A 243793-nucleotide genomic window follows, 5' to 3' on the forward strand; every position below is an offset into this window, starting at 1 on the left:
GAGACACCTTGTCTGAGAAATCTAGGTAGTTACCTTGTGGCTGCAATGTGACTCTCTTGTTAGCACCCTAAAATTAGAAATTTAATCTCAGATTGGCACCCCATTCTCTGTCACTCATTTCTTGCTAAGCAGTGATCTGATTATGGCCACTTATGTAGTATTTGTTTTCATATAATCCTTTTAGCACCATAAATGCTAAATATACTCTGCAGTTTAAATATAATGTTAACACCCAAGTGACTCTTGTTAACTGTGTTGGAATAGTCATAATAAATCATTTAAGAAAACCACAATTGATTTCCAGACTTTTTATTTGGAAAAATGGCATTTATATTGTATAGTTTAATGAATAAACAGGCAGTGCTGAATATTTTAACAACTTTATGGCCCCCTAGGACTTCCGAGCTGTTGTTATGTGGCACACGATAGAGACCTGGATCTTCTTGTGATAATGGGGAGAGAAATCAAAGCTTCCTACTCAAAAAGGACTAGCCCCCACCATTTTAGCTATGATCAAAGTCTCCATTATATGTTAGTAATATGGGGCCCATGACACACAGATAAACTTGATGATTCCATTCAGTGGAAGGTATTGGGGCACACACCAGCAAATCCATTACAATATTCTCACTGTAAAATAACCTTAACAGAATGTCACCCACCTGGTTTAATGGGTGGAAGATCTGCTTGGATCAGATTAAGAATAAAAGAGTGAGCGTATGCAGAGTTAAGACCCTTCTCCCTTTGGGCACTTTGTTGCCCACTAGTCAGCCAGGGAGAAATGGGAACTAATTGACTCTTTGCTCCCCATCGGCATTAATGTAAACCTTTGCCTGGGGTTTTTTGACCTTCTTGCCCCATTTCAGCTGAACCCTCCCTCCCCCTAGTTATACAGTATAGAAACTTTGTTTTTAGGGGTGCTGTGGGCCTGACCAATCACCTGGTTTAGAGATCTTTCCCCTAGGGGCCAAACTGGCGGCAGCCTGATAGTTTTTTTCACCTTCCTCAAAGCATCATGGAGACACAGTTAGGTTAAATAGGAATAGGACTTAGACATTTAATATTTGGTATTTGTGTAAATGTTAGTGCATTACAACTTGTGGCCAGCATCCAGTGGTCCAAAGGGGCCTGCACCCAGAAATAAAAGAGATTTGGGATTTTGCTGGTGGACCTCAAGATAGGGGGGGAAAAGGCACATCTGCAGACTGCAGTCCCTCTTTGGTATCTTCTGTCCCCTTCACACAGGGGAGGGTAAGAGGATTCAGCAGAGCAAGCTGAATTTTAGGGTAGACAATGGAAAGTCTACCCTGAGTTATGGGCTATATGCTGAGAGCCCTATAAACCCCACAGTGGACCCATTTAAATGCCTGGTATGGTGCAGTGCAGATAACACTGGGGTGCTCCATTGCATAAAGTTGTGGCCTGCTGCTTAAATCCATTCCCATGTCTGTCCTCATTCACTTGCATATCCTGATCAAAGGGCTGTAACAAACTGGGATTGGTCATCCTGTTTCTTTATATTTTCTGCACTAGTAAATTAATACAAAATTGAACGTATAACACATATCAAAGTCTTTGTATGAATTGAACTCCCACTAGCTTATACAGGACAGCTCTTCATATGTTCCTTGATTCTTTCATAAGGAAGGCTGACACACCAGTGGTTCTCAACCAGGGATACACACACCTCTCGGGATACGCAGAGTTCTTCCAGGGGGTACATCAACTCATCTAGATATTTGCCTAGTTTTACAACAGGCTACATAAAAAGCACGAGTGAAGTCAGTACAAACTAAAATTTCATACAGACAAGAACTTGTTTATACAGCTCTATATACTATATCTGTGTTTCTCACTCTGGGGGGTCATGATTTATTTTATAATTATATGGTAACACTGAGAAGGTAAGCAATTTTTTTGTAAAATAGTGGGCTATGACACTTCTGTATTTTTATGTCTGATTTTGTAAGCAAGTAGTTAAGTGAGGTGAAACTTGGGGTACGCAAGACACATCAGCTTCCTGAAAGGAGTACAGTAGTCTGAAAAGGTTGAGAACCATTGACAAACTACAGAAATAACATCACTAGGTCATGAAGAGTCACTACACTGCAGAGACAAAGGAGCTTTGAAACACAGAAATTACTTCAGTGAAGAAACTGAAATTAAATACCGTACTTGACTATCGCTTCAAGGGAAACATATGGTTCCAACATTAAAATACTAGTGTCATGGAAGGATTGTCTGAGCACAAAGATAGTTATGAATTAGCAAATCAGTGTTAAAACTCAGTCCTTGAGCTGAGCAGAGCATAACTATACTCAGGTTATGAATCTTGAATCATGAATCTTGCCCCATTTCTCCAAAATCCATGGTATTCAGAGTCAGATTTGCAACTGAGGATGCATTCCAGTGATATTAAGTCTGTGTGTTTCAACACACACCCCAATCCATGTGCACTCTTTCCTGTATTCTCTGCTGCTGCACCAACAGCTGTGCGGTCAATTATCCAGACATCCTGACCAACTGGAATATGAGTTTTCAGCATTTTTGTGCCTGTTCTGAGGGGACAACAACAAAGGGACTCAAAGAATTTGGCTCACAATTATGTAAATAAAAATCAGGAGCAAGATTCACGAAATGTAAAGGTTTGTCTTGAATGCTGAGTACTGAACTTACAAGGCTGCAAGTTCGGCTGCATCTTATTTTGCTCTTTGTAGGCACTGTGTAGACATAAAGTAAGCTACCCTTGACAATCCTGGCTTTCATACCCCACAGAAAGGATTACCTCCAAACAGTTGCCGAGAAATGGGAAGAGAAAGGAGCTTGTGCAAAGACTGCAAGTTAAAGTACATTTGATTGTGTTTGCCTGCCCATTTTATTTCAGCTTGTTGGAAACAATTCAACTGCTGTCTAAGGCTGGGCAAAAAATGAGTAACAAATCCGAAAATTGTCAGTTCACTGATGACTATCTTCTCAAATGTATTAATTATTCAAACAAAACCATTTGCTAACTAATTTCTGATAGTAATTCTTAGCGTGTCACTCAGTCACAAGGAGTTTCTTCCAATACTGGGAATTTGACCCATTTTCATTAGACACACAAGTTACCGTATCTGTTTGTTCCCTGATTGGCTGAGCGCAACTGTTAAAATTGGATGACCCATGTAAATAAGAATTTGAAATTCACCTACAATAATTGCTTTAAAACTTACTGTTTCCACAAACATTTTTGCCAGTAAACTAATTCACTCGAAAATTAGTGGAACACAAATACAAGAAGGCAAATGTAGCACTTGTTTCAAAATTCAAACAAATATTCATAGACAGATGTTTGCAGGATTCGTTTAATTCTCATGCTGCTGGCTTTACTAATCAAAGGAAATTATCATTTGTAATGGATAACTCTTCACTATGGCCTTGATGCATGTAAATAATCCCATTTATTTCAAGGTCTTGGTGCCCTATGCTCCTGTTTGCCTTCTTCTGTATTTAATTCCAAGTCCTTCAGGGAGCAAATGAAGCAGATACTCCAGCTATATCTGTTTTCCTCCACCCTGTTTTGGTCTTGTCTATTTAGACTGTAAACTCTTTGAGGCAGGGATTGTCTTTTATTTTGTTTTGCCAATGGCTAGCACAATGGGACCCTGTTCTCAGTTAGCCTCTAGGCACTACCATAATAAAACAAAAGAAAAGAAAACAAAGAAGCTACTAAGTGGGTTTTTGTCACAGCAAACTAGATTTTACTTACACTGGTATGAATTGGGAGTAACCCCACTGGCTTCACTAGAATGAACACTGCCCAACAACTCAAACTGGAACATATCTTTGTGTCACCTCTTTGCTTAATGATATATTTCCCAAGTGCTGATTTATGAGGAACTTTAAATTCAGCTCATTTTAAACCAGGTTTATAGCACATCTTAAAGTATATTTTGATCCATTGTGATAGACAGTGAAAAAACACCATGTTCAATGGGGAATGTATTCCAGTGCTATCATTTATAAATGGTCAGAATCACCTGCATTACTACAATTTTCTGTTCACAGTGTGGTATTTCTTGAAAGCAAATGACTGGACATTGTTCCCTGAAATAGAATCATAGAAGATTAGGGTTGGAAGGGACCTCAGGAGGTCATCTAGTCCAACCCCCTGCTCAAAGCAGGACCAACACCAACTAAATCATCCCAACCAGGGTTTTGCCAAGCCAGGCCTTAAAAAACTCTAAGGATGGAGATTCCGCCACCATCTCCCTAGGTAACCCATTCCAGTGCTTCACCACCCTCCTCATGGAAAAGTTTTTCCTAATATCCAACCTAGACCTCCCGCACCGCAACTTGAGACCATTACTCCTTGTTCTGTCATCTACTTGTCTTGTTGCTCAAAAACACTGGAGCATCAGCTGTCTCATACTAAATCTCTTATAAGTAGCAAACAATGTTAAAACAGGCATTTTATAAAATGTAATAGTCTAGGTTTCATTCAGTGTATTCCAGAGACACCTGGTTCTTATAGGTTTCAGAGTAACAGCCGTGTTAGTCTGTATTCGCAAAAAGAAAAGGAGGACTTGTGGCACCTTAGAGACTAACCAATTTATTTGAGCATGAGCTTTCGTGAGCTACAGCTCACTTCATCGGATGCATCCGATGAAGTGAGCTGTAGCTCACGAAAGCTCACGCTCAAATAAATTGGTTAGTCTCTAAGGTGCCACAAGTCCTCCTTTTCTTTCTGGTTCTTATATTTACTTTCATTCTGTAGAATTTCTTAATATTTTTACACCATGTTTACTGATGCTTTTCAAGAGATTAGCCAGTTAAGCAGTTATCTATGCTCTAATTTCCTCAGGAAATACAGGTTAGTTTAATCTTCTTATACTCTTCAGTGATGCTATAGAGTCTGGCTACAGTTTTAAATACCACTGATTCTAAACAGGTTCAAGAAGTTCAGAAATTTTGCTCTAAATTTTTGAAGACTGACTTCTTGTGTATTTTGATCCTGAAGTTTCTATAAGTTGCATCCATGACATCAGGGGACACTTCCATTAAGACAAGGGGGAAAAAAAAGAAAAAAACCTTGGACTAATCCCAGGAAATAGCTTAAGTTTATTATGTGCTTAGGGACACTCTCAATAATGCTAACAGTCTTTCAGCTGCTGTGAGACCTTTATAAACCTGCAAAGTTCATGCTGGGTGTTATGTGCATTATATATATAATACACACACACACATGCTCTCTATATATTACAATTATAGGCTGTGCTTACCGTGTGCATCTCTAAATAAAGAAATAAAGAGTAATGTGTAGTACCTTTCTGAGTTTCCACCACCAAAAAAAATGTATGTTACTTAATTTCCTTTTCAATAATTTACTGGGATTTTAGCTAATGTTCTTTGTTTCCCTCCAGTCTGGCCAGGTCTTCTCTCTTCTTGCATTTCTGCAAAAGCTGCTGTCTTCTTCTGCATTAAGTTCAGATTTCTCCATGACTCTTAACCCAGCCTATATCTCTGGCCTTCTCTCCTTTTACACTCTTTAGCTATGGTCTGACCAAGGTTCATTTCTGAGAACTTCTTTGTTCTCCTTTGCCCATTCCCAACTTTACATTCCTTTCTGCCAATGTTCCTACTGGTATTGTCTATACTTGGAACACCCACCCAAATAATGTACATTAAACTGCTTCCCTCTCCACTTTTAAAAACATCTAGAAGCCTTCCTATTCCATGAAGTTCTAATAGCACAATTCACTCTGTATTTGCATTGTATTATATTCCCTGATGCCTATAAATTGAAAACTTTGGGGGAAAAGGAATTGTTATTGGTTTTGCATAGTTCACCTATCACCACAAATACTTAAGGAGCAATATAAATAGTCCAAACTAATAAATTGTGTGCAATTAAAAGCTTTTCTCCCTTACAACCCAAATTCTCCTTCTGCTTGGTCCCGCAGAGAATCACAATAGCCAGCCAGTTGCACAAACATGGCTATATCAAATCACAAATTCAGACCATAGCTTCACTGAAGAGACAAAAAGGAGGAAAGTGGCCTGGGAAAGTGAATCCCTTGTGTCAAAAAACCACACACTACCTCCAGACTTTTATACACATGAATTGCAAAACTCCACAGATAGCATGTATCTGATATAGTAGCAATGACCTCTGCCATCAACTAAGGAGTAGCCTTTATGGGCCTTAAAAGAATTCTCACCCAGTCTTCTTTAGCTGGAAGGATTGAACTGCCATGTGAAGATCTAAAGGCCTGAAGATTTACACCCTTCCTGTTTCAAAATTCTAAGCCTCTCCCTCCCTCAAGCCAATGACACAAGCATTTCCCGCTGACAAAACTAATATTCTCATTTCCCTAAGTGAAGCAAAGGTGTGCTGTGTCTTGAGTCTCATATACGGGAGACCTGGAAATATCTGGAGAAAGATAATCCCAGCTGCTTCTTTTAAAACTGAAAATTTATATGAGAAGCAATTTTTTCACCAGCTTTCTCCCATCCCTTCCCAACCACGAAAGAGGGACTGAAATGAAATCACATATTGGGTTTTTTAACAAAAATATTTAAAAACAAACAATTGTTCTTAAGTGTTAAAGGAAAACATAATTGACAAAAGAATTTCTCTCTATCTAGAAACTGAGCCCACTGGAGGGCCTAAGCATTCTACCTTGCGCTTCACCTCAGCCCCTGTCAACTAGAGGTCAGGCCTAGGCATTGGACCCAGATCTGGTTGGGCTGAACACTACAACCAGACCAGCAGCAACACCGTGCTTTGAAATGCAGGTCCCACCATTTCCTCTCCTTCACTCTCTCCTTCCCAAAAAGCACCACAGCCCAGATTCCTTCCCTTTGGCCAGAGAACATCAGCCTCGTACACTAGAAGGAACTGTCTGAAGAGCAATGTGGAGTGTTCCCATCCTTCCTAATCAGGGAAGAAAGTGCATGTTTTAACACAATGCTCTGTGTGAATAACAAATGACATGACTGACTCCAACCTATTCATGAAGAGTGAAATTCACCCCTGAATAAAGGGCCCACACCAAGACCTTTTCTATGTTATTAGATTAGAATAGGGTGCAGATTCTAATGATTAATGCAGAGGTCTGGGAGTTGGATCCAGGCCTGTTGCCAGCTATGCATTGTCTTGGTGTGTGATTTTGAGGAAATAATGGAACTTTTCTGTGCTTCATTTTCCCCATCTGGAAACAGCTGCACAACACCATTACCTCTCACATGTGTTATGAGGTTTAACACAATATTTGTAAAGCATCTGAGACCCATTTATGTAAGGTACCACAGAAATATTATTATATGCTCCTCCATAGGAAGTGCATGGCACATGTTTCCACATTCTACTTCCACTGCTGTCATCATTTTATTAAGCACAATTTGCTGAGCACCGTTAACCGCATGTGCCAAAGGAACGAGAACCCTTTACCCTCACCACTGTGCCAAAAATTGGAGCTGCTGATGGGGAGCTGCGATCAGCTTTTTTTTATTGCTGTTGTTTCTAAAGGTTGCTCCTGATTCCAGCAGATAAATTCACTCATTGATTTAAACTAAAGAAAGGAAGTCACACGTGCAGACACACAAGTTCCCTCAGCACTTATTTAATTCTCTGGAAAGCAATCACTAGAAGACTGTTGTATCAGTCTTCACAACTCTAATCTACTACCCCACACTGGAATACATACAGGGAATCATTCAACAATTACAACCCATACTCAGTGCGGACCACAAATAACTCCCCAACCTTCCTTAGCTCATCATCAGAAGCAAGCTCCCAGCAAATCAGGACACACGAACTCAAAGTGGCACCAGAAACTGCCATAACAACAGAACTGCAGACATAACTCCACTGCTATGACGATCAATACCCCTCCACCACACGTTTCAAGATCAACGGGTCCTACACATGCCAATCACAATATGTGGTGTACCTCATCCAGTGCACTAAATGCCCTAATAGCAACTATGTGGGTAAGACCAGATAGACAATCACTACACTCTCGAATAAACTCTCACACACACAAAAATGATAAAAGACAAAAACACCATATCACCCATGACCAAATACTTTTCACAAAATGATCACTCCATATCTGACCTCTCAGTCCTCATCCTTAAAGGAAACCTGCACAACACCTTCAAGCGACAACCCAAGGAGCTTAAATTCGTAACTTTGTTAAACACTAAAAATCATGGATTTAATGAAAAATACTAGATTTGTGGCTTATTACAACAATCTATAACTCACTAACCTCCCTCAATTTTTTGTTCCTATGACTGAAGAAGTGTCAACGGGCCACTTCACCTTGAAGTGTCTCTTAGAATGTATTAACTACTTATGCTAAACAATCTGTTCCACCTTGATTTTAGTTGTGCCATTCTGAAATAAGGCCTGGTCTACACTGGGTCAGGGGGTAAACTAAGTCCGTATAAATTATGCAACTTCAGCTATGAAAATAGCGTAGCTGAAGTCGACGTACTTAGAGCTACTTACCATGGTGTCTTCACTGTGGTAGGTCGACTGCTGATGCTCCCCCGTCGACTCCGCATATGCTTCTCACTCCGGTGGAGTATCGGAGTCGACAGGAGAGCACTCGGCGGTTGATTTATCGCGTCTTCACTGGACGCGATAAATCCACCTGGCTGGATCGATTGCTCCGGAGGTAAGTGTAGACATGCCCTAAGTTTCCCAGACCTGAAACAGAGCTCTGTGTAGCTCAAAAGCTTGTCTCTTGCCCCAGCAGAAGTTGGTCCAATAAACGATATTAACTTGTCTCACTAATATCCGAGGACCAACACAACTACAACACTCCAGTCACCTGTAACAATCAGAGGAAATCATCCAGCACTGGAGTTTTATCTAACCACACCCAACCCTGAGAAAACAAGTCCTTGCAACAGCCCTTCTGTCTCGAGTTGTCTAAAATGTTCATTTATATGTACAAAATCCCCTAGGATTTTCCCCTTCTTTTCCATCAGGAGTGAAGTCATTTCTCCCTATTCCTTGGGCTCTTTCATCTGCAAAATTCTGGCGAGCAAATGCTGAGCAGTGTTGTGAGAAGGGTCATTAAATTCCTTGCTGACAGGACAGAACTCCTTTGTCCTGACCATTCATAGCTCCATCTAACAGACAGCTGCCTCTCTCCATTTACTGAATTTGTTTTGGGATATGAATGTTTAATCTACACTGTGTATTAAAACCAATGTCCACTACAGCATCTTATGTGATTTTAAATCTAGCTTTAGTTTGTGGAAAGACCATTCTGAAGAAAATTATACAATGAACTGTGGCAAAAACTCCAGAGAAAGGGAATGCAAACTGTGTGTCCTCGCCACAATACGTAAAAGTGTCTGTAGTGACAGCTGGATTCCTGGCACATCCATTACTGTTTAAATGCTGCACAAACAATTGACCTTTTCTACAGGTCACCTGAATAGCAGTGTACACATGCTTTGACATCTCAGACAACTCCTGAATGGTTAGCATTTTATAAAATTAGTTTGACTGATTGAACCAGAAAATACAGGTCCTCAGATGAATTTTCCAACTGACCTCTGTTCATGGGGGAGAAAGGAACATGTATAATTACAGGAAAACACAGCAATATAGCGAATTCCCCCATGACCTTTGTATAGTGGTATGATCACAGTGAACTAGAATAAAGCTAGGCAGGTGGGGTCTGGACACTGAAAAACAGTTTCCAAAGCCCATCCAAAAATGCTAAGGTTGGCTCTAATCATAAATTACTGGATAGCCTCACTGCTTTTATATTCTCTCTAATTACATAGCAGAGCTCCCTTTGTGCCTCAGTTTCCTCATCTGTAAAATGCGGATAACAATGCTTACCTTCTTTGTAAAGCACTTTGATATCTATTGATTCTTACAGTTAAATAGTAGAATGAGTAGTATATATACATATACACATATTAACATGTATTCCCTTTCTGAGGGCCATATCATACTTCTCCAGCATGGAAGGCTCTGAGACGTCACTGTGACGCAGCAGGGAGGGGGAGTGTTGACCTGGGAATGTGGCAGGAGAGTTTCACTGGGAATGGGAGACCTGAGAGCCTGTAACCTGAGCCAGGAGGGGGAGGTAACACCTCTGCCCGGGAATGTGGACAGAGGCTGCAGGAGAGAGCCGGCTGGGGGGGTTAGTTTCAGTTGGGTGCTGGGTGGTGGAACGCGGGGAACCCCAGGGCTGGGGTCTAAGCTCCCTGTTCCCCCAGAAGGACTTGACTGAGGGGTCCTGGTTGTACCCACAAGCTCTGTTTTAGACTGTGTTCCTGTTGTCCAATAAATCTTCTGTTTTACTGGCTGGCTGAGAGTCACAATGAATCCCAGGAAGAGGTGTGCAGGCCCCGGACTCCCCCACACTCCGTGACAGTCACACGAAGAAAGGTAGCAAGCTACAGTATCACCCCCTGACATATTCACATAGCCCACAGGTGTGCTAGAGCATTCCCAAAAAACTAAGTGAAAAGGCAAAAGATATGAAAATCCTAACAGTAGCCACTGGACTTAGTGGATATTAACCGATGCATTTACAGTATTAACGTTCTAATGGATTTCCTAGACCCTTTTGGCCAAAACCTGCATCTCTGCTTTTCCTCCATCCAATGAAAAAGAAGGGAATATATGATCCTATGTATCAACAATACATACCTCATGGTTCATCCATGATCCCTATTTTGGGCATTGTTATTGATTTTAAAATATAATCAATAAAATATGTGAATACCATTAAAATTAGTATTCTCCAAGCAGTCAATTAGTGACCAAAAAAATAAATACATAAAAATAGCACAGGATGGAATAAATTAAAATTAAAATTAACTACTTTGTTCCTAATAATAGTTTGCCTTTCGTTTTTGTAGAAAGACACACAGTTGGTATGACTCCAAGTGAAATGTCAACTGCCATCATCCTGTCACAGCAGCGTAAAAACAAACCAACTTTGGATAATGTCATCCTGGAAATAATCATTTTAGCTCAGCCTGACAGACAAAATCAATCTGAGGAGAAGAAGGAAATGGATTGCTCATGATGGGGGAGGTTTGACTCTTTATGAAAGCTGGACTAACCCATCAGAGGCCACAACTAGTCCCAAAGCAGGAGCATACCATCCCTTAAAACATCAGTGTCATTCTCAGCGTTTTGAAATGCACCATTCTGATGGCATGCCAGAACCTGACCACATATTTGCAACTTTCAAAATGAGAAAAGAAAATGGTGTGATCCATTTAAACACTTTGACATAAAACAGGCAGTGGACTTCTGGGTGATTATCACACACCTCAGAGATACCAAGAAATAAACACCTGAGAAGTGCAATAATCTCTCAGCAATGCATGACCTATCATGGCATATCACTGTTATGAATGTCATTGATACGTAAGTACAGACTTGTACCTTCAAAGGGCATTTAAACATAGATATGACATGGACTGACAGTACTCACTGAAGGAAGCAAGCCTCACCAGGTTGCATCCAGTAGTCTGCCCTTGGCCAGTAATGCCCAAATAGCACTTGCAAATGCTTTCCCTTTATTTTCCCAACTTTGCAACTGGTGGCCCTAGGACACACAATCCAAAAACTATCATTACAAAGTCCTAGCAAAGAATCAACTACTAGAAGATTGTAAATGAACATGTGACATTGAAGTGTTATTTAGGCCCAGTCCAGCTGTCCAACAATAGCATGATGGGGGAGGAAGAACTTGGATGTAGGCCTTCGATCCTTGGCTGGCAGATAGTGCCGAGAAGGCAGAATGCTTAGCCACTTGGGAGGAGGGAGCATTTTATGTATCTTTGTATTAACCATTCTCTCCATCTCAAGATTGCTCTGGAGCCACCTCCAAGCGATCTGTGACTGCAGGGTTTCCCTTTTGGTTTATTTATTTTATTTTTCCTCCTGGATCTTGAGTTACAAGAAAGTATACTGGACAGTTCCAGAAGTCCTTATTTAGCATGCTCTCAGTTCTTATACAAAGTGAGATTTGACTAAGAGAACACCGAGAAAGGACTTCAGGATTTATCCAGAGGGTCCTTGACGTTTAAGGTGTGACCTGGAGGACTCACATCCACAGAAAATGTTCATTGTCAAAAGGCCAGAGGTAGCTAGTTTTCTGAGACTGGTCAGAGGACAATTAAAATGGTTAAAAATTAATTAATTATCAATATCTTTTCTTTTAATGGACCATGTTAGGAGTGTTAGTGATGATAATGTAGGATTCAGGCCTGTATATTCCTAGACCCTTTCACCTGAGATAGAATTTTGGGTATTGTTTGCCCGTTTGATTTTTGATACACTTATATCCTTACTAATGTGTGTGAACGAAGAACAAAGACATTATGTGTGGCTTCTGCCTAGCCAGATGGGTTTGTTAGTATAATAGAAACAAATAAGAACAGCTAAACTGTCACTGGGTATGGTGGGAGTATAATATACAAGCGCACACTTAAAGACTGCTTTGACTCTATCTCAAGGCAAGGTCAAGCAACCATGGAGGCCAAGCAGGTGGTGCTGGGGGGAGGTATAAGAAACACTAAGGCCAAAGAAATGCCTGTCCCTGACTGAAATACAACCTCACTCCTTACCCCTCACATGGGATACAAAAGCGGTGGGATGAAGCCCCCAGACTCACGACCTCCCAAAATGGAACATGACCATAAATTATAAGAGACCAAGGGTGTGCACTACAGGTATATCTATGCCTGCTAAGGGATACTGGGAAACAAGGCTCTGCGGCATAAGAGTTATGGATATGCTTGCTTGAAACTAACCCAAACAAACATCGCATTGCCTGCACTTCAGACTTCTGGTCTTCTGCTTTCTGTCTGCGTGACAAGAACCAGGTGAGGAGTTGAAGGGAAAGCCCCCAACAGACCATTTCATTCAACAGTTTCTGACTCTCTGCTTTTTCAGCAATCTAGCCACACCTCAGTTTCTACCTTCTTTTAGGCTTTGTGGACATAGTTATGTATAATCAAGTCCAAGGTTCAATGCCCTGTCACTGGAGGCTGATTTACATAGTCAGCATTACAGCAAGACACCTGACTGCATCTTAATCTACTCTAAGCAGACGAGGCAGAGCAGATGTTGTTTGTTTTGTGTTCTTGTATAAATACCAAGGATTTCATTGAGGACCTAAGTACTGGCTAGTCTACTGACAAGTTGGCAGCAAATAAAGGTAACTACTGATGATATCCATACAACACTCTGACCACACATCAAGACCATGCTTGCTCTTAATAGAAACAAACAGTGTTAATGAAGAATTTACAAATATATCTCACTAAAGATCTTTAATTAGTTTAAACCTCACGTAGTGTTTATAGTATATTTTAATCATGTTAAACAAGTTCATCTGCAATAAAGTCATAATGCTGAATCTGTGACATCACAACAGACAAAATGATAATACTTCATGACATCATAAACACATGATTATGTCTTCACTAAAGGATTGAGTAGAGGGTGATCCTGTCCTAGGAGGGAGGAAACCTTTATGAAAAAGATATTTTCAATGATAGCAATGGGAATACAGAAAAATACTGCCCACATGCAACCCTGCAGTCCTTTCTCTGGCAGAATGTAATTCCTATAATGAGAAAAAATTACAGGATTGAACCTAATGTTTTAATCAAATGAAATACACAAAAATACCAGAATTTCAAAAGGAATTTATTTTTGTCATTTAAAAAATGTTGCTCCATTTTTTTTAGTTTCAAATGATTTTACGCTACAATTTATCATTACCATAGCATCTAGTGAGAATGCTTAACATTATAGAAATAACTAATTGGTGCAACCATACAACTCCCACCACAATCACAAGTCTTAGAGGGGTTGAGTTAGTTCTATGGTTTAGTCCAGAGCTTTATGTCAGGATAGATCAGGTGAGGAAAATATCTACAAACCAAGAGCATGTATCATACCAGCAGTGTCACTAATGGCGAGGAACATGAACTGCAAAATATGCATTCAAATATCAAACACCCAAAAAATTCAGGGGTACCCAGAGGGGTTTTGGTTTATTCAATAACAGAAGTAGAGCCAACTGTGAAATTAGGAACTCACCCAGCCACAAACATAGGGTGTGGCATTGGATCTGAGATTTTGGTCCAGGGCCATTGCCTTTCAATACATGTAAATGTCCAAATTATATCAATCAGAAAGGCAATCTATCTTTCCCATGTGTCACAATAATCAAATTCCTACTTACTTCAGCAAAGACATTTCTATGGGGACTCTAAAAGGTGGCATCAAATAGTTTATGCCAGTGAAAAGAAACCAGCATCTCTTCAGCAATCCAAATCAAAGAAATAAAATATACCTTCACTACAAAACACTTATTTACCTTCAACTCATTTACTTCAATTACAATAAAATGGGCTTGTAGTCAACAGAAGCAGCCGGATTCTCCACTGCCTTGAACCTTCTATAGTAAGTGCAAAGTGAGCTTGAAATACTATCAAATCAGAATACTCCATTCACTTACACCAGTGGTAGCAATTTATAATCACAATGCACTCATTTTACACTCACGTAAATGACTACACCACATGTAAGGCAGTAGAGAATCAAACTCAGGATGTTCAGAAGAAAAACAGTAGGATTTTCCCCCCAAATGAGTAATACATTTGCACCCCCTGCTGGGGGAAAACTCATGAGCAAAACCCAAGAGGATCCTAGCCACACCTAATGCTTCTTTTCTTTCTAACCTGTACATCTAACTATCAGATTTGTATTTTATTTCAAACGTTCAGACTAAAAGATATCATTTTAAATAAATCAGTTCTAACTAAACTTGCAATTGCCCTTAGTTTCTATTGAGGAACAGTTTATTCAGTAGATTAACACATAATGAAGAGAAACAATATCTAAAGTCCCTATTTTCTGAAATTATCACGTTCTTGGAAGCTCAACAAAACTGTATTCTTGCTCTTTACTATGGGTGCTTAAGCTATTTTAACATGCAAAGTGAGCATAAAATTTACTAAACTAAATTTTAATACACAGTTAAAATCGTGAACTTAGGAACAAGTAGCACTGATCCATTGGGCTGCACCTACTTAACAGAGCCAATTCACTTTGACAGCTTTCGGTAAGAGGGGTCCAAAGCTTAATTCCATAAACTTTACTCTTTCCTTTCTGAGCAAGAGCAAATCACTGAATGCTGATTTTTTTATTATTTTATTTTAAAAGATAATATACAGTAGCAGATGAATTGGTTGTGTTGTGGAGAATACGTTAAAAAGAAACCTATTAATGGAAGCAGATTACTGATGCGAGCAGCTCTATATTTGATTGATCCTGTTTAGTTAGTAAAAGGTATCAAAAAATCATTAAAAGAGTAGCTCTGTTATATTTTCTAACCAGAAGGTGGCATTAAATTACCACAAATCAGTTATATACTCTCTTTAATGGGCTGTCCATAGTCACTGGTGCTTTCAACAGTGTGAGATCTGGCAATTAGACTGTCATCTGAAAAGGAGCAATAAAATTAGCTAATGACTGATGTTGGGCTGAAAAAAAATAAGATGTCTGCATCTTCCCTCAAGTCTACCTCCCTTTCATAGATGCCTCCAGCCACAGAATCATAGGACTGCATTCAAAGCAGAACCGTCCCTGACAGGTGTTTGTCTAACCTGCTCTTAAAATCTCCAGTGATGGAGATTCCACAACCTCCCTAGGCAATTTATTCCAGTGCTTAATCACCCCTGACAGTTAGGAAGTTTTTCCTAATGCCCAATCTAAACCACCCTTGCTGCAATTTAACCCCATGTTTGTCTTGACATTCCAGGGGCGATGTCTGAATTTACTGCACGCTCAGACCCATTCCATATCACAATTTAGAAGTTAAGTACCTGACGGTGGGTATTGCTTTCATCTTCAGCTATAGATCTGCTTTCTGCACACTTCACACCCCTTCAGTACAGTGAGAAACCACTGGGCACCTTGTAAACTCACTGCAGCCTGCATCTGGGTCCAGCAAACAGAGCCATGTCAGCAGCAGCAGATGCTACACCACAGTAGGATACACCCAAAAGAAACCAGTTATTTGGAAATGCTGAATGCCAAGCAGAGGCAGCAACTGTCGGGCATGCAGGATTACATACGTAGCAGATGTAAAGGTTTTCCAATAATGCATGTGTACATTATCTAAAGCCTCTGTGAATATTTTTAAAGGTGTTTTAAGTTTTGTACAATTTTTTTAAAAATAGGACGAAATCCTGGCCACATTGAAGTCAGTGGCAAAAATCCCTGCGACTTCCACGAGGCCAAGATTTCACCCTTAGCTTCTGCACCATTATATTGCAGTTAGATGTGGATCAGCAACATGGCGTCCAGGTGACTCAGGGTAGTTTCAGTGGGATATTTCATCCTAACATACATAGCCCTGAATTATACTGTCCAGGATCATGCATTGGGAGGGTACAGTGTAGGAAACTTTGCATTTCTGCTGGCTGTTCTGGTGATCAAGACAGGACTTTGCAGGGCTGTCATTCTGGCACCTCTCACCAGTATTAGTTCAATTTAAAAGAGAAAGATTATTTGTGTCAGATTTTCTCTTCTAACCCCCTTTAACCAGGGAATGTATAATTTGGCCATTAATTATTGCTTCTGAATGGCTCTACAATCTGCCAAACATTCTGCAACTCATCATTGTTAAAGATGTACATTGCACTACAGAAGATTGTTAAATAACATTTAATGCTAACTTTTAAAATTATTTAACCCCTTTTAGGTTTATAAGGAAAAGAAATATATCAGCAATGCATGTTTTCCCAGTCAGCACTTAGGGATGACTTTTTAAATAAAGTTTTACACAGATGAGCTCTCCTAAGAACTATGAAATAAGTTTTGTTTTTTAATGCCAATTGGGTGGTTTAGAGACCACACACATGGGATATCAGGATCTGGGTGTAAACCTTTGGTGCATGGGTGGTGCAATGGCAGTTTGGAGTAGTGGCAAGCGTAGATCCAGGAGTCAGGTACTGAGCTCAGGGCAAAGCCAAAGTCAAGGTCTAGAAGCCAAACCAATGGTCGGGACCAGAGTCAGGATCGGAAGCAGGGCAGGGAGGCAAAGACTAGAATGGAGCGGACAGGGGTGAAAAGTGGAACAAGAGCTGGAGGCAGGACCAGGGCAAACACAGCTGCAGGGGTGGTACATATTGAGCAGCCACAGTACTGCTGCCACTCTAAGGCTCACGTAGCAGGCTGCAGGCTCTCTGCTCAATCAGGAAGCACAGCCATTGGAGAAGGCTCACTGGGCCACCTAGAAACCAGGCTGAGAGCCAGTTGTGCTCCTAACATTGCGCTCTGAGGTTAGCAGGCTCTGAGACCAACCAACCACCATTTCCCGTCAGGCCCTGGTGACCATCTCTGGCCAATTTAGGGTTTATTTGGTTTCAGTGTGGTTGTACCCATATTGATCATATGACACTAGCAAGATAAGGTGGAGGAGGTAATTTTTTTTTTTTTTGGACTAACTTCTGTTGGTGAATGAGACAAGCTTTCAAGCTACAGAGAGCTCTTCTTCAATATAGCTTGAAAGCTTGTCTCTTTCACCAACAGAAGCTGGTCCAATAAAAGGTTTATTTGGTGACAGTTTGTGGCCCTGTTTTAATTCAAGTTAATTATTTGCCAATTAACTAAGACTTGATCTAAAGTAACCCACCATTTGTGTTCCAAACATCTGTAGAGTGTCTATGCTAGCATTTACTATCAGGTGAGTGTTACTAGCTGGCAATCTACCTCAAGTTCAGTCAAGACCCCAAACTTTAGTTAGACACACCCTTAAAGACAAGCTACACAGGCTTCGGCATCACAGGAAGGGGCACTACAGCAGGGACCCTTTGAGGGATATGAGACTAAAAAGGAAAATGAGTTCCCTAAAAGTCTGCAAAGGGCAAAGTGCCAGGAGACTGGGCCATAGGCAGTCAGGCCTAATGTTAAGAGTAAGAGTCAGGCCTGGAGGTCAGCATCCAAACACCAGCGCCAAGGGTCGAGATAGAGTCAGAACCAAGAATCAGAGCTAAAGGTCAGGAATTACCTGGAGTCAGGGAAGGCAAAAGCAGGGCTGGGTGTCAGAACAGGATTGAAACGAGGCCCAGTGCAGGACAGGGGCTAGGCTAGAACAAGGCTGTGGGGGGGGCAAAAGCAGGGTTTGGTGACAGAGAACCTGTGGACATGTGCAATGAGCAGCTGCTAAGCCTCTGCAGCTGTGGAGCTTAAGAGCAGGACACCTGACTGCCTCAGATGGTTCTGCCTTGGCTGCCTGATGACTGGGCAGGCGCAGCTGCAAGCCCTCGTTTCTGACACTAAATCAGCTGGGGAAAGAAAGGAAGACATTAGCTTCTTTGCACAAACACTGGCTTCTCTTTTAATTTTTTTCATTACATATTTCATAAAGCTATCAGTCATATTTGTGCACTAGAGTCATTATAGGCTGCTGAAGGCCCTATGTTCCCTTTTTGCAGGAAAAAATCCCAGGAGAAGTGGAAATGCATGGGAAAAAAAATCTGCAAAACAGAAGCATGGTAAGTTAATGTGTAGCATGCCATCTGTGCTGCATGTTGTAACAAATTAGAGATGGGGGATGTCCAAAAAAATTGGACCAAAATCTTCCCTCAGGTATATCCACACAACCATACTACAGTCAATGGTCTAGCTAGGAAATGTGGAGCAGATTCTCCGCAGACTTCAATGGAGTCACGTCAGCAAGGAATTTGGCTCCAGGTGCTTTGACAAATGTCCAAATGTGGAAAAAAGCATTGTATTTATTTGAGCAATAACTTCCTCCAGACCCCTTAATGAGTTGTCAGGTATTTTATTATTACCTTACCTAACTGATGTTTCAAACATGCTTGCATTGAACTTTAGAGCTGCAGTCACATTTGGAAAATGTATATTCGCTGTCTGATTGTTACTGAGAGTGGAATTTGATCTAATATAAAGGCATAAAACCCACAGACACCATCTTGTGTATAATGTATAGTATTGTGGCCTTACACATATGCCACAATGGTAACCCAGGATGTACTTACTTATGCAGAGAGCAGTTCCAAGCTGCTTGACATCTCAGATTTAAACACACACATACACTTTAACCTGCCCCTGAGTTCTTGGAAATCCACTGACTTCTTTATATAATACATGGACAAGGAGCCTGATTCACTGCTAAATTACTCCGGTGTTACACCATCGTAACTCCATTGAGATCAGTGGAATTGCTATATGTTTTCCAGAATATAGGCTTATGTTGGTAAATTGTAGATACTTCGCATTTTTAAGTGGCTCAACTTTCCCTTTATCCCCATCGATGGGCAAAATGGGCCCTGGACACAGCAGAACAGTAGTTCAACTGCATGAGGAGAAAAGGAACGAATAGGATGCTGGGAGTTCATACACAGGGTGTGGATCTCCCATGTAGAACAGAGCCCATCTCGGCATTTGCTTCTTCCACGTTTCCTCAGAAGTGGGGCCAGAGTAAGCACAGCTAACTAGCTCCCCTAATCATTCCCTCCACATGAGGGTGGGTTAAATCCACATAGAAGCTACATAAATCCTAGGCTACAATAGCAGTTGTGGAGCAGAATGAGAGAGAGGATTGCTTCCCCTTCGTCCTCTGTAGATCTTTCCCCAGGACATAGCCATTCAGTTTGGGCCGCAAAATATGATCATAAAGTGTACAATACATATATAATTACACACACACACAGTTGGTTCAGCTCCAAAAAGCCATTCTGACCTTTGAGACAAGTGTCTACATAACTACCACCATTTTTGTTCCTTCTTCTTTAATGCTACCTGAAAAAGGAAAGTTATATGAATCAAATTACATTTGAATGTCTGGCTTTTCCTGTATCATCTCACAACCTTAATATTATTCAGAGTTAGGAATGACAGTCCGTGTTTATTTCATACCATTGCAGGGGTACAAGAATGATTACAATTCTCTCTCTCTCTCTCGTCCCTTTCTGTCCAACTTGTTAGTTTCCTTCTAGATATACAACTGCATATCACAAAGACCTGGAGCAGTGTGGGCTACCTGAGTGTGGAAACATAATCATGGACTTGAGTAGCTGCAGATGAAGACAGAGGAGTTACTCCATCTCTACAGTAGTGTAAATGAGCGCATACGTTGTCCCAATAACTATCATTGTGTACAAAAAGATCATTTTGATAGGGTGCCTTGCTTAGAGGGAAACATATAGCTAAAATGTAGTAAAATTCTTCCCTTCCTGTTTTTTTAAGGAACACCATTATAAAATAAAGTTGATTTTTTTGTAACTTTGTTACCCAAAGAAGAGTAGAAAATGGCTCCAGTGATGTGCATATACAATTATGGAAACAGGCAGCAAACCAACCATTAGCATTGCCAACGTCCACAAAGGAGCCCACAAAAACTAAGCCTGGGGGTAGGAATCAGATTTTAAATCCTAACCTCCTGCTCCTTGGGAGTAGCAGGGCCTGGCAGTGCTGCAGAGTCAGTATGTCTAGCCCGAGGGAAAGGAAATGCCTCACACTGCTCCACAATGACCCTTTGTGGCAGGGAGAGGTTTTGATAGTCTGAGAGGGAAATGCCATGTCACCCTCATTCGAAATGATGGGGACCTTTAGGACAGAGCATGTGAAGTAGGTGAAGAATGGCACAGGTCTATGACCGTGACACAGACACAGAAGAATGCCCTGTGGGAAAGCATCCTTCAGCAGGTGTTGAGCAAGCCAATAAATTATCCCAGCTTGTTTTATAACACAAGCTGCAGTGGTAAACATACACTACACTAGTTAGGGGAAGTGTGAGTCTAAAGGTCAATGAATATAGATCTTTCCTAGAGGTATCACACTAACAGAATCATCTGCACCAGATAACCAGTATTCTTATAGAAATCCAGAACCAAAGCATTGAATGGCCTTCGTAACTTCCCTATGTTTGGAAGGATTTACCAGCCAGTGTGCATTACCCAGCAGTAAATGGCATGCAAGAGTGCAGGGTTAAGTCTGTTAAATTATTCTCTCCTGCCTGCAAGTGTTGTTGTTCCTTATTAATATAATATTTCTTTGTTTCCAGATATGTAGCTAGCACTTTAAAAAGGGGGACACAAAACAGATCTTAAAATCAAGCAGAAAGGAACAAAGCCACAAAACTTACTCTGAATTAAGGAACTTCCTGCAGTACAAGCAAACGTTTTCCAACTACTTACCACTACAGGGGAGTGTAAAGTTGCGGATTGAAGTGGTGGGTCATTGTTCATGTTCTCATCCCAGGTTTTTGTTTTCCTGCACCAATGGATGCCTTCCTCTGTTCAAATATCTCTTGAGCACATATTGTGAAAATATATCTAAATGCAGAACACACAAAAATTAATTACAGTCTGTATGTATTTATATGCAATAGATTCCATTGTTTGCAGTGTTGTAACCATGGTGACCCCAGGATATTAGAGAGACAAGGTGGGTGAGGTAATATATTTTACTGGACCAACTTCTGTTGGTGAAAGAGACAAGGTTTCAAGCTACACGGAGCTCTTCTTCAGGTTTGAGACCTACAGTCCCAGACCCTGTTACTGATCTAGGACAGAAGTCAAAAACTTCACTCTGAGACCTGAAGAAGAGCTCTATGTAGCTCAAAAGCGTGTCTCTTTCACCAGCAGAAGTTTGTCCAATGAAAGATATTACCTCACCCACCTTGTCTCTCTTATACAATAGATGTAAGTTACTAAATCTTGTCTACTGTCAATCTATTTTCTATATGTGGCTTAAAGTGGAGTTTGTTAATATGAACTTTTGTTCTGGTGCTAAATATCTAACTAAACATAAGGAAGATGAAATATTGGTTTCTTTGGTTGGGACGGAATATTGTCCAGTGGTTATAGCAAAGGCGATAGCAATGTTCTCCTTGCCCAGAAGTCAAGCTGGTCAGAAACTTACTCAGAAAGCAGACCATGGCAGGGTTTCCATGGAACCCTATCTGTGAATCAACAAAAGTTTGTCAAACCCGATTTGCTTTCACAAGCCATTTGGGGTTTGACAAACCAGCATTTTCTGATGAATATTTCTGACCAGCTCGACTAGCACCTTTTCTTTTGACATCTCAGTCTCCAGTGGTGCATCATCCTGCTTATCTGAGGTCCCCACCCAGCATTCTCTCTGGTGAATGAAACTAATGCAAGTGACTCATTCAGCTTCTCAGCAATGTTCAGATCCTATTTAACTGCACCCTTTATGTTCTGGTAGTCAGGTTCACCCACAACACACCCTGTCACTCATTTTTCTACCCCTTCCTTTTTTGTCCTGTGGAGTTCCAATTCCTTTGCCCTCTGTGAGGTTTCCCCTTACATTTCTAATCCATCACCCATGGTGGCGCTTCCTATCTGCCTCCTCCAAATGAACTGAGCTGAAGCTCATTCTGCTAGTGACCACTTCCCTGTCTGAAGAAGCTGCCAGGGTTAGATGGGAAGAAAACCAGTGGCCACACCCCAGCAGCAGCAGTAGCCTCTAGTAACAGAGGAAAGAACTGAAACCATTTTTTTCAGTCTTAGCTGGTGTTATTGACCTGCGACAGAGGTCAATAACCTCAGACTGTCTTGGACAAAATGGGATTATCGGCAATCATGCAGTCCTGGGTTGGATCAGTTCTCCAAAGCCCAAAACTTTCTTGTGCAGCAACATGGGAGAGAAAACACCTTCTGAGAGCCAAGTATATATCCACAGTGATAGGAGTGCCCACTGACACAAGCTGTCAATCCCATGGGTTATTATTAGGGATGTCAATTAATCACAGTTAACTCAGTCGATTAATTTAAAAAAATTAATCATGATTAAAAAAAATTAATCAATAGAATACCAATTGAAATTTATTAAATATATTTGGATGTTTTTCTACATTTTCAGTATTGATTTCAATTACAACACAGAATGCAAAGTGCACAGAGCTCACTTTATAGTATTATTTTTATTACAAATATATGCACTGTAAAAATGATAAACAAAAGAAATAGTATTTTTCAGTTCACCTCCAACAAGTACTGAAGTCCAATCTCTTTCTCCTGAAAGTGTAACTTACAAATGTAGATTTTTTTTTGTTACATAAATGCACTCAAAAACAAAACAGTGTAAAACTTCAGAGCCTACAAGTCCACTCAATCCTACTTCTTATTCTGCCAATCACTAAGACAAACAAGTTTGTTTACATTGACGGGAGATACTGCTGCCTGCTTCTTATTTATAATGTCACCTGAAAGTGAGAACAGGCGTTCACATGGCACTTTTGTAGCCGGCGTTGCAAGGTATTAACATGCCAGATATGCTAAGCTTTTGTATGCCCCTTCCATGCTTCAGCCGCATTCTGCATATATTTCATGTTATAGGAGTCTCAGATGATGACCCAGCACCTTTTCATTTTAAGAACACTTTCACAGCAGAGTTGACAAAATGCAAAGAAGGTATCGATGTGAGATTTCCAAAAATATCTACAGCACTAGACCCAAGCTTTAAGAATCTGAAGTGCCATCCAAAATCTGAGAGGGATGAGGTGTGGAGCATGCTCTTTTAGAAGTCTTAAAAGATCAACACTCAAACCACCAAAAAAGAAAATCAACCTTTTGCTCATGGCATCTGACTCAGATGATGAAAATGAACATGCGTCAGTCCACATGGATCGTTATCAAGCATGTGTCAGTCTGCTTTGGATCGTTATCAAGCAGAACCCATCATCAGCATGGAAGCATGTCCTCTGAAATGATGGTTGAAGCATGAAGAGACATATGAATCTTTAGCGCATCTGGCACGTAAATATCTTGCAACGCCGGCTACAACAATGCCATGCAAATGCCCATTCTCACTTTCAGGTGATATTGTAAACAAGAAGCAGGCAGCATTATCTCCTGCAAATTATAACCAACCTTTTTTGTCTGAGTGACTGGCTGACCAAGAAGTAGGACTGAGTGGACTTGTAGGCTCTAAAGTTTTACATTGATTTATTTTTGAATGCAGTCTCTTTTTTTTGTACATAATTCTACATTTGTAAGTTCAACTTTCATGATAAAGACATTGCACTACAGTACTTGTATGAGGTGAATTGAAAAATACAATTTTTTTGTTTTTACAGTGCAAATATTTGTAATAAAAATAAATATAAAATGAGCACTGTACACTTTGCATTCTGTGTTGTAATTGAAATTAATATATTTGAAAATGTAGAAAACATCCAAAATATTTAAAATAAATGGTATTCTATTGTTGTTTAACAGCGCAACTAATTGAGATTAATTGTTTTAATTGCTTGACAGCCCTAGTTATTATGCATTCATTTAGAGCACACAGGGTCAAATAAAAGGGTTTCAGAGACAGCTTAATTTCTGATTTATCAGAAAATTTCAGTGCAGAGTCTGATTTTCTTTTGGTTTCTCTTAGCATGCTACAATTAATTGTATCAGGGCGAGCAAAGGGGGTTAATATTGTATCTAATGCTATTGCTTTTGTTACACTGCTTTTCCAACAGTGAGAGAGCCTCCCTGAGGATATTTTGGTACCTTCCAGGGAAAGCTGAAGCGTACCCAAGGGAAATGGAAAGGACCAATATTTTTTTTCTTTCTTCCATAGGACTTAGCTAAACCAGAACCAGGTAATAATTACTGGATGCTGAAGGAGTAATTCATCTCTCAGATGCGCAGCTCTCTGATTTCACCGGGAGACCCTGGTACACATATCGAGGCCATAAATATTCAACAGACACATCTTCATTTTGACCCTAACGTGCCAAAGGGAATGATGCTGTGACAAAATTGAGGAAACCTTCCTCTAGTATCATTGGAACCTCATCTTTTGATAGAATTTTCAAAGCTATCTGGCTTTCTAAATCTTACCATAATTTGTCCTACAATATAACTCTAATATGAAGTCTTCCAAATGATACTTTCTATTGGTAACAGTCCCACATGGTTAGATTTAGGCAACCCATTAAAGCATATAATCAATATTGCAACTCAACCTTCTTGTGTCAGTGATTAAGAAAAACTGCATAGCTATAAAGTATTAAATCATTAGCGTAGTTCAGTCCTACTGCCTCTGCTCTGATTTTATTGGAAGAGATGCATAGTATTAGACAGAAAGATCTACACATATACCCAGGTGAATGCATTCACACACACGGATGATTTCCACCTTGGAGCAATACAAATTAATAACAAAAATAATTAAACCTTTGCAGCCTCCAAGCACTTGGAAGCCTCAGAGTCCCAGTGTCAGATGCTGTTGGAAATGCAGCTTCCTCATGAGAGAGATTTGGGTTTGGCTATTCAACTGCACTGATCACAACACTAAGTGATAGATTATACAATGGTATCGACCTCCAATTCCCTGGGTTAATTCTTTTAATTGTCTCTGCACATCTTTTCCCATTAGGCTGATATAACTTGTTTAAGGATACAAGAATTGATTTATGACAGCACTGGGGATGGCAATCAGAATCCTGGCATCCAATTAATGCACCCTCTGTAAGAGATAATTAGGACAAAAGTCTCTGGCACAAAAGTACTAAATTTTGGTATTGAAGTCAAAGGGAGCTCTGCACAGGAAAAGCAGAAACCAAGACTGTGCACAGGAGAATTTTACCCTAGCAATAGATGGTGGAAAGGCAAAATCACTGCCTCCTCTTCTTAATTCTCAAGTGCCATCTTCAGAAAGTGGTAGAGACATTTTTAAATAGAGCAGAGAAAGGAAGAAGCCTCATTAAAAGTTCACTGCTAGGAAGAGATGAAAACCTACTGGATCTCATTACGGTCCTTCATCTCACCAGGGTGCAAAGGTGTTCATTAGCAGTGATCTCCATTTGTCTCTATGTAAAAGGAGGCATCCATTACACCATATGTTCAATGTCAATTTTATGCTCCCTGAAGTTCTGTTGTAATCTATATACTACAATGATGAGCATGGCAGGAATGTTCACTGAAACAGCACATTTTAAGAAAACATTAAGAGACTGTTCACAAATAGTGAATTTTTAATTTGTAAACACAAGTCAGAAATATAACAGTAAAAAAATGCTCTTTCAGACAGGGAACAGAAACAATATAAGGCCTGTGTCCAATCAAACCTAGCCAATGCAGCACACAATTCCCATTTCAGGTATTGAATATTTGCAGCAAACTGTTTGTGAACAAGCTACAGACCAAGAATGATTCACAAAATTCTCAAATAACGAATAAATGTGAGGCAATTGCAAAGCAACCTCAGATAATTCCTGAGCAGAGAATGAAGACAAATTCGTCTAATGTATTATTAATTATGAATTATTCACTCAACACTATTCAACGATATCAAAGGCTGCTTTGATAGATCTAAGAGAACCAGCATGAACACCTGACCTTTGTACATCACTAGGAAGGGTGCATCAGCCAATGAGAACTGCACATTCTCTGTACCATATGCCAGTCTGAAGCTGGATTGACAGTTAGAAAAGACTTAACCAAGACACTTGAAATTACAGAGGGCAGAGTGAAAAATGCTCATCTCACTCTTTTTACCTTATCCAAAGGTATATGAAAAAGGGAGTTATTTAAGCAAATAAATGGGAAGTTAAATTATGAACAAATAAAAGGAAATACTTTTGCCCATACCATATAGTCAACCTGTGGATTTCTTGGCTATAGTAGGTCATGGAGTCAAATACTATGCCTAAATTTAAAAAAAAAAATGCTAGAAGGGTGGATTGATTTAAATAAAAGTCATGAAATCAGTTATTTAAATCAAGGTTTCTGCTTGATCAAATGGTTTAAATTAAACCATGATTAAAACTGGTGATTTAAATCTTGTTTTCCATTTGTACTTTTTAGTTCCTTTCCTAAAGAAAAGTTGATTCCCACTGGTTGGTAACCTTTAAAACATGTAGATTTGCAACTAAATATAGCCTTTATACTAAATTTGATACTGTTTTTTGCTAATCAGGAGGATACACATTTATTTAAGCAATCAAATAACTTAGACATTTATTCAGATTCTTAATTTCTACATTTTTGACTGTGTTAGAAAATGGTGAATGATGCATTTCTTATTTATTAGATAATGGGTAACTTTTTACTTGTGATTTGTGTCCCACCCTGTTTGTTTTGCAAAATTGGAATTCAATTAAAAATGTGCAAAACCAGCATTTTACTTTTTTATTAGTTAAATAAAACTACCTTAAATGTACAGAATATATAAGGAAAATAAAAGTTTATGAAAACATATTTTGTATTTATAACTAACTGATTTATTAAACAAATTAATATTATCTGTAGCTAGTGAATCAAAGCGATTGTTTCTGGTCGCCATGTCCTTCAAGATTTTAGAACAGTAGATCTCATCCTCCCACATCTAGTTTTTACTCATGGATTGGACAAGGCAAGCAAGCTTTTTCAACCCCCAATCAGTTTCATAGCTTCGAATGAACTAGTCATTGAACTGAACTAGTTGAATAAACTAAAATGAAGATGATATTCTCTCTGCAACTGGAGAAGAAGCTACTACTGTCAAAACCTGGTTTAGCACTACCAGTTTATCTTAGCCAATGACTTCCGTCTGTTCAGTGGTTTAGCTTTCTTTAAAACTTTGGCAACAAACATGGATTGATTCATATGTTTTTTATTTAATTAAATCATTTTTATAGATTATAATAAGTTTAGGCCATAGCACAGGCAGTCATATTTCAAATTTAATTTTAAATAAGTTCACTTTTAAAAGAAAAATGTGTTGAATTTAAATTTAAAAACTCCAATCTACATAAAAGAAGTTGCGTTTTTTTTTAAATCATTGATTTTTTATCTACCCTGAATGCTAGTACCATTTGTATGTAGTGCAAGCTAAAATGAGGGACAATAAATCTCATGCTTAGGGGCATAACATGATCACCTAAAAAGTCAGGAAGTAATGCACAATACATCTGCCCCTGTGCTCTTACTTGCTGCATTCTATTCTGTCATGTCATATTGATAGAGCAAGGGAAGAAACTGAAGAAAAATGGTATTACCCCATAGACTGAGAATCTTTTATCTGCCCTTTTGTTATTCAAGTTTACAACCTTACACTCAGTTCAATTTTTAGATTCTTAAACAGTGCAGATAGCAGCAGTGATGAAGAGAGCTATTTTCCACTTACCCTAAGCTACAAAAAGAAAAGGAGTACTTGTGGCACCTTAGAGACTAACCAATTTATTTGAGCATAAGCTTTCGTGAGCTACAGCTCACTTCATCGGATGCTCAAATAAATTGGTTAGTCTCTAAGGTGTCACAAGTACTCCTTTTCTTTTTGTGAATACAGACTAACACGGCTGTTACTCTGAAACCTAAGCTACAAGTTTGTGACCATTCTTTTTGGATGCTGTCTTCATCACAGTAACCAATGCCTTTGCCATCTCCAAATGAGACTACTTCAATGTGCTCTACTTGGTGCAATATTTGATGAACACCCACAAATACCAGCTTATGCAAAATGCAACAGCCTAGTCACTTAGAGGAACTTTTCACAGGGAGCAGTGCTGGGGGCTATTAGGCTGGGAATGTTCAATGAGGAGCAAACAACTCTGAGATTCAATCATCTGTTTTTCCAGCAGAGTCTGAGTTTTCTAATCTTCTGGTCATACTGCAAGGCACCATACCAGGCTCTTACTGGAGGGATGGTTTAAAAAGGTTTGTGTGGTTTTGATGAGGTAGATAACACATTGTATTAATTAATACAATCATTTAGATGTCATTCAAAGATATTTGTTTATACAGTAAAAATCCCTACAGGCTGTTCAACAGGCTTATTTAATGCATAGAAAAAGAAACAAATTGCACATTACTTGATCAATACTTTAATGGCTTGAACATAGTGTAAAGCAGAAATATTTGGTTTGCATCCAAGATAAAGCACCCCATGTGACGCTAGACAAGATTCTCACACTTTCCCAATGCTTATCCTAACCCAAGCCCAAGATCCTTACTAAACCTAAACCTGGCGTGGATCCAGTAACTGTCCCCAATCCCTGGCCTAAAACAGCCCCAAACTGACCTTAGTCTGTCCCAAACTGAGTAAACATTATATTTGGCCTAATGCCAGACCCCACCATAAGTTTAGGCTAGGCCCACAATCTAGCCCTGATCTTCTACCCAGCCCAAAGTCTTGAAAAGGACCCCAGCCCATATCTACCGTTTAATCCCTAAACTGGCACAAGCCTGAATCCTAGTTTGTGCCCATGAACAGGCCCCAAGCGCAAATGAGCTGGTTTTATTCACAGTGGGACAAGGGGCCTTTTTCCCCACTCTCCACATTTTTGAGTGTTTTATTCAAACTTGTCATACACAGAATAATTATTCTGAAGTAGAGACCAGCTATGGAAAATTTCAGCTCAAAGGTGAATATTTCGGAATTATGAGTTACTGTAAATAGGGAATTATAATGAAAATGTATAGGCAACATTAGCTATAGATCCTGTGACAGCATTAGCTACATATAGCATATGCATATATTATCATACACATACATACAATGCATGCACGCAAGTATGCATACATGTTTGTGGACTTGTATAATTATTTCTTAATGATCTAGTTTTACCTTGCATTTTCTGACCAATGAGTGGCACCATACCAGGCTCTTACTGGAGGGATGGTTGTTCTGTTTATCCCAGGGACATCAGGACCCATCTATTTATGTTTTATTCATAATCGTGTTTTTAATTGTAATTTTGTGTTAAAGCATTACAAAAATCAGTGTGTGTGAAGATTTCTTGGCAAAAAATGATCTGGACAAACTGGAGAAATGGTCTGAAGTAAATAGGATGAAATTCAATAAGGACAAATGTGAAGTACTCCACTTAGGAAGGAACTATTAGATGCACACATACAAAATGGGAAATGACTGCCTAGGAAGGAATACTAAAAAACGGGATCTGGGGGTCATAGTGGATCACAAGCTAAATATGAGTCGACAGTGTAACACTATTGCAAAAAAAAGCAGGCATCATTCTGGGATGTATTACCAGGGGTGTTGTAAGTAAGACACAAGATATAATTCTTATGTTCTACTCCGTGCTGATTAGGCTTCAACTGGAGTACAGTGTCCACAGTTCAGGAAACCACAGTTCAGGAAAGATGTGGACAAATTGGAGACAGTCTCGAGAAGAGCAACAAAAATGATTAAAGGTCTAGAAAACATGACGTATGAGGGAAGATTGAAAAAATTGGGTTTGTTTAGTCTGGAGAAGAGAAGATTGAGAGGGGACGTGTGACATTATGTGATTAAAATATGATCATGTAGATCGTTGTTACTACCACTGTTATATAACTGCAACAAATCTTGTACAAAGTGTGTCGTAAGATGTCTATGGAAGAGTTATGATTTGCTGAATATGATTATGCTGTTTGTATACAGTATCATTTTTGTGTCTGAAGTTATGAATATTAATTACGTATCTGTATTTCAAATGTTTGCTCATGTGGTAACACCCACAAGATATTTAGCCCGCACATCCTGAAGGAACTATTCATGTTAAATAGCCCATCAAGGAAGACTTAACTCATAACGGCCCATGGGAAACGCCTATCTACACCTGATGGACTTTCATGTGAACGTTCAAACTACATTATGGCTAATGGCCTCTACTATGACTAAGCTAAGCAGTCACGGACATGTGACTTGGCCATGTGACTCCAAACACTATCTTGTTACCTGTAATTTTCCACAAAATAGAACAATGGGTTTCCCTTCCCTTGGCAGAAGCTATAAAAGCCCTTGGAAACAGCTCCATTTTGCCTCTTTCCTGCTCAAACCTCTGGACTATGAACTTATACTACAGGGAGCATTCTAACAAAGGGACTGAGGACCTTCCAATGATTTGGAAGCAACCAGAGACTTAGCAAGCCAGCAGTTTATTCCATCACTGCTATGAGCCTGATTCAAGAACTTTGCAATTGTTGTATGTATTTAATTCCTTTACCCAATTTTAACTCTCACTTTTCTTTCTTTCGTTTATAGATAAACCTTTAGATTTTAGATACTAAAGGATTAGCAACAGCATGATTATTGGGTAAGTTCTGAGTTATATATTGACCTGGGTATGTGGCTGGTTCTTTGGTTTGATGAAATTGGTTTTAAATAACTACTCATCATTAAGTCTGGTGTCTGGCTGTTCAATCCAGGACTGGAATACCTAAGGAGACTACACTTCTGACTCCTTGTTAGCCAGTGTGGTGAGACAGAAGTTTACTTTTGGTGCTGGCTTGGTATATCTCATGGAAGAATAACCACCAGTTTGGGGTGTGTCTGCCCTATTTCTCAGCAGTTTGTCCTGAATTTGGTATTCTCAGTTGTGACCCATGGAGGCACGGTGACAACATGATAACAGTTTTCAAGTACATAAAAGGTTGTTACGTGGAGGAAGGAGAAAAAATGTTCTCCTTAACCTCTGAGGATAGGACAAGAAGCAATAGGCTTAAATTGCAGTAAGGGAGGTTTAGGTTGGACTTTAGGAAAAACTTTCTAGCTGTCAGGGCAGTTAAGCACTGGAATAAATTGCCTAGAGAGGTTGTAGAATCTCCATCATTGAAGATTTTTAAGAGCAGGTTAGACAAACACCTGTCAGGTAATACTTAGTCCCACCACGAGTGCAGGGGACTGATCTAGATGACCTCTCAAAGTCCCTGCCAGTCCTACGATTCTATGAAAAGAAAGCTTCAATTTAACAACTTGAACAGAAGCTGATTGGTGCCATGCACACTGGAATACATTGCATGCAGTATGTTCTGCAAGCACTGGAATGCTCTTCATTTTCCTTTCCAGGACATTTGCCTTTCAATTTGGGAGGACAAGCAAGTCATATGAGAATTGTTCTCCATAAGACAATGTTGATCACTTCACAGATTACCTAATGTGACATTCTGGATAGCTTTGTCTAGATACTCTTCTTATGCAGAAAGCATGGTGAGAATACCTAGCATATTGAAAAATTTCAGGTAAAATGCCAGCAAAGCTGGTTGTCAAGATGCTAAATACAATTTGTAAAACAAAAACACTCCTGACATTTCATGTGTGTGTGTGTGTTCTTTGAGAAGCCAAGTGAACTGAGAAAAGCACTGAAGGAGGAAGAAAGAGTCCTAATAAGAAGGAATTTAATCTGAGTGGGAGTATGGTACTAAGAGGTGAACAAAGCTGAGCATTCAGCAGAGATGAGAGTTAGAAACAATGTCATCAAAGCATTTGCAGTCTTCCCATTCACACAATTTTTCCAATAAAAATCTGTCAGATCTGGTCACGCTCTTCCTCCTGGGTACTCAACAGATTGCTGTGAGGGGATCCAAATGTTGAATCCCATGTGCCCTTCCCTTGCAAGGACTGGGCAGAGTTTAGATGTTGTCTGTCTGCTTTTGGGCTGCTAGGGATGCACTCCAAATGCAGGCCTCGTGTCTGACACCCTTCTTAGCGGGGGGACCCCTCAAGTCCAATTGCCTAGGCCCAAAACCAATGCAGTCTCCACTAAGCCTCCACGGCAGTTCTTGGATGCTCCCCAGAATGTACACCCAGCCCCACCCCACACCCTGTGTCCCCGATACCTCATTGCACCCCTGGGGGGGTACCCCACAGTTTGAAAACCAGTGATGTAGAAACCACCCCCACATTCCTCCCTTGAGAGTCACCCTTCCCTTGAGAGTCCATCTGTGTTCAGGTAGGAAGGTTTTCCCTGCCTCATCATCATGGTCTTGCAGCAGCTTTCCTCTGCTTGAGCTGGTGAAAATGGCCAAAGACCCAAAAGCAGAGCAGCTTCTGCCCTTTTATAACCTTCCAATCTCCTCTGTTATGGGACTTCCTGATCAGCCTCAACAGGTGACCTCAGACCCCTACTTCAACAGGTGACTTCCCTGCCAGGCAACCTCTCCCAGTTCCTGGGCAGGAGCTGGTCTTTTGTCTATGGTGCTTTTATTTGAATAGAGGACCATCCTGATTTAATAACACTCTAGTGTTAGCCCTGTGCCACTGCCCCTTGGAATTCCAGTCCAACATGGAGAGCTCTCAAAGGCAAACAAACCCCATGTTCAAAATGGAGTCTGCAGTCTGACACAGATACACATAAAAAGCACCCAACATCTAACAGAATTAATAAGCTATGCGTAGACAGGGTCCCCAAATCATCAGACCATCAAAACATTTGCAGTCTTCCTGCTCACTCAACTCCTGTTTACTTCGCTCTGTTCAGCTGCTGGCCTCTTACCCCTACTCCAGATTAAATTCCTTCTTATTAGAACTCTGTTTCTTCCTCATTCTGTGGCTTTTTCGGTTCACTTGGCCTCTCAAAGCTAAAGAACTTAGATATGTATCTTCTACACAAACACGCACACATATGTATTCTTGAAATGTCAGGAGGGTTTTCTGTTATCTTTATCAGATGACAGGTGAGTTCTTGCACAAATTATTCTTGTGAATAGAATCTGTATTTTTAGCATTGAATGGCTGAGAAAAGAGGACTTGGTGAGGTTGATGTTTTTAGAGCTGATTGGGGAATCTCTTTAACAAGTTTTGTCAGTGAAGTGAAGGGAGATTTGATAGAATAAGGGTGACAGTGGTGCCTAGAAAGAGACCTGATGGCGGGAATGTGCAGATGATCTCCTTGAGATCTTGCTGATGTCATGTTTAGCTCAAGGAAGAGAAGACTGATACAGGAGATCAATCAATGGGTATGCCAGTGATGTAAAAGGCATGGTTTGTGATTGACAGAATAAGTATTTGAACGATGTAAAAACCCAGGAAGGGAAGGAGATTGTTTAATGTGATCCAAGGGAATAGAACTAGGATTAATGAGATAAAACTGAGCAAAGGAAGTTTAAGGTTGAATATCAGGAGAATACTCAAGCAGTGAGCCCTATTAGACTCTAAGTTTTCTCCCAAGAAGTGGTGCAAGCCCAGTAGCTTGAGCTGTTTAAACTAATGTGAATAAAAATACTCAAGAATATATCGTAGAGAATAACTCTACCGTTGCAGGGGGTGAATCACAATCTAATCGCTCTCTTCCAATTTCAACTCTGTGATGATATTACCACAAGTATTAACAAGAACATCAACAGTCACTAAACTAACACAAACTTATACCATAATTTATAAACCTGGAGTTTCTGATTGCCTGTTGTCTCCTATCTGTCACCTGTTTTACTCTCTCTCAAAACAGTATTTGCAAAAAATTCAGGAAGTATGACAGCAGTTTTCAAACTATATGAAGTACGCAGTATAAACAAATTGATGATTTACTACTGTCAACAACTAAGCAGTAATAATATTTCCAGAGAGAAATGATACAATTTAAACACTGGTTTTATGCAAATAGTAAATATGCTATAGTGTAAAGCCTACCTCTCTGATTTCCGCTATATTTTTCCTGAAAATTATCAGGGAATTAAAGTTAACAGTCCCAGAATGCATTCCAAAAGATGGGTGTGAAATGATTACTCTGATTAAGGCAATGGCAAAACTCCTATTGACTTGAATGGGATCAGGATGACTCCTTAGGTATATCAATGATACAAGGGAAAAAATATCATTGGCTGATGCAAAATATTTGCATTTACTCTTAAATTCTGCATACAAAAATAATATACATCCTTCTATTTTTACTTCCATTGTTTACCATATAAAGGGATACTTGAAACTGAGTTTACTGAAAAATGAACTTCAACTCTCCTCCCTTTTCTCCCTGCCCTGTCTAGACAAATAATACAGTATTTGTCTAAATAGGTGATGGTTTTTCTGTTTGCAAGAAATAGACACACAGATCTTGGTGAAAAATTATCTAGAAAAGGAAACATAATTTTCTCTGTGATGGGTGCCAAAATGTATTGTCAGTCCTTAAGAGGATGAGCTCTTTATTACAAACATTAAGAACTAGGGCTATTAAGGGGATTAGTATTTTGAAGATATGAAGTGGTCCAAGCTTCTGAGTATTGTATTTAGTCTCCTTATACCAAGAAGTTTTTCTGTTGCGCAGATTTCTAAACACCTTATAACTATCTCAAATCCATTCTTTACAATACTGTCTTATCATTTCTCTATTTATAAAATTGCACTAATTTTACCTTTAAAGCAATTCTTAATCCAAAGCACAAGTGTTTTCTTTGAGTCACCAGTAATTCAGTGAGGTGAGTGCAGATTTTGCAAGGTCATTGCCTTTGTTTTCCTATTAGAACATGTAAGTTGAAATTTTTCATTTTCAGAATTTCCTAAGGATTTTCACTTCTTACTTTTACTGAAGTGAGTGTTACAAACCTGTGGGTTCTGCTACAAGTCACTCCCACTCATAATCAAATCCAACTTTTATTCTAGCCTTTTGTGTGTTTATTTATATGAATGTGTTAAATTCTCTCCTCTCTGGAAATCTGATTATCCGAAACATCACTTCCACTAATTGTTTCAATTTTAAAAAAATCACAACATTTTGTCTTAACAGGTTTTGGATTGGACTATCCTAAAAAGAGCATCAGTGAGGTAGATACAATGTTCTAATTATGACTATCTGGAAACTGAAAAACCCAGGAGATCTGAAGCCTATGAGGGCTGGAAAGATCATTAGACATAAAAAATATAGGTGATGAAAGGTCAGGTGTTTTCCTGATTCTTACCACTTATGTAAGTGCCAAGCTGGATGGCAATGAATGAAATTATGATAAAACGAATATAAAGACTCGTCAACAAAAGCAGTCTCTTTACAAGTTCCTTCAATGTCAGTTTGCCATTAAACTCATAAGTAGGACAGAGTGCTCATCACAGGCTTCCCTTCCCTTTATCTACAACCTTTAGAACAAAGGAGGTAACTAATCCTAGCCCATACGATTTCATTCCCTTTATGGATATAGAATCTTCTTACTGATCTTGATATCCATGGTAGTTTTCCAAAGAGCTAATGTACTGCAATGTAGGACAAGTGAAGGACATCTGCTCCTTAGCATTTTCGCCTTCAACCCAAAGTGAGTGTGTGCACTAGTGTCTTTTGGGCTGTGGGAAGAACAGAACCTAGGGACAAAGTGCTTTCACCTAACCTTAGAGTTCTATTTATAGTGTATTATTAGTTTCTAAACTGACCTTGTGGCACTGCTTCTTACTTCATTTCACTGTAGCTCCATAAATTTCGACCACGTTTGAAGGTACATACTCTGCCTATTAGTTCTGTCTAGTCAATGAAGTTCACGTAGCTATGACGCATCTGTCGTAGATAAATGAATCAACTGATTTGATTTACTAAGAAGGCTAAATTTATTATGCGACATTTTACAAGTATAATTCAGCTTACCCTTGGTAATAAATGAGATATCAGCTCCCCTGAGACAAGAGAACCAGTCCCTGTATTTTCCAGGCATGGCCCCAGCCAGATTCCATTTTAGAGACGGGAAATGGCCATATCTTTGATTAAAAGGGAACCTTTAATCAAATAAAGTGCATCATCAAGCAAGAGCCAAGATTCCAATACTCTTGACTACAGCACAGCAATAATCCAAAATCAAATCCCCACCACACACACAACCCATTACCACTTGGTGTAAACGTGATATCCATCACAAGTAGGGAGAATGTCCTTCAGCATTTTTATTCTTATCCTTAGATTCATTTCTCTTCTCTCCCTCCCCAACCCCAGGTATGCTTTTATACGTTCTTAAAATCTCCTCCTCAGCCTGATCCCCTTGGGTATTTCTGTGGACGCTCCAGTCTAAATTCTTTGTCCAAAGAGCAGTGTTTCCAAGGGAAACAACTGACATGGACTGTGCATCCAGGAGTAACTGCAATGGCCTTTAAGTACCTTAGGAGCAACTAGTTTTCCTCCTGGCTGCTTTCTTTTCATTCTGTGAAAATAGTCATTTTGACTAATGTTACATCATTCTCAGGGTCTCTGTTTGGGATCTTTGTCCCTAATGTGAGTGTTATTGGATAAAATAAAATAAATAAATAACAGCAACAGTGAAAGTGTATAATTTTACATTGCTTTTGCTTCTCCATTTCTGTATATGCACAATTACATCTGTATACCTCTGTCTCCATACAGACACTCATCTTAAGAGTCTTTCTGGTCATCTAGACTGTTTTGTTTCAATAGTGCAAGACACAGCAACTGACAGAATGAATGACTTTCTCTTATGGCCTCTGAAGCCCAGCAGAGTGCAATGCAAGCAAATGAAGGAGTCTTGCATTCCATATCAATGAAGAAACCATTTTTCATTCAATTGAGAGGTCTGATTATTTTAAACAGCATTTGCAGAACTATCTCCTTGGATTAGTCTACACATAATTCTGCTATATGGAATGTTTATTTATTTACTGTATGCTCCCAACTCCACAGGGCACAATGGGGAGCAAGGGCTCTGCTACAAGGAGTATATAGTTGAAGTCATAATTCTGATTGTATTTGTTTTAAAACCTAATCTAAAATGTCTGAAATCCATATATTTGAATATATTTCATTTTTCTGGGTATTTATCAAACTGGTAATGTGTTATACACAGCATTCAAAAAAGACTTTGCAGCCTTAGTATCTCCACTTCACTGATTAAAAATTCAGGAAATGTACACATCTAATATATTTTTCCTAATTTATTCTGTTGTTTTAGTTTTTGCATTTCTTTCATTTTAGGGGGTGAAAACAGACTAGTCAGTTTCATATTGCTCCTGGGTTAATTTCACTTCCCTGGTCTTCTAAATTAGCACAAGGCTGTACTGTTTATGCTGTACACACTGCAGGAGAATGTTTAAAATCCAAACAAACTTTTCTGAATTTTAAAAGAGTCATGAAATTGTTTCTCTTGGCTTTAATTTTCCAAAGGTCTTGTTCTTAATATCTAAACTCAAACTATCCCTGACAGTGTCCCTTTCATGGACGGGCAACCCAGAAAGTTACCTGTTTTAGGGGCTCCAGGGTCAAGCGCCATTTCAGTTATTTTCTCCTACTATTCAGGCTAGACTTAATGCCATCTGAAACAGACTTTTAATGTAGAAAGTTAATCCTCTTTTAGTTGTTATTTGAATGTAGAGTATTTCTATGTTTTCCATTTCAGCAAAACTAAATTGCTCAAAGGATAATCTAATAAGAACTAGGGGCGAGGGGATTTACAAAGCGTGACACAAATTGTTCAGAAAGTGCCTCCCAAATGTCCTTCTGTACCTAACTCAGGGGTGGGGACGTACCGCGTATGGTTAATTTATAACCCTTTTAGCCATTCTCGCTTATACTAAAAGGAGTATCAAGAGAAGGCAGAGCCTGCATGAAGCATTGCCAGGGGTATCATTCGCTCCTATTTGAAAAGGCAGAGTGTCAAGACAAGCTCCTTAGGTATGTTGTTGTGGGTGTGAGGGAGTAGAAACTGTGTGTGAATGTGCCAATTCTCAATCGCAATGCCCTCTCCTGTCGTAAGTTACACCAACATGTGGCGCCTAAGAGATCAAGTTAATTCTTCCGGCAAAATGACAACAAAAGTCACGGCGATCTAACAGGCGGCACAAAGCTGAGGGGGACATCGTTTTACAGACGAAACAGCACAGGGTCCAAAGAGTTAATCCCCTGCTCCCTAGCACCGTGTCTGAAAACCGAACGGAATCAGCGCTGCTGGAGACTGGACTGAGCCTAAGAGCATCTCTCCTAAGCAAAGGCAGTTTCAGTCTGGCCATCTGAGCATTTCACCTGCTGCCCCTCGGGGGAAGCAGCACTAATGAAAACTCCATGAACAAACGCAAGCCCTGTTTGGAGAAAGACTGCTGACATTTTAGGGACAGGATCAGTGGGATCTTAGGTTCTGCTTCTTCCTTCTCCTGTACCTCAGGCACAGAGGACCCTGTCAAAGAAATGATTCAGAAATGGGCTTATTTAGATGACGAAATGCCATACTCCTCAAGCAAAGGGAACGTGGCATCCCCCCAGCCCTCCCGCTCCGCCCAAATGTTCGCGATTGGGGTTGGGGATTTTAGCGTGTGCGGTTTGAAAGTCTCCGCTGGTCTCTACGGGGACGGATAAAACGGGAGATAAAACAGAGTCTATTCTTCTCCACAGGGTCTGTGCCCTGTTTGTTGCTCTCCTGTGGGGATCTGAACCCACCTCCCCTCTTTCTTCCTTTGGGTTTGGAATAAACTAAAGGAATCCTTCATTTAAATTGCCCAAGAAGTGCCCCCGAGGCAGGTCTAGCTCGCGGAGTGCAGTGAACGATCAGATTTAGCCACACTCGCTTACACTTTACACGGCCCTGCTGCTAGATCTGGTTCGCCTTACAACTGGGCTAGTGCTGCGTCTTGCACGGTCCCGTCCCAAAAACTTCCTTGCGGATTCTGTGGCTTCAGGGCGTAGCAGCGCCGCGCCGCCTCCCTCTCTCGTGGGCGCTGTGCTGGTCCCCGAGCCGGGGGGGGACTCCATGCGGAGGGGCTGCGCTCGGGGCACGGCTCTCTCCTCGGTAATTGGCTACGGCTCCTCCATGTGTCACATTAGCATACCGAGACGCAGCTGGCAAAGTAACCACTTGGGGGCCAACGCGGACTGTGCGTCAGAGCCCTGGCTGGGGAGGGGAAACGGGATTATTTGGGGGGAAGAAAAAAAAAATAAGAGTAAGCCTCGAGAAGCATGCAACTCGATTTGCGCCGATGGCCCCCAAAGCCGGCATGCCTGCGCGGGGCTGAGGGCACAGCTTCCACGGGCTGGCTCGCGAGCGATGGGACTGAGCCCTGGGGGCACCCGGCTCTCCGCCGCCTTCTGAGCTGGGGAGCGGGGGCGCTGGGGGCGCTCTTGCGGCTGGCCAGCCCTTCCCGTCCGCCTCGCAGCCTTGGCAGAGACGGTCGCTGCGGACTGGGAGTGAGCTCCGGCCAAAGCCAAGCGAAGTAAGCGGGCGCGTTGGCAGCCCGTCCGTCAAGGAGAGGCGAGGCAAAGGGGAAGCAGCTGCCAACGCGCGTCTGGAGCCCGCGCCACAGCGTGAGCCGCCCTGCCGGCTTCCCTGAAGAGTGAAAGGCGGCCGGGCATGTGAGGAGCAGACGAGCAACAGCGCAGGGCAAAGCAGAGCCAGGGGCAGAGGAAGCAGGGCAGGACTGGAGGAGGTGTGTCTGGAGGGAGCCGTATCGCCCAGGAAGAAGGCGGCAAGAGGGAAAGGCCGGAGGAGGGGTGTGTGGAGAAGAAGACCGGAGCTTCAGCCTTCTCTGTCCTCAGAGTGATTCTCCCCCCGCGGCCCCCCATGCACAGATAGCGAAGCACCCGCGCAGCGGAGAAGCTGAAGTTTGAGGAGGGCAGCGGCTGTGTTGCCGGGCGCAGGACGGGGTGTCCCCCGGATCGGAGGATGGCGACCGAGGGGGGAGCCGGGCTGGCCAAGTCCGCCGTGGAGAAGCTGTCCTATGCCATGGGCGAGAAGACCAAGCAGCTGGGCACGGCCATGCAGGACGTGCACCGGCAGCGGCGGCTGATCCTGGTCATCGTGTGCGTGGCCCTCTTCCTGGATAACATGCTCTACATGGTGATCGTGCCCATCATGCCGAGCTACCTCACCAAGTGGGAGGCCCGGGAGAGCAACGCCAGCGGGGCCAACGCCAGCTGGGCCAAGTCCGTGCTGGGGCCCGGGTACCCCCCGGAGAACGAGGACATCAAGATCGGGCTGCTGTTCGCCTCCAAGGCCATCCTGCAGCTGCTGGTGAACCCGCTGAGCGGCACCTTCATCGACCGCGTGGGCTACGACATCCCGCTGCTGATCGGCCTCACCGTCATGTTCCTCTCCACCATCATCTTCGCCCTGGCCGAGAACTACGCCACCCTCTTCGCCGCCCGCAGCCTGCAGGGGCTGGGCTCGGCCTTCGCCGACACCTCCGGCATCGCCATGATCGCCGACAAGTACACCGAGGAGTCGGAGCGCAGCCGGGCCCTGGGCATCGCCCTGGCCTTCATCTCCTTCGGCAGCCTGGTGGCGCCCCCTTTCGGCGGCATCCTCCACCAGTTCGCCGGCAGGCGGGTGCCCTTCCTGGTGCTGGCCTGCGTCTGCCTGCTGGACTGCCTGCTGCTGCTCACCGTCATCAAGCCCTTCGGCAGCCGGGCTCGGGAGAACATGCCCGTGGGCACCCCCATCCAGAGGCTCATGATCGACCCCTACATCGCCGTGGTGGCCGGCGCACTCACCACGTGCAACATCCCCCTGGCCTTCCTCGAACCCACCATCGCCACGTGGATGAAAAAGACCATGGGCGCCTCGGAGTGGGAGATGGGGGTCACGTGGCTCCCCGCCTTCTTCCCCCATGTGCTGGGCGTCTACATCACCGTCAAACTGGCCGCCAAGTACCCGCACCTGCAGTGGTTCTATGGGGCCCTGGGCATGGTCATCATCGGCGCCAGCTCGTGCACAGTGCCCGCCTGCCGGAACTTCGGGCAGCTCATCGTCCCGCTCTGCGGCATTTGCTTCGGGATCGCCCTGGTGGACACGGCCCTGCTGCCCACGCTTGCCTTCCTCGTGGACGTGCGCCACGTCTCCGTCTACGGCAGCGTCTATGCCATAGCGGATATCTCCTACTCCCTGGCGTATGCCCTGGGGCCCATCGTCGCCAGCCAGATCGTGCACTCGCTAGGTTTCGTGCAGCTGAACCTGGGCATGGGGCTTGCCAACGTGCTTTACGCCCCGGTCCTCCTGTTCCTCAGAAACGTCTGCCAAATGAAAGCCTCTCACTCCGAGAGGAACATCCTGCTGGAGGAAGGACCCAAAGGACTCTATGACACCATCAAAATGGAGGAGCGCAAAGGCAAGGGGAAAACCCCCCATCCAACAGGGGGGATGCAAGGAAACAGCGTGGACTCTTACCACAGAGACCTGACAGGGTCCTTGGAGGAGGACTCTTCAGACTATGAATACAGTTAGACTACACGGAGCTGGCAGAACAAGGGTTAAAATGGGGGGGGGGGGTGAAAGCATTATTGCCATCTGTTTATGTACCAATGTGCACTATATACAATTTAACCTTTATCATGCTGTAATGTCTTCTCGACTTGTTTTAAGTTGGTATTTCCTTAGACACTGGCAAGGGAAAAGCACGAAGAAGACTAATCTAATGATGCATTTACATAAATCTGTGGTGGTCCTTCCAAAAACTTTTAGCTGAGGTCTCTTGTACAAAAGTTTTCTCGAGTTGAAACGCTGTGTGTGACATACTGTATATCTCTGTAAAAATACATTAAAAGGGAGGGAAGTCTGTAATAAAATTCAGATTGCATATTCAGGGACTTAAATTTACTAACTCTTGTATATATGTACTGACACTTTCACTTGGTTTCATATTTAACAACAGCAACAAAAATCACATCGTATTATTTCTTCTTTGGGAACCAGCTGAAGCGCTGTAATCATTTTTTCTGTTGTGCTGCTACTTGGTAAATGCAATATACTGTATCATGTGTAAGTCCAAATCTACAAGGATAATATGATCTGAATAAATGAAGTTTGAGGGGTCCATGGTCTTTCTTTCATTGTTTTTGAACGCAAGGATATTACTCTAACAAATGTCAAGAAGTTCCCTATAACATCAGCCTCGTTTATTTCTTAAGACCTATTCAATAAATTCAAATAAATTCCCTGGGGTGGAATCTCAGAATTCAAAGATTGACAATGTAAAAATGTTCCGACAGAAAATGTGTACTGAATTGCAAACAGGGCATCAAACTCCGCTGGTACACTGTCTTGGTATTAAGGTATTGGTTTATTTTTTAAACACAGCACTTTTTCAATAAAGACTTTACATAATCAAATGCTTCCGAATTTTGCATTTACCCCACGTAGATTTACGGTAAGGAAAATGTAATACTTTGCCCAGAATGTAGTCCCGTCTATATCACATAATTATAATCTATGGGGATTAAAATAATAATACCTAGCTCGTATACCTAGCGCTTCCCATAGATCTCAGAGCACTTCACAAAGGATGTCAGTATCACGGGCTAAAAAGGGCGAAGGTGATTTATTCAAACGTATCCAAATGATGGAACCTGTGGTCCAAACGCAAATATAAAACCGAAGCTCACATTTTTTTCCCTGTAGATTCCCCCCTTCCTTATAGGTCGCTATAATACATCGTTTATTTAAACGTCCAACCATCTATTAGACAAAACAAACGGCTTCTTTTCTAAAAAATAAAGAGTCCCCTCCTGCTAGGTTCCTAGAAAAATGAAGAAGAAACACAGCAAATCAGTCATCAATTTCACTTGGTCATCAAGGTCTCTGATTGACATAGGGCGTTATGATAGCAGCTTTCAGGGCCTCGGAGTCCCCTCTCAGAGGAACAAATAACAATGAAAAAGCTGCTTTGTAGTGGCATTTTGGTTTCGGTAACAAAGAATCAGTAATGACCGTAGGACCAAGCTGAGTCCCACATTTCTAAAATAAAGCTCAACTTGCAACTGCCAAAAAGAAGATTTAAGGATGTAACAAATTTTTTCGCTGGGAGTCAGATAACTGGGATTTCCCTGGCATCCTTCCATAGTGCTATTGGTAATAGGATAAATCTGTTATGACTTTAGTTAATGTCTGAAAGCTTACTTTCTTTTCAGTGTGACTAGATTCGAATGATCATTTGCTTTTGTGTGTGCTGGTAAGGAGGCTCAGCCAGGGTAGCAATATTTACAAACCCAGGGACTGCACACTAATTAAACACCCACATTCTGATTTCATTTTAAACCAGCGGAAAAAGAGAGAGTGCTTACCTTTTTCAGGACAGACAATTTGTATCAAAAAAAAAAAAAAAAAAAAAAAAGAGAGAGAGAGAGCGAGACCGCTGCCTCGTCCAGCTGTGACTCAAGGGGAACAAATAATTTCTCTACAGAACTCCGATTCTTATTATTCAAAACCCTTTGGTTAACCATCTTCGCCAATAGACTAGTACTACTTTAAAGACCGGGTGCAGAGGGTATTTAATAAGCTCTTTCGAAATGCACTGCCAATTGCTCCTTAAAATGAAACCCGCACCCCCGAAGCTAGCGGGCTAGAGATTTAGAAATAAGATATGACTCCATTCTAACGAACACGGGGAATAAAGACCTGACTTGGTCAAAGGAGAAGCTGTTATTGTTTAAAGGGAGGGGGGAGAGGAGAGAATTTGCATTACAACTGAATTAAAGGCAGCAAAAATGGGGAATTGAATTTTTCCTTGGAGTCAGAGCTGTTTATTTCCCTCCCACTCCCTTACCCCCAGTAACACCGTTAATCATCTAATGAACGCCAAGGAAAAGAACTTTAATTCAAGCTTGGAAGCATCGCTCAATACACAGGAGAGGCCCTGTCCTTCAGCCTGCTCCTTTAAGGGCTGGAGAGTATTAAGGATTCCCAACGGGGCCGGGGAAGCAGATCGGGAATCGGGAGAGGTCAGAGCACATGTATATTGCGTACCCATTGCGTGTCTGCCCTTTTCCCTTCGTCAGACTGTCGCACGTGGCAGGTTAACCTGCGAGTCAAGCAACGAAAGACCGAAAGAAAATGTGGCTTTATCGAAGTCAACGCAGAAGGGGGACCCTGCCTTCCCTGCACCAGCTTTCCACTCGGAAAAAAAAGGCGCCTTCAGTTTGAAATACACGCCATGGGGCGATGCCCAGTAACTTCGGACAACCCGCTCCCGGGCACTCGTCGCTGAGAGAGGCTAGTGCCATGCTGCTTTTAAACGCACAGTCTGCTGCTGGGATAGGGACCGCGAACCACGCAAAACCCCTGCCGCTGGCCCCGGAGAGGAGGACGCTCTCCGCGTGTCCAGCCTGTAGGAAAGCTGAACTCTAGCGGGAGGATGGTTTGAGGTTGGGCTGGGTTGCCTTATGGGAGGCCGCTCAGGCTGCACGAATAGGAAGGGAGGGAGGGAGGAGTTAGACAGCCAGACCTGGGGGAGGCTGAACGAAGAGGTTCTCCCAACGCCAGTGTATGTGTCCAGAAGGAAAGGGAGACATGAAAGTACCTTGGACAGAGCAAAAGCAGGCTCCAAAGCCTCCACATTGCCCAGAGCGCTTCTGAGCCCTCAAGAAGCGCTTTGAAGCCTGAAATATCCACCCCCACGTTTCCCTCTGCTCCTGACATTTGCGTTTGAAACTTTGACTTCAATCAACTCGCTGGAACAGGTAAGGGGTGTTCAGCCGCTGGCTGGCACTGATGCACTCAAGAGCACGTCAGGGGTGCGTGTCAGATGTTCTTTAGCTTGTGCCTTTTCCCACCTTTGCTCCAGACAGATGTGCCTTTCTCACCCCTGTGTGTGCGCGCGTTATAACCACTTTGCAGCAGACATTGTTCTGTAGAATGACACCCCCGAACAAACCAAATCGCCAGTCTCTGCAGAATGTCCGGGGAATCAGCTAAAGACATTCAAACAGTACCTTCATTTAGCCGGGAGGCGACTAAAACCAGAAGAGTGGGAGGAGGGGGAATATTTACATCCGTTTTTACAAGTTGTAGACGCCTCCAGTTTATAATCAATTTAACACCCGGAGCGCAGAGCAACGGTAAGGGGAAGATTTGACTTTTATTGCTGTTATTAATTTGCTCTGCTGCTAACCATTTATTATGTTGATGTAGTTGGCAAGTTCCATTAATCCCTGTCTAGGACTATTCCAACGCGTTAAATCATTTCCTCAAAGGGGCTGGCTGCAGACAGCATCTTTGCTGTCCCTTTAAATATTTGTATAGGCTGCCTCCTCCCATCAGGGCTCAAGAGCTTGGAAGATCGGGAAGATTGTCAAGGGATCCGAACCAGGGCTGGGTCTATAACTCAGCGCTCCACCCTTTGGGGACACCTGTGTCTTTGGGGATGGGTTTGTAACAGACGAATCCGCCTCCAAGTGGTGGCAGCCCCAGAGGTGGCTGCACTAACCCCACCGGGGCGAAGAGGAAAGGCTGGCACCAGGGGCGGGTTCTGGACTCAAGTGGAAGATCCAGTCTCGATGGCAAACTCTTTCCCAAGGACTCGGGGCATGCGGGAGTTTGCCCTCTCCTGAGCAATTCCAGGCTTTCCGCGCGCAGCGGACACTGCCATTCACCGCAGCTGGTACCTAAGTCCAGTTACTTTCAGCACAGCTGGAGCGTAAGAACTTTTTATTCACAGCAGAAACTCAACTAGGGTGTTCCCCCCAGCAGCAGCGCAAAGCCTACGGTTTATCTCCTGCTTTCCGCGGTTACCCATTGCTATTGCGATAGCCTCCCTCGGGATCACCTAGAAAGAAACTGAGGCAGGAGGGTGAGAACCGAGAGGGGATGGCCGCAGAAGCCTATGGATGGAAAGGGGATTAGCCAGGGGCATGGCCAGAAAGGCTCCAGCTGCCCAGCCAGGCAGGGCGGGGAGGGGGACGGAGATGGGAAGGGGCAGAGGAAGAAGGAAACAGGATAATGCCGGCTGCGAGCAAAGCGAAAGCTAAAGGTAACCGCTGGCTTGGGAGAGCAGCGAGAGATCCGGGCTCCAGGGGCTCCGCTCCGCGCCGCGCAGAGAGAACGGGCTGATCAGCGGGAGCTGCCCGCCGGCCTGTAACCCGGAGCGGTCACCCGCTCCCCCTTCCAATGCCCCCTGCGGGAGCCCGCACCCCTCATCCGCACCGCCCCTGCCCGGGAGCCCAGCCCAGCACGCAGCCCGGGGCACCGAGCTCTCAGCCCTGCGCTGTCCAAGGGATTGAAGCGTTGGTGAGGAGACCTCCCAATGCCTCCTCTGCGGGAGTAGGACAGGACCTGCCCCGCCGCGCCTACCCCCGGCCAATATTCCCGCTATCGCTCGCTCCCCAGCCCAGCGGCGGCTGCACCCCAGTAGCGCTGGGCAGTTTGTCGTGATCCCACTCAACACTGCCCGAGGGGAAGGTTAGATGCTGGGTTCACACTATAGCTCTGATTCCGTCTGGGGTAGGTATTCCACCCACGCGCTATAGCCCTCCAAGTCTTCTTTCCCCTCCTCAGCTGACTTCGCGGATCCTTGAGTTGTTCATCTGGCATACCCTGGGCCTGGTTAGCACGCTAGAAAACAGGCCCGGGGGTGCTGAGGGTCTCTCACAAAGTGCTGAAAGCCCGCAATCCCCACTGATGTCATTGGGAGTTGAAGGGGATCAGAACCTTGTAGGAGGCACTTGGCATATTGAGGGATCAGGCCCATTGCTCACGAAGACACACTGCAAAAGACCTACTGGGTCAACTTGATCTGTCTCAGAGCGAATCCAGGATTGTTCCCTGCCTTGTCTACTATTTCTTGCAATGTAGCTTTAAATGTCTCAAGGGATGAAATCTGAATGACTTCACTCTCCCACTTCTCCTAACATGCTGCCTAAATGTTCCCCTTCATACTTTCATCCCAGTACTTATATACCCTTCCACCACATCAAATAGTTAAAGAAGTCTGAATATGAAAAGGAAGAGCAAAAGATTTAATTGTGATTTTGCACTAGACACCATATATCAAGCAATGGCCATGTGACTGGCTGAGACTTAAATTAGTCATTAAATAGCCCTGACTTTAGCGTTTTCAAACATTTAACAAGCCATAGTAACGCACAGCTCAAAGTGCATACTCTTGATACCAAAGAGAATAAGCATGATCGGTTGTGAGCTGTTCATGTAAAACTACCATTACACTATAAATTGCAAGAAGTAATTTTAACTGATAGGATTTAGCTATCGACTCCAATAATGAGTTGGAAACAAACCCAAATAAGTGGATTAGATGGGTCACTCTTTCTCTGTTATCTGCTAAAGAAGAGGTCAGTCTTCTCTGTTGTGGATTTTTGCTGCTGCTTTGAAATATGATGAACATTACATGATTCCTGCAAAGGCCTGCATCCTGCTGAAAAACATGGAGTTAACTGAAGGAACAGTGGGAGTGTGCTTGAGCCACTCATAATTAAAGACATGAAAATTAATTTTTGGCCTCAAAATTTTGACAATGTTCCTTTCAATCAGAGCGAGTAACTATAAAGTCATCTTGCTTTTCTCTGGGATTTTCCATCATTGGGGCAACATTCGTCTTCTTTGTACAACATTTAAGTGAATTTAAGATTTGTGAGAGATGCTAGATTGATAGGTTTCAGAGTAGCAGCCGTGTTAGTCTGTATCCGCAAAAAGAAAAGGAGTACTTGTGGCACCTTAGAGGCTAACCAATTTATTTGAGCATAAGCTTTCGTGAGCTACAGCTCACTTCATCGGATGTATTTGAGACTAAAAGTGAGACTCTATCCACAGAAGAGACAAAACAAAAGTAACTACAGTGTCAGCTTTCCCATATTTCTCCAAGTCCTTGTACATAATACATATTGTTTCTTTATATTGTTCTCCATGTCCACTGAAGGAAGGACAAGAAGTAATGGGCTTAATCTGCAGCAAGAGAGTTTTAGTTTAAATATTAGGAAAAACTTTCTAACTCTAAGGATAGGTAAGCTCTGGAACAGGCTTCCAAGGAAGGTTGTGGAATCCCCATCACAGGAGGTTTTTAAGAACAGGTTGGACAAACAACTGTCATGGATGATCTACATTTACTTAGTCCTCCCCAGTGTAGGGGACTGGACTTGGTGACCTGAGGTCCCTTTGAGCCCTACATTTCTATGATTCTATTAACCCCAGGGGCTTTGCCTTTGCTAGATTTTTCCACAGACCAAGAACAAACACGTACTTTGAGATTGCATGACATTTATTTCAAATTAAAGGAAACAATAAGGAAAGAAAGTAAAGTCTGCCTGCGAGAGCACCACGTGTGTGCTTCCTCAGCACAGGCTGCGTCAGTGCCAAAGACAAACTGGCTGCTCTGTCTTTCAACGTAGGTTTTTACTAATTTGAAGGCAGTACACAGAGAACTAAGGGATCACAGGTTCACAGCTACATACGCCATAGCCTTCAGTGAGCATTACGGAAAGTTTAAATTCTTTTGTTAAATTCTTTGTTAAATTCTTTTTGAGTTTATGTTGTTCGCTTAATGGTTCATAAATACTTAGCAAGATTTTTGTAGTACTATATAGGGAGCTGAGTGGTACTGTGGGTTAATGCAGCCTTTCACCTCATATCTATGATAAAGCACATCACAGATCAAAAAGAGTTTGGTATGTTTCATTCCAGTGCCCTGTGGACATCCACCAGTGTTTTAAAGCTATCTCACAATATGGTACAAGTGTCAGTTTGTCCAGCAAAGGCTCTGGACTGGAATCACAGAAGGGGATTCAAATGACACTTTTTTGGCAGAGCTGTACAGACGCCAAAAGACTGGAATAGCAAAGATGACATAGAACCATAGGGATCTTAACAGCTCATCAGGTCCAGCCCCTTGTGCTAAGGCAGGACCAAGTAAACCTAGACCATCCCTGACAGGTGTTTGTCTAACCTGCTCTTAAAAACCTCCAGTGATGGGGATTCCACAACCTCCCTTGGAAGTCCATTCCAGAGCTTAACTACCCTTAGAGCCAGAAAGTTTTCCCTGCCATCTAACCTAAATTTCCCTTGCATACAGCTGTGTGAGGGAAATAACCCACAGTGCCTTCCACAGCATGCCCAGTTATTCACCCCTCACTTTCATACACAAAAATTCTCCTACCAATTCTTTTAAAACCCCATTGTAGCAATCATACCACTACCTTGCATTTGTACAGTCACAAGTATTTTATAAACATTGAAGCTCTCTATCTACTTGATCAACATCTGTTTATTTTACTTGTGGGGGTGGCATCAGTGCTTAGGCAGCTTTGCAAATGCTGGCTGGCAGATATTTAGGTATCCAAGAGACTTAGGTGCCTACAAGGTTTGGCAGCTGCTGAGCAGCAGCTTTGAAAATGTCAGTGACACCTGAATTGAGAGGCAGAGAGGTGTCTAAGTACCTTTAAGCATCTGGGCTTGTCTGCTCACAAAAGTTGGACTACCTTAACGATACCACTATAGCTAAAGCAGCCCAATCCCCTGATGTGGATGCAGCTATATCAATATATCTGCTTATACTAGCATAGTTTATCCCTGAATGGGAAGGAGAACAAGCTATATCAGTATAAGGCAGTGCCACAGGTAAAAGAAAGGATGGTCCAATGGTTAGGGCACTCACCTGGGGCTCAGGAGGTTCAATTTCCCGCTCTGCCACAGACTTCCTCTGTAACCTTAGGCAAGTCACTTGACACTTCCTTACCTCACAGGTTTGTTGTGAGGAAAAAAACACATTAAAAGAGTGTGAGGTGCTCTGATATTGTGGTAACAGGGGCCCTGGAAGTACCTTGGATAGAATATACTGGTACAACTGCATCCACAGTAGGGGTTGTACTGGTATAACTATGTCAGCAAAAAGTCACACCCCTGACTGACATAGTTATACTAGTACAAAAGCTGTCTGCAGACCAGGCCTTACTCTGAAATGGTGTGACATACTGTGAAGTAAATTAGACTGACAAATTAAAGTGAATCAAAACTGGCAAAAGAGAACCTGTTAAGTGCCTGGGATCTTTCTATAGAAATGAATTTATAGAGAAATGCAACAAATTGAATGACAAAGTAATATTCAAAGGATTCAATTCAGTTTACTTTAGATATTGTAGTTCTGTTTCTCTTCAGTTTTGCATTCTTAAGCTTCAGTGTATGTTTGCACAGGGAACACTATATATTGTGCATATTTTGGTAATAAATAACTGTCACTGACTTGGCTTTAAATCTTTTCTATTTCCAGAACTGAGGTGTGCTGCTCTGTAAGTGCCCCCAAGTGGCTTCAATTTCTGGCCTCAGTAAAAGATCTCAAAAGAAATGCAAGGATGCCTGTGCTAGAGAAGCCCACACAGAAGGAGAAAGATGCATGCAGCAAAGATGAGACAGTAGGTGGCTGTTTTTGGACAAAAACAAAACAGAGTTGGATTAAAGAAAGATGATTTTTAGTTATTATCAATAGGAGCAGTGTTATCAATGAAACTCAGTGGTAAATACAAACACTATTCCTGACCTCATTTCTTTATTTTTGGAAAACAATGGTCACTTGCAACAGTCTAGTATCAAGACCTTAAACTAGTCTTAGCACTTTTCGTATTCAAAGTACAAATAATTCATCCTCACCCAGCCCCTGTTGCATTTGCATTACTAGGTAGTGATGTATTATTATCCACATCTCAAACAGAGACTAACAACAAAAAAATAGAGCAGATTATTTACAACAAAGTCTGAAATGGCCAGTATTCATTTCATTCTACCACAAGGTAGTACAGGCTGCCTATCAGTTTCTCACATACAACTCATCTGTGAGACAGCTGGGTAAAAATATTAAAAAGTTAATACATTGATTTAGGGAGCTTAGGCCAGAAATTCAGATGAGTATGCCCAAAATTAATTACCTAAATCCATCAAGTGTGAAACTTTGGGCCTTAATAAAGACGTGGAACTAACAGCAATGTTACTTGGACAAAACATGGTGGAACCAGAATATCTGACATCACCAGGACATACAAATTTCCATGCCCATTACCACTGAACTGCTCAAATAAATTCCAGAGGAGGTTGTATGCCTGTATTGTGCACCAAATGGACAAAAATCACTTAATTACTTTTTCACTTATGATGTATATAGATGCATTACAGGCTAAACTGGCCCTTCATCTTCATCAATTAATTCATCCCATCACATGTTTCACGGGTAACTAAATATTATCCCCATTTTACAGATGGGGAAATGGAGGCAAAGTGGTGCCTTTCCCTGCAGCATTGAGTGGCAGTGGTAGAGCTGGGATTTGAACTCAGAGTTCCCTGGTTCCCAGTTCTTGGCTCAGAGCACAGCTCTCTCTCACTCACATACTTTCTCTGATAAAGGAACAAACCTGTTAAAAATGAATTTCTAGTACATCAACTAGGGAAAAGCAACCTGAAGACTGCCTGTTTATGAAACAGACAAAAGCCAAAAAAAAAAAAGAATGAATATCTATTAAAAGAACTGATCCACACAAACATCCCATTGTATGCGAAATACTAATGGGTGGGTATGGATGGCTTCACTAGGTGAAAATCAATTTCAGGACTCTGAGGCCGCCGTACACCTCTCTGGGGACTACACTTGTGATTTCCAATAGACTCAAAATTCCTCATATTTTTCCATTCTTCCATGGATCCCTGCTTTGTTTGCCCCATCCACCAGACTTCTCTGCTCTTTTTATTTTTAATGAAAGCTCATATTTGTTTGGCTTAATTCCAATTTATAAAACAAAGTGATAATGTCCCAAAGTAATGCATGGGAACACTAAGGAATGCTGTTTGAGAGCCACCATTGATTCATTATTTTATAGACAACTAACTATGCTCTTCATCAGAGATCTTAAACCCAAGTTATCTTGGGTCAACATCATCACTGATCCAACTCCACTGAAGTGACACAATTACACTCACAATGTTCAAAACCCCAACTGCTACGAGACACTACAAATGTAAAATATACAAGGATCCCATTGGAATTCATTGATACTGCACATGGCATGCAGATTTATTTGAAAGACATAGACAGTAGTTACTAAAGGAATCTCCCCAGGAGAATTAAAGGTGTCCAAAAGGGAAGTTTTCTTAAGATGGCTGAAACCTTTTCTAGAGAAAGAGGTCATGTGGTCCTCCATATTTCCCCTTTTAGTCACTGTAGGGAGCCAGAGTGGTTTGCCTGCGAACCAGAGAGTAAAGAGCCACTCTCTCAGCCTGAGTGGGCAGGGCCAGACCAAGCTTACTCCAACCCCCGGAAGGGGAGGAGTGGGACAGGAAGTACAAAGGGCGGGGCCCTTAGCCCAGTCAGGGCACACCAAGGAGGGAGGGAGACACAGGCTGCTGGCTGTTCCCTCCAGACCCTGCTGCTGAGCCAGGGGAGGCCCTGGGCCAGGAGAAACCTAACCTGGAGCTACCAGGACTGCCAGCTGCCTAGTACGTGGAGGAGCCAGGCAGTAACCCGGGCCAGCATGAGCCTGATGCGGAGGGGGAGTGGGAGCTGGAGCTGCCAGCAGCGGAATACCCTGATGAGCTGGGGGGACCAGAGGAACCCGCTCGAGAGACCGGGTAGGAAGTAGTCCAGGGGCAGAACTGTACAGTGCAGCGGGTCTATTTGGTCAGCATGTTGCAGATGGCTCCCCGCTGACCCAGTGGCGGGACCCTATCCTCCCGCCACTGTCAGGGCCCTGGGCTGGAACGCAGTGGAGTTGCGTGGGCCTCTGTTCCCCTACCCCGGCCAACCCGCCTCGGGTAGCAGAATCCCGACAACGCTACATATTCTTGCCTGCGCTCCCCCTGCCTGAGGGGCACGCTACAGACTTGCCGGCGCTCTCCCTGCCTGAGGGGTGTGCCACTGACTCGGGCCGGCACACCTCCCTCCGCTAATTCCCTAGAGACAGAAAGGTGTGATCAAGGCCGGCTGGTGAGGCAGTAGCTCCCCACCGCCCCCCAGCGGCTTGGTGGACCAACTGAAACCTGTCACAGTCACCCTCAAAAAAGCTCTGTGCATCTATCCCTGAAAATCAATCTGCATGTTGAGAGCAGCACCAACTAATTCCAAAGGAATCTCTGCATATTTTCAGTTAAACTTGGTAAGATTCCAGCATCATCAGGAAGGCTTCCCTTAAGGAGAACTTTAACTCTTCCTGGGAGATTTCTTTAAGCGTTGCCTTCATCTGGCTCATCTTTCTAATACAAAGAAGAAAAAACATTTTCATGCTATTTCTGTAGCAGTTAATGCAAAAAAATGTGTGATAGAAATGACATTTGGGCAAAGCTAGGAGTATGGGCTTGGTCTCAGATAATAACATCTCAAAACCAAGATCCAATCTGAACCTATATATTCCTCTAAAATATTCACATCCTCTGTTGTAACTCACCCAAAACTAAAGAAATACTACGAATGCATAACATTATTTACCGCTCCATCTTTTTATGATTAGACACTGCCCAAGCTTCCAGTGCCTCCCCTGCAACAGACCTTGCACATGTACCTACAATGCGTGAAACACTTGATTCCAGATGAGCAATTTAGGAAGACCAAGGCCATAGTAGAACAATTTGGAGTTGCAGGAGGCCTAGGAGAATCCTTACAGCAAAAACTTCTAGATAGAAGGGAGAAGACTGGAAACTGGGTAAGTAAATGCACATTAGAAAAAGAATGGCTTGTGTGAGAGGCTGCTCATTTATAAGTTATTCGTGATTACCTACATGAGTTATATGAAAAACCTTTATATAAGGTTGCTATAAATCACGTCACCTTTTTGGATCAAGTCCAGGAGTCAGACTAGATTAAAACGTGCTGATGCTTTTACTCAGTTTCTACTCACATTCCCAGAAGGGTAGACTGGAATGTTTCTAAAATGACTAGCCACTGATATTGTTAAAAATGTAGATATTTACAATGCCATCATTAGACTTCAGGGTCAACAACTCAGTAGTATGGATAAGGGCAGTTCACATCTCTCAGAGCCATTGTTTTAAGCTATTTGCACACTCAGGCAGAGAGCGCTACCTCACATCCCTTTTGGAAGGCTTTCTGGGGAGCCTTGGGCGCTAGAAATTTTTTATTTTAAAAAAAAAGTTTGAATTCTGCACAAACTGATGGGGCTACAAGGAATGTGGGCATGGTGTACTATTGGGTACCAATTCCATCTGATCTCTGATCGAATCGAATTATTCTGGGCGGTATACATGGGGAACATGGTTTTAAAGAAGACTATTATTTTTCTTTCTGTATAGTATGTCAAAAGATTTGCCTAAAATCCCTCTTTGCAGAAAAAAAAAAATGTATGCACCATGCTGAAGACCTCAATCTTTAAACAATCTAGGTTTCTGCTCCCTAAAGCAAGAAAAGTTCAATATGTTATGGATAAATTGTGTTTGATATTTGCAGACAGTTACAGGCCATCCATTCTGAAGCTGTCTCTACTGGCCAATCTGAAAAATGGCAATAGTGACAGCATATTGGATAATGAATGAGTGACAGAAATTGTAACTAAACTAGAAAAATCGTATGTATTCAGGTTTATCCATCTCATCTAGGAAGAGGTTGAAAACCTGGCCCCACTAAAGTCAATGGAAGTTTTGCCCTTGACTTCAGTGAGGCCAGAATTTCCCCCCAGCTTTAGTGATATGATCCACAAGAACCTTTGAACAATTAAAGTGTTCCTATATTCACACCTAGATTGTAATGATGACATGACAGCTGGATTTTAAAAGCCAAAGCATTCCAAGTAAATAATTCTCTCCCTGCTATACAGACTACACACAGATATCATCTGCAAGCTGCACTGAATGGTCAAATCTCCTTTTGTTATTCTGATCCTAAAACAATAATTCATCTTCTTGGTTGGAGAAAAAAATACATTTATTAAATAAAAATGTGTTTCTAATAACTATTTAAGGAGAGAGCTGATCATTCAAATAAGAAATGTGACCCGCCTAAAGGGTACAAGAATGATAGATGAGCCACATATAAGGCTTTTCTGAAATATCACAACATCCAGTCTGGCTAGTAAAAGTAATCATTCAATTGTTAAGACAAACTAGAGTTATTTTAATTTGGAATTTAACTTCCCAGGAATAAAGCTTTGGCCTCTTCTCCTGAAGACTCCAGGGAATGTGGGGGAAGGAGTTATTTTCAACATCTGTTCCAATAACGTTGAAAAAACCTCAAAGGAAATCTTTTTCAGCAGATGCATAAATTCATAATTAGTTTTGCATAATTTCTCTGTTTATATTTACTGTACTCAAAGTGTGTCTGCTAAATTCAGACAGACAACTTGATTTTCCAAGCAACTCTCTGTCTTCCAAAACGTGGTGATCAGCAACAGCGTGAAACAGTGGCTGAGGATATGAGAATGTCTTTGTTGTACTTTCAACTTCTGTACACAAATGCTTAGGAGGTCATTACTTGTGCTTGTATGGGCCAAGTACTGATAACTATCACACTCTGACATGCCAGCAGTTGATGTGCTTCTCTCCCCATCTCTCAGTGGCATAATCCACCTGCAAATTTGTTAAATTAAAAAACAAGCAAACACCCCATGCTGGAACTGCTTTGAAATTTTGACCTTCATATGGTCACATGGACCTAAATTTTCAAATGACTGGTGTTTTAGATGACCCAATTTTGGAGTTCCCCACTTCAAATAGTCCTGATGATCAGATAATGCTAAGTACCATCCCCCTCTTAAAATCAGTCCCTTTGAGGTTTCTCACGTTGGGCATCCAAAAACTCAGGCACTCAGAATCACTAGTCACTTTTGAAAATTTAGGTCCTGATGTTGTTTGTTTTTTTAACTACAGTATATTGCCTGTCTAATTTGGGCCCTGATCTTGGAACTGATGGCATGTAAGTGGACTGCTGCATATGCATGAAGCCCCATTGACTATCATAGGGTTCTGTGCAGGCTAAGGATTCCACCCATCCACTATTATCTGCAGGATCAGGGCCTTAGATTATTAAGTTCGCTGGGGCTATGTATACCTCTACATACTGCACAGCAGTAAGTATGCTGAAGGTGTTTGAAAGATAATAAAATTAGCATCTAGGCAATATCAACTGACATTTGCAGCAATCTCCACAAGGAAAGCCTACACTGGTTAAATTCTACCCATCCTTGAAAATACAGTTGGTGCCATTAAGAAATAAACACTTACCATTGGTTCTTAAATCTACTTTGTTGTGAACAAATATATAGGTAATAATACAATAAACTTGTTTTTTTTTTATGGTGCACACTGTAAATTACCATAGATTGAATGATAGGATAATGGATTTGTGGCTGATTTAGAGTGAGCTGAGCCCACTGAGCCCAGACTGAAAATGATCAATGGCCCCATTAATCAAAGCCCACATTTAATGCATAGTGCCACCACACACACACACACACTTTTATTGGTTGTAAGATGTTTCCTCCCCTTCCCTTAGGTGTTTAACTACTGGTTGGATGACATGTACCTCAGCAACCGGTCGGCTCTTCCAGTCAATTCCAGCCCTGCAATTATCTTTGCTCGTCAACATTTCAAGGATGTGAATGACCAGCTGAGGTAACGTATTAAAGACCACAGCTTTTGCCTCTGAAAAAAACCCTTTAAATATGCTACTCTGGCAAACAGGCAAGTAGCTTGTTTGAACAAATGAGGGTGCCAGTCATTAAACCATTCCCTACCGTACATACTGGCTAGAGGCAGCTTCTAGTTTCACTCACGCAGAAACCTTAAGTTAAGAATTATACTTTTTAATAGAAAATTTTGCCATCACATTTATCATTTTAGACAAAATATACTAGTGGAAATTTTAAAACTAGGGATCTTTGTGAAGCATCTTAAACTGCTCATCAGATACTTTTCCAAATCAGAGCTCTTTGCTGGGAAAAGAAATCCTGACTCCATGCGTGCTGTTTAGACTGGAACAGTCTCCAATATGCTACAGTAACAACTCAGCAAGCTGTAGCAGAGCCCTACATGTCAGCCACCATAATCGGAGGTCTTTGTGCCATGCAGGAAAAACATTTGTGCTCAGTTGAGCATCTCCTGGGGACTGACGAGTAGGGAAAAATATAAGCCCAAAAGTTAGTATACTGCCCCATCTCCTACCATGTACCCCAAGGGTGCGCAAGTGCTGGAAAGTGGGCACTAACTTTGCTAGTGTCAAAACAACCTGAAAGTGCAATGGAAACAACTGGGATACCAAGAACTAGTATCAAGAAATCAACACCCTCCGACAATACGATAAAATCCATTCTAAAACAACAGTGAGTGCTTTGTTGTCATTGATCAGATAACAGATTAATGGAAAAGACTGCTGCAGAGCCCAAAGAAAAGAACGTGGCGATACAATATTAAAACATGAGCTAGAAGAAAATCATTTCCGGGACTCATGAAGAATTAGGCTATGTACAACAGAGCTGACTGAAGGATAAGAAAACAGGTTTGGGGGAGAAGGGTCCCTTTAACAGACAGTGTTTTCAAAAATTACTTTATATCAAAAAGTAATTGCATTACTCCTGATTATACCTGCTGCTGCACGTAAAACCAACGAATTCTGGAGCCCTGTTCCTTCTAAAATCACCAGCATCCAAAGAACATTTTTGGTGTTGACCATTTCCCTATATGGATATACGGGTGGCTAAATTTATTTTAAAAAGTGAAAACATAAAGAATAAACAAAGTTTATACAAGCCAAGTACACAATAAACATCCCCAGATGCTATTAAAAAAGTAAGCTTCCAATTCTCAACCTTTGCCAAATCATTTCCCCCTTTTTAAACAGCAATACAAAGCAAAGCTACTTTCAGATATTGCAGATTTCCTCTTTGCTTTTAGTACTTTCCGGCTGCACATTACTGAAACACTAAATTGCATATGAATTTATGCTATTATAATTTTGAAAAACAGCCAGAACCTTGAAGCTGATCTGTATTATATTAAAATTTTGCATAGACAGAGCACCATGTCTTTTTTTAAACCTACTCTAAACATTAGAATAAATGTGCTTCCTCTTGTTACTGAATAGATTCACTGTGCACATTCTTTTCTATGAAACTGTTTTGCATTTCTCTAATGCATATGATGTGTAACATGCAAACACTTTTAACATAGAAGATCCCATTCAGAAACACAGCAAATGGGCGGTCTGAGGAAATAATGTTCCTGCCCTACAGCCATGGAGCAAGAGTATATATTTCAGGACAGCAAGTACTTCAATACACCAGGTAGTATTTAAGCGTTTATATTGCTGAGACTCCTATCAAGGATGCAGCCCCCATCCCGTTCTGTAAACAACTACTTCCAAGTATCCTCTTGTGGTATCCAGTCTAATTTTGTTTAATTGTTAAGTAAGGATCATCATTACATGATTGTAAATTCTGTGGGGCAGGGACTGTCATTTTGTTCTGTGTTTGTATAGCACCTAGTACAATGGGGTCCTGGTCCATGATTAGGCACTATGCTCATAAAAATACATAACACTAATTATATACACTAGTCAACTAATTCTTCCTCTGCATGTGTATTTTAAAATTAATCATAGCTGTTGTTTTTTTTTGTTCTTGCCAAGAGACAGACTCTGTTATGCTGTAGAGCAGAGGTTCTCAAACTGTGGTCCGTGGACCACCAGTGGTCCGTGAGCTCCATTCAGGTGGTCCGTGAAAAGTTCTCTCTGAAATGCATGCCTGGATGGCCACACACGAGAGAATGAAGGGCTATCCACTTAATTAATGGAGTTGCGCAGGCAGGGCTCCACTAATTAGGTGCCTGGACCCTGGAGAAGACACACATGTAAGGAGAGGTGGTGGACTTGGGGGGAATAAGGGGTAGGTGGGAGGAGGCAGTGGGGTGAGAAGAGGGGATGGGGGGAATTTGGGACATGCAGGGCTATGGCGGCCAGAGAAAGAGGCAACTTTTCCCAGCTCCAGGGCTGCAGCTGCTGGGGAGAGACGGCCCTCCTTCCCAGCCTAAACTCTGTGGCTGCTGTGGCAGGGGAGAGATACCCACCCTTCCCAGCCACAGATCAGGGGCTTCTGTGGTTTGGGAGGGAGGGAGAGACCCCCGCTCCTTCCCAGCCCCAGCTCGGGGGCTGCCATGGCGGGGGGGAGAGAGAGCACATCCATCGCATTAGAAAGATGAGACTACTGATATTAAAATATGAGTTGTGTGCTTTTATCTGTAGAACCAAAAAAAATTAATAATTATTTTTTTTTATATAGCGCTTTTATCTAAAGCACTTTACAATAGTTAGCTAACGGTACAAAATAACATTTGGAAAGATCATTAAGTGGTCCGCCAAGACCCTCAGCAATTTTCAAGTGATCTGCGGAAAAAAAAGTTTGCGAACCACTGCTGTAGAGTATAATTGATCTTTATGGGCCTTCTTGGGCTCAGGCTGAACTCCCAGAAATGGCACCAAGTTGCTGCATGGCAAAAGAGTGAGGTTATTTCTATTTTTTACTTACAGGTTTGCTGCTAATCTCGTTTCCGGAGTGCTGGATTATAAAGCTTTACTGGATGCGTAAGTATTTTGGAAATAGAATCACTGACTGACTACAAATATAAAGAGCTCTGATTAGGAATGCTTGGAGGTGTCCAAAGTCAGGCTACATTAGGCCATAATTCGTTGGACCAGTCTAATGTTAGGAACTGAAATGGTTCAGGTATGGTAGCTTTGGCAACACCATGGTAGCTTTACATGCTTCTCCTTTATGACTAAAATATGAGGTGCCAGTTGAGGATTCTTCATAAGTCATGTCAGTCATCTGTCAGATACACAGTTCAACCTACAGTACAACATAAAAATCTGACTAATGTGACTGTTTCAGATGTACCTAAGGAGTCCATCCTCTCCAACCACAGATCAATGAGTGGCAGTGTCCATAGCAAAAATAATGAGGAATCCTTGTGGCACATTAGAGACTAACAAATTTTTTGGGGCATAAGCTTTCGTGAGCTATTATCCACTTCATTAAATGCATGGAGTGAAAAATACACTAGGTAGGTATAAATATACACCACATGAAAAGATGGGAGTTGCCTTACCAAGTGGGGGTCAGTGCTAACAAGGCCAATTCAATTAGGGTGGATGTGGCCCATTCCCAACAGTTGACAAGAAGGTGTGAGTATCAACAGAAGGAACCAGCCACTCCCAGTCTTTATTCAGGCCTAATTTGATGATGTCAAGTTTGCAAATTAATTCCAGTTCTGAAGTTTTTTTGTTGAAGAATGGCCACTTTTAAGTCTGTTATTGAGAGTCCAGGAAGATGGAAGTGCTCTCCTACCAGTTTTTGAATGTTACAATTCTTGATGTCCAATTTGTGTCCATTTATTCTTTTGCATAGAGACTGTCCAGTTTGGCCAATGTACATGGCAGAGGGGCGTTGCGGGCACATGATGGCATATATCACATTGGTAGATGTGCAGGTCAACGAGCCCCGATGGTGTGGCTGATGTGGTTAGGTCCTATGATGGTGTCCCTTGAATAGATATGCGGACAGAGTTGGCAACGGGGTTTGTTGCAGGGATTGGTTCCTGGGTTAATGTTTCTATTGTGTGGTGTGTCATAGCAAAGTTTGCTAACAGCCCTATGTATTACTTGAGAACCACCAGTTTGGTAAACTCCCTCACAAGTATCTCTACAATTTTCCATATTTCTGATATTCACCTCTCCACCATGGTTAATTTGTTAATAGACATCCCCTATCCCATCCCAAAATAATAAACCCCACAAGAGGAAGCGTAATCACACCCAGGTTCTACTGCTGGTATTTAACAAAAAAAGTTGTAATCCATTTTTCCTGTTGTAAATGTAGGAAAATATCTCCAGCAGTCCTTGAGAACTATTAATAACAGTATTTTACATATATAGCACCATTCATCCAAAAGAATTTTACAAACTACATTCCAGCAGTACCACTGAAATGCATCCACCCAAAGAGTGGAATGTGGCAGACAACCAAGGCACAGTACACTGCACCATAATGGAGGAAGGGAACATTTTCAATCATGGGATAATGAGAGCCCCCTTGTCACGAATCCTGACCAGCATTCATTTGGGCCAGGGAAAGACAAAGTCGATATTTAGCCATCTGAGGTCTCACCTAGGGTGACCAGATAGAAAGTGTGAAAAATCGGGGGGGGGGGGGGGGGGGAATAGGTGCCTATATAAGAAAAAGCCCCAAATATGGGGACTGTCCCTATAAAATCGGGATATATGGTCACCCTAGTCTCATCACCTGTGAATTGACTATAAGAAAAGAAATTGGAAGGAGTTGTTGGATTTTTTTACTTCAAAATCTAAGACTATTCAAAAACTTATCACACTTGATTGCTCAGGAACATGTGCTTTTGTCTAAGATAAACTATAGAACTGTATGCCATATCTGCATATCTAAAAATACAAATGTTGATATGTTATAAACTATTTTGTCGCTACATCTTTACATGACAGTACGGTATGCATCTTTGAAGAGCTAGGAATACATATTGCTTAGCAAAGATGTAAAATTTTATCTTTAATATTTTGACCTGGGTTCCTTGATCTAAAGAAGACTTGTCACAGTATTCCTTGCCTCTCTTTAATAATTCTTTACTCCTTTGTCTATGAAGTTCTACTGTTGTTGCTTACCTTTGGGTACCAACACTAATATTTCCTCATTATAACTATTAATATTCCAATATCTATTGTTGCCCTTTTACAGCCATAGGATAATCAATGTAATCCTAGCATCTTTTGAATCACTACATAGGCAAACACAATAGGCACAAAACTAGTATGCAAAAGCAGTTCATAACTTTCCGAAGTACAGTAAAAACTTTATTATCCGGCATGTTGGTGGAATGGTGGTGCCGGTTAGTCAAAAATTCCAGTTAAGTAAGAGTTATACTTACCAATGGAATACCAATTTTCAAAGAAATAGAATACAAAAAATGAATAAAATATAAAATAGTATACAGGTACTGTACTCACCAATCCAGTAGTAGTGCACTGCAGAGTGGTTGGTTTCTTGAAGCACTTAGATGTATACAGGTAAAGTTTTCTATACAGTAGGTTATCTTATGACACTACATATCACTATGGGCTGCACATGGCAGACACCCAGATCACTAAAAATAAACTTAACACTAAAACTATACTGAACATAATTTAATCTTTGATGATTCAGAAGGCACTTCAGGATCTTGCAGTGCCTTGGCGTCATCATTATAAACATCAGTTATCATTGTAGATGTAGAAGGTGTAGGAGATTGCGTTGAATCTTTAATGACCCTCTGACATACCCTTGAAGCTGGTGTTTTGAATAAATCCCTGGTATCGGCTTGCTTACTTGTCTTCCACTTCTTTTGCATAAAAGTAGAGTGTAGAATATGCAGTTGCATAACCTCCTGGGCAGTATACTAGTCCCAGTTACTAGCTTGAAGATTTGTATTGGGAAATATCAGAAATGCTGGTTAATAGAGCTTTCTGGTTGATAAAGTGCCGGATAACACAGCTTTTACTTGTATGTAGTTTTAGATATGTAGATAGCCCAGTTGCCTGGGTAAAGTATTTCAAACAAAGCCTAACTTAGACAGACACAAATATTATAACACAAGAACATAGCTTAAGGTATTAAATCAGTGCAAGTTTTGTTGTCAGAACAATATAGTATAATGACCCTTCCTAAAATCATTATAATCACAGGCTTTCTTATCATCATTGTTATTATATACTATTCTTGTAAAAATAGGCCCAAAATGAGATTGGGAATCCATTGGGCTTTGCACTACATCAGAATATAAGAGACTGTCTCTGGCCCAAAGAGCTGACAATCTAAATAGACAAGACAAAGGTGGAGGGTGGAAATAAATGAAGTATTATTATCCCCATTTTACAGATGAGGACCTGAGACACAGAGAGATTAAGTGACTTTTCCAAGGAAGTAAGTCATACAGGAAGTCTATGGCAGACCTGGGAATTAGACAACTTTCTCCTGGTCTAGTATCTTAACCACAAGACCAGCAATTTCCCTGTGGCCCCTGCCTACAATGACAACTACTTTAGTTTCTACTGCATTGACAGTATAGTGTCCTACAATCTGTAATCAGAAAAGAAAATATTCCACAGAAAAGTAACCAGATTTTGTTCTGGTCACTAAAGAGGCACTTTAGTGTGTATTGTTGCCAGACTCCTAGCAATTAAAAAGGATCCAGCTGCTAAATTTCAGCCTTTACTTCCCCCATGTGTCACACTAAGGACCAAAGTTGTTTGGTAGTGTTAAATTAACTCCTCACAGTCAAGATGACTCCCCTCCATCCTGCACATTCTACCAGAGATGGAGATGTTTCCCTTAAACATTCTAAGCAACTCTAGCCTGGACTTCCAGTACAAACCAAACATGGCTTTCTAGGGCAGAGATGGGCAAACTACGGCCCACAGGCCACATCCGGCCCGTGGGCCCGTCCTGCCCGGCCCCTGAGCTCCTGGCCCGGGAGGCTAGCCCCCAGTCCCTCCTCTGCTGTTCCTCCTCCCCCGCAGCCTCAGCTCACTGCGCCACTGGCACAATGCTCTGGGCGGCGGGGCTGCAAGCTCCTGGGGCAGGGCAGCGCAGCTGCAGAGCCCGGCCTGACCCGGTGCTCTGTGCTGCGCAGTGTGTGGCTGGCTCCAGCCGGGCAGTACAGCTGTAGCGCCGCCAGCCACAGGTACTCCAGGCAGCATGGTAAGGGGGCAGGGAGCAGGGCGGGTTGGATAGAGGGCAAGGGCGCTCAGGGTGGTGGTCAGGGGGCGGGGGTGTGGATGGGGTCGGGCCGGCCAGAGGACGGGGAACAGGGGGGTTGAATGGGGGCAAGGGTCCTGGGGGGGGCAGTCAGGAAGAAGAGGGGGTTGGATGAGGCAGTGGGGAGCAGTCAGAGGCAGGGGTACTGGGAGCGGTCAAGGGACAGGGAGTGGATGGGGCAGGGGTGCATCAGGGGGCAAGAAGCAGGGAGGGGCATATGGGGGGGGGGAGCCGGGCCACAACTGGCTGTTTGCCTCCCCTAACCGGCCCTCCATACAATTTCCGAAACCCAATGAAGCCCTCAGGCCAAAAAGTTTGCCCGTCCGTGTTCTAGGGTGCATGTCAACTTCAGATGTTCAACTGACTTTCATTTATTCTACAGAGTTTTGAGGGTCCCTTCTAAGCAAGCTCCCTACTCCTATCACAGGACTCTTGGGGGTCCTTCTTTTTGTTTTGTTTTTGGATGGGCAGGGGCTACATATGTGAAAGATTTTATACTGGATGAGGAAAAGTGCAAGTGTACTGTATATTCACAGATGATGAATATATGTTGCAGTCACTGATTTGCATGCCCTGCTATTGTCTGAGTCCCCAACACATATTCATTGAATGCAAATACAATTGCTTAATGAATATGCATGAATCTGCCAGGAATGATGTATTTAACTTTGGTATGGGAATTCATCTATTTCCTTACACTGTAATCTTGTTTTTATTATTCCATTTGTATTGTACCTAATCTAATTGTAACAGAACAAAGGACAGATTAGATTTCTTTTCCTTTCTTTGTCTCTCTCTTTCTACTTTTCTCTGGCTTTGTTTCTCTCCCCTCTCTCCAGCAATGCTATACCTGTTGATTTTGCTCGTGGACAGCTGTCTGGTCATCCTCTCTGTATGAAGCAATACTATGGACTCTTTTCTTCCTATCGTCTTCCAGGCCATACCAAAGATACTCTTGTGGCCCAGAAAAGCAGCATAATGCCAGAACCAGAGCACATCATTGTTGCTTGTAACAATCAGGTGAGTAGATATTATGTTTTTAAACCTTTTCCTCTTTCCTTCAGAAATCGGGTATGCATAAATTTGCTTGATAACAATGTAATACGATCATTGGTCCAGGATCCCATTGAATATACAATAGATGATGGCACTGGACTCAGGCCTGAAGCCCATACTCAGTTCTTATCAGTGATGTGGTGCCAGCAGTTTAACAAGAAGCTCCCCTCGTTTTGTTCCCTTCCTAGCCCAGCTTACATTGTGAGTACACTGCTGCAGCGAGGATGGATTTGGGACTGGGGAAAATACTAATTTAGTTTCCACTCAAATAAAAACACTTCTCAAGCAGGGAAGCAACACCACTGGCGAACAAATTTATACAACGTGCATTTGCTGAAATGTTTATATTTTAACCTGAAAACTCTATTGGGTATATTGGCGTACCGCATAGTGTTCAGCCTGTATAATTTAGAGTGAGGGTGGGAGGAGAAGAGACCTTCTACAGTACCCCTCCCATACAGCATTTGTTTGCAAATTCCTGACATTTAGTACAATATGGTGTATTTCAAAGGCAAAGATTTTGCTTTTTTAAATGTATTATAAGGAGCAGAGCTGGTCACAAAACAGGATTTCTTTTCCACAGAAAATTCTGACATTTTGAATTGTGTTTTCTTTCTAAATCAAGATGAAAAGCCAAAGTTTCAGAATCATTGGCAATGTCATGAGAAATCCTGTACTCATGAAATTTTCTGGATAGCTTAAGGCAGAATCCTTGGAATCCCTGCCTGCCAGCCTGTGTGGGCCTAACAGAACAACAATCCAATTGAGAGTAATAATGGGAGGGCAGAAGATTAAGGAACCTATGGGTGGTGTGAAGAGTGAGGAGTGACATGTCTATGGGGAAGGAACTGGCAGTGAAAGTCTATTTGTGGGGGCTGAAGATGGATAATCAGAGGGAAAGAATCTGGTCATCTTTTTTGTGGTGTGGGTTTTTGTTTTGTTTTTGGCAGGAGGGGAAGTTCTGGTAGATCTAGGTCCCAGCTGGTCTTAATCTGACCCTGTCAGTTTCTCCATCAAGATGGTTTGGATTAATCTGGAAAAGCATCCAGACACTTGGTTGTTTATCCATCCACAATAGATCATTTAATCTTCTACAGTTTACTTATTGCTAATGGTCAGCTTTTGAATGCTGGCAAAACTTTAGAGAGCAAGCAGCGTAATTTAGCACATAATAAATGGGTTATAAAAAGCTCTGTGGGTTCCACATGTAACAGTATTGCATATCCCTATGCTATTTTTAAAAGAGCTGGGACTATGGAAATTATTAACATGCTTCCTGGTTTTAATGGCTTAGGTGTTTTTAAACTTATTCAAACAATGTAAGCCTTATTCTGCTCTCACTCCATTGTAAATCAGGAGCCACTCAACTGAAGTCAGTGGAGTTACACTGGTATCAAACCCAAACACAGGTGAGAGCACAGTATCAGGCCCCAGCATGTTAGCACACCACTTCTCTCAGCCACGTAATTCTCATTGTGCAGAGCTGCAGGACCTCCAGGCCATCCCACATTGAGCGAGAATTTTTCTTACAGAGCTCAGTATAATCTGTCTGTGATCCTTCTGACTTTTATCATTTCCCTGCAGTTCTTTGTTTTGGATGTTGTAATTAATTTCCGCCGTCTCAGCGAAGGGGATCTATTCACTCAGTTAAGAAAGATAGTCAAAATGGCAGAGAATGAAGAAGAGAGGCTGCCTCCAATTGGTCTACTGACATCTGATGGAAGAACCGAGTGGGCAGATGCCAGGACAATCCTCATGAAAGGTTAGCAGCGGCAATCCCAACCTTCTCTTCTTCATCCTCCTCATCATCATCACTTGTCCTTGATGGGAGGTGATCCTTAAGGCAAACAGATGGCTAAAATCTCAGTCATATTGTTGAATTCCTTTAGTATGAGGACATTCAATTCTTGTATGATTTTGAGCCTTCAGCTGTGTAACTCCAAGGGCAATACCATGTTGCGAGATTTCATCCCATGCTCTTTGTCTTTCATCTGATAAATTCTGAACATACCATCAGAGTTTGTGATTTGTCTATTTCTTCATGGTCAAACTGTGATAATGAGTACAATGCATCCGTAGGCTTTAGAAAGTGTTGGATAGTCTAGCACTTTATGTTTTACACTGTGTTCAGACTGAAGCAAGGTAAGGGAAATTTTCCTATTTATCTTTCTCTCTGGACAATGTTGGAGTTCATCTTCCTCTCTGAAAAATGCTAAATCATCCCTTTATCTCTGGCTCAGAGATACTAAGAAGAATACTATTTGTGCTATTACAATTAGAAATGCACCAGACCAAACAGCTTGTCATTTCAAAATATTTCCCCAGAGGAGGATACCCATTTCCCTTTCAGATTACTGATAATGGCTTTTCACACAATCCACCCACCCTCAGCCCTCATTACAACTAAACAAGAAAAATGGAATTTAAGCATTAACTTTTCTATAAAAATGCATAGTATAGAAATGATTTTCTGGAGACCTTCTGCCTATAAATTACAGTGTTAAGTATAGATTGGAAAATTCTCTATCTTTTTTAAAATCAACATTATTGAAGAATAATTAGGCTCATTTCTTGTATTGTTTTCTTCATATTCAACCTGATCGTCAACTGGTGTGATCAGTTAACTCCATTGACTTCAAAGGAAGTTAAGCCCATTTTAATCAGCTAAGGGTCTGGCTCATTGTGTTTTCATCCGCTCAGGATCCCCAGGAACATTGCCTTTGTAAGAGGGCTGACTCTGCAGCTCCCTGCAGCTTACCCTCTGTTACAGCAGTAGTATCTGTTCTGTGGATAGAGAATATCTTATCAAGGAAGTGCCAATCTGATACCATTGTCCTGCACTAAAATTGACTTGTGTTTAGGAATGTCATCTTCTGCAATGTGCCAGCTTGTTGGAATGCCTAAAGAGTTAATGTTCTTGGCTCTTGTCAGGGTTCCCTCCCCACTCTGAACTCTAGGATACAGATGTGGGGACCCGCAGAAAAGATCCCCTAAGCTTATTTCTACCAGCTTAGGGTAAAACTTCCCCAAGGCACAAACTTTTTGCCCTTGGGGGGGTACGCTGCCACCAACGAGTGATTTAACAAAGAATCAGGGAAAGGACCACTTGGAGTTCCTATTCCTCCAAAATATTCCCCCAAGCCTTACACCCCATTTCCTGGGGAGGCTTGAAAATAATATCCTTACCAATTGGTTACAAAGTGATCACAGACCCAAACCTCTGGGTCTTAGGATCATAGAGAAATCAGTCAGACTCTTAAAAGAAACTGAACTTTATTAGAAAGAAAAATGGTAAAAGAAGCACCTCTATGAAATTAGAATGGAAGATAATCTCACAGGCAGTCAGATTCAAAACATAGAGAATCCCTCTAGGCAAAACCTTAAGTTACAAAAATACACAAAAACAGGAATACACATTCCCTCCAGCACAGCGAATTTCACAAGTCAAAAACAAAAGCAAAATCTAATGCATTTTCTAGCTAGATTACTTTCTAACTTTATAGGAGTTGAATTGCTTGCTTTCTTGATCTGTCCCCGGGCAGAGGCATCACACAGACGGACAAAACCTTTTTCCCCCCACCCAGATTTGAAAGTCTCTTGTCTCCTTATTGGTCATTTTGGTCAGGTGCCAGCCAGGTTACTTGAGCTTCTTAACCCTTTACAGGTAAGAGGATTTTATAGTACTGTATCAGAGCATTTTAACCCCTTCCCTTTAAATTCTGACAGCTCTGATTTGATTCTTCAATATTCTGATTTTCCTTTCGAGTCAGTTAACTTTGGTTACTCAATGGCTCAATACTTTTGGCTAAGTATTCAGTTGCTTTCATTGTTGGGTCTTGTATTTGCAGCACCCTTTCACTCTCTGAGTTCCATTCCTCCAAATTCCTGAGCAGTGAGCAACATTTCTCTTGATGTGGTTTGTAAATAATCACTATGTAAACACAGAACTTCCAGTGAATTTCTGAGAGAATTCTCTGGTCTAGATACCAGCAAAGAAAGAGAGGCCACCTAAGATGACAAATAGGATATCTAGATGGAAAAAGAGTTATTTGAAAGACCAGATTCTGAAAGAAGGCTTCAAACCTCAGAGGTTTCATGCTAATGTTCATCATAACTGAGTGCTGGAAACTATATGAGCAAAACCAGACTCTGTTTCTGTGTGTGCAATTTTATGCATGCAAACACTTTTCAAGTATTGACACCTACTTGTTCAGGTGAAAGATTGGAGCATCTGTATGTGGAGGCACAGGAAAGGATGTATAAAACCCAAGACAGACAGATTTTGCACAAGTAAATGTCATGTAGATGTTAGTGCATGTCAAGGCTATGAAAGTTTGGTCCCAAAAATCAAACCTACCTCCTTTATTTTTCCCTATTGGAGTGGTAGTAAATTAAGACTATCCTTGGGGAAAAAATGGTTTTCCTAATTAAGTTTACCCCAGCATTTGTAGTATTTCCCATTCTACATGCAGGAAATTCTGTAAATACTATGGTGAAATAAATGTTAATTCTTTTTGTCACTAATTGTAACCTGCATCAGCCACCAAAACACAAAGTGCAGGAGTCATTTCAGAATTATTATTAAAAGAGCCCCTCTGCTGAGACAAAATTTCACCAAGCTGCTAAGCTCTTTTTAGATGGAAAAATAGTAATTAAGGACCTGATCCACAGCCCATTGAAATCAACAGAAAGATTCTCATTGGCTTCAATGGGCTTTTGTTCAGGCCTTTATCAAAATATCACAACATTTGGGGGTACAAGTTTACATACAGCAAAATGGTGGCCATTTCTGTATGAACTTGTAGGAAGAGAACATTTTCTTTAAAACATTGCTATTTTTTTTCTGTGTTCCATAGTTCCTTTAAATCCACTTTTCATTCTGCTTTGCAAGTGGTCTGCTCCTTGGATTTCTACTTGCCATACATTTTGAGCCTATGCTAGAAGGAAATACACATTTTACTTCTGCATGTATGCAAGGGATAAGTGTACCCATTTCATGCCCTCTTATTGTTCCCCTCTCATAGCAAATAGCTTATCCTTTGATCAGAGTGTGCTTCTAATGATAAAAAAAAAGTCTGTCTTGTGTTTACAAAGGATACCAGATTCACAGCACTGGAAACTGAAGTCAACAGATCAGAGACAGCATAAAATGTGTCAATATCTTTCTCAAATCCCCAAGCTATCAACCCACGCCACATTCATACCAGTAACCTTGACATAAAAAGTTTCCTATCCCAATACCAATTCTCTGAGTCTGTCGGTCTCATAGATCTCAATGTTCTAAAAACAAATAAAATATCAACATGGCCATGGCACTCTCATGCTGTTGGAGTTTGGCTAGACTTTCAGGAAACACCTTCATCCAGGTGAGTTAAAGCAGATGGTGAGACATAATAGCATTAAAATATGCTTAGGGGTTGACTTTGGACACCTAGCAGTTTTATTGCCACTAATGGATGGAGATCTGTCGCCAAACTGATGTCACAGGAAAAAAGAATTGAAGGGACATAAAGAGTAATAGTTGGATATAAAAAAATCATAGCTACTGAATTAGTGAATTTCAGCAAAAGAGGAAAGACAAACCTGTCCGCTGAGTTGCTCCAAACATTTGCAGAAAGAGCTAGTATAGCTTATCCTGATTTTGTTATTTTAAAAGCAATTATTCCCATTTTCTGGCAGATAACAGAAACACAGTATTGCCAATCCCAAGCATTAAAAAAAACATGCCAGACCTCAAAAAAAGTCATGAGATTAGCTTAAAAAACATGAGGTTTTTTTTTAAAAAATCTTTGTCTTCTGGTTGCTAAGCCTGTAGGGTACCCTTGTACCACTTTCAGGCTTTTCTCTGCAACCATGAGGGCAGAAACTTTTTTTTTAAATGAAGCTGAGAGTTTTCAGCTAATCATCTGTTTCCAGGAGCTGTTGCTCTAAGTGATAGTATAATAATACCTGACAGATAGAGCTTTGCATCTCAAAGCATTGACCATCATTAATGCATTTATCCTCACAACACCCCTGTGAAGTAGGGAAGGGCTACTAATATGGTAAGTCATTGCTACAGATGGAGAACTGAGGCATCGGGAACATTTTTACAGTTGTGGATCGGAGGCATAGAGAGGCTAAATGACTTGCCCAAGGCCACAGAGGAAGTGATGGAGCAGGGAATTGAACCCAGGTCTCTCAAGTCCTAGCCTAGTACCCTAACCATATTACAAAGCTTGCAATAAAAACACAAGAGTTGGCAACAAACTCATCTCGGCGCAGGTGGTCTACAGTGGGAGCTGGGGCAGACTGAGAGTTAGCCAGTGGCAGTTCTTCAGTGGAGGGAGCAAGGGAGCGAAGCAGCAGGAATGGGTTTTCTACACTGGAAAGGGGTATTGTGAGAACAAACATATTAGAGATTGTGAGGCATTCAGATATAATGGGGGCCATACAAATATGATTCGACAGATAGATAGACAAGAAAGAATGGGTATTTAAGAGGGTGAGGGTGCAGAGGAGCTATAGGGTGTCATACTTGGACACTGGTCACCATTATACACACACAGTCATTAACTGTGAGTTCATATCGCAAAGCTAATAAGATTCAGAGGTCTAAATTCAGATTTGGTGTAAGCAAGTGAAAATCTACTAAAGTCATTAGAGTTGCAGTCTCACCTACAGTGTCTAAATTAGGCCCATGACTCCCTTCTCTTCTTTTCCTATTAAAAAAAATAGTTCCTCCAGAAAGATTGATTTACCATATTAAATGCAATTCTGTATGTTAGGTAAGGGGGTAAAAGGAACAAATTGTTCATGCAGTTTTTGTTCTCTGCTAGCCCCTTGTTTTCATTCCTTCTAGAATTTTTTCCCCATCCCAAATCACGGTACATGAGTTCTTGTTCAGTTCATTTTCTGCTTACATGATAAACTTGTCAGTGTTTGACTGATTGGTTCTCTGGACATGTTCTGGTTCACTGGTAAGGGCAGTTTCCCATTGCTTTGCTGTTTCTAGCATGCGAGTCTCATTTTATTCACCTTAAAAACCTAGGTTATTGCAGCCCTGACTCCATCTGTCAGAGTGAGGATTGCTGGTTTGTAGGCAGCTGCTGTAATAAAACGCATAAGCCTGTGAGGTAACATAAGCGAAACATTGAACACAGAGTAAGCAAACAGGGACGGCCGTTCTGTAATTCGCTATCCAACCAGTTTTTGTTTCCATAGTATTAGGAAGCTTCTGTATACAAATAACAACATTAATCATTTATATAGCATCTTCCACCTTTAAAGAATGCTAATGGATGTAACAATAATGCACACATAGCACCAGTGACATACAGCCATCCCGGGACACGTCAGAATGGCACGCACTAGGGAAAGAAGAGATGTATGGGTAAGGACACTGGGACAAGACCTACTCTTATCAAAAGTGCCGTGGTAGCTTTAAAGCCAATGCCCAGCAGCAAAGCGCTCTGTATTTATGACAGGTTTCAGAGTAACAGCCGTGTTAGTCTGTATTCGCAAAAAGAAAAGGAGTACTTGTGGCACCTTAGAGACTAACCAATTTATTTGAGCATAAGCTTTCGTGAGCTACAGCTCACTTCATCGGATGCATACTGTGGAAAGTGTAGAAGATCTTTTTATACACACAAAGCATGAAAAAATACCTCCTCCCACCCCACTCTCCTGCTGGTAATAGCTTATCTAAAGTGATCACTCTCCTTACAATGTGTATGATAATCAAGTTGGGCCATTTCCAGCACAAATCCAGGTTTTCTCACACACAGCCCCCCCCACACACACACACAAACCCACTCTGCTGCTGGTAATAGCTTATCTAAAGTGACCACTCTCCTTACAATGTGTATGATAATCAAGATGGGCCATTTCCAGCACAAATCCAGGGTTTAACAAGAACGTCTGGGGAGGGGGTAGGAAAAAACAAGGGGAAATAGGTTACCTTGCATAATGACTTAGCCACTCCCAGTCTCTATTCAAGCCTAAGTTAATTGTATCCAATTTGCAAATGAATTCCAAGTCAACAGTTTCTCGCTGGAGTCTGGATCTGAAGTTTTTTTGTTGTAATATCGCAACTTTCATGTCTGTAATTGCGTGACCAGAGAGATTGAAGTGTTCTCTGACTGGTTTATGAATGTTATAATTCTTGACATCTGATTTGTGTCCATTTATTCTTTTACGTAGAGACTGTCCAGTTTGACCAATATACATGGCAGAGGGGCATTGCTGGCACATGATGGCATATATCACATTGGTGGATGTGCAGGTGAACGAGCCTCTGATAGTGTGGTTGATGTTATTAGGCCCTGTGATGGTGTCCCCTGAATAGATATGTGGGCACAGTTGGCAACGGGATTTGTTGCAAGGATAGGTTCCTGGGTTAGTGGTTCTGTTGTGTGGTATGTGGTTGCTGGTGAGTATTTGCTTCAGGTTGGGGGGCTGTCTGTAGGCAAGAACTGGCCTGTCTCCCAAGATTTGTGAGAGTGTTGGGTCATCCTTCAGGATAGGTTGTAAATCCTTAATAATGCGTTGGAGGGGTTTTAGTTGGGGGCTGAAGGTGACGGCTAGTGGCGTTCTGTTATTTTCTTTGTTAGGCCTGTCCTGTAGTCGGTGACTTCTGGGAACTCTTCTGGCTCTATCAATCTGTTTCTTCACTTCCGCAGGTGGGTATTGTAGTTGTAAGAATGCTTGATAGAGATCTTATAGGTGTTTGTCTCTGTCTGAGGGGTTGGAGCAAATGCAGTTTCCTCCCGCCCCCCCTCAGACGTTCTTGTTAAACCCTGGATTTGTGCTGGAAATGGCCCACCTTGATTATCATACACATTGTAAGGAGAGTGGTCACTTTAGATAAGCTATTACCAGCAGGAGAGTGGGTTTGTGTGTGGGGGGCGGGGGGTGAGAAAACCTGGATTTGTGCTGGAAATGGCCCAACTTGATTATCATACACATTGTAAGGAGAGTGATCACTTTAGATAAGCTATTACCAGCAGGAGAGTGGGGTGGGAGGAGGTATTTTTTCATGCTTTGTGTGTATAAAAAGATCTTCTACACTTTCCACAGTATGCATCCGATGAAGTGAGCTGTAGCTCACGAAAGCTCATGCTCAAATAAATTGGTTAGTCTCTAAGGTGCCACAAGTACTCCTTTTCTTTCTGTATTTATGGCGTATCATGCATGCTGCAAGGGAACCATTTAAATTAACAGAAGCCATGGCTTGAAATGAGTTCTTCAAGATCATCTTATCTGTTCATTTACAATTTTGAGGTTAAAGTCTACGTGTAGAACCACACAGGAATTCTATGAGCCAGACTATGAGCCCTTTACTTGTCCTGGTGAGCAATAGGTCTGCTCCTGTGGGTAAACTGAGGTCAATGAGACTACTCCTGTAACTGTTCACCACAGCAAGCAAGGGGCTCACAACCTGGACCTGTTCATCACTTTAAACCAGTGGATCCCAACTATTTCTTGCTGGAGCTGCCCTTAGATTGAGCTAGTGGAGGAGTGAACCTCTTCACCCAAACTCCCAGAATAGTTCTTCGCTTCCATTTTCTCTCATGTCCTTTTCTGTTTGTTTTCTTTTCTGTCTCTTGTGTAGCCTTTTCTTCTCTGTGCATTTTCTTCCTCTTTTTCACTGCACGGTGACTGAAGAGATAGTGTAAATGACAACATCACATGAAGCAAGAGAGGGGAAGCTAAGCTGTTCAGAGGGATTTTAAGTCAGTGTATGAAATTGTTTTTTGTTTGATTTTGATAACAACCATTTAATGTCAATCACTGACTAATATACCTTGGAATACAAGCACAGACTTTGTGAAAGATGCCACACTTTTACCTTTTACCTTAAGGGATTAAGAGCTAACAATAAACATTTCTGACACTTCCTACTGGCCTTCCCAGGGAAGACTAGACTTTACATTCTTATGTTTGGGAGTTAAAAGCCACACAGAAAATAAAATAAACAAACAAACCATTCATGCCTTTATCCATCACAAAGAAGAAAAAGGGAGCACAAGCCCAACTGTTAAAAAATCCTATGCAAATCATCTTTGAATGTGAGACAGACAGAGACAGACACAGAATGGGGGAGAGAAGCATAGACTGAAAACCAAAATAAGTGCATTTAGTTCAAAGTGTGTCAGAGACAGAAAGGGATGGAGGAGAAGCGGAGCATAGATTACACAATAAAGTGTTCATGAAACAAACCCCACAACCTTAACTTCATATTTTTCCATTTTCAAATTATAATCATAGAATCATAGAATATCTATATTATTAATCATAGAATATTCTATCTAGTCCAACCCCCTGCTCAAAGCAGGACCAATCCCCAATTAAATCATCCCAGCCAGGGCTTTGTCAAGCCTGACCTTAAAAACTTCTAAGGAAGGAGATTCTACCACCTCCCTAGGTAACGCATTCCAGTGTTTCACCACCCTCCTAGTGAAAAAGTTTTTCCTAATATCCAACCTAAACTTCCCCCACTGCAACTTGACACCATTACTCCTTGTCCTGTCCTCTTCTACCACTGAGAATAGTCTAGAACCATCCTCTCTGGAACCACCTCTCAGGTAGTTGAAAGCAGCTATCAAATCCCCCCTCATTCTTCTCTTCTGCAGACTAAACAATCCCAGTTCCCTCAGCCTCTCCTCATAAGTCATGTGTTCCAGACCCCTAATCATTTTTGTTGCCCTTCGCTGGACTCTCTCCAATTTATCCACATCCTTCTTGCAGTGTGGGGCCCAAAACTGGACACAGTACTCCAGATGAGGCCTCACCAATGTTGAATAGAGGGGAACGATCACGTCCCTCGATCTGCTGGCTATGCCCCTACTTATACATCCCAAAATGCCATTGGCCTTCTTGGCAACAAGAGCACACTGCTGACTCATATCCAGCTTCTCGTCCACTGTCACCCCTAGGTCCTTTTCCGCAGAACTGCTGCCTAGCCATTCGGTCCCTAGTCTGTAGCTGTGCATTGGGTTCTTCCATCCTAAGTGCAGGACCCTGCACTTATCCTTACTGAACCTCATCAGATTTCTTTTGGCCCAATCCTCCAATTTGTCTAGGTCCCTCTGTATCCTATCTCTGCCCTCCAGCGTATCTACCACTTCTCCCAGTTTAGTATCATCCGCAAATTTGCTGAGAGTGCAATCCACACCATCCTCCAGATCATTTATGAAGATATTGAACAAAACCGGCCCCAGGACCGACCCCTGGGGCACTCCACTTGACACCGGCTGCCAACTAGACATGGAGCCATTGATCACTACCTGTTGAGCCCGACAATCTAGCCAACTTTCTACCCACCTTATAGTGCATTCATCCAGCCCATACTTCTTTAACTTGCTGACAAGAATACTGTGGGAGACCGTGTCAAAAGCTATAATAATAATACCTAGCTCTTATCTGGCATTTTTTTTCAGTAAATCTCAAAGTGGTTTACAAAAAGGGATAAGTATAATTATCCCTATTTTATAGACGGGGAAGGTGAGGCCCCGGGCAGTGACGTGACTTGCCTAAGGTCCCCAAGCATGCCAGAATTGGGACCAAAACCCAGGTCTCCCATTTGCCAGTCCAGGGCTCTGTCCTCTAGACAGTGATTTGAGACCAGCTTAGCATTCAGCTGTAGAGTTATCTTCTTTATTGACATGAAACTGGCAAAGTTGGAGACTCTTTTTGTTTTTGTTTTTTTACAAGAAACTTTGAGTTTACGGACTAGGCAGATTTTCTTCAGTGCTCCCAAGTTGAGAATTTTCAGGCTAAATGAGAGAACAAATAAATGTTTCTTTGTTCCAAAAGGATTTTTACTGTGAAAACTACTTAATGAAAGGGGGTGACGCTGAAGAGATCCAGTTATTTCATCGTGGAATGTTTGTCAAGCCACATTTCAGGGGTCACATCTGCTTTGATAAAATCTAGTTGCATATGTCCCCCCTGGAACTTTTGTCAAGCAAAAGCCCAGTGTTTTATTACATACGAGACTTGGAGTGAAGAAGCCCAAAATTGAAATTCTCACAATATGGGCCTAAATATTTCTTATGAAAAGCAATGTGATGGGAATAAAGCTAACAGATGTCATTTTACTGCCCAAATATGATGTGATGAAAAAGTCCATCGTGAAGTGAAGTGGACCTGAATTCCTACATGGTTACTTGAGGAAAACCAAAGGCCTGACTTGCCCCATGAGCTATGGTAAGGTGTGTAATTTTTGGAGACTGATACTATTGAACTACTGTAAAAGAAAGACAGTTATACTGCAAAATTAACACGAAAGACTGAATTCTTTGGAGTAGGAATTGTCCTCCTGCTCTATACCTCTGATCCGTCAATGAGCTCTGATGGCAATAGGGCTGTGCAGGACAGAGGAGCCCTTCTGCCTGGAGCTCATTGCTGGATTATGGTCTATAGTTGCACACCACTTCGTTCTATGGGGCCCTCTAGGTGCTATTGTAATGCAAATAATAAGATGCAGTTGTAAATGTGTCAATGTTTTATCCGCAGACTCTACTAACCGAGACTCCCTGGATATGATTGAACGGTGTATATGCCTGGTGTGTCTGGATGGCCCAAGTGGGGTGGAACTCAACGATACAAATATGGCTTTGCAACTTCTGCATGGGGGAGGCTATGATAAAAATGGTGCCAATCGCTGGTATGACAAACCCATGCAGGTAAAATCTTACTGTACTCTGACATGTAATTGTGCTCTGATACACACTAACCATGGCATACTCAAGTCTCATGTGTCAGGACTGATCACCGCAGGGGTCTGGATGGATACCCATCTGCATGCCATAGTAGGCCAAGTACATCACAGAGGGTTTTCATTTCCTTTGGAGTATCAGGCATAGACCACGAGCAAAGGCAGGATAGTCAGATGGGGAATCAGCAGAGTCGGGGGGGTGGGTGGGTGAGGGGGGTCCTAGCAGCGTGTCAAGCAAGAGGCTGGGAAGCACTGGCACTGAGACCAGAATGGCTTCCTGTCCATGAGCGATGGCAGACAGGGGAAACAAGTCCTACTTGGGGAACAGGAAGTGTTGAGGTGTATAGTTTGTCCTTTTTAACACTTAATCACTTGCAGAATTCATAATGCTACTCTTTACCCATGCAGCTGAGACGATATCTGTCTCGTCTACATTCCAGAAATGTCTTTACCCCAGACTAAAAGAAAGAAAAAAGGTTGAATTAGGAAATCTAGAACAAGAAAAAGGATGAGAGCAGCTGATATTTCCTCTTCTTTCCAAGTCCTTCACTTTAACCTCAAGCTCTCCCAACTCTGGCCCTAGTGGCCCTCTGAAGGGAGCAGGTTCCAGACGTGTGCAAATAACACAGCGGAGAAATAACAATGCCCTCCACTATGTTGCTGCCATCAGCATACTTGCTGTTTCTTATCCAAAGCACAGTGCATTCAGTTCATTATCCTATGCTTATTATTTATGCTATGGCATTTCCCTTGCTAGTTTGTTGTGGGAAGAGATGGAGTCTGTGGCACTGTGTGTGAACACTCCCCTTTCGATGGCATCGTCCTGGTACAGTGCACCGAACATTTGCTCAAGCACATGTGAGTCCTCTTTCATTATTAACATAACAGGACAGCATCCTGGGTTTTTTTGCTCAAACGCATTAATTGGGCCTCTTAAGTGTTAAAAGAAATGAATGTGCCTGAAAACAAAAAATGCGGTATCTGCTCTAAACATACTGGGATCCTCTTTCAGAAATTCACCCCTATGGCTTTAGCCCCACTTGAACTCTATTTTGAAACCCACAGTGAAGTCACGTTTCCCTCCCCTCCCCCCCCCCGCCCCGAACAACTTCACACTCTTGATTATGGTTCTTTATAACTGGAATCGCAGTTTGCGCATAAGAAAGGATTGAAACAATTTAGGACTTTCATTTTCCTCCACTTTTGTTTAATGGACCAAATCCTAGTTGCCTTTTTTCAGTGGGAGTTTCACCCTTGGCTTTGCCCCAACAAGCGGAAACAGACCCAAATAAAAACCATGTATCTAAAGACAACTCGAACTGATCAGCTCTTTGGATTTACTCTTGCTTTACACTGGTATAAGTGACATCAAAATTAGGCCCATTGCATTTGTGTGTTTTTCCCAGCAAAACAGAACATCCGTAATATAAGAGCTTACTCTGGTTTCTCTACGTCAGGAACTAATGATTTACCAAGAAAACGGTTATCACACCATTCGTAAGAAATAGGTTATTACCATGTCCCGTTTGTATTTTCTCTGACATGTTTACAGGAAGGAAAGCTCTAAGAAATTAGTCAGAGCTGATTCAGTGAGTGAGCTTCCTACTCCAAGGAGATTGAGATGGAAATGCTCTCCAGAAATTCAGGGACATTTAGCATCATCAGCAGAAAAACTTCAAAGGTACGGCAGATTCCTGGACTTTTCTGAACTGCTTCAAGTTGTGAGCCACTTAACAAACAACTGATTTATTATACAGCTCGATCCCACCCAGTGCTGATCATCCTCAATTCCCATGAAAGCAAAAGGTCTCAGTGCCTCACAGGATCAGGCTGTATGGTTAATACAATGCACTAGGAACTGCACTAACATTCCATTCCATTCATCTAAATATAGGACAAGTTAATGAAACTACAAATACCACTGGAAATAAATTTGATTCAGCATTCATTATTTACATAAAATGCGAACAATGGCCTCTATTTGTACAGGTATATGATTTGATCTGACCCATACATAGCCAAGCCTGTGGGGGAAATGTATTTAGGGGAGTTGTAAACAACTGGTTTGAATAGACAAGCATTTAATTTGCTTGTATCTACACTGTTACTACAAAGGCCAGTTCTTTGGAGCTGGATTTTCTAGATCACAGTGGATATGCGCGGAATTTTTCACGGTGACCTTGAATGACAAAAATGTTTTTTGAGAGATTTAAGCTTATTGTCTAAGTTTCATCAGAAAATTAACAATGTACACATGACCAATTTTAAATCTTCGCTTATTGTGATCCCGTTATATAAGGCAGCACTGGTAACAAAGTGTTTAAAATCTAAGATCTAATACGAGAGGCATTAGCTCATTCCAGATACCAAAAATAAAATAAAAATTGTCTTGTTTCTAAATAAACAAAAGGTGACATTTCTTTGAAATGGGAGTTCATAATAAAATCAGGGCCTGCATTAGACTTTTAATCTCTCCATTATTTAAATATAAGTGCTTCACTGATATTTAATCGAGAACAAAAAAGAGCATGTGTATCCTTCAGGAGCAGAATTGCTGGGGGGGAAAGTGTTTAACTCAAATGAGCACAACTACATGAGTGTCACAGCTCATAAGCAGTGCTGAAGATTAAAGTTGCATGTAGACTAGTGCATGATTAGAGATTGTTAGTTGAGAACAATTTACTGGTTGCCAAGTGCCAGACATTAGACTGAAAATGTCTATAGATGCTAGCTGAGATATGTGGTAAACAGTACGTGGGGAAAATGTTTTCTAAATATTGCTTGCAAACCACATTATATGGGAATCTTGCATTTTCCTCTACAACAAACGCCCCTGCTTGTTTTCTAGGATAGTAAACAATCTAGATTTTATTGCTTATACATTTGAAAACTATGGAAAAGAGTTTATCAAGAAACAAAAGACTAGCCCAGATGCCTACATTCAAGTAGCACTTCAGCTGGCATTTTACAGGTATGTTTATCAAATCATGGGAATAATATATTGTGAGCACAGATTTACAATTAATCAGGAAAACAAAGGGCCTAGTCCTGCACCCAGACAAACTCTCATTGGCATAAAAGGTTAGGCCTGCTGGATGGGGCCCTTAAAAAACAGGATGGAAACCCATAATAGTAGTCACTTTGTTCTGACATATAGCACCCTCTCATAGGGTATATGTTTGTTTTACAATTCTAATGGAACTATTTAAATCAGCTAGAAAAGTAAGCAAAACTTCCACAGTTACTGCAAAGTTACAGGGCCTATAGCTTAAAAAGCTGAAGGGAAGCAAATTGTCATTTGCCGATAAATCAGAGAAGGGTTACAGCCTCTTGTCTGTCTATTATAATCCAAGTTGTAGCTCAGATTCAGCATATAAAATATAATGAAAACATACCCAGTTCTGGATTTCTCTAATAATGGTGTGTAATTACAGGACACAATCACATCACCCAAAAGCTTGAAATGAGTAAACACATGACTGAGTAGACTATTTAGCATAAAGGAAGTCCTGGGGAAAAGAGTACAACCTGTCTAAATAGGCATAGGCAGGCTGCAGCTACTAATATATAAACAAATGATACAGACCCTGGCAGGAATAGTAGACCCAGGTGCCACCCCCTTTCCTATATGGGATTTGGGCCCAGAGGTTCTGTGCAGTGCACACCAACATCACTTCTATTTTATTTTTCTGTGCAAGGAATCAATGACTGACTGAGCCATAGTTAAAACCCATGAGCACAATCTATTCCCCTTCCATCACCTTGCCTCTCCACTCTACCGCTCCCTCTCTCCTTATTCATCCCATACCCCACATTCATTATCACCTCGTCTCCACCACTTAACAGTCCCTATTCACTCTCTGTCTCTCTCACCCTCACTCTCTGTTTCACTTTGCCTGCCCTCTCTCCCACCCCTTCCTCTCCCGTCCCATACAACCTCCCCTCCACTTTCACTGGGGGGGGAGGAGGGGGCAGCTTGGCGGATAGGCATTGAATGTGGTGGGAGCTGCCAAGTGGCCAAGGGAAAGAGAAGCCCTAGACCTCTGTTGGAAACCAACTCCCCTGTGCAGTAAGCACCTACCTGTGCGTTGCATCTGCCAGTAGGGGGTGCAGCTTGAAGCACACTGCACAACCTGCCATAATGCCGTCAGTTCCCCATCCACAGGGAAAAACAGAGACCTTCTGAAGATATCTCAGCAGCATATAGGATTCAAGCTCCACTGCAGGGTAGTAGTTACTGTTTATTTCCCCCTGGATAGCTGACATAAGCTGTTGTTGGGCTTGCCCCAGGCAAAATGGGCACCCCAGGGTTTGACCTTGCTTGCTCTTTTTACTATACTAATCTCCATGGCATTTCCATTGTCACAGGCTCTCTTATGGACTGTCAGGACAATGAATGTCCCAGGGTAGTGACCACTTGTGGGGTTTCTTACAGTAGACCCATTACACCAACAATCCCTAAACTTATCAAATTAAAATCTAAAATGGTCTTTCACGTGACCAGATGCCAAGCTTGTTTCACCCACTTTGTTAGCTGAAATCCAATAATGCCAACAAAGGACTGTCCATAGCCTGGTTATGAGAGCATGGTAGGTCCCAACTATAATACAGATTTCAACTCTGCTGCATAGACTGGGGGACAACTGAGCTATAACAGGTCCCCTGATTCAACTGTAGTGTAGACAAGCCAAAGTAATTTGTAAGTTATTTTCAGTGGGGATACCAATAAGTCCACTGGTTGCAAAAGCAGGGGACAAAGGACTGTAAACGGATGGTAATGTGCTAATTTCCATGTACAGTTCTGCTTGTAACCTGGGTTTTCACCTTTGGCTCTAAATCTGAAATGGCATACATTTCCTCTTCTAATTTTCTGTGACATGCACACACACAGAAAACATGCAATGCATTTTTTTCTTGTTTTAAATAAAACATGTTCCAGTCTTGTACGTAAATGATTGATCACACAATTATTTTATCGTGTGGCACTAATAAAACAGTCCTTGGGATCTTTCAGTAAATTCTAGTTTTATTAGCCTTGTTTTTACATACCAAATAATATTTTCCTAGCGCTCCATAAATAAAATATATTCAACTGTACACAGCTCTTTGTATTGAAAGGGCCATAGTATCCATCTTTTGGCAATTTCTTATATAATTCTATTAACATTAAAATGAAATACTACACAAAAATAAAATCAACCGTATAAAAATAAAATCTACTGAGCCTATTTTTCTTTTTGCCGTTATGATTCCCTAAAACAATTACTCTCTGATTTTCCTATTTCATTCTCTCAGATGCCACAGGAGACTTGTTCCTACCTATGAAAGTGCTTCCATACGCCGATTTGAAGAGGGAAGAGTCGACAATATTAGGTCTGCAACCCCAGAAGTTTTAGCTTTTGTAAAAGCAATGATTGATGACAAGTCATCTCTACCGGTGCGTTAAGCCCTCTCTTTTGCTTTTATTTAAAACAGAACAAAAAAAAAATCATGCTTCTCAATCTACTATCTATAGATAGGGTGACAAAAATGCCTCATAGACTTTAGTGAGGTAGGAACTCATTTCTGTGAGAACCAGAGCTTCATGCTAAATATGAATATTCATTTTATTATTTGACCACTCAAAATCATGATACAGATAATTACACCATGAGAAACAGAATCTGTGTCTAAACTTACTTAACAGAATCTTTTGTAATTTACACCCACAGAGCCAAATTCTGCTCTTTGGAGAATTTCACACTGAACTTGAAAGTTCAGGGTCATATACTGCACACTAGATGTTAGTTGGTTTGTTTGTTTCTATAGCCACGCTTCTGCCAAACATAGATAGTGTTTATCTAATATGCCCAGTCAGGCTAAAACTTCTGAGATTAGATGTTTAAATCTTGGTCAAGCTTAGGAAACAGTTTTCCATAATGCACTGACAGACACTTTCTGGAACTGCACTATTCAGCTGCCCCATGTGCAGATTCCTCCTGCACACACTCCATCAGCCTACCAGGAATATGAATAATTTGCACTGGTGGGAGGGTGTGTGGCGAAATGCAATTGCCAGGTCAGGGAGTGCACATGCACAAACAGGCTTACCCTAATTTTTGTCCTAGGCTCTCCCCTTTGCAGTCTGCAGGAAAGCCCCTCTGTACATCTCTGCAGGTTTTGTAGGGGAGTATTCCACCTCTGTTGTGCACAGATTTTCTGGTGGGTGCCTGTATGTGTCACCCTGCCAGAATTTGGACATATTTGTACAGAGCCACTTCTAGCAGGGGGTAGTCAGGGTAGCTGCTTCCAAGTATCAGAACTTTAACAGAAACATTGCAATGCAATGAGGTGTGGTGATTTAAGAAATCTTAGGCTTTGGCTACACTTGCATGTTATACCGCAATAAAGCCTCCCAGAGCGCTCTACCTCACTCCCCGTCCACACTGGCAAGGCACGTAGAGCGCTCTGACTCCCTGGCTGGAGCGCTCCTGGTACTCCACCTCCCCGAGAGGATTAACAGCTGTTGCGCATTGGCTGAGACGCTCCAGCGTAAACGAGGAGTAATGTTATTATGCACTGATTGACCTCCGGAAACTCCCCATAATCCTTTTAACTGAAGCGTCCTCTCTTGTTTTGTTGTGAACTCCGGACGGACGCGGAAGTGCCGTTTCAAAGCTCCCTTTCGGGGGCTGCTTATCAAAAAACCAAACACAGCTACTGTTTGCTTTGAATGAGTGAGAGGTAGGCAGGGGGGCTCCGTTGGGAGTGCCGACAGCTAATGTTTGCTTGAAGACAGAGACGGCGCGGGGGGAGTGAAGGGGGGACTGGGGTCCGGTTCGGTGAGCGGCTGCTTATCTTGTCTATGAGAAAAAAGAAACAGCTGCCCTTTGCTTTCAGTGAGTGAGAGAGAGGCGGGGGAGGGAGTGGGGTCTGTACTTACAAGACAGCACACTGACACACTCTCAGCACCCCAAAAACCCACTCTCTCTCCCCCCCCCCACGCTCCCTGTCACACTCCACACCCACCCCCCATTTGAAAAGTAGGTTGCAGCCACTTGAATGCTGGGATAGCTGCCCATAATGCACCGCTCTCAATGCAGCCGCAAATGTGGCCACAACAGTGCGCTGGCAGCTGTCAGTGTGGACAGACTGCAGCGTTTTCCCTACTCAGCTGTATGAAGGTGGGTTTAACTCACAGCACTGTACATCTGTAAGTGTAAGTGTAGTACAGACCTGTGTACAAAATTCCAGAGGTTGCTGGAGAACTGTATAAGGAGGTGACAGTTTCCATTCCACCACCACATCTTCCACCGCTGTATGCTGTCCAGTTCAAAACCCATCTTGTTCTGAACAGGGCTCTCAGAAACTCCATGTTAAAAATCCACTGACAACATGAAGGCTGAGGTGGTTCCTGAACAGGACATGACTTTTTAATGGTAATCACTATACTTTGGCCAGAGCTCCTCCAGTCTGGCCAACCCATCCTACATAGGATTCACTATCATGCTGAAAATGGCTTCTGCCTGCCGGTAACCTCTCTGGTGATACAGTGCTACTGTCAACAATGCAGCTTGCCTGGGAAGATGAAGTTTGTCCAGAGTGGGCAAGCCCTGAGGTACTTCCCCAGAACAGTCCCTTCTCCATGCATCAGTCCCTGCCCCTGGACAGCACGCAGTGCCTGGGTGCCACACCAGTGCATGCTCTCATACTTTCAGAACCTCTAGCAGAAGACAGATTCCCCAGTCAGTTCCCACCCCCACGTTTTCCTGCCAAATTTTTTATCTGATTTCTCTTGCCCCTTTGAACCATTGCTGGTGGCTCTTATCCCTTCCTTTGTCCACTCATATTCAACTATCTGGCTTCTCCAGCACTTGCAAAGCTTCATCATCTCCCACTACGTTACTGCCTCAACTCTGAGACAGTGTACCCACCAGTGATATCCTAAATGTGTTGAATCATGTGAGTGAGCAAGGGAATGTCACAGGTGACCGCATAGTCCTCATTTCTCTAGAACCACCTCTGCCAGCCCGTGCCTCATTTTGTGTGCTCCAACCTTCCAAATGTTTATCTCACCCCTTGGCAATAATAAATATGGAGGAGAATGATGTCATTATTCCATCTAAAGAATCCTGTAAACATCATACAGTTCTGCCCAATGGAATTATGGTTTTCCTGGTGATTATAAAGTATGCATATTTTGTTAGAATATCCCTTTGGAAAGGTGCAGGCATCTGAATTACTCTGTGGATATTTCACCCATAATTTTTTGGAACACAAACATTTGTTCATATATGACCATTCTTTTCCAGTCTTAGATCCATATATACTATAGTTAAAAAAAGAATGAGAAACAGGATTCCCTTAGCTGACCTACACTCCACCAATGGAAGTGAAACGGGGTTGGTTTTTTTTGTTGGACTAAAAGACCTGTCTTTTGATTTAAGGAGCCTTGAACTCTCTGAAGTATTTTTTGCTAGTAGCCATTAGTCCAAATCAAATCAGAAAATATTTTGCTTCTGATACCAAAGAAAGTGATTTTCAAATGACAGTTTGAACAATCACCAAAGATTGAGTCTGAGTCAGATTGATTATCTAACACAGGAGATATATATCATACACTAGACACCATCTTTACAGGAAGGAACCTCTGACATTGCAGAGAGTGCTTGAGAAACTGTAAATCAGATTTAAAGACTGCATTTTCTAATGTAATCTATCTAAAGGACCTGGGACCTGGCTCTAGTCTCATGGAGAGATATCAGATTCTGTGCTGTGAAGGTCTCTGATGATGCCCTTGGATTGCTTCTAAAATGAATTCTTTATTCAAAAGATCATTCATTGTTGATGCAAGCTGAAGCTTCCCTGTTCATTTAGAATTACACAAAAGAAGGCAGTAACTTTTGCCTGTTTCACGATCTCCCTAATCTGGAACATCTCACTTGATATACACTAGCAGCTATGCCTAAAATTGATCCCATGTCCTAAAGTCTGTTACTTGGCAGGAGCCAAAATTTACAGTTCTGTAACCAGAGATGTGTAGTAACTGCAAAGGTTAAAGCAGCCCTGGAAAATTCTAGTTGCCCATTCACTCAGGGGAGTGATTTTCTTGACCAGCTGGTAAAATATCAATACTTTTTTTCATTAACATCACTGTCTCTGTCATCATGATAAAGGACGCTCAACAGATTTAGTGCCTGGTCTGGTAAATTTCTATGATGGTTTTGCAAGGCAAGGATTAAACTATGCAATTATTGTACCTTTTAAATTTTAAAATTTAATAAGTCATACTTCATCTGTTGCAAACTTTACTGACTGCCCACAGTGACCTACATTGACTGAGAATTTTCTTCACCAGTTCATCTCATCTCTACTGATCATGTTTTAGTTTCAGTAAACTGGTTCTGTTCACTAATACAATACATGTAATGGCACAGTTCATTCTGCTTTTAATTTATTGATACCTGCTGCCAATCAGATAAGAGTATGATTAAAAAATATATTAGGCATTATGTTGACTATGGACCTTATACGAACTCTATTAAGTCAATTGAAAGTCTCTCCATGACTTCCATTGGCTTTAGATTAGGTCCTATGACCTATTTGACCCTCAAAAAATAAGGCAATAATAGTGAGCATAACTTTGAACCATAATGGCCTTCCATTCATTCAGAATGCCCACAACAAAGTAGGTATTTTGGGGTAACCGGGGGCATTTGGGTGTACTATTGGTTGTTGGCTCGTTGCCAGTAGAAGTTACTTCCTGGAGAGATTTTCAGTAATAGTTATGTTTCTATTCCACAACAGGAATCTGAGAAGATGCAACGATTTAAAGATGCAATCACGGCACAGACTAATTATACTATTTTGGTGAGTAAACTGTTGTTCTGCCTGGATGAAAACCAGCCAGTTTTATGTTTACAAAAACATGAAGACATAATCACTAAGTACATGAATTTCAAAAACTTTAGGTGCCTCTGAATACGGAGGACCCCAGTGCCTCACACTATCTTGTTGACTATCAGACCTACCATCCAAACAGCCATATGGCTCCATCTTCTATGATCTCACTTCAAGAAACGCTTCCCAGAAGCTGATATTGCAAGGTTAAACATCTGCATGAGACAGTGCTCGTTAGCTTACATGATAATCTTTGGACATAACACTCTTGGGCACAACCTTTCTAGATATGATAGTTCTTATATAGTTGTCACAGAAGATGGCCTTGTGTAGTTGATGTCTCTACATGGACACTGGGCATTTGTGTGACAGTTATTAATTATTAACATTATTATTAATTATTTGTATTGCAGTAGCATCTAAGAGCCCCAGTCCTGGACCCTATTGTGCTAGGCAGTGTATGCACACAGAACAAAAAGACATTCTGTGACCCAAGGAGCTTACAATATAAGTATACAAAAAGACGCAATAAGTAGATACAGACAGGCAGGCAGATGCAGGAGCTCAATGAGACACCCACCTATATTTCCTTTATTCAGCACAGTATTTATTCTAGTGTCCAAAAACTCCATTCTCATAGGGAATAGAAGCAAGCATGCACATCTCTCCCAGAGTTTACAGGGATTTAGATCCAAGGCTTTTGTTCAAGAAGGTCTCTACTATACCGGGGGTTACTTTTCTAAAGCTGGCTAGTGATGTATTTTTATATTACCCTTCCGGGGAAGCAGCTATGCCTTTAGAGCCCAGTCCTCCACTGAGGTAAACGAGCATAGCTCTAGTGACATCAATGTAGCTGCATTCATACACTCCAGCTGAGAATTTGGTCCTTAGATTCCAAACATTGACTTAGAACTTGCATGGTTATTAATAGCAAATGAATAATTGTACAATACTCCCTTTAAAAGACTATTGAACATGCTCTACAATAAAACAAGGGGATACCCCAGTGAAGAAATCACTTTACTAGTAAAACGACCCATTTTCTGTTGATTAAAAGTAAAGCAGCTCAGTCTTGGTAACACTTCACAACCTGCTGCGTCAAGACAAAGTGCTGACTTACAATACTAATAACTTACTCAAGTCACTCATGATGCTAATAATTGTTAATAACCAGTTTTGTTGTAAAATTTACCACCTTTACTTTTGCCTCAGTCCAATGCCTAACAAATTCACTGTAAGCTGCTGGGCATAATCATTGCTGATTACTGCTTAAATAGTAGTAATAGACAAGAAAGCATCCTCCACTAGTCCTTATCCCAAAGCACGTGCAGAGTGAGAGGGGGAAGACATGTCCAAGGAGTCATTCTTCAGACTGTGGAATGAAGAAAGGGATGAGGAACGACGGTTTGTGGTGAAAGCACTGCACTAGGACATTGGAGGATCAGATCCTGGTTCTGCCACAGATTTTTTTTCCTGATCCTTAGTTCTACATCTCTAAAAAGGGCATATTAACACTTCTTTTCTCACATTCTGAGTCTGTCTTTGTTTATGTAGATTTTAAGCTCCTCAGGACAGGGACTGATTTTCACTGTATGTACAGTCCCTAGCACAAAAGGGCCCCAATCTCAGTGAGATCCTGGGCACTCCCTTAACACAACTAAGAGTGCCTCCTTTCCCTAAAATTGCCAAAAATATGCAGTAGTTCATTTTCAGTCTAATGCAATGTTACAAACATTAGACCTTTGTGTAACTCATGGGGCAGAGCTAAAATTGCTTTGGGAACTTTAATTCTGGCTTTCCTAATTTATAAGGAATTTAAAATCTCAACCTTAATATTTCATTAGCTCCTCCTCCCCCCCCCCCCCACTTTTTTTGAGGACAGGTTAATATTAGCATGCACTTGAAGAGACAATGAAATTCAATTTTAGATGTAAAAGTACTCCACCCACTTTTGATCATTGGGCATTCCCTCATTCTCATAAAAACATAATTTAACTGGAGTGCCTTAAAACTATGGGAAAATTCAAGTGAAGGTTTACACAATCTGACTAAACTGTATATGTTACAGACTGAAATATATCAGCCATGAAGAAAATAAAACATCCACCTCATAACACAAACAGCAGTTTAGGGTGATTTTATTTTCCCTTGTTAGGGCTTACCAGCAACATTGCTATCTTAAACTTGGAGCCCTAAAATTCAATTTAGCACAATTTTTTCCTATGTGTTGACTCACAGTTTATTTCGTTAGCCTGTCTCGGTCTCTCTTCAGACATGGCATCGATCTATGTTGCAAAAATGTCATTGCTAAGAGCCTTATAAATCTTGTATGATAGCAAAATATGTCCTTTGATCATCAAGTCAATTTCCCTCGATAGGAAAAACCAAGGTAACCACTGTTACGTTGCACAATCCTTTCTCCAGTGTTTCTGAACCATGTGTGCTGACAGGCGTACAGACCACTGACCAAAGGGTGTGTTCTCCTTCATGAGCCAGACAAGGTTATTTACTCCCTTCCCCTTGCATCATTCATCTTAGACATTGGGACAATTCTTTCCTTGAGAGAAAAAACAAATTGCTGCCTTCTTACTCTTCTCCTTCCCTTTTAGAGCATTCTTGTCTTCCCTGTCCTTGAAGGTTCTGTGCCCCTTTAGCTATCAGTTCTACTTTAATTGCCATTTGAACTTTCTTGTTCTACGTCTAAATGATCTGTCCTTCCCAAATGATTTCATCAGTGAGGAACTATATCTTTCTGTCCCAGATAAAGTCTACACATTCACCAAGAACTTGAATACGTATCAAAAGGGTTTTTGACAGCATCCATGGCTGGCAGTTGTGGTGAATAAACTGAAGGAAAAATTAGATTTAAATGTGTCTTTTAATCTGGAGTGACTTTCCACCCACTTCAGACCAGCCAAAACCTAGGCTGCTGTGGCCAAGACTTTTTTAAATAATTTTAATTTCTCAGTTAATTCAATTATAGTCTCCTAAAGCACAGGAAGATTGGAACAAGTGGTTATGGTATCTTAGGGTTCTCTCTTCCACATTCTAGATAAGGACTTTAGAGCAATCAGAGGACAGCTGGCCCTAAGAGAATTCATCCCAGGCCAATGCATGGCAGGATCGGACTTTGGAAGTTAAGTCAGTTGTAGCTTCAGACACTAAGGAGCAGAGAGCATCCCCACCGCCTGGCCCCATTCTTCTCCAGTGACTGGGAACCCTAGATAACTCTGTGGATATAAATTCTATTGGACCCTAAGCCCCTTATCAGCCCAGACCCAGATCCACAAGCAGTGAAATTTCTGAGAATAATCTGCTGCCGTTTGGAGAGGTTTTGGAGCTTCCTAAGAAAATTTCCTTGAAACCAGTACATGTACTGTGAAGTAAGATTTTCACAAGTGCCTAAAGGAGTTTCATTGGAAATTGGATATCTAACTTCCTTCGTCTCTTTTAAAAATCCCGCCCATAATACTTACAGGACCTGATTTTCAGAGATAATGAGCACCCATAACCCCAGATGACCTCAGTAGGAGTTGTGGGTGCTCAACACTTCTCAGGATCAGGCTCGTACATAGCACTTAAAAGTACCATATGAACTTTTATTATTGATTATCCACAATGAATATACGCTGAGTAATTTTAAAATACATTTAGGGCATTATTCCACACAAAGTCCCCCAAGTCTAACCAAGGGAAATGACAGCAGCGGCTGGGAGTTCTGTAGTTCTGCATGCTGTCAGTAAAACCGTCTGTTTTCAATTATATTTTGATAGGCCATTACTGGAATGGCAATAGACAATCACTTGCTAGGGCTCAGAGAGACAGCACGGGAGCACTTCAAGGAACTGCCAGAGATATTTACAGAGGAAACATATTTGACAAGCAGTCGATTTATCCTCTCAACCAGCCAGGTGAGTGTTTCAAATTCATGGGTCTTGTTGTAGCAAGATTCCCTGTTACAGAACTAATTCATTCCTAATCAGCTGAGTCTATAGTTCACAATGAGAATGGTGGCTTTGAAATATTGTGACAGTAACACTAACAGCCATGCAAAATTCCTGATTTTTCATTCCACAGTATTTTTCTATAGTCAAAATGCACATAACAAAAATTGGCTGAAGCCATAACTTCCCTTTTCTATCCCAAAGCTGTACCCCAACTGACAGACAAACTTTGTGACGCCTAGTCTTGAACACAAAAAAACCCAACAAAACTTGTATGAGAGCCTTGTGCTTCCTTCCCTTCCACTTTAGGTCTCCCTTCTTCCCTTGCCCTTTTTGAAGCACCAACTCCTGTAGTAATTCTGTTTTCCAAAGACAGCACAGCCACCAAGCCAGACGTCCTGCCATTGTGGCTAGAGAGGGCCAAGAAGCATGAACAAATATTTCTCTTTCTAAAAGCAGCTGTGTCTGAAATTTCAGGCTAGTCCTAGCCTAGGTTTTGCAAGGATCTATGCATGTTACTAAAAGCTACAAGGCCTTGCGCAGCCTTTCCTCACCTGTGAATATCCCCACCTTTTCACACTTAAAACAATACTGACTGGCTGTTACATGACTGTGACACACTGCCCGCATACCTGGTTGCAAGGCTTTCGCCTACAGTCTCTGGAATAGACCAGATGGGAAATTCCACTGAACAGTAAATTAGGAGGAAGGCAGCAGCAGGGAAACACATTCAAGAGCTTTAACCAGAAGATGAGATGAAAACTGTGCAACACAACAACTAGAAATGAAGGTGTGCTATTCGGATCCTGTGACTGGTGGATTGGATATGTGTGGAGCCCCAAAGGCAAACCTCATAGTTGGCACAGGCCTAAGACCATCACTGGCTCTGCCTGTCCAACACATACAGGGAATAACAACATGAACAGATTAGGGCATGTAGAGTGTAAATATCGTAACTACAGGCTTAGTCGTCCTTCAGATATTCACAAAAATTGTCAGAGTTGCAATTCCTGATGTGCAAATGAGCTTTTACATTTACAGATAGTATATGCTGGTAACAAGATGATTAGCCACACCAATATTTCCTAGATTCAACATTTTGAACGATAATACTGGGGTCATCAAAACTTACAAATTAAATGTTTCTCTACATACAGTAGCAGGTTTAGTGAAAAAAGACATCTACATAGTAATTCAGTTACTGAAACTCTACCTCAACTATACAGGACTGGGAGTGTGCAATAAAACGGACTGATAATATGGTGCTGAAGCATAAAAACCTTAATAAGTAATTTGATCTTGTCATAATGTTTGTGGGCTTTCAGACATGAGGATTGTAGCCAGAATACCACTACATAAATTCTCCAAGAAGCCATCCATGAGCAAAAAAGTGCTTCTGATTAGCTTTATGGCCTTCGGCTGTTGCACAGCAAATTTATCCGACAATTCTGTGACTCTATTAGCAGGACTAATGGCTTGTTCTATGCCATTAAAAAGCCAAATGTCACTTTTGAAGGCTCATGTATACAAAGTCTGAAACATATAGATTTCTAACAAATCTTAAATTTCCTTCAGTAGGAAGTGTTTTATCCAGCATTATGTCACAATTAAATTCGAATTGTAACAGAAAAATTGTTTCAACTAATAGCTGAATGAATTAAAACATACTGTTTTTTCCCGGCTTCCGGATTATAAATGTTAAAGAGCTGAAAAAGTATTACATTCTATAACTAATTAAACTTTGCGCATTACAAGTTTAAATTAACCTTGAGATAAGCGGAGTGAAATCTTAGGGAAATTTTAGGCAGTATAATTGTTTATATGCATTCTGTAGAAATTATTGATAGTTATTCTGTAGAAATCAATATGCAAAGGTCTATTTAAAATGATAGAATAAGTGAAATATATGCATTTCAGTCTCAGACAATGAGCCCAGTTTTCAAATATAGCAACTGAACAGAACATCCAAAATCTGCATTTGGACACTCAGATCAGTGTTTAGAGCCATACATAGCCGTTTTATCTGCCAACGTGCTGATTTTGGTGTCCAGCTCTGTGCTCCAGACTTCCTATTAAGGCAACCATATTTGGTAAGGGAATCCTCTATGTTTAAAATGTCTGGGGCTTTTAAAAAAATAATTATTTAATGTTAACTAGATTATTTCACTGCTTAAACTTGAAATCACTCTTTCCCTACCATCAGGTTCCAACCACCATGGAAATGTTCTGCTGTTATGGGCCTGTGGTCCCCAATGGTTATGGTGCATGTTACAACCCACAGCCAGAGCATATATTATTCTGCATCTCAAGCTTTAAAGACTGTAAAGAGACCTCCTCAGTTATGTTTGCTAAAGCTGTAGAAGAAAGTCTCATGGAAATGAGAGATTTGTGCAGCAAACGCAACGCTACTACGACAAAATCACTGGCTAAACAAGAAACGGCTGCAAAATCTCAAAATGGACGCAAGCTCTAACGGTCTGTGACTTATTTTCCTGCACCCTTTCCTTTCTCCCACTCTGCAGATCCTTATGAAGAAACAATGATACAACTGTTCAAAGGCAAGGTATAATGAGAAACATTTTATTGTAGAACAAAAATGCAGCTTGTTTTAGGTATGATTATCATTTATCAAGATGAAAGCTGGAATACTATAACTCTGAAGTTTAAGTTTTTTGCTCTAGAGTCAGCAATAATGATTGGTCTGTTTAGTTGAACTGAAGATGGCAATAATATGGAACCATACTGCACCACCACTCCTATCAATATGCAAAAGTAGTTTTAACATCCATCTTTATTCTGACCTTGACTAGCCCCAAGCACACATCTGTTCCTAGTAAAATCAAGAATAATCTACATGGGGTCTTTTCATAAGAGGAGTTCCATGTGCATACCAGTACATCAGAGTCAAGTGAAGCAGAGAGAATTTTGCCCTAAATTAATTCACGTACTTACTTCCTCCTCTTACTGGGTGAAATACATCCCTTTACAGAGGCCCAGCACAAGGCCGAGGCACTTGTCCCACTTAAATCCCTTTGTCAGCTCTCTGCAGAGGAATGAATTTTAATCACATGACTAACAGTAGAGCTGTATGCAACCATAAGAAATCAAAGAGTTACAAATACGTGGAGTAGAGAGGCAGGCACTCAAATGTGCTCTGCAAGCTGCAGAAGTCCCCACTATAGAAGTTACAGACATGATCCGTTTTTAAGAATACTTTTCACTTGTTCTAACCTCTGATCATCCCGTTTGGTTTGTTTTTGTTTTTAGATACAGATGTAGTGATTCATACACAGTATATAGAGCATTTTAGTCTTGCATTGAGTATGTGTCTTTAAATAAACCATTTGCTTCAATGTTATTTAATATAGTTAACTAAGTGGTAAGAACAATATACCACCGGTACAACTTTTGGAACAATTTATTTTGGGAGTGGGGAAACCCTTCTACTCCCCACCTCTGTTTCAGTGACTTTCTCTCTGACTGAAAGACACAGCTAGTTCAGTCTGGAGATTTTCAATCCTGATTCCTGTCCAACTCTCATGGTAATCAATAGAAAGACTCTTATTGATTGAATTAGGAGCAGGAGGAGACCCCCAGTTAGCCAGAAGGGTCACTCTCAGAAGTTTAGCTAGGGTTGTAGTTGGACAGGAGGGAGTAGGGATCTGTGCTTTCTCCTCCCATTGAACTGAATGCCTGTCCTCATCATTCATAGCCCTAAGAGCATGGGACCAGATATGATCCAGTACACAAAACTAGCTGGATAGCTGTAAGGATAATTGTAATTTATTTAATCAAGTTTAGGAACCAACCCAGTAAAGCGCATATGCACATGCTTAGCTTTAAACACGAGCAGTCTCATTAACTTTATTGGGACGATTCATGTACTTCCAGTTAAGTACATGCTGAGGTACTCTGCTGGAGGAGGGCTATATAGGGCTCTGTTACATTTAAGCACCATGGGCCTATTCCTCAACTTGTGTAAATCAGCTACATTAATTTTACACAGGCTGAGGATGTGGTCCCATATTTTAATGCGGGTTTGCTGCTTAAAAAAAAAAAGCAGTTTCATTACAGCACAGAACTGCATTCAGTGAATAGTAAAAAGAGAGACTATTTTTAAAGTATTAAATAATGCTACAGCATGATTTTGCTCCAAAATTAATATAACAAAAAATTACATTAACTATGTAGCGGGTATGTTGTCTAGCAAGTAACCATTTTTATTTTTTTAATTTGCTGTTTAAAATGTGACTTTACATTTTGTTTTCATACTGCTGCTAAGAGAATTACCTTTCAACATTCTCAATATGATCTTGCTTTGTTCTATGTCACTGTGAAGGCAGTCTTCACTTTTAATACAAGCTTGACACCAAAATATTTTGATTTTTTGATCACAAAATTGTGTCTGAGCTTTTTGAAACGATGAGCAAGTTCCAAGTTTGCTAATTTATAGAAAATGTGGTTATGATTATTTCTAATTAGATATATTTAAGATTGGAAAAATATTTTACATTTTGACAGATTTCAATGTGTATTTCAGAGTATTACTTGCACACCTTTTTTGGCACAAGCAAATGGCAGAAAATAGCTGACTAATTATTATGTACTCTGCATACAACTGTATGCATTGAAATTGAGATTGGATAAAAAATCATTGTATTTTATAATATTCAGTTACTATTAATTGACAGGCAGAAAAAACTGACCACAAAAGAATACATCACTCATCTCCAGATGCTTTTATTTTCCTCACTGCAAATTGATTAACAATAGAAGGTTTTGTCATCATCCTTTCATTTGAATAAGAAATCAACAACCACCAATACTTACTGATTGCTGATTACCACCAATTACTTAATGATTCCAGGCTTAGATATATTGACCTGTTTTTCCTGTTCATCTGCTTTTCACATCACTAAATCTTTCTGAATCAGGATCTCTGTGCACAAGAAATGCAGTCAGTCCAAATGTGGCTGAATTTTACAGTTTGTACTTAATGTATGCAAGTTGGATAAAACTTCATAGCAACTGTGATGCCAGAAAGTGTTCTCAATTTCTCAGTTACGGTCCAGCCTCTCGGTTAACTAAATCACATATCACCATGTTGTATGAAACTGTGTTGCAGTGGAATATTTTGTGGCTTTCAGGAAGTGGTTAGTTTTGGTTAATGTATTTAAAATTAGTTGTTTTAGACCAGTAGAATAAAATTTTGTTCTGCAGCTTTAAAACACGTAATCTCAGCATATGCAACTATGCAAAGCTAACTGAAAACTATTACATATTATTCAACTACAAAACTGTGAATAGATCACTCATACTAAGTGTTTTGAGAATGTTGTTTGGCAGGATGAATTCAATATAATTACATTAATATAGCAAGTGGCAATGATTTATTATAAACATGTTAATGACACTTGAAATCCACCTGTTAACTGCAAAATGGTTTAGGATGGTAAGGTTTCATGCAATATATACGAACATATACTGTATATAGGCTTGGCAAAATTATTTTTTAAATAATTTTGACTGATATCTGCTTATTTTAAGCATTTTTTCAGTTTTTATTGATTTAAATTTTCACAGTCGCACAAAATTATGGGCTTTAAGCACTTTTAATTTTTATCTATTTAAATTTTCAGAGTTGCAGTAAAATGGTGGGGGGGTCAGACAATTATTTAATGATAGAGAGATTCAAAAAGTTAAAGCTATATAACCATTAAAAATAAACTATCAGCATCAAATGTCAACATATACAAAGTAAATATCCATAAATCAAACTTAACAAGTTCTCAGCAACATTTTTCTTCCTTTGCCTATATGTAAATTTTGATTCTGATCATCAGTGGAAATATTTTTCATCAGTTTGTGTGTGTAAGGTGAAATCAAGGTTTACTGATATTTACTAATAAAAATCTAATCCTCCCAAGCCTATACACACTTTCACCCACCCACTCACCCAGTGCTAGACTGTGCTCAAAGATACTTATGGACTGATATCTCACTTAAAAAGAGGATTCTCATGAATATCAAAATTCACAATGAACAGACAGAAGTGGGAGAAATCTTAATAGTGATGCACATTAAGGGATAAAATACTGCTGGCATTACCCCTGTGAGTAGTCTCAGTGACACTATGCATGTAAGTTCAGTAGGAAATGGCTATAACAATGTATCTGAACCTTTTATGGTATGTGAATTACCATACAAAATTAATATTTTAGTGACATTGTTATTTTTATAACATAGTATAGATTTATGGCAAATGTAAATGTGTATTTATAGCATCTTAATTTTGTTTCTGTTCTAAGTTTTATGCTTTAAGGAAACAAATATCTATATCTAGAGAGATATAAAATTGAAGTAAACTGTATATTGGTACTATGAACTCAGAATATTTAAACAGTAAAAATCTGTGTCCAATAAAAAGTATTGCAAGAAAAGACCTGATTGAGTTTATTAAATCATATAGACAGCAGTTATTTTAGCCTCATTTCTTACTTAAGCAAATATGTTAAAACGATGTGCTATGATATCTTCATCTGTTCCATCTGACGTACTTTCAATGCTGCCAAGGTATGTGAAATATCAGACCTCTTCTATGTTAGTCCCAGAAAGTGTAATTGGTGTTTCTTCTTGTGTGTTGATGGCCTGGTTCTGGTTTTCTCGGTGTTGATTTTCAACCCTACTAATTGTGCACAGGCCTGGAAAGCATTTGTTTTGGCTTGCACGTCTCTATGGAAATGGAATAGCAAATTGATGTAATGTGCAAAGTCAAGGTTGTCAGGAATCAGGGATTGCAGCCATGCCTGGGACCAGCTAAACACTCTGATTGACCAGACTCCCTGACTGGCTGAGAGGCCACGCCTGCTCTTAAGCCCAGAAGCAGCACCAGGCCAGCGGCTCTTCAACGTTTATGCCTGCCACTGCGATTGCTCTGATACATGCCTTGCTCCTGTTCTGCTCTGTTCCTCACACAGATCTGACCCTTGGCTCTGACTCCTGATTCCTGACTGCAGCTCTGATCCTTAGTACTGTTTCTGGCCTCTGCCTCTAATTCCGACCACTAGTCCTGGCCACCCAAACCCCAGTCTGCAGGGCCGTCCCTACCCATACGTAGGGTGACCAGACGTCCCGATAAAATTGGGACTGTCCTGATTTTTAGTTCTTTGTCCCACGTCCCGACCGATGCACGGTTGGGATGCCATTTATCCCGATATTGAGGATTTGGCTGCTCCGGCGGGGGATTTTTTGTTTTGTTTTTTTGCTTCGGCAACCCGGCTACGGCCGCTTTTTTTTTTTTTTTTTTTTTTTGTTGCTTCCCCCATGTGTCCCGATATTTTGTCCGTTTCATCTGGTCACCCTAGCCATACGCAAAGTACGCAGCTGCAGAGGGCACCAGGAAATTTGGTGCCCCAAATTCCTGGTGCCCTACCCAGCTGGGTGCTGCTCCAGCCCCTGCTCCACTTCTTCTCCATGGCCCCCGCCCCCACCCCGCCCCTTCCTGCCCCAGCCCCACCCCCACTCCACCCCTTACCCTGAGGGCTGCAGCAGGGGTCGAGTGCCCTGAACTCACCGGGCGGCGGTAAGTGCAGCGACCCAGCCCCAGCCTGCGCCATGCCGCCAGCTCCCAGCTGCGCCACCGGTGAGTGCTGGGGGTCAGTTCCCCCCGCCCCCAAAGTCCGGGAACCAGGGGAGCAGAGTGGAGTGGGCTGGGTCAATTCACTTCCCACCACCCCTTAAGCGCGGGGTCGGGCCCATCCTGCACTCACTGGGCAACATGAAGTGCAGCGACCTAGCCCCAACCCGCTCCACTGGCTCATGCTGGGGGGCGGTTTCCCTGCTGGCCCCAAGCCTGCTCCTGCCCCACCCCTGCCCTGCGGAGGCCTGGGGCCATACACACACACCCTGCGGGGGTTGGGGGGGAACTGCGCAGGGCACCAAAATGGCTAGGGATGGCCCTGCCTGTCTGTGACAAAGGTCTTCTAATTTCTGTGTAAAAGTACATTGTATGCCCCTTGGTTATTCATAGAGTCAAAAGTTAAAAGGGATTGCAAGGATCATCTAGTCTACCCCCCTGCCAATTAGCATTCTATGGTCTCTCTCATTACCTACTTACCTACTTTTTACCTACAGTAAAAAGATCATGGGTTACATAAGACATCCTTGTCTGATGACAGATGACTTAGTCAGTTAACTGTTCTGTATTACTTGGCATGTCATGTTTTCATAGAAGCTCTGAATGATGTTTACAAATTTCTGATGGATTCCATAGTGGCTTAGCAACTTCCATAAATCTGTTCTTTCCACTGTATCAAAGGTTTTTGGAAATCTATAAAATTCATGTAAAGTGGTGACTGCTATTTGATTGGCAGTTCTGTGATGATACATAGGGTTACTATTTGATCTATACATACATGAAAATATTAAAGCCAGAATAGCGAAAGCCAGACATGCCTTTGTAACTTGAAAGTGGATCTGGAGAAACAGATTAACTCTCCAAATGAAACTTTGATTAATACCATTCGAGAGTTGGTCTTACTATACAGCATTGAAACTTGGAGACTTATTAAGACCTTATTATCTAAGCTCCAAGTTTCCATAAACAACTGCTTTAGACAAATTTTCAACATTAGATAGCCAAAAAAAGTCACAAATGAAGAATTATGGAGAAGCAAAACCTATGAGACAGGAAATTACAGAACAAAAATAGAGATACCTATACGGAGGAAAGAGCTGCATAACATAACACAGGCATTGGACTGGAATCTCCAGGGCAAGAGGCGAGGAGGTAGACCAAGGATAACATGGGAAAGCACAACTGAAGCAGAACTGAAAGCTATCAAATTGACATGGGAAGAAGCTGAGACTGCATCAAGAGACTGTCAAAAATGGAAGGCAGTGAAGGCCCTATGTTGTGTATTGAATGAAGAGACCTAAATCAGTCAGGTTAAGTGACTTGCCCACGGTCACCTCCCCATATAAGTAGCAGAGCCAAAAACAAAACTTGGAAGTGCACATTCTAACCACTACATGGTACTCCTTCCCTTATAGGTTTCAATCCTGCTCCTACATTCCAACAATACCAGTTTAAAATACCTAAAATATTTGAGGTATGGTAGAGAACCTTATTTTCCTGTCCAGGAAGCTTGAGGCAGAGAATTCAACTGCTATCCCAGACTCTTCTTTCCTTAAATAACGTCTCAAAACAAAATAACCTTTATAGTCAACATGACATTATTCAGTAATGAGGACTGCCTATTGCTCTGTGTTTTGCCAGTGCCTAGCACACTGGGTCCATTCTTGGTCAGCCCTTATGCTCTCCCATAACAAACATGAGAAAAGTGTGTTTCAGAAATAACATTTTAGCCTATGCCATCAGGACGGCAGTGCTTTATACAGACGCACGTTTCATTTATTCAGTAACTGTATTTTCAGAGTGTGCTTCCATGTGGTTATTAACATAAACACTCAAGTTTATTTGTTATAAAAGGGGAACTGGCTGCAAATTACACAAGGTTATGAAACCCCTTTTTGAAATGAAAGTGAAACCTGGTCAGACATGCCAAACCCGCAAAAAAACCTGAGCTTATTTTTGGCTGAATTGGCTTGTGAGTTGCTTGTTGGATAGTAGCTCGTTGCTTGTTTGGCTTGTAGTTTGTTGGGTTGTTTTTTGTTTTGTTTTTTATCAGCTCCGGGCAAGCAGGGGCAAGGAGCAAAAAGGGGGAAAGAGTGGGGAGATAGTGAGGGGTGCAGTGCAGGCTCACCAAAGTCCCAGACTGCATGGGGGAGGGGGGGAAATCTAGTCACATGGAGTGTTGGGGTTCTTAGGGATTGGCTTGTTTTGAAATGGGATTAGCTTGATTTCTGGCTTAATTTGAAAGTCGGGTGCTTGTTTACCATGTGAGAGCTGGCAACTGTGAACCTGGGGGTTGGGGTGTCCCACAAACAGTGCCAGGCTCTGTCTTGGTCGCAGACTGCGCGTGCGGGACCCACAGGCTGTGTGTGTGTGTGACACACAGACCCTGCCAGGCTGCGTGTGTGTGTCTGTGTGGGCTTGCGTAGGCCCCGCGCACAGCCCGTGCCAGCCAGGCTGTGTGCCACTCGCAAACCGAGCCCGACGCCCAGCCAGCCCTTGCTCCATGCCAGAAACCCGGCTGCAGCGGCGCCCGCCCTCGGTGCGGCAAATTACGGTCCCCGCCGTTCTCCACACACGCCGCCGCTGGGGAGACCAGAGCCCGGGCGCCGCACCCAGCAGGGCGGCAGCACGCCCGTGACCCGCAGTCCCCTGCCTTAGCAACCGCCGGGCGCGGCTGTTGTCGCTGGGGCCGGGGTTCTGCGCCCGCCATGCCCCCGCGCGCGCTGGTGACGCTCCGGTTCGGCCCCTACCGGAGCTGCGGGGTGTTGGAGCACAGGCCGTTCCGCCTGCAGGGCCTGCAAGGTGCGTGGGCAGCTCCCCCCGACCCACCAGCCGGCGGGAGGGCAGAGACCCAAGTCCGGCTGGGGGAGGGGATGTCAGCTCTTCCCCTTCCCCCCCAGGTGTCTCCTCAGCTCTTGCACCAGTGTGGGGAGCTTGGGGGGCCGCGGCCTCCCCTGCCTACGCCTCGTGCAGCAGCTTTCACACGGAGCCCGCTTTAGGTGTTTACCTCAGGTACAAATGTGGCGGGAGATCCCCGCCGGCAGTGCGGCAGTGCCAGCCCTGGGCGCCCATTTAAAGCTGTGCGGGGCCTTCCCGTCACGTCAGTCGCTTCTCCGCCCACCCCTGAAGGGCTCGGTCCCGAGTTGGGTTCAGATCTTTGCAGCTGCTCACCCCCATCTGTCCCGTGTAGGGGCACCGGCCGCACTGCCCCTGAGGAAACGGGATAAGGACAGAGGACAAGCAGCGGCAGCCAAACGTTGCCGTTGGGGCGAGAGGAGGAAATGAAATCCCCTGCTGGAAGGCAGCTTGAAATCCAGTTAGTTTAAAAGAAGTTGGACTAGGTTCATGCATTAGGCGGGGGTGAGGCCGGGGGCCTGTTTCTGGGGTTTTACATCAGCTTTTCCTGTTTCTGTAAAAATGGTTTGTCAGGGCTTTAACTATGGGAGTCTCACACAAGCAACAGAAGAAACTGACTTACAGCCTTGATCCTGTAAACCAAAGGTGGCCCCAGAGTCGGTGCCTCTGAAGAGCCACATGTAGCTCGGGAGCCACAGGTTGACCACCCCTGCTGTAAACACTCTCTCTCAACTAACTCTTAACACACTACCTACACTCATGCATAAAGTTACCTAAGTTGTATAAGTGGTTGCAGGATTGGGGCCAAGTTGTCTATCCACAAGGGACTGTCAACGTACAAGAGAAGTTATACAAATATTTTTCAGGGTTTTCAAAGCTTTCAGTTATATTTAACTTGCATGTTCTATATAACACTAGATAAACAGTCTTCACATACAAATGTGACTTAAGTTGATCATGCTTCAGTAAATATTCCTCAATTTTAAATATACACCTTCCACATCTCATCTCCACTAAACTTGAAAGCGATGATGGATATTACAGTTATTTGGTCACTCGAATACAAATGCCTGCAAATTACAAGTATACATATATAAATCAGATTTAGAGTGAATATTCCTCTCATCCCTATTAATAAAATACAGCAGCAGCATTTACATTTTCAGTTCACTGCTTGTAAACACTGAGGATAGTCTATGTTTCTATATATGCCAGGGAAAAAAATTTCTTTCTGCTTTAATCGTGCAGTTCTTTACACAGTGCAAATGGCTTACAAACTATCACTCCAATCATCAGATTTTGTTTTTTGGGGAAGTTTGAATAATGGCTCAGTAAGATTATAACATCTCATAACATCTATGTAATTAATGACAACTGGCTGTCAAGAATAACTTTAATTATTCTCTCCTGTGCTTTATACAGTGATTTATCAGTTGATCTACCAAATACATGTATTTGACATTTAAACTGGCCCTCAAAAATATAACACCTTAATTCAACTAATACACATATTAGACCCAGTTCAACCCTCATGTAACTCTGTTGAAATCAGTGCAATTAGGCATGCAGTTTCCATTAACAGAAGTTAAATAGTGGTTCTCAACCTTTCCAGACTGCTGTACCCCTTTCAGGAGTCTGATTTGTCTTGGGTACCCCAAGTTTCACCTCAGTTAAAAACTACTTGCTTACAAAATCAGACATAAAAATACAAAAGTGCCACAGCACCCTATTACTGAAAAATGGATTACTTTCTCATTTTGTCTGTATGAAATCTTAGTTCGTACCGACTTCGCTAGTGCTTTTTATGTAGCCTGTTGTAAAACTAGGCAAATATCTAGATGAGTTGATGTACCCCCTGGAAGACCTCTGTGTACCCCTGGTTGAGAACCACTGTGTTGGAGAACAGAGCAGATCTTTAAGTCTGACTTAGTAAGAATGAGTACTTAAAATCCTTTCTAGCTCATAAAGTAAGCTGATATTTAAGTTATGTTTATTTCCATGTTTTTTTTTCCTTTTAGTTTTCCAGTTACACAAAAATCCATTAAAAGCATAAGCTTTGCCGAGCGTGAAATAAACGTAAATTCTATGTATTTTCATAGTTTACATAAATTCATGATAAGATAGCTGTAAAATAAAGTACTTGGAAACCAGCAAAGTAATCTTATTCAGTCTTCCTTTTAACAGATCATTGATAACTCACAACAACTAATAGAAAGTAGACAGAAGGATACCTTGAGGCTAAGGGTGAAATTTTGGCTCCACTGAAGTCAATGGCAAAACTCCCATTGATTTTAGTGGAGCCAGGATTTCACCCTCAGTAAGTAGCTGAGACATCTGAATTGGGAACTGAGCTGGCCTGGAGGTGCTCAGTATATTATGCTTGAGGTTTAAATAGTATAAAGGTAGCAAAAGAAGCTTTTAACCCTTTAGTGCAGTGCTGAGAAAAGTAGAGTAGAGCTGTCTGTGGCTAGAAGAATTTAATGGTGATATACATAGCTGTGGGAAAATATATTCATTTCAGTGTCCCAAACGAGAGAAGAATTGTAATTAAAATGATTTATATTAATATAGCTGCAAAACTCTTTTCTGATGTACACGAATGAAGAACTTCTGTAGTCTAATTTCCATTTATTAGGGAATAAGTAATATTTTCCCACTTTAATTGTATTGTTTATTTCCATTTACAATAGCTTATAAACAAAAAAACCCTCTGCCTATCCAAACCTGGAAATGCACCTAAAATGAGTTGTCATATAATAAATTGTATATCTTTTTGTTCTAATGGAATATCTTTATTAAAACAAAAGAAAAAATTAACATTAAGGGTCTGATTCAGCAAACTTTTACTTGTGTATGTTGTGTTTACTAATGTAAAGACATCCACTGAAATCAATGGAATATGTAAGAAACATGGGTAAGGATTTTGCAGAATCAGATCCTAAACTAATGAAATTGTTTGACTAAGTCCCTCATTGAGCTATCTCTTTCAGAAATTAATTCAGAGGACATTAGATAAATGGTGGAGTGGACAGTAAAGAAGTGGAATACCACCTACTGCAAGTAGTTTATATTTGGTAAATATGAACTTTACAGAGCTAATTATCAAAGATGACCATTAAAACTCTCCAGAAAGCATTCTAATGAAGTAGCTAATGAAGCCTCTCCCAAACTGTCAGGCTGCTGGAAACTCAAGGGGCACTACCTTATTAAGTGGACTCCTTGCTGAGCCACTATCTGCAGTTTCTCAAGAAGTTAAATTAAAATTCTATAATCATATTTTTCACAGTTGTCTCTAGTTATGCTAAACTGATTAAACAATGAAGTGGACACATAAAAGTCATAACTGTAATAGTAATTAGATGCAAAAAGTTGATACTTCTGTTTACTTTTCTGAAAGAAACATTGACTGGAACACTGAGCTGAAAAGGACTGTTTTGCATTGGTGGTAATCTTAATATTAGCTCAAACTCTTTTAGTTTTCTATTGATAAGTAATTAACGGTACACTGCTTCATGATTTTGCTTAGACTGCCAAAACACATGCACACACAGCATAAGATGCCATTTACAAAGCATATGAAGGTCCAAATCAGAACAATACACTAATTAGGAATTGCTAGAACTGTATTAATAACCAACCCTCCTATTTCCTCAGTTTTGCTGAATTTAAGTCAGCACTGTACAGTGTGCTGCAACAAACTAGTTCCCTCCTAGTTTGTGAAAGCAGGTGGCCAACATGGATCAGTCTGTTCAGAATCCAGAGTAGGAGCCATGTTAGTCTGTATTCGCAAAAAGAAAAGGAGTACTACTGGCACCTTAAAGACTAACAAATGCATCCGATGAAGTGAGCTGTAGCTCACGTAAGCTTATGCTCAAATAAATTTGTTAGTCTCTAAGGTGCTACTAGTACTCCTTTACGTTCTGTTCAGAATGGATCTCCAATCGAGTTTTGGAAAAACAAACAGAGGACGTGTTTGATCAGATTCTCCAACTACTTTAGAAAATCTCAGAAATATTAAATTATATTCAGAAATAATTCTCTAAGCACTCTTTCAGAAACAAGATGAATTATATGTGCCAGTCAACCGTACAGTTAAAGGTTGATTGTCTGCTGTTCCAGTTGCGCAATAACACTGTTTTAACGTTTTATTGGAGATTTCTTTTGAAATTACCTACAAATTAATTGTGTTCCTCATGGCTGTTATGACCATTAATAGCATATTTAAGTGCATAGCAAGCTTCTTGCCTTTCTTTTAATGCAAGACTATAATTGAGAAAGTGGAGTTTTTCCATCGAAGCAGGCCCATTACTGTAATAATAGTGAAGCTACAAATTAGAATTGGTAGAATTTTGTGGGTAATCTTGCACTGTGCTTGCCTGCACTGTGCCTTATTATCAGATCCTTGCTCTTATGAATACCAGAATTTAGAAATACTAAAAGTTCATGGAAAACCAAGCAAATGACAGTTACCACATGCTGTTTTTCTGCTCTTTTTGTAGCTGTGTTGCTAGCGGAGGGTCACCAACTTATTCTAGAAAAGATACCAGATTGGAATAATGTAGAACTCATAGTGAATGGAGAGACTGTTTTCCAGTGCAACATTAATGACCTGGACTTTGGTAAGTATAGGAGTTTCTTCACTGTAACTCCTCTTTAAAAGCTATTTAATTTTGAAATAATAGCACTTCCTAAGGCATAGTCAAATTTCTGTCAATTTTAATATTAATATTTAGAAGTTCTAAAATGCCTTATACGTGAGGCATCTTAAAGTGCACAGTAAGAAAAAGGATGGCTCAGTGGTTAGGGCAGTAGCTTGGAGCTTGATGACCCAGATTCATATCTCTGCTCCATCACAGGCTTGCTGTTTGACCTTGGGTAAGTCACTTAATCTCTCTGTATGTTTGTTCCCCATCTGTGAAATTAGGAAATAGTACTTCTCTATCTCACAAGGGTATTGTGAAGAAGAACTCTGTGTTAGCTCGAGGCTTGTTTCTCTCATCAACAGAAGAATGGTCCAATAAAAGATATTACTTCACCCACCTTGTCTCTCTACATTAAAGATTGTGAGGCTCTCAGAATCAACAGTAATAAGGCCATATAAGTATGATGCATAGTTAATTTATCCTCACAGTTATGTGAGGTAGGTAAGATATATAACAGGGTCATTTCAGACTAAAGCTGCATTTGGTGCGGGGCACAGCAGCTTAGGACAAAAGGTGAAGAGTGTTTCAACTAAAAAGGCAGGTGAAATTTAGTATACCCGCATCTAATAACCTATACTGGAGTTTGGCCAGAACACTAATTAATATTATTGCTGGTTGGGAGTTTTCAGCACAATGATTTTCTAACAGAAACTGCCCTTTTTGCAAAATTGAAATTTTCCCTAGGAAATTTTCCCCATCCAGTTTTGTCAAAATGACACCTCCCTGGTTGCTCACCTGGAAGGTTCTTGCTAATTTCATTTTCTGCCTGCAGGGAGAAAGTGAAATTGGTGAGAGCCTTCCTGGCAGTCTGACTTTTCATCTCGATTTGGAACTTTTTTTTCCCAAAAGCATGAAATTTTTGCCATAAGGAATTTCCATTTTCCAGCCAGCTCAAATTAACCTCTATCAGTTCAAAAATGTCATAGAATCACTATCGATTACATGCGGCAAAGACTTCAGTTTTGTTACCTGAAAGATGTCACTGCCAACAACACTTAATTCCATGCTGGTGCACTGATTAAATACTGGCTTATGGAGAGGAGTGCTATCCATCTACTGAATCACCAGCAGTGTACATCCATTGCCTGCAACATATCTGTATTCTCTGAAGTTCTCCACTCCAAGTGCTGAATCCAGTGTCATCAAATTATTCAGCTAACCAAGATCAGTCCTGGTTGTTACTTGTATAGGGTCCCAGGAAAACCCAGATACTACCATAATTCCAAGACATCAGGATTTACAGTGGGCTGAAGATTTAACCAATTTTTTAGGAATCCTGTCAGATATCACACAAGAGGCAGGGTTGAGTTGGGTTCCAATACTTGAATGAGAGACCTTAAAGGAATGTATGAATGCTATGACAAGGAGGAGGAGTATGAGATGAAAATCTGTTTACTCTGCATATTCTTTGTAAGTGTTATCTTTCTCCTTTAGGAGGTGATGGCAAATTGGATCCACTATGTGAAGAAGCCAGAATAGCAGTGCTAAATGCCTACTGATTATCAGGCACATGTTCTCTCACACTGGTTTACTGTAGACCAAGGAATTATATTACAATGGCATCAGAAATGCCAGGATAAAGGTCGTTCTGTACATTTTCACATTGCTTAGTATTTCTCTGCACAATTAAATAAAATATGGTCATGTCAAATAAACAAGTATGTATTACCTTCTTACAGAATCAACTATATATTCATTTAATCTTAAATATATTTCAGATTCATATGTAGTTTCTATATCGTTTTAATAAATTCTTTTAAATTACAACATGGGTATTCTAGAGTTTAGGTTTAAGACAGCTCTTCATGCAACATATCATCACTGTGTGTAACTATTTCTGCCATGAAGAAAATTTAGGGAGAAGCTTTTCAAGTTAAGACCATCAGTTCAGAGTTAAGGTTAATTTTAAAAGAAACAAAAACATTGACAGTATGGAAATGTGGTTAAGACACCTAAATAATAAAATCTCTGAGCCATAATGCTCTCCTAAGAAAAATCAGAATCTCTTATACAACTTTAACCATCCATACTAAATGGTTAGTTTTATCAGTGACCACAAAACTAGGATCTCATACTCACTCATACAGAAGTTGTGCTGATTCTGGGCTCCTTTGTGAAGTACCGGTAGTACTTCCCTTGTTTTGTTTTAAATCTGATGCCTGTTAATTTCTTTGGGTGACCCCTGGATCTAGTGTTCTGTGAAGTAGTAAATAATACTTCCTTATTCACTTTCTCCACACCATTTTATAGACTGCTACCATATCCTCCCTTAGTCATCTTTTTTTCCAAGCTGAACAGTCCTAGGCTCTTTTACTCTCTCCTCATATGGAAGCTTTTCCATACTCCTAATCATTTTTGTTGCCCTTTTCTGTAACTATACACAAGCTAGAGTATTTAGCAAACATCCTAAGGGAAGGAAGATGAGAGAATGTTGTTATCATGAGGTCAGGGTTAATGTTGTTTGGGTAACCTTAACTGCTTATTAGCATACTTTTAAAATGTTTGTGTTTCTTAAAACTTTAATTCTGAATTTGCTGTCTCTAATGCTCTAACTCCAGGGGTTTTTTTTATCCTTAAGTTATTGATACATACTGTCAGCCTTAAGGGAGACAGGGTAGGTGAAGTAATATCTTTTATTGGACCAATTTATGTCCAAAGGTGAAGTGGCCTTAAAATGTGTTGACTATTTATGCTCAAAAATCTATTCCACCTTGTATTTAGATATGACATTCTGAGTACCTTTCCCAGAAGTGAAGAAGAGCTCTGTGTATCTTGAAAATTAGTCTATTTCACCATCAGAGGTTGGTCCAATAAAAGACATTACTTCACCCACCTTTGTCTCTCTAATATGTTGAGACCAACATGGCTACAACAACACTGCAAGCAACTGTCAACCTTAAGTCCATCTTAATAATTTTGCCCAAGTTAATGCAATAGTTTGAAAATGATCATTTTGCTGGCATTTTTGAAAGCTTATTCAGTTCAGGTCCTGGATACATTTTAAAAAAATTATAAACTGATTACTTCCTTCCTGTGAAACAGGAAGACTCCTTGGGTCAATCTTTGCACCCTAGTGCCACTATTTGAACAAAGGAGCATCGTGGTAGTTGCCCTAAAGTAGTTTTAGGTGGTACAACCACAGTTTCTAATAACATGTCTACAGGAAGACAGAAGCTCACCCTTATAGAGCAAGAGATAATCAAACACTACCCCGTACAACATCTCCTATCAACCATAACCTGCAGGGAGATTGTTTCAATTACAAATGACCAAACTGCATTTACTGCAGCATGGATCTGAAGCAAAGTAATGAAACATTGTCAAAATAATACCATCAGTATGCCCTGCTATGGTCCCTTACTAATAAGACAAGAATGCCAGAGGCATTTAAGAACCCATCTTCAATAAGTGGGAAGAACTAAGCATACCAGTAGCTAAAATTGTGTGAAGCAGGAACTTTATTGTCCCTTCAGAGGACTAAAACAAAACAATAACTTTTTTGCCTTCTTCAAATGGGATACTTCCTGACTTACTCTCAGAGTAAAAGAGGGAGTAGAAATAGCCTTCTCTGTATCATTTTATTTGAGTATTAAAATTAACATTTACACCAATGACAAAGGTGTGTTCTACACTTAGAAACGATCACTATTGAATATAAAAGACAAGGACTGAGATTCTCACCCCCTACTCTGGTCTATATATGCTGGGTAAAGGGACCAGAACAGCATAAAGGGCTCTGAAAACCCCAGATAATTCCCCCAGCACAGGAACTGAGGAAGACAGCCACAGGTTGTCTTCAGAGGACTGTTTCCAAGCCCCAGCATAGGGATGTGTCAGTGTGGATTAACAGCACATAGCACTGCAGGGATGCTAGGCAGCACAGCTGCTCTTGAGGGCTGTCTATGAGCTGTATTAAGTTACACCAGAGACCATTCCAGCCCCTGGAACAACCCAGAATCAGGAGAGCTCAGTGGTGGTTTAAAAGGACTTGGCAGCAAGTTCTGTGTTGCACATCTTAGATTAATTAATTTTGGCTTAAATAACTAATTTAGATCAATCTTAATTTTGGGAACATTTTATACACAGGAGTGGAAGACTAGGGGTCCATTAAGCTCTCTGTAAATGGAATGCCCATTGAAGTAAATGGAAGAGATATGCAGAGAGCTTGAAGGAGTGAGCCCTATTTCTAAACAAGTTTAAAAGTTTTTAGTTTATACATTACACAAGGACGTGGCCTCTTTTTAATTTCTTACAAAGAACCTCTCATATTTGAATGAATATATAAAAGAATTCAAAATATTGTACTAAATTCAAAGTTGAAATAGAGTCCCTCTGATCGATATACTATGAACCTTCAGGAACATGCAGATGTGAATTTTACTTTTAAGAATCTACAGGAACCCCAAAGTTGTTTACTGAACAGTTGGTCAGGAGCTACATTTTTTAGACAAAAACTCATAGTGGGTGGCCTCACCAATAACCTACTGAGGGTCTCATTCTGCATTCTTTGCACACCCAAATCTCCCATTGATGCCATGTGGCCAGATTCATCTCTGCTATTAGCAGCCACAGCTCTCATTGACATTAGTGGCAGCTGAGGCTGCTTTTGCCAGGATAGAGTTTTGGGTGTGGAAGGAATGTGGGATAAGAGTCTGAATTTTGAATTCAGGTAGAGGTAAATCTTCCTTTGGGTTAGAGCTGTGGTTCTCAACCTGCGGTCTGTGGGCTGCTTGTGGCCCAGTCAGCAGAGAGCTGTGGCCATGTGACATCCTCAGGGCCATACAGGTAGTATTGGAGGCGGCCCATATAACACATTCTGTGCCGCATATGTGGCCCACAGTGGTAAATAGGTTGAGAACCACTGGGTTAGAGTAACATCATCACTGCTCTGCAATACCTCAAACCAAGAAAAGATTCACTACTATCAGAACGGGTAAGACAAAAACTAAATCCATTAAACTCTTAGGCAGCCTTGTTAGAACTTGTTAGTCAGATCTTAGGCCCGGTTTGCTTAATTTTGCCCCAGCATGTGTGATGTCTCCACCACTGTTTTATTGTTGCAAAAGGAAAAAATAATTTTTAAAATACAAATTTAAGTACTACTTTGAGGGTTTCAACCCCTCCACCCAAAGGTTAGTGGGAATTAGTTGCCATGGTGTCTCTAGATGGCTGGATATCCTATTGCACTGTACTTTAGCAAAGAGATTTAATGTTTAAAAAAGTTTTAAAGTGACTACTGTACTTTCAAATCTTCGTGTTTAGCATGTCCTACAGTTAGAGCTACATGGGAATGACTGAACAAGGAAATTTTACCTGTAGATTCTCTCTCCATACCATATATTGTGAAAGTCAAATCATGAGGAACACAGAAACACTAAATTGTACCAGTAGGAGCCCAAACTAAATTGCTATGCGGCCTTTATGTCTTGACTAATTGTCTCATTAAGACACATTTCTGATCATTGAAATGGATCTCAAGTATTCTTAATCACTGAAGAAATTGTGCCATTAAGTGCCTTTCTCCCTTCTGTCCTCAATACTATTTACAATGGAAAACACACAAAAATCCTTGTTGATTGCAGCCCCGCTGCTGCACAGTTGACAGTCAAGTGGTACTAATGGCAGAATAACACAATATAACTAAAATAGTTTGCCTATTAGAGTAATAATCTTGTATAAGATGATTATGCTGTATTGCATGATTTTCTTTATGTTTTATGCATGCTTCCAAAAATCTGACTATTTTCCAGTAATTTTTTAACAAGTGGAGAGGAGGGAACAACCAAACTGTCAGTTTCCACATATTTGTAGTTTTGAAAGAACTTAAAGACATTTCATAAATTCTTAACATTTGGTAAATAAAGGATTAAAACAACTGCAGCAAGCATAGGTCACAATAGGGCTATGGTTATGTGGTACTCATGCCATTCCTTTTGCAGAATGGACACTAGGAGAGCAAATAATCTGAGTCTTTTCTGTCTCTGATGGGTGTGTGATGTTTTATCTATAAAGCATTACACAGAATGTGCATCTGAGCTTCCATTTAAAAAAGTGTAATCTAGCATCACATAATATGCTGGGGACACACCATTTGCACTGGTAGGTCAAAGTCCTGGCCATTATTTCCCGTGGCTGCATGAACCATGCCTTGAAACAACACATTTTCTTTGTGAGATCTAAGAACCGCCATGAGCAGTTTTAGTGCACATATGACAGGATGAAAAAGAGAGTGATGCTCTGCAGGAAGAGTAGCCAAATGGATAAAGCACTGGTCTGGTATGAAGGAGACCTGGATTCTACTCCTGGCTCCGCGACTAGCTTGCTGTGAGACTTTGGACAGGACACTTCACCTCCCCGTGCCTCAGTTTCACAGTCTGTAGAACAGGGATAATGTCACTGCCCTCCTTTGTAAAGTGCTTTGAGGTCTACTGATGGAAAGTGTTATATAAAAGCTAAGTATCATTATTGTTATTTCACTTCATTTTTTTCAGGCTGTAAATTCTCAGGAGCCTATCATAGCCATGGCAAGAATAATCACTGGTAAAAGAGTGTAATTTAATGGAATTCAGTGAAATGGAGAGGACTAGCAACATGCATGTGCACCATTTCATTGAGATTTAAACGATGCACAGGCATTGTGAAAAGCAGTAAATATCTCCCCACATGGATAAGCAACATATATCTTGTTTGCTCACAAGCCTCTTCTTATTTTATACATTAAAGTTACAGTTTCCCCCATGATAATCACTCATTTCCTATAGCTGCCACAGTCAATTATTTACTTGGAAGAATTTTAAAAAAAGGCTGATGCCAGCACAGATCTGGGAATACTCTTTAATCAATAAGAGGTCCATCAATGCTCCGAGTGTCCCTAGCCTCTGTTTGCCAGAAGCTGGGAGTGGAAGACAGGATGAATCACTTGATGATTGCCTATTCTGTTCACTCCCTCTGAAGCACCTGGCATTGGCCGCTGTTGGAAGACAAGATACTGGGTTAGATGGACCATTGGTCTGATCCAGTATGGCCATTCTTATGTTCTTATAGGGTCACTGTCAGGATGTTGTATTTTTAAATGGTCTATTACCTGTTACTAACAGCACCTAACATTATTAAAATCCAAAACAGTAAGAAGTCTCATTTACTTTTCACCATGTATGTTGATTCAATATTTATTTTTTGTGCGGCACTTATCTCGGCAGTGAAACTAGAAAAGGCTGAATGTCAGTTTTAATCTTTTGTTCCTCATGCACCAGCAATATTCCTGGCTCTGCTACATATTTCTTGTATGATTTTGAGCAAGTCACTAAACCTCTCTCTCTTTCCCCCGCCCCATCTGAAATGGAGATAATCCTCACCTATAGGACTGTTGTGAGGCTTAATTCTTTAACTTTGTGAAGTGTTTTGAGATTCTCTGATCAAAAGTGCCATATAAACACATACTACAGTACTGCAATAATCTGGGTGCAAATACTGCAGGGGAATGTTTAAAGAGAAAAAAATACAATTTAGTTTCACAGGTTTTAGCCAATGAACAAATGTAAGATTTTTGTGCTTTAACTAATGTATTTGAAGTATCTCTGTAATTGCTAATAATGGTTTAGGGTTATTCTGAGATGCTATATTTAGAATCTTGAGAGCATTCCCTACCAATTTATCTCTTTTTTTTGTTTTACTGGAAAATAACTTAACATAATATACAAATGAGATTTTTCTGTTCTGGCAAGGAATATATGATTCAAGCTAGCAAATTACTCCAAATAGGCTCATGCAAGAAATGGTGAGCTGCATTACTAAACTGCCAACTGAATGAAAAAATGTTTAACTTTGTTACATCTTGCGCAGTATGTTAAAGATAAGGAACTATTCCTCATTCACACATACATGTATGCACAGAAGCACTAAACAAATACAATGTTATATACATATGCATGTTACTGGCAAGGAAATTTGAAGTATAGTTTGAAGTGTCATGAATTTGTAAGGTTGGTTGTGTGTTTACTGATTAATGATAGGGCATAGAACATACAGGAGAAACTCAGTTTGCTGTCTCTTGGGTTTCATAACAAAGACAGATACCATAAAATTACTGCAGTTCTCTGCATAAATATATCTACTGAGCTCATGAACTTTCTAGTAGTGGGTTCACTATAACAAATAGTATTCTATTAGTATGTCTAATAAGGGAATTGAATGGTCTTTGAAATAAGACCTAAAAATAACCACCTATAGTCTGGAATTTCCATCTCTTTTCTTCTCATACAAATGAAGATCACAATAGTGGCACCCAAGAGACAGGGAAATATCAGAAGAATTTGATGACAGTCTCTGCAGGAGCAATTTTATTTATATGGGACCATATCCTGATATCCATACTCAGGTAGCTCTTTCACTGAAGCCAGTGGAAGTTTTGCCTGAGCAAGAGTTTCAGAATTTGGCCCATGTATAACAAAAGAAATCTCTTGCCATTATAAAAATCTCAGTATATTGTAGTGTAAGGATTCTGGGTTACCGTTAAATAAGGATCGATGGTCAGAAATGAGCAAAGATATTTTTCAAATAGCAGTATTCACATTGTAAGAGAAGTTAGTTACGCAAACACTGCATAGGAGTCTGTCTAGCTACCATTTGGAACCACTGGAACAGCATTAAACAGCTTTAAAATGCCACTTCCTCTATTTGAGTCAGTACACTATTATCAGAGAAAAAAAGAATCTGATTTAAAAGCATCAGAAGGCAACACACAGCTTCAGCTCTGAATTATCTCAAACCAGAATTAGAATTGTGTCAACAATAATTTGAGATTTTGACAATCCAATACATTTTCTCAGAGTAATTTAACAGTATATGTCATGCAAAAATTCCTATGAAAGGCTACTTGATGAGTAAAGCTGTAAAATATTTGACTCCTTTGGTACCTGAAGGTGGAAAATAAAGAAATAGCCTTACACCATTTTTGTATTTCACATATATGTATTTGTCAGGTATATTGCACTAAAAAAACCAGACAAACTCACACAAAGACTGCTTTACAATTGATTGTTAGAATCAGAGAATATCCCAGGAGTCATATGCAACTCAGCCATATTAATAAGATATTTCATGCTTTGAAAAGCTATTCTGCTTCCGTCCAGATGCCAAATTGCTGATCTGATGCCAGCATCTGTGCCATAAAACTCAAGAGCAACTGTCAACTGTTCACAGTGCAACGCCACAGACTCAACATTGTAAATATTGTTTAATTAAAAGAGGACTGAATGAAATTTACGTTATTTTAGCACCAAGAACCACTGACACAAGAAGGTTTAACTGCACAAAAATCCCAAAGGGACCAGCCTTGCTTGCCCCTCCCTTTTAAAAAATTATTCAAGCACTGCTGTAAAGCCTTAATTAATGTATAGTAATAAATATTGCATCTCTAAAATGCCTATTGGGAACAGTTTGTTAAACATTTCTTTCCATTCATTGGGGGTTATGTACCACCATTTTATCCAGTTGTATTCATTATATTGTTTCAAGAAAACATGTTATTTTATTTCAGCCTTCAGAATAATAGTATCTACAAATATGAAGCTACTCATCTGAGGAATAAGCATAACATAGACTAGAAATTAATGTTAAAAATAACTGGGTTACTAATCGAGTTTCCTTGCAAAGATCTGGCTGAGCTACAATAAAATTATACATGTACTTAACTGTGAATGAATGTAGTGAAATGACTTACCGTAGGTAAAGTATCTGAGATAAAATTGCAAATACAGTGGAAATTACCTTTGCAGTGACATACAATATAATCTTCCAAATCCTGATGGTATAAGAGTTTGTATCTGATTATTCATGCAGAATCCTCAAGTTACAGATGAGTGATCAATATTTATCTATTGACACTATATAATCAACAGAAATAGGCCCCAGACTACCATTCTTTCCCCATGCATAGTTATCACAACTTGTATGCAAGATGAAGAACTTCTTATGTTGTGTTGAAGGGGGGCTTAATAAGGACTTTGTGGATTTCAGATGTCCACAGTCTCCTCTGTATTGCTGTGGAGATGAGCAATGTGGAAGTAAATGGTGAGGGTGTTGCACATAGTATCTATGATAAATCCTTGCCTTGCACTACAACACACAACAGCTTACTGCGCTGTTGAGGAGGCAGCTTAAAATGCAGAGTTACAAAATGAAAAAGTTGAGGTTCCTACAGAAATGGTAACTTAGCCACATTGCATACATATAGTATTAGTGCATTTAATATTGCTATTATTCCTGGTGTTTAGTTAACTGTGTATCATATACGATAACATACATAGGACATGGGTGCTAAATCAGGAATATCCCCAACTTATTGACAACATGGAACATAAAAGCCCTGTGCTTACCTCAAAGTCCTGTTGCTCTGCTGAACCTGAGGAAAACTAGGCCTCTGTTGGAGTGTAGTTTGCATTTTCCACTGGAGGCGGGTGTCTTGTCACTTCCTGTTTACAGAGAGGCACGTCTGGACTGGAACTAGCGGTATTACTCTACCTAAATACAGCTTCTACTTGGGATAAAAGGCCAGTTCCTAAAAAAAATAGCTTCGTCTTTTGGTGTGGGTCTCTGGAAAGAGCAGACCTATGAAGACTAAGTCTTCAGTATGGAGAGAGGTTGAAGATAACGAACATTTCCTTTCCTCCACAGCAGGATGAAAGGCTTTGCTATCAGCATGTTGCTATTTTTGGTTTCAGTAACCAGGAGGAGACATTTAAAAATAAGTACGTGGGAGTTATAGGTTATAATTCTGGACTCAAACAATCTTGTCCCTCAAACCCCACAAAGGAAGATCCCAGTCCAGGATACAAATTGCTGTAGGAATTTTATTATTTGCACTTTCTTTTTTATTTTGACTGTACAACCTTAATGTTTTATGAAGTGAAGCTTTTCCAGTTAATACATATTTCATTCCTGTATATAATTCACAGGTCTAATTATAATGTAACTTATTGAAGATGGAGCCAGGGATGGTGCATGGCCCTTACTTCCAAATCTATGTACTATGTATGCAGTAACATTTGGAGTGTGTATATTGTGCCTCATAATATTAAATGGGCTTTAATGACCTTTTAATTAATGTTTTTCTCTCTCTGTTCACTCACGAAATAATTCAGTTGAAAGAATGAGAGTACTCAGGAGGAGTGAAATCAAGATTAAATTTAGGAACCGATTATATATTTACTTAAAACTTTTTACAGCTACCCAATCAACTTTAATTGCCCAAATGTATCACCCTGATAAGGTTAACGAGGGCCCAAGAGCAAGGGCACTAATGTGTGTGTGGGGGGGGGGGGGGGGAGAAATAGGGGAGGGCAAAAACCCTGAGTTTCATACAGGTGTGCAAGCTTTCAGGTGGAGTTCTTAACTACAGCACAGCATTAATATGAAATGTAAGTTCTGCAGAGGAGAGGTGCCCTTGGGGCAGGGAGTCAGTATTTTGTTTACAAACAGAGGCAGGGTGATTAAGATAAGAAAGGGCTGGTGATTTAATTAAGGATATAGCCTCTAAAAGAGGAATCCCTCTGTAGGGAGAAGGGGTTGTTTTAGAGAGAACACAGAGGTCTCAGAAAAAATACAGCAAAGCACTGAGCCTAGGTTACATTCAGAAAAGGAGGACATTTGGGGGAGTAGGTGAAAAGAAGGGGTCAAACTCAGGGAAGGGCTAGCAGTGTACAGAGAAGTTCCCACTCTACCTATGTGGCCCCCTCACCACAGTATCTGAGGCTGTGCCTCACAGTGTCTAACCGATTTCTCCTCCCAGCCCCTCGGTGAGGTAGAGCAATGCTCTTATCTCCATTGTACATACGGGGCACTGAGGCACATACAGACTAAAGGCCAGATTTTCAAAGGTATTTAGGCACCTAGTGAGATTTTCAAATGCACTTAGAAGGTTTGGTGCTTTGTAAACCCTACTAGATATCTAGCTGCATCTTTGGGTGCCTAAAAACCTTTGAAATTTTGTCCTTTAAGCACTGGCCTGGGGTCAGACAGGAAGTCCCTGGGGGGAGCAGAACTCAAGTTTTTGAGGGCTAGCTCCCTATCCAGCAGACCGGCCACTCTCTCTCTGCTGCATGCTGCAAAAAAAGAGGACTCTGATAGATGGGAGCAAAACCAAGGAGCCCAGTTCTCCGAGATTACAGCATATGGTTCCAGGATGGATGTCATGGCTGACAGCATGAAAAGCAACACAGAGGTTAGGAAGGATGGAGAATAAGCATCAGATGAGAGGGGATCACTTAACTCCCAAGGGGTGGCAGGTCCTGCCCCATGCTGGGTTGTAGAGCAATGGCTGCTGTGCAATTTTACATTTTAACGGAAAACCCTTTTGTTCGGTCATTTTTTGTTCTGAGTTCGAGAAGAGAAAGGAATGAGAAAGTGTCATATAAGTATCAGACGTGTTTATGCCTCAAATTCTTAGGGTTTCAGCTGTATTCAGGCCAATTCTAGAACAAAGAAAAGAAACTGCATCCACAGAGTCCATAAAGTTGACTATTATTGCCATGATTTGCATTATTCACTGGGCACCATATGTGTGCTCAGCACTGTTCAGAATATGCCAGAAAATCCAGTCCCTGAACCAATGCATATAATAAGATGTGTAATTCTGGGTAAGATGATTCAGATATTTAACTATGAAATGTATAGTTATTGATCACACGTTATCACATGTTCACTGTGATGTTTATATCTACGAGTGGAGGCACTGATGGCAATAGACGTTTTAGTTGATTAAGGACTAGAAGATTTTATCCTCCAACTTTCTTTCTAAAGGAAGAGCTGCCCAGAGCTCCTGTGCCCGTTTATTTGCCTTTCCTGCCTGCAGTGCCCCGATATACCTCAGAAGTCTCAGGTTTTTTTCCCTCAACTTTAAAATATAGAATTTTCTTGGTGTTTGATTTAAAATATTCTCCTGTGAGAACTGCAACTCAATCGCTGTAGCGTTGTGTTTAACAGCCCTCTGGAAAGTAACTAGCCTTTAAACAGAAGTGAAAGCAGTGTTGCCAACTCTCATGATTTTGTCATGAGTCTCATGATAATTATCGTTTTCCTTAAAGCCTCAGCTCCTGGAGTCAAGTGGATTTGTGATGATTTCAGCCTTCGTTCTTAAAGAAAAATGAAGTTTCTAGTCCTCGTGGCTGCGGAGAAAGCTTCAAAATTTGACCCCAGTGCACCCCAAAGGCTCAAAAAGCAGAAGGCAAATCAAAAGAACCCCAAATCTGGTATTTTTACATAATTTCATGATTTTAAAGCCAATCTCATGATTTTTGGTGAGCCTGATCCATGATTTTTGAAAGTTTGGGATTGGCAATACTGTGAAAATGACTTGAAAATGTCAGTTTCACTCCTGTTTAAGGTCAGTTTCTGTCTATTATTTGTAGTGAGGTGACACCTCTAGAGCCCCAGGCAGGTGCAGTATAAACTCATGGGGCCTTGTCCTAGTTACAGTAGGATGTTCCAAAGTTAAATGATCTGTTCCAAGCTTGGTGAACTGCAAAAAAGTGATAGAAAGTCATCTAGATTTTTCTACAGTTGTTTCAATTGTTGTATTCAAGAGTTAGTAACAAATATACATTAAAATTTTAAACCTAACCAGTGGTACTTAAGTGACTTGACACAAGATGTGAGAACATGTTAGTATTAGAGCTGAGTGGGTCTAATATTTATTAAATCCTCTTTTTTTATACAGGAGTTAAGTACAGTGCTCCTATCAGCTAATTTCTAAATTATCTGTAAAAAAAACCCTAGAGTTTTCAGGTGCCTAAGTAGTCCTTGGAATCACAAAGTTGCCCCTCCCCGCCCCCACCAAAATCTGAAATGGTGCTCCTGCCTAAGAGGCCAGTTAGGTCACCTGGCATCACCTGAGAGAGGGAGGGCCAAGATTAATTGAAAGTGAAGCCCAGCTGGGGAAGGGCTGGAACAGCACTGCAAAGATAGGAAGCTAAAAGCAGGAAGGGGGGCGCAGGGGAAAGTCTGTAGTTGCTCCCTGTGGGGCAGGAACAAGGGGAAGTCGGTCCTGAGAACCTGACCTGGAGTAAGGAGTCTGGCAAAAGAAGCTAGAAGTGGGTGAAGTAGCCACAGGGAGTAGAGTAGGTGCCCATGGTAAAACCAGAACCAGGCAAGAGACGATAGCGAGGCTTGGTAGGAAGGAGCCCAGGGAAACAAGGATAGGGGGCCTGGATTTCTAGTTATAGGGTCCCTGGTCTGGAACCCAGTATGCCAGGTGGGCCTAGGTTCCACTGGCAGCCCCTGGTAGGGTGGCATAGAACCCCCAGCTGGGGTTAAACACTGTCTGGAAACAGTATTTGGACAGTTGTCCTGCTGGACTTTGTAACCCTGGAAGAGGTGGACTAAATGGTGACCTGACCAGCGGGCCACATTATCAGAAGAAAGACTATTGCAGAGCAAGTAATGAGCAGCAAGGGGGTACCCGATGCAGCGAACGCTACATTACCAGAGCAAGATGCATGGAGGTGGGCTAGCAGTGAGGGGTAACTTCATCACAAAGACTAAGCAATTTTGCACCTAACATTTGCCAAACTGCATTCTTCCCTTTTTACAAATAAGTTAAGAGGTATGACCATGTAGATCATTGTTGCTACCACTGTTATAGAACTGCAACAAATCTTATACAAAATGTGTCAAGTAACATGTCTATGGAAAGGTTATGATTTTCTGAATCATATTTGCTGTATGCTATTTGTATGCATGTATCTTTTTGTATTTCAAGTTATGAGTATTGGCTCTATACCTGCGTTTCAAACGTTTGCTCCTGGGCAACCCACAAGTTATTTAGCCAACACACTGTGAAGGAACTATTCAACTGGAATGGCCGATTAAATAACACTTAGCTCACAATGGAAAACACTCATCAACACTTAATGGACTTTCCTGCTATGACTAAGCGAAATCATGCATGAATGTGTGATTTGCCCATGTGACTCCAAGCACCATCTTGTTCCCTGTAATTTTCCACAGTGAGAACAATGGGCTTCTCTTCACTTGGCAGAAGCTATAAAAGGCCCTGGAAACAGCTCCATTTTGCCTCATTCCTGCTCAAACCTCTGGACTATGGACTTACCCTAATGGGAGCATTCTAACCAATGGACTGAGGACCTTCCAATGATTTGGAAGCAACCAGAGACTTGACTTAAGCAACAAGCCTGAACTAAGAACTTTGCAATTATTGTATGTATTTGATTCCTTTAACCAATTTTAATTCTCACCTTTCTTTCTTTCTATAAATAAACCTTTAGATTTTAGACACTAAAGGATTGTCAACAGCGTGACTTTTGGGTAAGATCTGAGTTATATATTGCGGCTTGTGCTTTGGGATCAGAAGAACCTTTTATTTGATGAAATTGGTTTTAAAGAACCACTCATCTTTAAGGCCAGTGTTTTTGGTGGTGATACAAGGACTGGAATACCTAAGGAACCTGCTTTTCTGACTTATTAGCCAGTGTGGTGAAACAGAAGTTTACTTTTGGTGCTGGTTTGGTATATCTTATGGGAGAATAACCACCAGTTTTGGGGTGTCTACCCTATTTCTCAGCCATTTGTCCTGAATTTGGTATTCTCAGTTGTGACCCATGAAGGCACGGTTATAGCTCACCTCTTTCACTCTGACTACTGTTTAGTTGTGATGCACTTCACAAGCCAGGCTCTAAGAATGTCCTCATATCTCTACCTTAGGAGGGAGGCAAGCTGCATTCTTCCCATTTTACAAATAAGAGGTTGCACAAGCTTACTTCTGGCAGAACTCAGGTGTCTACCATGGTACATCCAAGTTTCACCCAGAGTGCCTCTCAGTGTGCGCCAAATGTATGTACTTAATAATTGTTCTAAGCACTAGCCCACACTTCCCTCGGGGCCAGGAACAGAACCCAGGAATACTGTTCTTCAGTCTATCACGGTTTAGCAAACAGTTGTATAACCAACTGGCAAAACCTGTGTCACATCCCCGGTAGCGGCCAATCCACTCCCCAGTAGACGGAGTGAAAGAGGCTGACACTGTGAAGAGGAGGGTCTGAATACTACTGGTGACCTGGGGTGGGAGCGTATGTTTGCAAGTGATGGGATTTCTGGTTTTTCCCTTTTTAAACAACTGATTTATTTAATTCACAAAGTAAAGAAAACAAAGTTAAAACTCCTTAATCTGTCAGGTGTTGCACAAATCAGTCATTTGACAATAGATTTCGATTGCTTCCATCACAGAGGGGCAGGTTCAAAGGTTGAGAGGTAAGAAAGCAATTCCTATAGGTTCTGCTGGTTATTCCTACATTCACAGGAGTCTTTCTGTGGAGGAAGAGAATACCAATCTGCTAGGAGCAAAGTTAATGGAACACAAATTTCTCTTACTCCTGAACATGGGTAAAGGGAATCAAGATATTTATGGGCCTCCTAATAGGATGCAGAACCAACAGGAACCCTGCAATAGAAATTCTGTTTGTGTTTCATTTGAGAAGGCATCTTCAATTATTATTAAAATTAGTCCGGTCTCCCCAACCCACCACCAAAGAGGCTAGATCTTAATTTACCTTTAATGACTACATTACTTTTAAATCGCTCACGAAGCAACTGGCTGATGAACTTTATCAATAATTAAATAGCTTTTGAGAAATTCTGCAAAGCAACAAACCCAAAGACGTTTTCCTTTCCTGTATAAATCCCCTCTGCCCCCCAGTTTTTTCATCCTCTCTTTTAGGTAATTAACCACATTTTAAAATAATGGAATAACAAGAATGAAAGCTACATCTGAACTAAGTGTCAGGAAGTGTTTAAAATCTGAAAAGGTTAAAATAAGAAACGGGAAACGAATGTAGAGAAGTGTCAATATGCGAAAAAAACCTGCTCTTTGCTCATTGCAGCCAAAAATGTTCATTTTGTATTTCAGGGTGCAAGGGATTTCCGATCTTGTTTTTTTTCTGAAGACTAAGGAAAGTTAACTGAATCTGTGTCCTTGGTCTTTAATGTTACCCTGTTTCTTAGCCAGAGAATCAGCCTTACATAATCCGTGGGCTCCATCACATCAATATTCCTGTTGCAGTGCAACACCTTACATGCTGAAATACAAAAATGGCTGAGGGTGGATAAAACAACCCATTAAGACCTTTGATTAAAGTGGGTAGAGATCAGGCATTGAGATTTAAAGCATTGTAAGACATGTAATTTCGCTCCTGAATTGGCCTTTGCTACCACGGAACCTAAAGAAGTGGCAGAGCAACAGGAAACAACATACCCAAGGCACAGACTCAGCTGCAGCTATTTCATTAGTCTACATGGTTTTCTGGTTTTGGAATGAAATTGGTGTTCGTGAAAAGTGCTGAATCAAGAGTCCAGGACCTGAAACCTTTTGTCTACAGAAAATAGGCAGCACAGAAAGCAACAGCGTAATCTTCCCTTGCTTGGCCTGCTGCCATGTCTCATATCCCTTAGGGACCACTTCAAGGGCCAGGAAAGACTGGTCATTCTTAGCCAACAAAGGTGCCACTGGGGATAGAGGAGTTTGAATAGGTTTTATGGAAGCGCAAAATTCTTTCATCTAAGGATCTCAAAACACTCTACAAAGGAACCTCAGCACGCTTACATGAGGTAGTTAGGTAGCACTATTTTACAGATGGGAAAACCAAAACACAGATGTCTTCTGCATGGCCATGCAACAAGCAGGTAAAAAAGTGATACATAAAACCTGATTACATCAATTGAGCTCCATGTGGGTGCAGTGATTTGAGCTACAGCTCTGATTGCAGGATTGAGGCCCAAATATTACTATTAGATTTGTGTGGAACGGGCCCCTTGCATTAGTACTATTGGTACTAATATATCCAATAATAAAAGCACCGCCTTCTAAATACTTGAGGCTAAATTCAGTCCTGGCATAAATAGGTGTAACCCCATTAATTTTGCTGCTTGAATGCCAGGACTGAGTTTGGCCCTTAGACTTGCTTTCTACTGTCTCTAAAGCAGTGGTTCTCAATCAGAGGTATGTGTACCCTTGGGGTATGCAGAGGTCTTCCAGGGGGTACATCACCTCATCTAGACATTTGCCTAGTTTTACAACAGGCTACATAAAAAGCACCAGCAAAGTCAGTACAAACTAAAATGTCATACAGACAATGACTTGTTTATACTGCTCTATATACTAGATCAGTGTTTCTCTAGCTGGGGGTCATGATTTATTTTATAATCATATTGTAAAAATGAGAGAGTTAGCAATTTTTCAGTATCAGGGTACTGTGACACTTTTATTTTTATGTCTGATTTTGTAAACAAGTAGTTTTAAAGTGAGGTGCAACTTACAAGTCAGACTCCTGAAAGGGGTACAGTAGTCTGGAAAGGCTGCGAGACACTGCTCTAAAGAGCTGGTTTCCATCCCTCTCCCAGAAACAAAGTGAAAGGAGTAGAAATAATCTGAAGGCTATGTTAAGTCAGGACTAAATGTGACTTTGACATTCACAATGAACTTTATTAATGATGTAGGACTGACATTTTGGAAATGTATTTTAAGGAAATACCACAAAAATGGTCTCAGCTATAGGCAATGAGGATAACTTTGACTAAAATATGCAGGGTTGGCCTGTCCATTTGCCAGTGAAGTACTACAAGGTCACGGCCACTAATTGGTCAGCTTCCCTAGGATCCACTCATTTGGGATTATAGGCTCCGAGCCTATAAAGTGTTGCGTGACCTGTTCCCCTATTGAAGTCAATGTGTGCTGAGAGTCCAGGAGTGCCCAGAATTGCACTCACAGTAACAAACATGTCAGATTTTAAAAGGTATCTACTGTACTTAGATGGTTGCTGTGTAGTGTCTACAGCCACGTTGTTTCACATTGTATATACTTCATGAGCAAAGCGCATTCAGAACAGGAATAAATGAACTATTTAAGCATGGGTAATAAAGACAAGATCAATAACTAGACAGTTTGTGATTCACAGCGGGATGGATGCCTACCACACTTTATGAACTACTGAGTCCTAGTTTTCCTCTTCTCCCCTCACGCTTTAAAATCAGTGCATGGTCATTCCTGCCCTATCCAAAGACAAAGCGAAGCAGCCATCTTTGTTTAACAGCATTTGTGAAGGCTACAGTGCCTGTTAGAATCAACCTTTTCCCCCCTGACTGCTGAGTTTTGTGCCTTATTTTGGTCTTCTGTTGAAATCCAAGCACAGGTTTGTGTTAACACACCAAATTCGCAGCCTTTAATGTCATAACGAATCACAGCATGTTGAGCTGTGTGAATAATTGATTTTCCAACTCAGCAACTGAGCCCCAAAAAGAAGATAGTTTCACGTTACCCAAAATGAAATTTGTAAAAAGTTTTCATTGAGGCAAAAAGTGAAAAAAAATTCCATCCGAGTGAAATTAAATGTTTGGGTTAGGGATATTTTTACCTTTAAAAAATAAAATTGAAATAAGAATCAATAGGCCAAATCATTTTGCACTGAAACATTTACATGTTTCCAAAAGGACAAAACAAAATGTTTTAGACTTTTTCAGCCCCCCCGCCCAAATGAAACGATTCAGTGAATTGACACAAATTCACAGAATGTTTCAGTTAACTTCTGCTTCTCCCTTACCCTAGCCAAATACATCACCCAGCTGTGTGTGTAGTGCCAAAACATGGTGCTGTTCTAGTGAAGATTATCACCGTTTGCAATATCACTCAAGTAAATAAAGTTTACAGCACACAAGTCTAAAGACAGGTTTCAGAGGAGCAGCTGTGTTAGGCTGTATTCGCAAAAAGAAAAGAAATAAATAACTGGAGGAAGAAAGGGCTTCCTTTAGACTTGTAAAGGAGGAGAAAAGGAGGACTTGTGGCACCTTCGAGACGAACAAATTTATTTGAGCATAAACTTTCGTGAGCTACAGTTCTCTTCATGCATCCGATGAAGTGAGCTGTAGCTCACAAAAGCTTATGCTCAAATAAATTTGTTCATCTCGAAGATGCCACAAGTCCTCCTTTTCTTTTTACAAGTCTAAAGGAAGTCCTTTCTTCCTCCAGTTATTTCAGAGACAAGGTGGATAAAGTAATATCTTTTAAAGAGCTCAAAAGTTTATGTCTCTCACCAGCAGAAATTGGTCCAATAAAAGATATTACCTCACCCACCTTGTGTCTCCTGGGACTGACACAATACAACATCCTAGCTGTTTGAACAGACCTGCTACTACAATGGTTTGTGTCCTCTTTTCAGGATTAATATATAGAATTCAGGATACCTTAGGATTTCATGTGCATACATAGTCTCACACTAGGTTCGCTACGTAACTACATTCTAGTCAAGTGTGCCAACAAGAAGTTTCAAAAATCAGGGGCTTTTAGTTTACTGAATGACACTTGGAAAACATTAGTTTCAAAGAAAGGAAGGTAAAAGTTGTTGGGTTTTGTCTAGAGTCTCTTCTCCGGATAGTTCTTGAAGGTTTTTAGAGGGGTGTGGTTTTTCTGTTTGTTTTTTGGGTTTGTTGTTAAAAATCGATGATCAATGAACAGGCTCTGCCATTTCTTTTCCAGTCATAGATGTTACCTCGCATTGCCTTAGGATGAGTACAAACAAAGTTTGAATGGTCCCATCATTTTAAGAAAGTGATTTCCCTTTGTTATGGCAGATTGGTGATGCAGACAACAGACAGCAAAGCGGAAAGGACCCATTCAGCTAATAATGTTAAAAATCATCAAACTCTTAACTTTCTTTATTACAGACTGGAAACAAAAAATTCATATCACAGGCTGTTCACCCAAGCAATCTACTGTGGATACACATGGTAAGAGATCGCACTGGCAAATACGACACAATGGATACGTTCTTATGCTGTGGTGGTTTGCATTTTTCCTCTTGAGTGAAGAAACACCTTGATATGTCACTTAATAATGACTCAGGTTTCAAATGCAGAAGATTTGCAGGATGGGGCCTATAATACTTGACCTCTTTCCAAGCACTATACAAATATTAACCACTTCTGTTTTACATAAGATACACTAGCCCAAATATTGCACATGTTAACAGCCTTCTGTTTCAAAGCGTTCAGGGAGACATCTAGCTTATTTCATTTGTTTAAAAAGGACTGGGAAATGCCAAGCCTCTGGCTCTCCGTGGAAACTTGAGTTTGGAATTAATACACAAGCACTCATTTTTAGGAGCCTTCATTCAAGGTCCACAAATGTTCTTTTATTCAGAAGTCATGTTCCGGCACAGCAGCAGGATCATACATTAATGAAACTAAAACAGAGCTTGGGCATTACTGGCAGGATTTTGGCTATTCATTGTCATGCTTTATTGCTAACGGTGACTCTCAACTGAGAGTTTTGAAAGTTTACTGTCTAGTGAGTGGAGCCAATAGCAAAAGCCTAAGCAGTAGAAACTTGCTAAGTAAATAACCTTTTTGAACCAAAATGTTACTCCCAAGAGGCCTCTAACAGCTGTTTAAAATAAGGCTCTGATCGTTTATAAATATGCTTTGATTTGGCACAAAGTAATGTACTCATTACACTGCTCTAATTTTTTATTAGGTAAATATTTTATTTTAACCTCAGTGTCATGCAATTATTTTTAATCAGATTGTTCAAAACCATCTACTGCTTTAATTTTTTCTGCCCTATCAAATAGCTCAATTCCATCCCTTTTACTAAAGTGAAATGACCTCCACTAAGGTAGAAAACAGACAGAGAAAGCAGACAAAATGAGAGATGCCAGCACTTTTATGAATGGGATGCTAATACCAATCCTCAAAGGAGAAACTGTCAAAAAACAGCCATAAGAGAATTTATACATATATTTTTTTACATACTTGGATGGATTCTTTTTTAAAAAAACAGAATGCCCAACCTAAAACACAATGAAAATGGAAACCTGTCATTCACTACTTTTATTTCTATGTTAATTTTGTTTTCTACTTTTGTGAATACAGAGCCATGCGTGCATCTATCACAGAAATGAAGACTGAAATATTTCATGTTGTACTGAGATGGCACACAGAGTACAATAAATAGTCCCACCATTATTTAGCTGCACCCACTTGCCACTGAAATATGCATTTATAACAGCATTGAAATAACAGTCAGTGGCCACAATCCAATGCAAGACTAATCATGTTCTCAGCTATAGGAATGAATAGGAGACAAATTTGACTGGTCTAAACTTGCAGTAATTTCCCAGCATCTATAAAGATTGTTAAACTTCAAAGACTGAATCAACTATTACGTTTCAGAGGTGAGAGAAGAACCAAGATATGCAGCCCAATTTAAAAAGGGACACCATTAAGGCTCTTGAATGTACTAAGCTTGGTTTTGGATGCCAGGGATAGGTGAGCACCTCATCACTTTGTACGTCTACTCTGGCAGATGGATCATTCCAATAACCTGCTATCTCGCAGGCAGAGGGGACAGATCGGAGGAGGTGTACACCTGTTTGTGATGCTGAAGAAAGCTCGTGTCCTGGTTGTGTTCTTGGCTGAAACTCTCAGCTGCAAAGTTCAGTTTTAACGGGCTACTGCTCACTTCGAGGAGAGGATGGACTTTGAGATCTGAAGGACAGTTAAACATCAATCAACTATTTAAGAAAACACAGTAGGATAAAGTCTGGCCCATCAATCCTGGTGACATCACAGGCCAAATGGCAGCAGCAGCAACACAGGGGCAGACGTTATTGCCCACAGACCAAGCATACCCCAGCACCGCAGTACAAAGGCTGAGTAAGCATAGTTTGGGCAGGGAATCCAAGATGGGTTGAGGGAAGAATTCCTTCAACTTGCTTCCCAGTGGCTTGACATGATGTTACTGAATCACTGCTTAGCTGCTACCACTGCAGCCCCTGGACTGTAGCAGCAACAGGGAGGTATAGTCATGTGGTGGAATCACTGGCCACGCTTCCTCCCCAATATATAGCAGCTGTGAAATACCCCATACAGCCTGTGGCCTCCTACCCTGCACAGCTTACTGTGATGATCCTGCAGCCGTCTGTACCTGCAGGAGGAGAGGACTGCACGTGGCCCAAGGAAGGGAAGATTCACTGCCACTGCAAGACCTTCAGGGCTGGAAGATAACAGCTAGAGTCCAGCAGAGGGACAAGCCAGCCGTAGTTGCCAGAGAAGAGGAGGAGTTGTGGTGTTCCTAGGGAGATCAGCAGCTCTCATTAAAAAATCCTGCATGTGAAACTAGCTCACCTGAGGTTAGTCTGCCTGTTCCAGATAACCCACTCAGAGCTGCTGGCCCAGGGCAGGAAATAAAAGTAGAGGAAGCCAGGCTTCTGATACCACTAAATCCTATGCTCTAGGACAGTGGTCTCCAAACATTTTTAACCACGCACCCCTATCAATAAAATTTTTTTGAGCACCCCCTATATATGCATAAATTAAATACTGTACTAATATATTATGTAAATTATAAAACATACACAAAAAATAGAAATTAAAAAACAATGATAAAGATGAAAAACTATTTTTAAAATATTTTTTTATTTTATTTTTGAAAATCTTGGTTTTACACTTTGATACAGCTGATGCTCAGGGTGGGGTGCAGGGTCTGGGAGGGAGTTAGGGTGCGGGAGGAGGCTCAGGGTGGGGGTGTGGGAGGACACTCAGGGCTGGGGCAGGCAGGAGGTGCAGAGCACTTACCTGGGGCAGCTCCTGTTTGGTGCAGCACACCACCACCCCCAGGGCCACGATTCTGGGAGCGGCCCCCCCCCCCCGCACAGGCAAGGCCACCCGGAATGCCGGGGCTTTAGGGCTCTGGGCTAAGGGGGCACCGGGGCCCCGGCCTGCAGCTCTAAAGCCCCTCTCAGAATGCGGCCCTGCGAGCACGGGCCGGAGGACTCAGGAGGAGCAGAGGCAGCCACGCAGCCAGCGGACGGAGAGAAGCGGCGCTTTCCCGTTCAAAGCGCCGCTTCTCTCCGGCCGGCTTTGAAGGGCAAAATGCCGCTTCTTTACGGGCCCGAGGACTCAGGGCTGCTCCTCCATGGGCCGGAGGACTCGGGGCCGCCCGCCCGGCGGTGCTCCTCCTGCCGTGCTGCACTTTTGCTCCAGCGGCCCTCCTCCTGCTGCGCCCCCGAATCGATCGTCTTGCGCATCCCCTGCGGTGCGCGCACCCCACTTTGGAGACCAAAGGAGAGAACAGGAGAAGGGGCAAGACGTGACAAAGCGGGGATCAAATGTCTTTTCAGTAGCACTCTGGCAGACGGTTTAACAAGCAGGGTCTCTGTGGTAAAATTAGCCACTATTTCCCAGAGGTGCTCCCCAGGGTTTGACCCTGGCCTGCCAGGCTGGCTTTATCAACAAGTGGTTGGTCCCCTGGCCCTAACAAGGTCTTCTAAAGACAGCATGTTTTCCTTTCTTTGGCACAAGAGGTGCCTATGACAGCAGAAGCAGCAGGGGCTTATTACTACCAGGAGAATGAGAAAACAGAGGGATCAAATATCTAAAATTAATGTACATTGTTTTTCCTTCTGAGCTATCTATATTGCACTAATGAGTGCCTTACAGGTTAATTAAGTGTTCAGAAGAATCTTCTCTCTCACCTATAGCTTCTGCCCCACACCTCCTCCCTGCTCGGATTCCGCCCTCCCTTCACCTCTTCAATGCCCTCTTTCATTCATCCAGCTTTAAAAGAGGGGTCAGGAAAGAGTCAGTCCAGCTTGAAATGCAAAAGTGAAACTCTGAAGCATAGGAAGTAAAATGAGGATGGGTAACATTCTTTGCAACTATCTAATTAGAGCCGCATGCAATTATTTTGCCAAGTTGCTGGTCAACATTTTTGTGATTTCACTGCATGTGATTTTGCGCCTTCAAAATGTTTTTTTTTCCCCACAAGGCTCTAAGAATTTTTTTTTTTTTTGCAATGTCATGTTGGGATATGAAGTGCGTCTTCATCTGAATACTATTTTGAATTTCAAAACTGGATTATTTATCAGAAAAAGGGACTATTTTTTGTATGAACATGAGCTCCTGCTTAAACTGCATAATGTGCTAACATTAGCATGTAACTCCATTTGCAAGTTGAATCAAGTTAAAAATGTTGTCTACAAGGAAAAAAAAGATCCTGTTTTCAAGGTAACAATGAAATTTTTGAAGGTTTTGACTAATTGGACCGTTTCCACAATCAAACTGTCACCACTGTTTTCAAACTTCACTGCAAGCATTTTGCACAGCCCCAGTTTTCACTCTTGGGTATTTGTAATGATTTCAGGTACCTACAGAAACCTAGAAGAATCACACACCTTAAAAACACAAGGTTCTACCTGGCAGCATGTTTCAATCACATCATCTCAGCTTCTATTCCTCTAAGCCTGAAATCATGCTGTATATTAGCTGTTTTAAGAGAAGATCAGCCTGGCTGTTGGAAATGGCTAGTTTTTACATCCATATTTCAGATTCCAAGGAAGTCAGTATCTGAGGAGGCAGTTAAGAAAATGAAACAATTACAAGTCAATAAAAACTCAAAGGCCGTGGGGCAGCGAGCAACAGCAAAACCACCAAACCTCAAAAAAGAAGAGGCCCAATTCCCATCTCATATCAGTATAAATGAAGAGTAACTCCATTGCTGTCAACAGTTACTCCAGCAAAAGTGAAGAGAATCAGGCTGGAGACTTAGCATTGCACAGAATAGGGAACCATACAGAGAAAACTGACTTTCCATCAAAAGTGAATAAAGGGCCAAATCTTTGTTCCCCTTACCCCAAATGGGCATGAAAGCACCTAGGAGAAAAAAAAGCCACATTCTGGCAGTAAAATGGAAGAATGGGCTTGTCTAGAAGCAGAGAACCTGCATAGAAAGACTCTGTACTATTTTCTCTGCCATGATGCTTCGAATTGTGGGCCGCCACAGGAGCGGAAATGGATCCATGCATAACCAGCTGATTTCCTTTAAAGTCCCTTACCATCCTCTGCGTTCTCATGTCTCTCCAGCTGCTCTGTCAATTGTCCCTTTGTGCTGACTCTCTTCTCCTACTGCTAGCATTCCTCAAGGTTCTGTTCCTGGTCCCGTTATGTCCCACAGCTACCCCTCATACTCGTAATCCCAAAGCTTCAATTCTACAGCAGTGACTCCCAAATCTACCTCCCCCATCCCTGACCTCTTCTGTTTTATCCAGTCTAATCAGCCCCAATTTAATACAGAAAAATTGAGCTTATCTTTCTGCCTAAACCCTTTCCCCGCTTTCTTCCTGCTTCACTGCTGTAAAGGGCACCCCCATCCTCCAAGGCTCAGAGCCTTGGAGTCAAATGTAGACTCCTCTCTTCAGAGGCCATCACCAAAATCTAGCTGGTTCTCTCTCTACATCATCTTAAAATAAAATAAACAAACAAACCCATACCCAAGCCAATTGCTACAGCTAACACAGATGACTAAGGTGACAGCAATGGCAACCTTCCCTCTATGGCTTTGCTTTGCCCCTCCTCACCACCTTCCAATGTATCCAAATGGCCACTGCTAAAATCATCTTCCTTGTGTGCTACTAGGATCATATCATTCCCCTCCAGTTGCTTCCTCTTGTCACCATGTTCAGGCTTCTTGTCCTCAGCTTCAAGACTCTGCATGACTCCACCTGTGGCCACATCCCTGTGCTAATTATGTATTATCTACTACAGCAATGCTTACCAACCCCAACAGAGATTAAGTCCCATTGTGCTAAGCACATAGATATACATGGAAAGAGACAGCTCCTGCCCCAAAGGGCTCACAGTCTAAGTAGACAAGACAGACAAAAAGTGGGAGACATTATTCCCATTTTACAGAAGAGAAACTGAGGTGCAGAATAGTATGTGACTTGGCCAAGGTCACACAAGTAGTATGTAGCAGAGTAGAGAACTGAACCACACATTTCTAAACGCCAGTCCAGCAGCTTAGCCCCAAGCCCACCTTTCCTCTCCATCTATTCTTATTTCCTTCACTCAACCCTTTCTGCCTCACTATTTCCTTCTGCTCCCAGTCTTGTCCTTGGTTTTTCATCCTGCTCCGTGAGTCTGAAACTTCCTCATTTCTCCCTCTTCATTCAGAGCTCTGAAACTCATTTCTTCCACAGATCATTTCAACATTGTCCCACCAGAGCAACGCTACCACAGCTCTGTCACTATACATACCAAACCCGCCGTGCTCTATGATGGAAGCAATCTGCTGGCCAGGTAGGGCATTTCCTGTCTGAATGGCCTTCTGTCTACTGAGACTGACTCTTTAGATCGGGGATCATGTCTCCCAAGTGCCAAGCACACTGTTAGCGCCTCCAATAGCTATGAAGAGTTGGTCAATTAACTATGTTGCCTAGAAAAGGAATTGCTTCAACTTAAGGTGGGAATTGGGTGTCCTGTGACTCCAGGAGACTAATATACTTTCCCCTAACTCCTCACCCCTTTAATTTTTTCCATTGTTTTGGCCTTATTACCCTCAGAGCAGCCCTATACCTGGAGTTACCTTTTACAGACATTTGTAAAGGCTTTACTCCTTCATTCATTCCCCAGTTTGCCTACAGTGCTTTAGAGGGGAAGATCTACTCACAACCTATTTTCTTAGAAAGCCAAAAACCAAAATCCTCAATAGTTTTCCCATGTGCTTTTATTTACTCCTTTGGAAGTGCTGTTTTATAACAATTCTGCATGGAGATCGTGTCTCAGAGTCAGAACATCTTTCCTTCAAAGGCCTCCAGGTTGAAAACTGTGTCCAGAAATCTCCTGAGCGACACCAGGTGAGCATTCTTGTTACCTGTGGCGGGAGCAGCAGCTGGTTCTCGGCCAACATACCTTTGTAACACAAGAGACAATTGGGTAGACAACAGCGAGGAGAGAAGAGATAGAACAACAGAACTAACAAGGATGCGTACATGTAATGTAGACAGAATACACTGCTAAACAGCAGCTTTAGACAACACATAAGTATAAAACAAGAAAACTCTCCTGTCTTTTGTCCATGAGAGACTTGCTCTCATGCCTCCAGTTCTAGTTCCACTGGAGATTCGAAGTGATATTGCAGGTTTCTGGTTACAGAGCAGACGGTCAGCTGGTGTAGATCAGCATACGTTCCACTGGCTTCAACAAAGCTATGACAATGTCATCAGCTGAAGACCTGGCCCAACAGATCTATTTGAAGTCTGGGTCTATGTGAGTAGAGGAAGGGGTGGCTTTCACTAATTAGATAGGCTGCTATTGGCGAGGTAGGGACCAGAATTGGATCATTCTTGCACCAATCTCCCTACAGTGATATAGGAGCAAACAGGCTGGAAAAATAATTGTGAAGGGAGCTTAGTGGCTTAGATATTGTTCCATTCAATGGTTGTTTCCTCCAGAGAAGCACAATTTGAAATGGGATTTTTAGAAGAGTGTTGGCTTGATAAATTGCTTTGGATTTTTATTTAACTAAAAATGAAGTCATCTGTTAGAGACTCTGGTTTGGGATGATCACCAGGCTCTCACGATTTAGGATAGCAGAGATGGTTAGAATGTACTGCTGTACTGTTTATGTACTGACCCACCATAGTAGGTAAGCAATGCAAGTGCAGACCAACCAGAGCAAGGGAGTTCGGTGTGGACCACACACTGGGGCCATAAAGACCAGGTTGAAACAGAAGGAGGGAGATGGAAGCCTCGAAACTCAGACCTTTCAAGGTGCGTAGAGTTTGATTTTTCCATACATGCATCACCCCATCTCAGAGCAACAAACCAGTATGAAGCCTGGAAGGCAAATCATGCCCGTGATGCAAAGGAAACATGGAAGTAAGTCTCATACCATATGGGCCGAGTGTGATTCACAATGGTGCGGAAACGAGGTTTGACGTAGTCATAGTAGCCAATGTTCTTGTGCTCTTCCTGACACCACACTAAGTCAGCTCCAGGATATTTCTCAAGCTCTTCCTTTACCAGATCAAAGGGGAATGGAGAGATCTAAAGAGATAATACACTGAAAACACATGGCAATGCTTTCTTTTACATGGACAGATATCATGTAAAGCAAGGTTGCCCATGGCAAATATTGAGCACTGCAATTGTTACTATCCATTTACTACTAAGCTACCTAGTACCTGTATGTTCTTGTAAATTATTGCACTTCATTCTAACAGAGTAAATATAGGTAACTACAATGTAAAAATTAAATTAAATTAAAAGACAAATAACCACATTCTTCAACGTCACAGTACTCACTACCATTGGGAACAACAAGTATAAAAGCACACTTTTCTGCTACTCTGGAGTATAGTTGTTATGCACAGGGCTTCAGGGAAAAATGTCTTCTGTAGCACTTAATCCTTTGCCAAAGGTGCTTTGGGAAAACTGGAGAACTGTACTATTTGGTCATTCTTGGCAAACATGACCGTTTTCAAGACACACTTTGATCTAGCAAACTGAGCATGGGGCTAGGAGCCAGAAGCTACCAAATTCTAATCCTGGCTCTGCCACCACTGATTTGCTATACAGCCAAGGCATTTAACCTCGCTGGTCTCATTATCACTACAATAAAGACAGGAAAACTAGTCCTTCCCTAGCTCACAAGGGGCTTGTGAGGATTAGTTGATGTCTTGGAAGATATAACATGCTATACAAATGTTAAGCATGATCATTATCATCATGTCTTGCAACTGCTAATGATTTAAAAGTTGGCTCAGTCACAATCCTTGGCTGAGATTCTTCCCAAAGCCTGAGTTTTCAATAGGTTCAGGGCACTCACCTGCTCCAGCCTAGTTATAGCCACTTGTTTCTCCAAATCTTGATTCTTTCTCTCTCTAATGAGATCATAGTACACCTTCCCTGTGCAGAAAATCACCCGCTTAACCTCATTCGGTGTGTGTGCTGCAGACCCATCCTCAGGAATCACACGCCTGAAACTGGTACCTAGTCATACCAAAAATTAAAATAAAAATGCATTCTTCTAGTGATGGTCACATTCAGTCAAGAAATTCTACTGAGACCGGCCCTATCTTGGGTGATCCACAGAGTAGTTGTCACAGTGCTCTGTACCCAAGAGACTGTATCACCTCATCCTCTATATTCCTAGATCTTTTCAGACTCCAGATTTTGACATAGGTTATTTAAATACCATCCAGTTCCAAGAGGGAGCGCATTAAAGGGTTTCTGATAAACAGATCTTCACAACTTAATGGGACGGACGACTTCAAGACTGGTATCTTTCTTGTCATGCCCAGGTACTAGGCTCACATTATCACAGTTCAGGAAAACTGCACCTGTATTTCCCCTCAGTGGTCCAGCAAGGGCACCCACTCTCATGCTTCCAGCTCCCCAGCCCTTGCCTTCCTTGGGTGGAGACCCTCATCTCACCCCCTTCTGATAAGGGTATTTCCAGGCTGCACAGTTCCCTGTCTGCACTGTGTTATTCCCAGGAAAGACAGGCTACCCAAGCACCTCTGCTTGCTTTCTCTTCAGAGACAGCTAACAGTCTGACTGCCCCCAGTTACAGATACCACACAGCTCTTTCTATGCAAGCCTATTTTATTCTTGAGGTAAAAGCACTTCAGAAAAACAACAGAACCTACACACATGCTAATAAGCTTACCTGAGATCACCCTCTCATTCTGATAAGGGTTCTGGTTGATGACAAGTCCTTCCAACCCTTCTCTAAGAATTGAGGCTCACCTTGGACCAGGGGTTCTTCCTGTCCATTTGTTGGGCCAGAAAGAAGGCTCTGAACCAGTTTAAAACCAGCTATTTACCAAAAATCCTCTCTTTGTCTGTTGGTCCCTAGAGAATCCAGTTTGAATTAGCATACACAGGCCTCTTAAGGGGATGGAATTTCTCTGGGGATGTTACAACATGAGTGAATTTACCTAATCACCTCCTGCTGTTTTCCTATTTACCCTTCCAATGGAAGTATCCACAGTCCCTCAATTACACACAGATGATTGCATTTTTAAAGTAATGCACCCCAAAGATATTAAAAACTCAATTTAATAAGGTTTAACTCAATTCAATAAGGTTTGTCCAGGATATTACCGGATATTGTTAGTCTGTCCCATACATCACCTATTTATAACTTGTATTTTTGGTGTTGAGGAGCTGGTGTTGAGGAGCTGGTTTAATAGCACCGCATAGCTGACCTAGGTGCATTTTTAACAACTAAACATGCCCCCTTAAAAAAAAAAACAAAAAAAACTTATTTCCAAAATAATCTTAGCTACAGAATTAAGTAAATACTTCTAGAAAGCCTGCAAGAATGCTTGGTATATGCTGAAAATTTACTTTTCATTCCAGTACAATAGGTTTTTAAAAATGTGTGTTTGTATATATTACAAGTCTGTGCACCAGCAAAAACCTTCAAATAGCCAGAATGGATGGTTATAATGGAGCTTCTATTATGTAAGCAAGTATATAACTAGCTTCAGAGTAGCAGCCGTGTTAGTCTATATCTGATGAAGTGAGCTGTAGCTCACAAAAGCTTACGCTCAAATAAATTTGTTAGTCTCTAAGGTGCCACAAGTCCTCCTTTTCTTTTTACATAACTAGTGTCTTTGTTGTATTGTGTGATCAAGACCTTCTGTTTGAGACATTAAAACAGAATTATCCCAAAAGAAGAATTAATACAGTACTTGGGCATACAGCTTTGATACTGGGATACAATTTAGGCTGTTTATCACAAAGGACTTCCTGACAGTGGGATGCATTTTCCCTGTGGAACAATCTCCCAAGAGAATAGGTACAAGCCCTTTTGCTTGGGCCACATAAAACTAGAATATACAATAGGGAGTAATTCTAGATGGTCTAACAGGTCTCATCCATCGTTCGCTTCTATGATTGATACAGAAATAGTTTTAATCAGCCAACTGTGAGGTTGCAAATAGCAGCATGACCTCCAAGTCTGAACCAACACAACACACCCACTTATCAGGAGAATAAATGTGTCATTCATCTTAGGGAGCAAAACAGGCATAAATGCATGAAAGAAAAACTGATTTATGTCAGAATTATCCAGTCTGACTGAGAACCAGAGATCATCATTAAAGACGACTCAGAATCAGTGCTTTATTGGGTCAGCTGGAGTTAGACTCCTCAGCCTTCACAGATATAAAAGAAAGTCATCTACAGCAGTAACACAAGTACATCTGAATTAGCAATTAGCGGCTTTGGCCACTATTGTGGGCTAACGTAAAATCGATGGGGAACCCAGGAAATAAATGAAGAGTGGACAGCATATAAGGGAACCAGACCACAATTATTAATGAATCCCGAATTTCATTAGTGTGAGGTTTCCAGACTGACTAATTCTACGGGCTACAACACAATCAAATCCAGGAAAATCCCTTTGATGATCGGCACTGCATTCATACGAAGGACACACTGTCTTTTCCTAGTGACAATCTCCTCAAGAAGAGGAGAATGGAACAAAGTTGAAACCAAGCAAATACTTAATGGCAACAACTGCTTCATTAATTACTGTGGAGGATGGTGCAAATGACACACAGGTTACAAACCTAAGGTCTAAGGAGATGAAAATCTGACCAATAATTTTTCCTTTGAACACAATGCTAGAATACCAGTGTGTCCAACGACTCAGCTTTAGGCAGAGGGCCCTGCTTGTTTGTTTACGCTTTCTGATCACTCAGCTATTCTGCGCCTCTCCCTGCATGTGCCACATTGGGGGGCAAATTCACACCCCCTTTCCTTTTTTCCTGGTTGCATGGAGATGGTGGGCTTGCCGCCACTGCCTCCTGTGCTGTCCAGCACAAAGAGCAAAGCTTCAGACTGCCAATCACAGACTTAACGCCTCACTTTTACTGGCTAGGATCTAGCTTTAGGTTAGCAGTGGGATAAGGCAGGCCCAGAACTGGGAGTGGAAGGAAGTGACAAGTCAGTGGAACCAGAACCACTCCTGGAAAGGGAAGCAAGGGGGAATGATTTAAAACCAGGGAGTTGTCAAAAGCAGTAAAAAGAACATTTCAACTTTTTAAATGAAGACAAATGATGAAGATGGATCCCTACAACCTTAGGAGGATGGGAAGATCCCTGCAGAGAGATGAATGCCACCCCGCACCCAACTCTCCCATTAAGAGAGCAACTGGCCATGAGATATGCCACTCTATACTGAAACTGAAGTCTAAGAACTCTCCTTATTTGGATGCAGATTATTTTGACACAGGAATTACATTTCAAAATCCAGGCCAGATCTCTCCCACCCTGGCACACGGCAACTCCTAGGGAAATCAGTCAATGAGAGATGCATGCGAGCTCCTCAAGGTGAAGTTAGCTCTCTCTCTGGACTGGATACTCAGCATTCTGAATACATATGCTGACTGCATACAGATGCTTGAGAGTTCACAACATTTGTAACTTGACCTACCAGATACCATTTCGTCAAAACTGGATTTAGCTTCAGGATGTCTCAGCAGCGACTTGGGTGTAAAGATAATAAGCTGTAAAATACAGATTGTTATAACTCTCAGAAGCTGCTGCTTGATCCACTGCCTGTTGTACATACACATTATTCTTCTTGACACACAAATGGATAATGCATGTGGTACCCTATCACAGATTCTTAATGGACTGGGTTTGGGAATAAACTAAACAGTGGAAAAAAAATCTATATTCTTTGAAACTGATTAGGCGCTAGGAATCTCTAAGGCTGGGATTTTCAAAAAGCCCCAGAGCAACTAGGCACCCAACTCCAACTGAATTTCCCTAACTCCATAGGGTCCTTTGAAAGTCCCAGCCTACATAACTACTGCCCTCTGAGGACACAAAAAATTAATGTGAATTATACATTTTTGAGCTGGACTAAGGTAGAGAACCATCAGAAAAACCTCTTGCACTTTTGTTTAATGATAAACATCCAACTAGTGAATTTTAGGCTTCAAATTGTATAGAATCCAAATTGCTTCAGAAACTTGCACTGAGGTTCCTTAAAAACACTTAAGCTTTGTTCGATGCCATCCCATTAACACTGAATAGCACAAGTCACACTAGGATCTGATGTAACTCAAGGCAATTGCCCTTGGAAAGGGTCTCATTCTTAGCACAAATCTTCCCAGAGTGGAGAAGTAATTAGAGGTGTGCTAACTTGGCCTTAAACCTGAACTAGAGAGGATGAGAATCTCAAACTGAATGAATGCTTAGAAACAAGCCCTTTGTCAACTGGACCATAAGGGCACCACAGCTTAATTATATAGAGATCAGGTTCAACTTCATCTTTAATGCCTTGTCTACATTGTGGTTTTAGTGACCAGTATAGCTATACCAAAGCAAATCCCTAATGCAGATGCAATGCAAAGATATGAATTGTGACATAGTATACAGTTTACCCCAGTTGAAATGTGGACTAACCTGCACCAGAGCAAGTCATGATTTACATCAGAGCAGCATGTTTGCTCTAAGTGTCTGCAAGAGTGACAAAAATCATTGTAGATAAGGCTAAGAAGAGCCTGGTTTTGCAGAAGGTGTCCTCCTTTTGTGCACAAACACACACATGAACTTTTCAAGCACTTGTACCTATGTCCGCAGGTGACTGAATTTACAAAACCCATTTGAGCAACACCCAGACATTAGTGCTAAAAAAAAAAAAAAAAAAAAAAAAAGCACGTAGGTGGGCATCTGCTTGGACAAAAGGAAGCTAGGCTGAAACCCAGGCTGTACAATTCTAGAAAGCAAAGCTGAGATTTCATTAATCAGGTCCTCAGTCTCCAACTTGAGTTTCATGGAGAAATACTAAAATGCATACATCTTCCATTCTGTCAGATGTTCTATACAAACAAAACCCTGCATGCAAGTGGTTTAGTATTATAATTAGACAACAATATCAATTAAGCTACTTACTGGTTTTCTGAATGGCAGCAAGATCTGTCTTCTGAGGACATGAAAGTAATTGGCTGGAGTTGAACAATTCACCACAATCCAGTTGCATTCATAGAGCTGGGAAACTTCAAAGTCTGCACTGAACTCCTAATAAAGACATTAAAGGCACCAGAAAATCTGCCTCCTTTCTCTTCCTCCCAACTCTGCCCCCCATTAACCTTTTTAGGCTCCAATATGTTATGCATTTTGGTGCACAAGAAAGGAACTATAGTAACCTTGGATGCACTTACCACTACCAGTGAGTAAAACTGCAGATTCTCCATTCTTGAACTTCAAGGTTTGTCTCCCACACTTACCTGATCAAGAGCTCAGCAGGTATTGGATCATAATCACTATGTACACACAACCCTAAAGGCAAGAAAACCAGCATGCTCCCATCTCCTACTCCCTATAGTTCCCTTTCCTGAACCTCATCAGTACATCTCTTTTGTTAATGTTTTGTTGTATATAGATAAGTGCCCCAGCAACTCAATCTCAAGTCAAACTTTCTCCCAAGCTTTACTTCACCTCAACATGTATCTTTAAAGAGACAGTCAAGTAGGAAAACAAAATCACACTTGGATCTGAAAATGTTGTGCCTATTATTGTTAGAATAATCATGTGCATTATTTGTAACAGAAAGAGGTGGGTTTTTATACACTCGAGTTTACCATGATGCCAACAGATATCTGCAACCAACGTGTAGGCAGGAGATTGAACTGTGATCACGGAGATTGTTACTAGTCAGCTTATTACATCTACCAATTGTGCACACAGCTAACACATACAAAAACATTTTATTATTATAGGTGCAGCTGAAAGTGCCATCTATTATTAAGGTTTCCCATAACTTTTTATAAGACCCTAGTTTCAGTTGTTTAGAATTTTGCCAAAATTTAACAGTTTGTGCTAAATGTTTCCGTGCTGGGTGTCTGCCTCAGACTGATTGAGTTATTTATGTATTTTAAGTTCAGCCATAATGGTTGAGCCATTCCTGAGAAAGAAACTAGGGGAAAATGTTTTCCCCATGCTAAAAAATGCTGACAACCTTTCCTTTGAACAGCTCAAGTGCCCGTATGCTGTGGGGCGGGGACTTCATATTTGGTGGGAGGGTGGCCTTTGTTTAAGGGATGCTAGTCCTGTAAAAATCTGCCAAATATGTCAAGATGCAAGCTTTTGAAAAAAAATAACAGTTTACACATGTTTGTCTTAGAATTTAGCAGCCACAGTGTCATATGATTCCATCCTCACTGAGCGTGCTCCATTCCCTCACAGCTCCTTATCTGACCAGACTGCATATGCACCATCCCCACATATTGACTGAGCATGCTCTACCCTAGGGCCACAGTGGCAAAGCCAGACTTTCCCTATAACTGCTGCTCCCAGCACGAGTGGGGCTGAGCACTGGAAAAAAGTTACCTACCTTTCTGTAACTGCTGTTCTTCAAAATGCATTGCACATGTCTATTCCACTGTAGGTATGTGCGCGCCTCATGCACAGTTGTTGGAGATTTTCCCCTCAACAGTATCTGCTGGAGCATTGTCAGCACCCTCTGGTGCCTTGCACCACTGCACAGAGGTATCAAGGACTTCACTGCCCTGACCCCCCTCAGTTCCTTCCTATCAGGAAGGCTCAGAGGGGGGAAGGAGGGTAGGTCATGGAATGCCCATATGTAACACATTTCCAAAGAACAATATAGTTACAGAAAGGCTGGTAACCGTTTTTTCTTCTTCATGTGATAGCACATGTCCATTCCACTGTCGGTACTCACAAGCCATTTGAGCTCTAGGTGGGCTCGGAGTCCACTTGAACAGGGATTGTAGGACCACCTCTCCAAATCTGGCATCATCTCTAGATTGATGAGAGATGGCACAGTGAGAGGCAAACGTATGGAGCAGTGACCAGGTTGCCACCCTACAAATGTCCAGAATGGGTACACAAGCCAGAAAGGCTACAGAAGCTGCCTGCAATCTGATTGAGTGAGCCGCCACTTGATGTGGAGGTTCAATATCCACCAGTCAATAGCAAACTAATACAGCTGGAAATCCTCTGGGTGGATAGTGGGTGGTCCTTCATTCTGTCTGAAACCGTGACGAAGATCTGAATGGTCTAGTCCTATCCAGGTAAAAAGCCAAAGCTCTTCTAATATCTAGAGTATGGAGTTTTCTTCCCCTTTACTCAAATAGGGCTTTGGAAAGAAAGAGTGTAAATAAACTATTTGGTTAATAGGAAAATCAGAAGCCACTTTAGACAGGAATTTAGGGTGAAGTCAGAGGAAAACCTTATCCCTAAAGAAAATTGCATAGGGAGGCTCTGTTACTAAAGCTCACAATGGGATAGGTAGTTGGCAAAAATTGGGGTGGGGAAAGATGGCACTCTGGTAGGTAGTAGACTGCTCTCCACCAACAGGAGAGGACCCAGTTTGCCTAGAACTGTCAGCTGCAGAAGAGGTGGGAGGAGGAGGACGACATGTGGTAACTTCTGTTCCGCTTTTTTCTGTGTCCTGGGCACACGACAGGAAGAGCTGAAACCTCTGAGACTGCTGTCGGGGAAACAGCTTTCTTTTTGCTATTGGTGTATAAATCTTCAGAGACTTAAGGGTCACTCTTCAGTCCTTAAGGCTACGAAGCCCCTCATCTGTCTTATCAGAAAACAGAAAGGGGCCTTCATATGGGAGGTCTTGAATGGTTTGTTGCACCTCCAAGGGAAGACCTGATGACTGCAGCCAGATGCACAATGCATAGTGATGGAGGAAGCCATAGCTCAAGCCATGCGGTTTGTTGCATCCAGACTTGCTTGCAATGCTGTTCTGGCAACTAATTTGTCCTCCTCCACTGTAACAGTGAACTTCTGCTTTCAGGAAGCTTGTCTTTGAACTTCAGGACATTATCCCACCAGCTGAAATTGTAGCGACCCTGTGTTGCTGGTTTGCAACACTAAGCTGTAAACCTCCTGTGGAATAAAGTTCCCTGCTGAACAGACCTAGCTTTTTTGCTTCTTTCCCTTTCAGAGTAGAGGCCTGGGGTCCCTGCCTCTCTTTTTCATAAGCCACAGTGACTATGAGGAAGCCTTGAGGAGGGTGGTTATAGGGACATATCTTTTCTCCACCCTTTTAGCAGCAGAAGGCAGAAAAGATGGCATATTCTGCCATAAAACCTTGACTGGTTCCAGGATAGCCTCATTAAAAGGGAGAGCTACCGTAGTGGGTCCTGCAGGGGCTAAAACGTCCATGAGCCTGCGAGGTCTTTCCAGATCCTCTTCTGGTTGGATATCCAGAGCTGCAACAAGCCTCCTCAACAAGACTCAAATCATGGGGGGCAGGGGAGAAGTAGTCTCAGTCACGACTGCCTCATCAAGTGACAAAGCAGCAGCAGCTAAGAGTTGTTGAGGAGGTCCCTCCTCCAATTCCTCCACAGGAGAGTCCTGAGTGCACTTTCCCCCTGCACGGTATCAGTACTGGAGGAGGGAAAATGGTGACCTTGCTGCAGATGCTCCCAGCACCTAGCCAATGTAGAAGGGCAGGAAGGTAGAGGAGAGGCTCTCCAATGTGGAGGGAAACCCCAAGGGATCCAAAAGGGCCACTGCTATGGAGGTGGAACCCAGCTATGTGAAGGCAATTGGCCCATACCATGGTGGGCAGGCACCCCACTGGGGCTGCTGGGCATGCTCAGGTTGAGTCACTAAATGTTCCCATCTCAGAGTTCTCTTCCTCAGACCACGGTGAGCTGACCCTATTGGTACCAGGGAGGCCAGCTCTGGGTCTGGAGATGGGGTACCAGTGAGATCATCGCTGGATGGAACCCTACAGAAAAGGTGCCACAACTGTAGAAGACATGAACTGTGCTCTGGGGCTGGGACTGGGACTGTGGGAGTGAGCACTTCCAATCCTGTTATTGGGGAGACTCCTGAACAGCATGGGAAGCCAGCATTGACAGGCAAAGCAACCCTCTGGCTGCCTCATAAGCCTCAGCCATAGACAGCACCAGAAAGGGCTCCTGAGTCTGCGGTACCAAAAGGTGCCCAGTCCTTCAGGGAGTGGCCTCAATGGATCCTTCCAGTGCTCCGGAGTCAGCAATCCCTCATGGTTTATGGACTGAGCGTGGAGGGGCGGGGGTGTGTGTTTTCTCTGAGTACACCTCCAAGTCCTTGCCTCTGCTCAGTGCCTTCATCACAGACTTTGAAGGACCTTGTACTGAGTCTTTAGGAGATTTGCATGGTCTCTGCTTAGGTACTGGCTATTAAGATCTGCGTCTTGACTCAGAACAGGGGAGCCCTCCTAACTGACTTGGATGTGCTAGGTACGCATACAAAGCACTTAGATGATTCAAATATAGTAATAAAATAAATTTATAGGATTAAAAAACACGGAGAACTGATCACCTAAACATAACATTGCATACTCTCAGTGCAGAGATTTTTCCACTGTTCCCAGTGGAAAGGTTCCAACAGCAGCCAAAACGCAGACTCCGTAAGCAGGTACTACAGTCTGGTATCCCTGTCCTTTTTAGATCAGCATTTGAACCCTCTATAAATGTGACATTTGTCACTCCCATGCACCTCTCCAAGATACTTAAGGCAGCTGGGGTGGGGGTTGCTTGCTAGCATAGACATGTTACATGAGTGGCAGACCTTGAAGCCAGGATAATGAGACCCGAGTCTGGTATCGAGCTCAGTACCTCACCAGGAACTGGGAGTCCCACTCTAGAGAAATACTGTTCTAAGCTTAGTTTTATAAGTAACTGTGTACAAATACACTTCACTAGACTAAAAACCAACACTGTAGGTACTATTATATTCTAAAAGAGGGAAGACTTGCAGATATGAAGAATGCAGCTCCAGTAACAACCATCACTGGTGGTAGGAAAGAACTGAGGGGTCAGAGGCAGCGCAGCCCTTTTTGCCCATGTGCAGTGGCATGAGGCACCAGTAGGAGCTCATGCTGCCCCCCTGGGTACTGCTGAGGGGAAAATCTCCGACAACTGTGCACGAGGCACACGCCCCCCCCAACCTCCCACAGTTCAGCTGAGATAGCAAGGAGGAAACTGACTTCAATGCCGAGAGGGATAAGAGCCATACTGTGGGGGATGGAAAAGACTTGACAGGGACAAGGAGCCTGCTGAGACCAGGATTCGGGGCGGGGGGGGTTGGGGGGCATGGTAGTGGGAAGAAGACACTCAGACTGATTGATAAAGACTGGGACTGGGAGCTAGAACAGAAAGGAAGGCTGGGATTAACTGAGCAAGGAGATTGGGACTGGCTGGGGAGGATACTGGGACTGAGAACTAGAACAGATGGGAAGCAAGGACCTGCTTGGGCCAGGAGGCTGGGAGCCAGGTGGAGAGGCTGCAACACCTTAGGAAAGGCAACTAACTGGGAACTGGTGGGGAAAACAAGGGGAAAGTGGGGATGACCCTGACTTTGGATGGGGAATTGGAAGGCTGGAAAGACTATCATAATGCACATTCTGGCATTTCCTAACTTCTGAGTGCCTGACTCTGCAATCTTAATAATATTCTTTTAACATATGTTTTTTGGGAGTAATTATTGTTAACTCATCCTAACACTCCCTGCCCATATTTTCTGTCATCCACCTGTTATGCTTTGATTTAGACAATAAGCTCTCTGGGGCAGGAGCTGGTCATTTACTCTGTTTGTACAGCACCTAGCACGTCCTGGTCTATAACTGTGGCTTTGGGGCACTCCAGGATTACAAATAATAATAATTTTCAGTTTGCTTATTAAATACATTTGGCAGTGCTGAATACATAACCAGTCAATTTCCCCTGTTAGGGTGGGTCTTTCACACACACAAGCAGAGACAATAACCATTAAAAAAAATAAAGACAATGAGGCTGTAAAACCATAAAAACTGGAATACAGCTACAGGCCAACTTTATCTAGAACCCAACGCTACCTTAGCCTATTTTTTTTTTTAAACTGACTGAATCTTAAGTCTATGTTTAATAGTTCACCTTGGAGAAGGGGAATATCTAGTTGATCTTTAGAATTACGGTTTAGCTGAAAAAAATATTTTGATCAACCTTTAAAGCACGTAGATGATTCAAATATAGTAATAAAATAAATTTATAGAATTAAAAACACTGGGAACAGATCACCTAAACATAACATCACACACACTCGGTGCAGAGATTTTTACACTGAATCTGCATTCTGAAGTTCCCAGCTGGACGGTTTGCTGTGTTACAAGAACACTGGGTTTTAGTGCTATCTGATCTTCCTTAGAAATGTGTTACAGACATCGGCTTGTGGTACATCCAGCTATATAAACTGGAAGAGTTACTGTCCCCTAGGAACACCCATAAAGAGACAATACTACCAGAGACAAATTACATCTGACCTCAGCTTTCAAATGAAATGCAGACTAGACTAGTCACTTTTATTATCGAAATGAGCTGAAAGTCACAGCAAATATTTGAGCTAAACATTAAAATACACCAACTAGCGGTCTTAAAAGGTGACTTCCAACCCTGCAGGAAAATATTCAAGCTGTTGGGTGAAGACAAATGCTGTTTGGCGGCAATAAATTGATTTCTCAAGTAATAAACCCAAAACACCTGGTTTAAAATAAGACTATGAAAAGCTCAAAGCAGGAAAAAGGACATTGCTGTTGACGAATCTACTTACTGGATAAGCATCGGAATCGTCATTGCTCATCTGCAGAAACCTCTCCGGCCTGGCTGAAGAATGCTCTGGGCCCTGGTAATCACATCATTTAAAACAAAAACAACAACAATTTAGATGTCTTTTTAGATCGCTCACTGCACAAGTGCTTCTTGTCAGCCTAATCATCATGGAGCAGCATCGATACAGGCTGCTGACCCCACCCTCTCAGCCAGAGAAGAAATGCTGTAACAATGACAATCAGAGAAGAGGGAGAGCTTTGAAGAGGGTAACATGGTGGTGCCCCTGAATACAGGAGCTGTTATCTTGAGTATCTTATATAGGTTAGTCTCAGATCAGATGGAGATGGGTTACATAGAACTCCAATGTCAATACCACTAATTAAAGGTTATATAGTCAATGTGGTTGTGCAAGAGACTGAGTGTCTGGGGCAATCAGCCATCCCGCCGATCCAGGATAGAATGGTGCAAGATGAGGTTAGGTGGTATGGTGCAAATCTGTGATCCTTTAAAAATGAGCAGCACACATTCACAAGCCAGCAGGTCGCCCATGCTTGAGACCATGGATCACCTGCTAAGCCAGAAGCTGGATCCTCCCATTATTTATGTCTTGAGCGCTAGGTTACAGTCCTACCCTAAGCAGTGTGTGTGTGTGTGTGTGTGTGTGTGTGTGTGTGTGTGTGTGTGTGTGTGTGTGTGTGTGTGTGTGGAGGAGGTGTGTGTGTGTGTGGAGGAGAAGGGAACTTCTCTCTTCTCCCACACACCAGTTTGACATAAGACAGGATGCTCTAGATGGGTATATGTACTTTGGCCAATTCCCTGCAGAATCAGTGGTAACCTATGTTAGGTTGAGTAAAGTTTAACTGGCATAGCTAAGCCAATTACTCCATAAAATCTTCTTATAGGAATTTTGTGTTACGCTATAGTTAAAATATCTATCACTCAGACAGTGCTTTTCACTAAATCTCAAGGCTCTTTACTGAAGTGGGTAAGCATAGGGGGGAGGGATAGCTCAGTGGTTTGAGCATTGGCCTGCTAAACCCAGGGTTGTGAGCTCAATCCTTGAGGGGGCCATTTAGAGATCTGGGGCAAAAATTGGGGATTGGTCCTGCTTTGAGCAAGGGATTGGACTAGATGACCTCCTGAGGTCCCTTCCAATCCTGATATTCTATGATTAGCCCACCACAGAGAGGAACTCTATGATAATTGGCCCCCATTTTACAACGGTGAAACAGGAACACAGGTCACAGAGTAAGTCCATGGTAGGGAATGGAACAGAACCCATTGTCTCCCGACTCCCACTCTTATTAATAAGGTTGGAGAGAGATAATTGCAAATCAGCAAAAGAATATGGTGTGGGGTTTTATTTATTGCTGATTCTGGGTGTCATTGTTTGTAAGGGTGACAAATATTTATGATTAAGAAGGGGTTTTGTACCAGAGAAAACTATAAGGTATCTCATCCTAAAGATATAACTGCATTTAACCTTTCAACTCGTATGTTAGTTCCATTTACAAACCAGGACTCACTCCCTTACACACCACCTTCTGTTTGTTACTTCACTGAAGTCACATTCAGGAATCCCAGAGAACACCACAGTGATGGCTCTGTCTACACTGGAACCTAAATGACAAAACTTTTGTCGTTCAGGGGTATGAAAAAACACCCCCCCCCGGCCGAAGAACAAAAGTTTTGCGGACAAAAAGCGCCAGTCTGAACAGCGCTTTGTCAGCAGGAGAGCTTTCCTGCCAACAAAGCTACTGCCGTTCATTGGGGTGGAAGTCTGTCAGCAGGAGAGCTCTCTCCTGCCAACAAACTGCGCGCCTTTTAGCGGCACGGTTGCGTCCCTAAAAAGTGCATAGTGTAGACATAGCCTTAGAAACTGTTGCTAAAAGAACAAGGGAAAAGTAATGTGTACTGTTCGACTCCTCCCTATTGTACAGCCCCTAACAAAACACTAATGTCTTCCCTACGCACAAAAGGAACACTAAGACGGAGCAGCTAGTATATCTGTGTCCTGTGTAACTTCTCTTGCAAACTGTCCTCAGTTTTGTGGTGCAAATTTGTCTGCTCATTAGTGGATGAGAACCGCAAAGCCACACAGTTCTGGCACACTGTGAGTCTAATGTTGTTAGTGCCACTCCTGTTTCCATCTATACATGTGCTGTAAATCATAATTCTTACACACACACAGCAACCTCCTCCTTTTTTAAAAACATTTTAAATTGTTTACAAATGAATATAGTATTCAATAAACATGCTGAATTCACTGCACTGGAAACAGAAGTGTATCTACAAAGGAGACAGTAAAAATGCAAGCTTCCCAAACCCCGCCCCACTACCTACCCACCCACCCACCCACCCACCTACCTACCTCACACACACACACACACACACAGAGTGCTCCAGTGATAATCCTCAAACCAGACTCCACTCATTGCCTATGTTTAATTTCTTTGCTGAAACTGCTAACAAGACTGCCAGTTAATGGGTGGGAGGGGGGAAGGTTTCAGACCCCCTGTCCAACAGGACCTGTACAGAATCCATTAGCTAGTTGCACATGAGCCACCAAGGAGCTATCAGGTAGTAAAGACTTTCAATCACAACCAACCAGGCTGTATGTTAGCCAGCGACCTAGAGGTGAAAGGATTCCAATCCCATTACTAATACCTCCCCAAGCCATCCTGTCCCTAACAGATTTCATGCTGGAGTCTTTTTTTTTTTTTTTTTTTTTTTATTAAAAGTCCTGAGAATCCATCTTGGGCATGATCTTACAGTCTTTACTCAAACAAAGCTCAATTCGTTAGGATATTTGTCAGCAGGACTGTGCTCTTGTATAAACATCTACACAGAAAATCACCCACTAGGCATGAACCAACAGCAGTGTGTCAGGAAAGATTATAATTGCATGGAATTAAATGTATAGAAACAGAACAGGAACAAGAAGAAATGCCTTTATGTCCACTTAAAGTGAAAGAGAGAACATTTACAGCTATGGCAAACACATCAGTATCATGGTAACATATATTTGTTAACAGAAATACTGTAAACATACATTAAACAATACACAGAGTGTCAGTGCATTCTAAAAGGAAATAACTATTTCAAATAGCACAGGCCAGAATGCTATGTCACTTTTAAAAATGATTTAAAAGATGCCTACAGTGATCCTAGAGCTAACTGCAACTTCAGAACAGAGGAAAGAGGTACATGCAGATTTTATAAAGATCTGATTACAGAGCTTTTGTGGCTAGCTCACTAGGAGTTACTGAGAAGGGGAGTGGGCAACCATTCAAAGGGATTCTCTCCCTAAAAGAGCAGATTTCTTATTTCCTCCAAGTTATCCAAATCATCATCATTTTTAAAAGAACGTATTTGTTTGGAAGCTCCATAAAAACCCCTTGGAACAATGTTCTAACTTAAAAGTAAAGTTTATATAGGTAGAACACATGTATCTGAGAATCTGAGGTTTGTTTCATGTCATCATAAAATAAAGTGAAACAAAATAAAATAAAGTAAAAACCTATTGAAATTTTAACCGTACCTGAGAATCCCAAGCTGCCTCCTTTATACTTTGCTCTTTCTAGGAACTTTACATTTAAAGTTATAATTTTTCAAAACCACAAAGCTCTAATGAAGAAAAATACATTTTTTGCATTGACACACATTGTACTGACCAAGTAAGTCTTTCAAATAGTAGGGGAACAATGGCAGACACCACTGCAAAATAACCCATTCGGAGGAGGGCACAAGGAGAGGGAGACTGAATGTTCAGAAATCTATCAATGCTATTTTCCTTTTGTTCTCGTTCCTGGCTAATTGCTAAGACTGGTCGCTGCAAGCACATTTATTTTTGAGATAGAGGAACAGTCTAACATGTATGTCAGCAATATACTCTTTTCTTTTCATAAAAGTTATAAGATCCTGAAACTGTATTTTTCACACTGCAAAAAAGGAACAATTAAAGGTTCTGTAGTTTCTGTTCTACTACTTTATGCCACAGCATCTTTATTGTTCCAATCAGTGAAAGCCTTACCATTCCTTCCATTCCATGTGGCAAAAGCAGCACAATACCATTGTGTCGAACCCACTTAGCCTGTCCTGGGCTGATAAACTGGTCTATTATGCACTGCGCAGTGTTGTGGAAGTCGCCAAACTGTGCTTCCCAGCACACCAGAGCATTGGGACTTGCCATAGCAAAGCCAAGTTCAAAACCTAAAAGCAAACAGGTAGAAAGAAAAAGATCCTGATTAGAATTATATTCTGTTTTCCATAATCTAAGACAGCACCCTTCTATTGTGACTAATTAAACAAAAGAGCAGAATATGCATCAAAATGTATACTCATGAAGTGCAACAGCGTTTTCAATTTCACTTCTGCTAGAAGGATTAGCGGACATTTGTTTACACATATAGGATCCAATCCTACAAACTCTTCTTTACATTAGCAGTCCCAGTCAACGACATCATGTGGAAAACTTCCGTTTCCATGAAAAAGTTAAGGTATTAACACTATTTTTTTTCTCCTGGTAGTAAACATTTTTATACACACATCTAGATAGATGCCACCCTTTTAATAAAAGTAACTATAAATATATTTAGAGTTAATATTTAGGGTTCAGTTAACAAACTATTTGTCTACCTTATGCATTACACAAGCCTGCACAATGCTATGAATGTGCCTATACATTTATACAGGTGCTGGATGGAATCACTTGCTGTGGCTGGTCTTTTACGTGCATAAATTGGATCATTTAATATATGTTTTATTTACCAAATGGTGACTGGAAAATGTGGTGACTGGCACTTTGGAAATGCTTATTCAATAAATAAGCATTTGGCTGTTATCAGTCATTCCTCGTTTCCTTTCCTTAGTTACAGAATCCTACATGTTTTTGTCCTGTGTAACTAAGCTAATGCCTAAATTTTCAGAACATTTCAAGAGATTCTAAAGATGTGATTATTACTACAAAGGCAACGGGCTCTGCAAATCCGTGGATCATTCCTTAGGTGTGCAAAACTGAGCAAAGAAAATAAAAGGTTTCAGACAAGTTACTGGAGGCAATGCAGCTAAAGTGCTCCCTCAGAGATAAGGGGCTAAAACTTCCCTCACGAGTCATATCCCTCTGCATTCTTCACTGACATCTGTCCCAATACTGTGGTGAGGGAAGCAGGCATGGGGAGCACTTCTACTGCAGAGAGGGTATCTCTGCTTAAGCTAATGCAAACAGGAAAATCGCTGCAGGTTTCCAGGAGGATAAGCAGGAGAGAGCAGATCTCTCCCTCACTCCTCCCAACCAGCACAGCCAGAACTCCACAGGGTCCATGGGACTGGGATAAGAAAGGGAGGGAGCATGCTGCAAAGTCTCTGCTTTCCTTCTTTTTCGACATCTCATCCCAGATGCACCTGATCTGGGGCACTTCCAATCACTGTTCCCTCTGCTGTACTGAAGTCCAAGGTAGGCAGGGAACACTGAGTTGCACAAAGGCCACATGACTTTGCCATCAGGTCAGCAAGTCAGTAACAGTAACTGGGACTAGAGCCAAGGTTTCCCTAGTTTCATGCTATACCCACTAGACAACACTGCCTCTCTATACTCAAACAAATGTAAACATAGATTCTGAATACAGACCCAAGGGCTGAGTTTTACCCAGGTATTCAGAAAGATCATGGTTAAGTGCAGTGGGAAGCTCACAAACTGACAGCAATCTGATTTTCAGTATAAATTACATTTTACACACTGTGCAATGTAACAGGCCAGAATGCTTGTTGCCTTTTTCTAAAACCTGCCATGTTCCAAACCCAAAAGTATCCTCGCAACAGGCTATGTGGTCACCACTTAGATGCAGAACAAATGCTTGCTCTTGTTGGAAAAGATCTGGGGCAGTGCTGTAAAGCCCCAATTCTACTGCAGGGACTGGGGTGATAATGACTGGCAAAGACAAAAAACAAACAAAAAGTTATTAGAATACAAACCAGCTACTGTAATTCACACTCAGCAGCTGTGCTAAGACACATTAATTGCAAACTGCTAGAGTATTCACATCTGCTACAGGGCTTTATTGTGCAGCTTTGCTTGAAATCTTGCATTTTAGAGTCAGAGTTCGTGAAAATACAGTTAAATACAAGGCATGTAATAATAATCTCCTTTTAATGACCTATCTTAACTTCAAGATATTTTCCCCACTTATGTCCCACAGTTAATGGCTTATTTGTGAAAATCCACGCCTCCAAAATTCCAATGCTCCCCCTTACATGGATCATAAGACTAGTGAGAGCATAAATATTCCTACAGCAATGAAGAATGATGCCACATGGGCTAAATTGCAATACAAGGTGAAGACAGTGGTTATGACAGACAGACCACTCTGCTTAGTCAAAGGGTAAAATTGCACTTTTAAAGCACAGTTCCACAGTATGGCGGGTGTGAAGCTGCAATGCCCCAGAGGGAGCTACTGGAGGCACTGTACCACAGCTTCTTCAGAGACCCCAGAAAGTGTGGGCCCGAGACTCTTTTGCTGCATCCTTTGATGGGGGCAGTATGTGCTCTAGCCTGGGTAGATCCAGCTCTCCTCCATGCGTAAAGGAGTAGGAAGCCAATGGCAACTCTGTATCCCTGTTATCTTTAGGCAGACTAGTATCACAGGCAGTGCTAGCCTCAGGAGTGCAAGCACTAGATTAATGTCTGGGTCCCATGCAGAGGTTCAAGGCTCTGTGTGCCCTCTGCTCCCATTCACACCTGCAGACAGGCCAGGTACAACTTGACTCCAAATTATTTTCAACAATTTCACATTTAACTGTGCTTGTGTAGCACTTGCCCACTGGCAGCCAACCATGAAAATCAACTGCATCTTAAAATACCGAACACCTACTGAATGAAACAATTAAAACCAAGAAGTTAAATTCTACCCTCTGTTTCACCACTGCAAAGCTGGATCACTCCAGTGGGGCTACTATGGATTCACAGGGCTATGACTGACAGGGACTATGGTTCACTATGTTTACAGAGGACATCTGTAAGAGTTGTTTGCTTATGCTGAAGTCATGCAGAGTCTAAGCATTTATCTTAAATAATGGTAGTGTAAGATGAGAGAGCCATCCCATCCAACACATACCAAACAGAGCAGCAGATTGGTATAGTCAGTCTCTACGGTCCAGATTTTATTAGAAAATTCTCTGGATACGTACACTTACCATTGCTCAGAAACAAAGACCTGAGAAGAAACCAACTGAAAACATGGCAACTTGGTCTGACTTCTGTTCCTTGTACAGACACACTCTCTCTGCAACCTAATTACCCTCAGAGACAAGGTGGGTGAGGTAATATCTTTTATTGGACCAACTTCTGTTGGAGAGAGAGAGAAGCTTTCGAGCCCCTCAGAGTTCAGGTCACTGACCAAAGGAAAAATTCTGTGTAGCTCAAAAGCTTGTCTCTTTCACCAACAGAAGTTAGCCCAGTAAAAGATACTACCTCACCCACCTTGTCTCTTTAATATCCTGGAACTAACACAGCTACACAATTCCACTGCATACCTAATTACATAGTAAGATTTGAAAAGTGAGAGTGCGTCTTTTTCCTGTGAGATCTGTCTATATTGATCCCCACTTTCTTGTTTATCAACAAAAAAATCCCACCCCCTTTTTTTTTTTTTGCCTCATGTCATCCCCTTTTGTCTTTTCTTAAGTTTGCTGCATGTTACACAGAGACCAACACAAAGGTTATTCTACAATGTAGCCTGCATGTGCCCAGCAGAAAGCAAGCACACCCACTCAAGTTACAGAAAACCTAAATTAATTCCCAAATCTGGGTCTTCCCCACTACCACCAGCTTCTACCATGTTACTAGTGCACAATCCCATTTAAAAAAACCAAAGATGCAGAGCCAAACCAACTCACATTGGGAGGCTGTGTGTGTGTGTCTAAATCTGGTATGTTAGTTTAGGCCCCTCTATATTTACAGTTGATCTAAAATATTGGACAAGAGTAAGTGATTGAACTGGTATAACTTTACATTTATGGGTTAGATTTTCAAAGGCACAAAAGGCAGTTAGATGCCTAACTCCTGTTGATAGTAAATGGGCACTAGATGCCAAACTGCCCTTTGGCCTCTGAAAAATCTTCCCCTAAAAACACTGCACATGGGTAAAATCCAGGAGCAATTTTTCCTTAACAAGCAATATTAGCCAAGAAAGTGAGAGATCTATAGGGAAGACATGAAATAAACATACAAAGAAACCTCTGCAATCACGATTTCTGGCTATGATCAAACTTCTTATACCTTTAATTAGAAAAGTTTTAGGAACTCTGAAACTCATGCTGACTGATGGAGACCAACTTGGCATCTTGATATTCTCTGCACACAGTGGGCTACTGCTTCAAAACCCATCAGCAAGTGCTCAGTGATAGGCTTCATGTACTTGTCATTTGTGATTTACACCATGGTGACTGGAGGCTCTCCAGGATCATCTCTCCTATAGGAATTTATTGGATATGCAGATTGCTTCACAGAGTGCTGTGATATAGAAATCAGGCAAAGCATACCTACACCACTGCAGGGCAGAAAGGGGGGTTTAGCAGCACTAAAACATTGAGTCTCTGATACTCTTCTGTGTCAAGAACTAGATTAGGATTTAAAATAAAAGGAAACTGAAAACACTACAATTAAGAACCAAATGAGAGGAGCATGTTGCACTTATAATACAGGACTATTTAATTTTTAAAGACATCAGCACATGGCTATGAACTTGGCCCTGTAGGAACAATACAGGATTAACCTCCACTGAAACAAACCCATTCCCTTTTGTTTAGCTTTTATTCTGTTTTTTTTCATCTTACCATTTACATTGCTCTGCATCAATTTCCTACTTCTCTTTTTTTAGATCATAAAGTCCTAGAGAAACCAAGGGACTGCAAGAATACATTAATGATATTACAGAAGCACCTAGAGGCCCAAACCAAGTTTGAGGTCCTATTGTGCTAGGCGCTGTACATACACATACTAAGAGACAATTCTTTTGTGAAAGTTTACAATCTAAATTGACAAAACAGACAAAGGATGGGAGTGGGGGACTCTCCACTTTGCAGATTGAGAACTGAGATTATATGGGGAAAAGATGATGAGATTTGCCCAAGGTCACACAGGACATTTATGCTGAGTTGGGTTTTGAACCTAGATTACCTGAGTCCCAGTGTAGTGCTTTAACCACAAGAACATCCTCTTGCCATATATCACCTGATTTTTTGAAAGTTAGTTAGAAATGCATAAACCAAAGATATTTACGTCTAAACTTTTAATGGTCACTCCTGCAATCTGAAAGTCTGTCCTTCTACCTGGGATGACCAGTATATACACTCTCCTGGAAGGCTGATGAATGTGTAGGACAATTTGACTATGTCAGCGGGGTGCGGGGGGGGGGGGAGGGGGCGGCAGGAGTGAGATCCTAAAAACGAATCCTTTTATACATGGATCTATATTGTTTGTATCCACTTTTGGAAAGTGACTTTTTATGCACAGTTCCTATGGAAATTCTATTCCAGATGTTTGGACCCAACTTGATGAAAGAAAGTTGATGAACCACTATGTCCCTGTGGTGCTGAACTCTGTGAACGGCCCATCCATGACTCCAACAGATGCTCCTTGTTCTCTTCTTGCCAAAAGAAAGCTAAAGGCTCAGAAGGACTGGCCTTTTCCCTTCAATTCAATCTCCTTGGATGGCCCTAGCTGACCATCCTCACCCCCAACAATGCTATCTTCCAAAAGACATTTTAAACCTCCGCCCTCCTTTTCTGTGTGGTCTTGCTGTCTCTAAGAACATTCGAAGAGCGTAAAGCCTGTATAACTTCTTCACTGCAAATTCCCAAAGGTATTTACAAAATAGATTTCCCCAGATAGGTTTGAATCCCATTCTAATTTTAAACAAACATTAAGAGACTATTTCTGCTGATTGGGTGACATGGTTGAGAACATATGCAATATGGCTAATTTGTTCAAGGCTTATTTGCACATATGCTGTGCTCTACTAGGACAGGGGTAGCCTAACTTTCAGATGAGACATAAAACTGAAGTCCTGACCGCTTGTGGTCATCAACTTTTAATAAGCATAGGGAGCTTAACCCTGTCTCCTGACCAAAATTTTGACCCAGGTAATTAAGTTCTGTATACCAATATTATCTTGAAATTTCAAATGAATATGGTACTCTTCCTTACTTCTTGTCCTAAACTGTTATTTAATGTAGCTGTGCACCACTAAACACTGTTATACTGTACCCCAGAAGTGGCTGTGTTTAATGGGAGGCTCAAATGATCCCAACACATATGTATCCTTTACCAGGCTCACAAGGGCATTGCGTGAGGCTTATTCATTTCAGGTTTGCAAAGTGCTTTGAGATCCTTAGATGAAAGGCAAGGTATAAGTGCAAGTTATTAGTTCTGTTCCTGTTCCATGTGCTCTCTCAATCATTCTTTTGTCATTATAGCAGGGATAGGGTGGTGTTAAGAAAAGTGTCAACTTGCACAACCCATTCTGTGTTTTCCCCCACAGCAGTTTGCGTGACTGTCCCAAGAACTTGCATCTTTCAAGTAACAAAAGTAAGGCTGCAGCTTAATTCATATGATTTTCAAGTGTCCTAAGGCATGAAAATTAAAATAATCTAGCAAGCGTTTTTGAGATGACCGCACATGACTTATTAGTCGGATGTCAGTAAGCAGAAAACCATAAGGAAAGACTTGCTGCTAGATTTAAAGAAATACACTGGGGACTGGTACTGGGATACACAAGCTCTCTTTTAAATCACTAACTTGAATACAGCCCAGAAGAGCCAGTGAGATCAACATCATCTATTTGGTTTCTGAACCAAGGAAATACTGATGCTCAAGAGGTAGGGGAAGCCCCCTTATGCCGTCCAACAGCCCCACTATATGGCCTTGTAAGAACCTGGCCCTCAGTTTTTACATTGTATACCTAATTTCCTGCTGCAGTTTTAGTTGGATAATGATATTGGCTCTCTCTTCATCTACTAAAAAAAATGGTGTAGTGCCATATTCCAACACAGAGATAATGATCTCACCACGGATATGCGGCTATCTCTACATAAACATAGGGATCATTCACAATGAAAGGTACTGTGGACTTTTAGACTACTATGCTGTAACGGATTTTATAATTGTTCACTAGGAACAAAATGGTTCAGAAAGCCTAAGCACCAGCCTTATTCCAAATGACAAAATGAATTCAAACCTTTAAGACTTCCAAAAAAGTTTAAAATCAATAGATTAATATTCTTCCTCACCTTTCCCGGTTAACCATAAAATCATACTGAATTCCATCTCCAGGCCTAAGAAGGTCCAGGAGTCTCTAGTGGTCTATCTGTTGTCTTCAAATCTCATGTGTCTGGGAGTTTTGTCTTTTCCCAGCATAAGGCAATACAATCTACTCAACACTGATGAAGCCTCAACAGGAGTAGTGGGTCCAATTCTGGGCACCACACTTTAGGAAAGATGTGGGCAAATCGGAAAGAGTCCAGAGGAGAGCAACAAAAAGGTTTAGAAAACCTGACCAAAGAGGAAAGGTTAAAAACACTGGGCACGTTTAGTCTTCACAAAAGAAGAATTATGATAAATCTTCAAATATGTTAAGGGCTGTTCTAAAAAGAGGACAGTCAGTGAGTGCTCTCCATGTCCACTGAAGGTAGGACGAAGTAATTGGCTTTATCTGAAGCAAGGGAGATTTAGATTATATATTAGGAAAAACTTTCAAACTATAAGGATAGCTAAGCAATGGAATAGGCTTCAAAGGGAGGTTGTGGAATCCTTGTCATTGGAGGTTTTAAAGAACAGGTTAGACAAACATCTGTCAGGGATGATCTAAGTATGCTTGGTCCTGCCTCAGTGAAGTGGGCTGGATTACATGACCTCTGAAGGTCTCTTCCAGCCCTAAGTTTCTATGATTCTATGACTCTGAGGCATCTGAGACCCTGGGAAAGTCTTAGAATCATGAAGCCAGTGTTGAGCTCTGGCTGGATAGAGAGAACCATACTCCCATAAGGAGAATATCATCAATAAGAGGCCTGTGGAGGTTCAAGAGAATGAAGAAAGATGGAAGTATACACAAAAAAACCAACACATTTAAAGTAACAAATGAATATGTATTAGTAGGCTGAGTGTGTATAAGGGGCCTGTAAATTATGTCTGCTCTCTTCCTCTATTAACATGTCTAGATAAACTGGTGAAACTATATTCTGGCCTTCTGCTCAATAAAGGGTTGCCAGGCATCCTGTTTCGATCAGAATGCCTGGCTGAAAAGGGGCTGTTAAAAGTCCGGTTGGTGGTGCAGCAGGAGCCCGGGGCTTAGGCAAGCTTCCTGCTGGTGCGAGGGCAGCCACAGCACGCGGAGCCTCACTGATGCACCTAGGGGCTGCAGGGACCTGGTGGCCACTTCCTGGGAGCTGTGGTTAACACTGCCAGGATCCCCCACCCCAACCCTCTGCCCCAGCCCAGAGTCCCTCCCGGAGCCTACACCCCGCAAACCCCCTCACATCCCAACCCCCTGCCCCAGCCCAGAGCCGCCTCCTGCACCCCAAATCCCTCATCCCCAGACCCACCCCAGAGCCCAAACCCCTAGCCAGAGCCCTCACCGCCTCCAACCCCTTGGCCGCAGCCCCCTCCTGCACCGTAAACCTCTCATCCCCAGCCCCACCCCAGACCCCGCACCTCCAGCCGGAGCCCTCACCCCCCCACACCTCAACCCCCTGTCCCAGCCCAGAGCCCTCTCCCGCACCCTGAACCCCTCATTTCTGGCCGTACCCAGAGCCTGTCCCCTCAGCTCAGAGCCCATATTCCCCCCACACACCCTAATCCTCTGCCCCAGCCTGGAGCCCTCTCCCACACCCCAAATCCTTCATACCCGGCCCCACCCGAGACTGCACCCCCAGCCGGAGCCCTCACCCCCACCCCAGCCCAGTGAAAGTGAGTGAGGATGGGGCAGAGTGAGTGTTGGAGGGAGAGGGGATGGAGCGGGCAGGGGCGGGGCCTCAGAGAAGGGGAGGGCAGGGGTGTTCGGTTTTGTGTGATTACAAAGTTGGCAACCCTAGCTTAATACCTTCCCAGAGCAACTCGGTTATGCTTCCAGACTTCCCTATTGCTGAAACCGAATAACCTGCAGCTAAAATACTATTTTTATGAGACTAACTGAATTGCAATAATCCAGCTATAACTAAAACAATACACCCAGGTTAATAGATGGTAATGCCTAGCTCTTATATGTGCTTTTCATCTTTAGATCTCAACGTACTTTAAAAAGTTTAGTATTATTATCTCAATTTTACAGATGGGGACATGAGGCACAGGGAGGGAAGTTCTTTGCTAAAGCTCAAGCAGCAGACTAGCGAGAGCCAGGAACTGAACCCACACCTGCCACATCCCAGTCTAATGCCCTATCCACTAGGCTGCACTGTAACAAACAAAATCTAAAACAGTAGAAGTGCTCCGAATACAACCCTTAAACGTACACATCCCTCTCACTTTGCATCTGAAAGCAAATAGCTTTTTAAAATGCAAAGTAACTAGCCTGTTCTGGTTTTATCACTAAGGCAAATCAGTCTTGTCAGAATATCATTTTAGTGGAGCTATTATACTCCAGGTGCTCCTAACAGGGAAAGCAATAACTTGGTGCAGACCTCACAGCTCTGAACAGGCGCCAGCTCTCTGCTTCTTCACCTGCCAGGGAAACAATTTGTGGTATTGTCATGCAGGCTATTCAATCCATTCTTACTTAATGACCTCTAATCCACAGAAACTAAGGAAATTCCCAAAACGATTTGAGTTCTTGCATGTTTACACAGACACAAATTAAATCCACAATAACTCCTTTTCCCTTCATAGCCACACTGCAATATTAGAGACTTGCAGGACCACCACTCCAAAGCTTCTTGTTGAACAGTGGTTGTGCATGCAGTAGTGGTAACGGGAGAACAAAATAGGGTGACCACACGTCCCGTTTTGGCTGGAACAGTCTTTTTTTTTTTTAAGCCCTGTCCTGGCCATCCTGACTTTTTTGGCAAAAGTGGGCCTTTGTCCCATTTGCTCTTGCCAACTCGACTAGTCAAGCAAATGGGACAAAGGCCCACTTTCATCAAAAAATTGAGGAACGTGGGTGTGGCTGGGATGAGTAGTGATGCCAGCCTTGAGTGAGGAGGGTGGGGGCAGGCAGGGCTCAGGCGAGCAGCAACTCCCAGTCTCGGGGGCGGGGGAGGGTGGGAAGGGGAGGGCAGCTCAGACAAGCAGCACCCCCTTGCCTCGCAAGGGGAGCGGGGATGGCACTCCGGTGAGTAACTTGGGTCAGTCCCCCACTCGGGGAGAGGGAGGGGCCTCAGGCTATCCCCACACAGTGTCCCATTTTCCCTTTGGGAAATATGGTCACCCTAGAACAAAAACTCTGCTCCTCTTTCCATCTTCCTCTCTTGAAGCAGCAAATCCTCAGACTGGGAAAGTTTGCATTTCCCCCCCTCTTTGTATTCAGAAAAGGACAGCCCAGAAAGCAGAAGTCACTAACTACTCTGCATAGAAAGCCCTCTTTCCCATCACTCTCTAATAATCAAACAAATACCACAGAAATAACTGACACCCGAACAGCATCCTGTGTAAGTTAAACCAAAATAAGAGTTTCCACATAGGGATTTGTATCAGTTTAACACACAGATTTAAGTTAAATTGAGGCAACTATCCCACGTAGGCAAGGCCTTGATTTAGAGGCACAAATACCATGATGATGAGCAAGATACAATATATCTGCTTTAATATCTGCAGTCCTGCTGAACTTGTGAAGTGAGTAAATAATTGTATATGGACTAGAATAATTAATCCTGTGTCTGTGCAATTGTTGTTGGGTTTCTGTCCCATATGTTGTCTTTGGCTATTAATGATTTTTTTCTTTTGTTTTTACAGGAGCGATTTTACAAAACAGTTTTGTTTGAATATTAACCTTTAAAACAGACTCTTTAAAGTTTCAAAAACACATAAGATAACACTGAACAGTTCTTATTTCTAGCTCTATACAACTTGAACTGGAACAAGGTGTTGATTTCTCTCCTGAGGAAGAATCTATTCCTTGTGCACAAAGCTTTCTGACCACTTAGAAGCTATGACATTACATTAATAAACTATCCATTCAAAAACAAATAAATAAACCTTTCCTTAAAAATGTTACTGGCAAAATGGATTAGAATGATAAAGAAGTTATGTTTGATCAAAGTTCTTAATAAAAGAGGTAAACATCCATTTGGAGCTCTCTCATCTGAAAACTATTTCTCTCTATAAATACAAATTTGCAAAGGTAAACATTTCCAAGCGCCATGATATATGGTAAATGTTAACAAAATTAATTAAAGTCATTACAGCTAACGAAAGAGGAAAAGGACTTTATTATATTAAAATTTTAACCCACTCACATACAAGATGGAATTTCTAATAAAAAATTTCTAATTACAAAAATCTGGTTTGTCACACTCACCCACTGTAAATTGCTCTCTCCATTTTGTTTCCTTCATTATTGGAGAATGCCTAACTAAGGATTTTTAAAATTATGTTATTTTAAAATATCAATATTAGTAATATTAATTTGTGCTCATGTAGTACCCTTCATCCACACACATTTCAGAGGAATTGCAAAACAAATTTTTTTTACTGCCCTTCTAAAATGTATAAAAAGAGTCCCATTATTGTTTCCTTGCCGCTTTCACACCCTGGAAACATCAGATTTGACAGGTCATATTATACAAGGCTGTACCCTGATCTGCCGGAGTGTCTTCATCTAGATGAGAGAAGATGCCATGCTAATTTAAAAAATATTGCTTCAGCGTTCACTTTTTCCAAAAGCAGACATTTGGCTAAGTATTTGTGAATTTATTTAAAACAAACAACAAAACCACTTCCCTAGTTACAGAACTTGAATTAGTGCACCCATTTAAAAACGCACAGGATTAAAAAAAAAATAGAGCAAAAATATAGGAGAGGACTGCAAAAAAAAAAAAAAATCTTATCCCATATGAAATTCCGCCGTCATGTCCACCTCAAGTAAGTATCAATATACCCATTTTACAGAGAGACAAACTGAGGCATACAACACTGAAGTGTCCCATCACTGCTCACACACCAAGTCAGGGGAAGAACACAGAAGAGCCCAGGAACCCCCAGCTCCTAGGCCTGTGCTCTAACCACGCTGTCTTGTTCTATCTGAATTTTAACACTGTAGACCTAAATGACAAACATACATTAAAATACAATCCTCAAAATGTTTATACAGCCAAATATCCACGTAACAGATGCTAATCTTATTATAAGCCACTGCTATCTATTAACTCTTCATTTTTTCCCTTTTGCTTTCATTTGAATTGTGAAATAGATACGTAATAGTTCTTCATTATTTATCCACAGAGCCAATAAAGCTTCTTGATATATTATCAATTTTATTTTGTGCTTCACATATCATCCTCTTGCCACCTACAGCTTGTCTGAGTGAGGTCATCCATTCACCCCCAGCTGAAGGTGAAATGTCTGGCCAGTGCCGCAGTATAATTTGATTCACTATGATTAATGCAATTTTTAACAAAGATTTGTGATCTCAATTTATGTAGTAAATTTGGAATAGCACTCAATACACATAAGGTTGGAACAGGTTTTTATATCTATATTCCCAGGCATCCATGATTTTACTCATAGCACCGCCTCTCATCAAGTTGTTAATAAATTTGCAAAGCCACATTATATAGCTAAAATCCCTCTTTAGCAAGTGTATACCCTCAAAAGAACCCCACTGCTTTACGATGTAGACATGGTGTATTTTCAAAGTGCTAATACATGAGAAGAAGGAATATTCTGAACCATTTTAATTTCAGTTTGGACTCTGACTGCTTCACAATTCTTTTCCCCATAATCTTTGCTGATGAATTTCTGCATATGTTGCCCAACAGCCTTCTCCTAAAATAGATTTTAAATCTAATGACTTCACCATTACCATTAGTCTTTAACAGAAAATTGTATAAGAGATGCCTGGGGTGTTTCAGCTATGCTCCTTTAGTGATCAGTGTCAACTATTCTCTGGTAGGATTTCTGAATTCGCACCCGCTTTTTTCCTCCCCTCACACCATGCACAATTAGGTTTTAAGCAGCTGACAGGAACAGTGGTAAAGAGGAAGCGGAAGAAAGCATTTTTATAGCAGGTGTGTAATGATGCTACAGTTTGAGCAGACCTGCATACATGATATTGTAGGCATGGTCGTCATCAGTCTCAACATTAAAAAACCCAACAAAACTTTTCCAGTCCATTTTACATATTTTAGTGTCATTTTTTAAAAGAAGACACAATGGACCAAATCGTGGTCCATCACAGAAGGGCAAAATTTGGATTAGGGTCTATATTGGGGTAGGCAAACTTTTTGGGGGTTGGGATACAGGAGTGGGCTCCGGCTAGGGGTGTGGGCTCTGGGGTGGGGCTGGGGATGAGGGGGTTGGGGTACAGGAGGGTACTCCGGGATGGGACTGAGGGGTTTGGAGGGCAGAAGGGGGATCAGGGCTGGGGCAGGGGGTCAGGGGTGCAGGCTCTGGGCGGTGCTTACTTCAAGCAGCTCCCAGAGGCAGTGGCATGTCCCCACTCCGGCTCCTATGCGGAAGCACAGCCAGACAGCTCTGCGGGCTGCCCCGTCCACAGAAGCCACCCCTGCAGCTTCCATTGGCTGCAATTCCCGGCCAATGGGAGCTGCAGGGGCCACATTTGGGGCGGGGGCAGGGTGTGGAGTCCCCTGGCTGCCCCTACATGTAGGAGCCGGAGGTGGGAAATGCTGTTGTTTCTATGAGCCACGCGGAGCACGGCAAGCCCCCGACCCCGCTCCCCGGCAGGAGCTCAAGGGCCGGATTAAAACGTCTGGTGGGCCGGATGCGGCCCTTAGCCTGTAGTTTGCCCACCTCTGGTCTACATAATAAGATTCCAGGATTGTCACTATCTGTGTCTCTGAAACCTAGAACGTCTGTTAGTGATGGAAATAGCTACAAGCATAGTTGAGAGCTCTTTTTATTTAGAATATGACCTAGTTCAATAAATCACTGGATTTCAAAGTTCATTACCATCCAGTTTATAAATTTTCAGCCATTCTGACTGTACCAATTACACCCATGAGGTGTACAGCCACAGCAAGGAATGTATGCCATACCAAGAGACCTAGACCCCAGTGATATCAGAAGTAACACAACCAATCACTACCCTTATTCTGCAGCTAATCTGCATGCAATGATTGCATTGGTTGTGGGAGAGAGAAAGCACAGATGGTGGATTACTACACCCACTGCCACACCAGGGCAATAGCAAGAGCTCTCAGCTATTAGTTGTAATAATAATTTTTAACAATAACCCCACCTTAATCAATGAAGGACAAATGACAAATAAAATTACTAGAGTAAATTTGAAAAACAAGATTTTTCAGGTAGTTCAATAAAAAGAAAAAACTGATTAGCAGTCACACTATTTCATTTTCATGCCCTTGCCCGGCACGTTACTACTAGAACAGAAGCGCTAAGTTAGAACAGAAGCGCTAAGTTAGAACAAAAAGCTGTTTTTGTTGCATTTCCAGTCTGACCAGCTGCAGGAAGTACCAGAAATCTAAGGGAAGAGTTAAGAGGCTCAGATAAGATCTGAATGTCTGAAATCTTAGCAGAACAGAACCTTTCAATAGGTGCAGGTTCAACCATCTTTAATTTACGATTTAAACAAAACTGCTTTTAATTAGCAGTCATCAATTTCCAGATCTCATTTGAGACATCTTACTTCATAAGAAAACTTCCCAGGCATCTTCCGAGACTTACCTAAAACTCCATACTCCGAAAGGGAGCTATTGCACACAGTGTAGGGGGCTTGCTGTTCCCAGAGGTGATTCATGGGAACACATGTCCTCTTGTCAACTTCTTGATCATGGAGTACATGGTGGCGATGGCTACAAACAGATGTAGATACAAATGATTATTTGGCTATATTTTTTCATATGTTCCCAAAGAGTTTCTAAGATTTAAGGTAAAATAATATGTCCTGGCAACTGACTTCAATGGAACTACCTCTTCTATACACCATTATAGCTCCTGTCTGAATCACAGAAGTACCACCATACATAAGGGTAGAGTATTCACATAAAAATAAATGTTCTTTCACGGGCTATTCACAGTTGGTTTTTCGACACCGGAGAGATTAGAGAGTTGTGAAAATGCATCAGCATCAGTGCAGTTTTTGCTAAAAATATTTGTAAAAATAATAAAAATTTAGAAGATCTTTTACAGTTAATATTCGGTTATTAAAATAGCATTATGCCTTCTCTAGCAGATAGAATACCGTAGTTTTGTTGCTAGGTAATAGGTACGGAAGCTAGATTGGTGTATTTCTGCACTCCAAACATGAAAGATGGACACCATTGCACAGAAGGTGCAAATTACAACGAGCTGTGAAATTCTATTAGTCCTCTTCCAAAAATGACAGTGGTGTGTCTTTTTACAGCAAAGTATTACCTATTGAGTATTTTTAAGGACTAAGACTTAGAACAGTTGCATCCTCTTCCTCACTTTACACTGCCATTCCCACCTTTTACAGCTCTCCAGAACTTCATTAATCAGCATTAGAATGGTGCACCAAGGAACATTATCAAAACAGAGATGACTGAAGTAATTACTGTAATCCATTAACTTCCTGAGCAAGACTAACTGAGTGAATCACACCAATATGTTCAGTTCTACAACCGCTAAGGTAAGGAGGGCTATTACACTGATAATAGCTATTATGTGCTGTGTAGCTGCTGATGCTGAACAAATTAGAGACAGACTCTTTCTGTAGTCCTCGGTTCTAATGCATCTTAGCAAAACAGCTCTCAAATCTATATAGAAATTAATTAATAGCATAAGATCAGGGACAGGCGGGATTATTGAAGAGCAACACTAAAAACAGGATAAAGGGTAGCTCTGAGGCAGGAATGCTCTCTTGATACTACCTCCCTTCCCCTACCCCTGAAACCCACCAGGGGAAAATAAAACTAATATATGGCATGCTTTTTGGGAAGACAATTAAGTTCCCTAGTAGATGTTGACTAGAGTAAGCATAGCTGGAGAGCCACTTCATCAGAATTATACAGACACAAAAATCACGTCTTGATGTTGCACTGACCCTTGGCAGTCTCTCTGCAACTCTTCATGTTGATGCAGATTCAGGTTCCCTCCCTCTACCCCCTGTCCTCCCTCATTCCTAGGTGCTGAAAGAGAAAGGGACTGTACTTTTACCTGCAGCAGTATCCAGCTCCCTTTCTACTGCTAATTATAAACAATACGGAGTGCTGAGGTGGGAAGTAAAAGGCTCATTATAAATTCTACTGTTTTAGCTGATCTGCATGTTTACTAGTGAGAGCTAATGGGGTAGTGTCCCCTCAGAGAAGAAACAGGACTCTTAAAATTAATATAATGGGGATCCTGCGTGGAGGCCGCTGGATACGGGACAACCCTTTGTATCTTGTTCCAGATCCCTGACTAGCCTCTGTTGCCCAGTGTCACCACAAAGATATGGCTGAGTCCTGTTGTGAACCAAACAGTTATGGAAAGTACTGCTGACTACACTACTGCTAACACCTTAGGAAGCTACAAGATAGCAAAAACAATAATGAACAACTGCCCTGATGTTCTCATTATGGCAATACAGTACTTCTAAAATATAATTGCGTATCTCTCAAATTTTACTTAAATTTGATTTTTATAGTAATCACAGGTTGAAGCAAGGGTACACTGGATACAATCACAGTTGCCAACTTTCACATGGTAAATAAACACCCCAACTTTCACAATAAGCCAAAAATCAAGCTAATCCCATTTCAAAAAAAAAAAAAAAGGCCAAAACAAGCCAATCCCTAAGAATCCCAATACTCTATAAAAAGAAAAGGAGTACTTCTGGCACCTTAGAGACTAACCAATTTATTTGAGCATAAGCTTTTGTGAGCTATAGCTCACTTCATCGGATACATGTATAAAGTGAGCTGTAGCTCACAAAAGCTTATGCTCAAATAAATTAGTTAGTCTCTAAGGTGCCACAAGTACTCCTTTTCTTTTTGCGAATACAGACTAACACGGCTGTTACTCTGAAACCAATACTCTATATTACTAGATCCCCCCAGCGTGCAGCCTGGGACTGTGGTGGGCCTGCTGTGCACCCCTGACTCTCTCCCCCCTTGCCGGGAGCCAATCAAAAAAAGAAGCAACAAGCTACAAGCCAAAAACTAGCCAACAAGCAACTCACAAACTAATTAAGCCAAAAACAAGCCCAATTTCTGCATTTTTTTCAAGGGTTTGGCATGTCTGGATATAAGGCTCATTCCTCAATCTCTTGTAGAAGGACTTGTTCTAATATCAATGCATGGGAATTTTGAGAAACTCCTGTTAATGATTATGGGAGTGACACACATTTATTATAACACATCAGGTCACACAATCAGTGAACAACAGACAAGATTTATTTAAAGCTACACAGACTCTTAGCTGTGCCCCCATGCCTAGAAAATGTTTCTGCCTCTTTCCCCTGCTGAAAATCAGTCTGAAAATTACATGTTAAGCCGTACAAATTTCTACAGGGATTTTTTTCCACACTTTTTTTTTTTAATTACCATCATTTGATATACTATGACCTAGCCTGATTTTTGGGAGTACTTTCTAATTTCATTCCATATTGTCCAGCTGTTCCTAACCAATTGCAATTAAGATATACAGTCATGCCACTCTAGCAAAAGCACTTGACAGATCCTTCCCGCTGCTGCAGGCAAACATGAGCTTAACAGTAAAGCAAGAGCAGGCTATCATAAATCAAACAGTTATGATCATGGAAGACTTTAGTATTCAACACCACAAGCATTTATGTTATTTCATTTTTACTAGGGCTGTGAATTAATCACAGTTAACTCATGTGATTAACGAAAAAAATGCAATTAAGAATATTAATCGCGATTAATCACATTTTTAATCGCACTGTTAAACAATAGAATACCAATTGAAAATGTATTAAATATTTTTGGATGTTTTTCTACATTTTCAAATATGTTGATTTCAATTACAACACAAAAAATAAAGTGTACAGTGCTCACTTTATTTATTTTTTATTACAAATATTTGCACTATAAAAATGACAATAGTAGTATTTTTCAGTTCACCTCATACAAGTACTGTAGGCAATCTCTATCATGAAAGTGCAACTTACAGATATAGATATTTTTTGTTTACATAACTGCACTCCATAACAAAAGAATGCAAAACTTTAGAGCCCCCCAGTCCGCTCAGTCCTACCTCTTGTTCAGCCAATCAATAACAGAAACAAGTTTGTTTACATTTATGGGAGGTAGTGCTGTCCGGTTCTTATTTACAATGTCACCCGAAAGTGAGAACAGGCATTCACATGGCATCACAGATCAGCTAAACATTCATATGCTTCTTCGTGCTTCGACCACCATTCCAGAGAACGTGCTTTCATGCTGATGATGCTTGTTAAAAAAAAAAATGCATTAATTAAATTTGTGACTAAACTCCTTGGAGGAGAATTGTACGTCTCCTGCTCTACGATTTTGCCTGCATTCTGCCTGTATTTTGTGTTATCGTTGTCTCAGATGACGACTCAGCATATGTTGTTTGATTTAAGAATACTTTCACTGCTGATTTGACAAAACACAAAGAAGGTTCAAACACCAGATTTCTAGAGATAGCGACAGCACCCAAGGTTTAAGAATCTGAAGTGCCGTCCAAAATCTGAGAGGGATGAGGTGTGGAGCATGCTTTCAGAAGTCTTAAAAGAGCAACACTCTGATGGAGAAGCTACAGTACCTGAACCACCAAAAAAGAAAATCAACCTTCTGTTGGTAGCATCCGACTCAGGTGATGAAAATGAACACGCGTCGGTCTGCACTGCTTTGGATCATTATTGAGCAGAATCTGTCATCAGCATGAACACACGTCCTCTGGAATGGTGGTTGAAGCATGAAGGAATATATGAATCCTTTAGTGCATCTGGCACATAAATATCTTGCAGCGCCGGCTACAACAATGCCATGCAAATGCCTGTTCTCACTTTCAGGTGATATTGTAAACAAGAAGCGGGCAGCATTATCTCCTGCAAACGTAAAAAAAAAATTATTTGAGCGATTGACTAACAAGAAGTAGGACTGAGTGGACTTGTAGGCTCTAAAGTTTTACATTGTTTTGTTATGGAGTGCAGTTATGTAATAAAAATAAATCTACAATTGTAAGTTGCACTTTCAGGATAGAGATTGCATCACAGTACTTGTTTGAAGTGAATTTAAAAATACTATTTTTTTTGTTTGTCATTTTTACAGTGCAAATATTTGTAATTAAAAATAAATATAAAGTGAGCACTGTATACTTTGTATTCTGTGTTGTAATTGAAATCAATAATATTTGAAAATGTAGAAAACATCCAAAATATTTAAATAAATGGTATTGTATTACTTTTTTTAAAATCACACAACAGCCCTAATTTTTTCTGATTTTCCAAAAGGCTGATTAATAAATTCCAGTGCTATAATCAGATAGTGTAGGAGCCTCTTGTCACTTAAGAGAAGTCATTTAAACTAGTAAGTGGTTTTGTGTTCCCTATAGGTATGTCTACACTGCAGCTGTCAGGTGCGATTCCCAGTGTGATTACACAGATGTGCACTAGCTCCGCTCAAGCTAATGCATTAAAAATAGCATGGACATTGCAGCTCAGGCTGGCATCCAAGCTTGGACCCTGGGGGTCAAGTGAGCTTGGAGTCACGTGGCTTGTCCAAGTGGTTACCTGTGTCACAATGTCAAAACTGCTAGTTTTAGAGTACTGAGTCTGTCTACCCACACTGGGAACCACACCCAACAGCTGCAGTTTAGACATACCCTATGTGGCTATGCAGCCACTAAGTTATTTACTTCCTTACACTTGCATTGAAATCAGGCTGTTTGTTCTAAAAAGAAGATTCTCCCACAAGCTATATTACAGAATCAGGATGTTGCCTTGTTGCAGGTCTATGCAAGAATGCCACTATATTAATCAATCATCACTTTAAGAGAGCTGACTAATGCCCTGATTCTACAAAGAACTGAGCACCTTAACTCCTACCTGAATTTAAGGAGAGCTGGGGTGCTGAGCATCTCCCTGGATGTGCTGAGCACCTTACGAAAACAGATCCTAACACTGAAGCTAGGAAGATACTTTCAGTGGATTTATCTCTTTTTAAAAAATGCTTGTCCCAATGATTCTGTTAAAATGACAGTAAAAGAACAAGGGGGAGAAGAAAGCCTCAAAGGTCTGATAGTAAATGAAGTTAAGCAGAAACATGTGGAGCTGCATACCAGAAGGAAACAGGCTAACAGGCCAAATTGGTTCATCATGAGTTACTGTAGGCAATCACAATTAAGCACAGGGCAGCTGCTAGTTCATCCACTACCAGCAACGGGCTTCGCATCAAAGGATTCAATTAAATACATCATTAAGATTTTATTCCATTGAGAGTCAGATCGGGACAGGGGCCCCACTTACATTTTGTCAAGCGATCGAATTCTGTATTCATTCATGTCTAAGGCCCTGTGTAAATCATGATTCTGCCTCCCCCTTGTTGTGGGGGGAAAATCATAGTATTGAGCTAATTCAACTGCTTGTGGCAGGGATTGGGAGTATGCGGGGGTATCACTACGTGCCACCATCCATCTGGCTCAGCTCCAACCCAGACCGCTGCTTCCTGCCTGTTTGGTTGGCCAGTGGGGAGAGAGGAGTGGCACTGAAAACATGCAGTAATTAGGAGCCCCACACCAGCTCCCAGCAGGCTTGGGAGAGAGACCGCTTGAAGCATGGGGATAATATTGCTCCATCTTATCTAATGACATAGTGCAGAGCTGAAGTGTTGTCTGTCTGCATTTGTATTGTGGATCCCTGAAGAGGAGGTGGGAATGCTTTGCATGCCAGGTAGCTGGCTCTGAGCTTTAAAACATTTGTATGAAGGAGAGTTTCCTGAGGGGACCGCAAGCCTGAATTTGAAGCTGATCTAGGTAAACCGCCCCACCCCGCGTGGAAACATCTGTCACCAGAGTCTTGGCAGGTAGAAATGCTTAGAAGAGTACAGTATCGTGCATCTGAGGAGATCCTTCCACCAGTTTAAATGAGGAAAGGATTTCTTGGGGGACCATGACCACCACATGCACGGTGGTCTTAGGCAGATACAGATTTCAACCACTCTTGCACAGAGCATAGGTGAAGTCTGGCATGCTGTGTAACAAGTGCATTAGGTCACAGAAATATGAGCCATGTTTCACTGATGTTCTTGGGTGGGCTTGGAGCTGGTTAATGAGACCTACTATGGTATGAAATCTCTGCTGTGAGAAGTAGGCCTTGTTGTCCTGAAGTCTAATACCACTTCTGTGAGCTACGCTCTGAGTCTGAGTCAGTGTGGATTTCTCTCTCTTGACTTAATGGTAGACTTGGATCCCTTGTCTCTTTAGATGAGCTGCCAGGACTGCTGAATATTCTTGATGTTGTGGAGAAGACCAAAGAGTAGGAGTTGTACTGGTAGAGAGATGTGCCTACCAGGAATCTGAGGTTTTTGCTATGGGCCAGATGGATTGATATATGGAAATAGGCATCTTGCATGATGAGAGCAGCAAACCAGCTCCGAAGATCCAAAAAGGGGATTTCAGAGGAAAAAGTCACCATCCTGAAGTTGAAATGTCAAATGAAGATTTTGAGATGTCAAAGGTCCCGGATGGGCTGCAAATCCCCTTTCCCTTTTTGAATAAGAGGGGAAAAAAAGAGGAATAAAAATAGCTGCTCCTGAACTTCAAGGTCCCATTGCTCCAATTTGTAGAAGGGGTCTACTTGTTTTAACAGTCAGAAGAAGGGTACCCAAAAAAGAGATCCAGAAACTAGGGAGAGGTGGGAAGGAACTGCAACTGAATAGGATACCTCTTGCTTATGATTTCCAGGACCCAGCGATCTGAGGTAATCCTAGCCCAAACTAAAAAAGCCTTTCTGAAAATAAAAAAGGCAGCTGTCCAGAGGTGGTAGAAGAGGTGTAAGAATGCAAAAAAATTCTCTGGTAGTTCTATCAGGTTCTCAATGATGGCATCAAACCTGCAGCCAGGGGGAAGTCCTAGACTGTGAGGGAGCAGAAAAGACAGCAGAGGGTTGGTCATGATGGAATATCTGTCTCACCCTCAGTGGCTCTGAGGTCCTCTATGGCTGATTGTAACACTGGATATAGGTACTGGCTAAAAGACTGCTGTTGCGGTGATCATTTTCTTCTTGTGGTTGGGACACAAAGGCCCTGTAACAGGGTGCTTGGAGGGCCAGGCAGCCTAGTTGTTGGTGCACTTGACCTCTAGGCAAGGTGCCTAAGTCTTTTACGTGGTGGGGTAGGGGGACCCAGGCCCTCCCTCTCCACCTGGTGCCATCTCAGGGCCCCATGTGAGTCAACCCCTGAACAGGGGGACCTCTCAGCAGGGAGTCTAAATCCACTGCCCTGGGCTACTTCTTACCACTGTCCCTTCAGTTTGGGGTGTGGCCCCTATAGTCCAAGTCACTGGAGTGACTTGCCTCCAGCAGCACCCCCTCGTGGACTTGGGGCAGTGCCCTGCTGTTGTCCCAGGCTCCTTTGGGTGAGGCAGCCATAAGTTTAGCGAGGCCAAACTCCACAATGTCCCTGTGCTTCAATCACCCATCTACTTCAGTAGCTGGAGGCTCCTAGGTCTCCTCCACAGTCTCCCTTGGCTGTGAAGACAGTGTTTACTCCCTGGTGGAAGCCTTGGCTGGCAGGCTAGTGACCCTTCCTTTCACCTAGGGAGGCAGCTAGTTCATGCCTCTTCACCAGTCAGATTCAGATTGAGCCAGGTTCTCTTATTCTCTCCCCTCCAGGCCTGCCATTGGCTACAGGTATAATGGAGCGGGACTAGCTGGGCCCAAAGGCTCTCTTTAACCCCTGCCATGCTGGTTGGCAGTTTCTCCATTTCATCAGAGGCCCAAAGAGCTCAGAACCATCCTTGAATCTTTGAAGGAATGGAGGGCATCATCTGTGTAATGTTAAATAGTTCATTGCCCTCAAATTGGAGGGCCTTGATAGTGGCTTGGACCTCCCTGGGCATCCTTGGGGACTGAAGCCATGTTGACCTCCTCTTGGCTAATGCAGTGGCCATAGTGCACACCAGTGTCAGACATGTCCAGCACAGCCTGTAATGAAGTTTAGGCAGTCAACTGTCCCTCTATCGTGATAGATTTAATCCTGGTACTCCTTCGGAGGACAACTTAACCCCGTATATTTGGAGAGAATATTTAACCACCTTCATACGGAGGCTAGCAGATGAATACACCTTGTGGCCCGAGACATCCAATTTTGTTGGGTCCTTCTCTCTTGGTATGGACTTTGGAGGTCTCTGCTGTCTTGATCCCTCTTGAGCAGCAGCCACTATGTTTGAAGAAAAAGCGACATACTGAACACCACTCCAGGATACGTCCTTTTCCCTTGCAGTGGAGGGCATCAGAAATGCCCATTGTTAATAGGCATATAAGCATCATGTGAGGGACAAGTATCAAATCCTGGAGATTTAGCCTCTGCCACATTGCTAGTATCCCTGTATGAGGGAAGAGGAGCTAGCCTAACTGAAGCTTATCTAAGGAAAAATTATGGTCTTCAGTTTGAACTCCATTGCCCTGCCCTCAGGTGACAAACCGTCATAACCACCCCGTAGATTCCTTTGCAAATTTGAAAGTCCCCTTCCTGTTTGCTCGGTGACGCGTGCAGTGGTCTCAGCGCATCTTTCCAGGTGGCGATGCCTGGTCTACGCACCCGGAGATCCCCCGCTTGGAGCAATGCTGAGCTGCTGGACCTCATCTGCATTTGGGGAGAGGAAGCTGTGCAGTCCCAGCTGCGCTCCTGCTGTAGGAATTATGATACCTACAAACAGATTTCACTATGCATGATAGAAAGGGGCCATGACCAGGACACATTGCAGTGTAGGGTAAAAGTGAAGGAGCTGCGAACGCCTACCACAAGGCATGGGAGGCAAACTACCGCTCCGGTGCTGCGCCCACGAGCTGCCGGTTCTACAAAGAGCTGGACGCAATACTCGGTGGCGATCACCTCCACTGCAAAGGCCCCTGTGGCTATTTCATTGGCTCACGTACCAGTCGAGAGTAGACCAAACCAGGAGGAGGAAATCATGGACAAAGAGAGGGAGTGGGACCCAGAGGCAGAGGATGACTCGGAGGTCAGAGATGCATGCCCAGGAGCTCTTTTCTACCCTGGAGGAGCCTAGCCAATCACAGCAGTCGGATCTTGGTGAAGCGCAAACAGGAGAGGAGGTCTTGTGGCTCATGTGTGCTTGCCTGGGGTCAGCCAGTTAGTGACAGGTGTGAGTACTGGCTGTGTTTTAAAGCACTGAATTAGTGTTATCTGTGTTGCAAACAATATCGCTTCTGTAAAATGTTGCATTTAAACTTCACAGAGATGACCTTGGGAGGCCAGCCTCCCTTATCTGCAGCAGAATGGCTGCGCAGAATTAGAAACTGGCCACGAAGAACTAAGGAGGACTGTCTCCATGAGGTTATGATGCACTCTGCTGCTGAGAAACAGGAATTGAAGGAAAGGCGGGACAGCAAGAAGAGGGAACGAAAGGAGAACGCAGCACACCAGAAAGAAGCCATGGAGCGGTTCTTAAATGTTATGGAGCGCCAAGTGGACACGCTCCAGGCAACACTAGCTCTTCAAACCAAGCAGCTCCACATCCACCCTCCCCTGCAGCTGCTGTCACAAAACTCTTTCCCATGTGCCCCACACACACTGCCAACCCACTGTTATCAACCTCCTGGCTCCACTCTCTACCCACAGCATTCCACTCCTCCCTCCTCGCAGTCCAGCAGTGTGGACTCCTATTACCCATTGCACTCAACACCCATCCCTCTGCAGTTTGGCCCTGCTGACATACAGCACCCGCTGCATTGTACTCCAAAGGAGAAGGCTGGGTATGATTCCTGGACATACACAATTCTGTAGCTGTCCTGGGACCACTCGTCCTCTGGAGACTTTCCCTTCCCCCATTCGCCTCCCTGCTGATGTATTTTTTGTTGTTTGACTCTCTCCTCCAGTTGTCGTCTTTTAATAAAAGAATTATGTTGGTTTGAAAACAAATAATCTTTATTCTATTAAGTGAAAGCAAAAAGAGCACTGCAAAGCAACATACAATTATGTTAAGGTCCCTTCTTGCATCATGTGCACCAATCACCTCCTAGCATTAAAAGCACTACAATCCCGAGTATAGCAACAAATATTAGTGGCTTTCAGCCCCAAATTGCAACTGATCCTTATGGCCCCACACTGTGCCCCTCTAATAGCCCTGGTCTCTGGCTGTTCAAACTCAGCCTCCAGGCACTGAGCCTCTGCAGTCCAGCCCTGAGTGAAGCTTTCACCCTTCCTTTCACAAATATTATGGAGAATACAGCACGCAGCTATAAGCATAGAAATATCGTCATCGGCCATTTCCAGCTTGCCATACAGGCATCATCAGCAGGCTTTTAAACAGCCAAATGCATACTCAACAGTCATTCTGCACTTGCTCAGCCTGTTGTTGAACTGCTCCTTGCTGCTGTCAAGTTGCCCCGTGTACGGCTTCATAAGTCACGGCATTAAGGGATAGGCGGGCTCTCCCAGGATCACATTGGGCATTTCAACTTCCCCTATGGTGATCTTCTGGTATGGGAAGAAAGTCCCCGCTTGCAGCTTCTTGAAGACCAGTGTTCCGAAAGATGCACGCGTCATGCTCCTTTCCGGACCAGCCTGCGTTAATGTCCGTGAAATGATCCACAAGTGCCTGGAGAACCACTGAGAAATACCCCTTGCGATTAATGTACTTGATCGCTAGGTGGCCTGGTACCAAAATTGGAATGTGCATGCCATCTATCGCCCCTCCGCAGTTAGGGAAGTCCATTTGTGCAAAGCCATCCACAGTTTCACACACGTTGCCCAGAGTCACGGTCTTTTGGAGCAGGATGCGATTAATGGCCCTGCACACTTCCATCAACATGAGTCCAATGGTCGACTTTCCCAGTCCCAACTGGTTAAGCGACCGACCAGTAGCAGTCTGGAGTAGTCAGCTTCCACAATGCAATCGCCACACGCTTCTCCAATGACAGAGCAGCTCTCATTCTCATGTCCTTGCATCGCACGACTTGGACAAGCTCATCACACTGTCCCAGGAATGTGGCTTTCCTCATGCGAAAATTCTGCACCATTGCTTGTCAACCCAGACATTCATCACGATGTGATCCCACCACTCAGTGCTTGTTTCCCGAGTCCAAAAGCAGTGTTCCTCCGTGGTCAGCATCTCTGTGAATGCCACAAGCAATCTCGTGTCGTAGCTACTATGCGTGGTGAGATAAATGTCGCACTCCTCTTGACTTTGTAGTTTAAGGAATAACTCCAATGCCACTTGTGACGAGTTGGTCAGAGTGAGCAGCATACTGGTCAGCAGTTCACGATCCATTCCAGCAGCCGGAAAGAGACAGGGCGCGCAGTACACAAATTGTTGAAAGATGGCGCCAAATGCAGACGGAAGCACAGGGTTTGCTGGGATGCGAAGCAATGCATCATGGGGTATTGGACCCAGGATGCCCCGCAACCCTCTCCGCCTTCCCACAAGTCTTAGCGGCAAAAGAGAAAGAGGTGCTCTGTGGGACAGCTGCCTAGACTGCACCGCTCCAAATAGCACTGCAAGTGCCGCAAGTATGAACACGCTATTGCACAAGCAGCTGTCCGTGTGAACACACAACAGCGGTTTTCCTTCTGAGCTCTCTGAGCAGCGCTGTAACTGCTGGCGCTGTAACTTTGCCAGCGTAGATGTGCCTTAAGACAAAAAAGTTTGCTTACATTTCTGGGAGATAATGCTGCCCACTTCTTATTTACAACGTCACCTGAAAGTGAGAACAGGCATGCGCATGGCACTTTTATAGCCGGCATTGCAAGGTATTTACATGCCAGTTATGCTAAACATTCGTATGCCCCTTCATTGTCGGCCACCATTCCAGAGGACATGCTTCCATGCTGATGACGCTCGTTAAAAAAATAATGCGTTAATTAAATTTGTGACTGAACTCCTTGCGGAAGGATAGTAAGTCTGCTGCTCTGTTTTACCCGCATTCTGCCATATATTTCACATTATATTAATCTTGGATGATGACCCAGCACGTTTGTTTTAAGAACACTGTCATTGCAGATTTGACAAAACACAAAGGTACCAATGTCAGATTTCTAAAGATAGCTGCAGCACTCGACCCAGGCTTAAGAATCTGAAGTGACTTCCAAAATCTGAGAGAGACAAAGTGTGGAGCATGCTTTCAGAAGTCTTAGAAGAGCAACACGCTGATGCGGAAACTACAAAACCCGAACCACCAAAAAAGAAAAATCAGTCTTCTGCTGGTGGCTTCTGACTCAGATAATAAATGTGAATGTGTGTTGGTCCGCACTGCTTTGGAGAGCGGAACCCCACATTAGCATGGACGCATGTCCTTTGGAATGGTGGTTGAAGGGGCATATGAATCTGTAATGCAACAGGCACATAAATATCTTGTGATGCAGGCTACAACAGTGCCATGTGAACACCTGTTCTCACTTTCAGGTGACATTGTAAACAAGAAGTGGGGGGCATGGTCTCCTGCAAATATAAACTAACTTGTTTGTCTCAGTGACTGACTGAACAAGAAGTAGGACTGAGTGGACTTGTAGGCTCTAAAGTTTTACATTGTTCTCTTTTTGAATGCAGTTATTTTTCGTACATAATTCTACATTTGTGAGTTCAACTTTCATGATAAAGAGATTGTATTACAGTACTTGTATGAGATGAACTGAAAACTACTATTTCTTTTGTTTTTATAGCAAATATATGTAATCAAAAATAAACAAAGTGAGCACTGTACTCTTTGTGTTCTGTGTTGTAATTGAAATCAACATATTTGAAAATGTAAAAAACATCCAAAAATATTTAAATAAATGGTATTCTATGGTTGTTTAAACAGTGTGATTAATCACGATTATTTTTTTAAATCGCTTAACAGCCTATTGTATATATATTTTTGCTAATGGGTGACTAACTATATAAACCACATACTTGCCAAACTACATAACTATAGTTCTGACTAACACTAGCACAGTATGCGAGAGAGTGGACACCACAGGGGTTCTGTCATGCTGCCATAGGCAGTAAGAAGGAATTGAAGGATGGCTGAGCCTGCTCTGCCTTTTATGTCCTTGGGGAGAGCAACTAAGTACTCCCCCAATCTACATTTCCATTCTCCTGGCCTCTCTCCCTCCACCAAATCCCAAATCTCAGCCTGGCTCTCCAACATTCCCACCTAGATGTCTTGTCATCAATTTAAACTCCTCTCAGCCCTCTAACCCGACACCATCCCGGTGGTGTCCAAAACTTACCACTTCTTCCTTCATAACATTTCAAAGAAGCATCCTATTCTTTCTAACAAGATACACAAAACTCAAACCCTCCTTACTTCTCATCTTAATTACTGAAACCACTTTCTTTCCAGTCTCCCTAGCTGCCCTCTCCAATCTATTCAAAATTTAGCTGATAAAAATCATATCCTCGTCCACTACTCTAACTATGCCATGCTCAAGTTACTTGTCCTCAGGCAAAAGGCCATTCATAAATCTGCCCTTCCCTGCTTTTCCGTTTGTTTCTTATTGCGCACCCTCCTCTGTTTGTTAGTTTTCCCCATAATTATCAGTGCCTTCTTCCACAATGTCCTAAATGCACAAACATCCTCCACCACCACAGCCAGCACGTTCTCCACAGTCAAACCCCACTTTACTTCTTACCTCTGCTGTAACAGCTATAAGAAATTAGCCAGTTACTGATGGTTAATTTGGTGGTGGGGGTGTGCGAGGATAGCTGACATGCCTTTAATTACGAAAATACAAATATATATAAAAGTTGTATATACTGGGTTGTACTCATTCCCCTCCCCTCCCCCTTGGTATGTAACTTGTCTTTGATTTAAGCTCTTCAGGGAAAGGACTGTGTCCTCATACAAGTTTAACAGCACCTAGCACAATGGAGCCCCAGATCTAAACAAGTCCTCTGGGCACTACCTCAATATAAATGTTAAACAACAATTATTAAATATTAATAAAAACAAGTATTCATTTGCTGCTAATTTTATATCCTTCCATCCTATGGAAGTTATCTTTAAGTATATAAACATAAAACAGACACCTGATTGATACATACACACAGCACACAAAATGCATATGTAATCAGTTACTGTAAGCCTATAATTCCTTCCCGAGTATCATAATCCATAAGAGAACCCCTAGTTGTATTTGCATGCAGTTTTTCATCCACTGGTATTTGGCAGCAGCCAACTTGGTACTCACCTAAAAGTGCCCCTTTCCACATCCTGCCCACTCAGTCGGACATGGATCCCTTCTTTCAGCAAAGATCCAAAAGCCATGTATTCTCCCAAGGCCCAGTCAACCACTCTGTTCTTGGTCATTTCCAATCGGCCTTTCAAGATCCGAGAAAGCCCTATATGGGGTAACAGTTGGGAATTAAAGAGGCTAGTTCATAAATGTTTCACATGCATATTAAATTCACATCTCTCGGAATGCAGAGGCTGAGCCAGGGAAACGTATCAAGTTTGAATGGTTACTCCCACAGTTATATGCTGATCCACTGTACTTGGCAAATCCAAACCAGTAGCAGCACAAGTTAAAAAAAAACAACAAACACACACATATCCTAGTATATCCAAGGACACACAGCCATGCTTAAGATACAGATCAAGAAGAGGGGGCTAGAAATAGCTAGACAGTATCTGACAGAACCAGTTGATTAATATTAAACTACAACAGTTATTTATATCATGGTTTAGTGATAGGAAATAAGGTGAGATACAGAGTTTACCAGGAAGATCATTGTGCAGCAGTACAAAAGGATTTTTTCAATAGATTTGGTTCTATTTTGTAGAAGATTGAAATTAGCAGACGGGGGTTGGTTCAGTTTTTGTATTTTACACTACTAGACTTGTCTCAATATGTACTTTTGTTTAATTTGAAATAGATATGGATTTTCAGTTAGCATACGGTTTATGCACCAGCTGTTTTCCACAGGGAAGATCTTGTAATTTCTTCATTCTTTACAATTGCACAGAAATTAAGTAAGTAAGTAAATAAATAAATAAATAAATAAAAGCACAAGGTGCACCCTCACTGACTTTCACAGAGAACAAAACTGAAAACTCCTTATGTCAGTGTAAATCAAATTGTGAGAATACAAGCCTCGCAAACTGTGTGTCATATTTTACTCTGTTCTCTATTTCTGCCTCCATATTAATACCGTTACTAAATCCTGCCATTTGCCCCCTTTGCAACACCTCCAAAATCCTTCTCTCTGCTTCTCCCCATTCCTACCGCAAAAACCCTTGCCCTTGATACATCTCATTTCAATCACCACAACCTTCTCATCTCCAGCCCCTTGATTCCTTCCTCTTTAGCCTGCTTTGAACCTGTCCAAAACATCCATCTACACTTTCCATTTACCCAACCTTTTCCAGCCCCACTTCACATTCCTTCACTAGCTTCCCAACACTCATCCTGATCTTCTAAGTTATGTACATTTAGCTTCTGCTTCCACTCTGTTCTAATCTCTCCTCATCTGACCCTTGTCCATGCCCAGGTTACCTAACTAACTACTCCCTTCACCATGTCCTCGTCTCCAAGTTGTCCTCCAGGAAGCCCCATTCACCTGAAACGCCCTTTACAGACTCAGTCAACCAGTTTGCAACTCTCTCTTTCTTCAAATCATACTTTTCCAAAATGCCAATAACCCCCCTAACAAACAATGTTCCCTTCTCCAGATAATCAGGTGCTCTATTTCACCACTCAAATACATACCTTTCTAACTTTCCAACCCACGTCTCTAATTAGTACACTGATTGTTTTTTTTTTTTTTTTTTACACAGTCATCTCTTTGCAGACGGTTCTTGTCTTCAGACCGCTCTGTAAAGCACAATATTGATGCTGTACAAACAAATATAACATGCCTTCTCACGAAGTGACCCAAATTGTACTGATGTGGATTTTACAAGAAATCTGTATGTTAAACATAGCAAAGGATTATTGAAAATGTATTTGAGGACTGACTGCTACAGTGTACTATCAGAATCTTCCTCCTGATGGGTAATTGTAGTTCGACTTAGACAAATTATTTATGCTAATTAAATGCCACTTGAACACAAACATTGAAGATGTTTAATTGAAAGCACTGCCATAACATCGTTTTAGGAATTTTAATCGCATAAAACACTCCTAACCAATAAACTCAAGATTCAGTCACCAAAAATTACTTCAAATCTTAAACAGCTCATCTGGTGGTTTACGATTAGTGCACTATAATGGGGCACTTGGGGGAGGTTCATTCCTCAACCTGGATCCCCAGTTGGAGATTTGCACAGTAAAGTTCTATCAATATGTGCAAGGCAGAACACAGACTGGCCACTGTCTACAGGTACTGCCAGACAATCTAAGCAGTGGCTTTTGCTCTGGACGAAAAGCACTAACACATCTTCATGGAGCAGCTCCCATTCCAACTCCCCAGTCCCTTTCCTTCTCCATCTGTTCTGGTGGCCTTTTGAACCACCTGAAAGAGTTCTGCAGACCAGAGTTAGAGTACTACTGCCTAAGGCTACATCCAGACTAAAAGCTCAGTATATGAGCAGGGGAAGTAACACTCATAGTATACACAAAAAGAAAAGGAGTACTTGTGGCACCTTAGAGACTAACCAATTTATTTGAGCATAAGCTTTCATGAGCTACAGCTCACTTCACCGGATGCATTGGTCTGAATGCATCCGATGAAGTGAGCTGTAGCTCACGAAAGCTTATGCTCAAATAAATTGGTTAGTCTCTAAGGTGCCACAAGTACTCCTTTTCTTTTTGCGAATACAGATTAACACGGCTGCTACTCGGAAACCTGTCACAGTATACAGATAGTCTTAGAGGAATGCCACTCCACAGAGTAATAGAAAGCTATGTTTAATTAGAATGTGTACAATCCACACCTAAAATTATTCTTCCAGTAATATTAAAACTAATCAAAGTGTCACAGCAATCCAGTACCTCTTGCACAAATGCACACCAGATTTTTAAAGCTAATACAGTAATTGGTTCAATAAACATGCTAACATAATTAGGGATCCCCTTACCACTGCTTGCTACGTTTAATACTCTTGAAGGAAAAGTACACACAGAAGGTCCTATTGCAGCTGCTGACATTGAGAGGTTTCCAGATGTATATTGACATTTAATTTTTTGAAGAGTGGTTACAGAGGGGAAGAAGATTCTCTAGGGAGGATCCTATGCTGAAGAACAGCCCTCACGCCCAGGTGACCGTCCTTCACCCTGATATGGACAAGGTGAGTGGGGGTTATTGTGTCAGGTGGTTCCATTCTTCCCCACAGGCTGAGCATACTGCCTCTCTAGTGCCTCCAGATTCCACTAGCGCAGGGAGAAAGAAATTATGCTCAGACCTTGGCATGCTAGTGCAGACCACTTCCCACTTAGCTAGTCATATGTTTAACTTTTAATCATTAGCGTTACTAGTTCAGAATTAAGCCCCTTGATGCTAAGGGTTAAGTTTTTTTTTTTTTTTTTTCAGAAAGCACTTGACTCTCAGTAGCAAGACTTAATGTAGTCACTGGACTACATGTGTCATGTCTGCCCACAAGCTGAAAGAAAGTTTGACCAAACTTCCTCACACCAAGCACAGTACAATGATATGCCATGTGGTTTTACTAGAAAATGATTTCTTGAAACAAAGAGTATTGTTTGACTAGAATATAGAATATCAGGGTTGGAAGGCACTTCAGGAGGTCATCTAGTCCAACCCCCTGCTCAAAGCAGGACCAATCTCCAACTAAATTACCCCAGCCAGGGCTTTGTCAAGCCTGACCTTAAAAACCTCTAAGGAAGGAGATTCCACCATCTCCCAAGGTAACCCATTCCAGTGCTTCCCCACCCTCCTAGTGAAAAAGTTTTTCCTAATATACAACCTAAACCTCCCCCACCGCAACTTGAGACCATTACTCCTCGTTCTGTCATCTGCTACCACTGAGAACAGTCTAGAGTCATCCTCTTTGGAACCCCCTTTCAGGTAGTTGAAAGCAGCTATCAAATCCCCCCTCATTCTTCTCTTCAGCTGAACAAACAATCCAAGTTCCCTCAGGCTCTCCTCATAAGTCATGTGCTCCAGCCCCCTAATCATTTTTGTTGCCTCCGCTGGACTCTTTCCAATTTTTCCACATCTTTCTTGTAGTGTGGGGCCCAAAACTGGACACAGTACTCCAGATGAGGCCTCACCAATGTTGAATAGAGGGGAACGATCACGTCCCTCGATCTGCTGGCAATGCCCCTACTTATACAGCCCAAAATGCCATTAGCCTTCTTGGCAACAAGGGCACACTGTTGACTCATATCCAGCTTCTCATCCACTGTAACCCCTAGGTCCCTTTCTGCAGAACTGCTGCCTAGCCACTCGGTCCCTAGTCTGTAGCGGTGCATGTGATTCTTCAGTCCTAACTGCAGGACTCTACACTTGTCCTTGTTGAACTTCATCAGATTTCTTTTGGCCCAATCCTCTAGTTTGTCTAGGTCCCTCTGTATCCTATCCCTACCCTCCAGCATATCTACCTCTCCTCCCAGTTTAGTGTCATCTGCAAACTTGCTGAGGGTGCAATCCACACCATCCTCCAGATCATTAATTAAGATATTGAACAAAACCATTAAAAGACTAAGCTGAGTCTTTGTATGGAGAGGAAATTATTTACCCCACAAGGAAAGCATCATAAGGAGTGGTCTCCACAATCATAACTGCCTTTAGTATTTTAAAAACATGCTCAGATCTAGAACTCCCATTTCAGGAAGGAAGTTAGATTTGTACTTGTAGTACAGACATCTTTTCATACTATGCATTAAAGAATACAAGCACGTGTCCATCTGCACAAGTGAAGACATACATGCCATGCATTGCACATCCGGAAAAGAACAGATCTCTTGATTAGTCTGGGTAGTTACAGTCTTACCTTCTTTGTAACATGCCAGCTGCATGTTACAAAGATGTTCTCACTTCCCTCCACATTATAAGACCACAGAGAAAAGGAATTTACTTTAATAAGGTTAGGAGAGAGGTGCTATGATAAAAGAATACTAAATTCTTGATGGAGAATAGTTCAGTAGGATGTTCACTGTCACCTTCCCACCTGTCAGTAAGGTGGCATATGTGAATTGTGAAGGAAGGTCACCAGCTCCTTCCTCCCCTTTACCAAAGTACCTCAGAAGAGCGACTACCCTGCGACTGATGTGTAGAAACAAACAAAGCAAGGACAAAGAAAGCAATGTCTGATATAGCAGAGAATCCAGCTGACCTCCATGTATTTTGAAACCCTCGAGGGGCACAGAGCTAGCTCCATTGCCAATGTGGTTCAGCATGTCTTCTGGGATGCCTGTTGGAGGACAAGTCATGCTCTTTGGTTCTCCATCCAAATTAAAAAACCCTGGAAGGAGAAATTTTATAAGGCTTTCTGGATGAATAGAGGCTTCTAATTATTAAGAGAACAGTTACTCTATTTGCAATAAAAATAAAAACATAAGAATTTTACTGTTAAAAGAAACACTCTTAAAATGTCCTTCTGTTTTCAACAGCCAAGAGCCATTTCCACACCTTTTAAATTAGGGAACAGATTATTTCCAGGCCCTATACGGAACAATTCTTGATCTCACACACACAAGATGGCTCTTTCATTTGCTGTTTTACTTTCCCTGATTGAGAGTGAAATTCAAAACATGTGCAGAGAGCTAGCCAGCACAAGACACATGCACCATTTCAGACCTGCTTAAGGCCTGAAAATAGAGGTCCACAGAGGTGGAATTTCTCTCTGAAGCAATAAGGCAGGTAACATTACAGATAAATCACTTCTCTGTTAATAGTAGACTGAAAAAAATTGGTTTTCAAAGTGATAAAGTCTTGCTTTTGCCACATCCATTGCTAAAGCTGTACTGACAATTGCACCTCTGCCAAACAGTTTTGGCATCCTTTCGTTCTGCTAGCATATACAAACCAAGAACAAAATCCTTCACTTCAGAAGGATGTGGTGCCTAACAAAGGGTTCAATAAAGGTGGCAGGATTTTGGTTCAAAAGGAAAGCACAAATGGCACCAACCAGTCTCACTGGCATTAGGGTATTTGAAGGATACTTACCAGGCCAAGGTGAATCAAGCCAGTGCTTAATGTGTAGAATTTTCTTATCTTTAGACCTAGTATAAGCTTCTTCACAGATTTTATCATACTTCGCAATTTCTTCCTATAGAACAACAAGTTTCCATATAAAAGGAGTTAGAGATTTAAAAAAAACCCAAAATTGACATACTGCTTACAGAAAGTGCATACCATTCCAAAGCGATAAAAACATCCACATTACAGCATACAAAATTCCAGTTTTTGATCTCAGTTATGCCAGGGTAAACCCAGAGTAATTCCACTAATCTTAGTGGAGTTACTGGAGTTTTGCTCAGCTCAAAACCCCTTAAAACACATTTGTCCATTTCTTAAAACAAAACCACCCTGCTGTTTGGTTCTTTGGGCAGATTCTGCTGATGAAAGATCCAACACTAGAATAGCAAGTGGTATTCCATGTCAGCATCAGAACAACACACGTAATTTGTTGCCATACATATGAAGATTAAGGTTATCCAAGTGGCTTCCAGTGTCAGTGGAATCAATGACTACAGTGATCAGGAAGGAATTCCCCACGCACCCTATGTAGCTTAGCTGTATAACTGTCTAGGTGCATTATTTGGGTACTGTGGGCAGAATGGCTCAGAGCCACAAAGGTATTTCGGCTCCTAACCTCCATTAATTTCAGTGGAAGTTAAAAGCCTAAACACCTTTGTGGATCTGGGCCATCTCATTAACTATTAGGCATGGTTCTTGCCTGAGGCAGGATACCAGACTTAGTGATCTTTGGTTCAATCTAGAATCCTATGTTCCTAAAAAGTTGGAACAGTCTCCCCTTGCAATGCCTTGTTTTACAGTGCTGCTACTACTACGTCCACTTTCACAAGTATAGAAGTACAATATAAAGAGTTAGCCAGTTTAATATGAATAACTAATATAGTAAAATCTGCAGATTTAATTTTTATATGGTAGTTCAGACTTATCTCTTTGAACTCTGAGCACAACAGGTTCAATACAACTGAGGCACAAACCTAATGAGTTTGTTATCCTATTCTGAGTAAACATCAGCATATTGCCTACAACTGCCAATTACATAAGATGCTCCAACAAGAAGCTCCCATGATTAGAGATGCTGTAGATATAATCACGAATATTCAGACACCTCTGAATTGGTGTTCCCACAGATCCAAGGAAGGGAGATGAATTTGATTCCATGTATCTCCCCTCCACTTAGGCTCTTTAAATCATACTAATTTGTGATTTTCAAAGGCTGCTGAAGCATGACATAGCCAATATTAACAGCCTTAACAGCCCTACCTTATCACTGTATCAGTCTAAGAACTGAGGAGAACCTGTTTTTCTAGGTACCATGTATTATTTTAATTATTACACAACACTCCAGTCCTCCTTGGTTGATAGTAGCTATGTACATAGCAGATCAACACAAGTGTCTCAGCTTCACCAGTTAGAGACAATCCTCCATTTTTTTCCATCTTTAAGCCTTATGTGAGGTAAGCAATGAAATTTAAGCTCATCTCCTGCCACACATTTCTCCAGTAGTACTATTTTCTATTTTATGTAAAACAAAACAAAAAAGACAGTCAGAAAAAGGAATAGAATGAAGGCAACAAAGTAGTGAAGCAAAAAGTAGTTAAGGAAACAGCATGCAGTCACTTCCTTCTGCAAACAGCATCACAAATGGCCTTCTACCTCTGCTGACATACTGTACCTCAAACTCCTGCAGTGTTACAGTCCCATCTGCAATCAGTTTGTCAGCATACTTCTTCAGCACTGGCACCTGCTTGTGAATCTGCTTGTACATCAAGGGCTGGGTGAACATGGGTTCATCCATTTCATTGTGGCCTCTCCTTCGGTAACAAACCTACACAGGGAAGATTCATCTCTGTCAATAACGAGAGACATGAAACTAATCTCTAACATTTCCTGCTTTCTAGAGATTTATGAACTTAAGGCATTAAAGTTCTTGCTCAAAGAGACATTAAAATCAACATAAGTCTCTTTGGGGTAAGAGCTAACTCTTATTTTGGGTACAGCATCTAGCACAGTGGGGCTCCGGTTCTGGTTGGGTCCTCTAGGCCAGCGGTTCTCAACTGAGGGTCCACAGACCCTGGGGGACTGCGAACAGGTTTCGGGAGGTCCACCAAGCAGGGTGAAGCCCTGGAGCATCACCACCTGAAGCCCTGAGCTGCACCACCTGGAACTGAAGCCTGAACAACTGAGCTTCGCGGGGGCCCCTGTGGCCTGGGACCCCAGACAATTGCCCTGGGACCCCAGACAATTGCCCTGGGACCCCAGACAATTGCCCTGCTTGCTATCCCCTAATGCTGGGGCTGGCTTTTATATGCAGAAAAACAGTTGTTGTGACACACGTAGGCCATAGAGTTTTTACAGCATGTTGGGGAGAGTGGGGTTCAGAAAGAAAGGTTGAGAACCCCTGCTCTACGCAGTACAATAATACAAGTAATAACGTAAGGCAGGGAAAACTGCTTAACAGTAGCATTCAAGCCAATAAATGCAATGAGCGCAGCAATGTTTATGAGCCTACAGTAACATATTTGGCATTACTGACTTATTTTAAAAGACTAGCATAAAATATGCAAAGTGAAGAGTTAAAATTAACCCAGTACTTACTAAATCTACAACCACATCTTTATTGAATGTGTTTCTCCATTCTGCAGCTACATTGCACACATACATCACTGCTTCAGGGTCATCAGCATTCACATGGAATATGGGTGCGTTGACCACACGGGCAACATCTGTAGGGTATGGAGACGAGCGGGCCATTCGGGGATCTGTAGTGAAGCCAATCTAAGAAAAAACAAGCTTCCATTAATGTGTGAGAAAGGGGTTTTTTTGCTTTTCTTTTGAATGCCTGAAATCTTAGTTTAATGCCTAGTTATTACATGGCAGTAATTATAGGCTTTTCACTTTGGAAGGTAATTTCTTCTTTAATTCATCTAACATAATGCATCATTTTTATCTACTTATTTGGATCCCACAAAATCCGTGTCTCCTATGCTGAGCACAGCCAGATGTGCTGACAGTTTTCAGGGTATAATCATTCTAGTCAATGAAAGAGGGCTGGTATATACAATCTATCATGACAAGAATAAAACAAAGGAATATATGGGAAGTCATTAGACCCAAATTGCTTAAGAAATTCTGTTTTTCACCTGGTTATTGACCACAACATGAATAGTGCCATTTGTGGTGTATGATGGGAGGTCACTGAGATGAAAGGTTTCATAAACCACTCCCTGTCCAGCAAAGGCAGCATCTCCATGTAGTAGTATGGACATGACCTAAGATAAGGGAGGAATGAAAAAAAAAAAAAAAAAAGTATCAGATAAGAAGTGTAATTGTCAGTTCCTAGGGGGCATGAACTTTTTGTTATGTATTTTTACAATGGCCAGCCCCATAGGCCCCTGGTCTACGGCTGGGATTCCTAGGAAGGACCACAATTCAAATAAAAAAAATATAAGAAATCATAACATGCATGCTTGTCCACATTAAGACTGCTTTGCTTGATTCCCAATTGAGTGAAAGTTACAACCTATCTGAGGTTTCCAAGTTCAGGAACTAAGTTAATCAACCTGGTAATCAGTCAGAGAATTAAGAAGCTTTACCCTGTGCTAATTTAAAATTACTAGTTTAGTTCAAAGGCCAACATATCCAATTACACAAAGAAATGTTTCAGTGTCTTGAAGTACCTCCCACTTCTAGAGCTCAAAACTTTGGTAAATTGGGCTATTAGAAAAACTTACACATACACACACCAGCAAAAGTTATCCTAGCATGCTTGTAATTTTACCTTTTTCCCCTCTGTATCCCCTCTGTAAAACTGCTCAGCTTTGGTCTTCCCCTGAACAACAGGGTCTACTGCTTCCAAATGAGATGGGTTAGCCACAAGCGACAGAGTGATGTTCTTATTTGTTGCTCGGTTGATCCTTTCATGGTACATTCCCAAATGATATTTTACATCCCCAGACCCCTAACACACAAAAGACAGTCAAGGATCATGTACGCCAGCCATATAAACTACTTCCAATTCAACATTTAAAATCTACACTTCATACTGAAAAATGAATCTGGCTAGTTGTTACGTGTAACCCTGCATGGTATTTTTATTGAAAATAATTTCAAATTTTAAAACATTTGTTTCTGTTTTAATACCTCAGTGTCAGAACACAACACTTCATATTAACTAAGCACAGACAACATGCTTGTCTCTGTACAAAATAGAGGAAATAAAACAAACTATGTTAGAGAGATACCCGGTGAATTGAATTCACTGTTTAGAGTTAATGACTAGGAATCTTTCTGCACTTGAAAGATGTGCTATAGTGTTTCATAAAGAATAAAGTTACCAGTGAACCCCATTGATTCTGATCACTTAACAAAACAAAATTATGAATTTTAATAGTTCCTAATACTGCGTATTTACATGGACAAGAACATCCAGAACAATTCAGTACTTATTCTCTATCAGTAATAAAGTTGCATGTTACCTCATCAGCTGCATCAAGTTTTGGATCAAACTGACAGAAGATCTGCTCCAATTCCTTTCGGATGACATTGGCCAGTACATTCAACCTACCTCTAAACAACAATAGAAGGTTCTTTGATGAAATCTTACCAAACAATTTTGGAAATTTAAAAAAAAATTGTATTTTAAACATCTACAAATACTGTCCCTTAATCCTCCAACCACTCCCCACCCCTCCCACACACACACTCCCCCCATACCCACCCACCCCAGAGTGTCCCTACTGCATCACCATTGGCACTCCATAGTGCCTAGGTATTTAATCACAAGCTAGAGATTTTTCTTTTGTGGGTTTCTATCACAACCCTAACATGCCATCAGTAGAGTGCTATTATCTAGACCAGTTACTTGACAATTATCACAGATGAGAGACTGGGGAAGTTTTACTTATTTTGGCTGTTTGGGGGGCATCATATTTTGCCTTTGGATACACGTGCACAGCTACTCTCACGCACACCCAAGTGCAGGCAGGATATGATCCTTTGAAAATATATTTTAATGAATGGTTATAACAATAAGCTACAGTGGGCTGTTCATCAATTGGGCAGAAGGCCAAAAAAAATGCACCAGTACCCAACTAAGGACCCCTGGAGTGGCTTATTGCTATCACAGTACAGCTCCTTCATTTTACATTTCTTGATTTTTGTATTTAAAAATTTTAAGCTAAAAAAACCCACAGTTTTGTGAAGTTAAAATAACATTCTGTGAGTGTGAAAAGTAGCTCCTAGTACAAGGTTATGAGAAAATAGCATGGAATGGTTATGAACCCTTTCTCCTACTATGATGAATATAATATATTGTTTACTATTTTTTCCTATCCCTTCTTTTAAGGTTCCCTGAATTATAAGGACCCCTTTTTCCCACCTATGAGAAAACTGACTACCCTTTCAACAAGAATCAGTGACTCAGCAGCCATGTTCCAAATACTAAAGTGTTTTCAAAGTTGATTCTATTGCTACCTGTAGCAGATTGAAACCTGGGAACCAAAGAGAAATCCCACAAGCAAATGCGCATCTCACTTTTTAAATATAAGGATGTTTATTTCCCCTTTTAAAAATGACTCTACCCCTTTCTGTTTAAGATATTATTCGTCAAGAGTGTCCCCATTCCTGGCACTGCCTTCCAGAGTATAGATAAAGATGTAGGAAATTGGTACATCCTCTCAATTCCAAGCTCTCCACAGTGGGGAATGAAGTATAATGCCTGCCAGACTCACTTCCTATTTCAAAGCAGGTCCTTGACTAGTCTCCCATGATGAAAGTTTTAGCCCCTCACTGAGAGATAGCTCCCTTAGGACTCTGTGATATTGATACTCAATATATCTTTTAGTTGGGATAACTAACCTGTTTTACCAACCTCCCTTATAACATCACATTCCCAGTCTCTAAAAGGGGCCAGAAACCTAAAGCACACTGTGCAAATGAGTCCATTTAAAATAAAGGCAAATAATGATGAACAGTTACCTGTGAGGCATCCCCATTATTAAATATTCAACCCCCATTTCGCTGGATTTGTCAATGATGGTTTTAAGAGCAGGAATCATTACTTCACACCCTTCTAAACCAAAGCGCTTCTCTGAGGACCACTTGCGGGCAAGGAAGTCTTCAAATCTTGCCAAAAGAGGGAGAGAAAAGCAATAAGTTAAGGAAATGCATCAGATGGTAATTTTTTTTAAATCAACTGAAGGGCATTTGGAGAAGTAACATAAGATGCCCACTGAGAAGAAGACTTTTAGAGAAGACTTCTCAATACATACTCATATTTCTCAGAGCATGAATTTTATTGGGGGAAAATAAGTCCATAAAAGAGGAAGGATTTCTCTCTTGCCTGCCCTACTGCCCACCTTTAAAAGTTCTCACCAGCACTTTGTGAATCGATCCTGACACCTGGACAATATTATGATGAACAAAATCAAAGCATAGAAATTATGGCAAAAATTTTCTAGTTTGTTCTCCTTACATGCAGGAAGTTCCTACTGACTACAATAGGGAAAGCCTCACATGCAGGCAGAATGTCAAAAGAGTAAGCCACCCTGCAGATCCAAGAGGAGACAAAAGAGAATCCCATATCTTCTGGAAATAACAGTGAGTAAACAATTAAGGGAAATGGCAGCGTAAAAACTTGCAGCAGAAAACACGTAATTCCAGGGGAAATCTTGGAAACCCTATTCAGTGGCACAGCTCCACAGACTAAGTGATGTAATAGTTGGTAATTTGCCAGGAGCCGCTACACTGGAATCTGCGCCTCAGGAATCAGTAACTACAGACATAAAATCTGTCCTTTACTGACAGTTCTATGTTGTTCCATCTTTTAATGGGTTAGGGCCAGAGGCACTGCACACAGTTAAAGTGGCTTTTAACAAACGCTGAAAGGGTCATTTATAAAGCCTAAAGATATTGAACACAAAGAAAAATAAATCTTCATGAAATAACGTTAGTGGTTACATCATCAGTGTAATGCAAGGCCTGATAATGTCACAATGTCCATTAATACTCAGCTCCAAGTATAATGCTGAAGATTACCTCCCTTCTGATCTAAAACTTAAAAGCCATAACAGCAGTGAAATGGAATGTTGCCAGAAAACTCTCCTAAGCTGACCCAACAGTTTAGATCTAAGGCAGTGTAGAACTTTAAGAACAATGGACAGATCCTGAATTGATGTAAATTTGATAGCTTGAAATCAATGGAACACATCCATTTACAAAAAGCTGAAGGTCTGGCTCCTTGAGAGCATAAGCCCTCTAGACAATGGGGTGAATTAAAATGGCAGCTGTATCTGCGATTTTCCATCCTTTGGGGGTTTGATGTTAACCCAGTACTGCACAGTGTAACTCTTTCCCTCCCTCCAGTTAGGAAGTGTATTTACCAGAGCACATTGCCACTGACTTTGGAAGCATTTTCAACATTTCAAAGTGACATCTTGCACTTGGGACATGTTGGGCCGGGGGAGGGAGATTCTGGTTACATAAGTTTAGAAATAGCTGGTTATCCTAGTGTCCTAACCAAACAAAAGTCAGAAATATTCACGAGCAGGCAGGCAGTACGTGGACAAGGCTGATAAATTGTGTTCACCATGTATTAAAGCCTTGCATGTGATAGAACAGTCACAAATTGGTAACATTAAAAGGGTCTCCTCACAACCTCCCATTCTTCCTGCCTCCCTCCATCCACACATGGGAATATGGAAAAAAATGGTTACTAATCTTTCCATAACTGTTGTTCTTTGAGATGTGTTGCTCATATCCATTCCATGTTAAGTGTGTGCGCGCTGCATGCATTGTCACCAGAAATTTCTCTCAGTGGTATCTGTTGGGCTGGCTTTAGCATCCTCTGGTGCTGTATGCTTATGTGCTGGTATAAGGGGCATCGCTGGCCCTTCACCCTCTCAGTTCCTTCTTGCTGGCTAACTCAGACAGAGAGATAGGTGGTGGGTTGTGGAATGGACATGAGCAACACATCTCAAAGAACAGTAGTTACGGAAAGGTTAGTAACAGTTCTTTTCTTCTTCGCGTGATTGCTCCTGTCCATTCCACATTACGGAACTCTCAAGCGGTACCTAAGGAAGGGGGCTTGGAGTTCATGGACATGAGGATTCCAATACTGCTCTCCCAAACCTGGCATCACCTCAAGCCTGTTGGGTGATGGCATAGTGGGAGGAGAAGGCATGCACTGACAACCAGGTCGCTGCTCCGCAGATGTCTTGGATCTGGACCTGGGCCAGAAACAGTGATGATGAGGCCTGAGTTCTCATCGAGTAGGCAGTTAAGATGGCAGAAGGTGGGACACCCACCTGCTTGTACCATCCATGAATACAGGAAGTTATCCAAGATGAGATTCTCTGGGCTGAGACTGGTAGGCCTTTCATCCTATCTGCTATTGCCATGAAGAGCTGAGTGGATTTACGGAACAGCCTGGTCCTTTCAGTGTAGGAGGCTAGGGCACATCTAACATCCAATGAGTGGAGATGCTACTCCTCTGAATTCTTGAGCGGTTTTGGGAAGAAAATTGGCAGGAAAATAGACTGGTTACTATGGAACCACGAGACTACCTTTGAAAGGAACGCCAGGTGGGAGCACTGTTGAACCCTGTCCTTGAAGGATACGGTGTACGGTGGTTCTGACATAATGGCCCTAATTTCTGAGACCCTTCTGGCCAAGATAACTCCACCAGGAAAGCGACCTTCCAGGAGAGATACAGCAGAGGGCACAATGCTAGTGGTTCAAAGGGAGGGCCCATCAGTCTTGACAGGACCAGGTTTAGGTCCCACGGCAGAACTGGTTCATGAATTTGAGGGTAAAGTCTTTCTAATTCTTTAAGGAACCAAATGGACATCTCGTGTGAGAAGACTAATAAATTAAGCTAAAGAGAAACCACTGAATAATGCCTTGCCAAAGCAAGAGGAGGAGTTCCAGCAATTGTCACAGCCGGTAAGAAGGAACTGAGAGGGTATAGGGCCAACAGTGCCCCTTATACTGGTTCATAAGCGTGCAGCACCAGAAGGAGCTAGAGACAGCCCAACAGATACCACTGAGGTTCCACCATTTCCAGCCACAGTACACACATAGTGTGCACACACCTAACGTGGAATGGACATGAGCAAAAGAACAAAAGCTTTCTCTTCCCTTTACCCTAGTAACATTTGGACTCTAAAATAGCATTTGGAAAACCAAAGCCCTTGTGGCGGTTCAAGAGGGCAACATGCTCATACGTGGATAGCGAGGAGGTATCAGTGTACCTTTCCTAAAGGACTGCCTGTAACATCTAAAGAAACATAGGGCTTGGTTACCACCACCAAGGATGTTCTATGGTTCTATTAGGATTTTGATCAGATTTTGACCAGTCTATATTCTGAAGAAGAGAAAAGGACATGTTGCCTAGGGCCTGACATCTTAGATGTAACCTCCAGGTCCACAGGATATTTAAACCAGCCAAGTCAGAAACTTCCCAAACAATCGGGGCTCGCTTTGGTAGTCCCATCACACTCTTCAAGGGACAATGGCAGCTAATTCAGGCCAAGGTTGTTAAAGTGGAAGTTTCACCAAAGGAAAAAAAAAAATCAGTCAAAAATTATATGGAGATATATATATGCAAAACAAAACTTTCATAACCTAAATTGTCCCTGAATTAGCTGAAATTCAGGTTAAACTTTCACAAAAATGTATTTTACACACACACACAGATTTGTTCTATTTTTTTTTTTTTTTTTTTTTTTTTAAGTAGCAGCTTTCATTAGATTTAAACATCTTCCCTGCCACACTGTGAAACTAAACACCATGAGGACTTGTACATGAGAAGCAGGGAGGGAGAGACACAGACATGCCTGGAAAGGCCTTGCCCGCCAGCTGGTGTGCAGCCATTAGAGTCTGGCCACATGCATCAGACTGAAGAATCAGGGCCTAACATTGCCTGTGTTTATCATTTGTGAGAGACTCCAGAGATATGCAATGGACATATTTTCTAAAATAAAAAACTGAGTTAGGTGCCATTTCTAAATCTACTAGTAAACAAACAGCACAAATGAGAAGAAGTTAGATTATTAAAACTGAATTTTAAAATCTACGGTGATATTAGCTATAAGGCTGCTAACTCAATGAGTATGAAGCAGATTTTGCACAGCAATAGATTTAACACTTTCAACCTCTTTCAGTAGAAATTGTGTCCACAGCTGGGTGGGACAGTAATTCATCTAAGTACTTCTTTCTGTATTTTCCATAGACAAAAAAAAATTTGATAAGACGTTTGGCTCCTTCCTGTTGGTCAAAATCAGGTCCCTCCACAGCCAGAAGTAATGCAAATTTCTGCATCAGGAAGATAAATGAGGAAACGTCATACAGACAAGTTGTTTAACAACCCATCACTCAAATGCCATGTTCACCTGACTATTAAGTGTCTAACTAAAATTCCTTTCTGTTTCATTAAAATTTAAAATTGGACAAGAATGATGCATTGTCATCTCCCGAACCAAAAATATTGCTGAACACCACACACAGTGACAAAAACATCAGTACCTTCTATTGGAACTTCATTTGTAACAGCTTTCTACTGCCTCTCCCTCTCTCTTTTTTTTTTTTTTTTTGGGGGGGGGGGGGGGGGGGGGGAAGGGGGAAAGACTCTAGTAAAGAAACATATTCCCATTAATCACTCTCTAAATCAGTGTCACTATCTTGTGCTGACTGCAGCGTTTGTCAAAGACGCCAGATCAACATCACTGAGAAACGAAGTCCTGTCCTGTGGATAATCGTGTAGAGAATGGGCAGCAAGCCTCACTCCTCATGCAAGAAGGTAGGGTGGCCTTCATACTCTATGACCTCGTCACAGAGACAGTCAACATGGGTGCCAATGGGGGTAGTGATTGAGATGTGGATTTCAGTCCACTGGGAACTAGACACCTCCTTCAACTTGTTTAAAATTCAGGTCACTAAACAGACAGGAAATGAAAGAAGTCTGTGGGTCAGAAAGTGCCATGGTACAGCTGCATTTGGCATAGCTCAGAAGTGGGGAAACAGACATGCATTTAAGTCACCTTTATGCTTCCAAATCCTGTTCTCTCTTGGTACAGCTTTCTGAAGCCTGGGAAGTACGCTAAGTTATGTCTGGTTGTCCTGACCCCAAGGGGCCACTCTGGCAGTAGAGCATCAGTTGGTTGCAGGGATAACCTGGCCATGCCACCTATGCCCAATACAGGAGGAGCACATCTACTCTACACACCACCTGGGGATTCTCCTCACACCAGAGAAATTCTGAGATGGCCAGTTACAATGGCTTTTTTCGTTTTGTGGCACCAGAGGGGGGAAAAGTACACAGTGTATCGTGGACAATTAGGTACTTTAGAAGGTAAGACTGGATGGGAAAGCTCAGCAACAGCATTCAAAACCACTTAGAGTTCTTTTCAGACAGAAACTATGAACTACTTACATGGATTGGTTTATTAAAACATTCTCCCAAACCTCCAACACAAACCAGTGAATCTGCTGCTAACTGTGTCACAAAAGCCATGGAAATACCCAAGAATGTGATCTATCCCTTCCTCCCCTCAAAAGAAACAGAAAACAAAATGTTGCTGGACAAACCCCAACATACCTCATGGAACGCACCAGCCTAGCCAACAATGTCCGTTTTTCCTCATTTGTAAACTTCATGACACCAGGAGTTTCAAACTTCTGTCGGATCCACTGGCATTGCTCCACATCATTGATGAACATGAATTCCAGTCCAATGTGCTGACAGTATGTATTCTGGGAGGTAAAACATGAAGTCTAGAAACTTACAACTTTGGGAGTTCATGGATTGGGAGAAGTAGGACAGATATTCTAAAATTAAAGCAAGTAGTTTATTTCTGTTATCATTCCCACCAACGTTCCGTTATCATTCCCTGTATTAAAATGTGATTTCCCTTCCCTTTGTATTAATTCTTTCTTGGGGCTGCAAGCAATTCAATTCTTTTACTAAATCCTGGATTAGGATTCCCAAGCCCCACAAACTTTCCCCACAGAAACTAATATTTCAGACACTTGGAATCTGGAAGATTTCTTTCACCTGGTAATAATCATTTAAAAGTAGGTCAATATATATGCCCTAAACTAATTGATGAAGTTAATCTAACTGACAAAAAAAAAAAATGTAGCCAGATCACGGTCATTGCTTTGGATGCTGCAGGAAAAAATTCAAATTGGTTATCAGAATTTATCCAAAGGGTTTTTTAAAAAAATTATCAAATGAAATCAAGTAATAAAGACAGTGAAAAGACATTTATGAAGCCCCATGCAAATTGTTTGATAGCTGGCAATTCTTAAAAGGCTAGGAATCAATTTCAGATTTCCAACTAAATTGAGAGGGTAGGGGAAGTAACCTAATTTTGTCTTTGATAATGGCAAAATCAACATATTTTGGAAGAAACTCTAGTTTGGCATTGTGGGTATTTAAAAGTTTTCTATTATTTATTTTAGAGGAAATGTTTACTGGAAAGATATATTATACATAAGAGGAAGTTAATAGGAGCACCAAATAAGAAGATTCTTACAGTAAAAAAAGCACCAAACCAAATATACAAGAGAGTCTGATTGTGATAATGTTGACAAAGCTAATCCAAACTTCTGCAATTAATTTTTTTTTCCCTTTATAGCATGTTTCGTTTCATGAGTATGTGATGTGCAAATAGATTTTAAAAGCCTGGCACTTTTAAAATTGCCGCGCAAATAGCAGGGAGATAATACGGTCAGGCACAAAGCAACTTTAAAAGATCCATTCTACGTCTGCAAAGTAGAAAGTGACCACGGATCCCCTACAGTGTCCCTGTATGCGCTATGAGTCCGATCCTGCAAAGTGCTAAAGTGCTAAAGAGCCAGTGGTGACAGCATTCAGTACGTCAAAGGAGCATCCAGCAAGATCAGGCACTGTACTGATACGTTTCTAATGTTATCTGCTGTCTCATTTTGGGTTCTTCCCACATTATTCTCTTAAACATTTCCAGTTTCACTGAATTCATACAGCATAATTACATCGGCTATTGGGGAAAAAAAATATAACTGAGGGGCGAGGGGGAGGGGGCGGGGAGAGCCACTATCATACAAGCTGTTTCCAATCTGTATTGGAGTGGTCATGAGTTTAGGGCCCAATCCCAAAGTCATTACACCAGGAAAAAAAAAAAAAAGTCTCACAGATGTCAAGGCTGCAGGTTTGAGCTCACAATGCGTCCTGAGGAAATGCATGGAATGGAAACTAGTGGTTTATAAGGAGTTTCTCTGTGACAGACCCAAAGAAAAACACAAAGAAACGTTTTAGGGGCCCTTATCCTGCAAAGCGATCAGCTAGCTTGATCCCTTTGCAGGAATAGGGCCTACGTTAGTATTGTGCTGCATGGCCCACCACCACCTCCTACATTACACTGGCATTTGAAAGATGACCCGACAGCTTCTACCATTTATAGAAACTCTGTGGTTATAGAAACAGTGGTTCTCAACCCATTTACCATTGTGGGCCGCATATGCGGTCCACAATGTGTTATGTGGGCTGCATCCAATACTACCTGTTTGGCCCTGAGGATGTCACATGGGCTGCAGCTCTGTGCTGATTGGGCCGCAGGTTGAGAACCACTGCGCTAGGGTCACCCTGAATGCCATTTGAAGTTCCCTTATGTGTCCTATTGTCAACTGAAGTGGAATGGACCAATTTTATAATATACAAACTGACAACAGCTCACTTCCATCTGGATGAAAGCAGTTACACAAGATATATCGCCACACTGACCTCCAGCCGCTTGATGATCTCTCGTAAAGAAAGAGCAGTCTCATCTCCTCCTATGAAGGTGATTGTAGGCAATCGAAAAACCTTGTCCAAGTCAGATTCATGCAACCCATACAGCCCTACAGTGTGTCAATTGGTGAGAGGGGGTGGGGAGACAAAAAGCACAAGCTAAACAGACAGTATGTCCTGGTCAAGACAATACACAGTGAAAGTTTAAGGCTGCTGTAAGACCCCTTACCCTTGGAGAAAAGGGAAAATATTTTGAATTGCCAGATTGTAATGAACACCACACACTTGGAGAAACCCATATTTAACAAGCACATTGGCAGAGTTTTCAAGAGGTTTATCAGATGAAGGAGCAAATCTCATCTATTAGATCAGTATCTGCTACGCAAGCAAGTGGTACAATATTCCAATGGAAGGCTGCATGTGACAGAAAACCTTCATTAGGGGGAATAACATAGCGCCTTCCCTGTGTTCCAAGTTCCTACTACTATAGGTTTGGTTTTTTTTAAATTTCATCTCAACTCACTTCTGCCATGAAATGTACAACACAAGAAAAACCAGTTTTAAATAGATTAAAGATACATATGTAGGTTAACCCATCACACCATAACCCTTGTCCTAGCTTCCCAAATTTTTACTTTATGATCCTCACTGATGTAATTTCTAAATTGAAACTGGAAGATTTTTCAGGGAGGGACTGGACGATTCCCTTACGACTACTTTTTTTTGTGCCCAATGCATTTTTGGGGACACAAAAATACATAACATATTTGAGTTCATTCCAGGTACTTCTGGCAACTCTCCTCTTAAAATCTCTCTTTATAGTCTCTTGAAAACAATGATAGGTCCATAAAATTGTATTTCCTGAAACTCTTCCTACAATCTAAAAGTGTAAAAATTAGAAAGTCTATAAGTAAGATCATGACAAATAAAATAATTAGCAGTCTTTTAGCCAATAGAATGCTTTTATACAACCACTGGGCAATACAATAAATTACTGTCCACATTGCCTAAAAATAGCAGCAGCAGCAAAAATCAGAAGTAATTATACAGACTGAAGAAAATCCAGACTGAAGGAATAATATATGTGTTTATCAGAGATGCAGCAGAAGCTGGGCTATAATTGCATTGCACACACATTCAGTCCTTGGCTTTTGAGAGTGCCAACTAGAGTGCCAATTAGTTTTCAAGATGGGGATATTCATTGAGATTATCAATTTATCTTACACATGCCATCAAACATCTTATCTATGTTACATTTGACCTGGAAACCCACAGGGGAAAAAATTTCAGGGTCTCATTTTAACGTTAGGAGGCGAAATTGACCCTGTCTTTGCTATTAGTAACAGAAGTCCTACCAATAACTTCAGATTTGAACCAGATGGTTTATAAATCAGAGTTCCTCTCAAGGCCAGATATTGTGAAAAGAATGCATCATCTCCACCCTTGATTTAGGGATCTCTGAACCTGCCAAGGCCAAGAAATCAGTTTCTGCCAATCTTTAACCTATCTTTTGCAGTTCCAAGAAATGAGGTATAAACAAGACCAACCAGCATCACAGCATTGCTCAAAGTACATGGTGAGGGTTCTGCACGAGGAAACTTAATCTTAACCCATTACAGATTGAACACATACTGTAAGCAAGTACTTTAGCATTCATTGACTGACAGCCTGAATAATACCCAGAGATCTAAGAGTTCACAAGGAAAGGAAAAAAAGGATCAGTGTTCAAATTCTAGAAGGGGGGAAGAGAACTAAGCAATGTAAAGGCCAAACCACTATGGAACTCAGTGTACTACTTACCATGCAACAGTGTCAGTTCATTGATATTGTTATTACTAATACGTAATATTTTCATTTAAAATAAGTAAAATAAGTATAAATGGTAACTAGATAAATAGCACTTCATTTTTCACTTTAAATTTGAAAAAGGCACATATACAGACACACACAGAACTGAATCAGTGCAATTTACTAGTACTTAAGAGATTTGGTTCTGACTCTGTGACACTAAAGCAAAGAACGCAGTGCCACCAACTTTACTTTTATTTGATTCCTTGCTGACTCACTCTCTGACTTAGCAGGATTTTCATGGGCGGTCATGCAAACAATGGAACATGTAATAGAAGTGATGTGGGCACAAATAGCACAGCTGTGTCTTTTACCTCAGCACTGCAAATTTACTACAGCTCACTTCAGGTTTAAAGGGATAGGGACCTTTGAGCTTAGACCTCACTGAAGGTATTTTTTAGGCATTACTATTTTGCAAAATGTGTTCTCGCAACTAGCTGTATTGTAAATATAACTCCTAAAGGGAACTGATGCATGGGACACTACATACAGGAAATATGTATTTCTGGCCATGATATTCAAGTATCTTGTGTGGTCATTAGAGGCTCTTTGTAAGTTTCCCTATTGATCTCAAGCCACAGGGGAACACTTAGCACTGAGCTTGGAAATCCCATTATCCACACTCCAACTTCCTTTTTCTAACAACATATTCATATCATACATCCCACGAGACACATGCTTACATGGCACCATCCCTTCTAAACATGCCATCCCTTCCTGTTTCACATTGCAAGCATCTAGTTTCTTTTTCCATGTGATGTCACGCTCCTGATAGTTTTTCAGGATGCCCAGGATTTCACGTCGCATTATTTCTGAGGTTCAGAGAAGCCACGCCAATGGTCTGCACTGAACTTGTACTCAAAGTCATGCTAAGCTTCATGTATGCTCTGGATATCCTGAAGCAGGGGTTCTCAACCTCTCTCTTTCTGAAGGCCCTCCCCCTGCCAACATGCTATAAAAACTCCACTCCCCACCTGTGTCAGAACAACTGTTTTTCTGCATATAAAGGTCAGGGCCGGCGTTAGAGGGTAACAAGAAGGGAAATTGCCCAGGGTCCCACTCCACAGGGGCCCCTGCGAAGCTACATGGCTCAGGCTTCAGCTTCAGCCCTGGGTAGTGGGGCTCAGGGCCTTGGGCTTCAGCCCCATGCAGTGGGGCTTTGGCTTTCTGCCCTGGGCCCCAGAGAGTCTAATGCTGGCCCTGCTTGGCAGACCCCCTAAAACCTGCTCATGGCCCCCCGGGGGCACCAGACCCCTGGTTCAGAACCACTGCCCTGAAGGACCTTTGTGTTCTCCCTGCCATCTCTCTTCCCAGCAGGCTGAGAATGAGAAGATAAACTAATTTCTCTTATGCAATGCATGAGTCTGGGAGCCAAACTCATCAGGGTTCTGATGGTGCCTCACATTGGAGGAAATAATAACCTCATTTTAATCAAAAGTGCAGACTATTTTTCACAATGAAGATAATACAGCTGGGATCCTGAGTGCTTGAGGCTTTCCTTTTACAGAAAACGTAAACAAAGAGAAGAAATGAAATCATCCCAAGAGAGGGAAAATCCCTGCACTCCCCTCAAGGCAACATGTGTCACTTTACTGAGAAGGAATCACAAAATGACTCCTTGACCTGCATAAGGCTAGCTACTAGCATGACTCCCACGAAGCCACTAACCTGTGCCACTGACAATGCGTGTAATGCACCTTCTTCACCTTGCCTGGGTATTGAGCTCTCACATAAAGCCACCAGAGACTGGTCAGTCAAGTCACCTCTACTGTCATCTAGTCTGTGATTAGCATGACAAAAGATATAGATCACCCCCCCCCTCCCTGGTAGGTCAAAGCTGCATGTCCCAAACATTAATATTAGGTGACACTGTGTATTTCTGCCCCCTCTGTTTTACGTTGGAACCCTCCTCTTTTCCCACAATCCCTGTGACAACAGCCCCTCCCATCTACAGCTGCTTTTTGTGCCTTGCATTTCAACAGGTACCATAATCAGCAGTAGCAGACTGCACATAGCATAAGGTGATGCAAGTATTTTAATTTTAAATTATCTATATTTTGTTAATTTTATAATACAGATATTACTACTCCTCAGGTCCTAGCATATTATAATTATTTTGCTTGTACTAGAGAGCAGACTCAGATAAGGGAGACTCCCCAAGGACTAAGAATGGGGTTTCTTCAGCTCTTTCTGCTCTAGCAGAAATCATGATCATGTTGCTTCATCTCTGAAACAAATGCCATCTAAGAAAGCTAAAGCAATCTTGGAGAACCAGGACATACTGCATTATTCCTCTAAGACAGGATTTCTGAAGCTGGAGTCCGGGTCAGGGAGTCATGTCCGGGGCTGCTGGCCCCAGTAATCAACTCCCCTCCCTCCCAGCGCCTCCTGCACACCACTGAACAACTGTTCAGTGGTGTGCAGAAGGAGTGGGAGGAGCAGGGATGGGGTGCACTCGGGGGGGAGGCGGGGAAGAGGAGGGGCAGCAGGGCCTGGGGCTGAGCAGGGGGTTTGGGAGTCTGAAAAATTATAAATCAAAATAGGGGTCTTTGGATTGCTAAAAAAAAGTTTGAGAACCACTGCTTTAAGACACCGTTAAGTGATGACTGCAAGACTGAGTTTTACAGTCAGTGTTCAAAATTTTACAATCTCCATTTTCTTCTTCTAAGATACAGCAGGGATCAGCAACCTTTGGCACGCAGTCCGCCAGTTTAAAGAATCTGTCAATTTGAAGAATCTGTCCAAGCTGTATCCTGTATCTCAGGGATTGGCAACCTTTGGTACATGGCCCACCAGGGTAAGCCCCCTGGTGAGCCAGGCCAGTTTGTTTACCGGCCGCGTCTGCAGGTTCGGCCGATTGCGGCTCCCACTGGCCGCAGTTCGCTGTTCCAGGCCAATGGGGGCTGCGGGAAGCGGTGGCCAGCACATCCCTCAGCCCGCGCAGCTTCCCGCAGACCCCATTGCCCTGGAGCGGCAAACCACCGCCAGTGGGAGCCGCGATTGGCTGAACCTGCGGACGCAGGAGGTAAACAAACCGGCCCAGCCCGCCAGGGGGCTTACCCTGGTGGGCCATGTACCAAAGGTTGCCAATCCCTGAGATACAGGATACAGCTTGGACAGATTCTTCAAATTAAGAAAAGAAGATGGGATTCACATTGAGAGGACTAAGACTAGTCTGGGCATCTCTTCATTTAGTCAGAAAACTTATATCAAAACTTTTTAAAAATATGTAGCTTCTGTATCATTCACAGAAAGATTCATTCATGGAAATGCACAGTCTACTGTTCCACAGAAGTAAATAAGGAACAGGAAAAACTATCAGTCACTGAACTATTGTATTAAGATTTTAGCATGTTTATAATATCACTCTAAAAAAAACTTTAGGACAATATGGTTTTTGGAATATATCTAAGTCATAACAATAAGACCATATGACTAAAAATAATAATTATTAGAAACTAGCCCTTATGTAACAATGAATAGGATGCATTTTGTATTTGATTCAGTTGACAATGAAGATCTCTGCTGCACAGTGCTCAAACCATAGTGATGTGCAATTATAGAAATGTCTACATCTATTAGTCGCTTTAGATGTGGTCCAGAACCATGCACTGTGTATGATTGTTTCCTGTCCTTTTAATACACTAGGAAGATACTATGGGCATTGTGTAACTGTTCATTTACTATGCACTTGTTCTTAATTCCATTGTCCCCCATACCCTCCCCACAATAAAAGTTCCAACTAAATAGCATGCAGTGGCAACCAGCTGCAAAGGGAGAAGCTTCACTGGAATGATTTAGCCATCTTATTGTAATATAACTGTGCAAATTGCCAAATTTACATCATATATTACCATCTCATCAGCCAATCCATACTCTGTTCTCTAATGTTCTAAAAGTATGCTTGATCGCCCCAAGCTTGGAACAATGAGCTATAGCTGCTTCTACGAATAGGTAGTGCAAGAATGAGGGAATGCTCTATTTTCAAATTTCCCTGAGGAGTGGTCACTGGTTAGAGTCACAAAAAACGTATCACAATCAAAGCAAAGTCACAGTGATTTATCATAAAGTAACCAAAAAGGTTAGAGGAATATTTTCACTAATTAATAGTTGTCCTATCTAAGAAAAACAGAATACTCAGTTGTTGTAATTATCTTGCCTAGTGACTCTCTCTAGAGGATACATTGTACCACAAGACATGCCTCTGGCCAAACATATTGATTTATATCAAAGTAGTTTGCAGTTCTCACCCAGTTTATCAATAGTAGTGATTAAATCAGATGGAACAAATGAATCCAAGTCTGCGTCCAAGATTCCTAGGGGATCCAGCTGAGCCACATGATGTCCACGGATCTGTATGGGTGCAATTAGGTAGGAAGAGGGAGGAAACACCAAGAAAAAAAATAATAAAGTCAGTAAAAAGGGAGAACTTGCCAATAATTGTGCCCCCAACACACAGATAACTCATGGAATCATCAAACATACACACACAAAAACCATACGAACAGCCATACTGAGCCAGACCAATGGTCCATCTAGCCCAGTAGCAGTCAACCATCCCTCAGAGTTAGAGTATGATTATCGTCCATAAAATGATAGCCGGTTATCCCAGGTGGATCCACAGGTGGCTAATTAGACCAATCCCTGACCCACAGCTCTTGTCACAGCTGGGGCAGGCATTTCCCAATGGAAGGGCAGATTTGAATTGTTGAGTCAGGCTGCGGTGCATTCTTTCCTCCTTTCCCGTTTCTCTGTTTCCTGTTGTCAGTGGCCAGTGCCAGATGTTTCTGGCAATTGGAGGGTTAGGGACATCCAGTGCATGGGTGGTGTCCTGACCATCTTGGCTAACAACCATTGATGGATCTATCCTCCATGAACTTATCTAATTCTTTTTTGAACCCACTTATACTTTTGGCCTTCACAACATTCCATGGCAAAGAGTTCCACAGGTTGATCGTGCATTGTGGAAAGTACTTCCTTATATTTGTTTTAAATCCTGCTGCTTATTTTCATTAGTTGATCCCTACTTCGTGTGTTATTGTGAAGGGGTAAACAACACTTCCCTATTCACTTTCTCCACGCCATTCAGATTTTATAGACCTCTAACATATCCCTCCTTAGTCATCCTTTTTCTAAGCTGAACAATCCCAGTATTTTTTCCGCCCCCTTGGAAGATGCTGGTCCACACCCCCTAAGCATTTTGTTGCCCTCCTCTGCACCTTTTCCAATTTAATAATGGTTTGGGGTTTTTTTGAGACGGGGTGACCAGAACTGCATATAGTATTCAAGGTGCAGGCACACCATGGATTTATATAGCAGCATTATATTTTCTGTCTTATTATCTCTCCCTTTCCTAACGGTTTCTTACATTCGGTTAGCTTTTTTGATTGCTGCTGTACATTGAGTGGATGTTTTCAGGAAACTATCCACCGTAACTCCAAGACCTCTTTTTTGAGTGGTAACAGCTAATTTAGATTCCATCATATTGTATGTATAATTGGGATTATTTTTTGAAGGTGCAACACTTTGTCCTTAACGTTGAATTCATCTTTTATTTTGTTGCACAGTCACCCAGTTTTGTGCGATCCCCTTTGTAACTTTTTGCAGTCAGTTTTTGACTTAACTGTCTTGAGTAATTGTGTTGTCTGCAAATTTTGCCACTTCGCTGTTCACCCCTTTTTCCAGAACATTTATGAACATGTTGAACAGCACAGGTTCCAGTACGGTTCCTTTGGGGACCCCGCTGTTTACGTCTCTCCACTATGAAAACTAACCAATTATTCCTACCCTTTATTTCCTATCTTTTAACCAGTTACTGATCCATGAGAGCACATTTCCTCTTATCTCAGGTCTGCTCACTTTGCTTAAGAGCCTTTGGCAAGGGACTTGTCGAAAGCTTTCTAAAAGTCCAAGTATACTATATCAACTGGATTACCTTTGTCCACATGCCTGTTGGCACCCTCAAAAAATTCTAATAGATTGGAAATTATGTCTCACCATTTACCAAAGCCATGTTGATTCTTCCCCACCATATCGTGTTCACCTATGTGTCTGGTTGAAACTATAGCAAAGAACAAAAGTATCAATCTGCCTAGTACTGACGTTAGGCCTACTGGCCTATAATTGCCAGGATAGCCTCTAGAGCTATTTTTAAAAACACGTGTTATATTAGCTACTCTCCAGTCATCTGGTACACACGCTGATTTAAGTGATAGGTTACATACAACAGTTACTAGTTCTGCTATTTCATATTTGAGTTCCTTCAGAACTCTTGGGTGAATACCATCGAGTCCTGGTGACTTATTACTGTTTATTTTATCAAGTTGATCCAAAACTTCCTCTACTGATATCTCAATCTAGGGCAGTTCCTCATATCTGGCACCTAAAAAGAATGGCTTAGGGGTGGGAATCTCCCCCAGCTCCTCTGCAGTGAAGATCAATGCAGAGAATTCATTTAGCTTCTCTGCAATGGGCTTGTCTTCCTTGTGTGTTCCTTCAGCATCTCAATTGTCCAGTAGACTCACTGACTGGCAGGTTTTCTGCTTCTGATGTAAAAAATTTTTGCTCTTAGTTTTTGCGTTCTTGGCTAGTCACTCTTCTGATTCTTTTTTAGCTTGCCTTATTGTACTTTTACACTTACTAGAGTTTATACTCCTTTTTATTGCCCTCAGTAGGACCAGACTATCAATTTTCAAAATATGCCTTTAACCACCATTTTTTTGGTACTCTGTTTTGGGGTTTTTATTTGGGGTATATATTTAGTTGGGGACGGACACACACACACCACTAATGCAAGTGTCACAATATAGTGCGCTATGAAAAGAACTGAAAATAAGGAGTACTGTCACTGGATATATGCCCCAATAATCCCTATTATGAACACTGACCTCAACACTGGGGACATAAGCAATTATGTTCTCTATCTTGCTTACCTTTCAGTTTAATTTTTGAATTGTACATAAGCAGCAATTTCTGATAGAGGTTACAATTTATCTATGTTCTGTAAAACTCTGGGCAAATTTAAGGAACCATGTATATATCTTATAATAGTAATAGGATATTCTTTTCATTTCCCTTTTCAGGTACTAATATAAAACTTCCAGACACAGCTTATTTTTTAAATTCATGGATAAATTATGAGTCACTTGACTACAATTTCATTCAATATACTAGTGTCCTAAACATCAGTGAAAATAAACTATAATGCCAAGGGCTGAACTAGAATTTCAGTACAAGAGGTAGCAACTGTGAACATTTCTTCAAATGCAGTTGTACTCTTAAAAGTGACTCTGTAAAAATGCCATTGTGGAGTTTGGTATTTGCATCTATTTTCCATATGATATGTGCTCTGTTTACAAAGAAAAGAAACAAAACAAAACATTGTTCTATAATTCCCAGTCTTGTAAATTTAGCATTGATCGAGCCAGGGTTGTTGTGCATCATCACCAGTATTAAAAATTCTGCAGGTCACACTGTGCTCTTGATGACATCTGTGCAACCTCATTGTTTACAATGGCTACACAAGTGTATCTGATTAGATCTGAGCAAACAATTCTGTTGACGATACTCAAGATGGAACAGAATCTTCAGCTCCATCAGTGTTTAGCTGTGTTTGTTCTGCAGCATTAACAGAAGAAGTAAAAGTAACTCATTTGGGGCACTAGTATTAACAGCTATAATTCTGAAAAAAAAAAAATCTGTCAATTAAAATGGTGCCATTTTACGTACATCTTTTTAGCATAAAGCCACACTTTCAAAAATATGAAGTTTGGAGGGAACTACACACGCCAGAAAGGAAAATTCAGCATTTCATTTTTACAGCAGCTGTATATGCATATGAATACTGGGCACTTTGTGTGTAAGTCTATTTGATGCTTACTTGGTTCATTGAAAGCACAAAACAGTAACATTGTCTATCACAATATAAAATGCCAGATATAGCATATACGTTTTCTTTTTTCAATTGCTACTTCACATTGATTTAGTTTACAAGATACAAATAGTGGGGGTGGGAGGGCGGTGAAGAAATTCAGGTTCAATGCTGCAGCGGTGTGGGAAAAAACCATTTAAAAAAAAAGTCTTCCCCAACCACTGGGCTAGGATGACCTCTCCAAAGTCATGCTGGTCTCTCACATGATAGGGTAATATTCTAATATCCTGATCTCACTGAAGTAAGTGACAAAATTCACTAATTAACACCAGGATTTCATCTTCAGGGCCCAATCCAGCAAACACTTCTGACCAAAACCTAATACTTATTACTGCGAGTAATCTCATCTGAACTCATGGTAGTAAGCAATATGCCCTGTAGGTAGAGCTTGCAAGATTGAGCCTCTCAATAGATTTCCATTGGGTATTATTTTTATTTTCTGCCACTTATAGGTTTTATCCTGATCAACTGCACAAACTCAGGAAAAAGGGAAACAATTTTCTATGGATATTAACATTTTCAATTATCTTTTGTTAATTAATCTCTGTAATAGATAACTATTCCAAGACAACATAACATAAATCACGTGAGGTATAACAGTAAAAGTCTCACAAAAAGCCATCTGGCAAAAAAATTATTAATTATTACACTCAGTGACAGTAAATGTCAAAAGAAGCACTTCTGCACCACACTTAGATTTATCATTTGAATAATATTTCCCACTCTTGGCAAAACACTTTCAAGACACGTTGTTTTTAGGGACCCATGTAAATCACAAGTCTGACAGTGCTCCCGGTTTGCAACATTAATATTAAAAATAAGCTAAATTATTGAAATAGAAAAAAAAATTGTGAGAATGCTGTGTGAAGAATAATGCATACAAATTTACAATGTGTTGTGAAATGAGTTAATACTTTACATATCAGTTCAAGAGTGAATGCACAGAAGGGAATTCTTTTCAAAGGTGTTTTAATATTGGTTTCCTCCTCACCCTATTAAGGAAAATTCCAACAATTCCCATAAACCAATTTAAGCTTAATTGACTCTCCACCTTCAAAATCAGGGGGTTCCCCCATCTGTTTTGTTCTGCAGACCATTTCATAAGAAAACATTTAATTCTACCGACCACTAGGACAGGCTTCTTTGACCACTCCACCCAAAGTAGCTTGAAAGCCTCTGTTTGAAATAATAAGATAACAGAAGATGATATGGAAGCAGTTTGTTTGTGCCTTTTATTTTATGATTGTGCTTATTATTATTTATCAAACTTTTTTTTTTAAATAAAGAACCCAACTGACTTCCTGAGATCACACCAAAGTTCAGCCTGTGTTTAGAATCGGCTCCTACTCACTGCTGTGTCAGTGAGGACAAAACTCAAACCTGGGGAAACCAGATGCAGGTTCCAATGGTAGTCTCTGGGGTAAATTATGCAGTGAAGTGAGTGGTAATATATGTCACACATCAGGCATAAGTGGTACAGTGGTTTTACCTGCCTCAATTTGTCAAAATGACTAATTTACATGTCATAGTTGATGGGGAGTTGGGGTGGTAAAGAGGTGCAGCAGAAAGCAACTGATGGGAATGTCCAAGATACGGCAAGTCCCCTAAATAATCTGGTATAGGTTGCATTACTTTACAATTTACACCCATTTTCTTACCAAGGTACATCACATAGGACCACTGCTTTTGGCCCTACTTAAGAATATACATTCATATTCAATCTTTGAGCTTGCTCTTCCCAGCAAAGAGCTCATAACTTTGTAATGTTCACTATATTCCAAGACCCTTACATTCATGAAGCTTCAAAGAATCACAGCTTGCAAGCAGAAATAATTGTGCAAAACTATTGATGTAAACATTAGCTACCTTACACTAGACAAAAAAATTGCACTGTAAGAGTAAAAGCAATTTTTAAAAATTAAGTGTCTCATTATTAGGAATAATTAACAACCAACCACAAAAATATCATCTTTAAGATGAGCATCTGAAGCTTTATAATATGACTGAGAAAGTACAACTTCCATTTCAACATAGATTAAATCAAACCTTTCAAAGTTCTGTAGAACAAGTTCCATATTTTTCAAAACTGATTTACCCATTTTTTTTTTAAAATGACTAGGTTTTAAACTTTGTTAAAATTCAGCCACACATTTAAGGAAACAGAATGAATCATACTCAAGTTTTTAAAATCCCTGTTTTACCATCTATTCAAATAGGAGCTGAATTAGGTCAGTCTTACTCTACATTGTTTCTCAGAAATCATGCTAGGAACAGTCTGTACAAAAGCATATTTTAGAGACCCATTTATAGTTACAGGGAAAGAAAGAAAAAGTGATGAGGCATTTCCATGAACTACATTAAAATTAATGGTTACGATAGCATTGTAATTTAGTAAATATTAAGTAAGATTCTATAATTAATCACAATGTAAGGCATTTCAATCAATTATTTTAATGGAATTGTTTGTCACCCATAGAGAACTAATATAGAAGGGCAAAACACAAAAACCTCATATGATCCCCTTCAAATTGCCTGGGGCAGGAATGCTCCTATTCAAAACTCAGGATCAAATAATTTTGCACTGGATCCAAAATTTGAACAGTCCTATTTTTCAATTCACATATGGCTGAAATTCTTGAAATAATGTTTCTTGCAAGATTTCAGCCAAAGGTGGTAAAAATCTCCTACTTAACTGTTCTTGAGAGATTTCCACTATTTGTGCCCCAAAATTTCAGGCAAACAATGAATAAGATTTGGGTGTAATTACAGAACTTAAACACTAGCTCTGATTTGGCTTCAAACGTAAACATAATCCTACTCAAGAACAGAAGGACTCTGAAAAAGGAGAATGAAGTTTGAGGTGATCACCACAAAGATTCAAGACTTTCTCCCTCTCTCCACATTGGTTTCAGAGTGTGGTAGCAGCAAAATAAGAAAAATATATCAATACAGATATCATCCCTGTCAACATCTCCAGATGGTAACAGACTAGAAATTTGCATTAATATTCATATACAGTTTTTGCATAAATTTAAGCACACAGATTATCAGAAGCATGTGCTTTAGATTTATTATGCCTTGTGGAAAGATAACGAATCTTATAATTGATCATCTATATTATGAGAGAAATCAGGAAATTTACTTGGAAACATTTTTGTCTTTTTTTTTGGGGGGGGGGGGGGGGGGGGGAGGAAGGCAAAGGATTAACAACATAAATTACTATCTGATTTTGTATTAAGTCCTCCTTCACAGAATCTAGAATCCGGTATTAGAAAAAAATCAGTACATTTACTGAATTTCCCAACAGAAGGGCCACAGAGCAGTCTACTACAAAAGCACAAAACTAGCAAGTCCGAGAAATCAAAAGTTTTAGATCTTTCTCCATTATATTTATTTAATTATCTGACAGAGAAGCATTTACAATTGATAGCATCTCTTCAACACAATTTATAAAGAGCATTAGATACATCTATAATCACCAAAATGCTTTTAAATAATCCTTTCATTATTTTGTCATGGAGATGCCTACAACAAACAAAGACACCTCTATTCCATCAATTACGTCAGGGAATATATAGTTCCAAATAAAGGAAAGTTGTGTTCTCTGCGTATTTTGTTTCCAACTGCTTTTTTTAGCATCAGAGCAACCAAACATTCTGTAATTCTTGCTGCTACTTCAACAAAATTTTGCTATAGATTTCACACAAGTGAAGGAACAATAGCATGGTGTGAAACTGACCATATTTTCGGCATAGTCTACTTTTATTTAAGTGACTTCCATGACATGACTATTTACACAGGTCTTTGCACCTATTTACCATACGGCAGAATGCATTCATTTAACACTTAGAGTGGAACACATTTAGCACAGGGACAAGGATGCTACTTCTCAACCACATGATACCATAGAATGAGCTGAAAGGGAAGTCACAAAACTATTTTCTCCAACTTTCGTATTCACAGTGATCAGGATTCACATTTTGCTGAATTTGCTCTCTCATTCAAAGTATACTGCTTCCTTTTTTCTAGGCAAAGAGAACTCAGAGCTTATAGAAGGTAAAACTGATATAGATCACAGTGGCTTTCCCTTGTCTGAAAACTGATTCAGATAAAGCAAAGCACACTGTGGAGGACAACGAAGAGTGTCATTTCACTGCACATACCTTAATGAAAAAAATAAGACAGACATTAATTCAGCTACAGTTTAAGCTACTGCACAATATGCAACTGTTTTGCAATGGATTGTATTATCACTTATTACCCAGGAAAAATCTGCTCCAGTGAAAAAGCTGGATTTCAGAACATTTCTTTATTCTGACTCAGTTCTCCATCTGGACAGAGTCAGATGGGCAGGTGGAGCTGAGGATCAGCTGTTTTGGTGAAGAGGCCAAACCCTAGAGGTGCTCCAGTTCCACAGTGATGCGTGAAATAAAAGAACCAAGATGAATTAAACCATCCCTGCTCGGATATGGACACCCTTTGCAGTACTGTCACTTAACCTCTGTGTCCCCCAGTGTGGACAACTGGGATAAAGTTATCGGTCTCTTAAAAATGTTTGAGGACCAATCAATATGTATTGCAGTACCACTCAGGAACCCCATTATAGATCTGAACCTCACTGAGCTACGCATTGTACAAACAGTATAAAAAGACAGTGCCTGCACCAAAGAGTTTACAATCTAGGCATAAAACAGATGGAAACATACAGACAGAGGAAACACAAGAAAGCAATCCGTTAATATGTGCAAAGTGCCTTTAAAAGGAAACTCCCTCCCCTATATACTGATAAGTAGCAATAGTACACTTACTTGATACGCTCTGATCAATGACTGCACAGCCAGGTGGTCCTCAACTAGTTTTTCAGCTTTACCTGGTGTCTTTGCCAATCCATGGCTCTGAAACAACAACGCTCTGCTTTTTGAAAGGTCTGGTAAGTGTGTCTGGTAAGCTTGACCAGGAGGGGCTCCAGCGTTAGCGTTTCGGAAAAACAAATCCCAAGACTGGACAAGGTTGCAGAGAAGAGGGATGAACAGAAAAACGGAAGGAAGGAAGAAAATTGCTTTGTTAGATCAAATTAAACCCATGATTCAAAGCAGTAACTTTACACATGACAGTGAATGTGGCAACATAATGGCCATACTAGGTCAGACCAATGGTCCATCTAGCCCAGTTTCCTGTTTTCTGACAGTGGCCAATGGCAGATGCTTCAGAGGGAATAAAAAGAACAGGGCAACTATGAAGTGATCCCTGCCCTGTTGTCCAGTCCCAGCATCTGGCAGTCAGAGGTTTAGGGACACCCAGAGCATGGGGTTGCATCCCTGACCATATTGGCTAATAGCCATTGATGGACCTATCCTCCATGAACTTTTCTAATTTTTTTTAGCCCAATTATACTTTTGGCCTTCACAACATCCCCAGGCAACGAGTTCTACAGGTTGACTGTGTGTTGTGTAAAGAAGTTTGTTTTAAATCTGCTGCCTATTAATTTCATTGGGTGACCCCTAGGGCTCTTATGTTATGCAAAGGGGTAAATAAAAACACTTCCTTATTCACTTTCTCCACACCATTCATGATTTTATAGACCTCTGTCATATCGCCTCTTAGTTGTCTTTTCCTAACTGAAAAGTCACGGTCTTTTTAATCTCTCCTCACATGGAAGCTGTTCCATACTAATAATTTTTGTTGTCCTTCTCTGTACTTCTCTAATACATCTTTTTTGAAATGAGGTGACAAGAATGGCACACAGTATTCATATGGGTTTACCAGAGATTTATACAGTGGCATTATGATATTTAGTCTTATTATCTATCCCTTTCCTAATAATTCCTAACATTATTAGCTTTTTTTGACTACCGCTGCACACTGAGCGCATGTTTTTCAGAGAACTATCCACAGTGATTCCAAAATCTCTTTCTTGAGTGGTGACCGCTAATTTAGTCCCCATAATTTTGTATGTAGAGTTGGGATTATGTTTTGCAATTGGCATTACTTTGCATTTATCAGACACTGAATTTCATCTGCCATTTTGTTGCCCCAATCACCCAGTTTTGTGAGATCCCTTTGAAGTCGCATGCATTTTGTGACACAATTTCAGACAATTACATATACACTGCAGGGTATCCCCTCCCACCCTCATATTCTGTGGCAACTCCATGGTACCAGCTAAATGTAAACTATTATTGCTGTTTGATTTCTAGGGTTTTGACTTCTGCCATGCTACAGAGCTTTCCATTATGCCACTGAAGAATGAAATACAAATGCCAGCTTGCTACCTGTTCAGATAAAGATGACCTGTCAGACAGGCATTTCAAAAAGTCAAGAAGAACAGGTTTTATTTGCAGGGGGGAGATGGGTTGGTTGGCTATTTTAGAGAAATCTAAAGTGTCACATTGCTAAAAGCATAACATTATCCATCTACACCATTTACCTATGATGATAATGCAGGCAAACATTAACAGATATATAACCAGGAGAGTTCTATTATTGCATCTATAAGCTCTAAATCTGAAAGTCTTGATTAATAAAACAGGTAGGTTTCTTTAATTATATTTAAGGGTTTTTGGATACTCCAGTAGTCTTCTCTTCAGGGCCAATCCACGAGCTGTTCACTCAAGCAGAGGCCTTATCGACTACATTTAGAGTTTTGTCTGAATGAGTTCAGGAGTAGGCTCTGTTCTTCAGCATCTCAAGATATTACGCAGTCAGCCAGACTTCAGGGCTGTGATTTCAGGGTTATGTAAGTGGCTCTGAGGCATAATTTACGAAGATACTCATTTCAAAAGTCAAAATCTCACAAACAAAAGATCCACCTATTTGCATCAATTAGTCCTATTCAAATGTCTCCAGATAAATGCAAACTGTTATGATTTAAAGTCATAATATTCAGTTCCCCCTACAATTAACAAGCCTGGAGCTAATCCCTTCTCTGTGGTTATATTTATTTCTCAGGCAAGACATACAAACTCCTTGAGGTACAACACAAATGCTGGCTTAAATGTAATAATACAATGAATAAGAGAAACCAAGACAAAAATCCCCTTCTTTTTCCATCACCACCTGGGTTTCTGAGCTATATCGTTTCAGAGGAGAGTGTTGCTCTTCTAATCTAAACACATATGTTGCCACACATCATTAAATGCTTTGATGATGACAGAAGTGGACAGCAGAACAGGACAAAATAAAAATAAAAACAAAACAAGAACAATCTTGCATCACCAGGGGCTGCCTAGTAAGTCTGTTCCACCTCTGATTTCCATCATTGGATTGGAAAAAATTGTTAATACTTCCCCTTTTCCCCCTTGAGCTAGCCAAACTGGGGAGTTTCTATGGCAAGATTTTTGTTTTAAAATTTTAAAACAAAAATGGATCTAATTAAACAAATGCCTAATCTGATGTCCTGGATATTAGAACCTGACTGTTTAAAAAAATAAAAGCCACCATCGAAAAACACCATCTGCATTGAACCCTTACAGCAAAATATCACACCAGCCACCATATTTTAAACCCTTTGTCAGATACAGAACTACCACACAACTTGTCCTCACTGTTGAAATAGGAAGACTATGTAACAAACATTACTGGAAACCAAAAAGGACAATTGTGATTGTTTTCCAATAGATGGTATTTTCAGATTCAGTAGAAGGTAAATGCCATGATACGGAATTTAATTGCAATGCAGTCTCACTAGGCCAACTGTTAATCTTTATTTAAAGAAAAACCCTGAAAAGTTAGCAAGACTTCATTTTTGCCTAGTGGAACCGGAGCCCAAACACATGGGCTACAGAAAGTCAGAACAATATTGACTACGTTGGAGACATGTTTTCTAAACTCTTTTACAGCTAATGGATTTGATTGTCCATTGTAATCAAGGTGCAGTAACCAGAGGTAGAAAGTCTGTCCATTGTGGCCCAGCCAGTACAGTCCCTAAAGTGGGTCATGCTGACAGGAAAGAGGACAGGACAGGGCACCCAGGATGCACTGAATCAGCATATCTCAAGCTAGCCTCAGCCCACAGTGCTCCAAGAGGCTCCAAATGCAAGTTACAGCTATTCTCTTCTCATGGTACCCTTGGAGAAAAAGGGGAGCTCCAATGGTACAAGCACACACATGAAGTAACCAAGTTCCCTCCCTACATACGGAGGCCTGGGCCCATGTGTGAGAAGGGTTCCATTCTTGGGTCTGACACAAACTTGGGTAACCCATACAATCACTCGGTGCCTGAGCATTCCCATCTGTAAAGTGGCAATACTGCTTCCCACCTCCCTGGGGTTTAGTGATATTCAATATTTGTGAAACACTGAAATCCCAGGGCCAGGTATTATTTCAGTGGCTGGAGCGGACACAAAATGTTATATGTGGTTTAGATTGGGTGTTTTAACAGCCTCTAGGCTCTAGAGTCTCTGATGTTCTTTATTCTTATTCACATTAATTTTAAAGCTATTTGCAAACAACTAACAGGATTGTGTTCTCTATTATGTAATTGCTCCGCTGTATTGTTCCAGGGAGCCTGAGTGACTGAAAGTTCTGCACTGTATACACATGGCCCTGAACTGGCATAAATCAGAGCAACTTGATAACCCAACAGAGGGGGCTCCGCTATTCCCTCCCCCATCCACTCCCATTAAACTTGATGAAGCAAAACAACACTTCTCTAATTCCTTAGAATGCTTTGTTCCGTCTCCAGCCACTGGATAGGTTTTAAATGCATCATTTTGGCTAAGCAAAAACAGGATGGATACCTTTCTTCCCCCCAAATATGATTTTTCCTGAAGTTATTTGGTATTCATGCTAATTTTAAGCTAGTAGCAATAACCCACTACTTTTAGAAGCTTATTCATTCACGAGAGGAATTCAGTTTGTAGACTCAAGAGCGCGGTTAGTTACACTATTGATGAGCTGCAAACGTCCTCACCCTTTAGCCATCCCATTTATCTAGGGAAATTCAGACTTCTTAGAGAGTCATATTTTGTCAACTAACTCAGTAGCTTTTGGGTTTTAATTCATTATTAAAATTTCCTTTCTGAAATGCACAGGATTCAGAGAAACCAGAGGAAATGAGCTAGTCTTTCAACCAGATGTCACTATCCATAGAATTCTGCCCAGCAGGGTACTTGTAACTAGGGGCACATTGTCAAACACCTATACCTTCAAAAATGGTGCCAAGCAGACTGTCACCATCTATTTATTCAGGATTTATATTTAGTACATTACAGGTTTTCCGATCTGATGCTCATTGATGCTGCTGGTTATGTAGAAGCTCCTCCTCTACAACACAGCCTCTCACGCAATGCCCCTGACAGCTAGATACACACCTCATTTTGCAGGGTGGAGAAATATTTTAGTAGGAATTCAGTTGCTTGTCATTTCCCCTTCTCCCCCACCCCACATTTTTCCTGCATAAGGGAATATTTGAACCCAAGAGGTGGAAATCCTTTCAACTCTCATAAAAAACAATTCTGAAGTCACTGAAAAAGAGATCCTGGTCCTCCCTATCAATTAGGTGTGGGCACAAGTAGATAGGTTGAACATCTTCATTTAATCCTTGAATACTGGGCCTCCACTGTATCCTAGGACAGGTACTAGACAGACCAAAACTGTATGACTATTCCAGTGTAGTACTAAGTCCACATTTTACTAATATCTTAAGAAAGTTATTCTGATTCTAGCGTAGAAAATCTGAGAAGGCCTACAGCCTTGGGTCTCGGAAGTGCATGTCTCTGGAGTGATAACCTTCTACTCTGATGTGGTATTTCTATAATTCATAGGATACTAACCATCTGAAATCTAAATTCTCTACTAAATGATTCCACATCAATCTTCAAGATCTAGGCCCTGATCCTGCAAACACTTATGTACATGCTTAACTTCCAATCCCATTGATTAGTTAGCATCCATTCCCATTTGATTAATCCCCTTCTAACTAAACCCTACCCAAACAATTCAAACAACAAAATCCAGACAGCTATTTGGGGGGTTTGAACTTTTTTTAAAAACAAAATTAGCAACATAAGCAAAGCATTATCACATAAATTCATTGCTTCAAATCAGACAGAAGACAATCTCTTTATCCAAGACAGTTTCAACAGGATACTGAAACAAGATCTTCAGGGTATATAGTAGATTCTAGATGACTGGAGTTGAGCTGGTAAACTGGACTGCTCATCCAAAGTACTCCGTGATCACACTTGTATTAAGAAAGGTTTCCTGAAAGAGCACTTCCATATAGTTACACAGAAAGGAACGTTAAAGATTCACACATTAGAGTACACTGAAAGTTACTCTTTAAGTTTCAGGTAGTGAGAATAACGTAGCTTAATACAGCATTTATTAGTGTCCTTTCTGAACGATCATTAAAATTAAGAAGTTTCAAACAGCTTATTAGTTCAGGTTTCTAATTTTCACAGCATATTTGACATTTGATATTCATAAATTTAAAGTTACATTCATGGAAGGTACAAATGTAACTTTTACTGTCATGTCTCTCACAAGGTTTTACATTTAGATATAAAAACAGAATATTACAGGGCAGACCAACAAGCAATGGAATAATACGGCTCTAGACAAATGGTCTTTGAGGCTGTTGGTGGCAAAGTCTATTCAGAAATTATTAACAAGTTAACTGTTTTTAAGGTTTATAACCACAGACCCTGTTCCCGCTATGCAAATTCAATATGACAAAAGACTTCAGAAATAGCTTCAGAATGGTTACATCTGAAGATACAGGCAGATGAGGCACACGGGGCCGGGGGGGTATAAGTTCACTTTTGCTATTGATGTTCTTGACTGTATTGATTTGCTGAGCAGGTTTGACATTTCATCAGAGGGGAGGAGAAAAATACACCATTTAGCTAAAGAAAATTAGTTTTTCCGAGACACACATCCATCAAGAACTCCAGAAAATTGTATGGTATCAATCTTGAAAGACATCAGAATGAAGTCTTCTGGAGCTCTTGTGCATCAGATTTTGTCTCTACCAATAAAGCTTATCATGCAACTGAATGGATTGAGATCCACCTAGTTCCACAGCCTTTCCAAATTGAAAGAGTAAAATTCTTTAAGATAAAAGTATCACCACAGATCTGGTTATTTAAGTTATAGTACTAGGAAGAACAGACTATCAACAGAATGATTACATTAAATGCAGCCATATATAAAGGAATTAAACCTTTAATAAGTTTTGTTGTGTCCTGTATTTCAACATTTTTTCCAAAGCAGCAAGTTATTAAATAAATATGTGCTTTTACTCTCAAACAAATATAAACACAATTCAAATGATTCAATAACAGTTTTGTTATTACTTACTTGTAAAGCAGTAGATATCAACATACATAAAGGTAGGTTACTTGCTATTTTATATTCTAGCATCACTCCAGAAAAATCTAAAGTAGTTTTATTCTAAAAAGCCTATTTCCATGTTCTACTAAAATGTACTTTGTCCTATCATGAAAAGGCAGCATAATAAAGCCTTAGAACACGGTTCCTTGAACTTATTTTTTAGTTTCACATTCATACAGCAGTCGTCTCTCTTTTATAGAGACTGATTTCCAAGCATACAACATAAGGAAGCAATTACACGCTCATGGTACAGTGGCTGCATACAGGAAAACATGGTAACCATTATGTACTCAATATCAAACCATGCAGTTCTGTAATTAATCTTGTAATAGTAATAACTGAGCCTTGACAAGCCCCCTCCCTATGATCTATGTCCCTGACACCAGTCTATGAGCAGAAATGACAACACATTGTTAGAGATCATGTCATTTTATGACCATAGCTGTTTTAGATACTGTACTACTTTCAGGAGGAGGAAGATGAACACAGAGGAGTACAAAAGCAACTCAGAAAAGGATTAACTGGAGTGAGGGGAATGGGGGTTTAAAATAGTTTCCAAGAGAAATCCCATTGCACTTTCCCCTTCCCACTCCCCTGGAAAAAATTATCCTTATTCTCTCCAATATTCCAAAAATCTGCATATCAGAGTGAGATCTGTAAGTGCCAACACTGATGACAATGAGAGTGTCAGTTTCAGATTCATAATTACATTGCAAAAACAGAAGGTTTTAAAAATATATATATATATTACACACACGAGCAGCCACACCTTCTAGCACCCTTCTGAGAAAAGTGATGTAGGGAGCAGAGATTCATGGAGATTTATAGGAGTTTCCAGGAAGAAGTGAGCGGAATCAGCTTAAAATCTTACCACCTCCCAGATTCAAAAGGAGACCTCCTACATCTCAGCAGAGGAAGTCCAAAGTAAAGGGAAATAACCCCTTGGTACAGTATCCAAAATACTCAGATTCACTGGCTTTTATAATGGTCATAAGCCTGATGCAAAATCAGGCCTTTGCAAACTATGCTGGACATATTAGTTTCTAGTGCTGCCCAATGGGTTAAGGAGACATTCAAATACTTAACTGGTGTAACACAGTACTTTCCATCAATAAAATATTAACATCTTAAGTCTACTACATCTTTCTTGCTTTAGGATGAGTTCCTTGACTCTCTTAATGGCCTGATTAATTTGTAAATTCATCTGGATTCACTGAATGATACGAAAAACATCTTCTGTGCACTTATCTCTTTAAAGAGACAACGTTGACTTGAAATCAAGTCAATTTTTATAAGAGAGCTAAATGTAATCTTAGCGATTATACTTGTTCGAGTCTCCCCACAAATTTCTGTGGTTTCTCTCCCTCTCCCCTCCCCTGCATCCCTCCCACCATTTAAACAAACGGAAGAACTTTTTTTTCCCCCCTTGCTGTGAAAAACTCTCAAACAATGGGGGATATTGACTACACAGGGGGGAAAAGTGAAACTGGCTACAAGCAAAATAATATCAAGTGCAGAAAGAAAACACATTGAAAAAAATATGTGTTTTTCAACTAGCATCTTTCATTTACATAAATCTTACTAGTGTTACTTGTAACACCTAAATAAAAATGTTCAAAAAGAGGTGACTTTTTAAGTTGACTGTGTCCCTTTAAACATTCACAATGGCTGGTCTAAACATACCCAGTAGCAGTCTTTTAAAGTTCCCTCACACCCAGAATTGAGTTAAGAGGGAGAAAACTAAAAGCCTCCCACAACCGCAGGAATGCAACCTAAATTTGCAAATGCCGCCTTTAATTTAAGCATGGGCAGGATTACGTGAGCCACGTACTTGTGCCTGCACTTTGCAGCTGTAAATATCTGCATGTACACTAACACCTGCACACATACATAAGTGCTTGAATTTACGCCTGCAAAACCTAATGAAGACAATGAGTTTTGAAACTGCAAATTTTAACACTCATGTAAGTCTAGGAGATAAAACTAAAAGTGTTAGACTTTACATGGCATGCATACTGGTGCTGTGCCAACAAAAGTGCAAGCGCAAATATATGTGCCTACACACAAATAAAAACTAGGCAGAAAGCCAGCTAAAACTTTACCTCAGCAAGTGTAATGCAATAGATTAAGAGTTACCATGCTCCAACAAGATTTTGTTAGATTTTTAAAAAACATATCCAATGTCCACTAGAACTCCTTACAGTTATTTGACTTCAAATGCAAGTTCTGACAGACAGCAGGGGGATGATATAACCTGTATGTCTATGTTCTCAATAAATCTTGCATGCTAGGTTTGGCAAGGGGTGGCAAGAGCAGCCATGACTCTGGAAGCAGAATCTTTCCAATCTTCTTTTGGAGAGGAGATAATATAGCAGGTTACAGAGTTAATGCGAAGGGTGGAAGGAAGATTAAGGCCATTTTCTGTTTTTTTAATTTAGGGGGCTGGCCCTGGGGAATGTAGTTCAAAAAAGCAACACTGCAGTCAAAAATGGCCCAAAATTTAGATTTGATTAAAAAAAAAAAAAAAGTACAGGACTTAAGACAAAAAAAATCATTTACGTGACATTTAAAAAATCCAGTAGAAATGTTTTGTCTGTTAAACATGACCTCTGATATTTACAATCCAAACACTGTAGCAATGAGTTTGTGTGCCAGAAGCTAAAAATTAAATTCATTAAACAAAAGCAAAAGTGACTAGTGCATTTTTCACTATCTAGACTAGGGGGACTGCAAAAAGTAAATACACAGCATAACCAGAGAAAAGGAAAAAGTAGATTTGTTAAATCTCAATTTTAATCATTCAAGTTGTTTATAGTAATTTAGAATATTTTCTTTTTTAATTACGATTTTAATCTGATCATGTCCCTTTCAACTTCACAAATGACACAAACAAATCAAATTACAGTATCTGAGGCATTGTTAGAATGTTTTTACCTACAAGACACTGAAATACCCACACGTTCTTAAAATTGCAAAGCAGCCCTTTAAAGAGTCAATTACTACCAGAAGAATAGATCTCAGCTAATTCCAGAAGCAAAGTGAAGACAACAGACCTCCAAGCAGGCAGTTTTGTCAATGACCAGGATAACAATCTCTGTTTCTTTTGACTGCTTTAGAGCTTGTACCCTAACTCCTAAGCACTATTTGTTTAGGGGTAAGATGCCCATCAAAGAATGTTGGTCAATATAGAAATGTATCATCCTGCTTAAACATTTCTCATTTACTCAATAGCTTAATTATTTCAAATACAAGTGTACTTACTGTTTAAAAACCTCTCAAAATAAAAGTGTTAAAAAAACCAGATAATAAAGTTGATTGATTTTGTTTTTCTCTTAATAAACCACCATGGTTGCAAGTATGACCTCGTGGTTCTCAAAGCACTGTCCAACGGACAGGGCACTGGGACAGAGACCCGGGTTCTAATTCTAGCTCTACAAACATAGGCAAGTCACCCCATCTTTCCGTGCCTCCCTTTTCTCTCCCACCTTTTGTCTCTTTTCCGCTTACCTAATAAGGTCACCATAGCAGGGATTGTCCCTTACTATACATTTTTACAGCACATAGTACATGGGACCTCAATCTCAGTTAGAGCTGCTAAGCGCTAGTATAATACAATACTACAGAAGCTGCCACCAAAGTTCTCACATAACATGGTAGTTTCCCTCTACCCAAACTGGCAGCTTAGCTGAAGTCACATTTTTCTGAACTGTGTTGCCACACACAATTAAAAAAAAAAAAAAAAAAGCAATATCTGCAAGTATAACAGATGCCTATTGACCTTTAAAATTCTCCTAAGCGCCACTATCAGTAATCAACAGTGTACTGTAACAGGTGAATCTTATTTCCTTTATTTTAACATCATTGTGCAGAACTTAACCTGTGTTGAGGACACAGTTAATATTAATTTAAACACCACATGTACAAAAATTTTCAACTTTACATGGATTTCTAGCTGTGAAAATCCATCAAAGTCAATAGGACATGCAATGTTAAAATGCTGTGAAACACTTGAAAAAGTGTATTAATCATTATATAAAAAAATGTATGATTCCACATCATTTGGCAAACAAAGTAAGGCATTTTCTCCGTCTTGATGATCTTAAAGTCTAAAGATCTTATCCTGCAAATCTAAGAGAATAGTCGTTAGCCCTTTTCTTATGTGAGTCACTCTCATGTGTGTACAGGATCAGATCTTAAGATAGACGAGACAGACTGGTTGCTGAAAAATTTACTCCAAGAAATCTACACTCCATTCATTGTTATCTTCACTCCCTAACACAATCAGAAAAATGGCTTCCAAATTACTACTGGCCAAAAAGGGAAGAGCCACATTATCAATTTACTATATTGAATGATGTTGTACATATTCCTTTTGATCAGCTGAACACCAACTCACAAAAAATTTGTTAAATTAAATTTTGTTTTCAGCCTAATTAAGACAAGAAGAAGAGATGAGTAAGTTCCATAGCTACATGGGGCAGTCAGGCATAAAAAAAAAGAGTAAACAATTGCACTTTTCTTAAAAGAGATGCTAACAGCAGCCATAAACCCTGGCAATCTAGATGAGAAAAAATTAATACCCTTTAAATACTTTTAAAACTGTCCATGTATTTAATAACCAAAAATTGTCACCACCTCAGAAGTGTTGAATTACATATGTGAAAAAAGAAGGTGGTCTCAGGACTATATCCACTGAATTCATAAACCCCACCATCCTACAGAACACTTGTTGGTAACTTTGCTGGCAGTCTCCTCATAGGAACCAAGGCCAGAAAGGGCCTGGAAACTGAACTACCTCTCTCGGCCCTGGAGATGGGCCCTCCAGCTCAGAGGTAAGGTAAAACAGGGAAGCTTTGCACAGTCTGTGCTGTACTTGTTCTGTGAAGAAACAGAAGGCTTCAGTCACCACTGCTGTCACCTTTCACCAGAACTAAATTCACACACAGACGAACCAAAAGAAAAATCATAATTGCTAATTTTGGCCTCCCTTTTAATTTGTAAGCCTCATTTGACTCATTTCTAGATGATTTATCAGAGTAAAACCAAGTTCTAAATATGACACATTTATAAAAATGTGCCTAAGCACAAACACACAATAGCAGTGTTTCACCAAACACTTGTTTGAACTATTTCTTACAGAGCAAGACAAGAGAGTAATTTTCTGTAACTAAATAAGTTAAGATTCCAATCCATGCAAAAAATTAATGCATAAAAGCAAATATTTTAAGTGAATTAGCATCCCCATACAAACAAACAAGTCTTGATAATTGACAGAAAACGTCATAGAGTAAGAAAAAAATTAGAGCTGTCAAGCGATTAAAAAATGAATCACAATTAATTGCACTGTTAAGTAATAGAATGCCATTTATTTAATTATTTTTGATGTTTTCTACATTTTCAAATATATTGATTTCAAATACAACACAGAATATAAAGTGTAAAGTGCTCACTTTATATTTATTGTTGATTACAAATATTTGCACTGTAAAAAAAATATATATATATTTTTCAGTTCACCTAATACAAGTACTATAGCGCAATCTCTTTACCATGAAATCTGATCTTACAAACGTTGAATTGTGTACAAAAAAATAACTGCACTCAAAAATAAAACAAACAATGTAAAATTTTAGAGCCTAGAAGTAGCATTGAGTGGACTTGTTGTTCAGCCAGTCGCTCAGACTAAGAAGTTTGTTTACATTTGCAGGACATAATGCTGCACGCTTCTTATTTATGTCACCTGAAAACGAGAACAGGCATTTGCATGGCACTGTTTTAGCTATCGTTGCAAGATATTTAAGTTCAGATGTGCTAAAGATTCATATGTCCCTTCATGCTTCAACCATCATTCCAGAGGACATGCGTCCATGCCGACAACGGGTTTTGCTTAATAACGACCCAAAGCAACACAGACCAACAAATGTTCATTTTCATCATCATGGGTCAGATGCCACCAGCAGAAGGTTGATTTTCTTTTTTGGTGGTTAGGGCTCTGAAGTTTCTGCATTGGAGTGTTACTCTTTTAAGACTTCTGAAAACATGTTCCATACCTTGTCCCTCTCAGATTTTGGAAGGCACTTCAGATTCTTAAACCATGGGTTGAGTGCTGTAGCTACCTTTAGAAATCTCACATTGGTACCTTCTTTGTGTTTTGTCAAATCTGCAGTGAAAATGTTCTTAAAATGAACATGTGCTGGGTTATCATCTGAGACTACTATAACATGAAATATATTGCAGAATGCAGGTAAAACAGAGCAAGAGACATACAATTCTCTCCCAAGGAGTTCAGTCACAAATGTAATTAAACACATGTTTTTAGAGTGTCATCAGCATGGAAGTGTCCCCTCTGGAATGGTGATCAAAGCATGAAGGGGCACACTAATGTTTAGCATATCTGACATGTAAATACCTTGCAATGCTGGCTACAAAAGTGCCATGCGAATGCTTGTTCTCACTTTCAGGTGACACTGTAAATAAGCCGACAACGACATTATCTCCCGTAAATGTAAACTAACTTGTTTGTCCTAGCAATTGGCTGAACAAGAAGTAAGACTGAGTGGACCTATTGGCTCTAAAGTTTTACATTGTTTTGTTTTTCAGTGCATTTATGTAAACACCCCCGCCCCAATCTACATTTGTAAGTTGCACTTTTACAATAAAGAGATTGCACTACGGTACTTGCATGAGGTAAATTGAAAAATACCATTCCTTTTGCCATTTTTACAGGGAAAATATTTGTAAACAAAAATTGTGTACAGTGCTCTCTTTATATTTTGTATTCTGTGTTGTAACTGAAATCAATATATTTGAAGAAGATGTCGAAAAACATCCAAAAATATTTAATAAATTTCAGTTGGTATTCTATTGTTTAACAGTGCGATTAAAATTTAGATTAATCAGGATTCAATTTTTTGACTTAACTGTGTGAGTTAACAGCAATTAATCGACAGCCCTAAAAAAAATATTTTTCATTAACAAAAATACAAAGTTTAGAGGTAACAATTAAGAAATAGCTAGCAGGTGTTTGGAATTTAGAGACATGTACAGAGTGAAATATTTTCCAAACTATAGAAACTTAAAGATGGTAGTTTTACAAAACATTTAAGGCTGGAATTTCCAAATCCAGCATGGGGAACTGAGCACTCAGCTCCCTTAGGCAGCTGTAAAATACCACACCATCCATAGATATATATATATATATATATATATATATATATATATATATATATATATATATATATATATATAAAATGACTTAAGTATAGCAGAGAACATGTTGTGACTATTACAAATATTAGAAGCTTGAAATTTCTGTAAATCATAACTAATTTCCTTCAATAGACTGATTAAATAATCATATTGCAACAAAAAAATTCTGAAAATCAGATGTCTGCTTCTGTTAATATTTTCATAACCAAGACATCCCATATTCTTCAGACCAGTTCACCATACTTGGGCTTCTTATATTTTTATGTTGCTGCAATTTCATATCTTGCAATGATCAATATATAAGATAAGTTTCATTTTTTCATTTAATAAAAGACCATTTACAAAATAGTCAACGAGTGGAATCAATATTTATACTTTTATCTTAACAGTAGAATTTTCAGTTAACATTTAGACTTACCTTATGCACACTTTTAGGGTTTTCAAGCCATGTGTAGTACATTTCCTCTACATAATTTGAATTACTTCCACTCAGGAATGGTTCTGTGGCTCCCGATGAAACATACCGTTGGCTCTGCAGAAATACCTTTCTGGCTACATCTTGCTTTACCAAAAATTGAATGCCATGAGGTTTCAAGGTAGCTACAAGAAACTTCAAATGACTCATGTTTGTTCATTAGGTAGAAGATCCAAGTCTATTAAAAAAGACAAAATAAACATGGTCGGAAGAATGCCCAACGCACTACAATATCTTACTATGAAATCTAGCCTTGTGCCATATATTTCCTCTTTAACAAAGTTCAAGCTTAAATACAAAATATCTTCAAGACAGTGGAAAGCCCACTGATCAGTTATGAAGCCGATGCTCTAATATCCCTGCTGTCTACAGCTGTGAAGGTGTTTCTAAGGAGTTGCCCATTCCCATTTCCCACACCCAACAGTCTATCTCCCAAACAGCTGACAGAATCTGGAACTGATGACTCTGAGGGCTTCTATGGCTATAAACAGGGAATTGCTTGAGCTATGTGCCCCCAATGTCCTGGACACATGAAGAAAAAGGAGGTTTACTCACACCCCTTGGTGATATTGGCAGCTGTTGCGGCTGTCTCTCCTTGAAGGATGATGTGGCATTTTTAAAGACCAAACCCCTTACAGATATCCTAGAGGGCTTCCTCCCACATCTTATGCCTGGGAGGGGAAGATGGAGCTGCTGGTCCCAAATTCATAGCTCCATGTGTTATGGAGGGAGTACATGGAACATTAACTGTTCATGTTGGCTTTAGGTTTAAATAAGACAAGGTTACTGTAAGAGGTGGCTTGTGAATGACCACCTAGGTTATTCTTTTGAAGCAATTTATAATTTGTGTAAATGAGCACTCCTGAAAAGTGAAGGTGGTACACTGTTACACCCAACGACCACTTAGTTTCTTTGCTTGCTTGCTTTAACTGGACAAGTGAATTTCCTAGAATGTTGAACAAACAAACATCACACACACATGCAAAGAGTTTCATCTTCATCTGAGAAATTCTGAGCATTAACAACTTCCAGTGATGCCAGTTGAGGATACACAGCTCTCACTCAGAATTAGAGTTCTAAATGTAAACTACAGTTTGAAACCTATACAAGAATCCAACTATACTATTAGACAAATCAAAATGCAGGAAGACCAAAAATGTTAGGGGAAGACAGTAATTTTATTTCCACTTTAAAACACCTGAAAAACTAAACATAAGGATATGATATAAAGCACGAATATTCAAAGTTAGCAGATGTCAGGGATGACACGTCGGAGTTATTGTGCATAGGTATTGCAAACATGATAATCAAAGCACAGTGATCGGCTACACTGATCCATTGAGACTGGTCTTTGCATGGATTATCTAGTTATGCTGCCAGTTTTAGCTGTGAATTTCCTTACTTGTGTTACTTGGGTCACTAACTAAACAATCACTAAAACAAAGCTTTTAAAGAAGCATATTAAAGTTTTAAATACACTTCTAAAAGATTTGAAAAGGACACCAACTTAAAAATCACCTGTCTGATTTTTATTTTATTTTTTACCTACTATAGTTATCAGCAACATCGATGACGACTACAACTGACACAGATTAGAAGAAAAATATTTTTCACTTTGTGCATCTGAAAACACTTTGTGTATATTCAGTTCAACTGCACATAAATAATCCCTGTAGAATCAGTTTTCCCTGTTATTTGTGCGAGTCCTTCATGCTGCAACAGGAGAGAGAAAGACACTTTAAAAAAAAAAAAAAAAAAAAAATCAGGAAGAGGTGGCTGTAAAACTCCTAAATTGGAAGGGGAATGAAAAGTCCACCCTCAAAAGAAAAGAACAAAAGTATAATAGAAGAAACATCAAAGCCAGGTCCTAGGCTGAAAGTCATGTCTGCAATTGACGGGTGATCCATCACACTGAACCCAGAGGCAGTGTGACACAGCAAGACCTATAGACTCTGGATTCAAATTAAAGCCTACAAAAAGGATGGGTGAGATGGAAGATTTTGAAGGGTAACATTCTGCTGCCAACATGGAAGGGAATTGGTGCATGCCCAACAGAGACCCAGCTCTTCCTTGTGCCTGGCTTTCCTGGCCAGTTAGCTGCCACAAGCTACGAACCCAAGCCAAGAACTCAAGCTACATTTAGGACTGGTAAGTATACAGCAGCTGGAGACAGACAGACAGACAGTGTGTGTGTGTGAGAATGTGAAACTGAATGAAATGTTATAGCTATAACTGACTGCCTACTATGATTCTTTTTGTATTCATAATAAATGTGACATTTTGTCTTATCCTCTTTAATAAGGTCCTGATGGTTTTTATTTTATTGGTATAACACTACTTCTTACCATAGACAGATTCAGCCCTGTGCACTCAGAAGGCAAGTGTTGACAGACATGTGAGGTAATGAAAGAACTATTCCTATGCACATCTGAAGCACACACACAAACACCTGCTTTGTTCCTGCTCCAAGCATGCTCCACAAAAGATCATCTCCTCATGCCTAAAAGAGATCCAATGAAAATGATAGGCATGAAAATCCTCTCCTCATTTTTCCTCAAACCTTCTCCTGATTCCAGATGTCTCTCCCTCTGCTGCAAGCAGCCCCAAAGCTGTTATCCTAAGTCACAAAGGTCAAGTAATTTACTCTTAAGGAGATGCATGCTTTTAGCCCAATTCCTATTAAATATTTTAAAAATCTTTTGCATTTTGGTAATACTGGAGAGCTAACACAAGTAACACTGTGAAAACCTTTGGGGCAAAATTAATGCCTTCACCTCAGACCAGAAAAAGTACAGAAGGTTCAGCTCCTAGAAAAAGTGTGTGGGTGTTTTGTTTTGGGGTTTTGTTTTGTTTTTTTTGGGGGGGAGGGTGAAGGGGAAGGGGAAGGAAATCATTCATGAACGTAGTGCAAGAAAAATATAAAAATGCTAAAATCTCCACAGCAAAAAACAGGACAACTATTACATAAAAAAATGGCAAAATATGTAAAACAAAACTGTTATGAACATAGGAATATGGAAAGTAAGGCTAGCAAATGAGAAAGCAACCATTGTCCAGCCTGATCTAAATCCTTCAACCAGTACAAAACACATTAACCAGCAAAGCAGAGGAAATAACTTTGTGTAATTAGAAAAGGTTCTCTACAGTAAGCAGGAAGAATCCCTTGACGGAATCACCAGCATGCAAGGTGGTTTAGCAAAAGCTACACCTAATAATCTCACTGAAGTTCAAGCAGCAGCACTTCTAGGACTGTTAAAAAGGAGAGGCTCGTAATTGCTGTGAAATCCCTTATGATGTACAAAACACCAGGCTCAGATGGGCTTGGGTCAGACTTCAATAACATTTTCCTCAAACATATATGCAATCCACTGTAGGGAGTACTCACACCGCCACACGTCAACTTCCTCCAGCTTAGATTCAAAGATCATAAAGCCTGAAGGAATGTAACGGGGTCGCACCCACCCCTCACAAGCACCCCTTCTGGTCGGGTGTCTCTGAAGTCTTTACCATATTTATATTTATATTACCAGTCCTGGCCCTGGTATCAGGCCATACCCCCAGGGCTTCCTCCCTGGAGGCAATGGTTTTGCCCTTTCTGAGCCCTTCTCTCAGGGAATAACTACCTCCCCAGTGGAGCAGGCCCTCCTACTACTCCAGGTCCCAACTCAGGGACCCTTTAAGTAGCAGCCGCCATGTGCCACATCCCTTTTAAGTAACTACATTTCCCTAGGCCACTTCTCAGCAGCCCTTAGCTTTGTCGAGTCCCAGGAACCAGCCAGGAACACCTTACTTGCCCCCCAGTCCCTGCCAGCAACTATCTACCTTAGCACTTGCAGCTCCTGCAGCCAGTCAGGAGGTCCTTACTTGCTTTCCTGGTTCCCATCCAGCCTTTCAGTTCCTGGAGCCAACCAGGAGCACCTCTTCCTCCCTCCCCGATTCCCTCCTAGAACTGAGCTGTCCATGGTGCTGCAGTTCCCTTTCACCAGCCAGAAACACCCTTTGCACTCCTCTGGCTCTAGCAAGGAACTGACTCTGGTCTGCACTGCAGCTCCTTTTATGCTAGCCTGCAACCGTCTGATTGGCTACCCCCTTGCAACCTCCTGAATAGTCTTTCTAAGCCACTTTGAAGACTTTGCTCCACTGCTCCTGTCCTGGGACAGGTGTGGCAGGGGCCTCTGGGCCTAGTCCACCCCATCACAAGGGACCATTGTGATTCTCTAGTCTGACGTTCTGCATAACATAGGCCACAGGACTCCATTGTATTAATTTGTTTGAATTAGAGCATCTCTCTTTTTAAAAACATACAATCTTGATTTAAAGATTCCTTGTGATGGAGAATTCACCTCAGCCCTTGGTAAACTGTTCTAATGGATAATTACCCTCACCTGTTAAAAATGTTTTTTTCAGTCTGAATTTGTCTAGTTTCAACGTCCAGCTATTGGATCTTGTTAAACCTTTCCCTGCAAGATTGAAGAGTCCTCTATTATCAAATTTCTATTCTCCACCTAGGTACGTATACACTGATCAAATCACCTCTTCACTTTCCTTTTTCATTAACTAAACAGAGGAAGCTCCTTCAGTATATCACTATAAGGCATGTTTTTCCAGTCCTTTAATCATTCTCATGGCTCTTCTCTCCAATTTGTCAACATCCTTCTTGAACTGGGGGCATGAGAACAGGACACAGTATTCCAGCAGCAGTTGCACCAGTGCCAAATGCTGAGGTAATACAACCTCCCTATTCCTACTCAATACTCCCCTGTTTATATATCACATTAGCCTCTTTGGTCACAGCGTCACACTGGGAACTCACATTCAGCTGATTAGCCACCATGACCCCCAAGTCTTTTTCAAAGTCACTGCTTCCCAGGTCAGAGTACATATGGCCTGTATTCTTTATTCCTAGATGTATGACTTTTCCTTTTACCATACTCAAACACACATTGTTTGCTTGCACCCAGCTTATCAAGCAATCCAGATGGTTCTGTATCAGTGACCTGTCTTCTTCATTACTTACCACTCCCCCAATCTGTGTTTCATCTGCAAACTCTATCAGTCATTATTTTGAGAGTTCTTTCAGGTCATTAATAAAAAATGATAAATAGCATACAGCCAAGAACTGACTCAAGGGACACCCCTAGAAACACACCAGCTTTGATTATGAAGATTCCCTGCCTACACTTAATTTTGAGAGCTATCCGCCAGTTTTTAATCATTTAAAACATCATCCTGCTTTTCCTCCAAAACCAGTTCTATATATTAGAACACTTTTGCCTTCTACATTATTACTGAAAATTTCATTTCTATCTAGTAATGAACCAATACCATTGTTAGGGTTCCCTTGATTCCTAATATACTTACACTCCTCCTTATTATCCTTAACTCTGCTAGCCACTGATTTTTCCATGTATCCTTTTGCTTGCTTTATTGGTTTTCTACAATTCCTAGCTTCTAATTTATATTCAGTGCTATCAGCTTTCCCTTTATTCCACTGATGTCACTTCATCCCAAAGCAGGTTGATTTTTTTTTAAAAAACCAGTATAGTGTCTGTCTCTCTCTCTGTTATGGATTTTTGAGCATTTAGTAAAATATGCTTCTCTGTTGACAACTATCAAAAGAAAGGAAACCCCTGCATCATTGTTAGACACAGGTTACAAAACCCCCTTATCAGGCAAACATATATTAAAGACAGACATAGGGCAATTTAGTCCAGTGTGCATTCCACACCATCATTTTTCTTTTCATTGTTACAGATCTTACAGTTCTGTGGATACTGCACCTCACACATGGAGGGCAGCAGGCAACTGTGATATACATTCTCTCTGGACCAAGAACTGTGATATGCAGATTCTCCACTGTCTCCACATTAAAGAATAAGTCTGAGTGTAAAGAATACTCCTGAGGGAATTCTGCGCCCAATAATTACAAATTCTGAACACAATATTTTAAAATTCTGCATATTTTATTTGTCAAAATAACACAATATAAACATGCCAGTTTCAATTATTTTGGTAATTTATTTCAAAATACCTGTCAGCAAGTATGTCTGTAACAAAACAAAAAAGGTTCAGGAAATATTTTTTGAAAAAGAGATTTCTTAATAGGCATGTTAATACAGAACTTTGAGTAATAATTCGTTTAAACTACAATACAGAAACGTATTTCCCACACGACTCAGAAGCAGTGCAAAGGCTTGGGGGAGACAAGGGTAATGGAAGAGCTGAGGGAGAGGGAAGTAATTGCTGGGAAGGTGCCTGGGAGCAAACCTGGAGGATTGCTGGTTGTGGGTGGGAAAAGTATGGAACAGGTTTGTTTGTTTGTTTTTGGGGGGAGGGATTATTAGGGAATTGGGGAGCCTCTCCCATGCAGACCCTGGTTGACCGCTAGCCTCTCCCATTCAGTCAGGCACATCTGATTCCATCCCCATGCACCCGCTTCCCCCCCATGTGTCCTTGCACCCCCACTCACACACCCCATCCTCCTGTCCCTGCACCCCCACTCCCAGTCAGCACCCATCCCAGTCTGTCTCTCCCACTAGCCCTTCTGAACCCCAGTCTATGTTACCCACCCCAACAGCCCCATGCTGACTGTCTCCACCATATCCCATGCCTCCTCCCCTGGCTCTGCAGGCAGGGTGATGTGAAGAACGCAGCCTCTCCACCTCCCTATTGGCTGCTCTGACCAGTGAGCTGGCTTCCCTGTGTTCTGGCACCGCAGCAGCCACTGGTGAGCAAAAGGAGTAATTGCAGTGCCTCTCCAGCAGAATGCATTTTCTGCAGAGAAAAAAACATCTGTGGGAGACATGAATTCTGTGCATGCACAGTGGTACAGAATTCCCTCTGGAGCAAAAGTAGTATGTGTTTCAGCCTGCTAGGGGCACACAGAAGGATATCCTTGTGGCCATACTGGAAATGAACAACAAGATATGCAGTTGCCAAATACTCTCACCTGCACTACTGGTTTCAACTAGGAAGAATATAATGCAAAGCATGCACCTATCTAACCATATGGAAGATCAATAAGGAGAAAAGGAGGACATGTTTACAGAAGTACGAGTCTCCTCAGTAAGATCAATATGCCAATAACGACTGAAAATAATTGGGAATACTGTCTAGTGGACTAAGCATGGGGCTGGAAGCCAGGAACTTCTGCGTTTTAACCTTGATCATGCTTTTGGCTGGCCTCGCCCAAACCATTTAACCTGTTTCGGTTTCCTCCCCTTTAAAATAGATAAGTAGTAATTATTTCACAAGGTTATGGCAAAGATGAGTTAGTGTTTGAACAGTGCTTTCAGATGTAAGTCAACGCAAAAAAATCTTATTACTAAGAAGGTACACTATTCCCTCCAAAGTAAACGCTGAAGCTAATTTCCTATTTAAGCCTATTTTTAATTACTACTCAAAGAGTATTACTAGTAGTACTACTACTAAAAAGAGTATCATCCTCACTAAAAGGCCTACTGTGTAGTCTCTCCTCTGTCATGAGACACAAACATGCCCTGTCACTGAATCCCAAGGAGAGAAAAACTATTCTAATAATGGATCAGAAGTCAGGAAAGACTATATCCAGGATGCTGAGTCACTATGCAAAGACTCTGAGGTCAGAGTACACCAGGTTCCCAATATGAAACATGAATATAAAAACAGCAACTTGATTTTGTGAAATTACAGCCATCTTGAAAATACAATCCTTATCCCAATGTACTTTGCCACTGTTCACAGTGACCACTAAGCTAATATGATCATATTAAAAGGAACTGATAAACTAGTTTATGAGATACTAGTCCTACAATATGTAGTGCATGTGCTATGGTATCTATGCCTAGAGCCCTCAGCATTCATTGATGTCACTGAGGGTTTCATATTCCCAGTGTATCATGTCAATTCTTTCATAACATTACTAGATACAGCCTTTCCTATTCCTCCACACAGCTAAAACTCTCATTTGGGCTCTCATCTCAGTTACTGCAACATCCTTTTCTCTGACCTTGACAAATACAATCTTGGTCCACTCATATCCATTCAGAATGCTCTTGCTAAAATTGTTGTCCTAGCCCACTACTTTGACTTCGTCACCCCCTCTCTGCATTCCTCCACTGGCTTTCCCCCTCTTTGTTGCATGAAACAATCTGCTTGTCTTCACTCTCATGCTATGCTCACACTGCAGCTGGGAAGTGTGATTCCCAGCACAGGTAGACAGACTCATGCTGGCTCTGCTTAATATAGCTCAGTTTAGCTGCCCAAGTCCAAGCCCACCTGACCCCCGGGGCCAAGTTTGAGAGACTAGTCTGAGCCACTGCCAGTGTTGCAACATCCACGCTGCTACTTTAGCATGCTAACTCAAGCTGACCCAGTATGTCTGTCCACCCTTCCTGGGAATTACACCTCCTAGCTGCAGTGTAGACATCCCCTTAAGGCCCTTCACAGTCTACCCCCACATTACCGATCATCTCTAATTCACTATCGAGATGTTAACTCTGATATGCCCATAATGCCAACCTCCATCACCAGCTTGTTATATCTTCAAACAAACATCTTCATATCTTCTCCTGTGCTGCCCCTCAGACTTGGGAGGAGTTTGCCAAAAACATCTGCCAAACTAATATCATCATCTTTCATATCCTTCCTTAAAATTCCTTTTCCGTGATGCCTACAAAAAAAACTAACAATTATGGCCCTGGTAGACTGAGATGACTAGCTATCGAACTGACTAACGCAGCCTCATTGTTTCCTTGTACTCCCATCTGTTATTATATACTTTGATTGTAAGCTCTTTGGGGCAGGAACTGTCTTTTTGTTTTGTGTTTGTACAGTGCCTAGCAAAACAGAGTCCTGGTCATGACTAGAGCACTCAGGTGCTATGGAAACAGATGATAGTCATACAAAAATCCAAAGCCATTTGGGATCACATTGGCAGAGTTAAGAATATATTTTTAGACCTCTAAGTGGTATTTTTAGTACATAGTTTATTTAATATAATGGCATTAAAAGCAATGATGTGCATAGCATATCATCTGCCACAGCATAATGTAAAAGTCTTCTATTTCTCATGTCAATTTGTTATCAAGGAAAGAACGGATACGTCACAATGAGGCGTATGACTTCACAGCAGGAACAAGAAAGCCAAGAGGTAAGTGGGTACAAATCCTTGCTTATACATCACTTTGCTCATTGGCATGCATGAATGCATGCATAAATAAAGGCATGAAAAAATACAGGGATACAAAGCATGCACACTGAATTAGTCCTTAAAGGGTCACTGTCAACTTAAAAACCATACCTATATATTGGAAGATATTTCACCTACCTATGCTACAAGTATTGGTAATATTGTTATAGCAAAGACCCGAGAGCAAATGCAAAAGAAAAAAACTTTTTAAAAATAAGTGATGGTAAAAGCACAAAACTTGACCGGGGTATTCATGGCAGATGTAACACCAAAAGCTACTTTTACCTCATTTTTAAAAATATGGACTAGATCTCAAGTTGATTGTATCCCTTAAATATTCCAGCAGAGAAAAAAGAGAAGCAAGGGGTCTACAAGTGACTTCAGCCATCTTCCACTTGTTCTGCTTAAATTTCAAAAGAGGGTCAGTGTCCCATTTTAAGAGATAATCCACAAACTCAAAGACAGATTAGTTGTCTTCTAGGACGGTATGAAGATTATTGCGGAGCTAAAAATGTTACTAGACATATTATCCCTGACTAACAAAAAAGTGATACCTCATTTTACACAGATACGAAACAGAAGTGGACAAAGCCATCTCTGATGTAACTCCAAAGTCAACAGGTTTACATTAAGGATTAATTTTGCTCAATAAATCTAACGTCCTCCTGGTTCCTCCTTGTGCTTGCTGCTCTCCAGCACAGACACCAGCTGTCAGCATCAACACTTAGCAAATTAGAGACCACAAGTGTGATCACAGAGCATTCTGGCCTACTCAGCCCTGAGCCCATCATTCAAAAACCAGCACAAAGGGCAACAGACAGAATCAAGAAGCAGTTAGGATTATTCCATTTCACAATGCCTCCTAAATCAACCTTGAAATGAAAACAGCGATTGGCAAGGGAGCATGCTGAGTTAGGAGCAACCAAAAGGAAAATATTAATTAAATCTCTACCAGGGATTGAAAAATGAGAAGGGAGTACTGAACTGGAAGGAAAAGCAAACTTGATATTTATTAAGCAAAATAAACCACTCCAGCATTAAAATAGTGGAGGAAGACAGACAGCATTAGGGGATTTAAGTCTGAAAGCCTACATGTCTGTACTGTAATACAGCTTAAGATAAACTAGTTTTCAACCCTTGCAGGAGAAACTAGCTTTTGACATTGACAAGATTGTCAATTACCACAGCCCTGTGTCTAATCTTCCTTTTAGAGGAAGCAGAGGTGGAAGGGAAAGGTTGTGGCACAGTATGTCTGGTATCAATGGTAATCTTCTGATAAACTGATTGTTTTAATTGCTCATTAGACTTAAGTATGGCATAGACTGTACTGACCTCATTCTCCTCCTAAAACACCAGGTGTATTTTGTGGTTCTTTTAGATCTCTGTGGTATAAAGTCTCCATGAAGAACATTAACAGTCTGGCCCAAGCTTCAGAAAAACATCTGTCCCTTAGCATGGTTAATTTTCAAAATGCATTCCATGCAACTCCCTCTTAAGAGTTTCCTCAACAGCATAATTCTCTATAACATATGGTTGGTGCAGAAGAATGGATAAAGGCAGAAAAAAACCCATAGAAGCTGGTGCCTTTTAGATATTTGAACTGAATAAGAGAGGTATGAATAAGTAGCCTTGGATCACAGAAGCAGATAGGAGAAGAGGGAAGGGAAGGAGGATTGCTTCAGAAAAATGCTCAGACATCACTGCAAAACTAAATCCTTATTTTTTCCTGCAGAGAGGAACTGTACTAAATGTAGAAATATCCATTTCCCTTAATGGTTTTGGTTGTGGGTTTTTTTGTTTTTGTTTTTTTTTGGGAGGGAGGGGGGGTAGCCAAACAATTTATTCACACACAATAAATACTTGAAGTCCTCTATATGCAAGCAAAACCCAATTAACACATAGTGGAAAAAATAAGTCAGGAAATGAAAATACTACCCTATCTTTTACAAACACACACACACACACACACACAGCACCAAGTTGGTATGTTTTAGTGGACAATAAAGTTGGTAGCATCACAATAATTATTACTATCACCAGTTTCCTGGAGTAGTTAGGACAACTACTTGAAAGAAAGGAGAAGGAAAGTCACTTTTGTTCTTCAAAGGCTTGTCTACACTACCACCTAAGTCAATGTAACTTATGTCATTCAGGGGTGTGAAAAAACCACCCCCTTGAGCGACGTAAGTTACATCGACTTAAAGTGCTGTCTACACCGCACTATATCAGCAGAAGACGCTCTCCCACCAACTTCTACCTCTCATTGAGGTGTTGACAAGAGAGCACTCTCCCGACAACATAAGCGTGTCTTCACCAGACATGCTACATCGGCGCAGCTGCATCAATGTAGTGCGGTAGTGAAGACAAGCCCTCAGTCTCCTGTGTGAAATGTAAATGCATTAACCTACCATGACCACTGAACACAACCATGTCATCAGTCTGTTATTCACCTTGCCCAAGATGGGATAATTATGGCTAATCAGATTGTCAAAACATTCATAGTGATGTATCAAAATTTAGCATAATAATAAAGGCTAAACAGACTTCTCTAATTGTTTCAGTCCTTCAGGCCTCTCACTTAAAGGCCCTCACTTTGGAAAGCTAGTAATCAAGTTAGGATCAGCATTACCATTCTCTTTTGCTTTTCAGTACAACTCTTGGATGAATAAGAGAAGGGGGGAACTGTATATTGAAGACTTTCCTTTTCAGATTCAGGATTAAATTAATCCTAAGAGGACAATTAAAAATATATTTCCATTCCAAGTGCCAGATTGTAAATACCTAGCTCTTATATAGAGCTTTTCATCAGTAGATCTCAAAGCACTTTACAAAAGAGGTAAGCATCATTATTCCCATGTTGCAGATGAGAAAGCAAGCACAGGAAGGTGAAGTCACTTGCCGAAGATCAGCCAGAGGGTCACACTGAGAATAGAATCCAGGTCTTCCGAGTCCCAAATCTGTACTCTATCCACGATGCCATACTACCTCCCATAGAAGTAGATGGTATTATGTAATTACATACGGTATTCTAATCATGAACTTTAGAGAAAAACTTGAATGACCATTTAAGTCTCCATCTCTTTGCAAACTAAAGTGATACACAACACTATTAGATTGTCTTTTTCAATTTATTTACTCTTTTTCATATTTGTGCTGCTGCAACCCATAGGGAGGTCACACAATGCAATGCAGAGTAGTCAAGGATTACTTGAATAAACAGTAGTAGCCAAATTACATTAGTCCAAAACATATGTACTGTCTAAAGCAGAGGTGACCCTATTAATTTGGATTACGTACCTGGCTAGACTACAGCAACTCAAGTCCATCATCATAAACACCCAGCTTAGCCACCATGGTCCAGAAGCAGCCTACCGTAGGCAGTCTGCTCTGCCTGGTACACCAGCACAGCAACGTTAACAAACAGGCACTTATCCCTAAAATGCCACCCCACAGAGCCTTTGCTAGCCAAGGAATTCTGAAGAGGATTTTTATTCTTCATCCAGCCTTTTCCCACCCCCAGGCCAAAGCGAGAGGCCCCACCTGTGCCCAGAGTGACCCATACCCGAGGTGCCCAGGCCTTGTCCATTAAAATCAATAGCCTGCTTTACAAAGGTATTTTGCACATCCTCCTCCTCCTCCAGCCAGGTGGAGTTACCTGCCTCTTCTCTAACGTGCAATGCCCAGCTGATCCCCGCCAGCCCCCTCTCCCCACACCAGGCCGCCTGCCCCACCTGGGGGCACAGCCTTGACAGACGCCCCTTGGGCCCAGGGCACGGTCTCCCCGCGGGCCGCTCCGGCAGCCGGGCGGGTGACAGACCTGTGCGAGGGCTGGGGAGGCTCCGGCAGGTCCTGGAGGCGGCGCAGCGCGGCGCAGCCCCCCCAGTTGCCGGGCCGCTACTGAGGAAGAACGGCCCTGACCGCCGCAGCGCCAGCGCGGGGGGGGGGAGGGACAGGGAGGGGTCTCCCAGCTGCGGGGCGGGCGAGGAGGGGACAATTACCTGTGTCACGTGGAGAAGGATGGCCGCGCGCTCGGAATCTATACTCGGCGTCCGCTGGGCGCGGTGAGGTCATCAAACGGTGGGTGGGAGGGGCCACGTGGGGAGCGAGCGAGAGCCTGGCGCTGTCCGCAGGGCGGTGCTGGAGAGGCAAGAGAAGGCGGGAGAGCTGGGAGCGCCCACCTGCCCTCCGCCCCACGGGACCCCGCCCCCGCCAACCGCCCCACGGGTCCCCTCCCCCGCCAGCCGCTCGCCCCATCGGCCAGCAGTCTCCCCCTCCGTTCCACGGGACGGGACACTCCCCCGCAAACTGCATCCGCCCCAGGCGCTCAGGAGCATCTCGGGTGTCC

At 41.3% G+C, this 243793-nt stretch overlaps 4 protein-coding genes across 12 annotated transcripts; 3 read left to right on the plus strand and 1 right to left on the minus strand.

Annotated features, from left to right (window-relative positions):
* Window positions 1-36251: 36251 nt before the first annotated feature.
* Window positions 36252-42727, plus strand: SLC18A3 (solute carrier family 18 member A3). Its single transcript, XM_007067236.3, has one exon. It carries the CDS (start codon window positions 40309-40311, stop codon window positions 41863-41865), a length of 1557 nt encoding a protein of 518 aa, XP_007067298.1. The 5' UTR covers window positions 36252-40308; the 3' UTR covers window positions 41866-42727.
* Window positions 42728-44852: 2125 nt separating this feature from the next.
* CHAT (choline O-acetyltransferase) lies at window positions 44853-98180 on the plus strand. Its single transcript, XM_007067235.3, has 15 exons — window positions 44853-45095; window positions 50630-50771; window positions 53847-54038; window positions 56840-56958; window positions 59867-59920; window positions 64997-65177; window positions 66798-66975; window positions 77712-77881; window positions 78671-78771; window positions 79466-79594; window positions 80762-80884; window positions 83209-83350; window positions 87700-87762; window positions 91566-91703; window positions 93940-98180. The coding sequence occupies exons 2-15, from the start codon at window positions 50712-50714 to the stop codon at window positions 94207-94209; spliced, it is 1920 nt and encodes a 639-aa protein (XP_007067297.2). The 5' UTR covers window positions 44853-45095; window positions 50630-50711; the 3' UTR covers window positions 94210-98180.
* Window positions 98181-101923: 3743 nt separating this feature from the next.
* Window positions 101924-108586, plus strand: C7H10orf53 (chromosome 7 C10orf53 homolog). Its single transcript, XM_007067234.3, has 3 exons — window positions 101924-102174; window positions 106728-106847; window positions 108366-108586. The coding sequence occupies exons 1-3, from the start codon at window positions 102081-102083 to the stop codon at window positions 108428-108430; spliced, it is 279 nt and encodes a 92-aa protein (XP_007067296.1). The 5' UTR covers window positions 101924-102080; the 3' UTR covers window positions 108431-108586.
* A 25889-nt stretch (window positions 108587-134475) lies between these two features.
* On the minus strand, window positions 134476-243570 carry OGDHL (oxoglutarate dehydrogenase L). 9 transcript variants are annotated; one of them, XM_027829507.3, is made up of 23 exons: window positions 243447-243570; window positions 230223-230457; window positions 216070-216261; window positions 207582-207684; window positions 201478-201593; window positions 199312-199466; window positions 193695-193841; window positions 192194-192284; window positions 191497-191676; window positions 190859-190987; window positions 190314-190493; window positions 189391-189543; window positions 187686-187788; window positions 186853-186981; window positions 181808-181958; window positions 167196-167323; window positions 152382-152560; window positions 148350-148421; window positions 141687-141812; window positions 140218-140290; window positions 136597-136760; window positions 135661-135815; window positions 134476-134678 (listed from the first exon to the last, which is right to left on the minus strand). In XM_027829507.3, the coding sequence occupies exons 2-23, from the start codon at window positions 230427-230429 to the stop codon at window positions 134555-134557; spliced, it is 3057 nt and encodes a 1018-aa protein (XP_027685308.2). In that variant the 5' UTR covers window positions 230430-230457; window positions 243447-243570; the 3' UTR covers window positions 134476-134554. The 9 variants fall into 9 exon arrangements, with proteins under 9 accessions (XP_027685308.2, XP_043408091.1, XP_007067293.2 ...); XM_043552156.1 differs by having other exon boundaries at window positions 207582-207723; window positions 243447-243523; XM_007067231.3 differs by having other exon boundaries at window positions 243266-243457.
* Between the last annotated feature and the right edge of the window lie 223 nt (window positions 243571-243793).

This window comes from Chelonia mydas, chromosome 7, assembly GCF_015237465.2.
Source record: "Chelonia mydas isolate rCheMyd1 chromosome 7, rCheMyd1.pri.v2, whole genome shotgun sequence".
Taxonomy (NCBI): Eukaryota; Metazoa; Chordata; order Testudines; family Cheloniidae; genus Chelonia; species Chelonia mydas.

Excerpts from the sequence above, each read along its gene's own strand:
- SLC18A3 (XM_007067236.3), top strand. The coding sequence starts at position 40,309 with ATGGCGACCGAGGGGGGAGCCGGGCTGGCCAAGTCCGCCGTGGAGAAG.
- C7H10orf53 (XM_007067234.3), top strand. The coding sequence starts at position 102,081 with ATGCCCCCGCGCGCGCTGGTGACGCTCCGGTTCGGCCCCTACCGGAGC. Across the intron at positions 102,175-106,727 it reads CCGCCTGCAGGGCCTGCAAG|CTGTGTTGCTAGCGGAGGGT; the intron begins GTGCGTGGGCAG and ends CTCTTTTTGTAG. Across the intron at positions 106,848-108,365 it reads CATTAATGACCTGGACTTTG|GAGGTGATGGCAAATTGGAT; the intron begins GTAAGTATAGGA and ends TTTCTCCTTTAG.
- CHAT (XM_007067235.3), top strand. The coding sequence starts at position 50,712 with ATGCCTGTGCTAGAGAAGCCCACACAGAAGGAGAAAGATGCATGCAGC. Across the intron at positions 77,882-78,670 it reads GGTATGACAAACCCATGCAG|TTTGTTGTGGGAAGAGATGG; the intron begins GTAAAATCTTAC and ends TTCCCTTGCTAG. Across the intron at positions 80,885-83,208 it reads CTTCAGCTGGCATTTTACAG|ATGCCACAGGAGACTTGTTC; the intron begins GTATGTTTATCA and ends TCATTCTCTCAG.
- OGDHL (XM_043552156.1), bottom strand. The coding sequence starts at position 230,429 with ATGAGTCATTTGAAGTTTCTTGTAGCTACCTTGAAACCTCATGGCATT. Across the intron at positions 167,324-181,807 it reads GTGGAAAGGGGCACTTTTAG|CCATCGCCACCATGTACTCC; the intron begins GTGAGTACCAAG and ends ATCTGTTTGTAG. Across the intron at positions 148,422-152,381 it reads CACATGGAATGGAAGGAATG|GGCCCAGAGCATTCTTCAGC; the intron begins GTAAGGCTTTCA and ends TGTGATTACCAG.